Source organism: Eubalaena glacialis, chromosome 3, assembly GCF_028564815.1.
Source record: "Eubalaena glacialis isolate mEubGla1 chromosome 3, mEubGla1.1.hap2.+ XY, whole genome shotgun sequence".
Classification (NCBI taxonomy): Eukaryota; Metazoa; Chordata; class Mammalia; order Artiodactyla; family Balaenidae; genus Eubalaena; species Eubalaena glacialis.
The window spans coordinates 113818927-114107284 of NC_083718.1; the positions used below are offsets into that span (position 1 = coordinate 113818927).

The window sequence follows — 288358 nt, forward strand, 5'->3', positions numbered from 1 at the left end:
GTCTGGTAGCTATTAAGCACTAACAAATATAGTCAAATACTGAAGTATCATTCACTCTCACTTATAAAGTTCCTTTGGGCTTATGTCTCAATGGTAACATATCAGACTTCATTGAATGTTAGTAGCCATGAGATGAATAGTACCAATGGAGGCCTCTATTTTTATTAAAATTCTTACCCTTATTACTTTTAGGCTTGAACTAATTTATTTCAAACTGTGGTCTTCTGGGTTAGGGCTAACTAATTTGTCTGAGAGATATTTGCTAGAAATAAAAGTCCAACAGTTAATCCTGATAAAGAGTTTTTATTCAGGAGGCTTATGTATTACCACAATTCATTCATTTATGGAACAGATAAAGCTGTTTAAGTTGTGCTTTTAAGGGTGTCTACAAGATTCAGACCCAAATATATTGAAACTGAATACACAAACATATTTGGCAACTCTGTAACAGCCCAATTCCCTGATTCACTACTCCCTAGAATGCCTACAAAGAAATATGTTCAATTTACATTTCTGTTTAGTGTCAGAACATTCCTAATTAACCAGCTGTAAGAAAGTTACGATGAAAAATTAATTCCATAAATTATTGATTCCTGGATTGAAAATGTAAAATTCAACTAGAAAGCGTAGAATCAATAAGAAATAGATATTTCATAAACCTTGCAATGCCATATTTCCACATTAGTTGCAGAGTGACAACCTGTTATGAGACTGCAAAAATATCTTAATGTTTTTTGTGAGATGCCTCCGTTTCAGAAACAACAACAAAGCCTTGAATCTACTTAGTGGCTTGAACACTTGGATAGATCTAAAATAATTAATGTATTTCAGTATTTTTTCCCTTTTAGTCAATTGCAAATGTTGAACAATCATCTTCTTTTGAGGCTCCACTGCACGTTCTTTATGTTATCTGCTTCATTCTTGATGTTCTGACCTTGATGTTGTAGCCCATCAAAAGAACACACACACACACACACAGGGAATTGTAGAGGAAGTTGGATGAAAGAAAAGTGGCTGTTTTCAAATAGCCCTTCACCAGTTTTCTTTGATATGAAAAACTGACACAGTACTATATTCTCAGACCCTGACCAGGTATAATTCTTATTTTTAAATGATTGGATTTAAACAATTTATTGTTTTGGAAACAACAGGATCAATTTAATTAAACCCTTGGATGTTTTAAAAACATCCAAAGCTTTTCGCTTCAGTAGCTTTTCTGTTTCTAAATAGGTTTGTGTATGAATGTATATGACTTAGATAATAAAAGCAAACATTCAGTTCTCTACTTAGGCACTGAGAAAAAATTTTGCACTCTCTCACCTCGCTGGTCCTATTTGTCCTCTTTGACCTAAATCTCTCCTGGTTTTCAGCTGTCTCTCGTGGTAATCCCTTGTGCTGCTGTTGGTCTAATGTGATTATTGAGCACAGCTGTAATTCAGTGATGACTTCCTCAAGGTTTAGATATTTTGACAGATTATTTTTAGCCTCAGTCCGCAGTCATAACATAAAAACAACTAAGATGAAAACTGAACACACCAGCAAACAAGTAAGTCTGACAACTTAAAAATCCCTAAATTTATTTTATTTTATTTTATTTATTTTTTATTGTATATGTGAACTTTTACTGGGAATTTAAAGTCTTGTTTTATAGTAGTGTGGATTAGTGAATTTTTCTATATTTTGAAAATTTTCTCCAAATTTTTTGTCAGTGAGCCCATAGCTGATAATGAATATTAAAACAAACAAACAAAAAACCAATGTAGAACAAAAATAAATACCCACCCAAGGGCAACAACAAGAAAAAATCAAGACAATTTGACTATAGTCTGTAAGGTTAAAAGAATGGAAAGAGAATATAAATAAAGTTAGTCAAATAAATAAATCATCCTTCTAGTAAATATGTATGTTTCATCTGAAAGAATGGAAGAAAATGCATATAATACCATCTTTTTTGTTTGTTTTTTTTATACAGCAGGTTCTTATTAGTCATCCATTTTATACACATCAGTGTATACATGTCAATCCCAATCTCCCAATTCATCACACCGCAACCCCCACCCCCTGCAGCTTTCCCCCCTTGGTGTTCATACGTTTGTTCTCTACATCTGTGCCTCTATTTCTGCCCTGCAAACCGGTTCATCTGTACCATTTTTCTAGATTCCACATATATGCGTTAATATATGATATTTGTTTTTCTCTTTCTGACTTACTTCACTCTGTATGACAGTCTCAAGGTCCATCCACGTCTCTAGAAATGACCCAATTTCGTTCCTTTTTATGGCTGAGTAATATTCCATTGTATATATGTACCACAATTTCTTTTATCCATTCGTCTGTCACTGGGCATGTAGGTTGCTTCCATGACCTGGCTATTGTAAATAGTGCTACAATGAACATTGGGGTGCATGTGTCTTTTTGAATTATGGTTTTCTCTGGGTATATGCCCAGTAGTGGGATTACTGGGTCATATGGAAATTCTATTCTTAGTTTTTTAAGGAACCTCCATACTGTTCTCCATAGTGGCTGTATCAATTTACATTCCCACCAACAGTGCAAGAGGGTTCCCTTTTCTCCACACCCTCTCCAGCATTTGTTGTTTGTAGATTTTCTGATGATGCCCATTCTAACTGGTGTGAGGTGATACCTCATTGTAGTTTTGATTTGCATTTCTCTAATAATTAGTGATGTTGAGCAGCTTTTCATGTGCTTCTTGGCCATCTGTATGTCTTCTTTGGAGAAATGTCTATTTAGATCTTCTACGCGTTTTTGGATTGGGTTGTTTGTTTTTTTAATATTGAGCTACATGAGCTGTTTATATATTTTGGAGATTAATCCATTGTCCGCTGATTCGTTTGCAAATATTTTCTCCCATTCTGAGGGTTGTCTTTTCATCTTGTTTATGGTTTCCTTTGCTGTGCAGAAGCTTTGAAGTTTCATTAGGTCCCATTTGTTTATTTTTGTTTTTATTTCCATTACTCTAGGGGTGGATCAAAAAAGATCTTGCTGTGATTTATGTCAACGAGTGTTCTTCCTATGTTTTCCTCTAAGAGTTTTATAGTGTCCGGTCTTACATTTACGTCTCGAATCCATTTTGAGTTTATTTTTGTGTATGGTGTTAGGGAGTGTTCTAATTTCATTCTTTTCCATGTAGCTGTCCAGTTTTCCCAGCACCACTTATTGAAGAGACTGTCTTTTCTCCATTGTATATCCTTGCCTCCTTTGTTATCGATTAGTTGACCATAGGTGCGTGGGTTTATCTCTGGGCTTTATATCTTGTTCCATTGATCTGTGTTTCTGTTTTTGTGCCAGTACCATATTGTCTTGATTACTGTAGCTTTGTAGTATAGTCTGAAGTCAGGGAGTCTGATTCCTCCAGCTCCGTTTTTTTCCCTCAAGACTGCTTTGGCTATTCGGGGTCTTTTGTGTCTCCATACAAATTTTAAGATTTTTTGTTCTAGTTCCATAAAAAATGCCATTGGTAATTTGATAGGGGTTGCATTGAATCTGTAGATTGCTTTGGGTAGTATAGTCATTTTCACAATATTGATTCTTCCAATCCAAGAACATGGTATATCTCTCCATCTGTTGGTATCATCTTTAATTTCTTTCATCAGTGTCTTATAGTTTTCTGCATACAGGTCTTTTATCTCCTTAGGTAGGTTTATTCTTAGGTATTTTATTCTTTTTGTTGCAATGGTAAATGGGAGTGTTTCCTTAATTTCTCTTTCAGATTTTTCATCATTAGTGTATAGGAATGCAAAAGATTTCTGTGCATTAATTTTGTATTCTGCAACTTTACCAAATTCATTGATTCGCTCTAGTAGTTTTCTGGTGGCATCTTTAGGATTCTCTATGAATAGTATCATGTTACCTGCAAACAGTGACAGTTTTACTTTTTCTTTTCCAATTTGTATTCCTTTCATTTCTTTTTCTTCTCTGATTGCTGTGGCTAGGACTTCCAAAACTATGTTGAATAATAGTGGTGAGAGTGGTCAGCCTTGTCTTGTTCCTGATCGTAGAGGAAATGCTTTCAGTTTTTCTCCATTGAGGATGATGTTTGCTGTGGGTTTGTCATATATGGCCTTTATTATGTTGAGGTAGGTTCCCTCTATGCCCACTTGCTGGAGAGTTTTTATCATAAATGGGTGTTGAATTTTGTCGAAAGCTTTTTCTGCATCTATTGAGATGATCATATGGTTTTTCTTCTTCAATTTGTTAATACGGTGTATCACATTGATTGATTTGCATATATTGAAGAATCCTTGCATCCCTGGGATAAATCCCACTTGATCATGGTGTATGATCCTTTTAATGTGTTGTTGGATTCTGTTTGCTAGTATTTTGTTGAGGATTTTCGCATCTATATTCATCAGTGATATTGGTCTGTAATTTTCTTTTTTCGTAGTATCTTTGTCTGGTTTAGGTATCAGGGTGATGGTGGCCTCATAGAATGGGTTTGGGAGTATTCCTTCCTCTGCAATTTTTTGGAAGAGTTTGAGAAGGACGGGTGTTAGCTCTTCTCTAAATGTTTGATAGAATTCACCTGTGAAGCCATCTGGTCCTGGACGTTTGTTTGTTGGAAGATTTTTAATCGCAGTTTCAATTTCATTACTTGTGATTGGTCTATTCGTATTTTCTATTTCTTCCTGGTTCAATCTTGGAAGGTTATACCTTTCTAAGAATTTGTCCATTTCTTCCAGGTTGTCCATTTTATTGGCATAGAGTTGCTTGTAGTAGTCTCTTAGGATGCTTTGTATTTCTGTGGTGTCTGTTGTAACTTCTTCTTTTTCATTTCTAATATTATTGATTTGAGTCCTCTCCCTCTTTTCCTTGATGAGTCTGGCTAATGGTTTATCAGTTTTGTTTATCTTCTCAAAGAAACAGCTTTTAGTTTTATTGATCTTTGCTATTGTTTTCCTTGTTTCTATTTCATTTATTTCCGCTCTGGTCTTTATGATTCCTTTCCTTCTGCTAACTTTGGGTTTTGTTTGTTCTTCTTTCTCTAGTTCCTTTAGGTGTAAGGTTAGATTGTTTACTTGAGATTTTTCTTGTTTCTTTAGGTAGGCTTGTACAGCTATAAACTTCCCTCTTAGAACTGCTTTTGCTGCATCCCATAGGTTTTGGATTGTCGTGTTTTCATTGTCATTTGTCTCTAGGTATTTTTTCATTTCCTCTTTGATTTCTTCAGTGATCTCTTGGTTATTTAGTAACGTATTGTTTAGCCTCCATGTGTTTGTGTTTTTTACGTTTTTGTCCCTGTAATTCATTTCTAATCTCATAGCGTTGTGGTCAGAAAAGATGCTTGATATGATTTCAATTTTCTTAAATTTACTGAGGCTTCATTTGTGACCCAAGATGTGATCTATCCTGGAGAATGTTCCGTGCGCACTTGAGAAGAAAGTGTAATCTGCTGTTTTTGGATGGAATGTCCTATAAATATCAATTAAATCTATCTGGTCTATTGTGTCATTTAAAGCTTCTGTTTCCTTATTTATTTTCATTTTGGATGATCTGTCCATTGGTGTAAGTGAGGTGTTAAAGTCCCCCACTATTATTGTGTTACTGTCAATTTCCTCTTTTATAGCTGTTAGCCATTGCCTTATGTATTGAGGTGCTCCTATGTTGGGAGCATATGTATTTAGAATTGTTGTATCTTCTTCTTGGATTGATCCCTTGATCATTATGTAGAGTCCTTCCTTGTCTCTTGTAACATTCTTTATTTTAAAGTCTATTTTATCTGATATGAGTATTGCTACTCCAGCTTTCTTTTAATTTCCATTTGCATGGAATATCTTTTTCCATCCCCTCACTTTCAGTCTGTATGTGTCCCTAGGTCTGAAGTGGGTCTCTTGTAGACAGCATATAGATGGGTCTTGTTTTTGTATCCATTCAGCAAGCCTATGTCTTTTGGTTGGAGTGTTTAATCCATTCACGTTTAAGGTAATTATTGATATGTATGTTCCTATGACCATTTTCTTAATTGTTTTGGGTTTGTTTTTGTAGGTCCTTTTCTTCTCTTGTGTTTCCCACTTAGAGAAGTTCCTTTAGCGTTTGTTGTAGAGGTGGTTTGGTGGTGCTGAATTCTCTTAGCTTTTGCTTGTCTGTAAAGCTTTTGATTTCCCCATTGAATGTGAATGAGATCCTTGCTGGGTAGAGTAATCTTGGTTGTAGGTTCTTCCCTTTCATCACTTGAAGTATATCATGCCACTCCCTTCTGGCTTGTAGAGTTTCTGCTGAGAAATCAGCTGTTAACCTTATGGGAGTTCCCTTGTATGTTATTTGTCATTTTTCCCTTGCTGCTTTCAATAATTTTTCTTTGTCTTTAATTTTTGCCAATTTGATTACTATGTGTCTCAGCGTGTTTCTCCTTGGGTTTATCCTGTATGGGACTCTCTGGCTATTTCCTTTCCCATGTTAGGGAAGTCTTCGACTATAATCTCTTCAAATATTTTCTCTGGTCCTTTCTCTTTCTCTTCTCCTTCTGGGACTCCTATAATGCCAATGCTGTTGCGTTTAATGTTGTCCCAGAGGTCTCTCAGGCTGTCTTCATTTCTTCTCATTCTTTTTTCTTTATTCTGTTCTGCAGCAGTGAATTCCACCATTCTGTCGTCCAGGTCACTTATCCGTTCTTCTGCCTCAGTTATTCTGCTATTGATTCCTTCTAGTGTGGTTTTCATTTCAGTTATTGTATTGTTCATCTCTTTTTGTTTGTTCTTTAATTCTTCTAGGTCTTTGTTAAATATTTCTTGCATCTTCTCAATCTTTGCCTCCATTCTTTTTCCGAGGTCCTGGATCATCTTCACTATCATTATTCTGAATTTTTTTCTGGAAGGTTGCCTATCTCCACTTCATCTAGTTGTTTTTTGGGGTTTTATCTTGTTCCTTCGTCTGGTACATAGCTCTCTGCCTTTTCATCTTGTCTATCTTTCTGTGAATGTGGTTTTTGTTCCACAGGCTGCAGGATTGTAGTTCTTCTTGCTTCTGCTGTCTGCCCTCTGGTGGATGAGGCTATCTAAGAGGCTTGTGCAAGTTTCCTGATGGGGGACTGGTGGTGGGTAGAGCTGACTGTTTCTCTGGTGGACAGAGCTCAGTAAAACTTTAATCCACTTGACTGCTGATGTGTGGGGCTGGGTTCCCTCCCTCTTGGTTGTTTGGCCTGAGGCAACCCAACACTGGAGCCTACCTGGGCTCTTTATTGGGGCTAATGGCAGACTCTGGGATGGCTCACTCCAAGGAGTACTTCCCAGAACTTCTGCTGCCAGTGTCCTTGTCCCCACGGTGAGCCACAGCCACCCCCCACCTGTGCAGGAGACCCTCCAACACTAGCAGGTAGGTCTGGTTCAGTCTCCCCTGGGGTCACTGCTCCATCCCCTGGGTCCTGATGCGCACACTACTTTGTGTGTGCCCTCCAGAAGTGGAGTCTCTGTTTCCCCCAGTCCTGTCGAAGTCCTGCAATCAAATCCCACTAGCCTTCAAAGTCTGATTCTCTAGGAATTCCTCCTCCCATTGCCGGATCCCCAGGTTGGGAAGCCTGACGTGGGGCTCAGAACCTTCACTCCAATGGGTGGACCTCTGTGGTATAAGTGTTCTCCAGTCTGTGAGTCACCCACCCAGCAGTTATGGGATTTGATTTTATTGTGATTGTGCCCCTCTTACCATCTCATTGTGGCTTCTCCTTTGTCTTTGGATGTGGGGTATCTTTTTTGGTGAGTTCTAGTGTCTTCCTATCGATGATTGTCCAGCAGCTAGTTGTGATTCTGGTGTTCTCACAAGAGGGAGTGAGAGCACGTCCTTCTACTCTGCCATCTTGGTTCAGGGCCTCCAAAAATCCCTAAATTTAATATTGAGCTGTTGAAAGAAATTCCTACCTAGGCTTCCCTTCAAGGCCTAGTCAAGTTTCATCATATAATTCAGACACTTTCTGAAAAAGGATAAAAGATACATAGTATCTATCTCTTTGCACTCTGCCTCAGATCAAGGGCCTACACCAAGTAGAAATTTTGTGGTTATCACTTTACCTGGAAGGCACCACTTTTTGAGGCAGCCAGAATTGTATTAATCACCTTTCTCTCTTCCTCCCTTTACCTCCATTACCTTGTCCTGGTGTTCTACATCCACAGAGATGAGCTCCAAGAAAACAGCTGGGCAGGAAAGAGGGAGTGGACTGCATGTTGAGAAATGTCCCAATCTAGTATAGCATTGTAGGTAGGGGCAGAGAGAGGATGAACCTAAGAGCAGTGCAGACTGAGAATATTGTAGTTTTTCATGTGCTCCATCATTTTAGAGTAAAAGATGATCAAACAGTGGGGTAGGAAAAGCCAGTGGAGCAAAACAGCAGTAGGTGAATGCCTAGTAGACATGGAAATTGAAATAAGAAATGGCATACATACAAGTGGGTAAGGAATAGGACCAAGGGAAATATACACATTTTGTCTGCTGATAAACACTAAGTCTAAGAACTCTTACTTATGAGTAGAGAAAAAAGTCAACATGGAACCTATGACAGAATATTTCAGAGCAAGGGAAAGGAAATGGCATCATAAAGACTCAAAGGAAAAGCATGATCCAAAAGAAAACTTTAAGAGACTACTTGCAACCTTAGAGTACAAAAAGCCATGCATGTTCTATAAACATGCATCCAAAGTATGAGAAGAAAGATGTAAGATAACAGGCTGAGTGGAAAGTCAGTAGAATGTTACGAATGAAGTAAAGGAGGACTGGAATGATACAAAAATTATACAACCACAGAATTAAAATATCCACATTGGCAATAAAGAAAAACTTGATTCTGGAGGAATATTGAATACATAATGAGGATTATTTGAGACACTCCAGGATGAAGAGAGAAAGGTCAGAGGTAGGTGATACAGATAAAGGCGAGAAAAGGTAATAGGTATTCATGAAGAAGAAACCAAAACAAATGGGAGAAAAATCAAATGTTTGATGGGAAGAACACTTTCTTGATGAGAAAAAAGCCATAGATGCAGACAAAGGAATAGCCATGTTTTTGGCAAAAATAAATGACAAAGACCTACATTTAGACATGGCCGGCCCCGGTTTTAACTTTTCAGTAAATTTATTTATTTAATTTATTTATTTTTGGCTGTGTTGGGTCTTCCTTGCTGCATGCAGGCTTCCTCTAGTTGCATCGAGCGGGGGACACTCTTCCTTCTGGTACACGGGCTTCTCACTGCGGTGGCTTCTCTTGTTGTGGAGCACGGGCTCAAGGCCTGCGGGCTTCAGTAGTTGTGGCTCGGGGGCTCCAGAGCACAGGTTCAGCAGTTGTGGTGCATGGGCTTAGTTGCTCCACGGCATGTGGGATCTTCCCGGCCCAGGGCTCAAACCCGTGTCCCCTGCATTGGCAGGCAGATTCTTAACCACTGCGCCACCAGGGAAGCCCCCCTGACACTGTTTTTAAATTACAGTGCTATGGAAGAAGTAGTCCAGACATCCATGAAGGAAATAAAAGATGTTGCCTAGAAAGAAGAAAAAATCATGTTAGCCTTGCACTTCTCTGTTGCCACACCAAATTACAGGAGATAATTACTACAAGCTATTTTTCTGTCAACTGAGAGATAAGAAGGACTGGCAATAAGCACTAAACGAGTTAAATGAAGACATAAATCTAAAGAACTATAAATATGGCCACAGAAGATAAACACAAATGTAATGCACTCATTTACACAAGTCTTCAGATCCTTTCCATTTCTTGTCCCCTGTGGCTCAGCACTTGCTCTGCTTCCCAGCCCAAGCAACCTTGTCAAAGGCTCTTGCCTTTCCTTCAATAATAAGTCTTGATTGCTCCAACTGTATTTTTGTCTCCTGACACCACCAGCTGGCTCAGCCTTCCCAGGCAGGTATTAAAGGCCAGCTTTGGCATGGCCTCTGTCATACATGCTACAGTGGGAGCTGTATGGCCCAATGGAATCCACATAGGCTCTGGATTCTCCAGTAGCTGCCAGTAGGGGCCCATGTCACAATCTAGAAGTGTGGGGTAGTTAACTCCTATGGAGCATATTTTGAGAAATGGGAGGAAAGAGATAGGACTGAGCACATAAGTTGTTCACTCTTCTTCCTCCCGATTGTTCCAAAATCCAGAACTTCCCTTGGCTTCTCCAAAGATGTCCTGTGTGACCAAGAAACGAGCTGTTTCTCATGAAGCTGAGCACAACTTGCCACCTTCTGTTTACTTCCTTCCTTCTTTTACTTTTTCCCTCACTGTTGCTTCCCTGGGACTGAACCCTCCAACAAAGCATTAGTTCCACAAGCTTTGCCTTAGGATCTGTTTTGTGGGGAGCCAGGTTAAAATAGTCAAAATTACTCTAGAGAAGATATGTAAAAATTATGAATGATAATCTGGATCCAAACATTCAAAATATCTCAATAACAGAGAAAGACGTAAGAAAGGACATAACAGAGGAAAGTGATGGAGAGGTATGCTAATTCCTTATCTTAAATAGGGGAAACTCAAAAGATGGAATTACACATTTGATTCTTGTGAATTGGAGAAATATAAGTTAAAGAATGTTTTAGGGAAAATAGGGTTAACTGTTTGGAGAATTAAAAATAGAATACTGACTTTTCAAAAACTAGAAAAAAGTAATAAAATCTGCTTTATAGAGAAAAAAACAAGAAAGAAGCACAAACCATAAAAATCTAGACAAAATGACAAAATTAATACATTTAAATCTTATAAATGATGTTGAAGATATTTAAATAAAAATAAAAATGTACATTAGCAAAGACAAAACAGAATGGTAGAGGAGATGGTAACCACATTTGGGAAGCTGTAATCAAAAGGAGTGATAACTAACCTAATAAATCCAAGAAAGCTAAAGCCTAAGCCAGCAATGGGAAAAGTCAAAAAGTAACTCAGAACTCCCAAAGGCTTAGGAATTTGTTCCAGAGGTTCTGGTGTACCAGAGGTGTGACTAACATTCAGAAGAATTGTCGAAAGTCTGTTTAAGAAGCACTCAGAACCAAAGATGCCCTCCTCATGGCCAGGTGATTCCATGTCTCTCACCTCAGCAGAACTGGAGGTTCTTTCTCTGAAGAGGGTAACATGAGGGTCTCTGACTGGGGGACTGCAAGTGCAGTTGGAAGTGGAGTTTGCTGAAAATAGGAGGATAAGAGAACAGTTACACATGGAAAGTGAGACCCTCAGCCATCTTTCCACAGTCACATCCTAGAATATTGGTATCAAGGTCATTTCCTCCAGGCAAGCAATAGGAAGATTGCTCTATGAAGTACTGAACAAGGTCGGGTGAAAAGACCTCAAGATACTGACACTGGTGTTTCACAAAAATTGAGCCCCATCAGCTGACCCTGCAGAGAGGCCCACTGTCAGCAGCGAGTCCCACTCACTCACACAGAGTTTTCAAAAAAGCTTTTGAGTCCCTAAATTATGAGCAAACAGCCCACGAATTCCTCTAATGTAAAAAATAGAGACTGAAAGAAACATATAGAAAAAAAGCAAATTTGGGGAAATTCGCTGTTCAGAGAGTAAAACTTAAAAAAAATTATATCCTCAGATAGATAGGGGAAACATTGCATCAAAGGAACAAGAACAAAATACTATTAAGAAGAGAAATTTCAAATAACAAAATAGAAAATATAATAGCAATAATGAAAAACGAAAAGCTGAATGGAAAGATTGGGAGATAAAATTGAGGAAATACCTCAAGAAGTAAAGGACAAAGACAAAAAGATTAGTATGAAGGAATAGGTATTAATGGTCTCATGTCTAAATAATAGGAGTTCCAAAAATACAAACAGAGAAACTAGAGGGAGGAAGAAATTTTTAGCTAATTTAGGAAATTTTTCTAGAACTGAGGGATGTGAGTTTCCAAACTGAAAAGGCCTGCCAAATGCTTAGGATAATGGATGAAAATACACCCACACTGAGCACAGGTTCATACTATTTTACAACTCTGAGGACAAAGAGAGAATCCTAAAATTCTCCAGACTACTTATAAAGAATCAAGAACCAGAATAGCATCAGACTTCTCAACAACAGCAACACTGGAAACAATATATTCAAAATTTGGAAGTAAAATTATGGTCAGAGTATCTGAATAGACATTTTCCCAAAGAAGACATACAGATGGGCAACAGGCACATGAAAAGATGCTCAACATCACTAACCGTTAGAGAAATGAAAATTCAAAGTGCAATGATATCATCTCACACCTGTCAGAATGGCTGTTATCAAAGAGACAACAAATAACAAGTGTTGGTGAGGATGTAGAGAAAAGGGAATCCTTGTGCACTGTTGGTGGGAATGTAACTTGGTGTAGCCCCTGTGGAAAATAGTATGGAGATTCCACAAAAAACTGAAAAAAGAACTACCATATGATACAACAATTCTACTCCTGGGTATTTATCTGAAGAAAACAAAAACACTAATTAGAAAAGATATATGCACCCCTATATTCATAGCAGCATTATTTACAATAGCCAAGACATAGAAGCAACCTGAGTGTCCATCATCAGATGAATGGGTAAAGAAGATGTGGTGTATACATACAATGGAATATTACTCAGCCATAAAAAAGAATGAAATGTTGCCATTTGCAACAACATGGATGGACCCATAATACCCCAGAGGGTATTATGCTTACTGAAATAAGTCAGACAGGGAAAGACAAATAGTGTATGTTATCACTTATATGTGGAATCTAAAAAGTGAAATGAATGAATATAACAAAACAGAAACAGACTTATGTAGAGAACAAACTAGTGGTTACCAGTGGGGAGAGGTAAGGGGGGAGGGACAAGATAGGGGTAGGAGATTAAGAGGTACGAAATACTATGTATAAAATACATAAGCTACAAGGATATATTGTACAACATAGGGAATATAGCCAATATTTTATAATAACTTTAAATGGAGTATAACCTATAAAAATATTGGATCACTGTGTTGTACATCTGAAATTAATACAATATTATAAATCAACGATACTTCAATTTAAAAAACTACAGTTATAACTTCAGGGGGAAGAAAAACTGAATGGAAGGAAAAGTAATCATGTTACTTACTAACTTACTTAGCAGTAAGTAGTTTTTTCATGATTATAATAATGTAAACTCTAAATTCTGATACAACTAAAATTATTATACAATGATGTTGGGTAATGGGTGTGGGTAAATGAGAATCAAATTCTCATTTTTCAGAGCGAGATGACAATAGATAATATCTAAAACTGAAAAGTTAATTTGTGACAGATTATGTCACAGGGAGTTCATGTTATTTAGGGAAATAGAAGCAAACAAGAAATAGCTTAGAGACTTGAAAGTGGTTGCTGTAGGAAGTGGGATTGGGTAGGTGGAGCCAGGCAGGGGACTGATGTTTGTTTTTTACTAAAGCTTGCAGAACTATTTCACTGTTTAAACTGTATGCATAACTTTGATGAAAATAACGGAAATGAATGGGTCCTTTTCCTAATTCTGTGCTTTTAAACTCATTTGACTTGTTTTGTGTTCAAAAACATTTTAATGATCATATTAAAGGCTATCATCTATCTTTTAAAGACACAATGAGACCCATCTTTTATGTTCCACTTACAATGTCTACAATCATTACAAAAATTGTTAGGAAAAATAATTCCTATTATTTTCAGTATTTTTATTAAAAATTTATTATATGAGTAATTAATATATATTTAATATAAAAAACAGAAAGAATAGTAAATATAACATCAACAACAAATTCCAAAATCCAGAGCTAACTACTACCAATGTGTTAGGTATTTCTTTTTAGTAATGTATTCATATGTAGTGCACCAATTAGGTTTGTGTTTGGCTGCATGTAAGAGAAAATCCAAATCAACAGTAGTCTGAAATACTAAGTTTAACATACAAAGTTCTCTTCCCTCATGTAATAGCAGTCCTGAGATAGGTAGTCCAGGGTTGGTATAGTGGTTTCATGAGGTATTCAGGTACGTGGGTTACCACTCTGCCATCTCTAGGGTGTGGCCCTCATCCTCATGGTACAAAAGAGGGCTGATAGAACACATTTGTGCATGCTCACTTCGGCAGCACATATACTAAAATTGCAGTGATACAGAGAAGATTAGCATGACCCCTGTGCAAGGATGACATGCAAATTCGTGAAGCGTTCCATATTCAAAAAAAAAAAAGAACACATTTGTGCTTCAGGCAGCTTGATATAGGAAAGAAGAGAAGAAATCCCCATCCTCTATAGAGAAACTTTCAGGAAGTATCACTCAACACTTTTATTTATACCTCATTGGTCAGAACCTAGTCACATGGTTACAGCTAACTGCAAGAAGGGCAGGGAAATGTAGTTTTCATTCTGAGTAGCCAAGTGCCCTGCTATAAAATTCAGGATTCTGTTGAGAAGGAAAAGGAGAAGACCAGAATTTAGGGTGGGATATTAGCAGTTATACCAGTCAGGATGTCCAGAGAAACAGAACCAATAGGACATATATATTAAGAGATTTATTTTAAGGAATTGGTCCACAGGATTATGGGGGCTGGCAAGTCTGAAATTTGTAGGGCAGGCTGGAATTCAGGCAGAAGTTGATGTTTCAATCTTGAGGCAGAATTTCTTCTTCAGGGAGTCTCAGTTTGTGCTCTTAAGGCCTTAAACTGATTGGATGAGGTCCACTCACATTATCAAGGATAATCTCTACTTAATGTCAAGTGGTTGTAGAGGTTATATACACCTACAAAATACCTTCACAGCAACATCTAGATTAATGTTTGATTAAATAACTGGGTACCAGAGCCCACCCAGATTGACACATAAGACTAAAGTGTTTATCATTAATATATTGTATTACATATACATACATATTAATATCTAACGCCTTCATTTTATTGTGAGCATTCCCCAAATCATCAAATTTTTTTTTTAGTTAATTTTTTAAAATATTTATTTATTTATTTTTGGCTGCGTTGGGTCTTCATTGATGCACGTGGGCTTTCTCCAGTTGTGGCGAGTGGGGCTACTCTTCATTGCGGTGTGCAGGCTTCTTATTACGGTGGCTTCTCCTGTTGCGGAGCACAGGCTCTAGGTGCGTGGACTCAGTAGTTGTGGCAAGTGGGCTCCAGAGCACAGGCTCAGTAGTTGGGGCTCACGGGCTTAGTTGCTCCATGGCATGTGGGATCTTCCCAGACCAGGGCTCGAATACAGGTTCCCTGGATTGGCAGGCGGATTCTTTTTTATATATATTTATTTATTTATTTATTTATTTTTGGCTGTGTTGGGTCTTTGTTGCTGCACGCGGGCTTTCTCTAGTTGTGAGCGGGGTCTACTCTTCGTTGTGGTGCGTGGGCTTCTCATTGTGGTGGTTTCTCTTGTTGCAGAGCACGGGCTCTAGGCACTCTGGCTTCAGTAGTTGTGGCTCATAGGCTCAGTAGTTGTGGCTTGCAGGCTCAGTAGTTGTGGCTTGTGGGCTCTAGAGCGCAGGCTCAGTAGTTGTGGTGCATGGGCTTAGTTGCTCCGCGGCATGTGGGATCTTCCCGGACCAGGGCTCAAACCCGTGTCCCCTGCATTGGCAGGCGGATTCTTAACCACTGCACCACCAGGGACGTCCCCAAATATTCTTATCAAACATGATATTTAATAAAGTAGCTTAATATCCCAACATATCAAAATAACTTATTCATTACTATGTTTTAGGACATTAAAATATTATATACATGTGCTTATTTTTAACCATTTCTGATTATTCATTACATTTCTAAAAGTGAGATTACTGATTCAACAATTATGAAGATTTTTAAGACCCTTATTCCTATTGCCAAAATGCTTTCCAGAAAGTTTGCACTGGTTTATACTTACACTAACATATATGAATGCAGTGCCAGTCTCACTGTACTCTAGACATTAGGTTTCATGATTTTATCTTTACAATTAAATAATGAACATATTTTGTTTTTTACCTCTTTACTAACTAGTATATAAAACATTATATCATTCACTGTATTTTTATTGACCATTTCTCTTTCTTATTTTGTTAATTTTGTTTTTACTTTTTGCCTAGGTTTCTACTGGGCTGTTAGCATTCTTCTGATTGATATATGAGGTATTTATATATTAAGAATATAAATCATTGTCGTCTCTCTGTAAATGATTCCTAATTTGCTTTCTTACTTTTTTCTTATTATAAAGTTTCTAGAATACAAATTACTTAAAGAAAGAAACTATATATACTTCAACTTTTCACTTAGGGTAAACATTCAATCAAAATTAATAAATATACTATCATATTATTGGTGACTAAAATAAAGGGAACTGAAACATGAAAATTAGATTATTTTCATACACAAATGAAGCATCATTCCCCTGGATGAGTCAGGTAACCAGTCATATCTTTCCAAAAAAAGTGCTTGAGAAAACAATTTTTTTCCCCTAAGAATTCTTACCTATGTAATATTTTTCTTCATTTAGTAGTAGTATTACTAACTTTAGAGTCTCCTGACTGAATTGTTGTTTCTAAGATGTCAAGTCAACATTATGTTCAAATAAATTTTAAAGTGATCAGTAATTTTTAAGAAAAAATTTATGGGAGAATGAATTAAACAATGATCTTATAAGATGACTTATTTCCTGCTTCTAAAAAAATTAAAAAATTAAAAAGCAGCAAATAAGGATTTGTAATGGCAGTAATAGCTGTTTGACACTGACATGCTGTAACTAAATCTGTGTGGTAATATAAACTGACTCAGGCATTTGTGATGCACATGACAGCTCAAAATGTTTTCATTTCCTCAGTAGTTTTTAGATTTTCTTATCTCATTGACTATGAAAAGTACAGTCAACCCCCACACTGTTCTTGTATTGATTTTAATGTAACCTGCCCAGAATTTTAGCTTGATTTTCAGAATTAGAAGTGAAATTGAATTCCAAGCAAGGTAACTGACTTGACCAATAATTTAAACTTGTATAGTATAATAATACTTGGAATTGTTTCTCTACCTTAATATATTTCAATTGCTTAGTTGAATCTAATTAATTCCAATAATTTTTTATGTTGGCAAAGCATCTAATTAGTTTTCATTCATAGTTCCTAAGTAATTAAAATGTTTAGTGGATAGTCATTTATTTACTTATAATAGTCTCACTTATCAAATTTATTACTTATTAAATGTATTCATATTTTCAAAAACTCTTTTATGGTTCTTTTTCTATGCTTCTTTGAGTCTAGTTAGACATCTTGTGGTTGTTTACCAGCCATGTGCATTTTAGTTTTTGTTAAAAAGAAAAAAATTTTCCCCCAGTTTATCTTTTGCCTCTTCATTCTTTTTATGATATTTGGGGCATATACTCATTCTAAAATTTAAATGACCAAATTAACAATCTTATATTTTATGTTTTATGTTTTGGAGTTCCATATGTTTTTTCGGGGTTTCATGTGCTTTCTTACTGCAGGATTATATTAAAGTATCACACGTTTTCTTTTTTTTTTCTTTTTTCTTTTTATTGAAGTATAGTTGAGGTACAATATTATATAAGTTACAGGTGTACAAAATAGTGATTCACAATTTTTAAATGTTATACTCCATTTATAGTTATTATAGAATATTGGCTATATTCCCTGTGTTGTACAATATATCTTTGTAGCTTATTTTATACATAATAGTTTGTACCTCTTAATCCTTTTCCCCTATCTGGCCCCTCCCCCACTAGTTTGTTTTCTATATCTGTGAGTCTGCTTCTTTTTTATGTTCACTAGTTTGTTGTATTTTTTAGATTCCACAAATAAGTGATAACATGCAGTATTTGTCTTTCTCTGTTTGACTTATTTCACTTAGTATAATGCCCTCCAAGTCCATCCACGTTGTTGCAAATGGCAAAGTTTCATTCTTTTTTATGGCTGAATAATATTCCACTGTGTGTGTGTGTGTGTCTGTGTGTGTGTGTGTGTGTCTATTTATATAGATACACACCGCATCTTCTTTATCCATTCATCTGTTGATGGACAATTAGGTTACTTCCATATCTTGGCAATTGTAAATAATCACACCTTTTCTTATAGTACTCTTTGGCATCATTGTTTCAGTTAAATTTTGGTATCTACGGAGATGATTTTTCTATATTTGACCTACTAATGTGGATGTAGTATATGAATAGGTTTCCCAACCTTAAATTGTCTTGCATTCCTTAAATAAATTGCCACATATTATTATTTTAATATATTTCTGGATCTTTTAGGAATTTTGCATCGATAATTATGTGATATTATTCCATAATTTTCTCTTTTATGCTATCTTTAGTTAGATTTTGGTGATCACATTATGATGGCTTCTTAAATTGCATCTGGAAGCTTTCTTCTTTCTCCAATATGCCAAAATGCTTTCTTGAATGCTTTCTCAGTTTCTTCCAAGGCTAAAAATCTGTGTAGATTTTCTGTCTTTTTTTGAGACTGTTTTGGTAATTTGTATATCTCTAGAAGTTATTCATTTCATCCAGGTTTTCTACTGTATTTGTATGTAGTTGCATAAAATACTACCTTATTAATTTCTGTTGTTTTTTTCTGTCTAATATTGTGTACTTATGCTTTTCTCTCCATTAAGCTAGTGTGTGGGTTGTTTTGTTTTTAAGAATCAGCCCTTAGATTTATCAGTTTTATTCTTTTTCTGACTTCTAATTAAGTTCCACTATTGCCTGTATTAATTCCTTTCTTCTACTTTCTTTGGATTCAATTTAATGTTATTTTTCTAACTTCTTGAATTTGTGTTGTTCTCTATAATTTATCCAGATCAGAAAACTGTAGGAAAGTATTCTATTTACTTTCTTGACTTTAAAAGTAGATTATGCATGTTTTGAGAGTTTGGATCTAAGTAAAAGGAGAATTTTGTAAGAGTGTTAGACATCTTCTTCCCTTTAGGCATGTAATTGTTTAAATGCAGGTATATTTCTATTTTAATTTTTTATCTAGCTCTCTTGCCAGACTAAAGTTGACCATAAATTGAATAAAAAGAGGTAAGCTTCAGAACATTTTATGTGAAAACTCTTTTAGGGAAAAATACTGTATTTTTTGGTGTGGAAGTATTTTTTCCTAATATCTTCCTGATTTGGAAATGTATTATTTAATTGATTGGGATAATGTTATCATAAAATATAGAATCAGAATAGAATTGAAATTCTCAGATTAGAATTAAAATTCTTGTGATAATACTGGCTAAATTTGGAAGTAATTAAGAAACCACTGTGTGTAAGATGAATCACAAACACTGAAAGTAACTCATGCAATATTAACATGATAGAAACGTATACCTCTCATATCTAACTAGCTGGATTCAAAGTAGTCTTAATATAGGAATTTATAGTATAAATAATATACATATCACTGGAGAAGAGTATGTAGATAATTCCAATCCCCAAATAGCTCCTGCAATAAATCGCTAAATTGAGACAAACCAAGTTCCCACCCCCCTACACCCCCCACCAAAAAAAAAAAACCAAAGAAACAAAACTAGCAGTACATGGAGTGGGGAGTGGAAAGATCATAGTTTGTTGGGTTTCTGAATTTTGAAAGACATATTATATACCTTGGTTGTCTCAACTGCATCTCAAATGTGACATGTCCAAATTGAAAATTATCTTTTTTTCAACTACAAAGCATCAGCCTTCCATTTTTTACCTATTAGAATTCTGGGGTATGAAGAGGAATCACCTTTATCCCTTCTTCCAAGTCTTCATACTCAGTTGGTAACCACATCTTGTTCATTCTACCTCCTAATTTTCTCTCAAATCCATCCTCTTATTTCTATCTTCGCCATTTTTTCCTTAGTTTGGGTCTCTTTTTCTCCTTAATTTTTCCAATGACCCCTTTACAGGTCTTCTTTCTTCCAGTCTCTTCTCTTTCTAAGATATTTTTCCACACTATGCAGCTAGAATAATCTTAATAAAACAGTCCTGGACTTCCCTGATGGTCCAGTTGTTAAGACTACATGCTTCCAATGCAGTGGGTGCAGGTTCGATCCCTGCTCAGGTAATAAGATCCCACATGCTGCACGGCAAGACCAAAAAAACCCCAAAAACAAACAAACAAAAAGCAGTCCTATAATATGTTTACCTTTGATTTAATATATTTAAAATATTTAATATGTTTGCCTAAATGGCTTTCCCCCAGTCCTTGGCATGGCTTACAGGTTCTTCATGTCCTGGCCTTCCTGTACTTTTCCAGCTTTATCTTCCATTACTGTTCCACATGCATTTAGTGCTTTAAACACCTGAAGTTCCTTGAAATGCCCTGTATCAGTTAGTATTCTTTGTGCTTGATCCCACCTTCTCCTGCCTCTTCCTTGATGGCCCCTGATTCATTGATTATTCCCAACCTCTTATTTTCAAAGTGCTAAAGTTACTTTTATCTTAAAAACAACAGTAACTTCAAGCTACCACTGTCTCTTTTTCAGTCAGGCTCCTTAAAAGAACAAGTTCTACTTCTTTACTTCCTGTTCACCTTTCAACCCACTGTAGTCTAGTTTCTGTCCTTACTACTACTCTAAAGAAAACACCAATTGACAAAAACTACCAATAAAGTCCTAATGTCCAAATCCAACGTACTAGTCTAAGTGTGAACCTTGACATTTCAAACAGCATTTGGCACTGTTAACCGCTACTAATTACCTAAAAACAAACAAACATATTTTTCTGTGCCTTGTAGAAAACATGGAAAATATGAGTTAAAAGATAAAATAATCACCACTTAACCATAACCACTATTAATACATACTTATTTCCTTCAAGTCTCTTTTTCTATGTACTTATAAGTATAGAAAATTGGATGTTATATTTATAAATTAATATTCTGGGTTTTTTTCTTATAAGTATCTTCTCTTGACATGAAATAGATTTTTTGAAAACAATTTTAATCATTTCATAATGTGTTATATAGATGTACCATAATTTAGCCTTTCTGCTACTGTTGACATTTAGCTAGTTTTCAGTTTTCACTTATGTATCTAGCTCTCTGACAAACATTTTTGTAGACAAATCTTTGTCTCAGATTCTTCTTATTTCTCAATGGCAGATCCCAAGAGGGGAAAGGACTAGTTTAAGGATATAAAGTTATAAACATTCTTGACATAGATTGCCTAATTACTTCCTGGAAAGGTAATTTATACTCCTACAGCAACATACAAGGATCCCAAACTTACCATTCTCTTGCTAAGGTTGAATTTGTTTTACAAACTTTTAAAAATCCTTGCCACTTTGATAGGTTAAAGTAGAATCTCAGCCTTGATTTGCCCGTCTCTGATTAGTGGTGATTATACATATTCACCACTGTCTCCTCTTATCTTTGGCCTCCTAGTTCTCTTACTTCTGAATATTCCTTTTCAGTCTCCTTCTCCGGCTTTTCTTTTTCTGACTATTCCACAGTATTTTGTCCTCAGCCTCTTGAATGTCCCACAGGCATCACAACCTCAGTATGTCCTAAATTAAACTCATCCCCACTCCTGAGCTTGCTTCAATTTTTGGCTAATGACATCATCCACAACCCAGGCTCTTCAGTCAGAATCCTGAGTCTTTTAAGATGACTCCCACCTCTCACCCAAAATCAATGTTTCTCCAATCCACATCTTAAATCTAATATGGCCACTCTTTCTATCTCCACAGCCATTGCCCTAGTTCAAGCCTTTATTATTTTAACACTCATCACTAGTCTACCTGCCTTAAACCCTGCTCTACTCAATTGTACATACTGCTTCCAGAGTGATCATTCTAAAATGCAAATCTGATCATGCTCCTCTCTGTACTATATGTCCCTGTCCAACTTCATCTCTTGCCCTTCCCATCCATTCCCTTCTACTCTTCAGCCATATGGAACAAGAATTCCCCACTGCCTCTAAACTCTTTTTCTGCCGAATATGCCTCTTCCTTTGTCTTGTGAACTCTTACTAGTCCTAAAATAGTAAAGGAGCCTATCCAAGTATCATTCCATCATTTCCCTCTCCTGTGTACACTGATTACACTTCATACAGAGCTTTATTTTGACACAACGTAACAACTTAAAAAGTTTTGTTTAACAATCTCTCACAAACAGAGATATTCAAGGACAGATACGATGCCATTCATATTTTAATACCCAGAACTATCATAGGCCCTCAAATATGTGTGGAATAAATGTTATTTTTGATAGCAATTAAAAAATTCCTTTCTATCTGCTCCCACCATATCTCAATCTACCTAATGTCTCTGTTACCAAATCCTCTTCCATTCCCCATTTCTAAGGTTGACAAAACTATTGTAATTGCATCTTGAGATTTGAGTGCTTCTCCAAAACAGGCCATCTTCATTACTGCTGACAGTTATCTTTCTGAAACACCTGGTTATGTTACCTAGTAACTTAAGAAACAAGTTTGATGACTACCCATCGTGAGCAGTAGGTGGTTATTTCCCCAAGAACGTGCAAACAGATTGTCCATGGAGAGTTAAAAATAAATAAATGAATGCATAATGGAAAGAGACATGATGCCTACCAAATCCAGAGCTTTGACAATTTAAACATTTAAGCATAGTATTTAATAACTTCCAGAATCCAACTCCAACTCAGCTTTTTAGCCCTATCTTCTACCACTCTTTGCATACTCAACACACATCCTGGTCACCACTCCTTAAGGTGCTCCTATGTCTAGAATGCCCTATCACCAAGCAAATTCCTACTCATCCTTGAAAGCCAGCATCAGATATTACTTGATTGCTCCAAGAGATGGTACAAAGGGGCTTTAGACTCTCTCCATAATCTTCATCATGGTACAAAGGGGCTTTAGACTCTCTCCATAATCTTCATCCTCCACCAAGAACTCAAATTTAAAAAAAATAAGATTTTTTTTTGTATGGATGGAGTTTTTGAGTCTTAGGTAAACTATGTATAAAAGCATGTTTTAAAAACATTTGTATTTTTATTGATCTGTAACATACAGTCTAAGGAAAAGCAAAGTACTTCCTATAAAATTTCATCTTCAAGTCAAGTTGCCTGGCCTACACTTCCAACTAGATTGCAGCCACCAAGCCCCTTTATAGAAATTCTGAAGCTTCACTGAATATTACTTGCCCTTAAGAAGCTTTCTCTAATCTTTTCTTCCTGACAATCTGTTCATAGCTTTTCCCTCTGAGCTATTACAACTCTGACCATATACAATTGTTATCTTACCAAACAATAGTATAATGTGTTATTTCTGTCTTAGTTTCTTCCACTAGGGTAGCTCATCCAGGGTAAGGATGCTACATCAGTCTCCTCATGTGTAAAATAAAGATAAGACATATCTCATATAACTGTTGTGAGAATTAGATGTTAATGCATATTTAAAGCACTCAGCACAGTGTCTAACATTTAATAAGTGTTAAATAAATTTTAGTAGTTATTTTTCAGTATATGTTTGTTGAATGATAAAGAACTAGCCCAGAGTCCTGCAGGAAACAGACTGGTAGATGTGTTGTTCACAAAAGGGCATGATAAGAAAACACACGTCCTGAAATTACTTAAGAGGTCATACTTAAGGACTTAAGTCCTTCCCTACTATCTATTTGCAAATGTGACATGAAAGAAATGAAGTTTCAATTATAAATTTGTGAACTTCTGAGGTAGTTTATTAAAAATAACAATTAAAACAATTTCACATTTGGAGAAAAAGAAAACACACTGTCTTGGAAATCTGTACTGTTTCTGACTTATCATATATTATTTCTTTATGCTACAAACTATCTATGAATGAATTTGTTTTCAGATTTTATGATAAAAGTCAAATGAAGTGTGTTGTGTGGTAGAAATAACATCAAACTGAAATTAAGGAATACTGGATTCTAATTCACAAATCAGTGTGGGACCTTGGGCAATTTAAAAATTCCTCTGGGCTTCAGAGTCCTCCTTGGGAATTTGAAGGGATTAAACTAACCTCTAAATTCCCATCCAGCTTTAAGACACAAAGTTCTTATAATACTGTTTTTGACCTTTTTCTTATATGGTTTTCCCTCCTCATTAGAAACTGAACTCTTTTGGGTGGCAGGAATCAAACCTTATTTATCTTCACACTTCAGTGCCTAGAACAAATGTGTTTCTTGACTGTTTGAATGAATGAATATCCCTTGCAGAGCGTCTAGTTAAAAAAGTATGGTATAACAGGTTAGTAGCTAATGTTAACATTAATATGTTATTATATAAGAATACCAAATGATTGTGCATTAATATAATTGTTGATATTCAATATAGTTACAGGTTCTCTCTAATGTTGATCATTTGTTGAAAACTTTGTGAATTTATTATTTTTTTATTTTTATTTGTGGCCGCGCTGCACGGTTTACAGGATCTTAGTTCCCTGACCAGGGATTGAACCTGGGCCACAGCAGTGAAAGTGCTGAGTCTTAACCACTGGACCACCAGGGAACTGCCCAAAACTTTGTTAATTTAGAAAAGGAATTCTAAGCCAAAATATTTCCTTACTTCTGATGTATTTTAGAGAACTTATGAGTTAGTTACAAAGCTTTGAGAGGTGCCAATTCTACTAAATCCCATCACCCTAAGGGTAACATCCACCAATATCAAGTAGGTAACCAAGTGTCCACTCTCCAATAGAATTTTGTAAAAAAGATGTTTATCTTTGCCTTTCTACCAAAATTACAGACTGAAAGACAATCTGATCAAGGAAATAAGGAACTAGAGCATATAGACAAATGGAAAAAGCAAACATACATGTATGTGCACACACATGCACACAATTTAACTCTATAACTCAGTTGCCTCATGTACCCATTTTCAAGGTAATATTTAGTGCAGGATTACTGCAGGTGCAGTTCAAAAATATCTCTACCATGGAATGAAAAATGGAGAGTGATTAACTATAAAGGAAGTCTATATAGATAAAACAGATGGACAGTTTTCCCACATTTTTTCAACAAGGGCAGATGCCTTTCTGCGGATATATCCCAAAAAGAGTTACAGGAAATTCCACTTCTCCTGTTTTAGCAAAAATGTCAGTGAAATTTGAGATGCATTTACTTGACAATTTCCTGGACCTGAATTGTTGGGAAAGCGAAGGTTTTTTCTAATATTAAGCTATCAGCCTCAACCATACCAACCTGAGTTTGAATGTTACAGATTAACTCTATATAAATTGACACAAGCACAATAAGTTTTTTTATTGTTAAATTATGGTTACCATATGCAGAGCAAAAAGTAAAGGGACTGTTCTACTTGTGCATTCACATTTTAAATTATTGAATGATAAACAAGTAAATGAATGATCAGTTAGGAAAGGAAAACTAAAGCAAGGGTTTCCTTACAAGTCTTCTAATTTCTCTAATAATTATAGAAAACATGCTCAAGATTTTTAGAAAAACACTTTTTTCTACATGTGTTATCATATTAATAAACAAACTATGTTTACTTCAGTAAATTGGAAAGACTTCCTCAATATTAAGGATAGTCTAATAGGCTAATGCAGTTATCATTTGGATATCATATAAGCATCAAAAAAATAAAGGGGTGGCATAGTTTAACATTTTCCAAAGTGTTAATACTCTTAATGCTGAGTTTCTAGTTCCAGAATTGTCCATTCCCCTTGGGGTGAACAATCCTCAGAGGAAAAACTAGCCATGGTGATGCTTGCTGAGGAATCATCGAATGGAGATGTTAGTTCACTCCATCTGTTTAAAGTGTCAACATGTGCTTTACCCTGAGGTTTTGAGCTGTCTCGTGCTAAAAGTAGTGTCTGATTGATTAGATACTGTGCTAAATTTAAGTCTTCAGGAATAGAATTTGTAATATTTAAGTTTGAATCCTCTTCAGAGAGCAGTTGCTTTAATAGTGTCCAATCTTGTTTTGCAAAGTGTTGCTCATCTTCAAAATCCATGTCTGTAACATGTGTTTCTGATTCCATTTTCTGCTCAAATGCTTCTGTTACATCCATCTCATATATTGGAGAGAGGGTTTTTGAAGGCCGATGGTCATACATGTAGATTTGTGTCACTGTGTCACAATCATCTATGTCTCCTGAAATAATTCATAATACTACACAATGTAAAAACTGCACATGTTGGTACCCCTCAGAGTTCTGTAGAACAATATTAACACAACATAACAGTTATTGTCCAAAAAAAAAAAGAGAATGGGAAAAATAACATTTATACAAAATTGAGAAGATTTCTGAGGCATTTCTTTTTCTATGTTTGGAAAAAAAAACTCAAAGGTAATGTTTAGCAGCAAAATCAACATAGGCAACTAACAATAATTCTCCAGTTTAATTTGAAAACTTGTGATACAGAAAACAGAAATTATTTAAACATAAACAGAACGCGCACATGTATCTAATTCACTACAATAGAAACTTAAAGAGAAAATAAGACATGGTTATTTGATGGTGACTTTTAAGGTAAGTCAGTTTCAAAGGGAGAATAAATACATTTTATCTAAAGACATATATTGCACATGCAAAGGAGGATGCAAGCAAGGACAAAAAAAGTACAACTTTAAAGAGTTCCCTATTCTTGTGATTTTGCTGAACAGGGACTACTGATAAGTATTTTTCTTAGTTCTGGTATACAGTAGCTACTCAGACAGCCACTATTGCATATTTTAAATGTGGGTCATAGTTCAAATTACTATAATAAGGAAGACAAACACACAAAACAATTAGACAGGAAACCATCTATACATATGAAATAAGCCTGGGATTTTTTCATATATTATCATTGCTTCTAAATATAATCTCTTTTAGGAAATTTATCTTTTTACTTGAAAATTTTAGAATAGAATTATAGTGATCCTGAAAGTCTTAATCTCTGTAAAATGTATATAAATTTTAATAATTAATCTAGTTAAAATAATTCAGTGCTTTTAGTTACATATTACTATACTTATTGCACAGCCCTCTTAGATATATATTAGCATAGTTCATAAATCATATCCAATGTATAATAAAATTTCTAATAGTCAATAATTCCTATGTTAAATTAGACATAAATAACTAAATAACAGCAAACTAAGTTTTTCTCTTTATTCTTTCATGTAAAATCTCTCAGTAGGTTAGCTCTAATAAACCACCAAAATTTTTACTAGATATTAATTTTGCACTAAGATTTTAAGTGAACAATAAAGAGTAACTAGCTATTTTCATTCTATTAAGAAATTTCAGTTTTCATTTAAAATTTGAATCTGTTGCTTAAGTAATTATTCTATCTAACTAAAATATAACATTCAGGGCTACCTACAACTTTAAAATTCTATAAACTCATTTTCTTATGGATTTAGCATTTCTATATCTGTACATTACCTGCAGATAAAGCAATATTAGCTTTCTCGGTAGCTGCAGAATGGCTCTCTTTCACTTGACCTTCTGGAGGCAGAACTTGACTCCAATAGGAGTCCAGAGATTTTGTAGAGCTGTTCTTTGGTATGTCAGAACTGGGGTCTCTTTGATGAAGTTCCAAATGACATGGTCTTTCTTGAGATTTTATATCACTATCTGAAAGTTTGCTGCGTGGCTGAAAGTCATTATCCACATTGCTTCCACTGTTTACTTTTTTATCTTCTGGAGGAAGCTGTCTGCCTCCTCTGGACAGGACATCTGTTATGCTCTTTTTTTCTGTGGCTGAAGCACTCTGTTTATCTTTTCTTGAAGAGTCAATGCTACTAAGACCCAAGGGAGAGCTTTTGTTTTTATATACACTATTGCCTTTCTCTTGTCTACATTCTAAAATACTACCTTTACTTCCTTGTGAGTATCTGGAGTAGCAGACCCTTCCGTGATGTTCATGAGAAACGCCATCAAAAACATCAGAAGGTGAAGGAGAATCTACAGAAGGCTGAAAGGGAGCATGGACTTCCCCTTCATCAGATCCTAGTTCTTCACATTCATCTACTGAAAGTAAAACTGACCTTTTAAAATTTTTAGTTGCACGAAACTCGTGACTTTCATTTTCAGTTGCATCTTCAAAAGCTAAATTAATTATTCCCTGAAACTGCTGAAGAGCTGGGTTAGATGTAGAGAAATTTTCTGCAACATTTTCAGCTTCAGACCTTTCATCTTCTGTTTCATCTGCTGAGGAAGAAACCTGATCTACTTCCTGAGCAAACTGGATACTGCCTCGTGGAATATTTTCTTTTTCCCTAGGGTGGACTATTGTAGATCGAGACCAAATTTCTGGCCTTTTTCTAGGAATCTCATCATCACTTGTCGAATTAACTTGGAAAAGATCATTACTACTTTGCTTTTTCATTTTCACTTCAATTCTTAAGTTACTATCATATATTTTTAATTCTTCAGGAGTACTGGTGTCACTGCTACTTCTTCCAAGAAAATCATGGCACAGCATAGTGCCACATTTAGAAATACCCCTGTCATTTGACCCATCATCATCCTGAGACCCTCCAGCATCATAGTCTTCAGATCTAGGCTTTATGTCATCAGAGGATGTTGTAGCACTGCCACTGTCAGATTCAGGACTCTCTCTCTGATGCAGAACACTGGTACTCAAATTCCAGTGACTCATGAATGGAGCTTCTCGAGTTTCATGGCTCTCTGGAGTTTCTGTTGTTTCCATATCTTTAGGAGAATTTTTCCCTGGTATTTGTTCCAAAAAACACTTGGAGGAAGTATTTGAGTCTACTGTAGCATGTTTGTCTCCATTCATGGCAGAGTCATCAGAAAACTGATTGGGAATTGTCTGTTCTTCTACATGAATTCTAGATTTTCTGTCATCTTGACCAGAATTTAAGGTACCATTTGTCTGTTCAGGAACACAAGGTAAAACATCTTTCACACATTTAATGTTTAATTTTTTGTTTGTATCTTTTCTCCCTGCTTGCTTCTCCCTATCTGACACTGAATGGACTTGCTCTACATTTGTTGAGTCTAGGTCACAAACTGGATTAGAGTTCAAAGAGTTTTCATTTGGATTTGAAATCATGGATTTTAGAGCAGTGGTGCTATAAAATTTTGGATCTACATTATCACTCTCATCAGAATGACAATGTATTTTAGCTGTGTTGCATTGATCTGTTTTTTTGTGACCAGAAAAATTTGTTTCACTTTTATCTGAACAAATCTGTTTTGATTCCAGTTCATGTTTAATTAATTTATCCAGATTTGAAATATTTTGGCATTCTAACACCAACTTCTCTTTTTCTTGATTGTTTAATGGCTTTTGTGGGTCAAGTATGCATGGTGACTGAAATGCTTCTGTATCACTGATTTCGGCTGTGAGATTAATTAGAGGTTCATGAGGCTTCTGTTCAGAAACATTGCCTTTGTTATTATTATCACATACATCACGAAGCACACTTTTTTGGACAACAGATGGTTCACTTTTTAAAGGTCTTAGAGAAGAAGGCTGAGTCTTCAATATAACCTGTCCAGGAAGTGTTTTCTGTTTTGAATCTTTATTATTCAAAGTTTCACCTTTCTTAGATTGATTTAGGTTTTTAGGCATTGCTACTATTTTTGCACTAATCTTAGGCAATGTTGTTTGTCCTTGCTTGACAATTTTTCTCTTAGGTGTTTGTTTATCTGTAGTTACACTGTGGTCCAATTTTGTCACATTTTCATCAGACTGCCTTGAAGAGACTGAAGATTTTACTGAATCTGATGACTCTCCTTGGGATCCTAAGAAAAGAAAATTCAAAAATATACCTTCCATTTTTTGAGTGAAATTCAATATTTGTTTTTAAATCCCTTTAGAAGAAATAAAATAGATAACAATGAAATGGTTACATATGATCAAACGGACAATTACAAATTAGGCGTTAGTGATGTGATAAAATAAAAAAAAATTTATTACAAATATAGAGGAAGTATTCCATCATCTTAAGTAAAATTATTAAAATAGGATCTCTCCTCCTCAAGTAAATAGCATTGACCCTTATGCCAGAATTGGATTTGCATAAATATATGGAGGTAGAAAAATCTGATTTTCTTATGCCAAAAGAGCAGTAAGGGTCTTTCTTCCCTTTGAAGTTCTAGGGGGAAAAACAGACTGTTCCACATAGCTGAAAAGGAGAATGAAGCTAAAACACAAAATAGAAATGTTGAAATTGTTGCAATTTTTTTCCTCAAACAGTAACAAAGCTAATTTATTTCTCATAACCAGATCATTATTATTGTAGCTCATTAGGGTTAACAACTTAGATCTGCAGTTGAAACTAAAGCCGGTAACTGGAAAGAAAGAGGATTAATTTTGGGAATTCATTTGTTTATAATGGTTGAAGTCCTAGAGGTGATATTTTGAGCATTTAAATCTGTCAAACAGAATTATCAAATCTTTTTAAATGTTTATTTTTTAGCTGTTACTAGAACATGAATAACTTTTCTCTGGCTTACTTTTAAATTTACTTTCAGTATTAATTCATTACCTACCTCAAAATTGGTTTTAGCATTTTACAAACTGCTCTTACATGTGTGAATGCTTAATGCATAAAGCAAATTAATTTTTAAAATCAGTTATTATATTAGCAAATTATGCAATCTGATCAGTATTCTTCTCTTTCTTAGAATATGGAAAAACAACAGGCATAGCACAGAGTCCAGAGGGAAAATTCTTCCTCCCTGCGTATTACAGCTCTCTAGATTGTACCATTACTTTTTAAAGAGCTCTTTAGTGTTGGTTCTGCAGATGGAATTCTTATAATTATCAATGAAACTTTGAAGAAGCACAGGTATAATATACAGAAGGACCAGAAATGCAGATAACCTAGTGACTCCCTTATTTTTTTCACAAAAGAAAATAAAAACTAAACTGACACCCCAAAATACCAAAATACTTGTCTGAAAAGTGGAAGAATAAAATCTCATCTCTAAAATAGGAAATGAATGTAAAATGAGTGAAACCACGTTATACTTTGCTTATTTGCTGCTAAAGTTCCAGAATCAGAGTTCTGCTTATTCAGTTTAAACAAGGAAGTAATACCTGGGTGTATTTCAACTTTACCTTGAGTTTTAGCAAGATTAACTGCGGCATTCTTTGTCCTCTGCTGAGCTGTAGCACATCCATTGCCATTTCCTCTTTTCTTTAAAATTGCCTGTGGTATTGGATCACTGTATCCTTTGCTGGTGACCTTCTTTAGCACACTAAGAAAAATTATTTGCGTTCAGTATTACACTGAGATTCCAAAACATAATTTTTTAAAAGACCCATACATGAAATGTATTTTTTCACAACACTGTAAATCAACTATACTTCAATTTAAAAAAAAAACAAAAAAAAAAAGAAAAATATTTTTTCTCAAAGAAATAAAAAATGTATCTCTTTTCTGAAAATAGATAAAACCATAGGTTCATAAGTGTTTAAGTTTATAAAACTGTAGATCAACTATGGTAAAGCAATGCATAATAAGGTGCCACAAGTATAAATTATTCTTCTATCATTTTGTATCAATCGTCATTTTGCGTAATAAATAAGAAAAGTTTTAAAATATCATTATGTAAATATACTAAATTTTCTAACAAAGGAAAGATATTTTAACAATATTTAGCTAGAAGTTAGTATATAATTAACTTCCAGAGAAAGCTAATGTCTAGGTAAAACAATGAATGAAGACTTACCTGTTATTTATATTAGTTTCTTGTTCATGAATGCTTTTTTTATTGGAAGTTCCATTGGTAACTTTTGAAACAGGTCGAGATTTTACTGCTATAAATTAAGAAGAGTGAGCCATGAGATTGAGGAATAAATATGTAATAAGTATGTATAAATTCACTGGTCATACACTATATACAAAATTAAATGTTACGGTGAGAAAAACTGTTTTTTCTCAGTTTGCATGAATATATGTTACTAAAATCTTTTTGCATTTGAAACTAAATAAAAGTCCAAACACAGGTTCATTTTTTTCTAGGAACTTTAACTGTTCCTAAAAAGCTCCTCAAGAGCTATTAAAAATTAGAGTGTTAAAACCCACCTACAGTGGAAGTTTTGATACTTTCTACACTGTTTTTCACAGTCTGTCCTGGAGAGTCACAAAGGGAAAGTTTATGACCAGAAGGCTTCTCTTTTATTGACCCATTTTCTTTTGGTTCATCCAGACAGTCAGTGGAAGTCAGTAATTCCATACTTGAATTTGTAGATCTGCTGGAGGGCCCTGCAATCCCGAGGCATGGAGAATCTTTGCCTGTCACTTTCTTCGAAGGCTTTGCTTTGGCTTGCATGTTTAAGTTCCCAGTGAGTACCTTGGGTCTGGCACCTGTAATTTGACCTTCCTGATTTCTCACTCCTTTTCCATTTACTGAATTTTTCTGTCCATTTGCTGCTGCTGTTGCTGATCTTTCCACAACTTGTCTAGGTGACATGTTTGCTGACTTTGCATTATCACCATTTTCTGTTTTGGGCTTTATTATAGGTTTGGGCTTTCCAGAAACATTTTTTCCCACAGTTTTTAATTCTTTTGTACTCTTGGATGCGGTTTTTGTACCATCCTTTTCCTTTAAATCATCATGCTTCAAAGTTTTATTTATAGAATTTCTATTAGTACTTGATGAATGTCCAGACGCTCCTAATCCATCAGATTTCATCTTTTGATTAGTAGAGGGATAACTCCAATACTCTTTCTTGTTACTTTCTCTCCAAGATTTGTTTTTTATAGCACCAGGGTCAGAAACTTGTCTCCTTTGCTACAAAGAAGAAAAAAATACTCTGTAACTTGACTGAAGTCTTGGACACATAATACTTTATGTTTCAATAGCCAGTTTTTCAAAGAGGAAAAAGCAGCAAAATTCAGATTATGATTTAGGGCCACTTAAAACTTGAATGATCTGGGATCATTTGAATGTGTCTTTGATCACATTACCTTAATCAAATCTGAAATAAAACATACAAAATTAACAGGAGATTCTACTTTAAAAGGCATACTATTTAACTTTATGAAGTTATGGTAGAGATGAATACTTAATGGTGTCAGGATGCCTTGGGTGAATGATAGCAATATCCAACATTTTTCAAGGGCCCACTCCCAGGTTCTGTGCTAAAATGCTTTTCATGTATCATCTCACTTAATCCTCACAACAATTCTATGAGATAGCTCCTGTTGTTATCTCCATTTCTTCAACAAGAAACGGGATTAAAGCAGGTATGTAATTTACCCAAGGCCATATGCTGATAAGGGATTAAACTAGGACTTGAGCTCAGGATTTACTGCTTTAAGCAGGTAATCATCTGTATGTTAATGATTGTCACCAAAAATTCTCTCTTCAATCCTATCCCAAATTCCAGAAATTTTATCACTAAATATTTAATCCTCTGGAGGCAAGGGTGGGGGGGGGGGTGTGGGAGTCCCTGGGAAACAACACATTACACCTGAAAAGTTTTCTTTTTTTACTTTTTTGGCTGTGCGGCGTGGCACGTGGGATCTTATTCCCTGACCAGGGATCGACCCCAGTCTTAACCACTGGACCACCAGGGAAGTCCCTGAAAAGTTTGGTTTTTGAGGAAAAAAAAAAAAAAAACCACAACATAGTAATACAGTATTGGTTGTCTGGAGAAAGGAAAAGGGGTCCTAAAAACAGGTGAAATAGATAAAAAGGGGAAAATAGAAGGGCACTAAAGACAATGCACCTACTTTATCATTTTGCTTAGAACCAACGTTGTATGGAAGGGAATAACAAAATTTTAAAAACTGGTAGGAATTACAGAATAAAAATTTAAGACTATATTGCCATTTATTATGTAAATACTCCCTCCCTTTTGGAAGCTGTATGAGATTGTAGAGGTATGAGGCAGAGCCTGTGTTGTCTTCATCTTTGTATCCCTTAGCACCATGCCCATCACATACTGGGTACTCAAGAACATGTGATGATGGCTATCAAACCTGAGCACATATTGATATACAGTTCAAGGTCTAGTTATTTCTAAATATGAAAGCTTCTAATTACAATTAAAATTTGTCTAAGATAAAAATAACATAAATATGTGTGTGTGTGTCTATATTCACACATACATATGTATATACATAAATAATAAGTAATAAATAACCTAGTTAAGTTTAGCAAAAAGCAAGGTATAATAATAAAGGAATCATTAGATTCTTGTTCTAGCTTTGCTTTTAACTGAAGAATAGAAGATAGGATATTTAAGAAATCATTACTAATATCTCTGGGCCTCGGATTATTCATGTCTAGGGGTGGAGACTGGTCCCATTCAGTGCAGTATACTAGGATTCTCTGTAATACTTACAAAGTTCAAATAGCCTAGGTCCTCATTTTTTGTTTTCTTGATCAAATCTTAGCTCAAAAAATAACATTTCTCTATTTTTAATACCTAAAACCAGGAAGACTCTGATGTTAGACCTCTTCCCACCCTTAAAACTAATCCTTCTTAATTCACTCTATCCTTGAATCTATCTACTTTAAAGCATCATGCTATGGGTGAGATCTTTGTAGTATATGGGGTACTCTACCCCTTTAGAAATTTCACATTAACATAGTATACCATGGTGAGGATTCAACGTATATGCATTTTTAGGCAACCTATGACTTACATCTACAAAGTTTATGTATGTTTCTTATATACAACTGACCAGTTGGGAATGGTCACCACATGCTATTGATAAAGATAAAGAAAAACGAGTAACACTCTAAAGCCCTCCTCTTGGGACTTCCCTGGTGGCACAGTGGTTAAGAGGCTGAACTTTTATGATTTTATGTCCAGCACCCATTTCAGTACAATGCTGCCTTTCTGAGGAAAACATATTAGCCTGTTTCCTTCCCATTGTGGTTAACAGTATAAACCCTTGGACAACCTGAAAGTCAGGAACTGAGGAAGGGAAATGAGATTTTGTTCTATTTTGCTGTAAGGCAAGGAAGGAGGAAAAGCCTGGCTGATAGCAGTTAGTAGATAGAACAGGGGAAAGAAAGGCAGGTAGGCTAAATCCTGGTGGCCTTAAAACACACACACACATACACACACAAAAACACATAGGGTGAAAGGGAACATAGTACATAGAAAAAATGTTCTAAGGTGCCATTTCCTAACATATGTTCTGTGGAACTGTACAACATGCTTAAAAGGGGTCAAGAGGGAGTCTAGTGGTGTTCCATGGTTATAAAATTTGAGGAAATCTTGGGGGAAACAAAATTCAAAAGTGTTCTTTACTGTAGTGTTTCTCAGAGCTTTTAGGTGCTGATGTGCATCGTTAGTGTCTAAGAGTAGCTATGTTGTGTAGCAATTCTCAACCTTAGTTGACACTAGATGTTCTTAGGTAGAACATATGATGGAGCTAGTATATTATGGAACACACTTAGGGAAATAGTCCTAGGAGGTTTACTAGCAAAAAGCTCCAGCATCTCACAGTTTCTCACCCAAGACATTTAGAGCTTGACCTCTGCCTCAAGCCATCAGAGCTCTTGTTTGTGGCTTGGAGTTGTGTGAGTTCCTATCTACTGGCTGATAAGGAAGAAAAGATGCCCAATTCCACTCTTGCAAGGGCGATATATTCTTTGCATTCCAAACTGGAACTCTCAGTGTATCTCTCCATATCATTGTAATGTGTGTCTAGGTTAGTATAATTTTATGCTTCAAATACATTATTAAGTGACCATTTGTAAGTTAGCTAGATTGGAACTCTAATCATCATTAATAACATTTTAGGGGAATAAAAATGTATTTCATATTATAATGAATATACCAAGTAACATGTGTGTTGTGTGTGTGTGTGTGCGTGCTAAAAAACAAATAACATAAAATTTACCATCTTAACCATTTTTAAGTGGGCAGTACAGTCAGGTTGACTATATGCGCCTTGTTGTGCAACAGATATCTAGAACGTTCTCATCTTGCAAAACTGAAACTCTATCCCCATTGAACAATTATTCCCCTTTTCCTTATCTCCCCAGCCCCTGGCAGCCACCACTCTACTTAGTTTTTAAGAGTTTGACTATTTTTAGTTAACTCATATAAGTACACCAAGTAACTTTTAAAGTGAACACAACTGTACTCTTGGTATTAACTGCCTTTTTCGCACCAAAAATATATTATGTGGATTAAAATCTTAGTATAGAGAAAACTGGGACAACTAAAATCTTCTTTTGTAAGAAGTAGGTTAATTAGAAAAACAGACATGGAACTAGATCTAGAATTCTAGACAATTTCTGATCTGGAATAGTTCCAACATGCTAGTTGCCAAAAAGGTTTTCAAGGAAATAAAAATGGTAGACAATATTTCACTTCCCATACCAGCTGGATATAAAAAATGCATATCATTTAAAAATTTACAAAATGTTCACTTGATTAAAAACAAGACTCAAAATTATTTCCATCCAGAAACAGCTTCAGTTAATGAAAGAATAGATTTTTAAAAATTATTCTGAAATATAAAATGATAAAATTTAAATTACTTGGTATCTTGTTTCTTCTGGGCCTGTAAAATTGTAAAAGTTTACCTGAGAGCTACTGAATATAGGCTTTTTGCCAAGTCTTCGGTCATCACCTTTGTCAAATGCAGCTGTAGGAAAAAAAAAGCAATTTAATTTTACAGGAAGCACTATTATTACCATAGAAGTAGAGGGAAAATAGTATATTAGCAGGAAAAGGTTACATTTTTGATGGAAATAACTTTTAAAAAGTTGAAACCAATCTAGTACACATAAATAATTCCCTATTTTAGAATTTTTCTTAAAGAACTTCATTTTGAATCTTATATTCCTGTCCCTATGGATTTTACATTATTAAAATTAATAAATGAGCAATGTACAGTCTCACAGAGAAGATTTATACATTTACAAAACCCTAGAATTTTCTCAAGCTTGAAATTTTAGAGACAACTTCTTTTTAGCTAATTTTCCAAATTTCAAAAAATTACAGATTGTGGCAAATGTAATATTTTATAAACTATTCAATGTGAGAAAATTTCTATCCTAAAAAATATTAAAATACTCTGTTAAAAATTTTCTGATTTTGCAGGTATGTCCTGAGGAAGGAGTAAAGAGAAAAAAGATAAGGTTTTGTTGAAAATAAAAGAGACAATCCTTAAACCTATATCATTCTTTTTAGAATTACATTAAAAATTCATTTTATAGATTAGGTTTATATGGGAATTATTGGGGAACTCAGTTTATATTCTTCAAATAAGAATTTAAATGACGTCAGGGGAATATATAGGAATAATGGTATGAGAGCCATAAATATAGTTTAGCTAATGTATTTGTTCCCTTTGAAGGTTATGTAGCTTTAAAATATATTTTGAAGAAATATATACATATATTTTCCAAAATTGATTTTATTTTTATTAAAACAGCTGATGAAAAATACATCAAATTATCTGTAACCCTACCATGCACCTTCTACTATTTCTATTCTATAGGAACTATGTTATAAGACAAAGCAGGATCCTAGAAATAGCATTACAAGGATTGGTTTGTGGTTAGCAAATGACTGCACAAAAATATACAGGTGGAAATTAATACAAGATTTCTCCCAAAGATCAGTAACTCAAACTAGAACATAAGAAATGTTATAACAAAGACAACCTAGAATTACTCCTTTATCTGGGATTTCCCAATGCAATAATTATGCATAAGTCAGGACTCATTATAATTCAACATATTTAAGATTTTAAAAATTATTTTTACACTGATAGAATGTAATAGATTGAAAAGTTCTTTTTGACAATTAGTTGGATTACCAATAATATTTTGTTTTAGATATGTGTATATATATGTATGTATTCACATGTATTTTAAATTAGCACTTTGAAGAATTAAGATAAAGAACATTGTTCGGGACCCAACTTAACTATGAAATCCTCTAAAAATGGAGAAAAGCAAAGTTTACTCCCAATCAGAAGAGAGTTGAATGACACCTACTCATGGAATGCTGATCTTATTTTTTTTACACTGTATAGTACAGATGAACTGTCATCTAAAAATCAGTACAGAAACAGTCACAAGGAAAAAAATTCCAATTTCTAAAGACCTTCTCATGACTTTTGTTGTTTCATGGATTTTGTTGTTTTATTATTTTGTTGGAATTTCTTTGAAAAGTGCTCTTGAGATCACATCTGGCTACGCCATCGTGTTATGCTCCTAATGCAAGACAGAGCAAATCATATTTTGATTAAATCATTGAAGAATTTAACATATCCATGTACTATCAAGAATATGTTATATCACATATGGTCTCCATGTTTTATAGTACAGAAATGTTTGCTTCATAAAATACAGTCTCTTAATTTAAAATGTTTTTAAAAGTATACTTACTGAATCTGTCAATATTTTTCCTAAGGTACCTGCTTTAACCCAAAAATAGTCATGAAGCCATTTTTAGTTCCACACCCTTAATTTTTTATTTTAACATTTTTGAAACAAACACATTCTAAGCAGTATAAATCTTTTGTTTAATGCTAATATTTCAAATGGTACCTATTAAATGTCAAAGAGCACTGTGCGGCTCCTGAGGGGCACTCCGCAATAGCACACATCGTATCACTGAACCAATCGATCATGGAATAAAGCCATCTAATCTAGGCAAAACCACAAGAAAGGGTATCTTATGCAAAAGACGGGAAAGCTTTATGGAAAAATATATTTTAAAAGGGAGAGAAAGTATGTTTGGTAATCTGTTCTATATGGGTTACATTTTCCTATACTTCTAAATCTCTCTAAAAGAATGCTTTTAAGCAAATTTGGCTAGAATATAAAGTTGCTAAGATAAAGTAGAATTATATATGTATATATAAGGAAATGAGTTTCATTTTCTAAGAACAGAAAAAAAGCATGATTTATTAAAACTGCCTAAACATACCAGCACTAGTTTCAATTAGCAAGCTATTATTGAACAGAAGCAAACAAACGTTAATCCTATCACTTATTAGAATCCCTTTAAAATATCTCTTGTCACAATTATAAGAATAAAAAATCTCAAGGCTAATATACCTGCTTGGATTTTCTGTTGATCATCTGTGCTCATCAGCTTCCAGCTTTCTGTGTGACGAACAGCATAGAAAGACTGAACCAGGAAGATCCACAGCTTATCACGCAGAGCCTGGATCTTGCACGTAAAACCCTGTGTTCAAGCAACAAATCAGCAGCTGGTCAGAACCACATTGTCATAGCAACCAGTCATTATTCCCTTCCGAATCTACTTACTCCTAAGCTAGATCAATGATGTCATCACTTAGATTTTTAAGATCGTCGGGTACAAGTTATTTATGAAGGCTTGCTCTTTAACAACAGAATTTTATAGTGAACATGAACCTTATCCTTTCAGCATTATCCTTTTAACCAAACACTGTTTTAAACCACCAATGGCCTTTATGTAAATACCTTCCACAGCCTTTTCAAATCAGCTCTGACATTACAAGGTCAAATACTCTATGCAGTAATAATAAATATGATGAAATTTTTTGTCATTCTTGTTGAACAAATAAAAAATGTCAATAATTTGCAATTAGCTTGTTAATTACCATTGATTAATTGCATTTAAAAAGAAGATATATTTTAATTTTGCTTTTTCTCAGTCAATCCAATTTTAAATGATTTTTTTCTTAAGACAAAAATTAAGAATGTATTATAAAATTAAAAGACACTGATGAATAAAACTATAAAACATTCTTTAAAATTCTTTAAGTTTTATATTTAGGAAATTTAATGTAGTGACTGGGGAGAAATACTAAACTTATGCTGTACCAATTAATATTGCTAAGTACCAAACTATGTTTAGAATTAGCCAGCCAAACTTCCAAATTCTAAACTTTTATAATAAGTCCATTTGGAGGTAAATGAAATTTTTAAAATTTTGTATTATGAAAAATTCCAAATATACACAGAAGTAGAGACCGTAACCACCCCCCAGGTATCAAACAGTTTCAATGAACCATGCGACATTTAAAACGTGTATATATTTAAAAATCTTAAAACAGTTTAAATATTCTATCATTTTAATGAATTTTATTACATCAAATACCATTTCCTTTGTACTGTCAGAGTTCAGTAATGTGTCCAGAGCCATAAGAAGAGAGCAACTATTCTCAGTGGTAATGTTTTCTTCAATTGCTTTTAAAATTTTGTCCAGCAGATCAGATGTGCTACTCATTGCTTGTGACTATAAAACACAGAAATTGATATTTAATAGGAATATATGTAAATGTGTAAGAAATGTGAAAGTCTGGCATAACGGCAGACCATTCATCATAACTGGCTATATGAAGTCAATCAGAAATCTTATTTCCTCTGTTAATAATAATAATTATTATCATTATAATAATAAATATTATACTAATCCCTTTCCGCTGTTAAAAATATCGGCACACACACACAGTTCTTAAGAGCCAAAATAGTCCTAAAACAGAGCCTAGAAATGTTATAAAAGTTCTTTATTAAGTAACTAAATTTAGAGAAAGTGGGTCCCAGTAAGACAGAGAATTTTGCATGAACCATAATTGCATTACTGACAAAAACAATATCTTTATGACTTCAATTTCTAAAATATGGCTTATGCCGATTGAGGGCTGGAGTTGCCAGAGTTACATTGTGCCTTGCCAGGGCACTCAACCTGTCCCCTCCTCCCTTCATTATCTTATGAGCCAAAAATCCTGTCCATCACTGCCCTAAATGCTATGCAAACATACCATCTGCTATGGAATTTACTTAAGTCATACTAATTTAATCAAAGGCAACCTGAATTTGAAAACTTACATAATTATAATCAGAACACAAAGATGGGACTAAATAGAGGATATAATTTTAGACGCAGTACCTTTAAGAGGAGAGCAAAATTTTCACTTTGAATGATCATGGAGAAGTTTTCTATAATAAATGCAATACATTCTTCTTGGAGCTGAGATGCCATGGTCAGTGCTGCTTCTGTCCACTTCACTCTGGGTAAACTGATGATTAGCCTGTCACTTTCCATCAGAAGAAAAGCAGCATTCTTATCATTCTTATAATTTTGAAAATATTGGGGAAAAAAGTTAGATTACTGCTCATAAAAATAACTTTCCAAGCAAATTAAATACTTTTGTTTTCTTGTGACACTGCCTGCAAAAACCAAAATTCCAGGTAGCTAATATCTTTGTCATTAGTTTTACATATTTATTAATTCATTCAAAATTATCCAAAAGGGCAAAATTTGAGCTGGAAACAAATCACCTTTAAAAGACAGCTAAAAGAAACATGAGAGCAAAGTTATAACTACAAAGAAAAGCTTGACTTCCCTGAGATTTTTCACTACTGAATTAATTTTTGTGTTTATAGATATCATTCATAACTGCATGGCTACACTGACATAGCCTTAATTCTTTTCTGACTATAAAATACATGTTCTTTATTACAAATTTAGAAAGGCTAAAAATTACTTATAATCCCCAGTGACTATTTTTTCCTTTCTAATTAGGTAAGACTCTTCTTTTTATATTATATTATTTATTTAATAATGATTCATTTTTATACCATAGGAAAAAATGTTCACAAATACTGATCTCTATAAAAAATGAAATGACAGTTCACAAGTACCATGTGCTCTAAGGGAAAGGAAAAAATGGCAACTTAAAATTACTATATTTTATTCATGTTTGATTTCTAATTCTTACAACGATCCTTAGGAAATAATGATTTATTGAATAAATAGTAATCTGATCAATTGTAGTAGATTGAAAAAAATGGCCACAAATTCTGTGTAGCTCAATTCATCAAGAGGTGGACTCTATTTCCTCATCCCTTGAATCTAAACTGGCCTGTTCGCTTGCTTGCACAAGCAGTGGTATTGTGCAAGTTTCAGAGCGTAGGCCTCAAGTAGCCTTGCAGCCTCTATCTTTACTCTCTTGGTTCTGGGACCATGAAGCCATGAAGAAGCCTGGTAAGAAAGACCACAGGGAGTGGGAGGCCCAGCCTCCAACTTAGCCACCAGCTGAAAGCAGCTGCAGGACTGAGCTCAGGCAAGATAAGCAGAAGAATCACCCAGTCAATCCACAGAGAATAAATTTTAGTTTAAAGCAACTTAGTTTTGGGGTGGTTTGTTACACAGCAATAAATAACTAGTAAATCTGGAAATGACAGTGCTTGAAATCCTCAAGCACTGAGTCTTCCCTGATCTCTATACCTACTTCAGATTCCTTTTACACCTGCCATCAGAGAACCTGTCCCTTCTCTTTAGAGCACTTACTTCATTTGTAATTATTCAATCATGAAATAACTATTTGATTAATACCCATCTCTCTCACTAGGCTGTATGTTTACTGCATGTGAAACCATGTCTGTTTTGGCTCACCGTCGTAACCACAGGTCCTAGTACAGAACTGAGTCACAGTAGACACAAACATCTGTTGATCTCTGAGCATCAACAGAGACTGAGAGTTTGTAAGTGAATTCGTAAGCTAAATTAAGTTTAATCCTTGAACATCAAAACTTTAAAAATTTTACCCATTTACCAAGAATTATTTTGAAATGTATTCTATACTTCCCCTGCTTTATTTATTTGAGTAAAAAATCATACTTTGCTATAATTTGAGTCTTTAAAAAGTTTTTTTACATTTTTACTATAATTTAGCATTATCCTTTCCTCCTCTGGTAACTTCCTGAGTAATTGTGCAGTTACTAAGAGTTTTAGGCAGTAAGCCCGATTTGCTCTACTATAGGCATTGTTCTGGTATTAGAGACAAATGTAGAGTATTCAAATAAACTTGGCAGGTATCTACGAAGTACTTACTATATACATAATGTTATGTGCTCTGACAGCAATATCTTTTTTTTTTTTTTTGGTATTATTAACTTTATTCAAGCTCAGGAAGAAAATCATAAAGTCAATAACTCAGTAGAATTGCCAATCAACCTGTCTCTCCTCAAACAGCAAATGGCCAGCTTATAAGCAATATCTTTTTAAAAATACAGATGTATAGTTGTCATAATTTAGCTTGAAATCTATTGGAAAACTAAAAGATGGACATAAATGATAACAGATGGTATGTGATCTTATTCCATACTGATCTGAATATATGATAACATTAAATGTTAAGAGTAGCTTAAGGTTCAAAGAAGGAAGAAAATGTAATATACTTCTAGACCAAACACATAAAATTTTATTTTATTTTTTTAACATCTTTATTGGAGTATAATTGCTTTACAATGGTGTGTTAGCTTCTGCTGTATAACAAAGTGAATCAGCTATACGTATACATATATTCCCCTATCTTCTCCTTCTTACGTCTCCCTCCCACCCTCCCTATTCCACCCCTCTAGCTGGTCACAAAGCACCGAGCTGATCTCCCTGTACTATGCGGCTGCTTCCCACTAGCTATCTATTTTACATATGGTAATGTATATATGTCCATGCCACTCTCTCACTTTGTCCCAGCTTACCCTTCCCTGTCCCCGTGTCCTCAAGTCCATTCTCTATGTCTGCGTCTTTATTCCTGTCCTGCCCCTAGGTTCTTCAGAACCATTAAAAAAAATTTTTTTTAGATTCCATATATATAAACACATAAAATTTTAAATTCAATAGTTAACATATGGTTCAAATTTCAAAACTATATGAAAGGCATTGCTAAGAAAAGTCACCCACTCCTTCCTGTCCCCGACCACCTATGTTCCCTTGTCCCAATCAATATTATTTATTTTCTGTATTTTCCCAGAGTTATTTTATGCATATACAAACAAAAAAAGTAATTTTTCCCTTATTTTACTCAAATGGAGGCATTAATATGCACAGTACTCTGTACTTTACCTTTTATACTTAGCATATACCTTGAATATTTTTCTTATCACAATATAAAGAGCCTTATTATTGTTTTAATAGCTATGGAATAGCCCATAATATGGATATATCAGAAGTCATACAACCAGTCCTCTACCTGTAAATGTTTATTTCTTTCCAGTTTTTGTTATTACAGTGTTGTAATGAATGACCTTGTAGATAACATTATTTCACACATATGTGAATATATCTATAGGATAAATTCCTAGAAATAAAATTGCTGGGTCAATACTACTTGTCTTATCCTGGGTTCTGCCTAATAACTGAGCCTGAGAAATAGGCTTGTACGCAAGTGATCCCAAGATGACCCAAGAGTGAAACAGGGAAGGAGGGAAAGCCAGCAGAAGGGTATGTTTTCCAGCTCCTTGCTACTCAAAGTGTGCTCCACAGCAACCATTACCTAGAGCTTGTTAGAAATGTAGAATCTCAGGCTCCGCCTCTGATTTACTGAATTAGAACCTACATTCAACCAAGATCCTGAAGTGTTTTTTTTTTGCCATACCACATGGCATGCGGGATCTTAGTTCCCCAACCCGGGATTGAACCCTGTGCCCCCTGCAGTGGAAGCACTGAGTCCTAACCACTGGACCACCACCAGGGAATACCCAGTCCTGAAGTGTTGTGTATATATATTTAAGTTTGAGAAACAATGATATAGCATTTGCTTTGTAGGCAACTGGGGATCAATCTTGTTGGGGGCCCTCTGAAGAGCCACAGAGCATACAATTTGAATTATTCACCCAAGGGATAGATCAGGGAAACATTTAATCACTGGTTAATCACTGACCAATCTCCCATTGGTCAAGGTTTGTCCCCTGGGATATTAATTCCCTTTCACTTCCAGGTTTGAAGAGCTGTAGGTATCCTGGGTAGAACAGCAGTGAAGCCTCAGGACAGAAAGTGAGAAATACGTGTGATGTGGCTGAGGGAAAGTGCTGTCAGATTACACCTGTGTGCAGCTGGATGCTGCAGCAATGGTTGGAGTACATACATGGGTCAAGAGGATATGAGGTGGGGCACCAGGAGGATACAAAACATTGCCAACATATATTCAACAGAGCACTGTTTTCCAAACTGTAGTTTTCTCCCCTAGCAACCTAGAGAAATATATTTAGTGGCTTTCAATCAGCATTAGAAGACAAAACAAGAAAGAAGGAAGAGATAGAAAAGAGAAAAACAGAAAATATCAGAACATCATATGGAATATGGTAAGTATTCTTTTTTGAAACTTGTTTCAGTTCTACATGTGTGAGTTAACTGGGTTATAACATAAAAAGAACTTGTTCTGGGTCAGTCAAAAAAGTTTGAAAAACACAGCAAAAGTTGTGCTAATTTATACCCTTCCCAGGAATGAATAGGAGTACTTATTCCCTACATCCTTGTTAAAATAGTACAAATTTCCTTTTTTTCCCCCATACTAAAAGGTAGAAGACAGTCTGACATGGTAATTTTAATGTCCATTTCTCTTAAATAAATGAAGTTGAAGATTTGTTCATCAAATTAAGAGGCATCTGTATTTTCTAAGTGAACTATCTAGTTTTACCCTACATTTAGCTATTTTTTAAAAATCAACTTGTAGGAACTCTCTATATTAGAAAAATTAGAATAAGAGTATGATATGAACTGTCATTTGTTTTTTGACTTTGCTTATGGTAATTTTTACCATATAGAAATTTTGCATTTTTATGTAACCAAATTCTTTTATGGCTTCTAAATTTTGTATCCCCTCTCCACTGATGAGGTTATAAACTAATTCTCCCAGGACTTAACTGTGGTGTTTTAGGTTTCATTTTCTTTACTTGTAAATCTTTGATCCATTTGGAATGTATACTGGCATACCAGGATGTGACGCATAGATCCAACTTAAATTTTTTCCAGCAAGCTTCCTGTTGTTGTCCTAACACCATATACTGAATAAACACTATGACTCATACTATTTAATTCTTTTGATATTGTGTTAATTAAATAGGCCTTCAATTATCTTTTGGCCTTAGGACTAAAAGCATAATATATATACAACTTCAGTTTTACCCTAGTGACTATCCCCCATGCCTATTTTTGTCTTAATTTTCCTATATTTAAAAACTATCCATAATTTGCTTTTTTTTAAAAAAGGCTTAAACAAAACATTTTTTTAAACGTCTTTATTGGAGTATAATTGCTTTACATTATTGTGTTAGTTTCTGCTGTATAACAAAGTGAATACCTATACCTATATACATATACCTATATCCCCATATCCCCTCTCTTGTATCTCCCTCCTACCCTCCTTATCCCACCCCTCTATGCGGTCACAAAGCACCTAGCTGATCTCCCTGTGCTATGCGGCTGCTTCCACTAGCTATCAATTTTACATTTGGTAGTGTATATATATCAATGCCACTCTCTCACATCGTCCCAGCTTACCCTTCTCCCTCCCCGTGTCCTTAAGTTCATTCTCTACGTCTGCGTCTTTATTCCTGTCCTGCCCTTAGGTTCTTCAGAACCATTTTTTTTTTTTTTAAGATTCCATATATATGTGTTAGCATACAGTATTTGTTTTTCTCTTTCTGACTTACTTCATTCTGTATGATAGATTCTAGGTCCATCCACCTCACTACAAATAACTCAATTTCATTTCTTTTTATAGCTGAGTAATATTCCATTGTATATATGTGCCACATCTTCTTTATCCATTCATCTGTCAATGGACACTTAGGTTGCTTCCATGTCCTGGCTATCGTAAATAGTGCTGCAGTGAACATTGTGGTACATGACTCTTTCTGAATTATGGTTTTCTCAGGGTATGTGCCCAGTAGTGGGATTGCTGGGTCATATGGTAGTTCTATTTTTAGTTATTAAAGGAACCTCCATACTGTTCTCCATAGTGGCTGTATCAACTTACATTCCCACCAACAGTGTAGGAGGGTTCCCTTTTCTCCACACCCTCTTCAGCATTTATTGTTTGTAGATTTTTGATGGTGGCCATTCTGACCCATGTGAGGTGATACCTCATTGTAGTTTTTTTTTTTTTTTAAACATCTTTATTGAAGTATAATTGCTTTACAATGGTGTGTTAGTTTCTGCTTTATAACAAAGTGAATCAGTTATACATATACATATGTTCACATATCTCTTCCCTCTTGCATCTCCCTCCCTCCCACCCTCCCTATCCCACCCCTCTAGGTGGTCACAAAGCACCGAGCTGATCTTCCTGTGCTATGCGGCTGCTTCCCACTAGCTATCTATTTTACATTTGGTAGTGTATATATGTCCATGACACTCTCTCACCCTGTCACATCTCACCCCTCCCCCTCCCCATATCCTCAAGTCCATTCTCTAGTAGGTCTGTGTCTTTATTCCTGTCTTGCCACTAGGTTCTTCATGACCTTTTTTTTTTTTCCTTAGATTCCATATATATGTGTTAGCATACTGTATTTGTTTTTCTCTTTCTGACTTACTTCACTCTGTATGACAGACTCTAACTCCATCCACCTCATTACAAATACCTCCATTTCATTTCTTTTTATGGCTGAGTAATATTCCATTGTATATATGTGCCACATCTTCTTTATCCATTCATCCGATGATGGACACTTAGGTTGCTTCCATGTCCTGGCTACTGTAAATAGAGCTGCAATGAACATTTTGGTACATGACTCTTTTTGAATTATGGTTTTCTCAGGGTATATGCCCAGTAGTGGGATTGCTGGGTCGTATGGTAGTTCTATTTTTAGTTATTAAAGGAACCTCCATACTGTTCTCCATAGTGGCTGTATCAATTTACATTCCCACCAACAGTGTAGGAGGGTTCCCTTTTCTCCACACCCTCTTCAGCATTTATTGTTTGTAGATTTTTGATGGTGGCCATTCTGACCCATGTGAGGCGATACCTCATTGTAGTTTTGATTTGCATTTCTCTAATGATTAGTGATGTTGAGCATCCTTTCATGTGTTTGTTGGCAATCTGTATATCTTCTTTGGAGAAATGTCTATTTAGGTCTTCTGCCTATTTCTAGATTGGGTTGTTTTTTTTTTGATATTGAGCTGCATGAACTGCTTGTATATTTTTGGAGATTAATTCTTTGTCAGTTGCTTCATTTGCAAATATTTTCTCCCATTCTGAGGGTTGTCTTTTGGAAGTTTTAGCCACAGCAATCAGAGAAGAAAAAGAAATAAAAGGAATCCAAATTGGAAAAGAAGTAAAACTGTCACTGTTTGCAGATGACATGATACTATACATAGAGAATCCTAAAGATGCTACCAGAAAACTACTAGAGCTAATCAATGAATTTGGTAAAGTAGCAGGATACAAAATTAATGCACAGAAATCTCTTGCATTCTTATACACTAATGATGAAAAATCTGAAAGAGAAATTAAGGAAACACTCCCATTTACCACTGCAACAAAAAGAATAAAATACCTAGGAATAAACCTACCCAAGGAGAAAAAAGACCTGTATACAGAAAACTATAAGACACTGATGAAAGAAATTAAAGATGATACAAACAGATGGAGACATATACCATGTTCTTGGATTGGAAGAATCAACATTGTGAAAACGACTATACTACCCAAAGCAATCTACAGATTCAATGCAATCCCTATCAAACTACCAATGGCATTTTTCACAGAACTAGAACAAAAAATTTCACCATTTGTATGGAAACACAAAAAACCCCAAATAGCCAAAGCAATCTTGAAAAAGAAAAATGGAGCTGGAGGAGCAGGCTCCCTGACTGCAGACTATACTACAAAGCTACAGTAATCAAGACAGTATGGTACTGGCACAAAAACAGAAATATACATCAATGGAACAGGATAGAAAGCCCAGAGATAAACCCACGCACATATGGTCACCTTATCTTTGATAAAGGAGGCAAGACTATACAATGGAGAAAAGACAGCCTCTTCAATAAGTGGTTCTGGGAAAACTGGACAGCTACATGTAAAAGGATGAAATTAGAACACTCCCTGACACCATACACAAAAATAAACTCAAAATGGATTAAAGACCTAAGTGTAAGGCCAGACACTATCAAACCCTTAGAGGAAAACATAGGCAGAACACTCTATGACATAAATCACAGCAAGATCCTTTTTGACCCACCTCCTAGAGAAATGGAAATAAAAACAAAAATAAACAAATGGGACCTAATGAAACTTAAATGCTTTTGCACAGCAAAGGAAACCATAAACAAAACAAAACATTTTGAAACAGAAAAATTTAATCTTGTTTTGAAATAGTTCAAGTAATTAGAAGCCCTAACTTTTCTAAAAACTTTCTCTCTTCTACTAACTCCTCTACCCTGCTCTCTCTTCCTCCCAAAAGCAACGGTTTGTACTTTGTAGGAGGGAGTAGCCACTTCCTACTGAATTGCTGCATAGTGAGCAAGAAGGAGAAAAAGCTCAAAGCCCCTCATAATAAAATTAAAAAAAAAATTCTCCATATATAGTCCAATGCAGCACTTTCTTATCTCCCTTTGTATATGACAGTGTTAGGCATATTATTGATAGAGTAAAGTGCCTGCCATGAAACATGTGGTTTAACTGAATTAGAGCCAAAGAAGACTTAAGAAGATTGCTCAATCTTTCTTTCATTTGTTTTGGATAACATATTTCAAATTTTAATTAAAAAAATTTTAAAATATTCTATTTTTATTAATAAAGCAAAATATTTTATTTCTATAGTAAAATATGAAGAATATATTAAATTAAGGTTTCTTAAAATTTGAATATCCACAAAGAAAGACAAAATTTCAAATTTTCATTATAATCACCACAATGCCAAAAGGCTTGTAAGTTTGGTTGTTCTGATGTTCATCTTTATATCTGTCTTGAAAGGAAAAACCAAGCATTCATGAAGCTTACAGGGAACTGATTAGAGCTATAAAATCAAAATAAAATATTGTAGGAGAGGGAGAGGCATAGTATGAAGAGCTTATTCCTCAATTATACTCACTTACCACTTGTTAAAAAAAAATCAAACTTCTTGAGACAGTCAGTTAAGATCCCTCCCAATCTGGCCTTAGCCTCTCCCCAGACTTATTATTATTCTCTCATTATTCCAGTTACAAGAGAATATTGGCACTGCCCAGACTCCAGGTCCCTGGTCACATTTAAAAGTCACTTTTTTATTTTGAAATTGTCCTCTATTTTCAGGTTCATCTCACATCACTTCTCTTATCCTTCCAATCAGAATCAATTGTTTTAACTTCTGTGATTCCACGTATAAACCTGAATTATAAATTATACTTATTCACTCCTTTATTTACCTATCAATATATACTGAGTGCCTAATGTCTGCTAGGCACTGCCCTAAGGCTGGTGCTGCAAAGGTAAATAAGACTGACATGGAACTTAATGCTAGTATTCATCATAGTCTAACATGTCTTTTGCATAGTTGTTTAAGTGCCTATCCTTCCATCAATTTGTGAGTTCCTTGAAGTCAAGGCCCATGCTTCCTAAAAATAATCTTTGCCCATGCTGAGCATCTATTATATTACCTTTAGAATGGCAGCAATTGGTTTTAAGACCTGGTTTTGTAATTTACTGACACTGTGAACTTGAATAAAGCATTTACCTCTCTGATTCTCTTTTCTTATATATAAAGTGGAAATAAGAGTACCTATGTTGGGCTTCCCTGGTGGTGCAGTGGTTGGGAATCTGCCTGCCAATGCAGGGGACACGGGTTCGAGCCCTGGTCTGGGAAGATCCCACGTGCCGCGGAGCAGCTGGGCCCGTGAGCCACAATTACTGAGCCTGCGCTCCGCAACAGGAGAGGCTGCGATAGTGAGAGGCCTGCGCACCGCGATGAAGAGTGGCCCCCACTTGCCACAACTAGAGAAAGCCCTCGCACAGAAATGAAGACCCAACACAGCCATAAATAAATAAATTAAAAAAAAAAAGAGTACCTATGTTATACATAATTTCAAAATATAAAAAGTATATTTTGAACCATAAAGGTCTTTTAAAAATCCACTAGATAATAATTCACTTCTATTGAACTGAATTACAGCTGGGCCATTTGCTTGCCTCATGAACAGAGAGTAACCATTCAATGACCAAAGAAACTAATGCAAAATAGTAAGCAACAAAACAACAAAGTCCTTCATTAGCATAAACACAGATTTAGATTTATTTTTTGCAGTGGAATATCACCAGCTGATGGCCTAAACTTATTTTCCCAGTTAGATTTAGATATTATCTTCTATGTAACCCAGTCTAAAATACCGTTCATGGTTCAATCAGAGAAACAGGACCACTAGGAGGTATTTATATACATAAAGGAGTCTGTTAAAGGGATTTGACCTTATGCAATTATGGGAGCTGGTTAAGCACTCTTTGTATATGATGATATATTGTGGTTTGAAGTCCACAGGGAAAGCAGTTGAGAGAGGATGATGGATGTAAGGTGTGAGGGGTAAGGACAAGCTGACACCCAAGATCACAAGCTATAATCCACAAGGATGGGCTCATTTTAGGTCTCACTGCCTCCAACATGGATGAAATGAGTGTCCTTCAGGAGATGCTAGCACCCGTCATCATGGAGCTAAACACATCCCTGGCCCAGGGGTAAGAGAAACCAAAGAGGATACAGGGCAAGGTGATGCAGTGCAAAGAAGGAAATTCTGGGAAGCACAGTTCCTCCTAATCAAGCTAACACATTGCAGAGACACTACAGTCCAACCCTTGTCAACTTGGCATGCATACACATTTCTTTAAATCATAGTTAATTCCTATGGAGACAAAGTAAAGTCACGCTAATGCCTAACATATACAACCATCCCCTATAATACAAACATGCTAACCCTCTCCCTAAAATAGGATACAAAGTCTCTCTTCAAACTGATTCAAACTACTGCTTGGTATCCTGTAACTTAAATACAGAGATATAGTTAACATGTCTTATATTAAATGGTAGGGGAATGAGACAGTGGGGAAGAAAAAAAAAAAACTTGGTTAATATATACATAAACATTCATATAAAAAGGGGAAATGAATATGTTTACATCATAACTACTACAGTGCTAATTTCTATAACTGGTCACATGGTCATACCTAGTATTTATAACTACCTTTTCCTGCAACCATTCCATGTTCCCTTTGCCCTCAGCAAGTACCTCTGCTGTTTATAGTTCTTTATCTGGTAAGGTGGCCCAAACTTTCATTCCTAAAGAATCTGGGCCAGTATCAGTGCTGCTTAAATTGGGTTTTTCCATTGATTTTAACCATAGGACATGGGAGTACTGCATTCCAGATATACTCCTCCTTCCCCACATTATATAGCACCAACCCAATTTCTCCTTATAGATAGCTAGTGGGAAGCAGCTGCATAGCACAGGGAGATCAGCTTGATGCTTTGTGACCACGTAGAGGGGTAGTATAGGGAGGGTGGGAGGGAGTCGCAAAAGGGAGGAGATATGGGGATATATGTATACATATAGCTGATTCACTTTGTTATACAGCAGAAACTAACATAGCACTGTAAAGCAATTATACTCTAATAAAGATGTTAAAAAAAAAAATAGTCAGGCTCAATCTAATAATAATTCCCCTTCTCTGCCTGTTGATTTACAAAGTGGCCAGAAGGAGGCGGTCCCAACTTCCAGTTCAATGGAATCACTGTGTCCACAGGTGGAAACATTCTTCTTTTTGCAACTAAGACCTCTAGATGAGCAGATCCTAAAGTTATAGGGACAAGAAGCAAAAATTTTGCTAGTGGATCGCTAGGAGTAATTATACGTGGAGCCACTCTCATTTCCACACCTTGATTTCTGGACCCATGAATCCTAGTTATGTTAAGAAATAGCACCATAAATCAAAAACTGATTTAGAGCATATACAGCCTCCCGGAGGACACTGCCCCAATCCCACAAGGCACTGCCACGTAGCTGCACTGTAACCAAGTCTTCAAAAGGCCATTCCTTCATTCTATCAAGCCAGCTGCTTCAGGATGATAGGGAGCACAGTAGGACAGGTGAAATCAGTAAGCATGGGCCCACTGCCGTACTTCATTTGCTATAAAGTGAGTTCTTTATAGAAGTGATGCTGTGTGGAATACTATGGTGGTGAAAAAGGCAATAAGTCCACGGATAGTGGTTTTACTAGAAACATTGGAAGTAAGGAAGGCAAATCCATATCCAGAGCAAATGTTTATTACACTGAGAACAAAGCACTGCCTTTTCCGTGATGAAGTGGTCCAATGTAATTAACCTGCTGGCAGGTAGATGGCTGGTCCTCTTGGAGAATGGTGCCACTGTTTCAGTGCTGCACCCAAATCCACCCTAATGAGTGGAGGTCCCTGCTACTGAGCCAATGCATAACCGACCCTGGCACCATGCCCCTTTTGTTCATGAACCAATATATACTTTCTAGTGATTGTGGTTCTCTGAATGAATTCTAATGCATTTGGTACAGAGGACCAGAGTCTTAAAGATAGAGTCTCTGAATTGGTTCTGGGTTATCTGGAATTGGTCCTTTCATCTTGCTTTTATAATATAATTCTACATTTGTATTTAAAACACCGAAAGTACCTATATAAAATTTAATAAACTTTTTGATGACAAACACAAAGTATTCAGGTTATACTTACTAAAGACTGAATCAACATATTAAGACAACTTTTCTGAATCTCAGGAGGTACATTTGCAAAGCTTCTCTCAGACCAAAACCTTGCAAAATGCTTTACAATCCACCTGTTCAAAATCAAAGAATCTCAAGTTAAAGAAATGAAAATATTTTTCATTATAATATTCAGTAACATTTTGGTTTTTAATAATATAAGTTTTACATATATTATGTTTTGACTAACCCTAACAGTTTATTTTGTGAGTGCTATAATGGACTTAACTAAGTTCCCTTTTCTGTAAACATTTATTTCAAATCCACTTTGGGTTATGTGCATGGATTTTAAGATAAGTATCCATGGTTCAGCTAAACTAACGTTGATTCCAAGCATCTTGAGTAATATCTAAATCAATACTTCTCCTCAATTGTTGTAACTAGTTAAGCATTAAGCTATTTACATTGTGCCCAAGAAAATAGGCCAAGTCTAAAATTTCCCAGAAAATTAGGAGAATGGAAGAACAAAATCCCTAAATTAATAATATCAGCACTACTTCAGATCACTTACTTCATGCAGTCAGCAAAAAGACTTTCCACTCCAACTGAATGAGCAATAATCAGGCATTCTAATATAGATGCCAACCTTCTGGGAACAGGCTAAAATTGATAGAAAACACTACATTTATTCTTTTTCAACTTACAGAGGCTAAAAGTATTTGGTTCATAAAAATGATCTGATTTACATACCTAAACTGCAGAATAAACATATGTAATTCAGAAGTCTGTTATTCTTTTAAAATCAAGTATCACTGATAAACTTTAGTTTTTATAGGATAGCATTTGAGTTCTTTTAGCTGCCAGAAGGCACACAGTTTATATTCTAATTTCTTTTAGCATAAATATTTTCTAGAGTACAAGTGGTATAATAATTTCTAGCACATCACATTGCAACACAACCATATGGTCTAATCTGCTACCTAAAGTATAAATATAACTTTAAGTACATGTGCAATGGGAGGTCCTACATTGACCTCAGAAAAATGACAGAATTTAATTAGATAGTGATTATATAAACATATTTTTAAAAAGCACATATACAGAAGTAATGAACTAAAACAATAAATAAATAAAACGTAGATACAAGTAGTGAAGAACTCACTGCTCTTGGTGTTAAGAGCTACATATTACCTGTGCCATGTATTTTCAGTTTTTTAGACTATGTTCCTAAGCACACCTATTGCCCTATTAGGGTGAATAGAGTTCAGCTTCTCTTTGTACACATTCATTAGTTGTGATTTGAGTTTATACACTTAATAAAGACCAGCAATCAACCAATATGTATATATAGTCTCTAAATATGTACTTCTGAAGATACCCTGCACTCAGAGAAGAGCAAAAGCTTCTTCAGAAATGCCTCCAGCATAGTCCTTCAAATAAGGTCAGTGATTTCCAATTTTTTTTAGAGATTTTTTTTCCATTTCATTATTTATTTATTTATTTTTGGCTGCGTTGGGTCTTCGTTGCTGTGCGCGGGCTTTCTCTAGTTGTGGCAAGCGGGGGCTACTCTTCATTGTGGTGCGTGGGCTTCTCATTGCGGTGGCTTCTCTTGTTGTGGAGCACGGGCTCTAGGTGTGCGGGCTCAGTAGTTGTGGCTCGCAGGCTCTAGAGCACAGGCTCAGTAGTTGTGGTGCACAGGCTTAGTTGCTCCGCGGCACGTGGGATCTTCCTGGACCAGGGATCGAACCCGTGTTCCCTGCATTGGCAGGTGAATTCTTAACCACTGCACCACCATGGAAGTCCCCCAACTTTTAAAATTACAAATTGCTATTAATTTGATTTCCTAATACCCTTCTCCTAAAGGTGTTACATACTATTTAGGAAATTAAATGTAAATACCTTTTTTTGCACATCAACAATTTAGTTATTCCCTTTGAGATAACTGAAGGTATTCTAAATTGTCCTAAAATCAGAAATGGCTATCACTATATAAATTATACAATAATTCTACTAAGTTAAATAATTTGGTTTTCTGACCCACTTCAGATAAGATAAAAGTAGTATGAGGGAAGAGACTACTGGTATAGACATAATTGACAACCTAAAAGCATCCAGAAGCATAAAAAATTATAAAAGTAAGCACAAGAGTTAAGAAGTCTAGCAATCTAATTTTATTTAGGAATAACCAGCCCTCCACAACACAAAGTCCACTACTTGATGTATAACTTAAGAATAATTTCCATAAAAAATATTAAAATGCAAAATAATTTGCTGCTTAAAGGCAAAGGCTAGCAAACCAGCTTGTGGGCCAAAACTAGCCCACCACTATTTTTGTGAATAAAGTTTTATTGGAACACTGCCATGCTGTTCCATTTACATATTGTCCATAGCTGTTTTTGGTCTACAACAGCAAAGCTGAGTAGTTGTGATGGAGACTGTATGGCCCACAAAGCCTAGAATATTAACTATCTAGCCTTTTATAGAAAAAGTTTACTGACCCCTGGCTTAAAGGGATAACTTTAGCTTTCTAAGAATTTTACCTATATGGAAATGCTGATTTCCTAAGTGTTTTTGTAATAGGATGACTGACCTTTAGTCATCTTCAAAACCTGCTTGTAAAATTTGGGAAGACATATATTTAAATTATAACCTAAGATATATTTTTAAATCAGTGGCAAAAAACATAATGTAAAAGCCACTATAATCCTATAAATGAAGTTCTAAAATTTACTTTTAAAAAAGGCAAGATTGTGAAGTTAATGAAATGACTGAAGCTAGCTTGCCAAGAGTTCTGGGGCCAGTTAACCACCATATTATTATATCCCATCATATATTACTGTGGCATGTGCTATAATAGATTTACTATATTTAAGTCACTGCCAAGAAACTGCATAATTGAGATCTAGAAGTTAAAAATTATACATTCAAAAATATATTTATCAAAATATATATTGTTAAAATATGTAAAGCAAAAAATTTAAAGATCAGGTCAATAAAAACAAAAATTGCTCTCAAATATCTGTTACCACAGTAGTATAGACATTAAAATAAAGTAAAAAAATTTTCAACAAAATGCCATATTGATAATTTAAAAGCATTTCATCTTCTGTTGTTTTAATGGCAACAAATATGCCTTTTGTATTTTTAAAATTAAGTGAATTATTGAAAGTAAAATATAAGAAGCTGCATGTAACCTGTGTATACTCATGAACATACTAAAAAGTAGAGGCAATGGTCCAAAGACAATACATAAAAGAGATTATTTTTTAAATGTTTCATGCAATTGGTTTATTGAGGAGTCTCAGTTTAAAGGAGATACTAACAAAAATTTCTTTCCCCAATTAGTGCTATCAACTATGCTGTGTCAAATTCCCCCTTTTCCCATACTTTAATGATTATAGGCAAATTCCAGTACCTTCTGGTTACTTTTGGTATTGAAATTCAGTATAGTACTATTTAAACACCTATCTCATACTTGATTTAAATCTTTCACTCCCCATCACTGACTGCACTTTTAGTTGGGGAGATCTGGAATGGAGATGGTCTCTTGCTCCTCCGTTTTGTGGGTCTAACTCCTGTGGAAGAGGGTTATGGATGGCTATGGTCACCTTATGTAACTAACCAGTGACCAACATGGTAATAGGAAGATGTCCTTGACTACTCTAATCTAGATGTTGGTGGCCTTTGCTAATGTGGTGGCTTGTTAAGAGACAGACTGAACTTCACCCTAACCTCTCAGTTGTAAATGTTCTTCTAGGGTTCATGATGCTTGATGCCTCCCTACGTGGGACACTGTCATTTGACCCTGTATCAGTCTCTTCTAATCTTCACTGAACCACTAAGGTCCCTTTCCTTCCCTGCATACCATGTATAATTGGGGTGTGGAATGGAGTCTCCATTATTTTTTTCTGTCTATGACAATAACTATTGCCTCTAGTCACCAGGCTAGTAATGGCTTCTCCTGCAAGCCTCTTCCTCCCTTAAGAAATCTCCATATTCAAGTATATTCTCACTGGTTCCTGAGACATATTCCAGGCTCTTCCAAGAAATCTCTTAGTACTTTCTTCTTCTTTGATGGAAGTTCCAGAGTGGACAGGTTATACAGATATGATAGATGTCCATCTCGGGGCTGAGAAGACATTATCTCCTCACTGCAGATACCCCTATCTTTAATCTTTATTTGGAACAGGCTCTTAACTTTCTCTTGGCTGGGAAGATGGGGGAAGATGAAAGAGAAGGAAAAGTCTTTCACCAGGATTCTTCACTTGCTGCAATGCTGAGGACACCACAGACTGTGCTTCTTCTTCTAGCTCCCTTACTTATAGAGGCTGGAATGAATGGTTGATTAAAGGTAGCTAAGGGGTTTAACTGTTTCTCAGTGAACCTTGAAGAGTTGGTAGTGGTGGTAGACCCAGTTCATGACTCTGTTTTAGCACATGGGGTGATTTCTCAGCTACAACTTACAGACAGGAAAAGTCCTATCCAACACAAAAATCTAAATTTAAATGTGATTAAAATTATTAAAATTACATAATTACAATGCATATTGTTGGCTCAAGTAGCCAATAAGAGGGAACTATTGATGTAAAAAATTCTTTTAAGATTTGTTTTTTGTTGATTATAAAAGTAATACATGACCATGGTAGAAAATTTAGAAAATGTAGAAAAGAATAATTAAGAAAATAAAAAATAGCAGAGAAAATTAGAACAATGGTGAATCTAAGAATAATGTACAAAATGGCTTTGAAATGCATAGTATGGTATCTTTCTTTAGACAATAAATTTACATTTGCATCAACTAAAATTAAAAAGTCAGTATTCATATAGCACCTGGGGGAGAGAAGTAGAAGAGAACTATATCACACCCCAAGTACATGCTATAAAGAGAAGTGGTAGGAAGGAGGAATGTCCTTTCAGGGAAAAGAACCAATGAAGCACTGTGCAGCCCTTTGATAAACGGAGAAAGTAGTTCCCAACTTCCTTTCTCTTAGTCCCAAACCCTAACTGCGAGTCCCAACCGTACACTCCACCTTTGAATTATATAGAATATTTCCATATCATTTCAGTAAACCCCCACCTCAACTTTATCTTACTTAAAATCATCTGAATTAACTTCCGTTTTCTGCAAGCACATCCTAAGAGTTATTTCTCAGTTAGGGTTCTCATTAGTTAAAATGACAATACTAACAGAGTTAAAAAGCTAGTAGGTAATAATGGGTGACTTTAAGCAGTAGGTAAAAGATTTCTAAGACTCAATAATTACCTTCTGAAAGAAATTACAGTAATCTCTTCTTAAAATATAGACTGCTACTTCTTTTAGTCCTTCTACTCCATACATATCAGCCATACTGAGTATCTGCCTAAAATAAAAATAGATGCACTGTTAATTCTTTAATTTAAAAACCAAGGCATAATACACAATAATTTTTTAATAATATATAGTTTAGAAAAAAGAATAATCTTAATTATTTTAATTCTAACTTTACACCCTACATAATACTCTTTATAGATTATAAAAAGGACATAGGTCAAAAGTTGAAAGCCCTGTAACTTGATTTGTGGGGAATTACACGAAGTAAATTTGGAGATGTTTCAATCAAATTCCCCTCATATTCTCAGTGTCATATGCAACAAAGCCCAGGAAACTGCTTCAAAGGCTGTAAAAGTTACAACTCTTCACAACAAATACGAATCATAAAAATTTAGGGGGAGGGCAACTAATTGATGCTTATCATATTGAAAATGCCTACAAATGACCATAAGATTGGAGATGGCATCCAATGACTCAGAGGGTTTCTGTTGCTTCTTTCAGTTGGCAAGTATTTCTGAGTACCCACACATACTTTAGGTACTTAGGAAACCTACAAGCCTTGATACCATGATAAAATTTCTTATAAATTTCCAGGGGCAAAACTTCAGTACTTAATCCCTTTGACTCATGATACCTTCTCCCCCAAATCATATTTATTCAGTTTATAACTAAAGAAACTAATGAATATTTAAAATTAAAAGAGCAGCCTTCAATGTAAAAAAAAAAGAGCAGCCTTCATTTGTCTGATGTTAGAATAGCAATAAAAGGAGAGAACATTCAGAAAATTAGAAGAGCAAGACAGATTTCACTCTCCAGTAGGATTTCAGCAGCTTAGACAGCATTTCACCATAGAGTACTAAAGAATCATATTATTTTTTTTTGGCCACATCACCCGGCATGCAGGATCTTAGCTCCCTGACCAGGGATCGGACCCGCTCCCCCTGCAGTGGAAGCGTGGAACCTTAACCACTGGACTGCCAGGGAAGTCCCGTTAATCTTTAGGATGCCTAAATTCTCAGATTAATTTTAGGGTTTTTTCCCTTTTCTTTTGACATCCTAAAATTAAAAAATAAAGTAGTAAAAAAAATTATTCCAAATTTGATAAAAGTTCAGTTAATTTTATAAAAACCTGTCATCTATTTTCCAAAACAAATATTAAGTTTTTCTAACATAATTTAAGTCTAATAAAGACTTTTCTTTTTTTTTTTTAATAAACTTATTTATTTATTTATTTATTTTTGGCTGTGTTGGGTCTTCGTTTCTGTGCGAGGGCTTTCTCTAGTTGCGGCAAGCGGGGGCCACTCTTCATCGCGGTGCGCGGGCCTCTCACTATCGCGGCCTCTCTTGTTGCGGAGCACAGGCTCCAGACGCGCAGGCTCAGTAGCTGTGGCTCACGGGCCCAGTTGCTCCGCGGCATGTGGGATCTTCCCAGACCAGGGCTCGAACCCCTGTGCCCTGCATCGGCAGGCAGACTCTCAACCACTGCGCCACCAGGGAAGCCCCTAATAAAGACTTTTCTTAATCTTATTACTGTGAGTTGCTGGATCATCTTTTCTTATAAATAAGGTGACTTACTATTTTTAGATATTCCCAAAATACACACAAGATAGGCAAAATAGACAATAAAAGTGAAGCTTCTACTTCACTGACACTTTTAAACAAAGCTCAACAAAGCAGAAGCCACAAAATATTAATACTTTTATATTTAAAATCATTAAAAAATAATACATACCCAACATTAGCTTTGTCTGGAAAGTCCAAAGTTCCTCCATATATAAAATGTATCAAAACATTCATTTCTACATGGCTTATCCTGAAAAATAAAACTATACTGAAATCCAGAAATAATTAAGATTTAACTGATAGCAATGATACATTCTATTTTCCCATAAACTTTTAGCCAAGATAATGTTATAATCTCATTTTTATCTGAAGAATATATTCTTCGAATAACATCCATGAGGTATGCCATTAGTTTAAAAATGAAGCATAACTGCAGCTATGGGTTTTTATATGCTATAAAATGTTATTAGTATATTATAAAATAATTGATTATTTTTTGGGCATCTTCCATGATAGACAAAGTTCGAAAGGACTTTAGAGGTCATAGTTCAACCTCTGGCTCATTAAGAAATCCTTCTCAGCATCTTTGACAAATGGCCTCTGGTCTTGCTTAAAGCCTGGGATGGAAAACTCTATTCACTAGAAAGACTCTTGTTATGCTGTATAGATTTCTTAATTTGTAATACCTATCCAGTGGCTCTAGCTCTGCCAACATCCTCGTTTTACAGATTTAAAAGTAAAGACATGACTTAAGAAGTAGTCTGAAGTGATAATCTTTATGTCCCACTGACTACTAGATCTCAAACTCTAAATTCATGACTTCCTCTCCCAACACCCCAAATTCAGTCTTCTTTCTGTTTTTCTTATTTTGTTCATAGCACGGTTACAGGACTTCTTGCATCTTGTCCCACACTCTATTCCTCTGTTATCAAGGGAGGTTAATTATCTGGTTGGTAGACAACAACCACTGGCTGTTGATCAAGAGGAACTTGAGATGAGAGGTAATTTGATTCCTTTTCTCCTTTCTTCTCTGCTGAACCAGTGGTAAGAGGTGATGGGGAAGAAGTACATCCGCTGTCCAGATTCAGACTTTCTCTCAGGTGGGCTGTCTTAGAGTAGACATAGCAAGCAAATCAACTTTGGCTCTTGCGTTAAAGCACATTTTACTGCTTTAACAGTTTTTATCAAAAATCAAGGAAATGTTTTCTATCTTCATCTGCTGAATCTTTTGTCTCATTTTGAGCACGAAGAAAGTATACTATTTATTGGGCCCCCCTCAAAACTCCAACAGATAGCAAAGATGGATAGCAGATGCCCCTCTTCCCCATCACCTCTTTTCACGGGTTCAGCAGAGAAGAAAGGAGAAAAGAAATCAAATTACCTCTCATCTGGAGTTTGTCCTGACCGATGCCCAATTGTTGTTGGATAATTCACTCTCCTTGGTACCGAGGAATAGAAGGTGGGACAAGATGCAATAAGTCCTGCAACAGTGCTATGAACAAAATAGGAATAACAAAAAGAAGACTGAACAATAACCTAAATGCCTAAGTCAGAGCTGGAGGTTCATCTTAATTCTCTCCCTCATTATATTCTGTCATTTTATACCTTCAAAATTTTCTTGAATTCAGCCTCTGCTGTCTAATTCCCCCTTTCATTGCCCTGGTTTAGTCTCTCAGTTTCTCTCCTCTGTACTATGATAATGTATCCTCTCATGTGGGCTTCTTGCCTCAAATTATCTCCTTGCATCCCATTTCCCACATTGTTATTAGAGTGACTTTGCTAAAATGTAAATCTGATACAGCCCCTGACTTTAAAAACCCTTCAACAATTCTCCATAGCACCTAGGAAAAAAGCCTAAATTCTTTAGCTTGGTGTACAATGTTCTGTATCATCTGATCTCTAGTTCTCCCTCTCTAGCAGCTGTTCCAAGATAAGTCAACTGCCATTTCTTATACCTGAACTACTTATAATTCTTTATACATCCATGCCTTAGCAGATACTGTTCACTCTGCTTAAAATTCTCTTCCTCTCTACTTATTTCATCTTTTAGACACAAGACATGTGGCTCTTTACCTCTGATTGTTTCCTTAATGCTCCCAAGGGGGGGAAAAAAAGAAATCACTGAATGTTAAACATAAATAACTAACATCAGTTGAGCATTTATTATGATTCAGTCACTGAGCTAATAAGCATTTTGAATGCCATTAGCTCATTTAATCATCATAACAACTCAATGGTAGATATTGTTATTAGTCTCATCTTACAGATGAAACAACTGAAATTAAGTAACTTGCCCATGGGGGCAGGTGCTGGAAAAAAAAAAGTAAACTGCCCAAGGTCAAATGACTAGTGATGCACTGGATCTTAAATCCAGGAAGATAGCACTGGAATTTTGGAATTTTGGAATTTTGGAATTTAAATCCAGACTCCAAAGCCTGGGCTCTTAAGCAGTATAACACACACTAACACACACACACACACACACACACACACACACACGCACGCACGCACGCTTCCCTTATCACATTTATCAAACTGACTTGTAATATCTTTGTTTACGTATTTGTTTCTCCTTCTAAACTGAGTTCTGTGAGGGCAGGATTTGTGTCTTATTTACCCTTGCATCTCTAGTAGCAGCAGAATGTCAGCATTGATTCAATATCCCCAGGATGAGAAGAATTTCCTTTCCCCACATAATACTGGAGCTCCGCAGTGGAAGCAGGGTGGGGACAGTGCTGATAAGACCGTCACAGTTTGTTAAGCATGGTATCTAATGTCTGCTAAAGGAACAAAAGGAGGAAGGCAAGAAGAAAAGAAATGGAGTCCTCAGGGTAGGACTCAGAAAGGTGTCTGCTTTGATTCTATGGCCTTAAATAATATATGCTCAATAAATGTTTAACGAATATTTAATGAATGGCTTATTAGGGTAGTTACAAGCATCTCCCAAACCTTCAGAAGGAATACTGAGTTGAAAACATATAAATATTTTTCAATTTACTTAATAAATATTTACTGGCCCCTACTGGTTTCTGCTGATTCAAAATTCCACATCTTTAATACTTAGAAAGAAGTCAGATCTCTAAATATTCTCATTTATATACATGGATACAACAAGATTTAATCTCAGAATGATTACGCCATATTATCTATAGTTTGTAGCCTAAAACAGTAGCATAATTATTAGATTACATGCACTTTTCCTCAAAATTTCGAGAGCCATTCTTATCAGTGTTAATGAGGACTGACCATTTCTGTTGAAAGAATAATTTCTTCTAAGACTTGACATATTTAAGCAAAGGATAATAATGACTAAGTAAAAATAAAAGGAGTTTTATTAAAATAAATAGCAAAAGCTAGACATTTGAGCTTATGTATCAATACATATGATAGCTATAAAAACAGCAAGAAACTGTTTTCCTGCTGTCTTGACAGATGTTTTACTAAACTGCATTCTCATTATTGTAAGTCATTCGTATTTTTACTAAAAGTGTTTATAAAGACATGATCAACTGACCTGGAAAAAAAAAAATAAAACCCAACTAATTACTGCAATAGCCCACAGTTTAAATGGAAAGATTTAAAGCACTATTCCCATTTAAATGTAATCAGAATAAAATCCTGTAGGAGATGAAAATATTACATATACCCAGAGTTAGAAAAAAGAAAAGCCTATGAGAGGACAGAGCTCTAGGATCAGATACAACATGTGCCCAGTCTAAAACCTCTTTGCTTTATATGTGCTTCCTAAAGTTTCAGGCTCCTATATATGTGGGCTAAGGTAATGTAGGGTCTCATTCACTCATTCATTTCTTCATATACAGTCAATATTTACTGAATGATAGGCCCTATTCTAGACTTGAGGATACAAGAAGCTTACGTTCTAGAGAGAGGACATGGACAATAAATATGTCAACAAATATACAAAGAAGATAATTTTAATAGTGAAAAGTGAAGACAATACAACCGAATAACATAGAAGAGAATAACTAGAGAGTTAGGCTGTAGCTACTTTAGGTGGGGTAGTTTGGGAAAAGCCTATGGGCCAGATCATACAGGTTCTTATAGATTATGGTAAAGATTTGGGTTTAATTCTGATTGTGATGAGAAGGCATTGAAGGATTTTAGTCAGAAAAGAAATATTATCTGACTTATATTTGAAAAGATCATCCTGAAGGTTCACAGCAAGCCCAAGAATCTCCCAAGGGAGACGAGAAAATCCAAATTTATGCTCTAAAGTCTCAAGCCACCACTGAAAGACCTCTTTTTACATAAAATGGAAACATGTGGGGTTTCTTTACAGAACTATTGGCTGTGGTTCAATTTCCAGTATAGGATGTGGAAAATTTCCCCCTTCCTCCACCAGGAGAACTTCCTTCCAACTATATCCTTCCCCCTCCAACTCTGGGACATGGATAATAGGATAATAGGATAATTATTATCAAGGATAATAGGACCCTACTATTCCTACTATAATTTATTGAAGGCTGTCCATCTTAAAAATATCATGTGCATTACATCTTTGAGCTACCAACTCATTAAAAACATTCGGTTCTTTTCTGTAAGGACTTCAGACAGGATTTCAATTCTAATCTACTGCAGAAAACATCCTGCAGATATGCAACAGTGGCACAGTTCCAAAAGCGGCTGCTGACCAAGCAAAGCAGGCATTGCTGTCCTGGTACTGTAAATGGCCCTCACTTGAAGCCTTTTCTCTCTAGAAAATGAGACCAATATAATTTAGGGAAAGAAGAAAAAGACAAATATTAATGAGCATTACATACTATGTACCAAGCACTATGCCAGGTTTTTTCTTTCAACAACCTCAGGAAACTTAAGGAAGGTAAGCAATGTCCCTAAAGTCATGTAACAGTTTAGGACTGGATGTAGGACTTCCTATAAGGACACCAAAGTCCATGATCTTTCTACTATACCACACAATCCATGGAAACATCTACCCAGGATTACAATATAAGTTAATGTGAAAAGAGAATTTATTTTGTAGATTACTTTGTTATAATATAAAAATTCCTAAAAGATGTGATTTTTTTTAAAAAGTAAAATTCCTAAATCCCCTTTAGCCTTCCTACAGCTTTATACACCATGATGCTAATAACATTTTAGGTGGTAATTTGAGACAGTCCATTTGATATATGATACAGGAGGGGAAAGCAAAACAGATTGTGTGATGATAATAATAATAAAGGATGTAGATAAAACCCAGAATCTGTCAGGAAATTCTCCTTTCATTTTAGCATTAGAAAACCTTGTTACATCAAGCAAAATAAGAGTCAGAAAGAAATGTATCCTCATTTCCAATGTGCTAGCATTAGAAGTGAATAAGCTGATTAGGAGTAAGTCTCCACTGCTGAAATAGCAGCTCTGGGTAAGATGATCCAGTAAGGAGTAGAGTCTTGCTTACAACAGAAGTGAAGGGAAAATACTGTAAGAGGAGTGAGCCTGATCATTGCTGGCACTGCTACAACGTACAGCCTACTTATTTGTAATGACAGTTTAAAACAAATTTGGCTACTTCTACTTGGCTTTCCCTTGAACCACTAAAGTTGGTCACTAGCAGTCAAGCCATATTATAAGAGGAGATATTTATCCATTACCTCCACTATAATGAAAGAAGGAAAATTATAGGTGGTGAGTAGAGACCAATAGTTATGCCACTACTTCTTTCTTATCTATTGACCTCTTAATAAATAGACTTCTCCTTTAAAAGCCTGTGTGTTTTGAATGTTTAATCTGATCACTCATGAGTGCTGATTAAAGATTGCCTTTGTTCCTATAGCTAAACTCAGAGGTCATTTTGAGGAATACAGAATAGATAAAAGTAGAGCAGCTCTGGTTAAAGATGTGCCCCTTCCCAAATGGCCTTCCCCTCATATCCCAGTCCCGTGCCATGTATTCCCTAACATACCTACCAGGAACTTTAGGGTCTTATGGGAAAATCACTGATTTAAACAGTGGAGAAGATCAGTCTGAGATAGCTCAAGAACACACGCCAATGCGAAACTTTTAATTTCTTCAGTGACTGTGGTGGAATGGACTTTGAATTAAGAATCAACAAACATGTAACTTATATTCAGCATAAGCACTTATTTACCAAGTAACCCCTGGAAGACATTTAATTTATCTGATCTTGTTTTTACTCATCTGTAATATGTGAATATACCCTCTCTCTCAAAGACTGATTCTAAAAATTAAAGGGCACCATAAGTGTGGAAGAAACCTAGAAAATATATGTTATTGTAAGGTATTATCACTGCTGAGGACAGAATCTATTTGGAGAGAGGAACAAAGGTGTATGTTAATAGGTATCAGATAGTAAAAATTGTCACTAAACATATAAGCAACTAAGATTTCTCTACGAAATTAGACAAGTGTTCTCTGTAAATTACTTTCCCCTGCTGTCAAGTAAGGTCCAATAATCATACACTTCTTTTGACCTTTATCTCACTACACAGAATCACATGATTTTTAATAAATGCCAAAAAAGTTGCATTCTGAGTCAAACTAGGTTATCTCTTCATTTAAATTTTTATTGAATTCAGTTCTAATGAGAGAAGATTGACAGTTTTAAAAAATGATATCTAAAACATCTCAAACACAGTCCCTGGACACGTTTCCAAAATGACACTAGAGTGATTATCCCTAGGATTGACACACTTAGAGAAATTCTGGCCTCTGCTAGCATTATCCCTCTTCCTATATTCAGCAGATATTTTAAATTCACCATAAAGGAAGAGGGCTTCTTGGTAGGATATATATATCTTTCACGTTGTTTTTCAACAGTGAATGATAAAATTTCACCAACTGATTCAATTACACATTCCTTTTACCCACAGGCGAATAAACTCTTTGCTTGGAGTATAAAATCTTCCATAATCAGAAACTACCTGGTGATTGCCAGATTGTGATATGTGTATCGAAACTGTGATAGGTAATATAATTAAAACACAACTCTCTAAAACCCTGGTATGAAAGAAAGGAGGTTTAGGTTCTTCTGCATATGTGTTTCATTTCTATTAAATGAATGAAATATGAAAAAATAAAATAAAAACACATAACATATTCTTACAAATAATGTTTCAATTTTCCATTTTTTATAGACTGAGAAATTACAAATGAGAGGCATTTGGGGATCAATTTTAGTTAGTAAGGAAACCAGACAGCTGTAACCTAGAAGGCTCAAGATTATAGGCCAGTGTAAAAAATAGTGAGAATTTATCAATACTTTCCATGCATCCGCTCTTATGGAATCACCACTACCACCATTCCACACCCAAGCCTCTAGCCAAGATTGACCCAGTCGAGGAAACATCAGCAGCGTGAATGATGCAGGGCTGACGGGCTCCCTCAGAACGCCCAGGCAGTTTTCCTACTGAGAAAGCCCTCTCCCATACTGTACACTCCAGATTCTCACAGTGATCATCTGTGACCAAAAAATATTCCATTTCACCATTTAAGGAAGTAGTTCATCTCTTAATAACTGTCTCAGCAGTTTAAATTGCCACCAACTGTGTAGACTCACAATTGCACTACCATAGGTCAGTGAAATCCACACCTATCCAAATTATTCTTTAAGAAACTACCTATTACAGACTGAATATTTGTGTTCCCCCACCCACTCAAATTTATATATTGAAGCCCTAACTCCTGTGTACCTATATGGAGATGGGGCTTCTAAGGAAATAATTAAGGTTAAGTGAGGTAATAAGGGTGAGGCCCTGCCCTGATGTGATAGGACTAGTGTCCTTATAAGAAGAACACCAGAGAGTGAGCTCTCTCCTTCCACCTTCCTTTTATCTCCCTGCCCCCCAGCCCCATGCACTTAAAAAGAAGGTCACTGGAGCACACAGTGGAAAAGTGCCTATCTATAACCCAAGGACCCAAGGTAAGAGCTCTCACCAGACACCAACCTTGCTGGCATCTTGACCTTGCAGAACTGTGAGAAAACAAATCTTTGCTGTTTAAACCACCCAGTTTGTGGTATCTTGTTATGGTAGTCTGAGAAGACTAACACACTCTCTCTATTACTAAATGTTCCCAACTACTCTCATTTTCAGAAAGTGTACTTTGCTGAATTGTACCACATGAGAAACATTTCATTGAACATACAGGGAAATCAGATTCATGAAAAGTGCTTTGTATTAAGCATTATTTGCAATCATTTGCAGTCAAGCTGCCTTGTAAAAATTCTGCTTACCCTTGAAGAGTAATGTACTCTTGGGAGCTTTCAGCCCAACAGCCACTCAGCATCGCAGCAAAATAACTAGATCTCGCACTTAAAATGGCTCTAAAGGGAAGAGGGGGAAAAAACACAGGCAAACATTTATGCACAATGCAAAATGTAATTTTTTATGAAACTCTTCATCTTTACCTCTTAAAAATGGTAACAATCTGTTTGCCTTAATTGTATTCACTGGTAGATTTTAATAATACAAATTATAAGCCTATACTTATACCAAAGAATTTTGATTGCTTGACTAAAACATTAATTCCAATGTCCTTTTCATCTTTTTAATTTTTTGGCTGCGCCGTGCACTTGAGGGATCTCAGTTCCCTAACCTGGGACTCAATCTGGGTCACAGCAGTGAAAGCCCAGAATCCTAACCACTAGGCTACCAGGGAACTCCCACTTAATTTTTTCTCTTGAAAGCTCTGAAATTTTAGTAACAATTTCCATGAGTAGGAGAGTAATAAATCATTTACAAGTGGAGAAATAAAGATCAAACGATGTCACGTAACATGTTGAGGAAACATCCTTAAGAGACTAGAACTCTATAGGAGTAGTTCCACGTGTAGATGTATTTCTGATGTATCTGTGGGGAGGAAGGTGATCTCCGCGTCTTACTCTTCCGCCATCTTCTCCACCCCTCTCGAGACTAGAACTCTAAAGGTCCTGAGTTCCAGTTCAAAACTCACCATAATTATGCTCAAGAATAGCTACTTAGCTATCTCTTAAGTTTGAGAAAATGACAGTAAAGATATTTTCTTTTGAATGTCCATTCTGTCTTCTCAGATAGAATGTTAATTCATCCATTCTTTCACTCAACAAATACCTACTGACTTCTATTCTGTGCTAGGCACTATTCTAGGGAATATAACAGTAAATGAGATACAGAGAAAATGTGAATATTCTAGTGGAGGTTGGGAGGGAAAAGTAGAGGGGGAGAGGAATAAGAGAAAGACATTTCTGGCAATGGCTTACTAGGTTGTCTCAGACCAACTCTCCTGCTGAATAGCTTGGAAATTACATATATATGTATTAGTATTACTTTTTTTTTTTAAAGAAAGAAAGAAAGCATGATTTGAAGGCATCAGAAAGCCACCGTGGTGGTAGCTTTTGAGACAAGTTGTAAGAGAGAAGACAAAAGAAGTGATCCAAGTATATTTTAGGTAACTTTTTCCATTGAGGCAACTGCCAAATATGAAAGCAAAAGCAATGGTTGAGAGGCCAAGACGCTAAACATAGCTTCTGGCAATCTTCACAGGCTTGGAGGCACACAAATTGGAATTTGGGATCCAGCAAAGAGGAGAGACTTTGGTGGATGTCCCAGGATTCCAGTTGGACTCTGAAAGGTCTACACCTTAGGAAGAAGAATGAACAGGAACTAGACAAGCCCTTATTAGAACTGAAGTCCAGCTTTTAATGAGCTCAATCCCTGACTGGATTAAAGTGATCTCCACCTAGCCTAAATGCTTTCCAGAAGCAAAAGGAAATCTTGTCTTCATTAAAATTACATCACCCAGACTATTAAATTATTTCTATAAATTTTCAATAAAATGTCCAAAGATAATCAGGCATAATAATGAATAACTAGAAAATGAAGGAAAAGAATTTCATTTACACTATTAGCAAAAAAGGTCAAATACACAGGAACAAATATAACAAAAAAGTACAAGACCTCTACATTAAAAGCTATAAAACATTGCTGAGATAATTTACAAAGACCTAAGAGAGAGCTAAACTGTGCTCATGGATTTGAAGACCCAAAACTGTTAACATGTCCATTCTGCCTAAATTAATTTCTAGATTCAACGCAGTCTTGATCAAGTTTTTTTAGTGGTACTGGAACTGGAGGTTTGGAGGGGAAAAAATGAATGTTGATGGTTAACCTCACACCATAACACAAAAATTAACTCAAAATGGACCAAAACCTAAATATAAAAGCTAATACTATAATAGCTCTAGAAAAAAAACAGGTGAAAATCTTTGCAACTCTGAGTAGGCAAAGATTTCTTGGGAACCAAAAAGCATGAACCAATTTTTTAAAAAAACACAAAAATTTAAATTTTAACAAAATTTAAAACTTCAGTCCTTTTAAAGCCACTTTTAAGAAAATGGAATGATGAGCAAAATGTTGGGAAAAAATATTTGCAGAACATATATCTGCCAAACAACTGAATCCATAATATATAAAGAACTATACAACTCAATACAAGAACATAAGCAATCCTACTAAAAAATGGGCACACTCACACAAAAAATTATCAGATAAGAGCCAAATTGATTTAAATAGTTTTACTACAGAACTAATGTTTATGGCTCATTATAAAGAATAACATCACATCAAGTTTTGAGCATTAGATTAAAATTAGAAAAAGCTATGGTCAGAACAGTACATGATTCATTTTAAGGGGGAAAAAATGTACATGTCCGTTTCTCAATAGTTTCTGTATATTAAAATTTGTAACAAATCACTCTCTTTAAGAGTGCTTTAAAAAACAGGTAAAAGATTTGAACAGAAACATCATAAGATATGCAAATGGCCAATAAGCACATAATATGATGCTCAAAATTGCTAGTGATTAGGGTAATGCAAATTAAAACCACAATGTGATACCACTACACACCTACTAGAGTGGCAAATATTTAAGACTGACAACATTAAGTGGTGAGGAAAATATGGAAAAACTGGAACTCTTCACGGCATGCAGGTGGGAGTGTAAAATGGTATAACTTCTTTGGAGAAATGTTTCTCAATTTCATAAAAAGTTAACATACACTTACCATATGACCAAGCAATTCTACTCGTAGGAATTTACCCAACAGAAATGAAAATATATATTCACACAAATACTTGCACAAAAATGTTAATACCAGCTTTATTAATAATAGCTAAACACTAAAAACAACCAATATGTCCAACAGGAGAATGGTTAAATAAATTGTGGTGTATGCATACAATGCAATATTACTCAGCAATAAAAACTGAATGAAACACTGATATACATAATATCCAAGGATGAAGCTCAAAAACATTATGCTGAGCAAAACAAGCTCAATAATATGTCTGAGTTCATTTATATGAAATTCTAGGACAGGTAAAATAAATTATAATTTAGAAAATACAGCAATAAGAAAACAAACAGCCCAATTAAAAAATGGGCAAAAGATATGAACAGAAAACTCACCAAAGAAATACAGATGACAAATCAGCATGTGAAACTCAGTTTTTGCCTGGGGCTAGAGAGAGGGAAGGTACTAATGGTAAATGGACACAAGGGAGCTTTTTAGGTGATGAAACTTCTCTGTATCTTGATTGTGGTGGGAGTTACCCAGGTTTATACATTAGTCAAAACTCATTAAATTGGACTTTCAAATGTGTGTATTTGATTGTATATGAATTCTAATTCAATAAATTTAACTTTAAAAAAGGATGAAAATAAAACTTAATAAAAAAAATAACAGGCCAAGATGACTTCCTCAGTGAATTCAAATAAATATTTTAAAAACATATAAAATCAATCTCACTCATACACATTAAAAAATGAATAAAATAGAAAGAAAAGAAAAGAAATGCCTCCCAACTCATTTTATGAAGTCAACATAACTTTAAGACCTCAACCTGACAAGGACATTATAAAAAAAGGAAAGTTATAGGCCAACCTATCTCATGAATATACATGAAAAAAATCTTAAACAAAATATTAGCAAACTGAATCCAGCAATAAATAGAATATATAAAACATCACAACCAAGTTGAAATTATTCCAGGAATGCAGGATTGCTTTAACATTTCAAAATCAAGCAACATAATTTAGCACATTAACAAAATAAAGGAACAACACAAAAAAAGGATCATACACCATGATCAAGTTGTATTTATTCCAGGGTCACAAGGATGGTTCCACATACACAAATCAATCAATGTGATACACCACATCAACAAAAGAAAAGACATAAACCACATAATTATCTCAATAGATGCAGAAAAAGCATCTGATAAAATTCAACATCCATTCATGATAAAAAAAAAACTCTTGCCAAAATGGGTATAGAGGGAACATACCTCAACATAATAAAAGTCATTTATGACAAACCCACAGGCAAAATAATACTAAAGGGTGAAAAGCTGAAAGCCTTCCTGCTAAATTCTGGAACAAGACAATGATGCCCAATTCTATTCAACATAGTATTGGGAGCCCTAGTCACAGCAATCAGACAAGACAAAGAAATAAAAGGTATCCAAATCAGAAAGGGAAGAGGTAAAATTCTCACTATATGCAAATGAATGAAACTCTATATAAGAAACTGTAAAGACTACGTACAAAAACTATTAGAACTGATAAATGAATTCAGCAAGGTAGCAGGACACAAGATTAATATACAGAAGTCTGTTGCATTTCTTTACACTAACAATGAAATATCAGAATGGGAAAGTAAAAAAAAAAAAAAAATCCTGTTTAAAATCACACTAAAAGGGCTTCCCTGGTGGCGCAGTGGTTGAGAGTCTGCCTGCCAATACAGGGGACACAGGTTCAAGCCCTGGTCTGGGAAGATCCCACATGCCGCGGAGCAACTGGGCCCGTGAGCCACAATTGCTGAGCCTGCGCGTCTGGAGCCTGTGCTCCGCAACAAGAGAGGCCGCGATAGTGAGAGGCCCGCGCACTGCGATGAAGAGTGGCCCCCGCTTGCCGCAACTGGAGAGGGCCTTCGCACAGAAACGAAGACCCAACACAGCCAAAATTAAATAAATAAATAAATAAAATTAAAAAAAAAAATCACACTAAAAAACAAAAACCCTAGGATTAAACCTAACCAAGAAAGTGAAAGTCTTACACACTGAGAACTATAGAACATTGAAAAAGGAAATCGAAGAGGATTGAAGGAAATGGAAAGATATCCATGCTCTTGGATTAGAAAGATTAATATTGTTAAAATGGCCATATTACCCAAAGCAATCTACAGATTTAATGTGATCCCTATCAAATTACCCATGACATTTTTCACAGAACTAGAACAAATAATCCTAAAATTTATATGAAACCACAAAAGACTCAGAATTGCCAAAGCAATCCTGAGGAAAAAGAACAAAGCTGGAGGCATAACCCTTCCAGACTTCAGACAATACTACAAAGCTACAGTAATCAAAACAGCATGGTACTGGCACAAAAAGAAACATATAGATCAGTGGAACAGAATAGAGAGCCCAGAAATAAACCCACACCTATGGTCAATTAATCTATGACAAAGGAGGCAAGAATAAACAATGGAGAAAAGACAGTCTCTTCAGCAAGTGGTGTTGGGAAAGATGGACACCCGTATGTAAATCAATGAAGTTAGAACACTCCCTCACACCATACATAAAAATAAACTCAAAATGGCATAAAGACTTAAATATAAGACATGACACCATAAAACTCCTAGAAGAGAACATAGGCAAAACATTCTCTGACATAAATCATAGCAATGTTTTCTTTGGTCAGTCTCCCCAGGCAAAAGAAATAAAAGCAAAAATAAACAAATGGGACCTAATCACACATCAGTTTTGCACGGCAAAGGAAACCATAAACAAAATGAAAAGACAACCTATGGACTGGGAGAAAATATCTGCAAATGATACAACTGACAAGGGTTTAATTTCCAAAATATATAAACAGCTCATACAACTCAGTAACAAAAAAACAAACAACCCAATCAAAAAAAGGGCAGAATACCTAAATAGACATTTCTCCAAAGAAGACATACAGATGGCCAACAGGCACATGAAGAGATGCTCAACATTGCTAATTATCAGAGAAATGCAAATCAAAACTACAATGAGGTATCACCTCACACCTGTCAGAAATGGTTGTCATCAAAAAGTCTACAAATAATAAATGCTGGAGAGGTTGTGGAGAAAAGAAAACCCTTCTACACTGTTGGTGGGGATGTAAATTGGTGCAGCTACTACGGAAGACAGTAGGGAGGTTCCTTAAAAAAGTAAAAATATGATCCAGCAATCTCACTCCTAGGCAACTATCTGGAAAAGACAAAAGTGCTAATTCAAAAAGATACATGCACCCCAATGTTCATAGTGGCACTATTTACAATAGCCAAGACATGAAAGCAACCTAAGTGTCCATCAACAGATAAACAGATAAAGAAGATGTGTTATTTACACACACACACACACACACACACACACACACACACAATGGAATATTACTCAGCCATAAAAGAGAATGAAATAATGCCATTTGCAGCAACATGGATGGACCCAGAGATTATCATATTCAGTGAAGCAAGTCAGACAAAGACAAATATTATATGAGACCACTTATATGTGGAATCTAAAAATAGTACAAATGAACTCATTTACAAAACAGAAACAGACTCACAGACATAGAAAACAAACTTATGGTTACCAAAGGGGAAAGTAGGGGAGGTAAGCTGGGAGTATGGGATTAAAAAAATAATAAAATAAAGGAGAAAAGCCATGTGATCATCAAAATAGATACAGAAAAGCATTTGCAATTCTTATGATTTAAAAAATTTAGGCAATTTCAATCAAAGTCCCAGAAAGCTACTTTGTAGATACTGACAAAGTGATTCTCAAATTTATATGGAAAGGCAAAGAACCTAAAATAGCCAACACAATATTGAAAAAGAAGAACACAGCTGGATGATTCACACTACCTGATTCCCAGAATTACTATACAGTTAATGTACTCAAAACAGTATGCACTCGTGAAAGTAGAGACTCATCGATCAATGGAATAGAGAGGTCAGAAATAGATCTACACAAATACAATCAACTCAGTTTTGACAAAAGCACAATGGCAATTCAGTGGAGAAAGGATAATCTTTTTAACAGTGGTCCTGGAGCAACTGGACATCCACATGCAAAAAAAATAAACGTAGATACAAACCTTATACCTCACATAAAAATTAACTAATTATCTCAAAATGGATCGTAGATATAAATATAAAATATAAAACCATAAACTTCTAGAAGAAAACATAGAATCTTGTGTTTGATGATGAATTTAGATATAACATCAAACGTATGATCCAAAAAAGAAAAAATTGATAAGCTGGATTCTATTAAAATTTAAAAATTTTGCTCTATAAAAGGCACTGTTAAGAGAATGAAAATCAAGACACCAATTGGGAGAAAGTATTTGCAAATCACATATCATATAAAGGACTTCTATGCAAAATATCCAAAGAATTCTTAAAATTCCACAGTAAGACAACAAACAACCTAACTTGAAAATAAACAAAAGATCTGAACCAAAAACTCTCAATAATATACAGATGGCAAATAAGCATATGAAAAGATCTTCAACATCATTTGTCACTAGGGAAATAAAAAGTGAAACAACAATAAGATACCAGTACATACCTATCTGAAAGACTAAAATCCAAAAAAAAAAAAAAAAAAGAACAGTATCAACTGCTGATGAGGATGAGAGGACCAGAAAGAACTCTCATTCATTGCTAGTGGAAATGCAAGTGATAGAGCCACTTTGAAAGACAGTTTCAGTAAGACCTAAAAACTTATGTCCACACAAAAACTTGTACACAAATGTTTACAGCAGCTTTATTCATAATCACTAAACTAAGGCAACCATAATGTCCTTCAATAGGTGAACAGATAAACAGTGGTATATTCATTACAATTGAATACTACTCAGTGATTAAAAAAAAAAGAATTAGCTATAAAGTCAAAAACATGAATGAACTGTAAATGCATATTGTTAAATGAAAGAAATCAGTCCGAAAAGGCTACATGCTATGTGGTTCTATTCAAATGACATTCTAGAAAAGGCAAAACTATGGAAATAGTAAAAAAAAAAAAAAAAAAAAAAAAAAAAATATTGCCAGAGGGTTGGGGAAGGGGAAAAACTGAAGAGACTGATCAAAGGGGATTTTTAGTTGAAACTGTCTGTATGATACTGTAATGGTAGATGTAGGACAATATCCATTTATAAAAATCCACAGAGGTTTCTCACGCTTCAGCGTGGCCCGCGCTTTTCACATGTCGCCTCAGGGAGTGCTAGCCTCGTGAAGAAGCTCAGGGTAAAGGCACAGCCACCAAAGCAGAAGTGAGAGTGACTTGATGCCGGGCGGGAGACCCCAAACAGGCCGCAGCCACAGGAGGCTGGAGGCCAGCGGCTGTCACCCTTCCCCAAGGGCTTCGACTGGGCCCCTCAGTCCGCGCACTGGCTGAGTGCCGCCCGCTTAACGGACCCCATCCTGCCTCACATGGCCGACCCAGTCATCCTGCTGCCAGAATGAGCTGAAGTCTGAAAACTGCTCAACAGGACCAGGCATAGCACGGGACTCTTCTCTTGTGGTTTCACTTGCCAATGACCACTACCTTGATAATTCCCTGTGGCTGACAGGGTCTTGGTGCTCCAGCCTGGTGTCAGGACTGAGCCTCTAAGGTGAGAGAGCGGAGTTCAGGACATTGGACCACCAGAGACCTCCCGGCCCCACGTAATATTAATCAGCGAGAGCCCTCCCAGAAATCGCCGTCTCAACCCTAAGACCCAGCTCCACCCAACGACCAGCAAGCTACAATGCTGGACACCCTATGCCAAACAACTAGCAAGGCAGGAACACAACTCCACTCATTAGCAGAGAGGCTGCCTAAAATCATACTAAGTTCACAGACATCCCAAAACACACCACCGGACACGGCCCTGCCCACCAGAAAGACAAGATCCAGCCCCACCCACCAGACCACAGGCACCAGTCCCCTCCACCAGGAAGCCTACACAAGCCACTGAACTGACCTCACCCACTGGGGGCAGACACCAAAAACAACGGGAACTATAAACGTGCAGCCTGAGAAAAGGAGACCCCAAACACAATAAGTTAAGCAAAATGAGAAAACAGAGAAATATGCAGCAGATGAAGGAGCGAGGTAAAAACCCACCAGACCAAACAAATGAAGAGGGAATAGGCAGTCTACCTGAAAAAGAATTCAGACGAATGATAGTAAAATGATCCAAAATCTTGGAAATAGAATGGAGAAAATACAAGAAACGTTTAAAAAGGACCTAGAAGAACTAAAGAGCAAACAAACAATGATGAACAACACAATAAATGAAATTAAAAATTCTCTAGAAGGAACCAATAGCAGAATAACTGAGGCAGAAGAACAGATAAGTGACCTGAAAGATAAAATAGTGGAAATAACTACCACAGAGCAGAATAAAGAAAAAATAATGAAAAGAATTGAGGACAGTCTCAGAGACCTCTGGGACAACATTACATGCACCAACATTTGAATTATAGGTGTCCCAGAATAAGAAGAGAAAAAGAAGGGGACTGAGAAGATATTTGAAGAGATTATAGTTGAAAACTTCCCTAACATGGGAAAGGATATAGTCAATCAAGTCCAGGAAACGCAGACAGTCCCATACAGGATAAATCCAAGGAGAAACATGCCAAGACACATATTAATCAAACTATCAAAAATTAAATACAAAGAAAAAATATTAAAAGCAGCAAGGGAAAAGCAACAAATAACACACAAGGGAATTCCTATAAGGTTAACAGCTGAGCTTTCACCAGAAACTCGGCAAGCCAGAAGGGAGTGGCCGGATATATTTAAAGTGATGAAAGGGAAAAACCTCCAACCAAGATTACTCTACCAAGCAAGGATCTCATTCAGATTCGATGGAGAAATTAAAACCTTTACAGACAAGCAAAAGCTAAGAGAATTCAGCACCATGAAACCACCTTTACAACAAATGCTACAGGAACTTCTCTAGGCAGGAAACACAATGGAAGGAAAAGACCTACAAAAACAAACCCAAAACAATTAAGAAAATGGTATTAGGAACATACATATTGATAATAACTTTGAATGTAAATGGATTAAATGCCGCAACCAAAAGACACAGACTGGCTGAATAGATACAAAAACAAGAGCTGTATATATGCTGTCTACAAGGGACCCACTTCAGACCTAGGGACACATAAAGACTGAAAGTGAGGGGATGGAAAAAGATATTCCATGCAAATGGAAATCAAAATAAAGCTGGAGTAGCAATTCTCATATCAGACAAAATAGACTTTAAAATAAAGACTATTACAAGAGACAAAGAAGGACACTACATAATGATCAAGGGATCAATCCAAGAAGATACAACAATTGTAAATATTTATGCACCCAACATAGGAGCACCTCAATACCTAAGGCAAATACTAACAGCCATAAAAGGGGAAATCGACAGTAACACAATCATAGTAGGGGACTTTAACATCCCACTTTCACCAATGGACAGATCATCCAAAATGAAAATAAATAAGGAAACACAAGCTTTAAAGGATACATTAAACAAGATGGACTTAATTGATATTTATAGGACATTCCATCCAAAAACAACAGAATACACATTCTTCTCAAGTGCTCATGGAACATTCTCCAGGATAGATCACATCTTGGGTCACAAATCAAGCCTTGGTAAATTTAAGAAAATTGAAATCGTATCAAGTATCTTTTCTGACCACAACACTATGAGACTAGATATCAATTACAGGAAAAAATCTGTAAAAAATACAAACACATGGAGGCTACTAAATAACCAAGATATCACTGAAGAAATCAAAGAGGAAATAAAAAAATACCTAGAAACAACTGACAATGAAAACACGACGACCCAAAACCTATGGGATGCAGCAAAAGCAGTTCTAAAGAGGGAATTTTATAGCATTACAATCCTACCTCAAGAAACAAGAAAAATCTCAAATAAACAACCTAACCTTACACCTAAAGCAATTAGAGAAAGAAGAACAAAAAACCCCCAAAGTTAGCAGAAAGAAAGAAATCATAAAGATCAGATCAAAAATAAATGAAAAAGAAATGAAGGAAACAATAGCAAAGGTCAACAAAACTAAAAGATGGTTCTTTAAGAAGATAAACAAAATTGGTAAACCATTAGCCAGACTCATCAAGAAAAAAAGCGAGAAGATGCAAATCAACAGAATTAGAAATGAAATCAACAGAATTAGAAATGAAAAAGGAGAAGTAACAACTGACACTGCAGAAATACAAACGATCATGAGAGATTACTATAAGCAACTATATGCCAATAAAATGGACAACCTGGAAGAAATGGACAAATTCTTAGAAAAGCACAACCTTCCAAGACTGAATCAGGAAGAAATAGAAACTATAAACAGACCAATCACAAGCACTGAAATTGAAACTGTGATTAAAAATCTTCCAACAAATAAAAGCCCAGGACCAGATGGCTTCACAGGCGAATTCTATCAAACATTTAGAGAAGAGCTAACACCTATCCTTCTCAAACTCTTCCAAAATATTGCAGAGGGAGGAACACTCCCAAACTCATTCTATGAGGCCACCATCACCCTGATATCAAAACTAGACATGTCACAAAGAAAGAAAACTACAGGTCAATATCACTGATGAACATAGATGCAAAACTCCTCAACAAAATACTAGCAAACAGAATCCAACAACACATTAAAAGGATCATACACCATGATCAGGCAGGGTTTATCCCAGGAATGCAAGGATTCTTCAATATATACAAATCAATCAATGTGATACACCATATTAACAAAATGAAGGATAAAAACCATATGATCATCTCAATAGATGCAGAAAAAGCTTTCAACAAAATTCAACACCCATTTATGATAAAAACTCTCCAGAAAGTAGGCATAGAGGGAACTTACCTCAACATAATAAAGGCCATATATGACAAACCCACAGCCAACATCGTTCTCAATGGTGAAAAACTGAAACCATTTCCTCTAAGATCAGGAACAAAACAAGGTTGCCCACTCTCACCACTATTATTCAACATAGTTTTGGAAGTTTTAGCCACAGCAATCAGAGAAGAAAAAGAAATAAAAGGAATCCAAATTGGAAAAGAAGAAGTAAAGCTGTCACTGTTTGCAGATGACATGATACTACACATAGAGAATACTGAAGATGCTACCAGAAAACTACTAGAGCTAATCAATGAATTTGGTAAAGTAGCAGGATACAAAATTAATGCACAGCAATTCTTGCATTTTTGTCATTGCACTAACAATGAAAATTCTGAAAGAGAAATTAAGGAACACTCCCATTTACCACTGCAACAAAAAGAATAAAATACCTAGGAATAAACCTACCCAAGGAGAAAAAAGACCTGTATGCAGAAAACTATAATACAATGATAAAAGAAATTAAAGATGATACAAACAGATGGAGAGATATACCATGTTCTTGGATTGGAAAAATCAACATTGTGAAAATGACTATACTACCCAAAGCAATCTACAGATTCAGTGCAATCCCTGTCAAACTACCAATGGCATTTTTCACAGAACTAGAACAAAAAATTTCACAATTTGTATGGAAACTGAAAAGACCCCGAATAGCCAAAGCAATCTTGAGAAAAAAAAAAAAAAAACGAGCTGGAGGAATCAGGCTCCCTGACATCAGACTATACTACAAAGCTAAAGTAATCAAGACAGTATGGTAATCAAGACAGTATGAATATATAATGGAGAAAAGACAGCCTCTTCAACAAGTGGTGCTGGGAAAACTGGACAGCTACATATAAAAGAATGAAATTAGAACACTTCCTAACACCATACACAAAAATAAACTCAAAATGGATTAAAGACCTAAATGTAAGGCCAGACACTATAAAACTCTTAGAGGAAAACATAGGCAGAACACTCATGACCTAAATCACAGCAAGATCCTTTTTGACCCACCTCCTAGAGAAATGGAAATAAAAACAAAAATAAACAAATGGGACCTAATGAAACTTAAAAGCTTTTGCACAGCAAAGGAAAACATAAACAAGACAAAAAGACAACCCTCAGCATGGGAGAAAATATTTGCAAATGAAGCAACTGACAAAGGATTAATCTCCAAAATATACAAGCGGCTCATTCAGCTCAATATCAAAAAAACAAACAACCCAAACCAGAAATGGGCAGAAGACCTAAATAGACATTTCTCCAAAGAAGATATACAGATTGACAACAAACACATGAAAGGATGCTCCACATCAGTAATCATTAGAGAAATGCAAATCAAAATGACAATGAGGTATCACCTCACACCAGTCAGAATGGCCATCATCAAAAAATCTACAAACAATAAATGCTGGAGAGGGTGTGGAGAAAAGGGAATCCTCTTGCACTGCTGGTGAGAATGCAAATTGATACAGCCACTATGGAGAACAGTATGGAGGTTCCTTAAAAAAGTAAAAATGGAACTACCATGTGACCCAGCAATCCCACTACTGGACATATACCCTGAGAAAACCACAATTCAAAAAGAGTCATGTACCACAATGTTCATTGCAGCTCTATTTACAATAGCCAGGACATGGAAGCAACCTAAGTATCCACTGACAGATGAATGGATAAAGAATATGTGGCACAGATATATAATGGAATATTACTCAGCCATAAGAGGAAACAAAATTGAGGTATTTGTAGTGAGGTGGATGGAACTAGAGTCTGTCATACAGAGTGAATAAGTCAGAAAGAAAAAACAAATACTGTATGCTAACACACATATATGGAATCTAAAAAAAAATGGTTCTGATGAACCTAGGGGCAGGACAGGAATGAAGACGCAGAGGCAGAGAATGGACTTGAGGACACACAGAAGGGGAAGGGCAAGCTGGGACGAAGTGAGAGAGTAGCACTGACATACATACACTACCAAGTGTAAAACAGATAGCTAGTGGGAAGCAGCCGCATGGCACAGGGAGATCAGCTTGGTGCTTTGTGACCACCTAGAGGGCTGGGATAGGGAGGGTGGGAGGGAAACGCAAGAGGGAGGGGATATGGGGATATATGTATACATATAGCTGATTCACTTTGTTATATAGCAGAAACTAACACAACATTGTAAAGCAATTATACTCCAATAAAGATGTTTAAAAAAAAACCCCACAGAACTTTATAGTACAAGTGAACCTTAATGTATGCTAATTAAAACAAGAACACTTAGGAGGAGGTCAGGAGATCCCAGGATGCAGACTGTGACAAAATTACCTAACTGTATTACAAATGTATGAAATAACCTCATTGAAGGGAGTGGGAGATAAAGGTACTGGCCTAAATAACTTTGGAAATGAGTATAGACTGTACGAATAAAGGCAAAGCAACTGCGTAGTACAAGCAGTGTACTCTAGTTCAGCAGTCCACAACCGTTCTGGCACCAGGGACCGGTTTCATGGAAGACAATTTTTCCATGGACTGGGGGTGGGGGGGGATGGTTTCGGGATGATTCAAGCGCACTACATTTAATGTGCACTTTATTTCTATTACTATTACATTGTAATATATAATGAAATAATTATACAAGTCACCATAATGCAGAATCACTGGGAGCCCTGAGCTTGTTTTCCTGCAACTGGATGGTCCCATCTGGGGGTGATGGGAGACAGTGACACCCAAAGTGTGTTGCTTATGTCCAGTCTACTCCGTAAGATGCAGCTTAATTGTCACTTGCCACTCACTGATAGGGTTTTGATATGAGCCTGCAAGCAATTGATCTATTATGGTCTCTGTGCAGTCTAACCTCTCTGCTAACAATAATCTGTATTTGCAGCTGCTCCCCAGTGCTAGCATCACTGCCTCAGCTGCACCTCAGATCATCAGGCATTAGATTCTCATAAGGTGTGTGCAACCTAGATCCCTTGCATGTGCAGTTCACAGTAGGGTTTGCGCTCCTATGAGAATCTAATGCTGCTGCTGATCTGACAGGAGGCGGAACTCAGGCAGTAACGTGAGCGATGGGGAGCGATTGTAAATACAGAAGAAGCTTCGCTCACTCACTTGCCCGCCGCTCACCTCCTGCTGTGTGGCCCAGTTCCTAATGGGCCATGGACCGGTAACAGTCCATGGTCCAGGGGTTGGGGACCCCTGCTCTAGTTGGTGAAGTTGTTTCCCATGCAGGTATGGATTAACAATTCTGAAACCACTATACATGAATACTGGAATTGAATGATTAAGTATTAGATGTTGAATGATGAAAGCCAGTTTCTCATTAGTATAGTGGAAGATTACAGACAAGCAAGGAGGTAAGAGTAGGATGATCAATGTGTTAGTATGATTAGTGTTGGAGATCTCACAATGAATTCATTTTTAGCTTAATACAAATAAAGATGGGTTCATACAGAAATATTTATAGATATGTGCATATCTGCAGATTAATATATACACATATATTTCCTTGCTCTGTCAGCTGAGAGGATCTAAAAGAACTAGCAACAAGCACACGCAGTGTCCAAACAGTAGTTTCTAATACCATTAGAATAAAAGGAATCAGGGTTCATTAGAGAAATGTTTGATTCTAGGACAGATGAGTCTAGAGTATCTTTTAGTGTCAGAAAGTAAAGAAATGCTACACACACAGACACACACAGACACACACACACACACTGATGGGGGGGTTGTATGTCAAGAACCAATTGAAGGAGCTCCCATAACTAAAACTGGAACAATTTCAGCAAAAAATAAATAGGCCAAAATGCAAGATAAACCAAATTACAAACCAAAGTACCAAAATGAGCTGAAGTACAAAATAAATATCCATGAGTACATGCTGACATACAGAAATGACTGAATAAATAAAGAGGGGAGAAAAGACAAATTTCTTGTATAGAAGAATGCCAAATAATTCAGGTAGATACTATCCCCTCAAGAAGGTGGACCATAACTCCCCATCCTTTAAGTGCAGGCTATACACGGTGACTTACTTCTAGAGAGTACAGTATAGAAATGGGAGATGGGGGAGAGGGGAGTAACTTTACAGTGAAGAAACCAGACAAAAACCAGTGTAGCCAAGTGATCAAGGTTAACATAAACAGTGATAAGTACCCTTGAAATGATGTAATAAGAATGGCAGTTTATCTTTGTGAACTTCCTCCCCAAAATTCATAACTCATTTAATCATGAGAAAAACATTAAGTAAACTACAACTGAGGGACATTCTTGCCCTCAGAATACTTGCCCAGGACTCCTCAAACTGTCAAGGTCATCAAAGACAAGGAAAGTCTGAGAAACTATCACAGCCAAGAGAAGCCTAAGGAAACATGACCACTACATGTAATGTGGTATCCTGAATGGGATCCTAGAATAGAAAAAAGACATTAGGCAAAAACTAATGAATTCTGAATAAACTATGGACTTTAGTGAATAACAATGTCTCAATATTGGTTCTTTCATTGTAACAAACGTACTATACTAAGATGTACACATAAGATGTTGATAATAAGGGAACTGGGTGTGGGGGCATATGGGAATTCTCTGTACTCAGTTTTTCTGTAAATTTAAAACTGTTCTAAAAATAAAGTATATTAAGAAAAAATTAGGGTTTCTGCTTCCACCCATGAAAGATAACAAGTATGGGACTTGCCTCACCTCCATTAACAAGTAGGAAAGTGAATAAAATATGACACTGAAAAAAAAGGCAGTACAGAACTCTGAGCCTTAAGAGAAAGAAAACAAATGAGGTAAGCCCTACAATCATAATACTTTTCTTCCCAGAAACAATTAGATCATGGCACAGGGAAGATAAACAGAAGCAGAGCCTAGTTGTCTTGCTGAGGTGAGAAGACAAATATGGGAGCTTGGGAAAATGAGTCAGCTGGAATTTATGGGGCACAGTACAACAGAAGAGGAAGTTAAGAAAAAGAGCTCCAAAAATTAGAGGAGGGATCCCGTCGAGCCTTCATCTGAACACAATCTGAGCACACATAGGGTAAAACTTCATGAAGCCCAGCAAAGAATAAAGGTCAGGAAGCTATAAGCCTGTTCATACAGGGCAGGCAGATCAAGTTCCTTCTGGCCAGGACTGAATACTAATCCTAGGTCCCAGAAGGGTCACACCTCAGTAGAAGAGCTATCCACCCTTCAGAGTAAAGGCTACTCTAAAGCCACCCTAAGTTTAAAAACAAATCTCAGAAAGATGAAGATGATCCACAATAACTTAATTGCCTGCTAAAACAAACATCAACACTTCTAAAAGAGAGACAACAAAATTCAAACACTCAACAGCATACTATTCATAATGTCCAGAATCTAATAACAAATTATCAGGTATGTGAAGAAGTAGCAAAATATGAACTATAATCAGGAGAAAAATCAGTCAATAGAAATAGACCCAGAAATGAAAGAAATGATGGAGTTAGCAGAAAAAGCATTTAAAAATGCTATTATAGGGACTTCACTGGTGGCACTGTGGTTAAGAATCTGCCTGCCAATGCAGGGGACACGGGTTTGAGCGCTGGTCCGGAAGATCCCACATGCCGCGGAGCAACTAAGCCCGTGCACAACTGCTGAGCCTGTGCTCTAGAGCCCGCGAGCCACAACTACTGAGCTCATGTGCCACAACTACGGAAGCCCGCGTGCCTAGAGCCGGTGCTCCGCCACAAGAGAAGCCACTGCAATGAGAAGCCTGTGCTCTGCAAGGAAGAGTAGCCCCTGCTCCTGCAACTAGAGAAAGCCCATGTGCAGCAACGAAGACCCAACACAGCCAAAAATAAATAAATAAAAAATAAATAAATAAAATAAAATCTTATTATAGATACACTCAAGGATTTTTAAATAATGAACATAAGGAAGAGATCTTCTAAAAAACCAGACAAAACTTTTAGAGATGAAATATACAATATCTGAAATGAAAAAAAATTCATGAATGCACTTAAAAGATTAGATACTGAAAAAGAAAAGATCGGTGTACCTGTGTATATAGCAATACAAATTATCCAAATAAGACATAGGGAGAAAAAATAAACTGGCTAAAAAAAAGGAGCTTAAGCGAGCTTGGGACTAACATAACGTAATTGGAGTCCCAAGTGGAAAGGAGAAAAAGAAGAGAATGGTAAGAAAACTTGAAAAAAATAACAGTTGTAGAATTTCCAAATTTCATAAAAACTACAAACCCACAGGTCCAAGAAGCTCAATAAATCATAAGCAGAATAAACAAAAGCACAAGATATAACCAAATTGCTGAAAACTAATTATAGAGAAAAAAACTGTAAAGCAGCCAAAGAAAAAGGTACATCAAATACTGACATGCAAAGCTAGACATATCATAAAAACAACAGTTGTAGAATTTCCAAATTTCATAAAAACTACAAACCCACAGGTCCAAGAAGCTCAATAAATCATAAGCAGAATAAACAAAAGCACAAGATATAACCAAATTGCTAAAAACTAATTATAGAGAAAAAAACTGTAAAGCAGCCAAAGAAAAAGGTACGTCAAATACTGACATGCAAAGCTAGACATATCACAGGCTTCTTATTAGAGACAACACAAGCCAAAAAAACAATGAAATTACATGATTAAAGCACTGAAAGAAATAAAAATCACAAATTTATAATTTTGTATTCAGCAAAAATACCTTTCAAAAATGGAGGCTAAATGAAGACTTTTCTAGACAAACAAAAGCTGAGAAAAGTCATTGCCAGCTGAACTCTCTTACAAGAAATTTAAAGAAAGTTCTTTAGGCTGAAGGAAAATTACAACAGACAGAAACCCAAACCTACACAAAAGATTGAAAGTGCCAGAACTGGTAATAGTGGGTAAGTATAACTTTTTCCCTCATTTTTAAAATTACTTAAAAGATAACTGTTTAAAAATCAATTACAATTTATAGTGGGGTTTTGAGTATATATAGAAGTGAAATGTATGGCAGCAATAACACAAGGGACAGAAGGGGGAAAATGTCCTAACATTATACATAAAGGTATATAATATTAATTGAAGGTAAATGGTAATAACAATGCATATTGCAAATCCTAAAGTAACTACTAAAAAAACAAAAACAACACACACACACAATATACCTCATATGTCAATAGTGGAAATAAACTGGAATTAAAAAATTTTTTTTCTCAATTAATACAAAGAAAAGAAGGAAAGAGGAAAAAGAAAACAAAGAAAAAATGAAAACAAATAGCAAATAGTAGCCTTAAATTCCAACATATTAATACCTATATTACCATAAATGATCTAGATTCTCCAATTAAAAGGTGAGATTATGAGACCAGATAATAAAAGAGCAAGACATAACTATAGCTGTCTACAAAAAATTAATTTTAAACCCATTTAAAATACAAAGACACAGAGAGGCTAAAGGTAAAAGGATGAAAAAACATATACCATCTAAATGCTAATCATAAGAAAGCTGGAGTGGGATGCTAACTAGACTTATTGTGATGATCAGTTCATTATGTTAAACACCTGAAACTAATACAATGCTATATATCAATTATACCTCAATCTTTAAAAAAGAAAGAAAGCTGGAGTGGCCCTATTAACATCAGACAAAAGACTTCACAACAGGAATATTACTTGGGGTAAAGACTAATATTTCATAATGAAAAAGGGGTCAATTCATCAAGAGGAAATAACAATCCTAAATGTGTGTGTACCAAATAACAAACCTTCAAAATATATGAAGCAAAACTGATAGAACTGAAGGGGAAAGTAGATAAATTTACAATTATATTAGAGACACCAACATTCTTCTCCGTAATTAAGAGAACAAGTAGACAAAAAGTCAGTTAAGGATATGGAAGACTTGAACTAAACATGCTAAACAGCATGCTAGCCATTTCCTTCTAAATAAGACGAAAACCATCTGAGGCTTAAACAATTACCCTGCCCTTAAGACAGAAACTTAGAAAACATTCCTATTTAATTCAGATACAAGCCTCAGTTTAAAAAATTATGCTGTAGATAGCATGGTGTATTAAAAATCTTCACCAGATTTTTCATTTTCCAACACACCAAAGTTTTTTTCTCTTTTTGACTAAATTTAATCTCAACTGACAAGGCTGCTTCTGGCTCTGTAGAGATGCCCTAATTTCCCCCTTGCTCTTGTTTTATAGTACATTGCTATTCAATACTTCCTGATTTTAGCTGAACTAGATTCACTACTCCAGGCAGAATAATGGCCTGGATTACTCAAAGAAACTCTAAATAAAGAATTTTTCACTAGGACTATTTTTTTAAGTACTCTTGCCCCAAGAATATATTTTTTTCCTTTTAGTTCAACATAACTGAATAAGGGTTAAACCCAGAGCAGTGAATCCAAACTTTCTGGTGCTGTCACCATTACCCATTACACTTTGCAAATATTTTAGAGAACATAAACTTTAAAAATGGTAAGTTAGCTTTCTCTTGAGACATCCATTTTGACATACATTGACTACAGCTTTCATAGGATTAGCCTTTCCTAAGTTAAAAAATGATTTGTGAAGTGCAATGGATGCCCTGTTATCCAGTACAATGAGGACTGATAGTTGTTTGGTTAATCTAAAAATTAGGAGAGAATTTTTAAAATGATTTGTCTATATCATAATCATTTTATTCAAACTTAAAAAATAAATACGTATTCATTCACAAATCTTTGACCATACAAGGCCAATCTTTATTTTTTTATTGTGGGTTTGCTGATTGGAGCCTCCTATTTCTTGCAAAAACTATATATACCCATATACCCTGTCTATGATTTTTAGTTCAAACTTCTCTGAAGTGAAGAAAGAAATTTAAAAATTTTATGAAGCAATCTGAAGTATAGAATAATTTAAGAGTTTTATAATTTCCCCTCAAACTTTTATATTGTTTCATCTAAACTGAACTCAATAGCAGTTTTACTTTATTTTTTAATTTATCTTTTATTTTTTGGTCATGCCACGTGGCATGCGGGATCCCAGCTGCCACACCAGGGATCGAACCTGTGCCCCCTGCATTGGAAGTGTGGAGTCTTAACCACTGGACTGCCAGGGAAGTCCCTGAATTCAACAGCAATTTTAAAAGTGCCTCTCCCAAGAGGAGTCTGGGGGAGAATGGATACATGTATATGTATGGCTGAGTCGCTTTGTTGTGCACCTGAAACTATCACAACATTGTTTATCGGCTATACTCCAATATAAAATAAAAAGTTAAAAAAAAAAATCTCAAAAAAAGTGCCCCTGCCTTATTAATCTTTCTAAAACATTCACTTTAGTTTTCATTGTAACCACAAATTCTTTTCATACTTCATGTATCATTGGTTTATATGATACGTCATTAAGTCATGCTATCAAAATAAGAAATTCAAATGGCATCAAACAGGTTTGGTAATAACCCCAAGTGACTCAGGAGACACAAACTCAATGAAAGGAATGGAAATGTTATAGGTATACTAGAGAATGACATCCTAGCCTTGAGAGTTCTGCCTAACATGTCCGCATGCTCTACAGAGAACAGCTGAAGAGTACGTTTAGTCACGTTCAGTTAAGGAGTTTCTACTCTAGGTGACTTGTTTCCTTTTAGGCGCCCAGTGCCTTTGGCTTTGGTTCCCCATTGCAACCTCCCTCAAAGGCCCATGGTACCAAAGAATCTCACCTCTTTTCGATTGTTCCCACATCCAATTTATTATTTTAAACCTTTTAAGTGGACAGGGTTGACCATTTATCATTAATAAAGTAATTAATATTAAGATAATATTCATAACCCACTTTAGTGTATGGGAATCTGGAATTTTATTACAATTACTTCATAAAGCTTCCTGGCAATCCTAGTAAGATAGGGAACAGCAAACTTTTTCTGCAAAGGGCCAGATAGTAAACATCAATATAAATATATTAGGCTTTTCAGGTCCCTGTTGCATATTCTTGTTTTTTTTGTTGTTGTTGTTGTTGTTGTTTTATACAAAAAGAAGCCACTGACCGGCTTTGGGTTGGGTCATAGTTTGCCAACCTCCACTCTAAGATAAGGTAGAAAAGGCAACAATGTGCCTCCCTCCCAGATATCTAATATATACTTATAGCAACTAACATTTACTGAATGCTTCCAATGTGCCACAGAATCATGCTAAGTGCTTTATGTACATTATCAGATTCAATCCTCACAGCCATCCTATGCTACAATTACTATCATTATTTCTTTTACAGATAAAGAATTTGAGACTTGGAGAGATTAAGTAACTTCTCAATAATTATTAAATGGTACAATCAGAATCTAAACCCAGAAAGACTGATTTCTGAATTACTAAACTGTATACTTCTGAAAAAGTTTTCAGCTGATGGACTCAAGAATATATAGCTAATTAGTCATATGGCACAGACTAGGACACTGATCTCCTGACTCAGTGCTGATTTACTAAATATTCAGAGAAATCTACATTTTTAAAGGGAGATTTGACAGCATTTTAACCCCATGAATGAATGTCTGATGTTATAATATCAGGCACTGAAAAAAAAAGGTATTCTGGAAGGGATATAGGATCTTAAGTGTTACAAAGCTAAAATTAGGAATCACTGTCCTGCTTTTTCAATAAAGCAGCACAAGAGAATCTTAATTATGGAATACTGAAGTGCAACAAATAAATTAGTTTAAAAATATAGCAGATTCAATTTCACTCAGAAAACAGAATAATAATTAACACTATAAAATGGGAGATCAGCAGTGGAGTGGATAAGGTAGGTACTTAGAGGTAGGCTAAAGATGACAGGAGGAAATAAAAGTAGAGAGAAATGCCCAATATACAGATGGTATTCATCTGGTGATTGAGAGCAATTCAGGAAAGAACGTAATGTTACAGAGATCCACAACAGGAGTAATGTGTTGTAGTACTCCAGGAAGCAATACTCAGAAAAGTAGTAACATAATTAACAAATGGGATCCATGAACTCCAATGGGTCCTTTTATTATAACCTCTCTCCCGCCAAATAAAAAGAGCTCTCTGTTTCTCCTTTGCGCAGAAGTATTGGAGATAAGCAAGGACAAAGATGTGGGAAGGGTGGAGAAGTTATGCTTTGGAGAGGGAAAGGCCTGTGTAGAGGCAGAACAGTGTAGTAAATGTGACCTTCCCTGGAGGCCTACTGCTATCCTTTTCCTCCTTGGACTGGGGGGAAATGCAAGTGATTCAAATCACCTTTCTCTCCTTGTCCCACGTAAGTAAAGGACATACAGACTGTTGCTACCATCTACACAAAATCTCGTATCAAAGGCCTATTACCTGGATGATGATAGCAAACACTTACATGGTACTTACTATGTGCCAGGCACTGTTCAAAGTACTTTAAATGCTTTTAGTAATTTAATACTCATAATAACCCTATAAGATGAGTATTATTATAATCTCCATCGTAGATGAGGATGCTGAAACACAGAATGGTTAAATGACTTCCCCAAATTCATACAGCTAAAGATGGTAGAGCTGGAATTCAAACCCAGGCAGACAGGCTGCATACATAGTCCACATACTCTTAACTACTCAGTTATAAATGACTTCTTTGGCTTAGCTGTACCACCACAAGCAAGCGATTGTCATCAGATCGTCTTGCAGCACATAAAGGGCTCCAGGTATTGGGCTGCAGATCAAGGGAAAGGCTAGACAGAGCAACTAGCAACTGGAGACATAATCTTGGAAGAACTGGGATACCAGGGATGTTTTTGAAGAAGGAGCTTGAGCATAAGAGAAAGACAGTGACTCAGTAAAAGAAACTATCTCTTTACCATACCAGTTTGGACATTAAACTAGCAATCTAAACTGTTCTAAAATTTGAGACCTAAACTGAATGTAATTCTGCCCATAAATCCTGGTCTTTGCGAGTACTTGCATTGATCATTAAATATATGAGTACATATAATTAAAGCAGTCATTTTACAAATGGATTTTTAGCCATACCACTAGGATAAATGCTGACATTGATCATCTAGAACAAGAAATAATTCAGAAAGTTCTGTTGCTGGGCTTTAGATTATATTACATGATACAAGCATACATTGGCGATATTGAGGGTTCAGTTCCAGACCACCACAATAAAGCAAGTCACACTAATCTTTTGGTTTCCTAGTGCATATAAAAGTCACGTTTACACTATACTGTAGTCTAATAAGTGTGCAACAGCATTATGTATATACCTTAATTTAAAAATATTTTATTGCTAAAAAATGTTAACCATCATCTAAACCTTCAGTGAGTTGTAGTAGTAACATCAAAGATCACTGATCACAGAACACCATAACAAATATTATAATAATGAAAAAGTCTGCAATATTGTGAGAACTACTAAAATGTGACACAGAGACATGAAGTGAGCCAATGCTTTTGGAAAAAAAATGGTGCTGACAGACTTGCTCCATGCAGAATTGCCACAAACTTTCAATTTGTAAAAAACACAATTATCTGCGAAGTGCAATAAAGGAAAATGAGGTACGCCTGTGTTTTCTGAACTACTGACATAATATTCTTTGAACTGAATAATAAAGTAAATATGTACAAACAAAGAGATGTTTAAGTTTGGAATAGGAAGGTAACCTTGGGATTTAGAATTTGCCATTTTAACTCACATAAGGGCACTAACAACAAAGCAAGAAAACTTAAGCCAGATCTTCCTGAAACACATTCTCAGGAAATTGCCTTTCTAGTTAATATAAATTTATTTTTTATTGCTAGGTGAACAAAATAAGCCAGAAATGTGGGCAAGAGCTGTCCTAAAATACAAACCTAATATTCTAGATCCAGCTCTTAAACAGTCCACTGTCAGGCAGTACACAGGGAGAAGCCAAATACAGACACTGTTTGAGGACATACTGCAAATCGTCACAGCGTCCTGCTTTCCCTGTATGACAACAATAGCCTTAGGGCTCCATAGGTAGAATTTTGCTAGGATGCCCATACGGTTTCAAGAAAAATCTGGCACAAAATAAAATCAAAGTAAATTAATTTTAAAAATAAAATTGTGTTGTCCCCTTACCCCAACCAAAAAGAAAGGCATGCACGCACGCGCACACACACACACACACCACTTGGGAATATGTATATTCCCAATATGAGAAATACATATCCATGATATGGAAAATATATGAATAAATCTGTATCACACTCTGTATTTTACTATACATAATGCAGATTTCATAAAAAATAGGAAAATGTGTATATATATTTACAAAACATATGTTCCCAGAAAGAAAAGTTCAAATTCTGAATGGTAGTCTAATGGAAACTGGCAATCCTAGAGTTTAGCAATGTACTACAGTCAGTTAACTGGCAAAACCAGTATGATTTCTGAGAGTACAAACATCACTACTATTTGGCTTGGTGGATTTCTGTAATCTAAACTCACTGCTTATTTCATTAAGGGCTGTGTACCCTTGAACCTACAAGACTGCTTCTTGCATCTGCAAAAATAGTCTGGTTCTTCCTCTTCTGCAGCACCAGAATAACTTAACATTCTATTTGAAACACAAAGAGGTAGGGAGGAGAACTCTGGGTTCCTCAGCTTTCTGGTTCCAATTCTAGTCTGTTATGAGGCCAGCTGTACCTCTTTCCCTTGAGTTCCAAGAAAAAAACCTGTATTTTTATTAACATCTTTTATTTCTTTAAGCAGATTTTAGTTACTTACCAAAAAAAGAGTCTAACCAAAACAGGCAGCAGGCTTTAATTTAAACTCTAAAAGCCTGGAATGTCTAAACAACCCAACTCTACAGCAGAATAATGATTTTTTAAAAGTACACTGAAATATTAAACCTCCTAATCCATGCTATTCAGGAGAATCAGCTATTTTGAAACAAAGACTTTGAGCCAGAATGAATTCAGAGAGAATACATGTCATTCATGTAGAAATAATCATTTTCAATACCATAATGCCCGTGAAATTAAAAATTACATTTAATTACATTTTCTGTGACAGTGGCTTTCAAACCTATTTTAGGCAACAGTATATTTTCTTCTAATAAAATCTTCGGTTCATGCCCAATGCATAGCACAGATCTTCTCTAGCTGAGCATGTGCACATGTCTGGGTAGGGTCACCTGTGCATGTGTGAATGTGCAGATAGAAAATCCTGCCTCATGTCCAAACTCCTCCCCTGTCAGAGACCTCCTGAGGCATCACCATGGAACCCCTGTAGCCTATGTGAATCAGCTTGAAAACCACCGTGCTAGAAAAAGACAGCTACCCTTTTACACTTTACTGTCACAACCAAGACACCAAATTAATCACATGCCTATTTACCTGTGAGCTTTAAAACTTTTTCCATCAACATAAATATCAATATCTGGGCAACACTGTTTCTCATAAAGCTTCAATAAATCTTCTCCTAATTCAGATGCAGGTTCCAAGTCATAAATATCTTTAAAAGAGAAAAACAAGACTAAAAAAATAGTTTCTTTAATAATATATATATTCCAAAATTTTGTATTCTAATACTAGCAAAATGTTTTTCCACAGTTATCTCAATTAGCTACTGAAAGAGAGTAACAGTGACTGAAACATTTAAGTGGTAAATTCAAAGTAAAATGAAACTTTAAAATCATCTATTCTTTCTGCTCTGAAATATATATTTCTACTTATATTTAAATATAGATATACCTTTAAATATAGATACACATTTAAACATAGGTAATACTGTTACAAAATTATATACCAAAACTGAAGCCACTTCATGAACATCTGACTTAGAAAGTTAGAAAATTTTCCAATTTTGATATTCTTTTTCACCACTTAATTTTTTCCTATTCCTGTTCATGGATTTATGGTTAGGATAATCTGTGAACCAATAGAAATTCAACTAAAATCAATGGGATTTATAGGACACTTACTATGAGTTTAGTACGGTACATAGTATGGAGAGGTATAGAAAATAAATACTTTAAGAACTTTCTCTACTTCAAAAGATTCACAATTTAGGCAGTGGGAAGTGAAATATAAACTATGTATATATATATAAAAAAAGAAAAATACTAAATTGTATACTATAGCTTTGTCAGTTCAGAAATTTTTGTTAGTACACTTGGTGAGGATGGATCACCAGGAACATATTCCCACTAACCAATTTACAAATGTATACATTTATAAACCAGAATGCCAATACTGGCTCTACTATCGAAAGAAATCCAGAATCCAACCACTACTCAATATCTCCACTGCTACCGCTGTAAACAGATAAGTTAGGGGGTCCCCAGAGAAAGAGAACCATGAATGGCTTTCTTGACATAAGAGAACCCATTTGGCCTAAGCCATTTTGTGATCTAGGCCTAGCTGCAATGCTTGCCCTTGAACAGGTCTCAGTAATTAATGATCTTAAGGGAGGGGATGCAGAGACAAGGGCGGAGCAGCCAAGAAACAATGGTGCAGCCTTGGGGCAGGCTCCACATTCCACCTCAACAGGACACACGAAACAATATCTTTTGAGCTCTTTATAGAACTACAACTCCCAATAAATGGAAGATGAAGCAATCCTCATTCCAGAGAGAAGGTCACGGTTTGATAGCCTCTAGAACCAGAGAAGCTTATATGGAGACCACCTGAAGCCAGATTAAAGGAGAGCAGGCCCTGCACACACCCTAATCTTATCAGCAACCTCACCCTTGAACCGTTGCTACAAAACTCTCATCAAATCTTCCCAGGTTGGGACACACAGTTTTTGAGGGGCAGGAGCCCGCTGTGTCCCCCTTTGCCTGGCAAAGCAATAAAGCTATTCTTTTCTACTTCACCCAAAACTCTGTCTCCAAGATTTGATTCGGCACTGGTGCACAGAGGCCAAGTTTTCGGCATCACCATCCCAGTTCAAAACAATATGGTTCTCTCCCTTTTTTTTAGAGTAAAAGCCAAAGTCTTACAATGGCTTATCAAGCCCCACATTTGGCTCCTCACTACCTCTCTAATCTCATTGTCTACTCTTTTGCTTACTTCCATACTGAACTCTCTCTCATTCCTCCAAATGGCAAGTTATGTTCCCATGTTAGGATATTTCTACTGCCATTTCTTTTGCCTTGAACACTCATCTCCCAGATATCCACTTGGCTAACTTCCTTACTGGATTCAAATCTTTGTTTAAACATCACCTTTTAATCAAGGCTGACTCTGACCACCCATTTAAAATTGCAACTCCCATCACTAGCACTCCCAATCCCCCTTCCTCTGTCCTATTTTTTCTATAGCATGTCACCTTCTAACATCTTTACTACATTATTGTCTATCTCCACCCTCACCGTACCTTCTCTAACTGGAATCTAAGTTCCAAAAGAGCTGGAAGTCCACTTTAGTCATTGAAGTATCCCTTAGACCTAGAATAGTCCTGATACATAGATCCTCAATAAATATTTGTTGAATAAATTAATGTATCAAATACTACATAAAAAGATTTTTGAAGAAAAAACATAAAACTCCAACCAGAATAAAGAAGGGGAAGGAGGCAGATCCTACCACTTCCAGATATTCCTATAGAAGACTTAAAGCACATAAATTAGTGGGAGATGTTCAGAAGGAATAGTCTTCATTTCGATGATTCAAAGATCAGAGTATAATTTCTGACACAAAGGGAAAATCTAGAAACTTTTCAAAAGAAAACCAAGTCAATTTGATAGATGATTACCTATCTCAACTCCCAATTATATATTCAAGTAGCCTCCTGAACTTGATATATCACAGTGTGGTATAATAAAAATATATATTTGGTCTTTCTCCCCCATTCCTGGCACAGAGCTTAAAACTCTTGAAATTTCCTAAATTATAGGAATGTCTTACTTGAGTTTATGCTAATGAGGTGATTCAGGGTAGGGTTCCTAAATAGCTTCAGGATGGGGGCTGGTCACCAGAAAGGACAAATATGTGATTAAAGAGTGGGAACTTTCAGTGCTCCCCCCCATCTCTAGGGAGGGAAAGGGGGCTACAGATTGAATTATAAAAATTCTTGAACAATAAGATTCAGGGAGCTACTGGGTTGGTGAACTCACTGACTTGTTGGAAATGTAACAGGGAAGAACCAAATCTGACTACATATTGGATCTGTTTCTTTTACTTTAACCCTTGCTTCCCACTGCTTTTGTTCACTAAAAGGATACTGTCTATACATAATGGCCTGCCTGGGGGAACCCTGCCCCTCTGCCTGAATGTTAAACCAAAGTGCCTTTGTTCAGGGAAACATCCGGACCCTGTCCACCTGTAGATGGCTGCAAGAAAGAAGAAATTAACACATCCCCTCCCTGAGGCTGGCCATTCCAGGGGATATTTGCAAAACTTATGGCCTTTTTACTTTATTTCCTCATCTCCTCCCCCTCTCTGTGCTATAAAAGAAACTGGCATCCAAACCCCGATAAGATGGTTATTTTGAGACTTTAGTCTGCCATCTTCCCGGTCTGCCAGCTTTCCGAATAAAGTCGTATTCCTTGCCTCAACACCTCGTCTCCGATTTATTGGCCTGTCATGCGGCGAGCAGAGCGAGCTTGGACTTGGTAACAGAAAGATGGCGCACCCTGAGGGGGCATGGAATTTGTTCTGTATACTGTCCTTGCCCATCCCACCCCATACCTCGCCCTATGCATCTTTTCCATTTGGCTGTTCCTAAATTATATCTTTTATGATAAACAGGTAAACATAAGAGAAATGTGTTCCTGAGTTCTGTGAGTCATTCTAGCAAATTACTGAACCTTGGAGGAGGATGGTCATGGGAACTCCTGAATTTGTAGTCGCTGGGCACAAGCCTGGGTAGTAAAAAGCGCCAGAATATGTCACCCCAAAACATGCCACTTTGGCATGAGGATTATTTTGAGCTAAAGGTACTTGAGAAGGAGCAGATGCAGGAAAAGCTATTTACATCCCCCTAACTGCCTAAAAATAAAAGTACAAATTTTCCCTTTTGTAAAGGAAATTTCCATTTGTAAAGATATCTCCTTACTATTCTCATCACTTGACTCTTATTTGCATAACAAGACAATCCTTATTCACCATACATTTTCTCCCCTCACCTTCCCATAACTTGCCTCCACCACCTAGTAGCCCAAAACTCCTTTCTTTCGTTTAGCCTAAGATGATATATAAGCCTCAATCATCCAGCCACCTTCTTGAATCTCCTTTCTTTGTGAAACTCCTGGTACAAAAGAAAGTAATGAAAACCATTTTCCCCCTTCTGTTAATCTGTCTTATTTCAGTTTAATTCGTAGGCCAGTCACAGAACCTAAGAGGGTAGAAGGAACTCTTTTCTCCCCTACAGTAGCCTAAGCACTCCACTTGTGTTGAAGTGGGGGCAATATTGTGGGACTAAGTCCTTAACCTGTGGGGTCTGTGCTAACTCTGGATAGTTAACTGTCAGAATTGAACTGTTGGATGCCCATTTGGTGCTGGGAGAATTGGTTGGTGTGTGGAAAAAACCACACACATTTGGTGTCAGAAGTGGTATCCAGAAAAACAAAAACAAAAACACAATCACAGAAACCCAAAACTGTTCCACAACCTGAAGTCATCATTCCACTCTACCTTAAATTTGCTCTGTTCATACTCCTTAAGCCTGCAAAATAGTACCACCTAAACTCCTTAAAATAGCTTATGAGTAAGGTGACCACATCTCTTGGTTTGCCTGGGGCAGTCCAGTTAATGCCTCGTGCCCCAGAATAATTATCAACAGCAATAATAATTTTTCATCTTTCACTCTCTCAAAAGAATCCCAGTTTGGACCATAGACTATAAAGTCATCCTTTATAGAAGGCTTTCATTATCTGGCTTTTGCTTATATATCCAGGTTCATCCCTTACTTTGACCATTCCTGTCCCCTACTCTACCCTACACCCACAACAAACCATTTCTGGTTTTCCAAATTTGCTATGTGCCTGGTTCTCTTTGCCTCCAGGCATGTTGTTTCCTTTGCCTGGAACACTTCTCCCCTAAACTCTTTATGCCTGGTTAACTTCTGCTTTTTCCTTCAGGATTCAATTCAGATATCACTCCCTCCATGTAGCTTTCTCTGAAGGCCTAAGCCTAGGTTACATGTGCCCTATCTGTGTCCTTATCACACTTGGTACGTAACTTACCTGACTGTACCTCCTACTAAACTGCAAAATAGGAACACTATCTGTTTTGTTCACTATCAAATCTTCAAAACTAGCACAAAGTTGATACTCAATGTAATGATTAGAATAGCATTTCAGGAATAAACAAGTGCAAAAGAACAGAAGTGGCAAAATATACTTCCTTAGGAGGAAATGCCAAGTAAGTCAGTAAGAATAGAGCTCGGGGGTATGAGGGGTTGTGAAGACAGGAGGCAGCAGCGTTCTAGGCAGGAGTCAGTTCCCAACATCCCCTTGCACCACGGGAAAGAAGCTGGGATTTATATTAAGGCTGTGTGAGACTACTGCAGGATTTTAATAAGGGAAGTGCCATGACCACACTTGCAATTGATGGACGTTGTTCTGTACAATAGAGATGGAGGGTGGCACAACAAGAGGCCTGGTGACCAGCTGGGGTTCAAATTCTCAAGGAAAATAGCAAATTCCTGAAATAAAGAAATGGCAGGAGGGTAAAGAAGAGAAGTATTTAAGAATATTTAGGAGACAAATCAACAGACATGATCATGAATCGAATGAAGGGTAAAAGAGTAACTGAGGAGAAAGATGGTAATACAATTCACACTGATACAGTATTTAAGAAAAGAGCAGGTTGAGAAAGCGGATGATTAGGTCAGTTTGACACAAGTTAAATTTTGAGATATTTAAGATATATTTAGACAGATATGTCTAGTCAGTGGTTAGATACGAAGCTCAAAAAAAAAAAAAATTGGAGAATACCAATTATTTAAGGGGCAGAAAGAGGAAATTCCAGTGAAGGAGACTGAGGAGTGGCCAAGAGGGAAGGAAAGGAAAAAGCCCCATTATGCTCAAATTGTTCCCTAATATGTCAACTGTGTTGGATCAAACTCATGTTTAGATAACAAGTGTTATAGTAGAAGTGGATGTATCTGAAAGTATCTGTTAACTAAAGAGTTTTATTAGTGGTGTTTAGTGCTACAACAGTAAAAACAAACTGATTTAAGCCTAGTTAGATTCCTTTTATATATGTTCACCATATCTCATTATGTTGAATGAATGAATACATGCATGCATGCCTGTTCTAGGCTTGAGGTAGATCTATTCATATTTTTTAATTATCTCATTTAGTCTCAGTCCTAAGAAGTAAGTGGTTACAGACTGATTTTATAGATGAAGACTCTAAGACTCAGAGAGTGTAAGGGACTTTCCCAAGGCCACATAGTTGGAGCAGTTGGCAGAGCTGGTATTTGATACCCATTTTTCCTGCCTATAGTCTAGAGCTCTGCATGGTCCCATAGCAGCCTATTAAAGTGGCCAAACAAGTTTTGAGTATAAGTGAATAGAGCTCATTTACCCCTCAACCCCTTGCCTTCATCTACTTTCTCCATCACTCCATGGAAACCTCCGTGTTGACTGGTTTACCAGACACTTGCTTGTCCACATCTTATTAACTCCTTTGCGGTATTGCATAGTCAATGCCACCCTCCTTGAAACTTCCTTTGTCTTCTCTGACACTGTGCTCTTGATTTTTTCCCTCTTAGGTGCAAACTAATCCATGAGAAACACTAGGTCGATGCAAAGAACTGCACCAAGCTGAACTGAGCCCTGTAAGAATACACAAAACATACACAAACACCTAAAACATCTACCAGATACCTCAGTTCACCCACACCTACCCATTTCTGGTGTTACAAACTTCTATCTGATTTCAGATAGCAACTGCTGGGAGACCATTTTCTATGAATATTTTTGTGCTTCTGTATGGTCTGGCCTTTCTGAGCAGAGCACTGGCAAATTTGGATAAAGGATGGTTAAACAACAAACATGTCTTAGAAGTCAGAGATAATGTGATGCTCCAGAAAGATTCAGAGACTACCCTCCCCTCAAAACCATTTCCTTACACTCTAGGGTACTGAAACTACCTTATCCTCACCAGAGAAGATTTATTTACCTTCCAAAGTAAAGGTGTCTCTCTCTCTCTGCAGAGGAGGATGGGCAGATCTGCCAGCAGCCTATAAAAGTCTCATAATGTTGGTGTTCCCCTCCTATGGTGCAATCCCACTGCACGTGCAGGGCAGGTAACATCAGGCCCTCACCACATAGCCTCGTGGGGACTGAGGGTTGGGAAGTGGTGCTGAGATGCTCTGTAAGTAACAAACAGTCTGTTCTCTGATCCAGGGGTCTCGAGTTTCCTGTTAGAATATCTACTATATATATATCTATAGCCTTAACATCCTCCTTCCACCAATTCACAATAATTCACAAGCTGCAACCCTTCTGACACCCACTTATACAAACAAACTAGAGGTCTTTTTCAAGGTCAAATGTCACACTTATTGTAGTACTTATGCATTTCTGAACCATTTAACATGGGTAAAACTATGCTAACCATTTTTATTAGGTTCCTATCTTTTAAAAATGTGTCATGACAAAAGTTTCAGTGATTTTGTGTCATGACAAAATGTATTGGTGATTTTTGTGTTGCATGGTGTTTTTTAAGGAACGCATATATTGTGTTATAACAGAATTGATTCTATAGTCTGCTAAAGCTTTTATTGGTGTAGATTAGAATAAGGATGACACTATATGGAGGCTTAAAAGGAGAATTATGAATTATGTGTGTATTTTTTAATAATAACCCCATCTCTAATTACTTAGGAAAACTGGGAGTTGACCATATTATTATTTCCATTTAACCATAAATTATTTACTTTCATTTATTTTTATTATATTGACTTTCATTTACTTTTATTTCATTTACTTATAAAAAGTTATCAGTAGAGCTGACTTTTGAAGTATATTTTTCTCTAATTGTATCAGAATATAATTACTTTCATGGCTATAAAATTTTATAAAAATCCACAAAAAATACCTCACCAGAGGAAATTAAATTGTACTCTTTGTTGTTATCTTCTGGAATGTCCTCTTTTTTGTTATCTTCTGGAATTTCATGCTTCAGAAAAGAATGATCAGATGACCTTTTACCTACAGATGACCTTCCATCATTGTCAGTACACTTTCCAACACTGAAGTCACATTTCTTTTGTGGTACTCCACTCTCCACTATCTTTTTCCTGAGAATTTCCTCTTCATAGTTTTTTATGTTTCTGTTTGATGAGTATACAATCCTAAAAGACAAAATGTAAAATATTAATAAAAATAATGTCAGTGATTCTTAAAAGCTAGTTTTCCAGCGTGCTGCTTTCATAGATAATGGCTATATAGTTTTAAAACCTTTCTAATCTGGACTAACTAGAGGAAAGATCAATCTAAAATAACAGAAAGTTTGAAAAGTAGTCTATAAAAAATTTTAATGTTAAAAAGGAATATATAATGTCAACAAATTATATAACCTAAATGAAATGGACAATTCCTAGGAAGGATACACACTACCAAACTTGATTTAAGAAGAAACAGAGTATCTGAATAGACAAATAACAAGTAAAGAGATTGAATTAGTAATCAAAAACTTCTCACAAAGAAAAACACAGGACCAGGTGGCTTCACTGCTGAACTCTACCAAATGTTTAAAGAAGAATTAATGCCAATCCTTCACAAATTTTTCCAAAAAATATAAGACGGAACACTTCCCAATTCATCATGTGAAGCCAGTATTATCCTGACACAAAAGCAGACAAAGACATCACAAGAAGAGAAAACTACAGACCAATATTCCTTACTAATATAGAGAAAAAATCTCCAACAAAATAATAGCAAAGTGAATCCAGCAACATATAAAAAGAATTATACATCATAACCAACTGGGTTTTATTTCAGGAATTCAAGGGCAGTTAAACAGATGAAAATCAATATTACATACCATATGCTATAGCCTGAATGTTTGTGTCCCCTAAAATCATATGTTGAAAGGTAATTCCCGATGTGATGATATTAGCAGGTGGGGCCTTTGGGAGATGATTAGGTGGAGCCCTCATGAATGAGATTAGTGCCCTTATTAAAAGCGGTTCCAAAGAGATCCCTCGCCTTCTTCCACCATGTGAGGGAACAATGAGAAGTCAGCAGTCTGCAACCTAAAATAGGGCCTTCACCAGAACCCTACCATGCTGGCACTCTGATCTTGGATTTCCAGCATCCAGAACTAAGAGAAATAGATTTCTGTGGTTTATAAGCCACCCAGTCTGCAGTGTCTTGTTATAGCAGCCCAAATGGACTAAGACACCATATCAATAGGACAAAAACTACATGATCATCTTAGTTGATGCAAAAAAAAAAAAAGCATTTGACAAAATCCAACACCCTGTCATAATAAAACAGTCAGCAAACCAGGAATACAGTAGAGGGAAACATCCTCAACCTGATAAAGGAGATCTATGAAAAACTCACAGCTAACATCAGACTTAACGGTAAAAGACTGAAAGCTTTCTTCCTAAGATCAGCAGAGGATGTCTGTCTGCTCTTACTACTTCTATTCAACATTTAACTGGAGATTCTAGCCAGGGCAATTAAGCAAGAAAAAGAAATAAGCTGGACTGGAAAGGAATAAGTAAAGCTATCTTCATTTACAAATGGCAAACATGTGTATAGAAAACCCTTGGAAATTCACCCAAAAACTATTTGTTAAACAAGTTCTGCAAGGTTACAAAGTACAAGATCCATATGCAAAGATCACTAGCAATGAACAATCCAAAATGAAATTAGAAAATAATTCCATTTACAACAGCATCAAGAAAATAAAATACCTAGGAATGTATTTCACAAAAAGTGCAAGACATAACCTGAAAGCTACAAAACAATGCTGAAAGCAATTAAATAAATAGAAACACATTCCAGATGATTTAATATTATAAAAATGGCAATACTCTCTGAATTAATCTGCAGATTCAGTGCAACACCTATCAAAATTCAGCTAGTTTTCTGCAGAAATTGACAAGCCAACCCTCAAAGTCAAATAGAAATGCCAGAATAGCCAAAACAATCTACACAGAACCAAGTTGGAAGATTCACACTTTCCAAATTCTAAGCTTCCTACAAAGCTATAGCCATCAATACTGTGTGGTACTGGTATAAGGACAGACATATAGATCAGTGGAATAGAACTGAGTGTCTAGAACATAGATTTATAGGCAACTGATTTTCAACAGGGGTGTTGTGATATTGTGATTTATAATATGAACTATATATTTGGTCTTTGTCCACTATTCCCAGCACGTAGCTTCTAAAACCCTTCTAATTTCCTATGTAAAAGCCACAGAACATCTTTTATTATAGTACTTAAGTTTTGTTCCCAGGTCCTGAAATAGCTCCAGAAGGATAAAGGTGAAATGAATGTCTTTTGTTATTCATAGCAAGCCCCTTTCAACCATACCAGAGTTTACATTGCTTGTGAAGTTGATGACTTTTAGAAAGCTCCTAAAAATGGGGGCTGGTTGCCTGGAGAACCAACTAAGTGCTTTGAAGGTTGGAACTTTCAGCTCTCCCCTCCACCTCTGGAGAGGGGAGAGGTTGAATTACTCACCAACGGTCAATGATTTAAACAATCATGCCTATGTAATGAAGCCTGCATGAAAGCCCTAAAGGATGGGTTTCAGTGAGCCTCTGGGTTGGCGGACACATGGAGGTGCTGGGAGAGTAGTGAACCCAGAGAAGGCTTGGAAGCTCCTTCCCACATCCCTTGCCCTATGCATCACTTCTATCTGGCTGTTCCTGAATTTCTTCCTTTTATAATAAACCAGTAATATGGGAAGTAAAATGTTTTCCTAAGTCCTGTGAGCTGCTCTAGCAAATTAACTGAACCTGAGGAAGGGGTCATAGGAATCTACACTTATAGCCAGTTGATCAGAAGCACAGGTAACAACCTGAGGCACAGGTAACAATCTCCAGGTAAATAGTGTCAGAACTGAGTTAAATCCGTAGGACACCCAGCTGGCATCTGGAGAACCTCAGAATTGCTTGGTGTGGGGAAAAACTCCTGCGAATTTGGTGACCACAAGTGTCAGAAGTAAAGTACTCAATGAGCAGAGTATTAAGAGTAAAGGAGACACACAGGAGGGTGTTTTTCCTTTACAGGTATTCAGACAATCCAATGGGAAAAGAAAAGTCTCTTCAAAAAATGGTGCTGGGCCTCTCGCCTTCTGAGACGGCCCACACTCTGTCTGTGGAGTGTGTTCCTCCCAGGGCCACTCTTGCCTTTTGAGACAGACCACATTCTGTATACGGAATGTATCTGTGTATCTCTAAATAAATCCACTTCTTACCTACCCAAAAAAAAAAATGGTACTGGGACAACTAGATATCCAAATGTGAAAGAAAAAGGTGGACCCTAGCCTCACACTATATACAAAAATTAACTCAAAATAGGTCAAAGCTCTAAATGTAAGAACTAAAAAGGTATACACAGGATAAGTAATTGTGACCTTGGATTAGGTAATGGTTTCTTAGATATGACACTAAAAGCACAAGTTATAGAAGAAAAAATAAAATGGAAGTCATAGAGATTAAAAACTTTTGTGCTTTCAAGGATACCATCAAGAAAGTTAAAAGACAACCCACAAAATGGGAGAAATGTTTGCAAATCATATATCTGATAAGAGACTCGTATCTAGAATATATAAAGAATTTCCAAAACTCAATAGTGTAAAGACAAATAACCCTATTTCAAAATGGGCAAAGAATGCGATCAGATAGTTCTCCAACGAAGATATACAAACAACCAATATGCAAATGAAAAGATATTCGACATCACTGTCCATCAGAAGAGTGCAAATCAAAACCACAATGAGTTACTGCTTCACACCCACTAGGGTACCTATAATCAAAAAGACATAATAACACGTGTTGTCAAGAACACAGAGAAATTGGAATCCTCATACATGCTGGTAGGAATGTAAAATGGTGTAGCCAGTTTGGAAGAGTCTGGCAGTTCCTCAAAACGTTTAACATATGACCCAGCAATTCGACTCCTAGGTACATAACATAAGAGAATTGAAAGCATATGTTCACACAAAAACTTGTACATGAATGTTTGTAGTAGATTTATAACAGCCAAAATGTCAGAACTGAAATGTATATCAACTGATGAATGCATAAACACAATTTATATCCATATGTACAGAAAAGAGTTAACATAGGTGGGACTGCTATCTTTTGAAAGACTTGATGGTAAGAGTTGTCCTTGGCTGGTATCTGGGAACATTATTTCAACAGTGTTCCTAGCATTCTCTAAATGACAAGGGTGGCTCAGCTGTTGTTAGCTTGTGCATTGTTTATACAAATAATATGGTTTATGCTGAACACATGCTTTCCTTCTAGGAGTCTGGAATATGGGTACACATCAGGCAGGAGACCAACTCCCGGTAAAAACTCTGGGCATTGAACCTGTAATGAGCCCCCCTGGTTGGCAACATTACAGAATTGTTGTCATAACTCATTGTAGGAAAATTAAACATGGCCTGTGTGGCTCCACTGGGAGAGGACCGTTGGAAGCTTGTGTCTTGTTTCCCGTGGATTTCACCCCATGTACCTTTTCCCTTTGTTTCCTTTGTAATAAATCAGAGGCTAGAGTATAACTATATGCCGAGTCCTGTGAATCTTCCTAGTGAATCATCAAACCTGGGAATGGTCTTGGCAACCCTTGATCCATCACACAATGAAATATTCAGCCATAAAAAGGAACAAAGTATTGATAAACAACACAACATGGATGAACCTTGAAAACATCACACCCGGTTTAAAAACCCACACATAAAAGGCCATATACTATAAAAATCCATTTACATGAAATGCCCAGAATAGGCAAAACCATAATGACAGAAAGTAGATTATTGGTTGCCAGGAAGTGGGGGGAGGAGAGAGTGGAAAGTGACTGCTAATGAGTATGGCAATTGCAATTACCAAGAATTAAGTTATTAGAGAAACTGACAATAGTCAGTTTCTTTGAGGAATGAAGAGGAGTGACCTGGAAGGGTCTATGGATGACTGACCAGTGGTACAGATTGGTAAAATGAGATTCAAAGATAGGGGGTTTAGGAAGAAAGGAGGGAGAAAGGTCTAGAGGCAGTAATGAAGTTCACAAGTGTTTTCAAATGTACCTGGGGGGAGTTCCCTGGTGGCCTACTGGTTAGGATTCTGGGCTTTCACTGTTGTGGCCTAGGTTCAATCCCTGGTTGGGGAACTAAGATCCTGCAAGCCACATGGCAAAAAAAAAAAGTTACCTGGGAATTTAGGTTTATTCAGGTATGGTGAGGCCAACTGATCAGGAGATGATTACCAGTGAATAGATAGTTTACAACTTACAGTTCACAAGAGGAATGGGGCATACCATGCCAGGTAGGGCCACATGGGGAAGCAACAGGGTCTATTTAGAGACAAAACAGGGAGGGCAAAGCACAGGCAAAAGTGGTTTTTGTGGGAAGGAATGGGTGCGGCAAGGTAAGCAGCTGAGCAAGTTTAGGATTAAATAATTTGAGTAATTTGGGGGAGAGGAGGCTCTGGGCTATAAGGGTGGTCTTTAGTTGTCTGGTACCTGGCTCTGGGATGATTAGGGAAGAAGAGTGTTGCCTTCTAGAGTATAAGAACCAGACAGAAGAGGTGGGTGTAGGAATGGATTCAGGATTACTTGGTTTGCATATCAAAGGCATGCTCAGGGAATTAGCTAACTCTGGAAGGGGCAGTCTCTCCCCAGTTAGTGAGGCCCCAGATGCCAAGTTACATATATATATAGTTAATATTACAAGACACCTATTCCACCCACTTCAGCCCTACTAGTATAAGGGATGTGGGAGAGAAAATAGCCACCACCTGAGAAAGCTGTAGGGGAAACGGAATCTTTTATACTGTGCTGCTGTTCTATGTGTTTATTTGATTGACATTTTATACTAGCATTTCCCAGTTATTGATGTTAAATTGAAAATTTAAAGGTCTTCCCTTTTTTCTTTCCTTTACACACACACGTGCACACACACACACACACAAACATGCACACACAACTATAATGTGGTAAGTCTTAGGAAATCAAAGATTTTTATTGAATTTTAATCATGAGGTCATAAAGCAGGAACTACTTTCCAGTGCCAATCATTTGAGCCATATCTGAAGACACGGTACGTAAAAAATTTCTTCAAAGCCTGTACTTACTACTCTAACTTAAGTGCATAGCAAAGGACACTACAATAAGTAGCAATATGACAGAATACTTCAAAACCTTTATTGGTTATTTAAAGAGAAGGATGTGTGTTGAAGATACTTATAAGGACTGCATTTCATACAATAAAAATTTAAAAATCTATGTTATCAGAATTTTTACTAAAAAATGTTAATCTCAATACTCCACATTATAATCCTCTCCTTATGCTTTATATTAACACAGAGAAATTTCAATACAATCTGCCTTTTAAAAAAGGGGGAGGTATATCACAAGCACTTTCTATACGCAAGACACTGATGAGATACCACTGGGAATGCTCACATCGATGAGATGATCTAATCTCAAGGAGCTTACATAACCACAGACATACTTCACTAACCTAACACAAAACAGAATGTGATTAAGTGCTTAAAACAGAGGATTGTGAAGTGCTAGGAAGCACAAAGCCATTTACTCCAACATCTTTGTTTTAAATATGAGAAAATTGAGGCTCAAAGAAATCATAAAACAAGGTAATGCACAGCCAGAAGGCATATCTCTGTCTTGTTGCCAAGTCCAGTGCTTCCTCCACTCTACCATACTGTCTCTCATTCAATCTTTTTTTCTAACACTTTTAAAGACAACAAATAAAGGATAACATTAATGTAATTTCTCTTTCTCTAACATATAAAAATTTGACTTTTCCTAAGCATCTTTTTCTAAACATACACTCAATAGCTGGAGAAATGTATAATATCAAAGGCTACTACTATGAATAATACTTATAATGTATTCAGTGCTTACTATATCTCAGGTCACTGTGCTAAGTGCTTCATAAGCATCTAATTTAACCCTCACAACAATGCTATGAGGTAGGTATTATGTCCATTTTTCAGGTGAGGAAACTAACGTAAGTGATCAGTCCAAGTTCACACAGTTAGAAGTGGTAGACCTGGCTTGACCACAGAGCCTACTCTACAACAAAGCCACTATACCACCTACTAGAAAAACAAAAGTGTATATTTTAAAATTGATGGTTGGAACTCAGTGATGAACCTATTATGATCTATACTGGAAAATGATAATGATTTTCTAAATTGCACTTAAAGTATCTGTTTAAATTATAGTATGTTGTACTGTTCTTACAAACAGGGGAAGCCAAGGTTAAGCATTTTTCTGTTTATGCTTATTGGAGCTTCATATAAGAAACTCTGAAATAATAAAAACAGATCATTCAAGCAACTGTCAGAGCATAAAATGAAGAAAAATACACCAAATCACACACATATACTTGAAGTTTAATTATCCAAAAAGAATTTTCAACATCAAAGTCAACATGATTTTGATTATAGGCAAAAAGTATGTCAGCAAATAACTAAAAGACTAGCATCTAAAAAATACCTAGGATTCAGGACATAAAAACACAAAAATCCAACTCTGATTTCTCATAAAAGTTAAAATGATAATTGGCACTGGCATTAAGGACAGACATACAGACCAATGGAAAAGAATTTAGAGACCGGAAATAAACCCTAACGTTTATGTGTGTATTAGTCAGCTTGGGCTGCCACAACAAAAATCATAGACTGGTGGCTTAAACAACAGAATTTTATTTCTTACAGTTCTGGAGGCTGGACGTCAAGATCAGCTGCCACCATGGTGGGGTTCTGGTGAGAACTCTGTTCGTGGCTTGCAGTCAGTCACCTTCTCACTGTACCCTCACATGGCAGAGAAAGAGGAAGAGAGAGAACAAGCTCTCTGGTGTCTCTTCTTATAAGGGCACTATTCCTATCATGAGGTCCCATCTAAAGCTAATTTACTTCCCAAAGGCACAATCTCCAAATACCATCACGTTAGGGAGTAGAGCTTCAACATACGAATTTTCAAGGGAAACAATTCAGTCCATAGCAATGGGCAACTGATTTTCAACAAGGCTGTACAGACAATCCAATGGAGAAAGAATAGTCTCTTCAAAAATAGTACTGGGACAACTAGATATTCACACACAAAAGAATAAAGTTGGTACCCTTCCTTACATTATACACAAAAATTAACTCAAAATGGATCACAGACCTAAATGTAAGAGTTAAAAGCATAAATCCAAAAAATTCATAGAAGAAAGTATAAGAATAACTCTTTGTGACCCTAGAATAGGCAATGGTTTCTTAACTACAATAGCAGGAGTACAAGTGACAAAAGAAAATTAGATAAACTAGGCTACATTAAAAATCTAAAACTTTTGTGTTATAAATGACACCATCAAGAAAGTGAAGACAACCCACTGATTGGGAGGAAATGTTTGCAGATCATATGTCTGATAAGAGCCTAATATCCAGAATACATAAAGATCTCCTATAACTCAATGATATAAAGACAAATAATCCAATTGAAAAATGGACAAAGGATGTGAATAGACAGTTCTCTAAAGCAGATATATTTCTCCTCTCTCAGGATCAATCTCAAGCAGAAATGAGCCTCTCCTAATACTAAGCCTCTAAGACTCTAATACTAATACTTAGCCTCTACTAACACTAATTACTAAGATAATATGGAATTTAAGTTAGAAGGTTATAAAATAGATATGAAAATACATGAAATAAAAACACACACATATGTTTAAAAAATAAACAATTACATACTAGATTTAAATATAAGAGAAAAAAAGATGAAGAAAGCACTTACTGTAAAAATATTCTAAATTCTGAAGCTTCAAAGTTCTCCACAGCAACAGGTTCATGATTTGTTAAGTTATTTGTATGTCCAACAGTATGAAAATAGAAATCAGGAACCCTTGCTAAAAGGACTGCTTTGTGTGCTTTGAACAAAGTACAACCTATAGAGAAAGTAACATCTGTATGGACTTCTTCTCTTAGAAGCCTATAAGGAATAAAAAGGAACCACAGTTTAATTAGTGATGCTTAGAGATATATAATATGCCCATTTTTATAAAATAAGCTTTCAAAATAACACATAAACTAAAAATACAGAGAAAACAAAATAAAGTTAGTATGAAAATGAGTTTATTCTCAGTTCATCCAAAGAACATTGTCTAACATTGGTTTAGAAGGCAATTTTCTAAAATTTATAATGAAAACAAAAGGTAATTACACTAAAAGAGTAAGACTATTTTTTCAAAAAATATCTTTTCCTTTTAATTCCTTCTACCAGTAAAATTTATCTTCCACTACTTATGTTGATTTTCCTTTATAATGCATGTACTTTAGATTTATTTTGGAAAGAAAACACAAAGTAATGTGATTGTTGACTATTGAATCAATTTTTAAAAATCTTACTAAAACTGAAGCAAAAAAAGTAAACAGTCAACACCACCAGCAAACCACACGCAATAACAGACAATCCAGTCTAGAAACTGGTACACTGCACTTTGACTATTGTTAAATACCAAGTCTGAAATGCAGGCTTGGCTGTCAAGAATGTGACATTTAAGCCCTTTTCCATTGCCCACCCCACAAAAAATAGAACTATGCTCTAATCTATTATTAAAATGATGGACTCGAGGAAAGCCCATTCAAATCCCTTTACTAATGTGCAGACATAATTATGGTAAAGCTTACATGTAAAGTGATAGAACAGAAATCAGCATCATAATAGAAACTGTCACAATGTTTTTTCTGTGTGGTAACCATATATTTCTGCTCTGTAAATATTAAATAATACTTCATATAGTATAACATTATCATCAGCAAGTTATGTATTCTCAGAGGACTTCTGTATTGCAGGATATAACTGGCAATCACACTAGTACACTATAGGAGGTCCAAGTATGGATAAAGATATCCATTACAGTGAAAGCTTAGAATGTTGCCACTGACACTCACTCCCCCAAGACCCAGTTAATGGCTCCTTCCTCTGATCCCTCGGTACATACCTCTATTACAGCACTTCTGTCACTGTATCATTATTATTTTTATAATAATAAAATTATATTACTTTAACATAATTAAAATATATTATATTCAGACAGTGAACTCTCCAAAGGCAATAACTGTACCTTCATTAGATAGCAAGAATTCAATAACTGCTTTTTTGGATTTGGCTGTATTTTACCCTAAACAAAACGAATGCTTCAGAGCACAAAGCTTTCAGAACCTTGGAAACAATGAGCAAATAGATGCATTTTAGTCAATATTTTAATCAATAAATTATTTTCATAAGCGATTGTTAAAGTTATGGAAGAATGTATTGGTCTCCCAAACATTAATAAAAACTCAAATTGTACAATACAAATACACCATTTATTTCTCCTTCCCACCCACCTTCTACCCATCCCCCACTTCTCCCCAAGTGAATAAACAAGCATTGCAGCTGGTAGCCATACAACTGTCACTAGGGAATCTGCCTTGTTCATAATACATGCTCATGAGTATTCGTCAAATAAAAAAAAGTTAATGTTTTAAAAAATGTTAATGTGAAAATACAGTGCTTTTTATTTTATAAAACCACCTGTATCAGTTATATGCATATCTTGTTATCTGTTACAAGTACCAATATCTGACTCAGACCTGCTTAAACATTAAGGAGGGTTTTACTGGCTCATCTAATAAACTCTAGAGGAAGGATAGGCTGGAGCAAAGGCTCAGTGGTGTCAAGGCCCAGCTTCTTTCCATCTTATTTCCCTGTCACCTACTGTATTCACCTATCTAAAGCATTTTAGACTACTGATTAAACCCAATTCTCACTAAAAATTTATTGAGCATGTACCATGTACTAAGCACTGGGGACATAAAGGGGACTAAAGCATAGTATCTGCCCTCAAGGAGTTTGTAGAAGAGTATGGAGACCAGGCCTGAAAATTAAGGCGTGTGATATACTCAATAGGACAAACTAGTAAATTTTTTTCAGGGACAGAAATAAGAGAAGATCTTATAGAGAAAAGGAAACCAAAAGGAATTTTAAAGATTGCGTAAGAGCTGGTCAAGGAAGCAAGGCAAGGTAGGGGGGAGCTCCTGCCTCCATGCTCCTTACAGGGGTTTGTGTTGAGTGTGGAGCTACAAATTGGTCAGCAGAGTATTGAGGGGGTAAGAAGTGGCAGATGAAGCTGCAGGGATAAAGATGAATAAGAGACAAAGAGCTTAACTGTATCTTACAGTTGAAGGGGAATGATCAAATAGTTCAAAACATGGGCAATTTTATTTTTCAAAATATCTCCTGTTAGTTGTGTAGAAGGGGAATTACAGGAAAATGAGAATGAAGGGGGAAAAAACTACCGCGCAACACAAATGAATGATGTAGAGGGTGTGAGCCAGGAGAGAATCAATGGTGATAGAAAATAAGGGATTAACTTAAAATATATTTAGGTAATAGACTGGCAGGAGTTGGTGACTGGAAGTAGAAGGTGAAGGGAAGGGACTAACCTAGGATCTCTCTCATATTTAGCTTAGACAACTGGGTGCTGGTGATGCCACCAGCCACTGAACTACATCTGCTATGCCAACTTCCGTCTTAAACTCCAGACATATTTTCAATTCTCCTGGATATGGCTTCCTGAACATTCACTATACTCCTCCCTTTCAAATGTCCTAAGAATTAGCACCATCTTTTATGCTTCTCTTTCTCTGTGTTTCCACGTGTAATCGGTCACCAAGCCCATGAGCTGCACACAGGAATCCCTTTCACCTTGTCCGTTTTCACTGCCATTATGTATCCCTTGACTATTACAAAATCCTAGTTGGTTTCCTTTTTTTTTCCAATTTCTTTCCTCAGTTCAAGATCTAATTATGTTCATCCTCTATTTAAAAAACATCAGTGATTCTCCACTGCCTCCAGAATACATTCCAAATTCTTCACTGAAGAGTCTCTATGGTCTAGTCTTAGTTTACCCATTCACCTTCAACTACTTTGCCTGCCATACCCACAAACCCCTTCCAAATAAAGCTACCAAATTGTACCACATGTCCCTGATGCTCTTAGTCACATCTGAATGGACAACGGACTGAGGCAAGGTTAACCATTAGCCAATGTGGTAGTTAAACAAGTGAACTCTAGCAGAGATGTTCTATAATAATCAAGAGCCAACTGATCACACTCTTAAGAGAGTTTCAAAGAAAATCCAAGGTAGAGTAAGAAGAAGGAATGGGTAAGGAGAGAAGCAGAAATGAAGGAACAAAGTTACTGGAAGATCATTTTGCATAACTACCATACTTTAGAGACGGTAGACTGACTGGGTCCATATTCTGGTCATGAGACCTTGGGCAAGTCACTTTAATGTCCCTGGAGCCAGACTGCCAAGGTTCTTATTCTGACTCCACCACCTCTTCTCTAAGGCTCAGTTTCCTTATCTGTTAAATGGGAATAACTACAAGATTTACCTCACAGGGGAGTAAATAAAACACTGCATGTCAGCCCAGTGTCTAGCTAATAGTAGGATGGCAATAAGAATTTTTATTACAATTGTCTTGAACAATGGTCCATATCTCAATGAGGTCTTATTGTACAATTGCTGTCATATCCCAAGCAACTTTCCAATTCTACACCTGAGCTGGCTTTTTGACTACTGAAGCTGTTTCCTATTTTTTCTCACTTCTCCATATATCCTATTGCCTCAGGTAATGCAGAGGAGCCTCTGTTCCTTGTTGTTTGAAGCAATTCAATACAACTTGCTTTCCCAAAATAAATGAAGCTTTTCCAAATCTCTATGCCTTTGTAAAAGCCATTCCCCTTGTTTAGATACTCTGATTTCTCCCTTCCTAATCTCTAAGCAATTTGTAATCAATCCCCAAGAGATCACTCAAACATCACCTATAAAGCCTCCCCCAAATCACCTCAGTCCCCATTATCTCTGTTTGGCTATTACCTTTCTCAGTAGAGTGCAAGCACAACACCAAAGTCATGTCTTATTAATCTTTGATTTTCAGAACCTAGTACATACAGTGCTAGGTATATGGTGGGTGCTAGCTACTTTATTAATATTTGTAGAATAAAACAATGATATTGCTGTGCTTAAAGAAGATTACTTTGGCATAGCATTCAAGGTGGCTGGGTGAGTATACGAGATTTTTTAGTTGTTTAAAAAAAAAAACCACAAAAACACTTTTGCTTGTAACAAGAACTTGGGACTTCAGGATTCCATCCTTTAATTGCTGCTAGGATGAGGATAAATTGTTCACCTGCTATACTTATGACCTCATTTTCTTTATATAAATTAGATGTATTATCTTCTTTAAATTCATGACACTTCAAGGCTCACAATACAGCCAGAAGAATAGAGCCACTGAAGAGGAGTACCTTATCCTTAGAGATTCATCCTAGAAACAGAACAACTTCACCCTCATTTTTTTTTAATGTTGTACATCAATTCCCCCAGTGGTGGAGACAAGGCAGAATCTCTCATAGACAGGCCCAAATTAAAAGGAAATTTTTTTGCTTTATAAAGTTCAGTTTATAACTGGTGGAGCCTTAAGTGTGGGCAACAGTAGGCACTTTTTAAATGTAGAATGCTGCACAACTGTTATTAATAGTAATTATGTTTACACTAGTTCAATAGTTCTCAAAGTGTGACCCAGGCCAGCAGCATCACCTGGGACCTTGCTAGAAATGCAAAAATCTCACGCCCCATCCCAGACCAACTGTATCAGAATTAAGGTCTGGGTCTCAGTAAATCTAAGCTCTCCAGGTGATTCTGATGCATACTAAAGTTCAAGAATCAATGTTTTGGTGGAAATGGAAACTAGCTAGGGAATATTTCCAAGCTTCATTTTCTTTATAAACTGAGATGATGTTCCTGGATTCACTGTAGCCTGAGTTAAGCTTCACAACAACTTTCCATTTGCTAGAGTCCTCATGGGAACTGGGAATTGCTGGGAGTTGCTGCGGGCTGTAGAGTATTCTAGGAGGAGAGGGGAAGCCAGGTTGCGATCAGAAAGTATTTCTACGAAAGCATTTCTGCTAAATCGTTTAAAGAGAGCTCAGAAGAAAGAGACCTCCAACGCTCCAGTAATCTGATCCATCTTTACTCATTCTAAATAGATACTCAAAAAAAATTTAAAAAAAAAAAACTCTTCTACGTAATTTTATCATTTTTTCTTAGAATTGTTTGAGCTTATAAAAAGTTGTGTAAGTTTCAGGACCACGAAACCTGTATCCACCCCGACATTAGCAAGTCTTTCAAGACTTAAGCCTATCCGTGTTAGAGTATTTTGGCATAAACTAGTGCTGCACAGAACTATGATGGTAATTTTGGTTTTCTTCTTGAATCTGGTACGTGGTCTCCGAGGTGCTCTGGATTGGTTATATAGGGCGAAAGAACCCGCTCTGTAGTGAGGAGACAGGTGAGTGTCCTGCAGTGGCCTGAGGTGAGGAGAACAAAGCAGGGAGGGATGGAGAAACCGAGGAGCCACAGTTTCTGGTACGGAGGTGGGCGCCTTAAGAACTGAAGCAGCCTGAGTTCCCGCCTCCTCCTACCTGAGCAGATCCTGGCTGAGCTGCTCCGAAACCATCGCCTTCAGCCGGCGCCGCTCACTGGGCCCCTTCCTTTGCAAGCCCTTACTGCAAACTCCAGGGGACTCCAGAAGTACCACGGGGGCCACGCTATACTCCCCACAGCGGGCCATGTTCCACAAAGGTACGGCGGCGCCCCGCAGGCCCAGTACAGGGTCTCACTTCCCCGCCTCTGGAAGAAACGAGCGTTTCAGACCGAAAGCTCTGCTCCTACCCGAATCCGCCCCCTAAAGGAAAAGGCTGACGCCTCTCGTCTGTTTGTTGACGGTCCCTTATGGCTACCGAACCGCAGTCCCGGAGAATCTCGGAGACCCGGTCCGCGCCGGCACGTGACCCGGGAGGGTGTGCGCAGGCGTAGTAGCTCTGTTTAACTCCGCCAGCGGGCGGTCCGCGCAGCGCTGCCCAGGGAGCGAACTATTCTGCGGAACTAACCAGGTCTGCGCTTTATCCCTGTCCCTCTGCTTTCCAGTTGGTGCTAACCAGTCATTTAAATAAATGTTTTATCGAGAACTGAGTTCAAATCAACCAGTGCAGCCTTTCAGCACTTTGTCTTCCTGCGGTGTCAGCGCTTTTTTTCCCAGGAAAGACAAATTCACTAGACCTTTACTGCGGCGAGTCACACTCCTTCACTTACTGCTTTGGGCAAGAAAAATTGGGGGTGTGAGGGGCGCGGGAAGAACTTCGTAAAATCAGCAGGAGTCACAACACTCCAGAGCCCCCTGCAAAGGGTATGGTATAATGTCTAGAAGACTCCTTCCCCTTCTAATCCAGGGAGTGGCTCATATAACTGCTCTTGGACTTAAGCAGAGAAATGTCAGTTATATTCCCCCACTTTGCATATAAAGCTCTAAAAGTTATGAGGTGGAAGAAAGGAAGTAATGTTGTAGGGGTAGAGTCTTTAATTGAGCAAGGAATTGGGTGGATTGATGAGCTAATAGAAGTTTGAAAATTTGGTGTGGAGAAAAGAGCTGGAGCGAAATCACTTAAAAAGTCTTTTGGTTTTTTATTTGATTACTTCTTCCAAAGAAGAAGGTTCAATCCTTCTGCTTCATTCAGAAGCTCTGCACAAGGTAACAAGTACATACTAATTGCTTGGAAAATATATGGATATTGTACCAGAAGATTGGCCAAGAAGCAGGCATTTCTACAAATAACGACCTTCTCAATTGTTCAGACACCTTAATTATGAATATAGTGGATAATTGATTTTTAATCATTCCTATAGAAAAGAGGAGTATCAAAGATAATATGATAGTTAATATTTATTGAGTGCTTTTTAGGCAAGAAAACTGCTCTACCTGCTTTCTATGTATTAACTCAATTAATCCTCACAACCACCATTTAGGTTGAGCCCAATTACAGATGAGGAAGTTGAGGCATGAGAGGCTAGATAACTTGGTCAAGGTCACACAGCCAGTAAATGGTGGTCTAGGTATTAAAACCCAGACAGTTCAGTACAAGATTCTTTCCCTCCAAAGTCCTGTAATACTTCTACCATGCCCCTTTATCAGCTGATGAAGCAAAAATTAGGCTACTCTCTGGTTGGGAACGGATGACAGATGGTTTCTGGTCCATGTAAATTTAATTCTCTTAAACTACCTTAGGCAGCTTAGGCAGCTTTGTGAAGTAATTAAAGAAAAAGTACCCTCTTAAAAAACAAAACAAAAAAATAGTTTTAATGATGCTTTACATTCCACCATTAGAGATTTTTTACTTAAAACATTATTTCTATTTTAATTAATTTATATCTGTAGTCATTTACACCTTAATGTGAGTGAAATTATAAAAAATTTTTTCCTCAAAGGCTTTATGATCAGAAACACTAGAAAGTCCTGGGAAACTAGCAACAGGAGCTCTGAAGGTAAACACTGCTAAACCCATAATTTTATTTAGGGTTGGCCTTAACTGTGATCCTCATGTGTGAAAAATAAGTTTAGGTAAAATTGCCTTGGAAGGCAAAAAACTCATCTAAGTACTACAATTTCATGAAAAAAGTGATTCTCTTAGATGTATTTTTTTCTTTCTTTAAAAATGTTTTCAAATGAAGCATTTCAAACATACGAAGAAATAAAGAGAGAGGTACAGTGAACCTCGATATACCCATTACCAAAATTCAACAATTACCAAGATTTGGGCATATATGTTGTATCAGTTTTTCTTTACTTCCTCATCTTTTATTCCTTCCTTTCTTTTTTCCTTCTTTCTTTCCTCCTTCCTTCCTTCTTTCCTTCCTCCCTTCCTCCCTCCCTCCCTCCCTACTTCCCTCCTTTCTTTCTTCCTTCCTTCCTTCCTTCCTTCCTCCCTCCCTCCCTCCCTCTCTCTCTTTCTTCCATTCCTTCTAAAAATTTTTAAAGTAAAGCCCCAGACATCATTTCATTTTCTCCTATATACTTCAGTTTGCATCACTAAAAACAGTGTACATTTTCTTACATAACATTACAAAACCACTAATGGTATTCCTTATAAATCGACAATAATTCCATTTACTATGTAGCCCATTGTAAAATTTTCCCAACTGTCCTAAAAAATATGTTTTACAGTTGGTTTGTTTGAATCAGTTTTCAAACAAGATACAAGGTTACATTTGGTTCTTTCATCTCCTGAGTTTCTTCTAATCTCCTGTATTTTCCCTCATGACACTGACATTGTGGCAGAAGCCTGAGCAATGTGAGCTGTAGAGTACGCCACGTTTTAAATTTGACTGCCTCTTTGTAGCATCACGCACTGTGCTCATCTATCCCATATATTTTCTGTAAATGGAAGCTGTTTTTAGAGGCTTGATTATATTCAGTTTCAATTTTTTAGCGAAAAAAATTTTTATAAGTGGTATATTAGTTTTCTATTGCTGCTTTAACAAATTACCACAAACTTAGTGGCTTAAAAACAACACACTTTTTTTTACTTTCAATTCTATAGGTTGGAAGTCCCACATGGATCTCACTGGGCTAAAATTCAGCTTTGGGCCGGGCTGCATCCCCTTCTGAAGGTTTGAGGGGAGAGTTTCCTTGCCTTTTCCAGCTTCTCAAGGCTGCCCATATTCCTCAGTCCTGGGCTCTGCTTCTCCAACTTCAAAGTTAACAGGTTGAATCCTCCTCACATGGCATCATTCTGAACTCTTCTTCTCCTTCCTTCTTCCCTCTTTTAAGGACTATTGTGATTACTGGGGACCAAGTGGATAATCCAGGATAATCTTTTTTTTTAAGGTCAGCTAATTAACAACCTTAATTCCATCTGCAACGTTAATTCCCCTGCCATGTAACCTAACATATTCACAGATTCTGGAATTAGGACATAGACATCTTTGGGGGCAGGGGGAGCAGGCATTATTCTGCCTCCCACAAGCAGTAATTCATTTTGAATCCTGTCAGAAGGCACATAATCTTTGGTTATCCCCATTTTAATGTTGCTAAAATGTATCATTAATTTTCATCTGATAGTTTTGTCTGTTGATGACTCTTACTTTAATCAATTAACTAGGGACTGCAAAATGATATTATAATTCTATCATTCTTTCTACATTTACTTGCTAGAAATTTGCTGGAAATCTTCTGTAAAGAAGAATTTTCCCTCATCAATTAGAAATACTGGATATCCAGAAATACATTTCACACTGCAAAGGCAGGATAAATGCTTAATTCTCTTATTTAAATTACCCTTTTTTCAAAGGCCCACTCATATTATGGAAGGTAATCTGCTTTACTCAAAGTCTACTCATTCAAATATTAATCTCATCTAAAAAATACCTTCACATCTGGAATAATGACTGACCAAATATCTGGGTACCATGGCCTAGCCAAGTTGGTGTAAGTTTAGAAAATACTCTTATCCTCTTGTGTGTCTCTCCTTTACTCTCACACCACTATCACACTCACAGTATTTCTGACACCAAATGTGGGGGGGGTTACACACACCTAGCAATTCTGTGACACCAGCTGGATGTCAGGCAATTTAACTCAATTCTGACACCATCTATGTAGAGACAGCATCCGATCCAACAGGTTTAAGGCTTAGTCCTACAAGACTGCTCCCCTCCTTTGGTTGCCAATTGCAACTCCAGGTTGTTACTATGGTTCTAACCAATCAGCTATAAATATAAGGTTCCCACAATACTATCCTTGGGTTCAATTAATTTGCTAGAGCAGCTCACAGAACTCAGGGGAACTGACTGACTTACTGTTTTTCTGTTTATTATAAAAGGACACGATAAAGGATACAAGTAAACATCCAGTCGAGAGAGGAAAAGTATTGGGTGGGCCAAAAGGTTTGTTCATTTTTTCCTGTAAGATGGCTCTAGTAGCACTTAGTTGTCTTTATCATTTGAAACAATTTTGTTAGATTGTATGTGACAGCTGTCATATCAGCGTGCATTTAAAAAAAAACATCAAAATTGGTGAATTTTTGTGTAGCCATTTTAATATTGAAGATGGAAGAAAAAAAGCAACATTTTCAGCATATTATGCTTTATTATTTCAAGAAAGGTAAAAATGCAACTGAAACACACAAAAAATTTGTGCAGTATATGGAGAAGGTGCTGTGACTGATTGAACACATCAAATGTGGTTTGTGGGGACTTCCCTGGTGGCACAGTGGTTAAGAATCCACCTGCCAATGCAGGGGACACAGGTATGAGCCCTAGTCTGGGAGGATCCCACATACCGCGGAGCAACTAACCCGGTGCATCACAACTACTGAGCCTGTGCTCTAGAACCCACGAGCCACAACTACTGAGCCCCCGTGCCACAACTACTGAAGCTCGCGTGCCTAGAGCCCGTGCTCCAAAACAAGAGAAGCTGCAATGAGAAGCCCACGCACCACAATGAAGAGTAGCTCCCTCTCGCACCGCAATGAGAAGCCCACGCACCGCAATGAAGAGTAGCTCCCTCTCGACACAACTAGAGAAAGCCTACGCACAGCAGTGAAGAACCAACGCAGCCAAAAATAATTATTTTTTTTTAAAAAAGTGGTTTGCGAAGTTTCGTGCTGGAGATTTCTCACTGGATGATGCTCCATGGTCAGATAGACCAGTTGAAGTTGATAGTGATCAAATCGAGACATTAATTGAAAACAGTCAACGTTATACCACGCGGGAGATAGCCAACATAGTCAAAATATCCAAATCAAGCACTGAAAATCATTTGTACCACCTTGGTTATGTTCATCGCTTTGATGTTTGGTTTCCACATAAGTTAAGCGAATAAACCCTTCTTGACTATATTTCCACATGTGATTCTCTACTGAAACATAACAAAAATGTTCCGTTTTTAAAACAAATTATGATGGGCGATGAAAAGTGGATACTGTACAATAATGTGGAACGGAAGAGATCGTGGGGCAAGCAAAATGAACCACCACTAACCACACTAAAGGCTGGTCTTCATCCAAAGAAGGTGATGTGTATATGGTGGGATTGAAAGGGAGTCCTCTATTATGAGCTCCTTCTGGAAAACCAAACAATTAATTCCAACAAGTACTGCTCCCAGTTAGACCAACTGAAAGCAGCACTCGACAAAAACATCCAGAATTAGTCAACAGAAAACGCATAATCTTCCATCAGGATAACCAAGACCGCATGTTTCTCTGATGATCAGGCAAAAACTGTTACAGCTTGGCTGGGAAGTTCTGATCCATCTGCCGTACTCACCAGACATCGCACCTTCAGATTTCCATTTATTTCGGGCTTTACAAAATTCTCTTAATGGAAGAAATTTCAATTCCCTGGAAGACTGTAAAAGGCACCTGGAACAGTTCTTTGCTCAAAAAGATAAAAGTTTTGGGCAGATGGAATTATGAAGTTGCCAGAAAACTGGCAGAAGGTAGTGGAACAAAAGGGTGAATACGTTGTTCAATAAAGTTATTGGTAAAAAATGAAAAATGTGTCTTTTATTTTTACTTAACAACCGAAGGTACTTTTTGGCCAACCCTATATGTACGAAGGGGCATGGAGTTTCCATACCCTCTCCAGGTGTGCCACTCTCCCAGAACCTCCATGTGTTCACCAACCCAGAAGCTCTCCAAAATCCATACTTTGAAGATTTTTATGGAGGCTTCATCCTATAAGCACGACTGATCATTAACTCTATTTCCAGCCCCTCTAACCCTCTAGAGAATGGAGGGGTGAAGATTCCAAGCTTCTAATCATGAGTTGGTCTTTCTGGTGACCAGCCCCAATCCAGGAGCCCACCAAGAGGCATCTCATTAGAACAAAAGATGCTCCTATCACCCAGGAAATCCCAAGGGATTTAGAAACTTAGGAACGGGGATCAAAGACCAAATATTAGAACTAAGGATGATCCTAACGCTCTTATCACTTAGAAAATTACAAGGGTTTTAGGAACTCTGTGCCAGGAACTGGGGCAAAGGCCAATATATATTTTCTATTATTTCACAACATATATAATGAACCATCACAGTGTCAAAGTATGCATATTTAGATAATAAAAATGTAAAGAAACACAGGAAGTGAAACTATAAAAGTCAGGAAAGCAGTTTAAATTTGGGAGGAAGAAAGAGGTTGTAATTATGATTGGGGGCATAGAGGAACTTATACGGTGGCTGGAAAAGTTTTAATGTCTTGAGCTGAGTTAGTTGCAACAGTGTTTATCTTAAAACAGATTATATTCATAATATATAATATACTTATGTGACAATTATTATTAGCTACAGATTTGTTTGGTATAGTTTTTAACTGTAAGCACTTTACAATAAAAAGGTTATTTTAAGTGTTACCTGTTACAGATAGAGAACTAATGGTTACCATAGGGGAGAGGGAAGGGGGTTGCAGTTAGGGGTAGGGGATTAAGAAGTACACTATTATGTATAAAATAAGCTACAAGGATATACTGTACAACACAGGGAATATAGCCAATATTTTATAATAACTATAAATGGAGTATAACCTTTAAAAATTGTGAATCACTATATTGTACACTTGTAATATATAATATTGTACATCAATTATACTTCAATAAAAAAGTGTTATATATTAAAGAGGGTTTAAATAAAGCAGTGTTTAACATTTTGAGGTTAAAAGGTAGAGTATAATGAAGTAATGACCCTGACATTTTATATAGCTCACTATCTAATTAGAGATAATTTCAAACTTCAGTGAATATTTGAGTAATAGTACCATTGTTTGAATAAAGATATATCTTGGTAACTATTTTTAAGTGAAAATCTCTTATTTAAATGAATAATTTCCATTACCTTTAAAAAATCATTGTATTTGAATTACATATGCATGCATTATTATCATGGGACTATCAAGCTGGGGGGTTGTTACAGAATGAATTATTTGTGTCCTCCCAAAATTCTTATGTGGAAACCTAATCCCCAATGTGATGGAATTTTGAGGTGGGGCCTTTAGGAGATGACCAGATCTCACGGGTGGAGTCCTCAAAAAAGGGATTAGTGCCCTTATAAATTAGACCCCAGGGAATTCCCTGGTGGTCCAGTGGTTAGGACTCTGCGCTTTCACTGCTAAGGGCGCAGGTTCGATCCCTGGTCGGGGAACTAAGATTCTACAAGCAGCACTGAGCAGCCAAAAATAAAAAATAAAAAAAATATAAATTAATAGAGACCCCAGAGAGCTCCCTCTGCCCTTTCTGCAAGGTAAGCCCACAGTGAGAAGACATCTATGAATTAGGAAGCAGGGTCTCACCAGACACTGAATCTGCCAGTGCATTGATCTTAGACCTTGCAGCCTCCAGAACTGTGAGAAATAAATTTTGGTTGTTTAAGCCACCCAATCTATGGTATTTTTGTTATAGCAGCCTGAATGGACTACAACAATGGGCATTATGAAATATCACTTATCCATCTCCTTTTCTCAGATCAGAACTGCATGGAAATTATTTCAAAATAATATTTGATTTTTTTCCTTTCCCTTTCCTTAAGCTTTCTCCATCTGCTCACCTTTCTCCCACTCTTATCTCTTCTTCCTTTCTACTCTTTCAAAATACCAGGAAGCTAACTAATGACATTTAAGCTTTAGGGGCCCCACTTGCACAAGCCCTTGCAAAGGTCTAGTAGGGTCCCTAGGAATGTGTCTACTTGGGTATGTTTTTGTAAGGTCTGCATAAGTAAGAGATTTTGACTACAAGTGATCAAGACTCTCTTTCCCCTTAGTCATATACCCCCTCATATCTGGTGGCATTGAGTGGCTGTAGGCATTTTGAGGATTCAGCCACAATGAAACTGAGTTGGGGATACAGTAGTTTGGGTTAGCAAGGCATATTTATTGGTTCAAAATCACTTCCACATCTAGATAAGTTGTTGCTCCCTGTCCTGGTGTAGGAATGGCTTCTAGGAATACTTCACTGATTCATCCTACAAGGTGACATGAAGGGGTAGAGCTCAAGGTCACATCACTATGTGAAGATGTCTTACAGCAAATGATGCTGGAAGTACATGGATAGTGAAGGAGGTACACAACAGTAAGCAGAAGCCTCAGTTTTCATGGGTGCCTAGTCAGAACAAAAGAAATATTCTCAGTAATGCAAAACATTCGACTATAAATACAAACTTTTCCTTTTTGGTGAGAATCATATATAACAGAATTTATCAGAATTCCTGTATTTATAACCTATGTTTATTATATTAGCTTTCTTTTCTCATTTCTTTTCTCATGATTTCTTTTCCCATTCTAAATAATCACTTCTATACCTTAAAAATAAATAAATAAAGGGCAGCTATGACATATATAAGTGTTTCGATGGTATTCCCAATACTATATCTTCCTGATGTTTATTTTTATTTTGTCTTGTACAATAAGAACATTTGGGCTACTTTGAGAAAGAGCAAGGAAGCATTTATGCAGCAGATCCTTTTTGGAGAGAATAATAATGGTAACAAAGTATTTATTTATTGCTAGTAGAGCTCTTAATGAGATATTTTCTCTGCAAAAATGAGGGAGAGGTGGTGGGCTGTAATATTCCTCTGGCCTTAATTTAGCAAAAAGAAGGCCCTTTATTTTACTTCTTTATTTTTCTTACTTTAAGCAGAATAAAGGCACTAACCAGAACCATGCTGGGTGAACAAAGTTATAAGCAGATATCTTATTTTTCTACCTTTAGGCCACGTTGAAACAAACATACTATCTGAAGAAGAAAATTAGGTACTATAAGATCAAATTGAAATATATATTCCTTAAGCACATTTTATTTTATTTTTTTTTTTATTTTTTTAATTTTTTTTTTTTAAACATCTTTATTGAAGTATAATTGCTTTACAATGGTGTGCTAGCTTCTGCTTTACAACAAAGTGAATCAGTTACACATATACATATGTTGCCATATCTCTTCCCTCTTGCATCTCCCTCCCTCCCACCCTCCCTATCCCACCCCTCTAGGTGGTCACAAAGCACCGAGCTGATCTCCCTGTGCTATGCGGCTGCTTCCCACTAGTTATCTATTTTACATTTGGTAGTGTATATATGTCCATGACACTCTCTCACCCTGTCACATCTCACCCCTCCCCCTCCCCATATCCTCAAGTCCATTCTCTAGTAGGTCTGTGTCTTTATTCCCATCTTGCCACTAGGTTCTTCATGACCTCTTTTTTTTTTTTTTTTTTTTCCCCCTTAGATTCCATATATATGTGTTAGCATACTGTATTTGTTTTTCTCTTTCTGACTTACTTCACTCTGTATGACAGACTCTAACTCCATCCACCTCATTACAAACACCTCCATTTCATTTCTTTTTATGGCTGAGTAATATTCCATTGTATATATGTGCCACATCTTCTTTATCCATTCATCCGATGATGGACACCTAGGTTGCTTCCATGTCCTGGCTATTGTAAACAGAGCTGCAATGAATATTTTGGTACATGACTCTTTCTGAATTATGGTTTTCTCAGGGTATATGCCCAGTAGTGGGATTGCTGGGTCATATGGTAGTTCTATTTTTAGTTTTTTAAGGAACCTCCATACTGTTCTCCATAGTGGCTGTATCAATTTACATTCCCACCAACAGTGCAAGAGTGTTCCCTTTTCTCCACACCCTCTCCAGCATTTATTGTTTCTAGATTTTTTGATGATGGCCATTCTGACCGGTGTGAGATGATACCTCATTGTAGTTTTGATTTGCATTTCTCTAATGATTAATGATGTTGAGCATTCTTTCATGTGTCTGTTGGCAATCTGTATCTCTTCTTTGGAGAAATGTCTATTTAGGTCTTCTGCCCATTTTTGGATTGGGTTGTTTGTTTTTTTGTTATTGAGCTGCATGAGCTGCTTGTAAATCTTGGAGATTAATCCTTTGTCCGTTGCTTCATTTGCAAATATTTTCTCCCATTCTGAGGGTTGTCTTTTGGTCTTGTTTATGGTTTCCTTTGCTGTGCAAAAGCTTTTAAGTTTCATTAGGTCCCATTTGTTTATTTGTGTTTTTATTTCCATTTCTCTAGGACCTGGGTCAAAAAGGATCTTGCTGTGACTTATGTCATACAGTGTTCTGCCTATGTTTTCCTCTAAGAGTTTGATAGTGTCTGGCCTTACACTTAGGTCTTTAATCCATTTTGAGTTTATTTTTGTGTATGGTGTTAGGGAGTGTTCTAATTTCATACTTTTACATGTACCTGTCCAATTTTCCCAGCACCACTTATTGAAGAGGCTGTCTTTTCTCCACTGTATATGCTTGCCTCCTTTATCAAAGATAAGGTGACCATATGTGCGTGGGCTTATCTCTGGGCTTTCTATCCTGTTCCATTGATCTATATTTCTGTTTTTGTGCCAGTACCAAACTGTCTTGATTACTGTAGCTTTGTAATATAGTCTGAAGTCAGGGAGCCTGATTCCTCCAGCTCCATTTTTCGTTCTCAAGATTGCTTTGGCTATTCGGGGTCTTTTGTGTTTCCATACAAATTGTGAAATTTTTTGTTCTAGTTCTGTGAAAAATGCCAGTGGTAGTTTGATAGGGATTGCATTGAATCTGTAGATTGCTTTGGGTAGCAGAGTCATTTTCACAATGTTGATTCTTCCAATCCAAGAACATGGTATATCTCTCCATCTATTTGTATCATCTTTAATTTCTTTCATCAGTGTCCTATAATTTTCTGCATACAGGTCTTTTGTCTCCTTAGGTAGGTTTATTCCTAGGTATTTTATTCTTTTTGTTGCAATGGTAAACGGGAGTGTTTTCTTAATTTCACTTTCAGATTTTTCATCATTAGTATACAGGAATGCAAGAGATTTCTGTGCATTAATTTTGTATCCTGCTACTTTACCAAATTCATTGATTAGCTCTAGTAGTTTTCTGGTAGCATCTTTTGGATTCTCTATGTATAGTATCATGTCATCTGCAAACAGTGACAGCTTTACTTCTTCTTTTCCGATTTGGATTCCTTTTATTTCTTTTTCGTCTCTGATTGCTGTGGCTAACACTTCCAAAACTATGTTGAATAATAGTGGTGAGAGTGGGCAACCTTGTCTTGTTCCTGATCTTAGTGGAAATGGTTTCAGTTTTTCACCATTGAGGACAATGTTGGCTGTGGGTTTGTCATATACGGCCTTTATTATGTTGAGGAAAGTTCCCTCTATGCCTACTTTCTGCAGGACTTTTATCATAAATGGGTGTTGAATTTTGTCGAAAGCTTTCTCTGCATCTATTGAGATGATCATATGGTTTTTCTCCTTCAATTTGTTAATATGATGTATCACGTTGATTGATTTGCGTATATTGAAGAATCCTTGCATTCCTGGAATAAACCCCACTTGATCATGGTGTATGATCCTTTTAATGTGCTGTTGGATTCTGTTTGCTAGTATTTTGTTGAGGATTTTTGCATCTATGTTCATCAGTGATATTGGCCTGTAGTTTTCTTTCTTTGTGACATCTTTGCCTGGTTTTGGTATCAGGGTGATGGTGGCCTCGTAGAATGAGTTGGGGAGTGTTCCTCCCTCTGCAATATTTTGGAAGAGTTTGAGAAGGATAGGTGTTAGCTCTTCTCTAAATGTTTGATAGAATTCTCCTGTGAAGCCATCTGGTCCTGGGCTTTTGTGTGTTGGAAGATTTTTAATCACAGTTTCAATTTCAGTGCTTGTGATTGGTCTGTTCATATTTTCTATTTCTTCCTGGTTCAGTCTCGGCAGGTTGTGCATTTCTAAGAATCTGTCCATTTCTTCCAGGTTGTCCATTTTATTAGCATAGAGTTGCTTGTAGTAATCTCTCATGATCGTTTGTATTTCTGCAGTGTCAGTGGTTACTTCTCCTTTTTCATTTCTAATTCTATTGATTTGAGTCTTCTCCTTTTTTCTCTTGATGAGTCTGGCTAATGGTTTATCAATTTTGTTTATCTTCTCAAAGAACCAGCTTTTAGTTTCATTGATTTTTGCTATTGTTTCCTTCATTTCTTTTTCATTTATTTCTGATCTGATCTTTATGATTTCTTTCCTTCTGCTAGCTTTGGGGTTTTTTTGTTCTTCTTTCTCTAATTGCTTTAGGTGCAAGGTTAGGTTGTTTATTCGAGATGTTTCCTGTTTCTTGAGGTAGGCTTGTATTGCTATAAACTTCCCTCTTAGAACTGCTTTTGCTGCATCCCATAGGTTTTGGATCGTCGTGTCTCCATTGTCATTTGTTTCTAGGTATTTTTTGATTTCCCCTTTGATTTCTTCAGTGATCACTTCGTTATTAAGTAGTGTATTGTGTAGCCTCCATGTGTTTGTATTTTTTACAGATCTTTTCCTGTAATTGATATCTAGTCTCATAGCGTTGTGGTCGGAAAAGATACTTGATACGATTTCAATTTTTTTAAATTTACCAAGGCTTGATTTGTGACCCAAGATATGATCTATCCTGGAGAATGTTCCATGAGCACTTGAGAAAAATGTGTATTCTGTTGTTTTTGGGTGGAATGTCCTATAAATATCAATTAAGTCCATCTTGTTTAATGTAGCATTTAAAGCTTGTGTTTCCTTATTTATTTTCATTTTGGATGATCTGTCCATTGGTGAAAGTGGGGTGTTAAAGTCCCCTACTATGATTGTGTTACTGTCGATTTCCCCTTTTATGGCTGTTAGTATTTGCCTTATGTATTGAGGTGCTCCTATGTTGGGTGCATAAATATTTACAATTGTTATACCTTCCTCTTGGATCGATCCCTTGATCATTATATAGTGTCCGTCTTTGTCTCTTGTAATTGTCTTTATTTTAAAGTCTATTTTGTCTGATATGAGAATTGCTACTCCAGCTTTCTTTTGATTTCCATTTGCATGGAATATCTTTTTCCATCCCCTCACTTTCAGTCTGTATGTGTCTCTAGGTCTGAAGTGGGTCTCTTGTAGACAGCATATATATGGGTCTTGTTTTTGTATCCATTCAGCCAGTCTGTGTCTTTTGGTGGGAGCATTTAATCCATTTACATTTAAGGTAATTATCGATATGTATGTTCCTATTCCCATTTTCTTAAATGTTTTGGGTTTGTTATTGTAGGTGTTTTCCTTCTCTTGTGTTTCTTGCCTAGAGAAGTTCCTTTTGCATTTGTTGTAAAGCTGGTTTGGTGGTGCTGAACTCTCTCAGCTTTTGCTTGTCTGTAAAGGTTTTAATTTCTCCATCAAATCTGAATGAGATCCTTGCTGGGTAGAGTAATCTTGGTTGTAGGTTTTTCTCCTTCATCACTTTAAGTATATCCTGCCACTCCCTTCTGGCTTGCAGCGTTTCTGCTGAAAGATCAGCTGTTAACCTTATGGGGATGCCCTTGTGTGTTATTTGTTGTTTTTCCCTTGCTGCTTTTAATATGTTTTCTTTATATTTAATTTTTGATAGTTTGATTAATATGTGTCTTGGTGTGTTTCTCCTTGGATTTATCCTGTATGGGACTCTCTGTGCTTCCAGGACTTGATTAACTATTTCCTTTCCCATATTAGGGAAGTTTTCAACTATAATCTCTTCAAATATTTTCTCAGTCCCTTTCTTTTTCTCTTCTTCTTCTGGGACCCCTATAATTCGAATGTTGGTGCGTTTAATGTTGTCCCAGAGGTCTCTGAGACTGTCCTCAGTTCTTTTCATTCTTTTTTCTTTATTCTGGTCTGCAGTAGTTATTTCCACCATTTTATCTTCCAGGTCACTTATCCGTTCTTCTGCCTCAGTTATTCTGCTATTGATCCCATCTAGAGTATTTTTAATTTCATTTATTGTGCTTGTCATCGTTTCTTGGTTCCTCTTTAGTTCTTCTACGTCCTTGTTAAATGTTTCTTGCATTTTGTCTATTCTATTTCCAAGACTTTGGATCATCCTTACTATCATTATTCTGAATTCTTTTTCAGGTAGACTACCTATTTCCTCTTCATTTGTTAGGTCTGGTGTGTTTTGACCCTGCTCCTTCATCTGCTGTGTGTTTTTCTGTCTTCTCATTTTGCTTATCTTACTGTGTTTGGGGTCTCCTTTTCACAGGCTGCAGGTTCGTAGTTCCCGTTGTTTTTGGTATCTGTCCCCAGTGGCTAAGGTTGGTTCAGTGGGTTGTGTAGGTTTCCTGGTGGAGGGAACTAGTGCCTGTGTTCTGGTGGATGAGGCTGGATGTTGTCTTTCTGGTGGGTTCGTCCACGTCTGGTGGTGTGTTTTGGGGTGTCTGTGGCCTTATTATGATTTTAGGCAGCCTCTCTGTTAATGGATGGGGCTGTGTTCCTGTCTTGCTAGTTGTTTGGCATAGGGTGTCCAGCACTGTAGCTTGCTGGTCGTTGAGTGAAGCTGGGTCTTGATGTTGAGATGGAGATCTGTGAGAGATTTTCGCCGTTTGGTATTACGTGGAGCTGGGAGGTCTCTTGTGGACCAGTGTCCTGAAGTTGGCTCTCCCACCTCAGAGGCACAGCCCTGATGCCTGGCTGGAGCACCAAGAGCCTTTCATCCACACGGCTCAGAATAAAAGGGAGAAAAAATGGAAAGAACGAAAAAAAGAGGATAAAATAAAATAAAATAAAGCAATTATAATAAAAAATAAGAAAAAAAATTATTAAGAGTAAATTTATTAAGAAAAAAATTTTTTTTAATTTTTAAAAATAGATTTATTAATTTTTTATACTAAAAATAAGAAAAAAATTATTTAGAAAAAATTTATTAAGAAAAAAATTTTTTAATTTTTTAAAATAAAAAATATGAAAAAACTTATTAAAAATTTTTTTAAAAATAGAAAATAAGGAAAAAATTATTAAGAAAACATTTATTAGGGAAAAAAAAATTTTTTAAGCCAAAAAAAAAAAAAACAAAAAAACAAACAAAAAAAAAACGGACGGACCTAACCCTAGGACTAACGGTGAGAGCAAAGCTATACAGACAAAATCTCACCCAGAAGCATACACATCTACACTCACAAAAAAAAGGAAAAGGGGAAAAGTTAATATATCCTGCTCCCAAAGTCCATCTCCTAAATTTGGGATGATTCGTTGTCTATTCAGGTATTCAACAGATGCAGGCACATCAAGTTGTTTGTGGAGCTTTAATCCGCTGCTTCTGAGGCTGCTGGGAGAGATTTCCCTTTCTCTTCTTTGTTCGTACAGCTCCCGGGGTTCAGCTTTGGATTTGGACCCGCCTCTGCATGTAGGTCCCCTGAGGGCGTCTGTTCCCCGCCCAGACAGAACGGGGTTAAAGGAGCAGCTGATTCGGGGGCTCTGGCTCAGTCAGGCCGGGGAGGGGGGCGGGGGGTGGAGCGGTACGGAGGAGGCGGGGCGAGCCTGCGGCGGCAGAAGCCGGCGTGACGTTGCAGCAGCCTGAGGCGCGCCGTGCGCTCTCCCGGGGAAGTTGTCCCTGGATTACGGGAGCCTGGCCGTGGCGGGCTGCACAGGCTCCCGGGAGGGGCGGTGTGGAGAATGACCTGTGCTCGCCCACAGGCTGTTTGGTGGCGGCAGCAGCAGCCTTAGCGTCTCATGCCCGTCTCTGGGGTCCGCGCTGATAGCCGCGGCTCGCGCCCGTCTCTGGAGTTCGTTTAAGTGGCGCTCTGAATCCCCTCTCCTTGCACGCCGCGAAACAAAGAGGCAAGAAAAAGTCTCCCGCCTCTTCGGCAGCTGCAGACTTTTTCTCGTGCACCCTCCCGGCTAGTTGTGGTGCGCTAGCCCCTTCAGGCTGTGTTCACGCAGCCAACCCCAGTCCTCTCCCTGGGATCCGACCGAAGCCCGCGCCTCAGCTCCCAGCCCCCGCCCGCCCCGGCGGGTGAGCAGACAAGCCTTTCGGGCTGGTGAGTGCTGCTCGGCGCCGAGCCTCTGTGCGGGAATCTCTCCGTTTTTCCCTCTGCGTCCCTGTTGCTGTGGGATCCGCGCTGATAGCCGCGGCTCGCGCCCGTCTCTGGAGCTCGTTTAGGCGGCGCTCTGGATCCCCTCTCCTTGCGCGCCGCGAAACAAAGAGGCAAGAAAAATTCTCTTGCCTCTTTGGCAGCTGCAGTCTTTTTCCCGGACTCCCTCCCGGCTAGCACCGAAGCCCGAGCCCCAGCTCCCAGGCCCCGCCCGCCCCGGCGGCTGAGCAGACAAGCCTCTCGGGCTGGTGAGTGCTGGTCGGCACCGCTCCTCTGTGCGGGAATCTCCGCTTTGCCCTCCGCAACACTGTGGCTGCGCTCTCCTCCGTGGCTCCGAAGCTTCCCCCCTCTGCTACCCGCAGTCTCTGCCCACGAAGGGGCTTCCTAGTGTGTGGAAACCTTTCCTCCTTCACAGCTCCCTCCCACTGGTGCAGGTCCCGTCCCTATTCTTTTGTCTCTGTTATTTCTTTTTTCTTTTGCCCTACCCAAGTACGTGGGGATTTTCTTGCCTTTTGGGAGGTCTGACGTCTTCTGCCAGCGTTCAGTGGGTGTTCTGTAGGAGCAGTTCCACGTGTAGATGTATTTCTCATGTATCTGTGGGGAGGAAGGTGATCTCCGCGTCTTACTCTTCCGCCATCTTGCCCCTCCAGTCGCACATTTTAAATATCATAATTAAGTGCCCAAGCCACTTAGAGTAAAAACTATTGTGTTTTTCCTCAAAGGATAATTTTTATTTCAATCATAGTTTCAACTTGGATGTTAACTTTCACCATTTTCAGGGCTGACTTTAACATCTGAATACGACCATCAAACCTGTACTTGTGGGACTTCCTTGGTGGTACAGTGGTTAAGAATCCGCCTGCCAATGCAGGGGACACGGGTTCTGAGCCCTGGTCCAGGAAGATCCCACATGCCGCGGAGCAACTAAGCCCGTGTGCCACAACTACTGAGCCTCCGCTCTAGAGCCCACGAGCCACAACTACTGAGCCCACATGCCACAACTACTGAAGCCTGCGTGCCTAGAGCCTGTGCTCTGCAACAGGAGAAGCCACCGCAATGAGAAGCCCGCGCACCGCAACGAAGAGTAGCCCCCGCTCGCCGCAACTAGAGAAAGCCCGCGCGCAGCAACGAAGACCCAACGCAGCCAAAAACAAATAAATAAATAAATAAATTTATGAAAAAAAAAACAAAAAACCTGTACTTGTTGTCATAATGAATATATATAGGCTGCCTGGAGGTCTAAGTATGAACTAAATAACTTGGCATATTCTGGATGCTTCAGGGCAAAGTTCTTAAAGGTCCTGTATGAAATGTACTGAGTTCTGTCCAGGTATCTCCCGAAAGAGTCTGGAAACATCAAGATTTGGCACTCCAAAAGCTGCCCAAAGTATAGCAGCTAACTCCTGTTCGGTTATGAAACCATCATCATCAAGATCAAAAAGCTTAAATGACATTTGCAGAATCTTTTCAGTGTTGGCAGGATTGCATAGGACAGTCAGACCTATCACGTACTCTCTGAAGTCTATGCTGCCATCATTATTCCTGTCAAAGAGGGCAAAAAGTTGTCTCAAGGGCTCTGAAATTGGGAGTTTCAAATAATTCGCCAACTCTGTAATTCCTATCTTCCCTCCTTTTGAGGCAACTGCAATTGCAGCATATTCATCCAAACACTGATGAATATTATCCCAATCTAACTTTAACTTCTGGCTAATTTTTGTAAATTCAACCAAACAGGCTTCCATGGGTAGTTGAAGGTTACCTGCAGAAATCATCAGTCTGCAATCTTCATAAGTGTGATCTGTCACAGGCACCCCAAGAACATTGGCCATGATGATCCTCACTGTATCGGCAAAAAGGACGGGGTCTTTTTTTTCTCGGTCATTTGGGATATAAACAGGCATAAACTCAACTTCTACCCTGGTGAAGAGTTGACTCAGGGTCAATATACAGGTCTAGAAGCCTGTAAACCCCTGCCAGGTCCAGGTCACGGTGTCCAGGGTGTTTGGGTACCTGAGCAGCACTGGCTGCACAGGAACACCCGGAGCGAAGGCCCCTAGTTTAAAGGTGACCAGACAGCTGCTGGTTGGTACACACTCCTTCCAGGAAAATCAGGATCTGTGGCCACTTCCTAACAGATGTCACTCGCCTCAGGATTTCTTCCCGGGTATTCTTCCTCGAATTGGGGTCATCTCGGGTCACAAGCACCGGCTGCGTTGACAGTAAGAATTTCCCAGCCACGGGATACGCACATATTGACTCACGGAGACCACCGAGGGGAACCCTGCCACGACACAGGCGACTGCGTCAAAGAAACTGGAGTGCGGTGCTGCAACGAAGATGCGGGCCTTGTCTCGGGTTGCCTTTTTCCCTTTCACTTTAACCAGGAACCCTGCTAAAAAAAAAGTCACCTGAAACAAGAACTTGAGGGTTGGTTGCACCAGTCTTCTCCAACTCCTGGCGGGCTTGGTTGGTCGAGCACGACGGCCTATGGTGGAAAGCGCAGCCACGGGCCAGAGGAAGATGAAGAGGACGGCGATGCAGGACACCCGCACCGGCACCAGCACAGCCCCCCATGAGGACGATGTAGGCCCAGCGCCACGCGCTGATGTGCATCTGCTGCATGCAGGGGTTGTCCACTGCTGGCGGGTACAGGGACTCGCTTGTGTCTTGGCTGGGGGCGGATTCCAACACCGCAGCCTCGGAGTCCGAGGTGGGCTGTGCCGTGAAGCCCACTATTCCTTAGTCTCAGGACGCCTGTAGCTTGGATCTGGGGGCGGCCCCCGGAGTGTACCCCTGCCCCATATTTAAGTGCTCTTTCCGTTCGCACATAATTAGAACTCTTTGAGGCAATTGTGGGTTAATAGAAAATGATATATTACCTTTAAAATCAGAAAAATAAAAAATGGTAAATGATGTAACAGGAGAATTAGAATCATATCAACAGCACAATCTTTTGCTTTTTGTAAATGGCCTCCTTTTGACATATATGCTTAATAAATTATTTTCACATAATTTCTGAAATTTACATTAAGCATATTTATATACCTACTAAGGATGAATTAAATAGATGAATATTTATTAATCACAATTTTTTAATTTAAATGCCATTACCAGTCAAGTTTACTTACAGTGAGATGCTTTGGCAGTTGGTAAGTCAAATTCATTTACTCTTCCTACAAATGGATCTCTTTATGCTAAGAGGTCTAACTGATGGCAACCTTGAGCCTTTATATCTGTTACAAGTACTCTTCTACATCCACTGAAAATTAGAATACATCCATTATCATAGGCCAGGATTAGCCGTGGCACGTTTTGACGCATATTGTTAATATTAGTCCAGATGAACTGGTCAGCATTCCAAACTGACATAAGTAACAACAACGAGAAATCTTAAAATCACCTTTGTCAGAAACACATTTTCATTAAAATAAGTCAGGATTACTTCACTGCGTCACCACACACGGTCAGTAAAGTCTTGTTCCTTCCTTTGTTGCTGCCCTTTGAAAATGATCAAGAGGGAAGCATAATTAAAGTTGCTGTGAACCAGGCTCTCTGCTAAACCTTGTAGCATTTGCTGTATCAAATATTCCTGTTTGCTAATTGCTAATTTAAATTCCTCCAGAATTAAAAGTCAAATTGTAAGTTTCTGAAAGATGTTTCTAATTATTGGAACACACCAGGTTACCCATAACACAGAAAGAGCAGTGTGGATACCAAAGCCGGTTAAACAGAATGTGATCTAAGTGGAAAGATTATGGGCTTTACAACCAGATGGATCTAGGTCAGATCCTGGTTCCAACCCTTGTACTGTGGGCATTGGCCGATCTCATTTTCACATCTGTAAAGTGGTGATACTCCCTACCTTGCGATGTTATAAGGCACAAGTACTCCCTACCTTGAGATGTTATGAGGCACAAGTACAATGTACGTAGAAAACTGAGCTTTTATTGGTAAATACACGTTGCTAGGATACAATGATGAGAATTCTTAGGGACATTCCACTTTCTTCTGTCACTATCAGAACTATGCTTAGTGAGGGAAACATTCCTTTCACCAGCTTAGTCTTATTTTGGGAACACAGTTGTGGTCTCTAAGGAGCCATGATTTGGCAATGTTACTGGTTGTCTCCCATGCCAGACGAGAGCAACCCAAGAGAATGAGTAGTAATCCCTTGAGTTGGTCTCATCCTCTATCCTGTAATTCTTCCTAACATTTTTTTTTTTTTTTTTTTTTTGGCCACAACGTGCGGCTTGTGGGATCTTAGTTCCCTGACCAGGGATTGAACCCGGGCCCAGCAGTGAAAGGGCCGAGTCCTAACCACTGGACTGCCAGGGAGTTCCCTTCCCACTCTTATCTGTAAGGCTCATTAATACTTTTGAACCCTTGTTTAATTTAACTGCATTCTGTGTATGGTTCTTAAGGGAAAGATCAACATTACCATGTCATCTTTCTTTCATATTTCCCACACAGTGCCTAGCAGTGTATCAAATATATTATTTGTTCATTTAGCAAATATTTGAGTTCCCACAATGAGTCAGGCTCTTATTCTAGATGCTGGATATATGTCAGTTAATAAAGCAAAAATCTCTGCCCTGTGGAGCTTAGATTCTAGTGCACATAGGAAGTACAGTATTCAATCCTTGTTGCATTAAATGGGGCAAAAGGACATTTTGATCTTTTTTCTAAATCTCTCACCAATTTAGCTGAAGAATTAAGGCAAGTAATTTAATGGATGTGCTTCCCTACAATGTTTAATAAATATATATGTATATATAGAATCTTCATATCCTCTTTTGTTACTCTTCCCAGTGTAAGTAGTATGTATGGCCTATTTTAAGATGCACATTCATCTTGTCATATCTGCCTTCAAACTAATAAATATACTATAAATCCAAGAGATTTGATAATAGAATTTTTTAACGGTTAAAAAATAGTAAAAAGAACTTTGGAACAATAAAATAAAAATTTATACCATTGCAGTTTTGCCTTTTAATATGGCACAGCTAATCTTTAATATACATTTGTAAAAGGCACCATATATTAACAGGGTAAAGAACGCGAAAATCTAAAACTGAGCCACTTTCTCCAACTTCCTTTCTGTACAAGTGTGTACATTTTAAGGCAGATGCTTTTCTGTGCAAAATACAACAAGAAAAAAACCAACATTATGTTACAAGTTCACACATTCTCAGATTTTTTTCGATGTCATTTGTCAGGATATTTATTTATGATAAAGCATATTAAAACAATTTTTCCTAATGAAGCTTAAAGAAGTTGATGAACAATTTTTAAAAATTATTTAGAGATTTCATTACAGACTCGTCACAGAAAAAGCCAGTCTTTTCTCCTTGTTTCTTCTTTTAGAAATGTCCATATCAATTTGTTCACTATGTCAGGTTGTTCTTGCTGGAGCCCGTGACTGGCTTCTGACAAAATAGTTAGCCTGAAATAGTTCTTAACGTAAACCTTTGTGCCTTCAGCCATCTCAGCCTCCATAAATGCATCTTTCTCTCCCCACAGTAGTAGTGTTGGAGTGATCACCATGTGATGTTTGAGAGGCAGACAGCTATAAAAACAAAACACGTGGGCTTGAGACTCACTGTAAACATTAAAATAACATTCCCCCAAAATGTTTCTTTAGGCCACACATTTTTAAGGAGGGCAATATCACCACCAAAGGGATGAAAATTTGTTCTTGGGAGAGTGAAAAAAAAATTATTCTTTTTATATATAAACCATGAGTATACACACAGTACATAAACAGGTATTAAAATTTCGTGGGGTGGGGGGCAATTAGGAAAAAAAAAATGCCTAAAAAGACTCTGAAGGGAGGTGATGACGAAAAAAATGGTTGAGAAACACTGCATTAGGCAATCAATCTGTACAATAAAAAATTTAATGGCCTATTTAAGAAAGGGCCAGATAAAAGTTTTAATTGGATCAGCCCTGCAAAACTTATAATGCAGGCTATAAATTAAATATGAAATTCATCACTATGAAGAATAGTTTGCTTCAAAAAGATACCAGAATTTCTGAATAGTGTGATGAAAGGGAGCTTTAAACAGTGTTACTGTTTAAATGTATTTCAATTGTTTGTTGGATAATCTAATGCATTTTATGTGAAAATTGGAACTGAAAAGTCAGAAAATATATACGGAATGAGCCTTAATACTACATGATACTATATTTCGCAAGAAGATTCTTTTTAAAAATAAAGTTTTTATTATGTGTTTTTTAAATACAGGAAAGTATAAAGAATAAAATCAGGCATAATTCCATCATTAAAAAATGGTCATTTTCTATGCATATCGTTGAAACCGTTAAGTACAATGCAGTAAATATACACAGTTTATACACAGTATACACATGCAAATTTCATATTAAATTATAATAACTTTCTTGTTTCATATAGTTTTTCAAAAATAATTGTAAAACATACTATTTTATGGCATAATAACCCATAAATGACTGTTCCTGTATAATTGAATATTTAGATTATAACATCACTTAAAAGAAGGGGATGTTTTAAGTGATGCTACAATGAGCATTTTGTGCCCAAATCTTCGTTGGCATTTCAGATAACTTCTTTGGGCTAGAGCCCTGGAAGTGGAATTCCTGAGCTGAAGAGGATACATATTTGTAAAGCTTTTGACAACTTCTGCTAAGCTGTTTTTCAGAAAGGTGGAATGGTATTAATTGCACCCCTGTTAACTAAGAATGAGAAGGAACATCTAACTAGACACTCTCTAGCACTGAATTACATTTTCGCTAGTTACAAAAAAGCTTGACTTGTGGCTACTTGGGGTTGATAAGATGCTGCTGGAATGTGAAGGATATCACATATGTCCACCAAGGTCTTAACTTTTGATTCCCATGCAAGTGGCCATCATTTGGTTGTAATGCTCCTAAAAATTAAGTTCTTGGTGAATGGGTAAACTGATATAAAACTATATCTATACTTAATTATTGATACATGGATTGCTATACAAACTTGCAAGTCACTTAAATTCTGGAGCTCATTAAGTGTTCCAAAACAAAACATTTTCTGATAGTTACCTGCATATTTAACAACATGTGAGCATGTAATAGTTGAATCAGTAAGGAAAGGGGACTATTAGTCCCTATTAAAAGGACTATTAGTGAAAAAGTAAAGAGGAATATAAATTCTTCACCAGATCGAATTGAGGGTAAAAGGGAGGAGTTTTCAGAAAATTAAAAGAAAAGCATATTCTCTGGTCCTGAGGTTTCAAATTGTTAAATTTCACATGAAATGTAAGTTACAGATAAAACAAAGTATGTACAGATAGGTGACTGTAGTTAATACTGTATTACATATTTGAAAGTTGCTAAGAGAGTAGATCTTAAAAGTTCTCATCACAAGAAAAAAAATTGCAACTATGTATGGTGACAGATGATTAACTAGACTTACTGTGGTGATTATTTTGCAATACATACAAATATCAAATCATTATGTTGTACACCTGAAACCAATATAATGTTATATGTCAATTTATACTACAGTATAAATAAATAAATAACGAAAACAAAGAAAAACATTAAATATTTTAAGAGAGTAGGTTTTAGTATATTAAGCTAAAGAACTTAATGGAAAATACTTGATAAAATAATTCTCATTAAAAATAATCAGTAAATATAGTTCTGAAGAACCTAAGGGCAGGACAGGAATAAAGACGCAGATGTAGAGAATGGACTTGAGGACACGGGGAGGGGGAAGGGTAAGCTGGGCCGAAGTGAGAGAGTGGCATGGACATATATACACTACCAAATGTAAAATAGATAGCTAGTGGGAAGCAGCCGCATAGCACAGGGAGATCAGCTCGGTGCTCTGTGTCCACCTAGAGTGGTGGGATAGGGAGGGTGGGAGGCAGATGCAAGAGGGAGGAGATATGGGGATATATGTATACATATAGCTGATTCACTTTGTTATATAGCAGAAACTAACACACCATTGTAATGCCATTATACTCCAATAAAGATGTTAACAAAAAACAAATATTGGCTCTGTATGGAATGAATATTTTGTTTAGTTAAAAAGAACAAATTATACTGACCTGAAGATATTTCGGTAATGGTTAATTGGACCACTTAATGCTCCAGGCTGAGAAAAAACATAAATATAAGCTTCAAGATCTTCTGCTGTTAACTGACATCCTTTTCTTCCAATGCCAGTGCTGTGACTAGTAAACAGATGTTTCAAAGCCTGATAAGTGAGAAGAGAATAATTAAAACTTTTCAGTTACCTAATAGTAACTAAATATTTGGCTTTTGAAAGAGAATGATGGTCAGTGTGCAGTGATAGCTCCCAGTTTCTGCTCTAGCCAGGTTGGAGACCTCATTGTTTACAAGCACATTTTATATATTTCTGCTTTCCTGGCTTTATTTTTGATATTATTCCCTTTTAATCCCCCATGGACACTTCACCCTTATGAAAAGTATCCTGTCTTCTTCGTGTCTCTTCACATTCTACAAGGCTGAACTCAAGTACTATCCCTGCTCTGAAGCCTGATATTCCAGTTAACAACAGTTTATCTATTTAATGACAACCAATCCACCCCCTCCCCCAAATTGTGTGAACTTCTTTTAATCACAACCTAGAGTAACAAACACATTTTACATCATGATCCAGTTCATATCTCTACATATATGTTTCTGAAACAAAAGTTTAACGAAATAGCCCTTACACTTATTACAGCATGTACTGATATTTTCAATTCTGTTCTACTTTATTTTTAAAAATTCAAATTGCAAGCCACTTTACTAAATTGCAAAACTTATTTCATGACTCACTAATGGGTCCCCACCTACAATTTGAAAAATACTGCTCTATACCAGCATTTCTCAAAGTGTGTCTCTAAACCACCTGAATCAGAATTATTGGGATTCTTGTTTAAAATTAGATCCCTCAACCCCAAAACACCCTTGCAAAAATATGAAATGACATGTGCAGGAGGCGATTCATTGAAACATTATTTGTAATAGAAAAAGAATGGAGGACTTCCCTGGCAGTCCAGTGGTTGAGACTCCGTGCTTCCTCTGCAGGGGGCACAGGTTCGATACCTGGTTGGGGAAATAGGATCCCTCATGCCCCATGGTGCGGCACAGCCAAAAAATTTTTTTAAATTAAGAAAAAAAAAAAGAATGGAAACAAATGTCTATGGGGGGTTGGATGAATAAACTATGGTATAGATACAAGATGGTGAATTATGTGTTCTTAGTACTCTAAGAGAAGATGGAGATAATCTCTATGCTGATGATGGAGTCATCTGCAGGGTATATTGTTAAGTGGAAAAAAAGCAAGGGTAGAAATAGTGTTTATAGTATGTTATCTTTTGTGTGAGAAGGAAAAGACAAATATATACATATTTGCTTATATTTTTAAAAAGAAACAATAAAAAGAGGAAACAAAACTAACCAAAATGGTTTTCAATGGGAGACAGAAGAAATAGGATGGAGACAGAGAAACAGAGGAAACAGAGACAAGTGAGACTTCTCTGAATGTACCTTGTTTTAGAGTTTTGACTTAGAACCATATAATGTTTTATATAAAGTCATAGAAGTTAAGTGAAAACCCTGTCGTCTTAAATTTGCTTTGGAAATGTGAATAAGAACTCATAATTTTTTTCTGTCTAAAAAATATGTATGTCTACATCCTGTCCAATGGAAAGATCTAGAAGCAATGAAAACTCAGTAACAATGATCACCCTGACACCCAAACTGTGGTCTCTAAATACCATTTCCTACTAATAGGAGCCAGAGTTCCTTCAATAAATGACTGATTCCAGATCTGGAACAGGAAAAACAAGATGAACTTAGGACATTAAGGAAGCAAGCTATCACTGACTAAAGGGCTCCTGTGTCAAGATGATGTAGGAGCCAACCTGAAGGAGTTCACACTTGCAACAATTTGGGCATCAAAGAGAATAATGACTGTAATCAATTGATAAATATCAAATATATTTTTAAAAATCATGAGCTCATAATGATATGAAAAAAAAACCCTCATTGGTTGTCAATGGAGGTTTCTAGGGCACCAATTCATTACTCTGGAAGTTGTTTATAAAGGGAAATAATGAAGCATTTGTCCTGCCATTCTTGTGGGAACCATATTTCAGAATAACCAAATATAGATGTGGAAATTCTTCTTTATACAAGAATTCCAGATAATAAAAGCAGAAAGAATAATATTGGGTTGGCCAAAAAGTTCGTTCAGTGTTTTTCCATAAGATGGCTCTAGTAGCACTTAGTTGTCTTTAACTTTATTCAAAACAATTTTGTTATATTGTATTGTGACTGCTGTCATACTAGCGTGCATTTTTTAAAAAACTTATCAAAACTGGTGAATTTTTGTGTAGCCATTTTAATATTGAAGATGAAGGAAAAAAGCAACATTTTCAGCATATTATGTTTTATTATTCCAAGAAAGGTAAAAACGCAACTGAAACGCAAAAAAAGATTTGTGTAGTGTATGGAGAAGGTGCTGTGACTGATCGAATGTGTCAAAAGTGGTTTGAGAAGTTTCTTGCTGGAGATTTCTCGCTGGACGATGCTCCATGGTCGGGTAGACCAGTTGAAGTTGATAGTGATCAAATTGAGAAATTAATTGAGAACAATAAACGTTATCACGCAGGAGATAGCCGACATACTCTAAATATCCAAATCAAGTGTTGAAAATCATTTGCACCACCTTGGTTATGTGAATCGCTTTGATGTTTGCGTTCCACATAAGTTAGGCGAAAAAAAACCTTCTTGACCGTATTGCTGCATGCGATTCTCTACGGAAACGTAACAAAAATGTTCCGTTTTTAAAACAAATTGTGACGGGCGACGAAAAGTGGATACTGTACAATAATGTGGAATGGAAGAGACCAAAGGCTGGTCTTCATCCAAAGAAGGTGATGTTGTGTATATGGTGGGATTGAAAGGGAGTCCTGTATTATGAGCTCCTTCTGGAAAACCAAATGATTAATTCCAACAAGTACTGCTCCCAATTAGACCAACTGAAAGTGGCACTCAACAAAAAGCATCCAGAATTACTCAACAGAAAACACATAATCTTCCATCAGGATAACCAGGCAAAAACTGTTACAGCTTGGCTGGGAAGTTCTGATTCATCCGCCATATTCAACAGACACTGCACCTTCAGATTTCCATTTATTTCGGTCTTTACAAAGTTCTCTTAATGGAAAAAATTTCAATACCCCGGAAGACTGTAAAAGGCACCTGGAACAGTTCTTTGCTCAAGAGGATAAAAAGTTTTGGGAAGATGGAATTTTGAAGTTGCCTGAAAAATGGCATAAGGTAGTGGAACCAAAGGGTTCAATAAAGCTCTTGGTGAAAATGAAAAACGTGTCTTTTATTTTTACTTAAAAACCAAAGGAACTTTTTAGCCATCCCAATAGAACTAAAAAATCACTGTTTTCTAAAGAAATAATGAACCTAGGCAGTGACGATCAAGGTATGCTAAAATTATTTGGTGAAAGGTTGGTTGTTAGGCAATTTGGATAGGCTGACAATTTGTGAGCCCACTGGTTAGTTTAGCATTACTAAAACTGGGGCAACTAGGCATTATGTGCTTCCCTGATGTGATGCATTAGGAAATACACAAAACCACCTATAAAATATTCTTGTCAAATTAAACCTCAGTCTAATCAAGCCTCTAGATCAGTAGCACCTATGAAGTAGGAAAGACAAGGGTTAGCAGAACTAGTTAAATAACACCATGATGAAGCAGTCAGTCAAATCCAAAATGTGGACCATTCCTCAGGGCAAATGAACAAATTTCTTCTTAAAAAGGTGATGGTAAAAAACAAAAGGAAAGAACCGTTAAAGATTTTAAAAGGCATAACAACCTAATACAACATGTAGACCTTGTTTGGTTCCTGATTCAAACAAATAAAGTGTATAAAGACAGTTGAGACAATTAAGAGAATTTGAATGGGCATTAAATGATTTTAACAAGTTGTTCATTTTGTTAGGTTTGATAATGGCTTTGGAGTTATGTTCTTTTTTTAAAAAAGTCCTTATTGTCAGAGGTACATGCAGAAGTATTTCCAGGTAAAATAATATTATGTCTTTTTTTAACCTCCCTAAATATTTAACACCATCCTGGACAAACAAGAAGCAACTAATTAACTTTGAAGAAATAGGTACTACATATGACTCCTGGTGTCAGTGTATATGGTATACCAATACCTGCAGGCTTAATTTTGTTTTGGGGTTTTGTTTACTCCCAAGGGCTTCCACTTCGGCTGTTGTCAAAGTCTCTTACCTGGCATTCATATTCCTTCATCTCCCCATGGAATGCTCTCTAGAAAGAGGTACGCCTGTAGGGGAACAGGCTCTCAGAAAAAATTGAATAGAGACTGTAAAAATAAGTAAGTCTATAGATGAAGCCTTAGAAACATTTATTAAGTTTTAGCATTTGTCTGTTTTTCTTTTCCTTTTTTTTTTTTTTTTTTTTGGCAGCACTGAAAGGCTTTTGGGATCTTAGTTCCCTGACCAGGGATTGAACCCATACCCCCTGCAGTGGAAGGGTGGAGTCCTAACCACCTGGACCACCAGGGAATTCCCTGTTTTTCTTTCTTAAAGATGGGTTTTAATTTAAAATGTTTCTCATTAACATTATTTGTTTGACTTATTTTTTTGCATAGGAGGAAATGCCTAACAGTGCATAACACATAACAGATGTACAATAAATGATTATTTAAAATAAATCAGAACAACATAAGCAGGACCGGTTTTCTTGGGTTTTTTGTTTGTTTTTAGTGTTTCAGTCTATGTTTTATTTTTGACCTCCTAATTTTGTCATCCTCTTGGGCACCAGTCTTTCTTTTTTTAATTGAGGTATAATTGACATATAATGTCATATTGGTTTCAAGTGTACAACATACTGATTCAATATTTGTATACACTGCAAAATGATCACAGACAATAAGTCTGTAACATCCATCACCATGTTTGACTTACCTTGAAATCATTTATGGAAAACATAAATTCTGGGAACCATGGTATTTGGAAGAAATAATAATAGCTGGATTTGAACAGCTGGGCAGGGTGTCGTAAAATATATTCTGAAATTAAAATACCATGTTAGACCTTATCCAAGGGGTATGAATTACTTACTATTGAAATAACTTCTTTTTAAGGCAATTTCACCTTTGAGATGATCCCATAAAAGAATCTACAAATAAGCCTTCTGTATATTTCTCTTTGGAACAATTTCTATGTTCTTATATTTTATTTTGGATATTTTTGGTATTTTAAATACTTAAAGCACTTTAAATAAAAAGAAAGTTCCACTTTATGAAGTGTTGACTCAGAAAGGAACAGGAAACCCAAAACAACACTCCCTTTTCTCCAAGGTCATTATCAGTGACCAAACGCTTTTCCTAAGGATACATGGGGAAGTAATTTTCCCTTGTTGAAAAGATTTTCCTTACAGGCTGATTTGAATATCTTATTCATTTGGCCTCAACAGAAACTAAAGCCTTTCCTTTAAATTCATTCATGTATTGAGAAAATTCATCCATTCAATGAATCTTTGAATATCTACTGTGTGTGAGGGGATTTAGCAGTGAACAAGAGAAAAGAGGTTCCCATTCATAAGGAACTTACATAATAAATAAGTAATGAATACTTAAAAGATCATTTTAGTTAGCAAAAATATCATAAAGAAAATAAAACAAGGTAATCTGATTGAAAGTAATGGTTGGGTGGTGTCGAGGGACTATCCTTTAGTAAAGGTGGTGGAACAGGTTTCTCTGGGGATGTGGGATGAGCCTTGAATGCAAAGATCTAGGAAGAGCATCAAGAACAGAAAGTAGGTACTGTGCTTGGCACATTCAAGAAGCAGAAAGAAGGCCAGTGTGGCTGATATGTAGTGAATGAGGAGGGGGAGATGGTATGAGATGAGTTTTAGAAAGAAAAGCAGAAACCCAGTCAGGTAAGGCCAGAATGATAAAGATTTTAAGTGTTTTGGGAAGACACTGAAGTTTTAAACTAGGGAGTAATGTGATCATACATATTAAATGTACCTATTTGTTGTGTATTGTGTACTATACTTTTATTTTCCTTGCTATAGAGGTGATTTTTTTTTCTTATTTCTAATTGTGTAGCTGTACTCAACATGGTTGGAGTTTTTAGAATTATAATTCTCAGGTAAGTGGAGCACTGTTATGCTATACTTTTTGTAAAGTCATCATCGAATAAGATTTATTCAGCTCTGCATTAAGAGATATCAATACAGTTAAGGGAAAATATAGTCATATTACTTGAAGACTTCATATTGACCTGACCAGGGTTGAACCTATTATTGATAAGATAGCTCCAGAAATATCCAAGTATTTTCTTACTGAAATGACCAATTACAGTTTGTCCATATAGCAGCACCAACAAAATAACATTTACTGTAGGGTCCTGATCAATTGAACAAGCATGTAGCACAACTTCTATTGCCTAATGCAACTGAGAGAAATATGATGAACCTCAGTTTGATATTTGAATCCTAAGCAGCCATGCTATTACCTCAACTGAGATAGGACAATTGGATATGTATCTAAAATTTAACTTTTATACTTATACAGTATTTATGTAGTCATGTTCCCTTTCTCCCTCACCTACTTTAATTTTGAGGAAGAAATAAAAATATGTTTTTCTGAATTTTTTGTTCGCTGGAGGGCTACTGTGGGTCATGCCAGTACTGAACCTCAGAAAATTTGACAAGGGTAGTTTAAGAGGACAAGATTATAATTTTTGTTAAAACCAAATAAAAATGTGCCTAGCCATTGTTCACAGGTTTTTTTGTTTGTTTATTTGTTTTTAATCACTCTTAAGATTAAGGGTTCTCTTTATAGCAGAGGTTCTCAAAACATAGTCCATGTGGACCCCTGGGGATCCTTAAGACCCTTTTAAAGGATACAGATGGTCAAATTATTTCAAAACAATACAATTAGCTTTTCTCATTTTGCCGACATTTGCACAGATGGTACAAAGGCAATAGTAGATAAAGCCACTGCTGCCTGAGCACAAATCAAGGCAGTGGCACCAAACAATACCAGCAGTCATCGTATTCTTCACCACCACACACTTGCTGTAAACAAACAAGTACATAAATACATAAAATGAAGTGGCGGTTTCACTTAAGACTGTCTTTGATGAAATAGCAAAGATTATTAATTTATTAAATTTCTACCTTTTTGTATACGTCTTTTTAACATTGTGATGAAACAGAAAATAAGGCAGTTCTGTTGAACACCCAAATACAATGATTGTCTCGAGGAAAAGCACTTCTGTAATTGTCTGATAAGTTGAATTAGCTGCATTTTTAATGGAACACCATTTTTACTTGAGAGAATGACTAACAAACTATCATCAGTCAGATTGGGTATTTAACAGATAGTCTCTTGAAAATGAACAAAGTGAGCCTGTCACTTGAGGGAAAACAATCAACAGTGTTTGTTGTCAATGATAAAGTTCAAGCTTTCAAATGAAAATTAGAACTTTGGAAACTTGTGTCTGCTACTGTGAGCTTGACAGCTTTGCAAAGGCTTTTTTGATGAAATTGGGGTGATATTAATGAACACGATTTGATAGCATATAATGAAATGTGTCAACTTATGGAAGATCTGCATAACTCAATGAACCAATATCTTCCAATGCATGATGATTGCAAAATCATGCATAGGTAGAAAAAATCCATTCAAAGTGCTAGAGAGACCAATGGATTTTAATGTGACAGAGTACAAAAAGTTCATTAATATGACATCAGATTCCACATTGTTACTAACCTTTAAGAAATAACTAATTTTTGAGTTTGGTGTAGTATTAAAGGAGAACATCCGCAGTTATTTGAAAAGACTATTAAAATACTCCTCCTTTTTCCAATTACAAATCTGTGTGAGGCCAGATTTCTTCATATACTTCAATTCAAACATTTGCAACAGATTGAATATAGAAGCAGATATGAGAATCCAGCTGTCGTCTATTAAGCCAAAAATTAAAGAGGTTTGCAAAAAAATGTAAAACAATGACACTCCTCTCACTAAAATTTTGTTTTGGAAGATGTAGTTAGTTTTCAGTAAAATGTTTATGCTAATATGTACTGGATTAATTATTTTTTAAAAATGAATTAATACATAAACATTTTTAAAATTCTCATTTTTAATTTCCAATACAGTGAATGTTTATGGATATAACCCATATAAACAAATGCTCAATGGGGTCTTTAATAATTTTTAAGAGTTTAAAGGAGACCAAAAATTTGAGAACTGCTGCTTTAAAGAATGCTGCCATTCCTGACAGCCAAAGGAGTCAGGCAAGAGGAAAATCTATTTCTAGGCTGTCAAGATTCATTACTGTCAAAGTAATGTTACTGCATTTTCCCTTTAACTCTTTAACTCTCCCTAAGTTAGCAGTAAAATGTTTTCTAAAAAGAAATAAAATTATGCAAGCAAATATAAAGCAACACTTCCTGTGACTCTTCAGGAATATTTAAAGCCGAGATAGCTGACATTATCATGTGCTAATATCATATTTTAGTCATTTAATTTTAAAAATATTATGTTAATCAACTTTTGCTGTTTTTAATCCAACGTGTCAGTGACAATAGTGAGTTGTCACGCTATCAAAGATGTCTTAAAGGAAATTTAAACTCACCTGTAAATACATTTGGATGAGGGAAGTTAATAACAATAAGCTTCATCACCATTTCAGGATAACAGATGGCAATTAGCCAAGCAATCATGCCTCCCCAGTCATGGCCAATAAGAACACATTTGCTATACCCTGTAATTGAGAAATGAATGTTGGCATCATTGAAAAGAAACAGGTGGGTGCATCATTACCGCACATAAAATAGGTATGCTTCTAAAACTAATCTTTCTACTCTCCTACCCTAATTATGCACTTTGTGCAGACATTGAGTTTGGTGCTTCCAAAACCCTGTATGTCTGAATCACCTAGGGTAGCTTTTCAGAAAATTTAGATGCCCAGGATCCATTATAGACCTCAGAATCTCTCTTGGGAATTTATACTTTAAAAAAAAAAAAAGTCGGAAATAGTTCAGCTCTGGTCACATAAACCTGAGTTTGGAAAACCATGGTAAAGACTATACATAATTAGGTCATAAGCAAGATTACATTATTGATTTAACTGGAAAATTGCATGATGACAAATTTAGGCCAAGTCTGACTGAATTACCACAAAATGTGAAAGAAATATGGCTATCGGAAATCAGTGTCTCTGAGTCTATTTTACTGTAATCACAGTAAATTACAACACTGCATTGACACCCCCAGACCTCATGCATTTTTCCCCTCTAAGAATATTGACCTGATCTACGCTCTCATTAGATTGTTGTAGAAAAGGGTCTTTAATTTGATTTCATGGGTTTCTCACTATACTGGCTCTGTTAACATATCGATGGTAGCAGCTGGGTTTTAGTCAAAAGGGATGTAGTGTATTAAATTATTGTTAAAAAATATTTACTCCTCCCCTCTCCCCACTGCCATAGAGGTAGTATACTTCACTGCTCCCCCCCTTTTATTAATAAATTTATTTATTTATTATTTATTTTTGGCTGTGTTGGGTCTTCGTTGCTGTGTGCAGGCTTTCTCTAGTTGCGGCGAGCAGAGACTACTCTTTGTTGTGGTGCGCGGGCTTCTCATTGCGGTGGCTTCTCTTGTTGCGGAGCACGGGCTCTAGGCACTCGGGTTTCAGTAGTTGTGGCACGTGGGCTCAGTAGTTGTGGCACTCAGGCTCAGTAGTTGTGGCTCATGGGCTTAGTTGCTCTGCAGCATGTGGGATCTTCCCAGGTCAGGGCTTGAACCCATGTCCCCTGCATTGGCAGGTGGATTCTTAACCACTGTGCCACCAGGGAAGTCCCCCCCACCCCACCTTTTTTCTGGCTGTGCTGAAAGACAAGTGGGATCTTAGTTCCCTGACCAGGGATCAAACTGTGTCCCCTGCAGTGGAAGCGCAGAGTCTTAATCACTGGACCACTAGGGGAGTTCCTTCACCACCCCTTTGATGTTTTGATGTTAGACTTGGCAATGTGATTAGCTTTGGTTTTGTGGTAGGTGTATAACTTGATTTGGGGCTCAGCCATGTGACTTGCTTTGACCGATGAGCTGCGACCAGAAACTTGAAATATGCTTTTGCAACCGGGCTCATCCTCTTGCCACTTCAACCATAGCCAGGAGAAGAGCTTCCCGCAGGTAGCTACTCCCCTTTAGCTGGGGCTCCAGCCCCATTCACAGTGAGAAGCCAATCCCAGCTGGACCTGTAGCCTGAGGCAAAGACCCAGAGGGGTCCAGCCTACAGTTGACCTGAAGATCCAGGAGCACAGGAATGAATGCCTATGGCTGTATGCCACTGAGTTTGGGGTGGTCTGTTACACAATATTATTGTGGCACTAGCTGATCAATACAGGAAAGATAATGCAAGTGTTTCTGCATCTTACAACATGTTTAAATAAACATTTAGGTGTTGGTTCTGAAGAAATAAATTTTCTGAGAACAAGAATCAAATTTCTAATAATTAGTTTTGATAATAATAGACAGTATACATTAAGACAATTTTTAAAAACAAATTTTGAGAGTCACTTTTGGCTGGTAGACAGAATAGTTATTCTGGTTGTGTTATTTTAAATTGCCTCTATAAATATTTTGAGCTGTATACACCAAGGTGACAGGATCTAGATAACAGCTCAGGTAGATGGAAGAAAGGAGGTTATCAGTTTACAATTTGTTGAATGTTAGTCCCTTAAAAAGAATTAACACTGTTTTTTAAAACCTACCTAAAGAGTCTAAAATATCCTTTATATCTGTAATTAGACAGTCCAATTTATAATTCTCTCGATGAATGGGAGCATCTGTTTCTCCATAGCCTCTCAAGTCCAACGCTACAACTCTGTATTCACTTTTAAATTCCCTTAGTTGGTGACGCCAAGAATACCTGCAGGAAATAAGAAACGTTAAAAATACCACAGTAACTAATACAAAGAATAACATTACAGATTTTCTAAGTGGAAAACTGTAAGAAACTCCTCGTTTTTGAGAAAGGTTATATAGCTGTGTGTGGGCAGGAAAGAAAAGAATTGTTTGAGAAAGAAGCACTGACGTTCTTTATTAAAATTACATTTTTTTTTTTTTACCAGGTCCAGTGGGGTGTAACAAAGGGCCAGTGTTTATAGAAACTACAAAATATCAGATACTAAAACCTTAAGAAATGTATTTAAGAAGTCAATTTTCTAAGCTTTTCTTAAATAATGCTCACCACTATCACTGAGTCTGTACCTATAAATGCTTCCGCATATTGCACCATTTGATTCTCTCAAAAAATTTGAGAGATGAAAATATATTTTCCTAGAAGGGAGATTTTACTCACCTTAGTCCACTGTCAAATAGGACTCAATGTTTTTAGTAATAACAATGGATGAAAATGTCTGATGATTTAAAAAAATATTTTCACGGAAAGAATCCAATAAAACAACTACTTAAGATAAACCTCTGGGCTTCCCTGGTGGCGCAGTGGTTAAGAATCCACCTGCCAATGCCGGGGTCACGGGTTCGATCCCTGGCCTGGGAAGATCCCACATGCCACGGAGCAACTAAGCCCAGGCGCCACAACTACTGAGCCTGCGCTGTAGAGCCTGTGCTCCACAACAAGAGAAGCCACGGTAATGAGAAGCCCGCGCACCGCAACTAAGAGTAGTCCCCGCTCGCCGCAACTAGAGAAAGCCCGCACACAGCAACGAAGACCCAACACAGCCAAAAATAAAAACAAACAAAAAAGATAAACCTCCACTTGCTAAAACAAAATCTTGGGGGGAAGATCCTGAACCATCAGCATAAGCTAGTGTGATATTTAAAACATTTAACAACCAAAATGGCACAGGAACTGACTAATTAGAATGGCCATAGTGACAGCCAAGTCCTAGAAGTTTCTGCTGGGCCAGGTGTTTCCCCTGTGTTTGATAATAAAACTGCAGAATTAATTGAAATACAGAGATCCATGAGATTATCTTCTTCTAATAAGCAAAATCATTATGGATAACAAACAGAAAAAGAGACATGGATTTTTCAAAGCGACTCACGATGTTATGGAACTCAAAATATGCATTTATCAAAAAGCATCTGCATGCACATCTGTCCATGAAAACACAGTGCAAAATTATCTGACACAAGCCAAATGGGAGATTGTTGTCTGGAAAGATTTTTGGAGCACAATAGGAAAGTGAACAGAGTGATCTGAGATTATAAACCAATAGTGCAAGGGGACTGCAGTGTGAAGTGACACAAAGCCATGAGAACAACGAAGCAAATCAACCACCTTACATCAGCAGGTAGATTATCAAGAAGGGTGTCAGACACATATTTGGAATTATGAATGGATAGAGTCTTCGATCTATTACTAGGATATCTATAATTTGTAAAAATCTGCAAAAGCATTGCCAATTAATATGGATTTGAAAATGTTAACAAAAAGTGTCTTTCTTAGCAAGGCCATAGCAATCTTGACAATCTTGTCTCTGGTTTGTAATAAACAAATGAGGCAGTTTCATTCCCTAAAGATACTCATCTGTCAACACATATGATTTTATTATTTTCTCATAGCCTTACTTAACATTGTGAATTGATTTTTTTATGTCTTCATAACTGAAGCCCAACTCTTCCCTCTTTACAATCCCTCATACTCAATCAATAAAGTTCAGTAGATTTAACCTCTTAAATATTTATTTAATCACTTTTCCTGTCCACCCCTGCTATCATTACCTTCATTCAGGCCTCCATTAACGCAGCAGCCTATCGATTGGTCTGTGTCCATTTCATTCCCCTTGGCTCTGTCTTCTACAAACCAGAGTGGTTTAGCAAAAACACAAACTCTCTCAGGTCATCCCCAGCTTAACAGCTTTTCTTGACTCTCTGTTACTCATAATGTGAAGCCCAAGCATGTTATTCTGGCAGACAAAACCTCCAAGATTTGACTTGCCCGATCTTCCAGCCTCACTACTTTATACTCTGTCATTTGCTATGTAATTAAAAGAACTAACACCTATATCAGTTTTACTACATGCCAGGCACAATTCTAAGTGCTTCACACATAGTGATGTTGATCTTCAAGGCAGTACTGTGAAGTAGGTACTATTATTATCCCCATTTTACAGATGAAGAAACAGAGGCACAGATTGGTTCCTGGATGTGCTGAAGGTCACAGATTTAGCAAACAGCAGAGCCAGGATTCAAACCCAGGTGGTCTGGCCTGAGAGCCCATACTATGCTGCCTCTGCGGCACTAATCTACTTGCAGTGAATAAACACGGGTTTTGTTTTTAGGACTTTGTTTATATAATCTCCTTGTCTGAAACATCATCCCTCCCCATCATTCCCCTACTCCCCACAATCCCTGTCCTTCACCCCTCATTGAACTCCTCATGCTGGGCCCCTCCTCTTCCAGGAGACTTCCCAGTCTCCCTCCTTCACAGGTGGGTTGGGTGGCCCCTTCCATAGTCTCCCACTTGTCTGTACACTCTTCAGTGCACTGGGAAGAGTGTACAGACAAGTGTACTAGATACTAATCTGTTGGTGCCTGGCACTTCCATTTGATGGTGAGCTCCCTGAATTATCTGGTAGACATGTGGGTGCTCGATAGAGATTTGTTGACTGATTAAAACAATGAACAAATGAGAGCACTGAATTATGATAGTGCTAGAAATACCAGTTGTTCCATAAAACTCTATCTCAGTTCAAACCTTGAGACAACCTTGAACTAAAGTTCCCAGATTCCTGTTGGGGAATTTATACTCAATTTCTATTAAAATATGCATTGTTTTAATATCTTAAATACTTGTGTCTTCATTTAGAATTCATTTAATTAGAGATTTCAAGGTAGAAATTTGACTCAAAAAATGTGTACAATCCTGTAACATTTTACACTTAATGTATTAGAGATTATGCAAACATAATACCTGCATGTCATTATCTTATTAATAATTTAAATTGCCTTCCAAATAAATTCAACTATTGCTATTATCAATGAGTGGAGCCAAACAATATCTTAAACATTTCTAAGAATGTTTAAGGATTACAACTGCTATCTTAATAAAGTACAAAATAAATTTTAAATGCAATCTTCCTAGAGTTCATAAATAAATCATATTTGATTTACACATTAACTGTAAACTGAAGAAGAAATCACCCCAGCGATAGACTGATGGGTATGTCATTCACATGAATAAAACAAAACAACCCCCTTGACAGAGGAATGAAACATACTGCAAAATGAGTAACTCCTGAAAATATTATAAATAAACAAATCTAGCTATTTTCATCCACATTGTTTTTTCCCCCTCTGGTATCTTTAGGTAATAGCAGAGGACACTTCAAAAAAAGAACCTCTTTCTTAGTTATTATTCTTAACATAAGGAGGACCCCTGGTTTACCAGACTAGCCTCTTTGAAATGTAGAATACCCTCTTCCCCTTCACAAGAGAGAAAAAGTTGCAGTCATCAGATTCTGCTCAGCTGTATGTATGACGAGCCCTCACTTGCCTCAGCACTTGAGTAATGACGAATGCATCCCATACAGCTGGTGTATTGCCAGAAATTGCCTGCATCAGCTCAAAATATTTTTAAAAGCAATGCAAATTGAGGTGGAGATAGAGGGGGAGAAAAATCATCTTTGACAAACAGCCTTATTTTGGGCTAATTTAGCTAAAGTTCTCATAGATGTGTATATTGTTTGATATTTCCTTTATATTTTAAGAAAGAAGACCGAGAATTTTATTGTTTCCGTGTAACATCTAATAGTATACATTAAATGTCACCAATTCTCAACAACTATTCTTGGTTAATGATGATAAATGCAAATAATACATTACATTTGTATAGTACTTTTCTGTTTAAAAAGCACTTTTACACACATTGCCAATTTATGATTATTTTGTTTTCACTGTACCAAATAATCTGACCTACTTGATCTACAAAAAGGCTTATAAATTCATGTGTATTTAGGCAAAACTTGATTGATAGAGGAATAATATTTATATTTATAATGTAAATTGAAATTGGTTTGAAGTGCCAGATAAAGTTTTTTTGGCTCTTAAAAAGGGGAGAAGTGCAAGAGAAGGGGTTTTTGGAAAAAGAAAAGGGAACGTTCAAGAGAGAGAGACTTGAAGTGGCTTAATCAAAACAGCTTTATCCTAAATTCTGATTCGAATTGACTTTTCCTGAATGGAGCACATGAATGGAATTGACTAGATTGTATAATGGGGAATAGTGGTAATTTGGAAGGAAAGACAGAGTAAGGGTCAACATAGAGGTCTTGGTTTAGGGTAGGACACACTCAAAGAGAAATTTTTGATTACCAGCAATCTCCATGTAGTTGCTCTAGGAATCTCCTTGAACAACCAGGTAGCTTTCAGATTCATGGCTAGCAAAGTTCAATGAATTCAGTATGGTCTATTTGAGTAACTCAGTTTTCAGGGTTTGCTGTTATTGTTGTTTTAAATTATAGCAAGCCTCTTGCTGGAGTAACAAATAGTACATTTGGTGAACAGAAGGGGACTCATTCCCATGATCTGCATATATTTCCTAATATATACTCTTCAGAGTAAAAATATCTCTAGGCGTTTTTTCAAAACTAAACCATTCCTCTCAATAACCCTTTTGGACAGAGCCAAGACTTGATTTTGCTGGAGCAAATGGGTCTGATGTCCAGTGACTGGTGTTGGGCTCCCTCCTGGGCTGTCCTATCCACTGAAGATTCTAGGACATGGACAAGAATCACCAGGCATTTCTGTTTTGCAAAAGGGGTCTCATGAAGCGTAAATAATGGGACAATGCTGTGAAAAATGTGCAAAACTATCATTTCTTAAAAGATGACACAGAGCATCTACTGTCCTATATTAAATGGGTATCACTGCTATTTTCTGGGGCTCCTCAAAACAATTACCAAGTGGCTGAAGTGGTTGCAGGTTCATCTTTATCTTCCACATATAAAGAAGTGACGTTCCAGGAGGAAAGAGAGCACGGACAAGTATCGGGGTTGGTATGAGGTACAGAAAGAGAAGAGCCTTTAAATCTTTTCTTTCTAAAAAGTTAACTCTCCCCACTCAGATCATGAATTTTATTTAGAATGATGATTTAAAATGTTAAAGTAAGGTATACTTACATTGTTGGTTAACTTTTGAATTTTTCTATAAGGTGTGAAATTTGAAAGGTAAAAATCCATGTATGTTATTAGATCATTATCATTCCTATATACCAAGGATATATTAGAGCAGAGGTCAGCTCTGAAGTTTAAGAACAAGGTGTACCTTACTTTCTGGCACTGCCAATTTCAGAAGGGTAGCTGTGACACTCAGAAGAGTGCCAGGCACATAGTAAATGCTCAGGAAGTATTAACTATCATCAGCAGCAACCAGAATCAGGAAATTATTTTTTAAAGGTCTGGGACAATGTTCTGTCCCCAAATGTCTCCCTTACTTTCACTCTTAACAACCTGGAGATCCACCATTACATATTCCTCACCTACTTCAGAGTTTTAAAGATTTTGTGTCATCCAAAGCCCTGATTTAAAAAGGCTCTAGCTCTGAAAGAGGTATTACCTTAATACACTTTAGAAATACTTTACGAGTGAGGATGCTAGTGGTGGCACATGGATCTCCACACTGAGTGAATGGGAATGAAGGAAGAAAATGAACATTTATTGAGTATTCACTGGGGCCATGGGAACGGCCTTTCACATATTTTGACTCCCTCTATCCCCACAACTCTGCAAGATTCTTGTAGATTGGGCAGGGTCCTGCAGCAATTAAGTGGCTGAGCCAGAATTCACTGCCCATGTTACTTTATGCAGATTTGACTAACGCTTCAGACTAACATTTTACTTGTGAGCCAATCATGTCATAGACTTTTTGCTCTGGGAAAATGATTAGCTAGATGGGTTTTTGCCATTCTCCATTCTTTTCTTCGATGCCTAATACTTCCTAGTGCACTAGCAATCTCAATGCATTTATTAATAAAGTCCCTTTCATTTGAAAAGTATTAACTAAAGTGTATTAAGGTAATATCTCTTTCACAGCTAGATGTATTTTAAATTAAGACTTTGGATGACACAAAATCTTTAAAACTCTAAAGGAAGTGAAGAATATGTAATGGTGGAATTCTAGGTGTTAAGAGCGAAAGTAAGGGAGACATTTGGGGACAGGGCATTGTCCCAGAACTTTAAAAACATACCATATATTCTACATTTGAGTCAGTTCAGAGAATACGATTTTTTTTTTTTTTTGGTCCATTTAGCCATCTCAACATCATAGCCTTGAGCTATCAAAAATCTGATTTTCTTTTTATCACCTTGATATGTACCATCTTTTAAAAAGATATTCATTTGTTAAAAGTTTAATCATGTGTTGTTTCATCTGTACTTACTTGGCTCTGTGGGGTTCAAAGGAGAACAGAACATTTTCTTCTAGGTAACTAGCAACTGTGTATTTTTGGCTATAGGTTTTCTTCTCAACGTGAAATATTCCAATACTTAATTTGTCCTGCATTCATCTGAGCCTGTTACTACGTGCATAGGAAAGAGTTCCTTTTCAGTTTCCGTGAGCCCTCTTCTCCCTCTGCCTTTCCCTCACCCCATGTCTCACCAAAAGCTGCCAGGTAACAGGCACTCTAATTCTTTGGTTTCTTGCAAATCTCCTTTTCCATCCAATGTTGTATTTTGTCCACAGTAGGTACTATAAAAACTGTTTTGTAATTGACTATTCAGAAATTTGAAACACTAAATGATACTTCTTTTAATTATCAAAAAAAAATATTTAGGATGATAATATGCACGTTTCTTTAAAACAGGAGGAACAACATTCCTGTGATTGAGGAACATTTAGGAATAATAACTCTAGGCCGGTACTTGATCATAGCATGGGGTCTATTAAAAGTCATTATAAGAAAATGACTCTATGATAAGTTGAGTCTTTAGTGCAAAAGAAAAAGTTAGTTGGTAAGTTTACCAGAATTCTGGAAATCCATGAAGCAGCAGCATAAGTGGTTTGCCTCTTTCTCCAGCGGCAACATAATGAAATCTTAACCCCGAATCCTGCAGTACGAAATAGAGGGCATGAAATTTCAGCGATGTTTTGTGTTGACTGTAAAAAGTAGTACATTTAGTATTTCCATGCCATTAAAAAAATTTCATTGGCATTATTTTTAATATCAAGAAATAAAATAAGTATATTCATTTTCAAAAAGAAAAAATAACCGTGATTTATTAACAGGGTAAATTGAAAGATTCACTTTTGTCAACATTCCCTTCTCCTTCTATTTACAAGGTAAATTTATATATTATGAGCTTCTGAAACAGTCACAATTTTCTTACTGATGTGTCACATTTCATCACACTCAAATTCTACAGGACATGTAAATAATTCTGATCTGCATTTGTATTCCTGCCATATTCACCTCCTACTCATGTACTTTTCTCAGCTTGCCCATCAAGAGCTGTGCCATCAGTTATATAATTCACACCACCTTTCCTTATTTTTAGTTCTCTCCTTCCCACGTTAGTATTTTCTGTTGAGGTTGCACGTACAGTTCCCCTGGCTGCCTGCTCCTCATGTCACATCAGTGTATTTCTTTTTTTTTTTTTTTAATTTATTTATTTTATTTATTTATTTTTGGCTGTGTTGGGTCTTCGTTGCGGTGCGCTGGCTTCTCACTGTGGTGGCTTCTCTTACTTTGGAGCATGGGCTCTACGTGCACAGGCTTCAGTAGTTGCGGCACGCAGGCTCAGTAGTTGTGGCTCACGGGCTTAGCTGCTCCGTGGTTGTGGGATCTTCCCGGACCAGAGATGGAACCCGTGTGCCCTGCATTGGCAGGCGGATTCTCAACCACTGCGCCACCAGGGAAGCCCCCATATCAGTGTATTTCTAACAGCCGAATGATCTGAGTGCTCAAGCCTTCACTCTGCATATGGGAGACAAAACTGCCCAAGGAAAACAAAAATCATGGGAATGAGACAGGAATACAGCAAATACAAAGCAAACAGAAAAGAGGAAAGTGGAGGAAAAAGCAAGAAAGAAAAACAAAAACTCAGAAGGAAGTGAGGAAAGAAACCAAGACCCAAAACCCAGAGACTGGGTTTTTTATCAGATAACCCAAGCAACTGGGTTTCCAGATGTGAAAAAAATCTTAAAGGTCATATAGTTCAACCCTATCATTTTTGCAGAGTTAGAAACTGAGGTCCAAAGATGTTAGCACAGGTCATAAAGGTGGTTGGGGGCAGGGCTATGAATAGAACCTCCATCTTGTCCTGCCACCCAGGACAATGCTCTTTCCACTCCTTGGTTCTATGTCTCTGGGGAAACTCTTTAGGTGGCCAGAGTCAGAAAAAGTGCATTATGAGGAATTCCAGATGATTCTTAAACTGCTTTTCCCCTTCAGGTAGGATGAAGATAACAACTCTGACTTTGCCCACAACTGCTTTTCCTTTTTTAAAAAAATTTATTTATTTTATTTATTTATTTTTGGCTGTGTTGGGTCTTTGTTGCTGCGCATGGGCTTTCTCTGGTTGCGGTGAGCAGGAGCTACTCTTCTGTGCGGTGTGTGGGCTTTCTCTGGTTGCGGTGCATGGGCTTCCCATTGTGGTGGCTTCTCTTGCTGCAGAGCACGGGCTCTAGGCGCAGGGGCTTCAGTAGTTGTGGCTCAGGGGTTCTAGAGCGCAGGCTCAGTAGTTGTGGCGCACGGGCTTAGTTGCTCCGCGGCATGTGGGATCTTCCTGGACCAGGGCTCGAGCCCGTGTCCCCTGCATTGGCAGGCGGATTCTTAACCACTGCGCTACCAGGGAAGCCCTGCCCTCCACTGCTGAATGCCTTCCCAGAAGGTCAATAACTTCTTTTATTGGTGGTGAGTCTTGGAAGCTGAAAGGCTGTGGGCACTTGATTGGATTTAGTGAATAAATACTTCATTTCACTTACTATGTGTGAGGCACTGTTCTAAGTTTTTTGGTTTCGCTCATTTGTTTTTACACATATGAGCTCATTTAAATTCTCATATCAACTCCAGGTTGAATAAGGGTAAGAAAGACATGCCCCTTGCTTTTCTGAACTTCAGCTGCTGGGCAATCTAGTTCCTAATAGGAATCCCAGACCTGGTGAGAAAAATATCCTTTCATGTAGGCTATTTTTGAAAGGCCTGCGAGTCAGACTGTAGGTTGCATTTCAAGAAGCCATCTCCTTTCACCACCTGGAGCCTCAGGAAATAGAATATCCGAGGGCTGTAAGAAAGCTTGGGACAAGCATGGACAATTAGAGTCTGCATGCATAGTTGACATTTACTTTTTGTGCCATTCCTTTGGTCTCTGGCATCATAAGTCTGCTTCCTTCCCCACAAACGTACACTATTTATTGTTTCATGTTGCTTAGGTCATCTGTGAATGCTCCATTCTGCTGATCTGAATAAACTCCTGATTTCCAATGACTTATTCTATTTACTCTTTCAGTCTCTAAAATTTGGACGAGGACAGCCTCCTGAGACAGTAGGGCGCCACCAGTAACAACTCCCTACAGCTTATCTGAGCTCTAAAGGGCAAAGAGGTGACAGACGACAGCTTCCCCTTACAGGAGGAGAGGGAGCAGAATTATTCTGGGTTGTTGTGGAGGAGGAGGGGACAGTAATATAATAGGATCCAGATTATTAGAGAAATTCCACATAACCTTTTCTCTCTGTCTTACACACACACACACACACACACACACGCACGCAACCCAACAAACAGGGACCGTAAAGACACACAATCCCGACCCTCTCCCGCGACACCTCGCCCCTCTTGCATCCCCTTGGCACCTTCCCCGTCCCCGCCGCACGCCCTGCGAGCCCCGAGAACACTAGGGGACGCTGGGCCTGGAGTCATGCAAGGATCAGCCCGGCGCCCTCTGCTCTCACAGTCGTCACGTTCCCTCGCGATAGCGCCGGGCCCGCGCCGGCCTTCACCTTGATCCGCACGTAGCAGTGGGTACCCAAAGAGGGGTCGTTCAAGCACGCTGGAGGGTGTTCCCGGGCGACCCTCCGGAAGGTCTGCGTGGGTCCCTTGCCGATGCTCCACAAAAGTTTGAGCAGGTAGACGGAAGCGCAGAGCCCGCAGTAGCAGTAGACCAGGGACCAGAAGAGCAGGGACCGGATCGTGACCATCAGGCGGGGGAGGCAATCCCGCAGCCTCGCCATCGGGCGGCGGCAACGGCGGGGTCCGCTGCACTTCCGAGGCGCGGGGAGCAGCGGCGCGCACTCCGGCTACGGAGCGAGACTGCAAGCGCGGCGGCGCGTCAGCCCCGCCAGCCGGTCCGCGGTCGCCGGCTCCGTGCGCGCCTCCCCGCGGGCCCCCGGGCGTCCGTGCCCGGCGCGGGTCCGGTGTCACAGCCCCGGGCTCCCGCACTCACGGTGAGCTCTTGCGGCCACTGCGCCCAGCGCCGGAGCGCCGCGCCGCAGACCCACTGCGCTGCGACGTCCGCCCCGGACTAGGTAGGCAAGGGTGGAGACCCGGCCTTCCTCCGCAGAGTAAAATCCCATTTCAGAATTGCTAACATGTGGGGAAAATGAAGGTGAGACTTTCCCAAATCATCCTAGGTACTGTGGACGGAAGAGCCACTGATTTTGACCAGTGTTCAAGTCCTCCCATTGTCCCCAGTTAGGCCTTTTTCTGGATCATGGAATTATGGGGCGCGTGGAGGAGGAGCAGTAAACGATTTTCATACTACCTGACAGACATTATTTCTTTATTCATTCCAAACAATCATCTGAAGGTGTTGTTATTCTCCAACTAGATTCAGAGTCGTTATCTGCCCAGCCAGGTGTTTGGTTCTAAAGGCAAGCCTCTGGAAATCCCTGGTCTTTTTTCTGTTCCTCTGAGTTTTTCCTTTACAAGAATACTGTATAAATAGAATCATGTAGTATGCAACCTCTTGTTTCTGGCTTCTGTCGCTTAGCATAATGCATCTGAGATTCAACTACACTGTTACATATATTGTTTCTTTTTTATTGCTTATAAGTGTTTTGTTGGATGGATGTACCATAATTGTTTATGGAAGTCCCCAGTTGAGGGATATTTCAGTTTTTTCCCCAGTTTTTGGTGGTTATGAATAAAGTGACTCATGTAAAGTTTTTGGTTCGAACTTAAGTTTTCATTTCACTTGGGTCAACACTTAGAAGTGGGATTGCTGGGTCAGGTCGTTAAGTGTGCATTTAGCTTTATAGGAAACTGCCAAACTGGTTTCCAAAGTGGCTGCAATTTTAATTCACACTAGCAATGTGTGAGAGTTATGGTTAGGTCATATTCTTGAAAGCATTTAGTATTGTCAAAAAAAAAAAAAATCCCGATTTTAGCCATTCTAAGAGTTGTGTAGTGTGGTATCTCATTGAAATTTAAATTTGCATTTCTCTAATGATAATAATGTTGGGCATCTTTATGTACTTGTGTGCCACTTGAATATATTCTTCTTTGACGAAGTAGCTGTCCAAATCTTTTACAGATTTAAAAAAAAATTGGGTTGCTTATTTTCTTACTATTGAGTTTGAAAGTTCTTTATATATTTTAGATATGAATCCTTTATCACACATCATGTGGTTTGCAAATATTTTCCCAGTCTGTCTTTTCATTTTTAGGGACTTCTGAAGAGCAGAATTTCTTAATTTTGATGTTATCCAATTTATCACTTTTCTTTTATACGTGGTACTTTTGGTCTTGCATGTAAGAAATCTTTACCTAACTTAAGGTCAACAAGGGCTTTTTTCCCCGTATGTTTTCTTCTAGAAGTTTTATCATTTCATGTTTTATATTTAGGTCTTTGAGTTAATTTTTGCATAAGATGCAAAGTATGGGTTGACATTTATGTTTTCCATGTGGATATCCAATTATTTTGGTATCATTTGTTGAAAAGAATATTCTTCCTCTATTGAACTGCCTTTGCACCTTCACTGAAAGTCAGTTGACATGTGGTACTATTTTTGGACCCTCTAGTCTGTTTCATTGATCTATACGCCTATATTTTCTCCAATACACACTTATCTTTTTTTTTTTTTTTTTCGGCTGCACTGTGCAGCATGTGGATCTTAGTTCCCCAACATGTGCCCCCTGCATTGGGAGTGTGGAGTCTTTTTTGTTTTGTTTTGTTTTTTGGCTGCGTTGGGTCTTCCTTGCTGCGCGGGGGCTTTCTCTAGTTGCTGCGAGCAGGGGCTACTCTTTGTAGCGGTGCACGTGCTTCTCATTGCGGTGGCTTCTCTTGTTGGGGAGCGCAGGCTCCAGGTGCGCCGGCTTCAGTAGTTGTGGTGCAAAGGCTTAGCTGCTCAGCGGCATGTGGGATCTTCCTGGACCAGCGATCGAACCTGTGTCCCCTGCATTGGCAGGCGGATTCTTAACCACTGCGCCGCGCCACAGGGAAGTCTGAGTGCGGAGTCTTAACCGCTGTACCAGCAGGGAAGTTCTAATACACACTTGTCATGACTGTTGAAAGTATAGTAAGTCTAGAACTCAGGTGGTATGAGTCCTTCAAATTTGTTCTTCTTTATCAAAATTGTTTTGGCTATTCTAGTTAATTTTCCATACAGATTTTAGTATTAGCTTGTCAATTTTGGCAAAAATTGTTGATTGGAATGAATTGAATCTATTAATCAGTTTTGAGAGAACTGATATTTTAACAATATTGAGTTGTTCAATCCATGAACATATCTATCCATTTATTTAGATCTTCTTTGATTTATCAGTTTTTCATAGTTTTAAACATACGGATGTTGCATGTATTTTGTAAGATTTATACCTAAGTATTTCTTTTAAAAATATTATTGTAAATGCTATTTTTCAGTTTCCAGTTGCTTGCTGATTCTAGGTGCTTACATGATTTTTTTTGTTTTATGTCTCAAATCCTGAGACCTTGCTAAACTCACTTTTTAGTGCTGGTAGCTTTTTGAAAAATTCTTTGGGATTTTCTGTGTAGACCGTCGTGTTATCTGTGAATAGAGGCAGTTTTATTTCTTCCTTTCCAATATGTTTGCCCTTTATTTCTTTTTCTTCCCTTATTGCACTGACTAGGACCTCCAGTACTACATTGAGTAGGAGTTAGAATGGGCATATTTACCTTGTTTCCAATCATAGGGGGAAATCATTTAGTCTTTTACTATTAAGCATAATATTAGCTGAAGATTCTTTTCTTCTGAGCCACGCAGCTTCCAGGATCTTAGTTCCCTGACCAAGGATTGAGCCTTCGTGCTCGGCAGTGAAAGCAGGGAGTCCTAACCACTGGACCACCAGGGAATTCCCTGAAGATTTTTTTAGATGTCATTTATCGTATTGAGGAAGTTCCTTTTTATTTCTAGCTTCTGAGAGTTTTTTTTTTTTCACAAATGGGGGTTGAATTTTGTAAAAGGGCTTTCTGCTTCTCTTGAGATAATCACAGTTTTTCCTTTTTAACCTACTGATATGGTTAATTACATATAAATTTTTTGAATGTTGAACCAGCCTTTCATTCCCAGAATAAACCCCAATTGATCATGAAGTAGTGTATTTTTAATATATTGCGGAAATCAATTTGCTAATATTTGGTTGATGATTTTTGCATTTATATTTGTTCTTCTTATATATTATGGAAGAATTTATATAGAATCAGTATAATTTGTTTCTTAAATGTTAGGTAGAATTCTCCAAAAAAGCCATGTATGCCTGGGTTTTTTTTTTGTTTTTGCTTTTGTTTTTGTCTTTTTTAAAAATGGTTCTAAAATACAATTCAATTTACTTAATATTTGTAGGATTATTCAGGTGATCTGTTTCCTCTTTGGCAGTTTGTATTTTTTAAGAATTTTATCCATTTCATATAAGTTGTTGAATCTATGGCCATAGAGTTTTTCATAACATGCCCTTATTATCTCTTGAATGTCTGTGGATCTGTAATATTCTCCCTTTCGCACTTGACATTTGTAATTTGTGTCTTCTCTTCTTACTTGGTAGGTCTGTCTAGAGGGCTTATCAATTTTATTGTCTTTTTTAAAAAAGAAACAGCTTTTGGTTTTATTGATTTTTTTCTCTATTTTTTGTTTTGTTTTAATGAAACTTAATTTCATTTAAGTTTAAATGATTTCTGTTCTTCATTATGTCCTGTCTTCTCCTTGATTTAGATTTAATTTGCTTTTTCTAGTTTCTTAAGGTAGAAGCTTAAATGAGTGATTTGAGATCTTCCTTCTGTTTTAATATAAACACTGAGTGCTAAAAATTTTCCTCTAAATATTACCACTTCACTGCATCCCACAAATTTTAATGTGTTGCATTTTCGTTTTCATACAATTCAAAATATTTTCTAATTTTTATTGTGATTTCCTCTTTTACCATGGGTTATTTAGAAATGCTTAATTTCCAAATAATATTTTTATTATTAATTTCTACTTTAAATCTGGTATGGAATCTTATAAACTACCTATTCTTTTAAATTTGTTAAGGTTTGCTTTATGTCCCTAAATACGGTCTATTTGGCAAACGTTCCAGCTGCATTTGAAAAGTGTATTCTGCTGTTGTTAGCTAGAGTGTGGCATTAATGTCAATTAGGTAAAGATGGTTAGCAATGTTGTTCAGGACTATTAGATCTTTACTGACTTTCTGCCGACTCATTCTATCAATTGCTGAAAGAAGAATGGTGAAATCTGTCTGTAATGGTGGATTTGCCTATTTCTCCTTTTAGATCTATCAATGCTACTGTTTTTGCTTTAGCCAGTTATCTTTTTTTTTTTTTTTTTTTCCTTTGGCCGCACTGTGTGGCTTGTGGGATCTTACTTACCCGACCAGGGATTGAACCCAGGCCCTTGGCATTGAGAGCGCAGAGTCCTGATCACTGGACTGCCAGGGAATTCCCCTTTAGCCAGTTATCTTTTGGAACATTTATAAATAATAAAAAATGAGTTTTATAATTACCTCCATTTATGCCATATCTAGTGTTCTTTATTCATTGTATAGATACAAGTTTCTCACTGGAATCACATCCCTTCTACCAGAAGAACTTCCTTTAACATTTCTTGTAATACAGGTCTGCTGGCAATAAATACTTTGTTTTTGTTTGTTTGAAGAAGTATTTATTTCTCTTTCAATTTTGAAAATGTTTCCAGTGGATATAGAATTCTAGGTTGACAAGATTTTCATTTTAGAACTTTAAAGATGCCATTCCACTGTCTTATGACTTTTACAGTTTCCGATGAGAAGTTTGCCATATTCTTTTCTTTGTTCCTCTGTATTTATTGTGTCATGTTTGTCTTTGGTTTCAGCAGTTTAAATATGATATATCTAAGTGTGTGTGATTTTTTTTTTTTGTATTTATCTTGCTTACCATTTTCTGAGCTTCTTGAATTTGTGGTTTTGTATCTGTCACTATGTTAGATAATAGAAAATATATATTGGTCTCTGCCCCGCTTCCTGACAGGTAGATCCTGAAACCCTTGTAATTTTCTAAGTGATAAGAGAACTAGGAGCATCTGTTATTCTAATATTTGGTCTCTGACCCATATCTGATACAGGGCTCTTAAAACCCTTGTAAATTCCTGGTAATAAGAGCCCCAGGAGGATCTTTTGTTCTAATGAGTTCACTCTGGGTGAGCTCCTGAATGGCTCCAGATGGGGGCTGGTCACCAGAAAGACCAAGACATGTTTAGAAACTTGGAATCTTCAGCTCCACCTCCCTCCTCCAGAGGGGAGAGGGGCTGGAAATGGAGCTAATAATTGATCATGCCTCTGTGATGAAACCTCTAAAAAATCCCAATAGTATGGGGTTTGGGGAGCTTCCAGGTTGGTGAACATATCCACATACAGGAGGGTGACACACTCCCAACTCCACACGGACAGAAGCTCCTGTGCTTGGGACCCTGCCAGACCTCATGCCCTATGTTATCTCTTCATCTGGCTCTTCATCTGTATTCTTTACTACATCCTTTAATAAACTGATAAACATAAGTAAGTGTGTCCTTCAGTTCTGTAAGCTGCTCTAGCAAATAATTGAATCTAAGGGGGAAAATGTCATGAGAACCTCTGATTTGTCTAAGTCAGACAGAAGTTGTGGATAATCTGGGGATCTACTACTTGTGATTGGCGTCTGAAAGGTGCATCAGTCTTGTGGGACTGAGCCCTTAACCTGTGGGATCTGATACTATCTCCAGGTAGATACTTTCAGAACTGAGTTAAATTGTAGGACACCTAGATGATGTCACAGAGAATTGTTTGGTTGGGGGAAATCCCCCACACATTTGGTGACCAGAAGTGAAGCGTTCTGTGTGAATAATAAAGGAAACACACAGGAGGAAGAACTGAGGGTTTTTCCCTACTCAGGAGAAGGAAAAACTGGAGGTTTTTTTTTTCCCAATACAAATTGATTTTGGAGAATTCTTAGCTAGTGTCCCTTCAAATATTTCTCCAGTCCCATTCTCTCTCTCTTCTCTTTCTGAGATTCCAATTAGACATATGTTAGATTATAATGCTGCCTTACAGCTTTTGGATGTTCTGTTCTGTTGGTCCCACCACACCCCACTTTTTGTGTTCTCTGCTTTTTTCTGTGGGTAATTTCTTTTGATCTATACTTAGTTTCACTGATTCTTTCCTTGGCTGTGTTGATTCTATTGATGAGGCCATCAAAGTCATTCTTGATTTGTTACCATGTTTTTCATTTTCTAGCACTTCCATTTTATTTTTTCCTATAGTTACTATCTCTCTGTTGAAATTATCCATCTGATCACACATTGTCCATTTTTCCTATCTTTTAATACATTAATCATAGTAATTAAAAATTCTCTGATAGTTGCAACTGTGTCATGTTTAAGTCCATTTTTGTTGATTGCTTTGTCTCTTGACAGTGTGATTTTTTTTTTTTTTCCTTGCTTCTTTGTATGCCTCATAGTTTTTTCTTGAAAGACATTTTGTGTAAGACAATAGAGACAAAAGTATATACTTTTTATGCCTGGAAATTGACACATTTTTTTCTTTTGCTAGGCCTTTAGTCTGGAGGTTGAGTCAATCTAGTCAGAAGTTGAGCTGGATTTGGATTTTATTGTTGCTACGGTTATCCTCAGTACACCACAGATTCTCAAATTTCTCTGGTGTGGATCTGGTGTGAATCATGAGGGTGGATCCTGGTTTGCCAGTGAATTTTTCTCAATAGTTGCTACATGCTCATCTTTAAGTCTTTCTTTATGCTTAGTGTTAGTTACAGTCTCTTTCCATGCTCTTGCACCTCTGATTGCAGTAGACTGCTTTTACTTGTCATTGACTGCATTTTACCCTGGTGGTAAGAAGGGCAGGGCAGAGAGGAGCATTCTCTGCTGTCCTAATTCAGCCTCATCAGCAGGCAGTATGTCCTTGGATATCAGAGTGGGACCTTCTAAATGATCCTTCCCTGCCCCCAGTGACACGGTATCTCTAATGGTCTGGACCCACAATGTATTTCCTGCCCCTCTCCCAGGATTAGAAGTTTTATTTCTATTTCCTTCCCCCAGTTGCAGTGGGTCTTCATTTATGCCCTAAAGTTGATAGAGTTTGCTGTTCTTCCTCCGGAAGCTTAAGGCTTATATTTTTTAGGGAAGATGGGGGAGAAGGATCTGGGGGGCCTTTGTGCTTTTCCTGTATCTGCTGCTCTTCTCTTCTAGGCCTGCATCAAGAGGATGGCTTTCTCAGAACGCTCATCCTGCCCCACCCCCACCCCCACCCCCAAATCTTTCTTTTAAGTACTGATGAGGTCTGTGGAGAAGAGCCTGAAAGTGATGGCAGATTTCTCTTGTGCTCCCAAGGGTTCTATATTCTCAAGCTAGCCCACACCAGCCTTTAGCAATTTGTTAGAACTTTTAGATAATTTGTTATTGTTGTTGTTGCCAGATTATATAGCATTTGATGGTACCTACCTCAGGTAAGCCAGTGCTTATGTCATGTCTCTCCTTTGATGCATTTGTCTTTCCTTAGATTTTGGGTTACCCTGCAATGTCAGCCCTCAGATTAATCGGTGAATTTAAAGATTTTCTGGCTTTTTAGTTCATTGTAATGATGGGAGAAATGCTTTTTCCAGTTTTCTAGATCCTAAGTGGAAGCCCGATTTCCTAATTTTTAAAAATTGAGATATAATTGACATATAACATTGTATTAGTTTTAAGTGTACAACATAATGATTTGATATCTGTATATATTGTGAAATGATTACCACTATAAGTTTAGTACTTATTTTTTAGTTTTGAGTATTACCTTTTTTAAATTGACATTTCAAGTGACACAATCACAAAGTTATAAGAGAAATAATAGAACCTGTGTATACTTTATCCAGTGTACTTTATGCTTTCTATTGTATCATATATGTAGCTTTGTGTACCCACCACCAAAATCAAGAATACGGAACAGTTCCATTACCACAAGTATCCCTCATGTTGCCCTGTAATAACCATACTTACACCTCATTCCTAACCTTTGGTGACTGCTAATCTGTCCTCTGTTTCCAAAATTTTGTCATTTCAAAAATGTTATGTAAGTGAAATCATATAGTATATGATCTTTGGGGATTTTTTCCTACTCAGCATAATAATTCCCTATAAATTCAAGTTATTGTATATATCAATAGTTCATTCCTCTTTACTCCTGAGTAGTATTCCACAGTATGTATATATTACAAATTGTTTAACCATTTACCTATTATATGACATCTGGATGTTTTCCAGTTTTTGACTATTATGAAAAAAGCTGCTAGGAACATTTGTGTACAGGTTTTTGTGTGATCATAAGTTATCATTTATCTTAGATAAATGCCCAAGAATACAATTGCTGTGTCACATGGCTTTGCATGTTTTGTTTGTAAGAAACTGCAAACTGGTTTCTAGAGTGGCTCTACCGTTATATTCCCACCAGCAATATATGAGTGACCCAGTTTTTCTCCATCCTTGCCAGCATTTTGTGTTGTCACTATTTTTTTATTTTAACCTTTCTGATAGATGTACAGTGATATCTCATTGCAGTTCAAATTTACATGTCACTGATGGCTAATGATGGTGAACATGCTTTCATGTGTATATGCCATAGGTATATTCTCTTTGAGGAAATTTTGTTCATGTCTTTTGCCCATTTCCTAATTAATTATTTTACAGTTGTTTTGAGAGTTCTTTATTGTATATGATATTTCTTTGTCAGGTATGTGGTTTGCAAATACTTGTTCCTAATCTGTAGTTTATCTTTTCATAGAACAAAAGTTTTAATTTGAAGAGATCCAATTTATCAATTTCTCATTTATGGATCATGCTTTTGGTATCAAGTCTAAAATCTTTTTGCTTAACACACAGAGCCTAAAGATTTTTCTTGTTTTTTTCCCTAAAATTTTATGGTTTTACATTTTACATTTAAGTCCAAGATGCATTTTTGAGTTAATTTTTGCATAAGATGTGAGACTTAGGTTGAGATTGTCTGGTTTTTTTTTTTTGCCTATGGATATCCAGTTGCCCCAGTACCATTTGTTGTAAAGACTATCCTTCCAGGACTTCCCTGGTGGCGCAGTGGTTAAGAATCTGCTTGCCAATGCAGGGGACACGGGTTCAATCTCTGGTCCGGGAAGATCCCACATGCCACAGAGCAACTAAGCCCGTGTACCACAACTACTGAGCCTGTGCTCTAGAGCCCACGAGCCGCAACTACTGAGCCCACGTGCCACAACTACTGAAGCCCATGCGCCTAGAGCCTGTGCTCCACAAGAGAAGCCACCACAATGGGAAGCACACACATCACAACGAAGAGTAGCCCCCGCTCACCGCAACTAGAGAATGCCCTTGCACAGCAACGAAGACCCAACACAGTCAAAAATAAACTAAAAAAAAACCCACGAAGACTATCCTTCCATCCTTCCTCCACTGAATTGCACTTTTGTCAAAAATCAATTGAGCATATTTTTATGGTTCTACTTCTGGGTTCCCTATTCTGTTCTAGTCCACTGATCTCTGGGTCTACCTCGTCACTAATACATTTCTTGATTACTGTAGTTTTTTTTTAATATTTATTTTATTTTGGCTGTACAGGGACTTAGTTGTGGCACGCAGGATCTTTGTTGCTGCATGTGGGTTTCTTAGTTGCGGCATGTGGACTCTTAGCTGCAGCATGCATATGCAATCTAGTTCCACCACCAGGGATCGAACCTGGGCCCCCTGCATTGGGAGCTTGGAGTCTTACCCACTGGACCACCAGGGAAGTCCCCACTATAGCTTTTTAGTAAGCCTTAATGTCACACAGAATGATTCCTCATGTTATTTTTTGTCAATATTATTTAATTATTCTAGTGCTTTTCCCATTCCACATACATTTTAGAATAAGCTTGTTTATGTCTATGAAAAACTGCTGGGGTTTTGATAGGATGTGATTTTGAGGAGAACTGACATCTTTACTATGTTGTCTTCCAATTAATGAACACAGTATGTCTCTTCATTTATTTAGGTCTTTCTATTTTGATTTGTTCCATAAGCATTTTGTACTTTTCAGTATATAGATCCTGTACACGTTTTGTTAAGTGTATACCTAAATAGTCCATATTCTTTCGAGTGATTATAAACGTTACTGTTTTTAAGTTTTCACATGCTCATTAGCCTGCAGAGATCAGATTTTTGTATGTTGATTTTGTATCCTGTGACCCTACTTAAATCACTTATTAGCTGTAGTTTTTTTTAGATTTCTTGGATTTTCTGTATAGAAAATCATGTGCAAAAATTCAGCAGCTGTTCCTTAAAGCAAGATTAATTTAGAAACTGTTTAAACATTATAGTTACCCAAAAATAGCCTATGGTGAAATCCTGCAGCCATTTACTTTAAAATTGGAAATATAAATGACTCCTATTGCTTCTATTATTTAACATTTTGGGAAATTATAGCTAAAGAAATAAAAAAACACCAAAAACAGTTTTATTCATGTCCAATTTGTATAACTTGGGGTTTTTTTTGCATAGCTCAAATAAATCACACTTGGAGTAGAATTCTTTTCATACATTGTGGGATTTGGTCTGCTAGTATTTTGTTGAAGATTGTTGTGTCTAAGTTCATTACAGATAATGGTCTGCAGCTTTTTTGTTTTGTTTTTTTTGGTACTGTCTTTGATTTTAGTATCAGGGTATTACTGGCCTTATGAGTTGGGAAGTATTCCCTGTTCCTGTTGATAAAATTTGTCCTGTTGACAAAAATGACAGAATAGGCCAATTTCTGGAAGAGCCATTTTCTAGAATAGATTTTTTTTCTTGCAAGAGTTTTACACTGGTATTAATCCTTCTTTAAATGTTTGGTATAATTTTTCAGTGAAATCATATGGGCTTGGAGATTTTTTTCAGACGCCATTAAATTATGAATTAAAAAAAATTTTAATGGTACAGGGCTATTTAGATTATTTCACATTGATTGAGTTTTGATGGTTTATGTTTTTTGAGGAATTGGTCCATTTCTTCAAATTTATGAATGTAAAGTTATTTGTAACTTTTATCTTTTTGTTATTATTTATTATTTGTAACTTTTATCTTTTTATTTGTAACTTTTATCTTTTTAATGATTATAGGATCTGTAGTGATTTGTGTCTTTTTCTTTTTGTTATTCTTGCTAGAGGTGTATGTCTTTCTCTAACCAGTTTCATGGGTGCCAAGCAGGCAGTCAGATTAATAAAGACTGGAGTTTTGCCAAGTGAATTCAACAAAGAAAGGAACAATGGAGTTGAGAGTGTATGCAAGGGAGCGATTATAAATGATAATGTACTACAGACTCTGGATAAGGAGAGATGTGAGGGTGTGAGGGGAGAGGTACTGTGAAAAGGCACTAGGGTTAAAGGATCCTAGGTCCTAGTGAGGTCTAATGATTGCTGGAGTCAGGGCCTTTCCAGATTAAGCTAGAAAAAGACAGCAGTAAATAGTGAGAGGCTAGGATGCTTGAAACTGAGATTAAGGAAGAGTTATAGTTGTTGGCAATGACAAAGGAGTGGCTAAAGTTGATTAGATATTAAGGTCATTAGCAGAGAAGTCAAGGGACTGAGAAGCATCAATTAGAGAGTGACAGTGAAACAGACTAAAATCTCTGGGGAACGAGGAGGAGTGAACCAGGGATGCTAAATGACTATGGGTGGTATAGTCTGATGATCATGAAAAACTTAAAGCTGGGATATTTAGGGAACAAGAGAATGGTCTGCAAGTAGCACTCCCAAGATAAGAAAACCATTAGTGGAAAAACAGGTACTAAATGACAGCCTGCAGGAGAGAGCCAGGGTTCAGTTAGAGCAGTGATTCTCAAACTTTAATGTATATTAGAATCACCTGGAGGGTCAACTATAGGTTGCTGGACCCCACACCAAGAGGTTCTGATTTAGTAAGTCTGAGAATCTGCATGTTCCCAGATGATGCTGATGCAGCTGGTCCATGGACCACACTTCCAGAACAACTCAAGAACAAAAAGAGGGGAAAAAAAAGCAAAATGGTTGATTATATAGAGAATGTTGTTAACACAAGTAAACTCCATGCGAGAAGTTAAGAGAAGCCAAACAATTTTGTACTAAAAAATAATGCGTAACATAGGAAGGATCAGTCATACATCAATATTTTCTCTGCAGAACTGCCTTCAACCAACCTACCAAAATTTTGTTGAGTATCTGCAATGTGCCAGGCCCCTTACTGACTGAGCAAAGGTTCAAGTGTTAAATTGGTTAAACTAAACACTGATCACCATAACATAGCTCTCTATAAGGACTGCTGCAAATGTTTATAGGAAAACCTCAAGTAAGCCATTTAATGTAAAAGGATATGTTAATGAAGCTGAACTTTCTTTTTAGATATAGACAAAGATCATTCATTGAGCAGTTTTATTAGTTATTTAAAGGCAGTTGTTGAAAGATTTAATGTGTATTTGACAGAAGTAAATTCTTATTTACTATTTTTATTCGCTTCAAAATGGAAAATTTCCCACAGATCATAAAAGCATTACATAATCAATATTTAAATGAACCAGAAAATACTGAAAAGTCTACAGAAAATGGAAAAAAACCAAAAAGCAAAAAAAAATCCTGTAATCCCATCACCTAGAGGTAACCACTATGCATTTCTGAAGTATCTAAGACTATATATATAAATATAGATTAGACTATATATCTATATGATCTTTTAGGAAAAACAATGCATGCTGTTTAGTATATGCATACTAATTTCTCGGTTAAAAATATAGTTTAATAGGTATAGGTATGATTTTCACTTTAATTCTGGCTATGTTTCATGAAGGTATCATCACCATTTTAGCTACTAGTTAATCATGTTTTTAAAATGGTCAACAGTTTAAAGATATTTCAAAAAATTATCATATTGATTATAAAAATAAATGAAGCCAAGAAAACTTTCTCTTTCTCTCTATAATACACATACACTTTGAATTTTCACTTTAGATGATATTGGAATAGTGCCTGAATGTTACACTTCAAGAGTCCAAAATTTTAAAATACATGAAGCTGATATACATGAGTTATACATAATTCCAACTTGAGAATGATGAAACAAAAATATTTTACAGACTTAAATACTTAGTAAAGTAAAAATTTAGATTTCCATTGCTATCACATATGCATATTAAGAAATGTATAGATTCTTATAAAAACTTGCATACATAATTAATATCTACTGCTATTTTGCCTCAAATTCAACATCTTTCAAACCGTAGGTAATATAAATTTTGAATATAGAACCATTAGAGAATCTTATGTAACCTGACACTCAAAGAAACCAAGTATTGTTTGTTAGAGGTTCTAAATATTTTTGAAGGCAGACAAATATTTGTTTTAAAAGTTAAAAACTCATGGTGATCATTTTGTAATGTATAGATGTATTGAATCACTATGTTGTACACCTGGAACTAACAGTGTTGTAGGTTAATTATACTTCAATTTTAAAAAATAAATAAAATACTGAAACACCTGCATTACAAAAGGGCCCATCACTCCATAAAATAAGGTTTGAATTCCATTAAATGACAACTCCCTCTAAAAAGCAAAATTAGAAACTCAAGAACTATATTTTTGATACCCTTGTATAGTCTTCATTTTTTAAACAGGAAGGCACCATCTCTTTTGGATTTTCATTGCTTAGACAGGGCCTATAATATATAGTAGACTATTTGTAAAGTGAATAGCATTTGGGAATTTATTCAATTTTTAGGGATCCAGAACTATAAAATTTCCTGTAAATTATGTCATTAAAAAAATGAACATATAGCTATTAAGAAACGTTAAGTGAAAATTGTTTAATCATCTTAGAGCAGTCAAAATACAGTATAAGATTGGTATCTTGGTGTCTGAAAGCAATCATTTTACCATTTGCATTTTAATCTTTTGTATTATTCAAGTTGACGGTTAATTAAAAAACCTAGTTTTAATCAAAGTTGTTTTCAAACATCGTCATAATGTCACTTTGAAGAGTCATATCAATGGTACCAGCCATCTGTAGAAAAGAAGAGAAAACGTAAATGTTACTTAAAAAGTTTATACCTTCATTATGTTACATCTATATGAAAAAATGATAATGCAACATTTGGAACATACAAAATGAATGCAATTTATTTAACATAATGAGTTTGTACATAACTTTTAATATCTGTTCAAATACTATCTGATTTTTGTTAAAATACTGTTCACGTAATAAAGAAAAATAAGTTTAAAACTTACAAGAACACAAATAACAAGTTTAACCTATCTCTCCAAGTAAGAAAGTTCTCAGTGTTAATATAAACATGAACTGAGATTACATGGTTTCATGTATCTCTCCAGCCAACACAGTGCTAGACACATAAAATTATTTTCTGAATGAACTAGTATCTTACCTATGTGAGAGAACTATACTATGTTTAAAGCCAAGGGTTTTCCATGATTTTGCCAATTACTGTGTAACCTAAGGCAAATGATCTAACCAAGTTTATTTTATATACAGATATTTATGAAGAGCAACCAGATTGCATGTATAACACTCAGTACAATGTTGTTTATTAAATGCTAAAAAGCTAAATAAAATAAGCTAAAGTATAGGAAAAGCTAATTAAGACAAAAGAAACAAAAGTTTCTTACTATACTCTGAAGCCTTCTCTAAAAGTCCTTGTGATACAAGTTAGATAGTATTTGCCACATCTGAAATGACACCAACTAGGAAAGTTCAAAAAATGTTTTGTTTTGTTTCGTTTTTCTAAATCAGTGAAGAGTAGCAGCCCAGAGTAGTAGGTAAAAGCACCAGTTTGCAAACCAGTTGGTTGACTTTCTGGATGGGAATCAGTGTTCTCTGGCTATGTGGAAGAAGACTTGGAATTATGACTTAGCTACCAAAAGGATATTAAGAAGCTATGTGTGACTCTTAAAAACTATGAAAATTTCTTTAAATATGCCTTAGAGACAATAGGGTAAATTCTTAGATCTTAGCCCAGGCTATTTTCCTAATGCCAGCTCTTAGGATACCAAATATCTAGCCCAAATAGTTCCTTAAAAGTTCTATTTTAACCCTCCAATGAGAGTTGGATACACTGTCCTAGTTTAAATATCACTGATACTCCTAGAAGTATCCAGACATACTGCAAAATTCCAAAAATATGTAATGAAACTTGTTTTGTTTAAAAGTACTTTGGGAAATTTGGAGTCAAGATGGCAGAGTAGGAGGACGTGGAGTTCATGTCTCCCCACAACTAGGGCACCCACCAGACACTAGTGGGGGACCTTGACACCCAAGGGGATGGGAGGAACCCCTGAGTGACCGGGTAGGACGTGGGGGGGAGCGAGTGGGGAGGAGTGGAGGCTGAATGGGACCGGCACTCCTGAGGGGTGGCTGAGAGAGGGGAGGGGTTCCCATGCCTGGAGGGACCCTCAGGAGTTTGGAGGATCAGACTGTACTACAAAGCTACAGTAATCAAGATAATATGGTACTGGCACAAAAACAGAAATATAGATCAATGGTACAGGATAGAAAGCAGAGATAAACCCATGTACATATGGTCACCGAATTTATGACAAAGCAGGCAAGAACATACAACGGAGAAAAGACAGCCTCTTCAATAAGTGGTGCTGGGAAAACTGGACAGCTACATGTAAAAGAATGAAATTAGAACACTCCCTAACACCATACACAAAAATAAACTCAAAATGGATTAAACACCTAAATGTAAGACCGGACACTATAAAACTCTTAGAGGAAAACACAGGAAGAACACTCTTTGACATAAACCACAGCAAGATCTTTTTTGACCAACCTCCTAGAGTAATGAAAATAAAAAAACAAAAATAAACAAATGGGACCTAATTAAACTTAAAAGCTTTTGCACAGCAAAGGAAACCATAAACAAGATGAAAAGACAACACTCAGAATGGGAGAAAATATTTGCAAATGAAACAACTGACAAAGGATTAATCTCCAAAATACAGAAACAGCTCATGGAGCTCAATATCAAAAAAACAAACAACCCAATCAAAAAATGGGCGGAAGACCTAAATAGATAACTCTCCAAGGAGGACATACAGATGGCCAAGGGGCACATGAAAGGATGCTCAATGTCACTAATTATTAGAGAAATACAAATCAAAACTACAATGAGGTATCACCTCACACCAGTCAGAATGGCCATCATCAAAAGATCTACAAACGGTAAATGCCAGAGAGGGTGTGGAGAAAAGGGAACCCTCTTGCACTGTTGGTGGGAAAGTAAATTGATACAGTCATTGTGGAGAACAGTATGGAGGTTCCTTAAAAAACCAAAAATAGAACTACCATATGACGCATCAATCCACTACTAGGCATATACCCTGAGAAAACCATAATTCAAAAGGTTTTGACACATGTACCCCAATGTTCATTGCAGCACTATTTACAATAGCCAGGACATGGAAGCAACCTAAATGTCCAACAACAGATTAATGGATAAAGAAGATGTGGTACATATATACAATGGAATATTGCTCAGCCGTAAAAAGGAATGAAATTGGATCATTTGTAGAGATGTGGACGGACCTACAGACTGTCATACAGAGTGAAGTAAGCCAGAAAGAGAAAAACAAATATTGTATATTAATGCATATATGTGGAATCTAGAAAAATGGTACAGATGAACCTATTTGAGGACAGGAATAGAGACGCAGACACAGAGACTGGATTTGTGGACGTGGTGCGGGGGGGTGGGTGGAGGGGGGGAGGCGGGGACTAACTGGGAGATTAGGATTGACATATATACACTACCATGTGTAAAATAGATAGCTAGTGGGAACATGCTATAAAGCACAGGAAGCTCAGCTCGGTGCTCTGTGACTTCCTAGATGGGTGGGATGGGGGGGTGGGATGGGAGGGAGGTCTAAGAAGGAGGGGATATAGGTATACATATAGCTGATTCACATCACTGTACAGCAGAAACTAACAACACTGTAAAGCAATTATACTCCAATAAAAAAATTTTTTTAAAATAAAAAGTAAAAGTACTTTGGGAGCTCCCTGGTGGTCAGTGGTTAAGACTCTATGCTCCCAATGCAGGGGGCCCGGGTTCCATCCCTGGTCGGGGAACTAAGATCCCACATACTGCAACTAAGACTGCAAGCTGCAACTACTGAGCCCGCATGCCACAACAAAGAGCCCATGTGCCGCAACGAAGACCCAGCACAGCCAAAAATGCATAAATGAATTAATTTTAAAAAGAAACTAACTTTAAAAAAATGAATAAATAAAAGTATGATTGTGTTGCAGATTCTCTTCCATCTTGACTAAATCTGAACTAGTGGAATACTTATTGATATCGAACTGGTTATTGCCTATACCAATTAACCTTAGATACCACGATTTAAATACTAAGGCTCTCTGCAGCTGACACCATAACCTGGATATTCCTTTTTTCAGTGGTCCTAATATACACTTCAGCCATTCAAATTTAAGATAAAAAACTGGGTCAAAGGAACTGGCATAAGCTCTGGTAGGGACCTTATGCTAGATGTCAAGTTTTTGCAGCTGTTTACAATACGCATCTGTCAAGTAGCAGCAGCATAAGTTTGGGTTGTCAAGAATGATAGTAGGTAGCTCCAAAGTCAGGTTTTCAATTGTCAAGCTGCTAGAGGTGGCATTTTTAGTCACATTTCAGTGGGTTCCAGAAAAATGCTTGGGGTTTAGAAATTATATCAGGTTACCTAGTTGGGTTGTTAGGTGGCAGGTAGGTTCCTGAGATATCACTTGTGGGTGACTGAAGTCAGGCCCTTGTGAGTACCAAAAGGAAAAATTCCTAGGTCACTAGAGAAATACTTCTATTAAAGTACTAATTAAACTTTAATAAAGAACTCCTAAAAAACAAACAAAAAAATAAAACAATATAAAAAATTTGCTGTTTAAATTAATTAAAATTAAATAAAATGAAAAATTTAGTTCCTTAGTTGCATTAGCCACATTTCAAGTGCTCAATGCCATATGTGACTAGCAGCTATTATATTTGATTGTATAAAGCACATTCCTATAATTGTAGAAAGTTCTATAAGACCATATTGCTCTAAAGTAAACTCCACCATATGTTACAATACTGCTAAATGCAATCTGTTTCTGCCTTCATACTATAGATAAGAGGCTGACAAAACTTTTATATATTATTTCCTAGGAAATTTACTTGTATCATAATCAATACCACAGCCAAAGCCAGTGGATTTTTTCTTCTGGAACTAATGTTTCCATATGTCCTATCAATTCACATGAGTTTTCCAGGATTACAAAAATATCCAGCACCCAATAAGGTAAAATTTACATCTGGCATCAATGGTTACCAGGTAAGCAAAGAAGCAGAAAAACACCATCTGTAAAGGAGATCAATCAATCAATCGAAACCAACCTGGAAGTGACATAAATGTCAGAATTAGCAGAGAACCCATTAAACAGTTATGATAACTGTATTCCATTTGTTCAAAAGTTTAATAGAGATACTAAAAACATTAAAAAGACCCAAATCAACTTCTAGATATGACAACTATAATGTCTGAGATGGGACAACTTCAAGTGGCCTAATACAAAAGTAATTGGAGTCACTAAAAGGAGAAAAGGAGGAAACAGAAAAAATATGAAGAAATAATGCCCAAAATTTTTCCAAGCTTGATCAAAACTATAAACACATCGCTCCAATAAGTTCAACAAAGCACAAGAAACATGAAGAAAACAATTAATGAAAACCCAGTGATTAACTTGGAAGCAACCAAGATGTCTGTCAATGGATAAACTGTGGTACATTTATACAATGGGATATTACTCAGCACTAAAAAGATATGAGCTAGCAACCTACAAAGACATAGAGGAAACTTAAATGTATATAACTAAGTGAAAGAAGCCAATCTGAAAAAGGTATATATACTGTATGATTCCAACTATACAACATTCTGGAAACGGCTAAACTATGGTAGTAAAAAGATCAGCGGTTGGCAGGGGTTCAGGAGGGAGGGGTGAACAGGAGGAGCACAGCGGACTTTCAGGAAAGGGAGAGTATTCTGATGGTACCATAATGGTTGGTGTATGTCATTATACATTTGTCAAAACCCATAAGAAGCACAACACAAAGAGTGAACCCTGATGTAAACTATGGACTTTCCTTGATAAAATAAGATTGATAATGGTGTGGCAATGTTGGTTCACAGATTGTGTAACACATGTACTGCACTATGCGGGATGTTAATGGTGGGGGAGGTTGTGTATTGGTGGGGGAAAGGGGAGAATATGTGGGAACTCTTTATACGTTCAATTTTGCTGTGAATCTAAAACACTTTAAAAATAAAGTCTATTAATGAAAAACAAAGGCCAAATAAAGACATTTTCATATACACAACAGCTGAAAGATTTCATCACCAGCTGACCCACACCACAAGAAACGTTAGAAGGAAGTCCTTTTAGGGAAAAGGAAAATTATACCATTTGGAAATCTGGATCTAGACAAATCAATAAAGAGCACTAGAAATGGTAACTACGTAGGTAAATACACGGGTTTTTTTTTTAATGTCATTTAAAACTTTTAGAGACAATTTGACTGCTTAAACAATGGCCTAATGGCTAGGAGGGGGGAAATGGAAGTACACTATTGCAAGGCTATTATACTAAATGTGAAGTGGTGTGATATAACTTAAGAGAAGACTGTGACAAGCTAAAGTATATACTGTAAACGCTAAAGCAACCACTAAAGTAACAAAACAAAGAGTTACTGATAATAAGCCAATAAAGGAAATAAAATGGAATCATAAAAAATATGATTAATCTAAAAGAATGCAGGGAAAAAAAATAACAAGAACAGAGGACACACATCAAAAAATAGCAAGATGATGGACTCAAACGTAACCATATCAATAATCATATTGAATGTAATTGGTTAAACACTCCTATAAAAGACAGAGATTGGATTTTTTTTTTTACGTCAAGACTACACTATATATTGCCTGCAAGAAAATCAATTTAAATATAAAGCACAGATAAGTTAAAAGTAAAAGGATGGAAAAAATTTTTGTGCCATGACAACACTAGTCATAAAAAAGGTGAAGTGGTTATATTTCACAGGAAATAATATTACCAGGAGTAAAAAAGATCATTTTGTAATGAAAAGGGGGTCAATTAATCATGATGATGTAACAATTCTAAACGTCTATGCACCTAATAACAGCTTCAAAATAACATGAAATAAAATTGATAGAATTACAAGGGTAAAAAGACAAACCTATAATTATACCATCGTAGATGCCAATGCCCTTCTCAATATTTGATAGTGCAAACAGGCAGAAAATCAGCAAGAATTTAGTAGACTTGAAAAACATTACCAACCAACTTGCCCTGTTTAATAAATACTCTACCCAGCAGCAGCAGAATACACATTCTTCTCAAGTGCACACAGAATATTTACCAAGGTAGATCATAATCTGGGCCATAAAACAAGTCTTAGTGAATTCAAAAGAATTCAAGACATTGTATGTTCTCTGACCACAATGGAGTTCAATTAGAAATCACTAATTTTCTATTATTTTCACTAGCCAGAAAATTTCCAAATATTTGGAAACTAAATAACACACTTCTAAATAATCCACAGATAAAAGAATAATCCACCTCAATAAAAAAGGAATTAATTCTACTTTTTAAAACATCAGTTTTTAAATATTAAGGACTCCTTAAACACAACTCTTTTTTTTTGTTTGTTTGTTTCCAGTTTTGTTAAGATATAATTGACATATAACTTCTTCATCTAGTGTTGAACTAAATAAACACTGACTAGGGACAGATGGCATATCTTTTAGCCACAATTCATAGGCAGTTTATGGATTTTTCAAGAGTAATAACAGTAAGTGATTTTACCTATGCGCCAGGCATTTTCAGATGTGCTTAATACATGTAAATTCATTTCACCTTTTACCTTTATTATCCATACTTTACAGATAAGGAAATTGAGGCACAGGGAGGTTAAATAAATAGCCCAGGCTCCAACATCTAGTTAATGGAAGAACCAGGATTTGAACTCAAAGTCTGGTAGCCTCCAGGATTGATACTCTATTATTACACTATGCTTGTGTCTTTTGACTATGAAATTTTAATTTTACTCTCTGATTTTAGAACCTGATCCTCACCAAAGAGGTAACTGTCACTGAAGAACCACCCAGAATACATCTTTGAACATGTAAAGACACTGCTCTGTTAAATCTTTCCTTTGTTCGTTAGATTTAGTAAACTAAAATTCACTTACTGCTTCTCTTCTCCTCCGCTCTTGCTCTTTCGCCCTTGCTAAATTACGGTCTTTGAGAAGCCAGAGTTTGCCTCCATCTTGAGCTTCCAGTGACTGCTGATGTTCTTTCTGCTCTTCTCCAAGACACTTGTTTTGCATTTTATTTGGAAAAGATTCTAGAGTGAAGCCATGGTCCCTTAAAGAAACAATAAAGTTCAAAGTAGGTTTCAAGCTCCTTAAAAGTTTTTATTATGAAGATACGTTGTTAAATGATAAATATAAAGCAATATTCTAGATAACCCTTTTTTGTATGTTATGACATTTTTAGTATTTTTGATGTCAAATTTTATATTGGGCAATCTATGTTAATGAAGAGAAGGTTTTAGAAAACTATGACCAAGGTTTACCATCATCTTCTTACACATAGAATGGAAATATTAAGACATTTCTGGAAAATAGTGATGTCTTTATAATTTAGCAATATTGGTATCTTTAATAGCTTCTTCAATCACTTGATTATTTGTATCCCCTTCAAAACAGATATTACTACTTACCAATTTTTTAAAAATCAATAAAAATTTACTTTTTCTAAATATAATTTGCTTTGTGGTCTACTAAATAGTTGAATTATAGCCACTTACAAAAAAGAAATTTATTTTAAATACATGTCTATATCTCTCAAAGCCTCCATTAATCCAGTAAATTACAGACCTTTGATTTTCTTGAAATACTTTTGGTTCCTTTGTATTCTGTTCCAGATGTTTCTGTATTAGTTCCTGTGTTCGAGCTCTCACTTCCTTTTCTATCGCTGCTTTTCTAAATTGGTTGAAGAGCTCATCTGATGATTTCACTACCCCTGATGTTTTGACTGGTTTGCCTAAACTTTTCCAAGAATCTGCATTCTTGATCTTTATATCCTAAAACAAATATTTGATTCAGTATATGTCTACAGATGTCAACTAAATTTTGGAAGAAAAGCAATATTTTTTGATATAGTAATAGATCATAAATAAAGATTCTGAAGGCTTCAGGTAACTTTACTAAACTTAAGTTAAAGGTTACTAAAGTAGAAAAAATAGGATAACAGATTAACTAAATTCAACTATTCATCTAAGACCAAATTAAAATAGCATGCTTGACAATTATTTCAATTTAATATGAAACATATATGTTAAGGGTATGACAATCTGTTAAGAATATAAAAATCCCCTGGTCACTGTAATCAAGATATTTATGAACAACAAGGTCCTACTGTATAGCACAGAGAACTATATTCAATATCCTATGATAAACCATAATGGAAAAGAATTTAAAAAATGTATATATATATATATATATATGTATAACCGAATCACTTTGCTGTGCGGAGTAATTAACATTGTAAATCAACTACACCTCAATAAAAAAAATTAAGTTACAAAATTAAAAAAAAAAAAGACATTTATGATCTTATGAGAAAAATAAAGCAAATATACAAGTGATTAATCAGAGGGAAAGTAAGACGATGCCAGAAGAACAGCACAGTATTTGTTGAGAACCCTCTGACATAGCTATGTTTTCCTTTCCTCGGTATGAAGAAAAAAATTAACTGATTGTGATCACTGTTCTTAACTGTGATATGCCAAGGTCTAGATCAGTGCTGCCCAATAGAAGTATATATAGTTTAAAATCTTCCAGTACCACAATTTTTTTTAAACTAAAACTTTTAATAATATATTTTATTTCACCAAATATACCCAAAGCATTATTATTTCAACATGCAGTCAATATAAAAGATTGAAGATAATTTTATTTATTTATTTATTTACTTACTTACTTATGGCCGTGCTGTGCGGCTTGTGGGATCTTAGTTCCCCGCCCAGGGATTGAACCCAGGCCCTCGGCAGTGAAAGCGTGGAGTCCTAACCACTGGACCACCAGGGAATTCCCTATATTTTTGTAATGTCTTCTAAATTGGTGTTTTACATTTATAGCACATCTCAATTCAAATGCTTAACTTTGATTAGAAATCATTGATCTGTAATTAGACTTCATAAAATTTACAGTTGAAAAAGTAGATGTGCATAATCAAACTGTTCCAAACATCCTTATGTTCTCCAATAACTGAACTGAGTATAAGTTTTTAAATTTAAGTTAACTGTAAGTTCTAAAACTGAGTTTCTCAGTTGCACTAGACATTTCAAGGGCTCAATAACTATATGTGGCTAGTGGCTACCATACTGGACACTGGATATTACATGTCTAGATGGCCCTTCTAATAGCTGTCATATTCTCCAGGATAGTTAATGTTATACCACAAAACAAGTCTTATAAATTTAAGAAGACTGAAATCATATCAAGTGTCTTTCTTGACCACAATGATATGAAACTAGAAATCAATTACAAGAAGAAAACTGGTTAAGTTCATAAATATGGAGATTAAACAACATGCTACTGGAACAACCAATGCGTCAAAGAAGAAATCAAAAGAAGTTAAAAAAAAATACCTTGAGACAAATGAAAATGGAAATACAACATACCAAAAGGTGTGGGATACAGCAAAAGCAGTCCTAAGAGGGAAGTTCACAGTGATAAATGCCTATATCAAAAAACAAGAACCATCTCACGTAAACCTAATTTACACCTCAAGGAACTAGAATAAGAACAAATGAAGCCCAGAATTAGAAGAAGGAAGGAAACAATAAAGATCAGAGTAGAAATAAATGAAATAGAGACTATAAAAAGACCACAGAAAAGATCAATGAAAATAAGAACTGGTGTTCTGAAAAGATAAGCAAAACAGATAAACCTTCAGCTAGACTCACCAAGAAAAAAAAAAGAGGACTCAAATCAATAATATCAGAAATGAAAGAGAAGGGACTTCCCTGGTGGCGCAGTGGTTAAGAATCCGCCTGCCAATGCAGGGGACACGGGTTCGAGCCCTGGTCCGGGAAGATCCCACATGCCATGGAACAACTAAGCCCGTGCACCACAACTACTGAGCCTGTGCTCTAGAGCCCACAAGCCGCAACTACTGAGGCTGCGTGCCACAACTACTGAAGCCTGTGTGCCTACAGCCCATGCTCCGCAACAAGAGAAGCCACCACAATAAGAAGTCCGCGCACCGCAACGAAGAGTAGCCCCCACTCACCGCAACTAGAGAAAGCCTGCGTGCAATGAAGAACCAACTCAGCCAAAATCAATCAATCAATCTAAGAAAAAAAGCAAAAAAAAAAGAAATGAAAGAGGAGATATTAAAACTGATACCACAGAAATATAAAGGATTGTAAGAGACTACTATGAACAATTATATGGCAACAAACTGGACAACCTAGAAGAAACTGATAAATTACTAGCAACATACAACTTACCGAAAGTGAGTCATGGAGAAACTGAAAGTGTGGACAAATCAATTACTAGTAAGGAGACTGAATCAGTAATCAAAAAATTTCCAAAAAGTCCAGGACCAGATGGCTTCACTGGTAAATTCTACCAAACATTTAAAGAAGAATTAATACCAATCCTTCTCAAACTCTTCCAAAAAATAGAAGAGGAGGGAACATTTCCAAACTTATTTAACTAGGCCAGCATTACCCTGATACCAAAATGAGATAAGGACATCACAAGAAAAGAAAATTACACACTAATATCCTTGATGAACACAGGTGCAAGAATCCCCAACAACATATTAGCAAACCAAATTCAACAATACAGTAAAAGGATGATACACTATGATCAAGTAGGATTTATTCCAGGGATGCAAGGATAGTTTAACACCTGCAAGTCAAACAACATGATATACCACATTAACAAAATGAAGGATAAAAATATGATTTTAATAGACGCAGAGAAAGTATTTGACAGAATTCAACAGCCATTTATGATAAAAACTCTCAGCAAAGTAGGTATAGAGGGACTATATCCTAGCATATAAAGGCTATATATGACAAGCCCACACCTCATATCATACTCAATGATGAAAGGCTGAAAGCTCTTCCTCTGAGGTCAGGAATAAGACAAGGATGCTCACTCTCACCATTTCTAGTCAACATAGTACTGGAAGTCCCAGCCAGGGCAATCAGGCAAGATAAAGAAATAAAAGCACTCAAATCAGAAAGAAGTAAAACTGTCACTATTTGCAGATGACATGATATTATATATAGAAAACCCTAAAGACTCCACCAAAAACATTAGAATATATAAATACAGTAAAGTTGCAGGATACAAAATCAATATACAAAAATCCACTGTGTTTCTATACACTAACAAACTATCAGAAAGACAAATTAAGAAAAAAAATCACATTTACAATTGCATCAAAAAAAATAAAATACCTAGGAATAAACTTAACCAAGGTGAAAGACCTGTACACTGAAAACTATAACAGTGATGAAAGAAATGGAAGAAGATACAGAGAAATGAAAAGATATTCCATGTTCATGGACTGAAAGAATTACTATTGTTAAAACATCCATATTACCCAAAGCAATCTACAGATTCAATGCAATCCCTATCAGAATTCTAATGACATTTTTCACAGAAATAGAACAAACAATCCTAGAATATGTATGGAACCACAAAAGACCCCAACTAGTCAAAGCAATTCCGAGAAAGAACAACAAAGCTGGAGGTATCATGCTCTCTGATTTCAAGCTATATTACAAACTTACAGTAATCAAAACAGTATGGTACTGGCATAAATACAGACACATAGCACAGTGGAAGAGAATAGAGAGCCCAGAAATAAACAAATGCACTTATGGTCAATTAATTTACAATAAAGGAGTGAAGGACTCATTTCATACTTGGGCATGTGTTCTGGTGAGTAGTCCCTGTGCTGCTGCAGAAGAAGATGGGGAAAGAGGAAATTAAAAGAGCAGTGAAGGAAAATAGTGTGGATAGGCTAGCCTTCATATAATTTGGCTTGGCCTCAGAGTCTTGTGGGAGAGAGCCAGTAGCCTCATTATTATTTCATTGGAAAATTTAACTTTCTGTTACATTTAAAATAAAGGAAAATGACCTACAAAAACAAACAAACAAAAAGGAGTGAAGGATGTAAAATGGGTAATGGACAGTGTCTTTAACAAATGGTATTGGGAAAACTGACCAGCCACATGCAAAAGAATTAAACTAGACTACTATCTCATACCATATGTAAAAATCAACTCAAAACGGGTTAAAGACTTGAATATAAGACCTGAAACCATAATTATAACTCCTAGAAGAAAACATAGGTAGTAAGCTCCTTGACATCCATCTTGGTGACAATTTTTTGGATCTGACACCAAAAGCAAAGGCAACAAAAGCAAAAATGAACAAGTGGAACTACATCAAACTAAAAAAACTTCTGCTTAGCAAAGGCAACCAACAACAAAATGAAAAGGCAACCTCCTGAATGGCAGGAAATATTTGAAAATCATATGTCTGATAAGAGGTATATATAAAGAACTTAGAAAACTCAACAGCAGGAAAACAAACAAGCTGAAAAAAATGGGCAGAGGACCTGAATAGGCATTTTTCCAAAGAGAACAAACAGATGGGCAACAGGTCCATGAAAAGGTACTCAACATCACTAATCATAAGGGAATATTAATCATAAGGGAAGTGCAAATCAAAACCACAATGAGATATCACCCTCACACCTATAAGAATGGCAATTATCAACTGCTGGCGAGGACATGGAGAAAACGAAATCCTTGTACAGTGCTGGTGGGGATTTACATTGGTATGGCCATTATGGAAAACAGCATAGAGATACCCGGAAAAAAAAAAAAAAGTAGAACTACCATATTATGCAGCAATCCTACTTCTGAGTATATAGCCAAAGGAAATGAAATCAGGATCTTGAAGAATATCTGCACTCCCACGTTTACTGCAGCATTATTCGTAATAGCCAAGATTTGGAAGTAACACCACGTGTCCATCAATGGATAAACAGAAAAAGAAAATGTGGCATATATACATGATGGAATATTATTCAGCCACAAAAAACCAAGGAAATCGTGGATGGAACTTGAGGGCATTTATTATGCTAAGTGAAATAAGTAGACAGAGAAAGACAAATACCATATGATGTCACTTATATGTGGAATCTAAAAAAACCCCAAGAAACACCACTCCCCCCAAAAAACCCCAAATTTATAGATACAGAGAACAAAGTGGTGGCTGCCAGAGGAGGGGGCGTGGGGAGTGGGCGTAATGAGTGAAGAAGGTCAAAAGGTACAACCTTCTAGCTGTAAAACAAGTAAGTCCTGGGGATGCAATGTACAGCATGGTGACTATAGTCAATAATACTCCATTGTACATTTGAAATGTGCTTAGAGTAGATCTTAAAAGTTCTCATCACAAGAAAAAAATTTTTAACTATGTTGGGAGATGGATAGGATAGACTTCCTGTGGTGATCATTTCTCAATATATTAAGTTGTATACCTGAAACTAATAATATTATATATCAGTTATACCTCAATTTTAAAAAAAGAGTTAGCCTACTTATGTGGGGTAAGGAAAGATGACAATGCAATACCTGAACATCCTCTGTTTAAATTTTTTTTGATAATTGTCTCCTTAATAATTATGCTTGATTCCTCTTTTCATATTATTTCCATGAAATATTAGGGAGAAATTTGTCCAGGGTCCCAGGTAAAGCAAAAGAAAATTTATGACAAGACTTTTCCATAAGCCTTTCTAATTTCCATCCTGAAGTAATCTCACCCCTACTGTACACACAAGACCTTCACCATTGGTCACCCAGTTGTGTTTATGAAGTCTTTCCTGTATGTTGCCAATAAAACCTGTTTTCGTTCTTACCCGTGGAATGGGCCAAATACTAGTTCCAGACTTCATTTTTCTACTGAGTTAGTTAAAGAATCTTGCCTTCAGATAGAGATTTGAAACAGAACAGGTAATACCTGGTAGTATACTTAATAGGAAGTAAAGGGAGGATGAAACCCTGGTCTCTGGCTTGATCACGGAAATGTCTATCTAATTGCAATAAAATTTTGGCAGAACCTAAAACAAGAAAGTTCATAATTGGGTTTGGAGTACAGTACAGTTTTTCAGACATCACAGAGGAGAATAAGAAGACTTTTGACAGGCAGAGATGAGGATGGAAAGCATTCCTCACTGAAGAAAGAACATAATAATTAAAGATATTACTAGATATATCTGGGGAGAAATGAAGAGTTCAATTTCAGTGAATTACAAGGCATATAGTTAAGACTGAAAGGCTAGATTGGAGTCATAATGTAAAGGTGTTTAATCTTCATTCTGGAGTCAAAGTTAGAAACTACTGAAGGTTTCATACATATTAGTAATATGATCAGAGTAATACATCAAGAGGAACAGTGTAAGAATGTTAAAAGCAGAATGGATTAGAACAAGGAAGGTTTCAAGTTAGTCTGACCAGTTATAAATATTACAAAGAGCTCAGACTGAAAGCAATGAGGTCTGGTCTCTGAGGCGGAAGTGGAAAAGGAAACATCTTGAAAGTAAAACCCAAAGAATTTAGCAATTCCTTGGCTGTAGGGGACTGAGAAATCAAAAATGATTAAAACTCACAGGATGTCAGGTCTAGAACTATATATTTGAGTCATCTGCAGAGAAACTATAACTGAAATCACCACAGTGGATGTTCAACCAGAGAGAGAAGTAGTAGAAGACCCTGGACTCCTTACCCTATCAAGACTTTGGGAGGGATGCAGCAATTTTAGACATCATTGGTTCCTCTGATAGGGCAAATTACAGGAATAGGGGAACAGCTGGATTCTAGGTAAAATTACGGCACTGCTTCACAACTGGGGTGATTCTCCTTTGCCCAGGGAAGACCTATGGCAGTGTCAGCAAAGTTTTTGGTTGTCACGTAGTGGTAGGGGAAAGGGTGTTGCTAGCATCTAGTGGGTAGAGGTTAGTGTTCCTGTTAAGCATCCTACAATGTACAGGCCTACTCCCAACAAAAACTTATCCAGCCTAAAATGTCTATAGTGCTATAGTTGAGAAAGCCTGGTTTAAAATGTAAACAGGTAGTGGAGAAATAAGACAAAAGGAATAATAGAGACTATAGAGATGGCAGGAGAGCTCCACAAAAATCTGTTAAATGAAAGAAAATGAAAAACAGAGATAGAGAAGTCTTGGCAAGAAGGGGTACCTTTTCTTGAGGCAGAGGTAAGTAAGAGACGAACAGCAAAGCTAGAGCTCTGAGTAAAACAAAAGAGGTTGGGAGCTTGTTGAAATGTTTTATTTTAGTATCAGCTCTTCTTTGGGTAAGATGCTTGAACTGTCTGGGCCACAGTTTATTCATAAAGACTAATTCTCAAAGATCTGTTCTAGCACCAAAATTCTGTAGCCTTTTTTTTTTTTTTTCCAGTAAGTGGTAACACTGCTGATAGTGAGTGAGCAACGGTAGGAAATAATGTCAAGGATGGAAACAGTTTAAAATCAAGAAAAAAAAAAAGAATGGAAACTGTTGTGAAGAGAACAAGCCACCCAATCCCATTCCTCCTCAAGCTTTCAACATTTTAGTTCCTACTATATGCTAGACATTAGAAATCAACAGAGAGTAGACTTATGTCACTTTTACCTTTAGCACAAACTTCAATGGTATGACATATACTTGATGTTTTGCTGCTTATTTTTGCTGTAATCTCTTTGCCTTTTTGAAAATTTTCTTACTGTTTTCAAACTTTATTTTGGGTCAGTCAAAATTACAGTTTTGTTAAATTAGAAACAAAGATTTTAGCACACAGTAAACCAAATATTTAATTTGAGAAACTCTGCTGCATTATTCTTTGCATCCTAAAGGGGATAGATGACACTTCCATTGTTTAAACAAAAAACAGTAACAATAAAAAATTTATGCTGGATATCAGGAGAGGCACTTTTTTAAAAAAATTTTATTTTTTTTAAATTTTCCCCCTTGGCCACACTGCTTGCAGGAGCTTAGTTCCCCGACCGGGGATTGAACCCGCGCCCTTGGCAATGAAAGCAAGGAGTCCTAACCACTGGACCGGCAGGGAATTCCCAGGAAAGGTACTTTTTAAATGGTTCTTATCAATAACAAAACACCCATATTAAACATAGGTAATCTTTGATGATAATAATTATTAGCAGAGCAGTATGTAAGAAAGTCAAAGATGCTAAGAATGAGAAAAAACAAGGGCCAAAGCAATATGCTCCTCATGGTGAAATGTCAGATATTCCTAAGTGTGCCCAAGCAGTAAGATTTGTCCTCTGAAGTACTTACAAGGAAAAAAGAAAGGAAAGAATGGAAGGAAGGGAGGGAGAGAAAAAAGAGGGGATATGTGAATATCTCATTCATAGTCCATTTCTGACAGTTACTAGATTCAAATGTCTAGAATAGTACCTGGTGTATCTAATGTATCCAAAACATCTAGAATACTTGTTGAAAGACTGATCAATGTGTGGTTTAAGATTAAGTGCACCAAAGACTCCATGAGGAAATCACCTACAACAGATTCTAAAAGATAGTTTTATAACATGTTTTAAAATCAGGATAGCTGGCAAATACCGGCATTATAGAACTTACAATTAAACACAAATATGGGGACTGAAGGTAGAGGGTGGGGAAGAGTGTTGCTCACAGTTTAACTTTTTTTTTTTTAATAAGTAGGCAAAAATTAGGCTTAGAGATCCAAAATTCATTCAAATTAGGGCTTAAAATACCGCTGTGCCACTTCTATATTCAATTTTAAATCCCTTCAATATTGTGAGAAAAAATAACTTTACTCTTACCTTCTGCACTGGAACTTGACATTCTGATTCTAACACCACTGTGTCATTATCACCGGACTGATGCATCACAGTTAGGCCATTCAAGCGTTGTTCAGGATCATCTGGATGCACACATTTTTAGAATAGTATAGCCAAGTTATTTCATCTTGATTCTCCAGAATTTGACATTTCCTCCCCCACTAGGTCAGAAACTATGAAAATAAAATAACTAGTTTTTGTACGCTTAATTTTGGAGTATTCTTAGCTGGAGAACTGTAATACTGTAAAATAAACATTTTCACTTGAAATTTTACCTCCTTTATTTCTTTTCTTTTTCTTCTTTTTTTTTTGTCAGCATAAAGTATAGCTGACATTGTGGCTCACCTACGAAGACCTATTTTAGCTTTCCCGATGGTATAGCAGTCTTTCAGCTTGTAAACTGACCTCAGCTCCAGAGATGGGTCTTCATTGGCCAAGCTAATTATGGTAATCCTACCCCCACACCAGTGAATCATTTAGAAAAGAGGAGGCCTAAGCCACTGTAGGGCTTCCAGGGAAAGATGCTTCCTGGTAGCCAAATTGAGAACAAAGAAAACACAAAGAACTGAAGAAGGAAGATACCAAACACCTAAACTACCCAGTGGGGGATAGGAGCAAGAAATGCAAAATGTTGTTTGACTCTGAGGTGAAGAGAACAAACCACACAATCCTGTTGACTGTAAAGCTTTCATACAAATAGTTCATTTATTACAGGTGAAAATAATTTCAGAAATAGAGCTTGAGGCTTTGTCAAACACGTCTAAATGACTGACCTACTTCTGGACTACAATATGTACGATAACAAAATTCCTTGTTGTGTAAGCCAGTTTGGAGCTGAATTTTCTGCATTTGTGACCAAAAGCATCCTGGTGTATGAAATTTAATTAGGTCATTTCTGTTTTAGTTCTCTCCAGCTCTTGTCTATAGGTCTTAACTAGTAGCAAAAGCACAGAGGAGAAAAATGAAAACTTGAATTGCTATCTTTTTGTTAACTGGCTCAGGCTCATAAAATGCTGGCCACTTAGAGTTATAGGAACTTACATTTAAGCTTCTATCACCCATTAATTCCTTTGATTCTCTGGCTAAATCACACTAGTTGAAGTTGAGGCTTGAAGAAGGGAGGAACACTAAAGGATAGGAGTGAGCACAGGAGGGTGAGACAAAACAGTCAGTGGACAGATGAATGAAAGAACAAAGTTTAAATTTGTGTGTTCCTACGTGGCCCAATGCACCTATTTTCTCAGTTCAACAGGGAATGGAAAAATAGGGAGAAAAGGTCTAAGTACAGAACTACATCCCCTCTCTGCTTGGGATCAGATATTATTTAAGAAGTAGAAAGAGTATATATGTCAAGAGAAGTATATTCTAAACGACTCAGTTTGTTGACTCTAAGTTGGTAAGTGGTGACAGTGCCATTATCAAGAATTAAAGAGGAAAGATTTAAATGTAGGAATTAAAAGGGGGAAATTCAGTTTTGACATGCTGTATTTGACATGCCTATGTGCTGTTTAAGGTATTCAGTAGAGTTGTATAAACACACCTGGGGCTTGGATGCTTGAGTTGTAAAAATGAGACTAGAAGTCATAGACTCCAAGAAGATCATCCAGGAAGGATGTATAGATTGCTGCCTTCCAACCTTTTACATGCCACAATAAGTAGAAAATGATCAATGTATGGCATACCTGGGTAAATGGGAGGTCTGCTCCAAGCCTATTGCTATGAGAGCTGAGGGGGAGGTCCTAGCTTAGTAAGCCTACGCTTTGGAATACGGCTAGAAAAGCCTGGAGTAAAGTAAAAAGAGGCTTAAGGATGTAACTCAGAGTATTATAACATTGAAGGTAGGCAGATAAAGTAGGTGTCTGTAAAGAACGTTCAGAGATGGGATGATCAAGAGAAGAGTGTCACAGAAGCCAAGGGAAGTGTGTCAAGGGACCAACCCTCTGAAAAACATTTTCATATGGATGCCCTCTGGCACCTCAAAACACTACAAAACTCATCTTTCCTCAGACATCTGTCCTCCATCTGCGTTCCAGGTCTGTCAACCTGGACCAGTATCCAGCCACTATCCTCTGAGCCACCAAAGCTTATACACCCCTTTGTTATTAAAACCCAGCACAGGGCTTCCAGTGGCGCAGTGGTTAAGAATCTGCCTGCCAATGCAGGGGACACGGGTTCGCCTGGTCTGGGAAGATCCCACATGCTGCGCAGCAACTAAGCCCGTGAGCCACAACTACTGAGCCTGCGCGTCTGGAGCCTGTGCTGCGCAACGGGAGAGGCCGCGACAGTGAGAGGCTCGAGCACCGCGATGAAGAGTGGTCCCCGCTCGCCGCAACTGGAGAAAGCCCTCGCACAGAAACGAAGACCCAACACAGCCAAAAATAAATAAATAAATAAATTTATTAAAAACAAAAAAAACAAAAAAAAAAACCCAGCATATATTCATCTTTTGCAGACCTGCTCACTCCACTCTTGTGATTTCTTTCAACTATACCTTTTTCTTTCTTTCCATCACTTAGTTTTTTTGTACTACTGCAACAGCCCAGTTGGTCATTTCCTTCTCTGGTCTCTGTTCCCCATCTCTCCAACTGATCTACACAATATTGGCAGAGTAATTACACTGAAGCACACTCTGTTCAAAAAATCTTCATTGGCTCCCCACTGACTATACCATTACAATTAAGTCCAAAAGTCTCTAGGTATTGAGGCTCTTTATGATCTGAACCTGACTTACCTTTCCAAATTTATTTCCCTGTATTCCTATTTATCCAAGCAAAGCTTTAATCACATTGAATTACTGGTCACCTAAATACCCTCATTCGTGTTGTTCCCTCCATCCAAAATGCCTTTTGATCCTACTATACATCAATACACATCTTTCAAAGAGATCAGGTAATTCTGCCTTCCTCACCTCCTTAAATTTCATTTTTGCTTCTTTCAGGGCACATTATTTTTATTTTATTTTAATTTTTAAAAAATTTTATACACACACACACACACATATATCCACAGACATATTTATTTATTTGGTTGCACTGGGTCTTAGTTGTGGCAGGTGGGCTCCTTAGTTGTGGCATGTGAACTCTTAGTTGCGGCATGCATGTGGGATCTAGTTCCCTGACCAGGGATCGAACCCGGGCCCCCTGCATTGGGAGCGCAGAGTCTTATCCACTGTGCCACCAGGGAAGTCCCTATTTTTACTTTATATACCAGTTGTTTATTTCTCCTACTAGATGGCAAACTCCTTGATTTACCTTTTCATTTGCCATGTTAATTCACATTGATGTGACAGCATAAGTTTTTTTAAAAAAAAATTCTTAATACAACTGAGTGAAGATTTTTTATGAACTGTGGAAGGATAAATTATAAAGATAAGTTTAGTAATCCTTCATGACTAAAAACTTCAACTTATTTTAAGGAAAAAAAATTAGACATCTTCCAGCTCATGTGGAGATGATGGCAGAGGTTTTGAAGAAAACTGATAACACTTAAAACTTCAACTTCTTAAATATTTATGTACTCTAACATTTTTGCCAAACTACAAGAAAACTTCAGTAAAATTTTTTTTACTTTTTTTGTTTAAAGGTTTAACCAAAAATTTATTTCCACCAAGATAAAACTCCAGAAAAGTAAAATTCTATACACATTTTATAGCTTAAATATATTTGCAGTTTCCCTTGGGCATAGTGCCACCTACAGTTGGCAAGTGCAAACCACTTTGGTTCTGAAAAATCTGCTTAAGTGCAATAGAACAGCCATTTGGCATCATCCAAACTTTCCCTTTACACAATATTGTTACTCACAATCACGTATAAACAGAAATTGAAGGAATACAAGAAACGGATCCCGACCGAAGATTTAGATATTTAAAGCCTGACTTTTCATAGATAGGACGTTTTCTTAAAATAGGAACAAAAGACCATCTTGACTGCATTCTTTCCACTATTTTTCAATGTCTTCATTCTTCTTCAAAGCTATCCCTATCATTCTCCTATGAACTTACTATAATGAAAACAGCAACTTTTCCCTACTCTGGTTCTTTCCGACTGACCTTCAAACACGTTCACATCTCTCCGATTTCAAAATTCAAAACAAAACAACCTCTCTCCCAGTCTTACAAAAACAAAAACAAAATACCTATCTTCCTGTTAAAGCCACAGCTATCTTCCCATCCTCTTCAACAAAATTCTTGAAAGACTCGTTTACATTCAGATTCCATTACTTCTCAATTTACAAGAATCTGCTTCCGTCTCAATCACAATAGCCATAAAAGAAGCTTTTGTAAAAGCAAAAAAATCTCACATTGCCAATTTTAATCTTCTCTCCTCATTCCTCATGGTACTTTAAGGCTTTGTATATAGTAGGACATGATACTCGTGATGATGATTTCCTTCGAAAAACGTATCTCCTGGGCTTCTATTATACCATTTTTCCTTTTCCTCTTAGCTTTGATTACCTCTTCTTTTAACTTATTAATTTTTTCTACTTTTACTGAGGGAGTTTGGTTACCCAGAATTTTGTCCTTGACCTTTCTCCTCCTGCTCTGTACATTCTCCTTCATTCTCATGGCTTCAAGTGGCTTCTAGATATTGGTAATTCCTAACTGTAGTTCTTGTTACACCCTATTAGTTCCAGAAACCTATTTCTAGTTATATATTTCCAATTAGACATTCTGCAGCATCTTGAACATGTCCAAAATGAACAATGTCTCTTATTTTCAAGCCAACTGTTGGATAATACTCTGGTAAGACACTTATTCTAATAAAGCTTAGTAATTCTGCCACAAAAATATCTAATATAGCCACATCCTTTCTGTACTTACTGCCTTAGTTTTGGTCCTCATAATTTCTTTCCTAGACTATAGCACTCAGCTTCCTTACTTGGTCCCAATTATATCAGAGCATCTTCATCTTAGTCCATCCCTTATACAGCAAGCAGCAATCTCTTCCTAATGTAAAATCTGATTTTGTTATGCTCTTGTTTGAAGCTACTTTTTGTGTGCAAAATAAAAGATCCAAATGTAGCACTGGTATTTAAGGTAATTTATGACCTAGAACAACTACATCTTCAGTTATTCTCCTGAGTACCTTGAAAATATTTTTCCAGAAAAGAATGGCTATAAATATTTCATACTTTGGATCTTTGTTTATACTTCTTCCTGGGATGCCCCCCAGTGTTGCCTCAGATATTTTCTCTCTTGATCTCCACTCCTTCTCCACAGTCAAGAGCTATAACTCGAGTTAAATGCAAAATGGAATACTCAAACGCAGAATAGTAGGGAGCTTTTACTGGAAGCAATAAAGGAGGATCAAAACTTCTGTGTTCCTCCTAATCTGTGCTTCAGTAAAACAGCTTAGAAATGTCTTCTGCTTTGGAGAAACCCCTGCCATTGGAAGGCCAGGGAGCAGAAGGAGACATGGATGTGGAATATTCACATCTGCTTCTGTCTAGGCCTGAATACCTTTGCGTCTCAAAGTTTAGGCACTCCATAAGCTGGGCTCATCACTATCAGAGAAGTATCCTCCTGTGCCACACATCCCCAGGAGGACCAGGCTGAGAAAGGTGATACGTTCACTTCTGATAAGACTAACAGATAAGACATTTATAAAGTCAAATGAACCTAACAATATAAAAATTTCCAGTTTTAGAAGATGTTTTTGGTAAATAGGAACCACCACTAGGCAAGTATTTCTGGCCCAAGTTTCCTTAACTGTAAACTGTTTTTAATGTTTATAACTTCATTTCTCTACCTATAGAATCTCTATCTTTTCCCCATTCTAATCTACCTTTCCAACCCACAAAGACATTATGGAAATTACAGCAACATTTCGCAAGTCTGCTCAGAGCTTGCTATGAGCTATGGCAGTAACAGGTTTTTATGTATGGCTCATATGCCACTGTATATAATCTGTATGAAAGTAAGTTGTGTGTGAACTGCACATACAATTTTCTTTCATTCAAATGTAATGAGTACCTTGGGGTATAAAGCAATATGCTTCAGGGATTATTTCTAACCTGGAATTTACTAGTTATGATTTTCAGTATTCCAGATCCATAACATTTAAGATAATCTTGGCATTTTTATTTAGAAGTCAGTTGTTCAATCACAGTCATTTACTTCTTAATTTCTTACCTGAAAGAGGCAGAATTTGTAAAGGTGAAATGTTTTCCACACTCTGTAAACGTTCTGATTCGTGATGATTAAATACTAACTGGTGGTGATTTGGTGGTGTTCCACCTGAACATGTAGTCTGATGAACCAGGCTAGTTTTCCCAGAGGTTGTATCTTGCACAGAAGATTGTATCTGCTAAGGCAAAGTTAAACAAAACTATCTTTCAGAGCTTTAACCACACAAGAAGTATAACTAAGAAAATAGAAACACAAGAGGATAGAATATAATTTAATACTGTCTTTGAATATGATATTAAGTCACACAAATTTATAAGGTATAAATAACACTATCTTACAAATGAGAAAACTAAGGTTTGGAACGATTAAATAACTTGGCCATCATATAGCTTATAAGCAGAGTCAAAGTCTATGATCTTAGTTACTAGTACACATAGACTTATACATGTTATTAAACAGTGTTGCTTATTTTCAAATGCTTCCCTGTGATCTACTGAAAATAAAAACTGAGCTTTTATACCAAATCTAGAGACTAATCCACTTTCTTTACCCCCTTTTCCTTAGTGAATTACAGATATAAAAGCAGGGGGTGTTTAAAAAAAAAAATCACATGATGGTTGAGCCATAGACTATCAACAAATTCTGATTCCGAATTCTGTTAACTACTTATTAAGAAAAAGCTGTATTATAATAGCTAATATTTAGTTAACACTTACGATGTGCAAGGCACCAGGGTAAGCCTTTTATATAGTTCTTAATTTCTCACACTAATCCTATGAGTTTGGTATAATTATTATCCCCATTTACAGTTTACAATAGGACTTAGATATAAGGAAGGTAACTTAACCTAAAATCTCACATCTATTCAGTGGCAAGCTAAGTTACAGTACCAAAGCCCAGGTACCTTATCTACTAAGCTCTGAGTTATAGATAGTACAGAGATGAATAAGACAATCTTCCTTCTCCATCTAATAAAGCGGTTAGAGTGAGTGAGTCGATAAGGCAAGTGTATGAATACCTATGCTAGTTTGAATAAAACGAAGGGCATAGGAATGTTTATCCCAACAATAATACAGACCCAAGCCCAAAGCTTAAAGGCAAATGCTGAGGTTTAAATCAGCAAAACAGCACTTTCTGAAACACACAAATATGTGCATTTATTCATGATCCTATAAATATATTTCCTCTTTTGTCTTAAATGAGCATTTTGTTCTTCAGTGAGTGACACTGAAAAAAACTCGGTCACAAACAGATCATAAAGATAGCATTCTATGTGCTATGTACTGAGAATTATTCCAAAGTTTGTTCATAACTTGACATAATTTTCTGATTCCACTAATACCTATGGCAGACAGATCATCTGGATCTTCATTCCACTCAAAAACCTTTGAGAGCTCACGCCTACCTAACAAATTAAATATTAACACTTTATCTAGGTGTGCAAAGCCCTCCTTATTATATCTCCAAAGCCAACTAATCCCATACAAACACCCTCTGCTACCATATTTCCCTGAACATACCTCCTGTGCTTTTTTTCTGCTCTCTTATTGCTACTACCTCTGTTTAAAAAAGTTAAGTCCCTAATCAGCATGTCAGTATACTAACCATTTCTTCCCTTTCCCTATAATTTAAAACCCATTTTAAGCATTCCCTCCTTCAGGCAATATATATATATTCCTCCTTCATTTTCTCAATAAATTATGAATATAGATGATTATAGCACTAATCATACAATCTCTTGACTGTGTGATTATATCTCTTCTCACAACTAAGAAATCCTTCAAGACAGTATTATTTACGTTGTATTTCCCCTAACCTAGAGTTAGATGTTGTTAAGTAAGTTTATGATTTAATAAAAGGTATACACCTGTAATTCTATATTTGGGATGGGTACAAAGGATTAAAAGTTTTATGAGGATTAGTAGTAAAAGATAAAATTACTGAATTAGTAGTAAAAGATAAAATTACTTTTATCCTTTTCAAAGCACGTCAACTACTCATCAAACATAGATGTGCTAAAAATGAATAGTTGGTAATTATAAGCTTTATCTTTAGAACTGTCACTACCATTCCCCTACTACCTTTTTTGGAGAAATTCCACATTACTGTGCATACCCTACTGTACACACATGGGGACACCAAGACCTTCTCTCTGTATTTAGACTCTCAAGACTAAGCTGAAATTTCTATAATTTGTTCTACTTACCTGTTTGACTAAATCATGAAAAAGTCACATCTTGTTAGAAAAATGTAACCAAATCATTTCACTATTCAATCTTCTTTACAAAGAAATCTTTGAACATTTAGGTGACAAATTAAAATGAGTGACAACTCTTCATGTAAATAAAATCAAGAACAATTTTAAAGAAAGCTACTACTATACCAGTGAGCTATAACCTACATAATTTTAAAATTCTAAGGTAACAATGAAGAATTAACTTACCTTTACTTTCTCTTTAGAAGGAGAATCATTCTGTTTTACTCCAGTAAATTTAGGAAACATTTCTGCAAACGTATATAAATATTTTAATATTTGCCAACTTAAAAAATTACCATCATCTAAATTACAAATTTTTTCACATTAGAATGAAAGTGATGATTTTAAGAAAATGGTCAACTTCTTAAATCAAGAAATTCTTATATTTATAAATTTTTTTGCCCTCTTGGAATCAGTCAAAATTTCTAAAGGGATACTTGCTTTGAAAAGGGATATTTTCTTTTCCACATAATGGAATAAATATCCCCACACAAATTTCAATTTGGATTATTAGGCAAAAAGAACAATGTGTTACTTCACAGTAAAGAGCTTGAATAAGCGACAGTTTAAAAAGAAACAAGTTACAACAGAGATAAGGGTTTAAACAAGCAGTACCAATTATACTAAAATCATCTTTAACCAAGTAGCCATTAAGAGGCTTAATTAAAATAATTAAGAATTTACTACAAGAGAAGGGTATGTCATTATCTGAGAGGATACAGTCTTTTATTAAAAGTGAAGCTATTTGATTATACATGATAAAGTCTGCTCTGCTTGCTAAGCATTATAATAAAGATCCCATCTAATTAATACTCTGTTTACTTCCGAGCTATCTGGCAGCCTCAACTACATAGAAACAAATGGGTTTTATAGTACTCCTTTACCTTTAGAAATACCTTTACAGCTGACACTGGCAGTAGAGTAGATATAAAAAGAGATCTCTCTGACATGGTGCTCATAGGTTCCTCTTTCTTGATCCTACAATTGATTCTGGTGCTATCCTCCCCAGTAAGAAGCCTAAGTCAGTGTGGTAAAGCACCAAACTGGTAGTTAATGCCTTGACTCATCTCTCCAGGCCAGCTTTCATGAGCCTCCTGAGCATTATTTGCCTCAGGCTTCAGGGAACCAAGGCTGGTCAACACCAGGTCTTATTCAAACTTAAAACATTCTAATTTTAATAATTACCTTCTGCCTCCTGAAATGCCATCAGTTTCCACTGGATGTGTTACTGTTCTTTCCTAAAATGTTTGATGCTGGACACTGTTAAAATTGCTAAGTGCCACTCAATGACGTGCTTTAATTTAAAGAATTCAAGTATTTAAAATGACATGGACCATCTTAATGTCACTCCACTAAGTATTATTTTAAGTGTTGGGGGTTAGGTGGAAAGGGGAAGGGAAGAAGACTGCAAAGATTGAGGGTATAGATCCAGGTAGCTTTCACATTTAGGGGAGAAATTATGATTTCAGCTTTGATCGACAACAAAAAAAAACAGACTTCATTAATATGATCATATAATATATGTACATCTATACATCTGTCTTAATTATCCAAATATGCACCTAAACAAATTATTCAATGATATAAACTCTTAACTACAGTAAAAATACAACATACCACATTAGTGTTCTGATGAAAAATTCAAGGGCATTATCTTAGTTCTCTGACATAAAACTAAAGCTCAGGACTATTATAAAAACTAGTACCTCAAAATCTAAAAAACACTAGCAAAAGGCATCAAAGATTTTTAATTTAAAAAAAAAAATCAAAACCACCAAATACAGTATGCCTCAAAAAAGTCTTACAGACTATAGATAGATGAATAATGATAGCCTAAAACTCAGTATTTTGCTTCTCATTCTACTCTTATGTAGCTGACTTTCCAGGAACATAGTAAAATAAAACTGCATATTTCTGTTTATTTATGAGTTCCTGGCCTTTGGAATTAAAAGGCAAACATACACATTTTCACTGTCAAGCTTAAGACCACATTTCAATAAATGAAGAAGCCCTACCAGGTCTTACAAACATTAATAAAACTGAGCACTATAGTGACAACATACACGCTTGTCAACTAACTTCACCAGGGATCTGGGATAATATGTATACCTACCTTGTGAGGATCCAATTGGATAAAATATGTTAACTACTAAACAAATGAATATTTTGCACATTATATAATGTGTTTTATTTTCACAGCTCCCCAAAAACCTCAATATAAAACTTTGATTGGAAAGCTTTCATTTCAAACTAAGCAAAAATTTTAATCACAGAATCAAGAAAAAGAGAGAGATCTGGCATCAAATATTTGATCGAAAGGTTTGTTAATAACCATCACCTATCAAAGCACTGAGATCAATGCTCCAGAGACACCAAATATTATCAGCAAGCCAGTACTGACTAAAAAATTTGATAAATTGAATATGAATATAATACCATACATAATGTAAAACCAGAATGTAATGCCATTACAGCAGAAAAAATTACTGAAGATTTTTAAATTAGAAAAACAAATCACACTTCTGTTGTATAGGACAGGGTACAGAAAAGTGATTGGAAGTCATTACCTCATTTTATAGGAAAGAAAGTATGTCCAGAGATGTTGAATGATTTGCCCAAGTTTATCGCCTAATGTTCTATTGATAAAAATCAAGCACTCTGAACGAAAAGAATCTGCTCCCTTTAAAGAATGTTTTGGTATTTTGATTTAAGTGTGTGGTGCTTATATAATATAGAAGAACAAACCGATTATAAGTTGCCTCTTCCTTTTACCAAAGTAATTTTAACTAGAGTTTAGAAAGTGGAAACAAACAAACAAAAAAAACACCTAGACTGATGATTCTCAAACACTGCAAGCACATCAGTCACATGGGATACATTGTTTTGTTTTTGTTGTTTATTTTTGGCGACGCCACATGGGACCTTAGTTCCCTGACCAGAGATCGAACATGGGCCTCCTGCATTGGAAGCGTGGAGTCTTAACCACTGGACTGCCAGGTAAGTCCACACATGGGATACTTTGAACACTACATTTACCTGGCCCCACTCTCCATTCAATTCAGATTTGGACACTATTTTTTAAAGTTTTACAGGTGATTCTAATGTACTGCCAAGGTTGAGAAACACTATTCTAGACAGCCTGTTTATTCAGTAAGACCCAGTTTGAACAGAAAATTTTTAAATGCACATGACAAAGTTTATCCTTATTTCTAAGACTCGTGGCTCAAGTACAGACCTCAATATATGCAAGTTTTTAATCAAGCCCAAGTCCTTGAATTTATCCTTCTGGGGCTTTAAAAACACTCTAATTGATGAGAAACTAATGAAAGTTTAAAATATTTCAATGATGAGTACTAATCATTTCTCTTAAACTTTCTAGCTTGAAAGATGAAAAGTACTCCAAACTGTCATTTCATACTTCCTACATTTACTAAACCATTCTCCCCCTTAAAAGGTAAAATAAAATCTAAACATCTAAACAAATAAAATCTAAAATCTAATCTTGAACAAAGTTTGTCCTTTTTCCCTTGCATGAAAAAAAAAAAAAGCATCATTGTCACTTCTACAGAAGATGTGGGTTGTAGTACTAAAGAGAAACGGTTATTTTACTCCTACTTTTAACTCACCATAATTAAGAAAGTTAAAAAAAAAAGGAACAATTGTTACTTAAAGAATTTCATAAATTTCACTTTCAGAACATTACACTGAAGCCAATAAAAGCAAAAAGTCCAAAATATGAAGAGACAAATTCACTTTGTCTTAACCAGGTAAAGAATTGATGCCATAACCATTCAATTTCTTCGTGTATAACTGTTTTAAGAATTGAAATGATAATCATTCCTGAAAAATATTCTATTCCACACTAATCAAGTATCTGAGCTAACATTTAGACAGTTCCTGAAGTTATTTCCTACAAGGATAGAATCAAAAAAGCACTATTACCTATGAGCTGCTCCATTTGATGGTTTCTCAGTAATATTATTAAATCTGTTAATAATATTCCTCCCTATTATATCACTCAAGATAGCCAACCTTGTTGAGCATTAGAAAACTCTCAATTGCTTGTGTGTACATTCTAGCACAGCCTAGTTAACATAGGATATATGTATCTGGAATTCATTTTATTGTCAAGCCTCATTTATATCTTTGATCTGGCATTTAATGATATTTTGGGCTATGAAAAACAGTTTAGAAAGGTTTTATATTTATACCAATGTTTAATCGTTGTCCTTTTTTTTTTTTTTTTTTTCCTTTACCTGAGAGAGGGCCCTCATCAGAGATGGATTGGAAAAGGGTTTGAGGAATTAAATAGGATAGAAAGTCACAGAATAATGGTGTTCTTCATTTATTTTATTATTATTACTTTTTAATCAGTCATCAATTTTATACACATCAGTGTATACATGTCAATCCCAATTGCCCAATTCAGCACACCACCATCCCCACCCCACCGCGGTTTTCCCCCCATGGTGTCCATACGTTTGCTCTCTACATCTGTGTGTCAACTTCTGCCCTGCAAACCGGTTCATCTGTACCATTTTTCTAGGTTCCACATATATGCGTTAATATACGATATTTGTTTTTCTCTTTCTGACTTACTTCACTCTGTATAACAGTCTCTAGATCCATCCACATCTCAAGAAATGACTCAATTTCGTTTCTTTTTATGGCTGAGTAATATTCCATTGTATATATGTACCACAACTTCTTTATCCATTCGTCTGTCGATGGGCATTTAGGTTGCTTCCATGACCTGGCTATTGTAAATAGTGCTGCAATGAACATTGGGGTGCATGTGTCTTTTTGAATTACGGTTTTCTCTGGGTATATGCCCAGTAGTGGGATTGCTGGATCATATGGTAATTCTATTTTTAGTTTTTTAAGGAACCTCCATATTGTTCTCCATAGTGGCTGTATCAATTTACATTCCCACCAACAGCGCAAGAGGGTTCCCTTTTCTCCAAACCCTCTCCAGCATTTGTTGTTTGTAGATTTTCTGATGATGCCCATTCTAACTGGTGTGAGGTGATACCTCATTGTGGTTTTGATTTGCATTTCTCTAATAATTAGTGATGTTGAGCATCTTTTCATGTGCTTCTTGGCCATCTGTATGTCTTCTTTGGAGAAATGTCTATTTAGGTCTTCAGCCCATTTTTGGATTGGGTTGTTTGTTTCCTTAATATTGAGCTGCATGAGCTGTTTATATATTTTGGAGATTAATACTTTGTCCGTTGATTCGTTTGCAAATATTTTCTCCCATTCTGAGGGTTGTCTTTTCGTCTTGTTTATGGTTTCCTCTGCTGTGCAAAAGCTTTGAAGTTTCATTAGGTCCCATTTGTTTATTTTTGTTTTTATTTCCATTACTCTAGGAGGTGGATCGAAAAAGATCTTGCTGTGATTGATGTCAAAGAGTGTTCTTCCTATGTTTTCCTCTAAGAGTTTTATAGTGTCCAGTCTTACATTTAGGTCTCAAATCCATTTTGAGTTTATTTTTGTGTATGGTGTTAGGGAGTATTCTAATTTCATTCTTTTACATGTTTAGGGAGTATTCTAATTTCATTCTTTTACATGAAGCTGTCCAGTTTTCCCAGCACCACTTATTGAAGAGACTGTCTTTTCTCCATTGTATATCTTTGCCTCCTTTGTCATAGATTAGTTGACCATAGGTGCATGGGTTTATCTCTGGGCTATCTTGTTCCATTGATCTATGTTTCTGTTTTTGTGCCAGTACCATATTGTCTTGGTTACTGTAGCTTTGTAGTATAGTCTGAAGTTAGGGAGTCTGATTCCTCCAGCTCCATTTTTTTCCCTCAAGACTGCTTTGGCTATTCAGGGTCTTTTGTGTCTCCATACAAATTTTAAGATGATTTGTTCCAGTTCCGAAAAAAATGCCATTGGTAATTTCATAGGGATTGCATTGAATCTGTAGATTGCTTTAGGTAATATAGTCATTTTCACAACATTGAGTCTTCCAATCCAAGAACATGGTATATCTCTCCATCTGTTGGTATCATCTTTAATTTCTTTCATCAGTGTCTTATAGTTTTCTGCATACAGGTCTTTTGTCTCCCTAGGTAGGTTTGTTCCTAGGTATTTTATTCTTTTTGTTGCAATGGTAAATGGGAGTGTTTCCATAATTTCTCTTTCACATTTTTCATCATTAGTGTATAGGAATGCAAGAGATTTCTGTGCATTAATTTTGTATCCTGCAACTTTACCAAATTCATTGATTCACTCTAGTAGTTTTCTGGTGGCGTTTTTAGGATTCTCTATGTATAGTATCATGTCATCTGCAAACAGTGACAGTTTTACTTCTTCTTTTCCAATTTGTATTCCTTTTATTTCTTTTCTTCTCTGATTGTCGTGGCTAGGACTTCCAAAACTATGTTGAATAATAGTGGTGAGAGTGGACATCCTTGTCTCGTTCCTGATCTTAGAGGAAATGCTTTCAGTTTTTCACCATTGAGGATGATGTTTGCTGTGGGTTTGTTGTATATGGCCTTTGTTATGTTGAGGTAGGTTCCCTCTATGCCCAGTTTCTGGAGAGTTTTTATCATAAATGGGTGTTGAATTTTGTCAAAAGCTTTTTCTGCATCTATTGAGATGATCATATGGTTTTTCTTCCTCAATTTGTTAATATGGTGTATCATATTGATTGATTTGCGTATATTGAAGAATTCTTGCATCCCTGGGATAAATCCCACTTGATCGTGGTGTATGATCCTTTTAATGTGTTGTTGGATTCTGTTTGCTAGTATTTTGTTGAGGATTTTTGCATCTCTATTCATCAGTGATATTGGTCTGTAATTTTCTTTTATTGTAGTATCTTTGTCTGGTTTTGGTATCAGGGTGATGGTGGCCTCATAGAATGAGTTTGGGAGCGTTCCTTCCTCCATAATTTTTTGGAAGAGTTTGAGAAGGATGGGTGTTAGCTCTTCTCTAAATGTTTGATAGAATTCACCTTTGAAGCCATCTGGTCCTGGACTTTTGTTTGTTGGAAGATTTTTAATCACAGTTTCAATTTCATTACTTGTGATTGGTCTGTTCATATTTTCTGTTTCTTCCTGGTTCAGTCTTGGAAGGTTATACCTTTCTAAGGATTTGTCCATTTCTTCCAGGTTGTCCATTTTATTGGCATAGAGTTGCTTGTGGTAGTCTCTTAGGATGCTTTGTATTTCTGCAGTGTCTGTTGTAACTTCTCCTTTTTCATTTCTAATTTTATTGATTTGAGTCCTCTCCCTCTTTTTCTTGATGAGTCAGGCTAATGGCTTATCAATTTTATCTTCTCAAAGAACCAGCTTTTAGTTTTATTGATCTTTGCTATTGTTTTCTTTGTTTCTATTTCATTTATTTCCGCTCTGATCTTTATGATTTCTTTCCTTCTGCTAACTTTGGGTTTTGTTTGTTCTTCTTTCTCTAGTTCCTTTAGGTGTAAGGTTAGATTGTTTACTTGAGATTTTTCTTGTTTCTTGAGGTAGGCTTGTTTTGCTATAAACTTCCCTCTTAGAACTGCTTTTGCTGCATCCCATAGGTTTTGGATCGTCGTGTTTTCATTGTCATTTGTCTCTAGGTATTTTTTGATTTCCTCTTTGATTTCTTCAGTGATCTCTCGGGTATTTAGTAACATATTGTTTAGCCTCCATGTGTTTGTGCTTTTCACGTTTTTTTCCCAGCAATTCATTTCTAATCTCATAGTATTGTGGTCAGAAAAGATGCTTGATATGATTTCAATTTTCTTAAATTTACTGAGGCTTCATTTGTGACCCGAGATGTGATCTATCCTGGAGAATGTTCCATGTGCACTTGAGAAGAAAGTGTAATCTGCTGTTTTTGGATGGAATGTCCTATAAATATCAATTGAATCTATCTGGTCTATTGTGTCATTTAAAGCTTCTGTTTCCTTATTTATTTTCATTTTGGATGATCTGTCCATTGGTGTAAGTGAGGTGTTAAAGTCCCCCACTATTATTGTGTTACTGTCGATTTCCTCTTTTATAACTGTTAGTAGTTGCCTTATGTATTGAGGTGCTCCTATGTTGGGTGCATATATATTTACAATTGTTAAATCTTCTTCTTGGATTGATCCCTTGATCATTATGTAGTGTCCTTCCTTGTCTCTTGTAACATTCTTTATCTTAAAGTCTATTTTATCTGATATGAGTATAGCTACTCCAGCTTTCTTTTGATTCCCATTTGCATGGAATATCTTTTTCCATCCCCTCACTTTCAGTCTGTATGTGTCCCTAGGTCTGAAGTGGGTCTCTTGTAGACAGCATATAGATGGGTCTTGTTTTTGTATCCATTCAGCAAGCCTGTGTCTTTTGATTGGAGCGTTTAATCCATTCACGTTTAAGGTAATTATCGATATGTATGTTCCTATGACCATTTTCTTAATTGTTTTGGGTTTGTTTTTGTAGGTCCTTTTCTTCTCTTGTGTTTCCCACTTAGAGAAGTTCCTTTAGCATTTGTTGTAGAGCTGGTTTGGTGGTGCTGAATTCTCTTAGCTTTTGCTTGTCTGTAAAGCTTTTGATTTCTCCATCAAATCTAAATGAGATCCTTGCCGGGTAGAGTAATCTTGGTTGTAGGTTCTTCCCTTTCATCACTTGAAGTATATCATGCCACTCCCTTCTGGCTTGTAGAGTTTCTGCTGTGAAATCAGCTGTTAACCTTATGGGAGTTCCCTTGTATGTTATTTGTCGTTTTTCCCTTGCTGCTTTCAATAATTTTTCTTTGTCTTTAAGTTTTGCCAATTTGATTACTATGTGTCTCGGCGTGTTTCTCCTTGGGTTTATCCTGTATGGGACTCTCTGCGCTTCCTGGACTTGGGTGGCTATTTCCTTTCCCCTGTTAGGGAAGTTTTCGATTATAATCTCTTCAAATATTTTCTCTGGTCCTTTCTCTCTCTCTTCTCCTTCTGGGACCCCTATAATGCACATGTTGTTGTGTTTAATGTTGTCCCAGAGGTCTCTTAGGCTGTCTTTTCTTTTCATTCTTTTTTCTTTTTTCTGTTCCACAGCAGTGAATTCCACCATTCTGTCTTCCAGGTCACTTATCCGTTCTTCTGCCTCAGTTATTCTGCTATTGATTCCTTCTAGTGTAGTTTTCATTTCAGTTATTGTATTGTTCATCTCTGTTTGTTTGTTCTTTAATTCTTCTAGGTCTTTGTTAAACATTTCTTGCATCTTCTCGATCTTTGCCTCCATTCTTATTCCGAGGTCCTGGATCATCTTCACTATCATTATTCTGAATTCTTTTTCTGGAAGGTTGCCTATCTCCACTTCATTTAGTTGTTTTTCTGGGGTTTTATCTTGTTCCTTCATCTGGTATATAGCCCTCTGCCTTTTCATCTTGTCTATCTTTCTGTGAATGTGGTTTTTGTTCCACAGGTTGCAGGACTGTATTTTATCTTGCTTCTGCTGTCTGCTCTCTGGTGGTTGAGGCTATCTAAGAGGCTTGATGGGAGGCTCTGGTGGTGGGTAGAGCTGACTGTTCTGTTCTTTTTTTTTAGATAGGATTTTATTTTATTTATTTATCTATCTATCTATTTATTTATTCGGCTGCACCTCACGGGTTGTGGGATCTTAGTTCCCCAACCGGGGGTCGAACCCAGGCCCTTGGCAGTGAAAGCGCAGAGGCCTAACCACTGGACTGCCAGGGAATTCCCAATCATTGTTCTTGACTTCTTGGCACGTGACAATATGCATATGCCAATGTAACTCAAGAAGATAATTTAAACGGCAAAATCGAATCACATTGAAATTTGCAATTAAGTACTGCTTCTAGCCCACAGATTTCTTGCTTATATTTTTCAAAGACTTGGGATTTCATTACAAGTCTATCTTGGAACTGATTTAGTATCTTGTTTGAAATTATAACTAAAGAAATTTTAAAATAAATCTTTCCTTGGAACTTACTCCCCTGCCATTTAATTAATCCCAATTAATGAAGCAGAATTACTCCATATTTTTCAAACATGCATAAAATAAGGTTTAAGATTACATAGAACATAATAATTAATGTGTAAACAGCTCTAACACTATGTATAACATTTAAATGTTTTTCACAGATGTCACCCTTAAAACATTTCAACATACCTAAACGGAATAATATTGCAGTAAAGAGAGCAACTCGTAATACAAGAAAACTATAGAAGAACCTTAAGAGCCAATACTATTAAAGAATTTCGAAAAGTTAATTTAGAGAGCTGTCCTTGATAACAGAAATTATAAAAGATTGTGACTTGGTTAAGAAAACTGCATACAGTCTCAAGTTGCTATAAAAATCCAGGAAGATAGGTATTAAAAAATAGATTAAGAAAAAATTACTCAAGATCAATATCCTTCTATGAGAAAAGAATTTCTCACAGAAGCTTTCAGAAAAGATTCCACTATTAAAATTTTGGGGAAATGAAATTATATGCATATGTCCTATTTTGAATAATCAAAACTCTTATTTAGCCAGAGTTCTGGGCTTCCCTGGTGGCGCAGTGGTTGAGAATCTGCCTGCTAATGCAGGGGACACGGGTTAGATCCCTGGTCTGGGAAGATCCCACATGCCGCGGGGAAACTAGGCCCGTGAGCCACAACTACTGAGCTTGTGCGTCTGGAGCCTGTGCTCCGCAACAAGAGAGGCCGCGATAGTGAAGAGGCCCGCGCACCGCGATGAAGAGTGGCCCCCGCTTGCCGCAACTAGAGGAAGTCCTCGCACAGAAACGAAGACCCAACACAGCCAAAAATAAATATAATAAATAAATAAATAAATAAATAAAAGATTACTATTTAAAAAAACAAAACAAAACCAGAATTCTGATAACCAAGATATTCCTATTTTAAGTTTCAGCTCTTGACAAATTGTAATAAATTTTAAAGTTACAAAATCTTATTTATATTTTCAGTTAATTTTTACTTATGTAACATAAAGTTTTTGCTAATATATCTAATTTTCACAAATTATATTTTCTCCACAGCCCCATTTCCCCTCACCCTGAAACTTAGACTTGGGATTTGTCATCTGCTTCTTGATAACGTCATGTGCATAATTAAGAATGGTAGATGCTTTGCTTATTTTTACAATAAGTATAGCTATTGATATAGCCTGAATTAATTATTTTTCACAATTTGCAGTCCTTCTACTTATAGTTTTTGTTGTTCTCAGGAAAGTTAAAAAAATGCTGTTAGCTAACACACGAGAAATCAAGAGCCTTACAGTATTTTAAAGGGTACAACTGAAGTTAACAGGAGAAAAGGTCCTATTGCTTCATTTACTAATTTATTTTATTAAGCAAAGAGATAATTGTTCTTTACCCGTTAAGGTAAGCATTGCATTTGCAACTCCTAACCTACATATACAGTGTTTTTCCAATGAAGTACATAGTTGGTTCATAAAACAATGAAAATTTCAAAGATAAATGATAACTCATACTATCCTGTCATATTAGTAGACAAACTGACCTTAGTGTCACAAACCTATACATTATCCATAAAGTAGATAGAAATATAAAAATTTGCGACCTTGATTTTAACAGTGGTTTTAAAAACATCCCCAGTTACTTGGAAAAGATGACATCAAACAAGAATAAAATAAAATAAAATAGTCATGAAATAAAAATTAAATAGTGTTTTAAAATCAGAATTCTGAGACTGAGTTATTCTGCTAGAAAGTTAGGAAAACATAATATATATTACACTATTTTAAGAACACAATAGATGAAAAACATCCTTTCCTTCAAGCAACATATTGGAAGATTCTATTAGAAACTGATAATTCAAATTAAAATTAAGGTACTTCACTGAAGCACTCTGAAGTACTTTTCTGCTAATACTCAAGGTATTTATTGATCAGTAGTCAATATATAATTAGATAATTTAATAAGAGTTTTATTCTACAAATAAAAGACAAAGTGCTCTAACTTATTAGGCCATAAATTCTTTATTAGATGAAATTACAAATGCTAGTCACAATTTAAAATACTAAATGCAACTTAGAGTTTTTTCAGTACTTTTTTATGCTTAAAAAGTCAACTATAAGAAAATAATGTATAATCTGAGTCCTAAATTAATTTAAAAATTTTCTAGTGTGACAAATTTCAACAAAAGTAAAAATTCTGTTTATTCTGACAAAAATGTTTACCACTATATACTTCAGAAATGTAAAAACAAAATGCAGACATCAGCACCACAAATTAAAGAGAACCAAAGGTGAAACAATGTACTGCAAGGCAGCAGACCCTTACTACCTGACTGAAATAAGAGGGATATTCTTACAAATGGTAAGAATTCCTAATGTGACAATATTCTGTGTGGGATGTTTTAAAGAGAGCTGAATTTCATGACAAACAAGAAATGTCTCATTTAAAATAAAGCAAAATTTTAGGCCCGGAAGTGCCCTGTATTTGAATGTGCCTTTTGGTGAACAATGATGGAATGCCTCTGCCAAGTCTGCATCCTGGGGCAGCGATTACCTGTCAACTACACAACCATCAGTGAAAGAGTACAAAGGAAACACGAATGCCTTAAGCTTGATATAGTTGATGATAAACTATATAAGGTAACATGGTACTTTAGCATAACTGAGAATCTGAATTTAAAGTACAATTTTCTATAAATGGACGATAATCTACAGTGAAGAAAACACTGAAGTGAAAAAAATCTGCTTTACACGTTTTCTGGGATGACTGGTTTCTTAATTCAAAATGATTATTCAATTCAGAATACATTGTTACAACAGAGCACACTTTGCAACACTACAGTGATTTGATATATCAGAGAATAAAATGAAAGATGTCCTCAAATAATCTTTTATTAAAAGAAGTGAAGATCAGCATTTTATTCTGTGATATTTTTTGGTATTAGGATCTGATATTATGTATCAGACTATCCCACCTTTAGTAAATTATTTTCAACATTGCAAGCCCATAAGTCACATACGTATAATATGAAGTTTCACTTTACACAGTATCTCTTTTAAGGAAAATAGTTCAGATTGTCAACATGCAATTAAATAATAAGTGTGCCATCCAAACCATAGATTCTGGGTAAGTAACAAACATTTCTTCAGACGATAAGTCTCAGTATTACAAGAAAAATATCTTCCCACAAGCAGAGGTATACTTAAGGGGACAGCTAACCTGATTCGGAATCACTGCTGTCTGAAGAACTTGAATCACTGCTACTACTTTCAGACTCTGATGAGCTACTGCTGCTGCTACTGCTGCTGCTTTCACTCAGTCGGGAACCACTTCCAATGGCCTTGGATGATTGAGTTTTCTCAGCTACAAAATACGAAAAGACATTAAAAATGGCAGACATTAGGCACTTCCCTGCTGCTGCAATGGTTAGGAATCCACCTGCCAGTGCAGGAGACACGGGTTTGAGTCCTGGTCCGGGAAGATCTCACACGCCCTGAAGCACCTAAGCCTGTGTGCCACAACTACTGAGCCTGTGCTCTAGAGCCCGTGAGCCACAACTTCTGAAGCCCGTGCACCTAGAGCCCATGCTCCGCAACAAGAGAAGCCACCGCAATGAGAAGCGAACGCACCGCAACGAAGAGTAGCCCCCACTCGCCGCAACTAGAGAAAGCCTGTGTGCAGCAACAAAGACCCAATGCAGCCAAAAATAAATAAATAAATAAATGTATTTTTTAAAAAAATAGCACACATTAAATAGTTACAGGAACATTTTAAAAACCGCTACCTACGTTTTGTTTGATGTTTTCTAGAATTTAACTGATTATTGACATCCTGTAACCGCTTTTCCAATTCTTGTTTTTTCTGTGAATGAAGTTCTTCTTTGGACTTCATTATTCTCTTACCTGTGTGATTTAGGAGAAAAAAAAAGTGAGTACAACCAAAAACTAACACAAATACCAGACTGATTTCTACTAATATAAAGAAATACATACCATGAAATTTTAGTGGTCTTTTTCTTAGACATGCAGCAACATATTTTTCCAGTTCTCTCAGTGTTGATGCTTTCAGTGTTTCAAAGTCTATCTCTATCTCGTCAGGGTTGGAATTTCTCAGTGAAGCCTCTCTGGACTGTATTATATGAAGGACTCGCCCAAGTTTATCCCCAGGGAGTTTGTTTATATCCAAGCTTAACTGTCTTTTCTCATCATAGTTCATAGGTTTAGCATTATCTTTATCTTCAGATTTCGCAGCGAAGACCTGTTGTTTCCCCTTCTTTGGCTGACTGTAACAAAAGTTAAATTTAATCAAATGTATTTTAGATAATGTTATTTTAATAAGGCATCATTAAAGATACTTACTTGCGCTTGGACTTTTCCTTTATTTGTTTAAACTTTTTCCTTGGATTTTCATCTCTGTTATCAATCTTTTCTTTTTTCTTTTCCCTTTTCGACTTCTCATTCTTTCTCTTTAGCTTATTGAAAGGTACTTGGGACAGAACCTGTAGCTGTTGATGAACAGCTTTAAGCTGATAAAGGAAAAATTCTTTAAACATTCATGGCTCTAAATAATTAAAGACAGTAGAAAAAAATGAAGGCACTCAAAAGTCAACAGTATCCTTTGTGAAATTCATTTCTTTCAGGTTGATATTTCATTTCACAAATTCATTATTTTGAAAGGCGTATGTTAAATTTCAAAGACTACCATGTACTCAACCCATAAACTTAAATATTCACCTAAAAACAGACCAAGAATCATTAATTTTTCCAGGCAGTCTTAAGTCTTAAATCATTGATTTTTCAGGATTGAGCTCAAAGCAGGTTAACATTTTATCACAAAAGGTAACAAATGTTAAATAAAGATCTCATCCATAAACTATCCAGGTTATGTCATATAAATTGTTTCAATGAGAATCAACTCACTGTGATTAGGAATATAAATAACAGAATTTTAAGATGTATAGATTTTTGAGTAGGAAAAGACTATTAAACATTAAAAATGTGCCAATAAGTAAATAAAGTCACAGTTAATATGTGATCTAAATATAACAGCTTTTAATCTACAAATAGGATTTTATAATAGATCAGCAGCAGCAGCAACTCATAGAAAGAATATAAAAACTTTGCATCAATATAAACTACTACCTGCTCCTGAAGCTTTTCAAGACTCTGAGCTTGTTCATCTTCAGAATCACCAGAACAGTTATCTGCAGAGGAAGCTTCACTACTCCTTTCTCTACCAAGGGTTTCTGTGGTATCTGTTTTGATGTAACATACAGGCATACTCTCAACAGGTTCATCTGGGATCTTTGCAAAATGCATTTCGAAAACCTCCTATAATGGAAAATCAGACTGTTAAGGTCTTCTGCGTTTCTGATTTAATGCAGCAATAACACCTTTTAAGAAAAGGTACATTACAGTGTCATTTTTTTTTTTTTTTCTGTCTGCACCTCGCGGCTTGCTGGATCCCAGTTACCCGACCAGGACTGAACTCGGCCCCTCGGCAGTGAAAGCACAGAGTCCTAACCACTGGACCGCCAGGGAATTCCCTCAGTGTCATATTTTGATGAGAATTCTATTTTTCCTTGTGGTACTCATTTCACCATACATACATATATCATAATGTCATATACCTTAAACTAATACTATGTCAATTATATCCCTATAAAACTGGAGGAAAAAAAGATTTACCAGAAATATAATAAGACTCATGCTTCCCTGCCTACCAACCTTAGCAACTTTTCTCCATTTTTCCAGGTAAGACAGACCTCTCAGATTATATAGGGGAAGTCCTTTTAAGATCTCCTGCCCTGTGGCTGGTGCATCATTCTACTACCTCCCAATGGCTTAGCCTCAAAAGTCCTTGAGCCTTCCCTTCAGTGGAACACTGACTCCAGTCAACCCTCTCTCAGATACCTACTGTCCTCTCTTCACTACTATTTCCCCAGTACCTTCTATATGCAGGGCAGCTTCATTAACAGATTTACTATGAATGGATGCTATGCCTCAGAAAACAAACAACCCCCACAATTTTAAGAGTATAAATTATGCTTTATTACTTGGCGGGGGTGGGGGGCATATTCTTTATCTCTTGAGTTATGGTTCTAAAATTTTTAAACTATGTTCAGAGAAAACTCACTTTCAGAGCACAAGTAAAAACTCACCTGAAGCATTCTTGCCATTGTAACTACTTCATGATCTGGAGGATTGTATTTGTAGCAATTCATGAACATTAATCTAACATCTGCAGCAAATTCATATGCATTTTTATATTCTTGGTTATCCATTTTCGCCTAAATTAAGGAAAAATTACAGGATTCATCAACAATATAGTTCAATAATTGTTTGAGCACCTATGTTAAGTGTTTATATTATGAAATAATTCAAACATACAGAGGAATAATAGATAATACCAAAACCAGATACCCACCATCCAGATTTGACAAACATTAAAATTCTGCTACGTTTGTTTTGTATTTTTAGACTTTGAAAAAATCCAGTGAATTTTGACAAGTAGAGACAAAGGAGGGTGTTTCAAGTAAAGAAGAGAACAGGAACAAAACCAGGAAAAAAACAGTGTTTCCAGATAATCTTGGAGAGACCAGTTTGATTGTAGGAAAACAATGAATAAATAAACTCCTTAAATGAGCCTTGAACATCTAAATGAAAGGTTTATACTGTATTAAAATTCTCCTGGGAATGAAAAGACATTAAAAATTGAACAGAAGAGAAATATCAGGATGGGTTACATTTTTAGGTAGCTGCATACAAAGTGGATAGAAGTGAGGATGCAGAGTAGCCAGTTAGGCAGCCACTATAAAAAGAAAAATGAGCAGTCAAGAAAATCCTATAGACTGCTGGGCAAAACAAGTGTATATTAACAGACAATCCATGAATAAATACAAAAGGCCAATAAACAAATACAGCATGCCAGACATCATTTGTAATTAAAGAAACACAAAACTAAAACAATAAACATAATTTTCTACCACTCAGATCACTGGCAACTGGGAATAATTTCAGAGAACTAAATTAAATAAAGTCACTATCTTCTTATCCCTGGAATTCTATAATAGCCTCCTAAATAACCCAGTCTCCACATTGCTGCTACAGAAGTTACTGTAGGAATCAAATATGAGGACATAATCCTCATGTTTAATGCCAGCTCTAGGCCTCTACAATGAGGGTCTTTCATGTTCAAGCCCCAGTTTCCTTCCAGTCTCATCTTCCCCTACTCATTGCTTCATATTGTGTGTCTCATGTTGGCTTAAATATTGTATTCTGGATGTTTTTATGATCTGAAGGCCTTCCAAGTTGCTCCCCCTGCCTGGAATGTCCTATAACTCAGGGGTCCCCAACCCCCAGGCCTGTCAGGAACCGGGCCGCACAGCAGGAAGTGAATGGCGGGTGAGCAAGCAAAGCTTCATCTGCTCCTCCCCATCGCTCACATTACCGCCTGAACCATGCCCCCACCGACCCGTCCGTGGAAAAATTGTCTTCCACGAAATCAGTCCCTGGTGCCAAAAAGGTTGGGGACCGATGCTATAACTTACTAAGTCTTACTTATCCTTTAAGACTCAGCTCAGGTTTACCTATTTCAGGTACTGTTTCATGACCTCTCATGTAAGTATTAGGGGAAAGTAGAAAAGCATATTTTGAAGAGATAATGCTTAAAATTTTTTTAGAACTTAAAACATGAGCTTCAGATTGAAAGTGCTAATTTCCAATCAAGATGAATAAAATTAAATGCACAACCAGCGAGAGGAAAGACAGACTGCCTACAAAGGGATGACAAGTAGACTGACAGCAGACTTCCTAGCAGCAACAGTAAATGCCAAAGGATATTGTCCTAGGGCTGAGGGAAAATAACTGGTCGTTCTAGAATTCTATAGTCAGTTAAAGAACCATTCAAGAATAAAGACAAAATACAGACACTTTCAGAGATAAGACTATTAAGAGTTTACTACCTATAAATGCTCATGGAAGAACCACTGAAGTTGGCACTTCAGCAAAAAGAAAAACAAACTAAGAGGGGAAAGAGTAAGAAGCAAGAAATGAGGGTGAGCACAAAAATTAGTAACATGTTAATAAACAATGTTGATGATGAAATAATAAAACAAAACTGTGTTTAAAAGAACCAAACTTCTAGACAATAATAAAGAACAGGGAGTACAATGAGTAGTCATTCAGGAGGAACACTGAGATAATGCATCATTTTGAAAATGCTACAGTTCTACTCTTTTAGTAGTTTCCCTTAAAATGAATATACATAATTAAATTTTTCCAATAATTTAAAGCTTCCAAATCAGCAATAAAGAAAACTTACCAATCTGGCAGAAGACCAAAAAATGCAGAGAGGATTAGAAACCACATAAATGCCTTGCCAAAAAAACCCTTTTTGTATTATAATTATGCAAATTAAAAATACTTTTAATATATAACAAGAAAATATCTACAAAGTGAAAATTCAGGGTACAGAGTTATATTACATACTGTAACTCAAACATTGTGGTAAATTACCATGAATGTGTTTGAACTGAAGAAAATAAAAAGGTACACTTTAAAATGTTCCCATGATTTACTTCAGGTGGTATGACTACTGGTGATTTTTTCTTTTATCCTTTTCTGAATTTTAAATTTATGATGACAAGATTACTTTCATAATCAAGAAAAGAAGTTCCTCCTATTAACACAACATTTACCTTGATGGTTCCAAGATCCATTGGATTTTTCACAATATCATAGTAGTTATGGAGTCCCAAAGCATTAACGTCAACAGGATTATAAAAGGGCCATGCATATGACAAGTGTTTCTTTGCAAGCATTTCTTTAAGAATCTCATTACAGTGCCTTAATTGTTCGGTTACTTTAACATTCTTTACAACTTTATATTGTTGCTGAGAATCCGTCAAAACATTTGTCAGCACATTTTCTTTTATAGGTGGCATCTTCCCTGATTTTTTTTCTGTAAGTGTTGGGGAAGATTCACCACTTGCTTTAACTACTGAAGCTGTAGGAGTTGTTGCATCTGCTTTCCTCTTCACATCCTTTGTAACATAAAACAAAACAATTTAAAAACAAAAACTATATATAAGGTGACATTCAGAGCAACAGTTTTCACACTTTGATCATTACCCTTATCAGTTAAAAAAAGGAAATGATATTTAGCACTAAGTCTTCCATGTATTAAATATTAGTAAAGGTTAATTTTTCTTTCATAGGTAAAATAAATAGTTCAGATATTTCCTTCCCACATCCCAAAGAACTGTCTGGTACAAACCTTTGAGACCAATGAAAGATGGGGGGAAAAAGTCATGGTTATATCACAAAAAGTTTCTGAATACCTGAAACCAGCTAGGGTATACAATTTCAAAAAAGAAAATTATCAACCCACCAAGTTGTGAGCCAATAAAAGTTATATCACCCAAAAAAGAAAAAAAAAAAGTAGTTGGACAACTGATATTAATACTACAAAGATACTAAATCAGTTCAAATTCTACCTAAGAAATCTCTAAACTTTGGTTTGCCTCCCAGGTCTCTGTTCACAAAATGTACACAGACAAAAAGATGGACTGCTGTATGCTGAAGATCAATTTTCTTATCAACTTAAAAAAAGGTATAAACTAACACACCATTGTAAAGCAATTATACTCCAATAAAGATGTTAAAATAAAAAAAGGTACAGACATCATAACAAACTTACACTGAAACATTTTAATGCTACAGTAAACTTACTTGGGTCCCTGTTTGTGAGGCAGAGTTCAGTGGAGCACCTTGTGCCATGTTTGAAGGAGAAATAAATGTTTCGGGAAATACGGAGGGAATTGCTTGCTGCTTAAGTATTTTTTCCAGTGCTTTGAGGGATTGTTTTTCTTTAACAGAAATTGCTACATTCTGTTGAGTATCTAGTAAAGTGTGAACCAGAGTCAGTATCTGAGTAAAACATAAAACTATTTTTCTTTTAGCATTCTATTTTAATACATTTAGTTCAGCTTTTAAAAATATAAACACAGTTTACACTCCCATTCCCCTTTGAAACCCTCCCACACATACTTGCTGACAGTGTTAGACTGATTTAGATATAATACTGGAGACTTCAAAACCTGTTATATTAATGGTAGGTTTATCAATTTTATTCAAAAAGGTGCCTGGCTTAAACTCAGACTAACAGAGCTCTGTGATTTTAGCTTCAGGTTGCTGTAAACCCGAGCAAAAATTTCAGACACCCTGGTGATAACTATATGGTACTACGTGAGGTCTTCAGAATGCTCTGCATAAATATCCTAGGACATTTGTTTCAGACAGTCCATCACTGGCTAACACAGAACAACAGATGTGAACATAATTCTCTTATCAAAGGAACATTTGTGCATGTTCTTTTGCCCTATATGTTCCCAGACAGCGCTAGGACTGGAGACATTTGGATCACATCACCTTGAAATCTATTACAGTCAGCACTCAGTATCCATAGGTTCCACATCTGCGGATTCAACCAACCCACGGATATGGGGGACCACTGTAGTATGCCATTTTATATAAAGAACTCGAGCATCCGAAGATTTTGGTATCCAGGATGGGTCCTGGAGCCTGTCCCTTGTGGATTCTGAGGGATGACCGTATTTCAAAAGCCCATCCTTCCATCTAGGCAACTCTATTCTTCTAATTGCCCAGGCCAAAAACTTTGGAGTCATCTGTGACTCCACTCTCTCTCAAACCCAATTTCCAATCCATTAGCAAACTTTTTTGCTCTATCTTCTTATCCAGAATCCAACTATTATTATAGGTGGTAATGACCCTGAATTACTGCAGTAGCATCCTACAAGGCCTTCTTTCCTTCTGCTTTTTACATCCTATAGTCTATTCTCAAAACAGCAAGCAAAGGGATCTTTTAAAATTCAAATAAGATCATGACACTTCTGTTCAATGTCCAGTGGTTTCTAATCTTCTCTCCAAGTAAAAGCCAAAGTCCTCACAATGGCTTGTAAGGAACCATATGACCTCTCTACTTTTTCCCCCTACCTCTGCGCTCCTTCCAACCTCACTTTCTATCACCCTTCCCCTCACTTATTTCACTCCAGACTACTGGCCTGCTGTCCTCAAGTTTGGTAACCATAAGCAGACTATTTGCTCTGCCTGGCAGGAGACAGCCTCATGGCTCACTTCAACACTCCCTTCAGGCTTTACTCAAATGTCACCTTCTCAAGCCACCCTATATAAAGCAACCCTCTCTATTCCACTACTCTTTAGTTCTCTTATTTTTTCCATGTCATTATCATATTTGACATATAACATATAGCATCCCTGACTCTCCAAATTCTATAAATCTGGGAGTTAATAGAACACAGATGGACTTTACGAAAATATCTAATATCAAGCCCTAAAAAAATACCTCAATATTTAGAGATTGAGTAGAAGAGGATGATAAGGCCAAGAAGACTATATAATGGGAAGCAAACCCTCACAACTAGTGTGCACCAAGAAATAAAGGCATTTCAAGAGACAGTAGCCTTCTAAAGCAACTGATAGGGATCAAGAAATGAGAACAGAAAAATATTACTTAAATTTAGCAACATAAAGACTACTGACAAGAACCTTTCTAGTGATGTAGTAAGGCTAGAACCTATACTGAAGTGAGTTCATGAGTATGTAAGAGGAAAGCAAAAAACAGGACAGTGGCTGGAAGGATATAGGGAAAAGGTGAGTTTTAAAGATGAGATACTAGAGCATGTTTATAGTATAATAAAACTAACCTGATAGAGAATGAAAGATTAATGACGCAGGAAACAAAGGGGATAACCAAAGGAATAAAATCCTTAAGAAGGTAAGGAGGGAAGCAAGATCCAGGTCATAAATGAAGGCAATGGCCCAAAGTGATGGAAGGGAAAAGGCCTTTGCCCTAGCTGACCCCTCTGCCTGGAATGTTCTTTGTTCAAATCTTAACTTCTCAATGAGGCCTAGTTTGAACCTATCACGTACGTCTCTGTTTCACTACTAGAATGTAAACTCCGAGATGGCAAAAGTTTTTGTTTTGTTCATTGATATATCCCAAGAATACAGAACAGTGTTCTGGTACATAAGAGGTACCCAAATATTTGTTCAATCAGTAAATCAACACCAATTCAATTCAAAGTACTACTTAAAAAAATTTTTTTCTTTGCCATAAAGTATCAACATGTAACCACATTATTTAGACTAGCTACCGTCACATGGCAGTTTCCCTACCACTGTGCATAAAAAATGACATGACTTAGGCAGTAGAAAGCTCCTACTAAAAGTTACTTGGAAACCTAGACCTTCACACCAAAGCCAAATCCTACCTATCTGTCAAGGCCAAACTCAAGTTCTATCACCTCTAAAGCCTTTCCCAGCTTTTCCAGTGCAAGTCAATTTCTCACTCTTGAACCATAGCACACACCACGTGTAATTTCACCCGACACTTATTGTAATGCATTGCATTATTTTAAAAAGTTTTATTTCTAACTTAAATGTAAATTTAAACTGAGAGTTAGGGTGGTTATACTTTTTTGTAGTCCCAAAGTACGTGCCTTATAGGGACAAACATCCAAGTAGGTACTGACAGAAAAACAAAGTCAAAGAACTTTCATCTAAGGGAAACCTATGCTTTTAGCAATAACCTGAGCACCTGAAATAAGTAGCTACAACTTAACCATCAAGAAACTGTTAAAGTGTTGTTTTAAAGGAAAACATTCTAAAGGTAAGTAATTTTCACCTTGCTAGAGATAATATTTTAAGTCAGCAATAATTATCACCTTGTTTTAACAATTTAAGTAACATACTGATCTATGTGTTTTTTGCCTCACAAGGGCTTATTTTAAACCTCTTGTGGAAACCTATGCTCATATTGTAGACTTATGATCAATCTTCTCCAAAAATAATAAAATAAAAACTTTATTAAATAGTGAGTATCTCACAGGATGGATGGAAAGCAAGCTGTAAGTCATGACCCATCCTAAAGATCTATTAACAACCAGCAAAAAAGTACATCACACTATCAATAAAACAACCTCAACCATCACCTGAATTGGTACAAGTCTCATATGTCCCAGCCACTTAACATATACTTTACAAAAATTTACAACCATGAAAGCTAAATATTTTCCAGATGTTATAGATGAGGAAACTAACATGGAATGATTAAGGAACTTGACCAAGGTTTACAGCTTCAGTGACCCAAAGATAAACCAACATTTGACGTATGACAATCTTGATTAACCTCTACAATAAACCAATCTGAATACTTAAGATTAATTTTATAACTTCATATTTAAATATTAGAATTATTAGCTGTAAAACATCTCCCGCTAAAGTTCTGAGTTAAGAGCTAGAAAAAGAGAATCTTCAGACCCAACAGCAACACTTCATTCTTAGCTATGGGATCTTCTGACACAGAGAAATGCTGGCAATTTTGGCCCTCTTAATTAGTATAGCACAGATACATGATCCACTAAAACAGTAATAGCAACTATGAATTATTTGGTGCCTACTATGTGAATCGCACTATTCTATAGGAAACTTTGCTCCAAGGCCATAATCTATACAGTCCTCCCAATCTTGTATGATAGCCATCCTTGTGCTCAAGGTTTAGCAGATTGTTTAAAGGGACATTTTAGATGTAGAAGGACTTCTAGATGTCTACCTCCTTTCAGGTATTTATTATTTATTTATTTATTTTTATTTATTAATTTTTTTGGCCATGCTGCATGGCTTGCAGGATATTAGTTCCCCGACCAGGGATCGAACCCGGGCCCTTGGCAGTGAGAGTGCCAAGTCTTAACACTGGACCGCCAGGGAATTCCCAGGGATTTATTATTTAATTCTAGTCATTATACTTACACACACATTCAAATATATATGAAAAAGAGAAAGAAAGAGAACATAAACCTTTTCTTGCTTACCTTTCTTTATTCTTTCCTTACCACCCATAACTTGCTCTTCTTGTGGCATCTGAGATAATTTCTGCTTGAACAGCTTTTCTAGAGCTTGTGCCATAAGAACAATGTCATCTCCAGGCTAGAAAATATATAAAATGTAACATAAGTTTACACAGTATGGCCACTGTATCAAATTTCTATAATTCAGGCTACCTTAGTGAAGGCAGTGCCATAGTACTCTTAGACAGTATTTACTAAACAGTATTTATCGCTTCTAAATTAAGTATAGCAGCTCACATTTAAAATTCTAACATCCTACCCCCATAACTTCTAAAAAGGACTGAGGATGCCATTCTGAGCACTAGAGGGTTAAAATCCAACCAATCCTACTAATACAAAAAGGTATTAAAAATTAGAATTTCTACCTTACAAATAGGTTAAAGCAAAACTTGTTCATGGCTGTGAAAAGTACCTCATGGTTTGACTTGATGTGATTCAATTTTCAATTAACTAAGCAATAAAGTGACACTGTAGAGCTAAGTTTTAAATCTTAACTATCTGCTTAGAAGTCTTCATCTTGCTTTACTTCACTACTGAGAAAAAACTAAATTACAAAGCAAAGCCTAAAGCAGACCCCTATTTCTAAGTTAGGTAGTTCAGGAAAATTACTGAATTTTGTTTTAAAAAATTAAATGTAAGAGGACTCTTTACAATTATTAAATTAAAATGAAATTTGCCAATGGTACTTTCAGAATACCATTAGTTCTGATTTTTAAAAAATTCATATTAGCTAATAGTCTTAAATCTATTATACATAAGGTGGCACTGATGATTACCTTGGAAACTAAACCAACATTTCTATTACATTTCAGTGTCACTAGTGATTTTGAATAAATGGAATATAAGTTTTAAAATTTTTAGATAGCATAGAACAGCTTGAAAAGGATGCAGTACTTAGGGAAACAGGAATCCTATATGGAGGAAAATTGAATACACAAATCCAATTTTACGGATGAAAGCAAAAGTGAAGATTAAGTTCAAAATGTCCACATATATTATCATACAGGCTAACACATTAACACAAATGCAAAACTACTACTGAGATATAACACAATGTGTCTGATCTTTAAGTTAACTTGTATGACGTTTAGAAGTATGTAATTTGGGCTTCCCTGATGGTGCAGTGGTTAAGAATCTGCCTGCCAATGCAGGGGACATGGGTTCGAACCCTGGTGTGGGACGATCTCTCTTGCCGCGGAGCAACCTAAGCCCGTGCGCCACAACTACTGAGCCTGCACTCTAAAGCCCATGCTCCGCAACAAGAGAAGCCACGGCAATGAGAAGCCCGCGCACTGCAACAAAAAGTAGCCCCCGCTCACTGCAACTAGAGAAAGCCCGCGCCCAGCAACAAAGACCCAACTCAGGCAAAAATAAATAAATAAATAAATTTATTGAAAGAAAAAATAAGTATGTCATTTGTTTGGCTTCTTAGATTATAACTACAGATCCATACCATAAAAATTTAACCAAGATTAGTGTATAATAAGATTTATCATTCATATTATAACTAAAATGGCAGAAGTGTAGTAGAAAACATTTTGAGATAACACTTTATTCACAGAAACCAGCAATCATTAGTATTTTATTTTTTAAAACATAGTAAGCCATTATAGCTATTCAGACAAAAATATAGCAAAAAATATGGCAAAATGAACGAATATTGATACATGAAAATTAGGAAATAAAGTAAAAAACATTATTTTTAAAAATATGGAATGTACCCCAAATGAAGGCTTGAAATTTGAAATCAGCACACTTGTTTATACACATCTCTTTGCTCTGTATGTAAGAGCAAAGAATTAGCAAGTATAGCATAAGGCTTACAGACCTTGTTGTATAAATAACAATTTGAAAACATTGTATTGAAGTCTTCTATACATTCCGAAGCTTTCACATAATATTTATGTTCCAAGCGATTCTTGATTGTATTTAAATCCATTGGGTTTTTTATAATGGTATAATAATCCTATGGTGTAAGAAGAAATTCTAAATGTTAGTAGTAAGAATGAATTCACTACAACAATTGGTACACAAAGAAATTTAAGAAGCTATACACCTGTAACTAGAGAGAGCAGTTGATTAAAAGCGATAATATAGAAACCAATACCTTTTGCGATGAGAAGCAAAGTTGATTACCATGGCATTTTTCTTCAGAGAGAAGGAAAAAAAAAGCCAATAAAGAAAGAATAACGAAATAATATAAGAGTAGAACCATCCTGGAAAATAACAAGGGCATGAAGAAAAAGAAACTAGAATTTATGGAGTCTGACAAATCCAGAGTACAATCCCAGCTCTACAGTTTACTAGTTATATTACAAATTACTTAACCATTCTGTTATCAGATGGCTAAAAATTCCTAATATAAGACCTAAAGTTGAATTCTGTATATGAAACACCTAAGTCTGTCAGGACGTGTCAAGAGTGACTTCTTGGAGAAGGGAACACTTATGACAACCTTACACCAAAAGGTCAAGGGACATATGCTATAAACAAGAAAGCATATGTTGATACTTACAATTTACCACAACTTGCTAAAATGAGAATTTCAATACTCAGAAAAACGAGTTTTTTGTTTTAGGAAAAAATACTCATTGGGATATTCTTTAGTGGTGCTGAATAATTTGTTTACTAAGTTAAATATATTTCATAATATTATTTCTATCAGAGGATATTTACAGGGTTTTACTTGTTTTAAACTAACATAATTATAAGACACACTCACAGGCAACTTTAGTTTGACAGCATCCACAGGCTGCTGAAAAGGCCAGGAAAAACTATGCTTCCTCAAAGCCTTCAGGACAACTTTTTGTAGATACTGCAGTTGATTCGTCCATCGCCCATTTTTCTTAGTATTTATATACGCTGGTGGTGGAGGGTTAACAATAGCTGTTTGTCGACTTGGCAGAGACATTCTCAACTGCTTCAAGTCCTTATATTCTAATGTTGTCTATAGGTACATGACCTAAAAAACAAAAAAAAAGAAACCAGAAAACAAACAGCAAAAAAACTGAGTTATTTTCAAAGCACCTTTAAAATGGTTTTTATAGGAACAGAAAAGTTTCCTTCAAGAGTAGCAGATCTCATTTTTTAAAGCATATCATGACTAGGACAGCAAAAAAAAAAAAAAAAAGAAAGAAAAAAAGAAAAGCCAAATGATAAATTTATTTGTAAACAAATACGAACCTTTTTCTATGTAAGTACTAAAAGTTGTTTCATTATGTATGCCTCCATTTTGGATGATTTAAGTTATTCCAATCTTTTACAGTAATTTCTTTCTGCCTTTCTTAAACACAAATTGAGGTCTGAGCAGGAAAAGTCTATAAATTCCTGGTAAAAATGAAATAACAGGGAATGTTAAAGAGATGGTTAAAGAATAACTATCTGAGTATATAGCTATTCTACAATTATTAATCAGTGAAGGGAGAAAGGCAAAGGAATTTTTCTGGCTAATTTAAATAAAGTGATTTATTTTAAAAGCAAATTATTAGGAAGAAAAATGACAAGTGTTAATATGCTACTCTTTAGTGCATATTTCTACACCTAAAATAAAATAGTTTAAAGCTTCACTAATATTTCTGAAAGATGGTATCTAACATTCCTAGACAACATTATTACTTTAAGGATAAAAGAGCAAAGGTACTACCAAGTGTATCAGCAAAGTATGACTATTAAATAAATTGTCCATTTTTCAGTGTTAACATGTAGCCAGTTTACCTTTTTTTTTTTTCATTAAAGCAGTATTAGTTTTCAGCTCTTGCTGCATATTAATCACCTGTGGATTCTTAGTTTAAAATTGTGGCAAACTACATACAGCGTAAAATTTACTATCTTAACTATTTTAAGTGTACAGTTCAGCAGTGTTAAGTATATTCATATTTTTGAGCAATTAACCTCCCGAACCTTTTCATCGCACAAAACCCAAACTCTATACTATACCTATTAAACAACTCCTCATTCTCCCCTCTCCCCAGCCCCTGGCAACCACCGTTCCATTTTCTGTTTCTATGAATGTGACTACTCCAGGAATCTCACATAAGTAGAATCATACTGTATTTGTCTTTTTGTGACTGGCTTATCTATTTTAGCATAATGTCCTCAAGGTTCATCCATATTGTAGCATATGTAAGAATTTCCTTCATTTTAAGGTTTAATAATATTCCATTATATGTATACACATTTTGTCTCCCCATTCATTCATTGACAGACACTTGAGTAGCTTCCACCTCTTGGCTATTGTGAATGGTGCTGCTATAAAAACATGGATGTATAAATATCTCTTCAAGACCCTGCTTTTAATATTTAGAGATATATCCCCAGAGTGCAGAAGTGGAACTGCTAGATCATATGGTAATTTTATTTTAAAATTTTGAGGAATCCCATACTGTTTTCCACAGCAGCAACACTGTTTTACGTTCCCACCATCTACAGGGTTCATTTCTCCACATCCTCACAACACCTGTTACTTTGTTTGTTTAATAGTAGCCATTGTAATGGGTGTGAGGTGTTGTGGATCATTTAAAAAATACCAATGCCCTTCTGAGATGGCCCATCTCCCAAGGTCCTCTTGCCTTTTGAGACAGACCACACTCTGTCTATGGAACGTGTATCTCTCTAAATAAATCCACTTCTTACCTATCAAAAAAACCCAAAAAAACAAAAAAAACAAAAAACCAATGCCTAGGTTCAAACCTCTGGAGATATAGCTTGAGAATCAGTTTTGTTTCTTTTTTAAGTTCCCTGGACATTCTGATGTGCAGTCAGGTTTCGAACCACTACATTAAAATGAATTAACTTGGAGATGACATAATTTTATCTCATCATTTCATTTTTCTCCTCATCTTATACAAATATGAACTAGAACTCAATAAAAAGTCATTGAGGGGGCTTCCCTGGTGGTGCAGTGGTTAAGAATCCGCCTGCCAATGCAGGGGACACGGGTTCGAACCCTGGTGTGGGAAGATCCCACATGCCGTGGAGCAACTAAGCCCATGCGCCACAGCCACTGAGCCTGTGCTCCAGAGCCTGTGAGCCACAACTACTGAAGCCCACACACCTAGAGCCTGTGCTCCGCAACAAGAGAAGCCACTGCAATGAGAAGCCCTCACACCGCAACGAAGAGTAGCCCCCACTTACCACAACTAGAGAAAGCCCGTGCGCAGCAACTAAGATCCAACACAGCCAAAATAAATAAATAAATAAATAAATTTTTAAAAGTCATTAAGAAGAAAGAAGGTGCTATTCTAGTGTTGCAACTGCAACTGGCTCTCATCCTGGCTTTGCAATTATTTAAAGCTAGCCTACCTTTTGAATATCCCAATCACTACACCCTCCCTTCTCCACAGAGATAACCACTACGATGACTTTTATCTCCATACATTAAATTGTGACTGTTTCTGAACTTTTACATAAATATAGTATTATTTACTATGTATTACACTGTGCCTAGCTTTCTTTCACCAATATTGTTTTTGAGATTTATCCATGTTTTTGTCTATGTTGTTTGTTCATTTTCATTACTGTAGTCTATTGTAAAATTATACTGTATTCTATTGTAAAATTATACCAAAATTTATCCATTCCTATTGGGACTTTTGGGTTGTTTCCAGTTTTTGACTATGACAAATAATACTATGAAATGCTTTAGTGTATATGTACATGCATTATGCTGGGTATAAACCCAGAAGTAAAATTGTTGGGACATAGGTTATGCATATGTTCAACTTTAATAGACACCACCAGTTTTCCAAAATGTACCAACTTATATACACAACAGCAGTCTAAGAATTCCAGTTATTCCATATCCTTGTTAATATTTGGTATTATCAGCTTCTTCCATTTTAGCTATTCTGGTGGGTGTATGATGGGATCTCATTGTGATTTTAATTTGTATTTCTCTGATGAGTCCTCCTCCAAAATAAATCTCAAATTCTCACTACTTCCACCACTATGACCCTAGCCCCAGTGATTATCACCTCTAACAAAGACTAATGCCATCGCCTCCAAACTGATCTGAAACCTCCCAAGGTCTGGTTCATTGTTCCTTCCACCTCCACTCCTACTCTCCCAGCTCAATCACTTCACACCAGCCATCCTCTTCTTTGAGTTCTTTGCATCAAGCCAGTTCTGGTCTCTGGGCCTTTACACTCTGCTTGAAATGCTCTTATTCCAGACTGATTCAAAATCATCAGCTCTTGAGGGAGACTTTTCCTTCACAACCTCATTTTAAATAGGCATACTTACCCCCTCCTCCCCAATTCCAATCCATCAGCCATTTCTCTGCTTCACCAATATATTTTTACCTACTTGCTTACTGTCTGTCTCCCAACCAACCCTCCCACCAACTCCCAGAATGTAAACTCTATGCCAGCCACGGACCTTGTTTGTATTGATCCAATGCATACGATAGAGCCTACATATGCTGAATTTAAGTGTTCAGGTTCAATTTTATGTTAGAAATAGAGCAGATGTGACTTGTTTATACAGGGAGAAGTAGGGAGAGAAATCAAGGATGCTTTACTTCTAAGTTAGTTTCTACTGCTCAGGAATCCGCCTTCAAAAAAATATATATGAATGAATGAATATACACCAATTATAAAATGCTTTTCCCAAACCTGTTCCACTCCTCAAAACCTCAGCCCCACTATACCCATTTGCAGAGGATCTCATCTTAGTTTACAAGAGCAGCTTTTAAAAATTAATTTCTTAGCTTCTTTTATTTCCTACTCTATTACCTCTTATTTAATAAGTGCCTCACCTCTTTTCCATAAGGACCTTCTTTCCCTTTTTCCAGAAACCTATTATTTCATTAATAATTCCTTTATCTCCATTATTGTATGTTTCTTTTTTATTAGGTTTATGAAGCCTTTCCTCTATTTAAAGATTATGCAACACATAGTTCTGTTTCCTGCTTTGTCTTAAGGTTTCATTTTCTATATTTGTTTCCATTATTAGCTTCTGCTGATACCTCTGCCTACAGACATGTTCTAATCAGCATCTTAAAATTTTTTTTCTTAAAAACACCTTTCCATACAAAAATCTGCACGCAGACGTTTATAGCAGCTTTATTCCGAATTGCCAAAACCTGGAAGCAACAAAGATGTTCTTCAGCAGGAGAATGGATAAACTGTGAAGCAATAGCCAGACAATGGAATATTACTTAGTGCTATAAAGAAATGATTTATACAGCCACAAAAAGACATAAAGGAATATTAAATCCATAATAAGTGAAAGAAGCTAATCTGAAAAGGCTACATACTGTATGATTCCAACTATATGACATTCTGGAAAAGGCAAAACTATGGAGACAGTAAAAAGATCAGCGGTCGCCAGGAGCTGGGAAGAGGGAAGGATGAAAAGATGGAGCACGAAGGATTTTTAGGGCAGTGAAAATACTGCCATTATACATTTGCCCAAACCCTTAGGAAGTACAACACCAAGAGTGAACCCTAATGCAAACAACAGACTAAGTGATAATGTTGTGTCATTGTAGGTTCATCTATTGTAACGAATGTACCCTTTTGTTGGGGGATGCTGGTAACAAGGGAGATTATGCATGTTTTTGGGCAGGAGATATACAGGAAATCTCTGTACCTTTCAATTTTGCTGTGAACCTAAAACTGCTCTTAAAACAAACAAAAAAAACTTGGGTGCAAAAAATCTTGTAAAGGTCAAATACATCCATCTGATTTCTCCAACTCTCTTCTGAAACTGCTCTACCAAAGACCACTAATACCTTGAAATATTCCAAATCCCTCACTGGTGTTCCTCAGTTATCTTCCCAGATTCCTCTGTAGTATTTGAAATGGTTAGCAACACTCTTAAAATTGTTCTCCTTTGCATCCCATACATCCTTGGCTACTCATACCACTTCATCACATGACCGTTATATTTCAACCACACTTGTCCACATTTTCTTGCTTCTGGTACTTTGATCAGACATCTGCATCAAATTAGTCAAATCCAGTACTGAAGTTTTTGTAGTATTTAGGAAAATAATACTAACTAGAAAGAACTTAAAATAGCATATATTGGGTTAAAAGACTATATATATATATATATATATATATATGTGTCTCCTGATAAGACAAAATACAATCTATATAGCATCTATAAAGGCTTTTTGCCAAAAATGTGTAACAAGCTTCTAGATTTAACTTTTCTGTAACAGAAAATTCAAGGGCTACAGCTTCATTGTCCAATGTGACAGCCTCTAGCCACATGTAATTTTGTTTATTTATTTATTTTGGCCAAAACACACAGCATGTGGGATCTCACTTCTACGACCAGGGATCGAACCTACACCGCCTGCACTGGAAGCATGGAGTCTTAACCACTGGACCGCCAGGGAAGTCCCTAGCCACATGTAACTCTAAATTTAAATTAACCAAAATTACCTAAATTAAAAACTCAGCAGCATTTTAAGTGCTTAACGGCCACATATGCCTACTGGCTACTGTACAGTGCAGCTATAGACCACTGCCATCACTGCAGAAACCACTGCAGAGACCACTGCCATCACTACAGAAAAGTTTTTTGACAGTGCTAGAACAAATGAAACAAAAATCATAAGGAAAGAGACAAATGTAGAATATGGAATATTTTATAAGACAAATGGCCCATCTTTTATAAAAAGCAAGATTGTTAAAGAAAATGAGGAACTGCTCTGAATTAAGACATAATAACTGGGGACTTCCCTGGAGGTCCAGTGGTTAAGAATCCGCCTTCCAATGCACGGGATGCAGGTTCGATAGCTGGTCGGGGAACTGAGATCCCACATGCCACGGGGCAACTAAGCCCACACGCTCTAGTGCCCACGCCCTCTGGAGCCCACATGCCACAACTAGAGAGAAGCCTGCACGCCGCAATGAACAGACCACTCGCCACTACGAAAGATCCCGCATGCCGCAACGAAGATCCTGCGTGCCGCAACTAAGACCCGATGCAGCCAAATAAATAAATAAATATTAAAAAAAAAAAGACATAACAACTGAACTCAAATATCATCCTATATCAAATCTTGATTTGAGATCAACTATTAAAGACATTTTTGGGAACAACTAGGGAAATTGAGGGAATTGTTCATTTTGATAGGTGTGAGAACAGTAGGGTAATTATGTAAGGGAAAAAAAAGTTTAAATACATGCTCAAAAAATTTGGTGTGAATAGCCACATCTGTGAAATATGTTTAAATGGTTTTGGGGGAAAACCTATATAGACAAGCAAACATGGCAAAATGTTGACAATTGTTGGTAGTTATACAGGTGTCCTTTGTACTACTTTATCCGTTATTCTATACGTCAGAAATTTTTAATAATAAACTTAAAGTGCACTGCGATTGAAGGCTGCAGATGGACTGACCATGGACAAGAGCTCTGATAATTATCATTGGGCAAAAGAATAGCTAATATTTGGTAATCTGATGATGATCTCAGAAGTGCTCTGCATTGGCTAGAGGCCCTGGTTTCTTGTGTGAGATGAAATTCTGTCCAGCAATAGAGAGCTGGGAATTATCCCCTTTATAAAATATTCTTTGTAATTATCCCAGTCTTAGTGTTCAAAGTATTTTAATCTTTTCTTTCTTATTTAAAATGTTTTAAAAAGGAGCTATGTGGCTTTAAAAGATATTTGGCAAATTTCTGTTAGATAGCTGCCAATTTCACTATTTTATTTTACATTCTCTAAAGACTTTCTTTTATTATTTTTAGCTTTTACTTTTAATTATTAATTAAGAGTAAACAAAAAATGCCAGCATAACGGTCCAGCAACATACCCTCTAAAAGATTCACCTTAATTGACATAATAGTAGGTCACAATTAGTAAGGTGTCAGAAGTAATTTGTCATTTAAATAGATTGGTTACTTCAAGATTTTCTCTAAAATCACTTACACTCCAACATACTGAACTATGGAGTTACAAGTCTACTGGGAACTATGCATAATCCGTGGCCTATACTGCCTATGTGAAAATCCACTGTTGTTTCTAATGGTTATGATGAGCTGTCATTTTATTGCTATTTCTGCTTTCAAAACATTTTTTACCCATGGATATATTTCTAAAAAGAAAGACACCATGGGCAGATGAAATCTAACTCACTAAGAATTGAATGTTATGTAACAACCACCAGTTACAACTGCTCAAAAACAATGTATCATAAATGATTATTAAAAGTTCTGGTTTACTTTGATCAAGATAATCACATAATAATGTAGCATCACCTTGTCAACAATCATTCTACGGTTCCATGGGCAAGTTGCCTGAAAATCAGATCCCTTTTGTCCACACAATAGCTTATTATAAAATAATCTTGGGAATTCTGGAGAAATTCTTAAAGATAATATATCATTTATGGATTTCAAAAAATAAACAAGTTTATTTGAATTTTAACATCCACATGGTTTGAATGGATACAACAAAGTTTCCTTTCCCATTCTTGTCCCCCAGCCAACCAGATCCCCCTCCTTACTCTTAGCAATTTCTTGTGTATCCTTTTAGAAACTGGTTCTTTACACTTAATTCATCTTAGAAAATGTCCCAGAGCAGCCCCCTCCCTCTTTAATGCCTGCGTAGTATGTAATCTTATGGATGTGGACATATGGATATTATAAGCAATGTTGCAATGAATATCTACTCATTAATAAGTAAATATATCGTTGCATACGTATGCCAATACCTATTGGATATACTTCTTCCTTTCTTCTTTTGGCCTGGCCTACTGGATTTATTTCTATTGACAATTTCTGGGCCAATGCATTTAAATTTTGCTAGATGTTTAATTGTTCTCTATAGGTGATTCCAACTTATAGAGTGAAATTTTAAGCTGCTAAGAAAAAGAGAGCCTTTGGGGTTGTTGTGAATGTTTCAGTCATCCCTGACAAATACATATAGGCCAAAGATTTCCTGAAATGCACACATAAGCTAAAAAATGTTTCCAAAATATTACAAGAAACATATAAGTTATTTTGCTGTGTGGTGGCACTTCTGGTTGGGTTCATAGATCTTACACATGCAGGGAAGCAGTACAGCATAAAGAGCTTGGATTCTTTAAGAGTTCTCATCACAAGAAAAAAAATTTTTTTTTCTATTGCTTTAATTTTGTACCTATATGAGATGATGGACATTTACTAAATGTATTGTGATAATCACTTCATGATATATGTAAATCAAATCATTATGCTGTACACCTTAAACGTAAACAGTGCTGTAAGTCAATTATATCTCAATGAAACTGGAAGAAAAAAGAAAACAAAAAAACCCCCACCGTCTAAGAATCTATTGGTCTTGTCTGATTTTCTAATTCAGTTTGGTTTCATATACCTAATTAACATTTCCTGAAATTTACCATTTTTTCCCTGTTTTAAATTATTTTTGCTTAAAAGCCTCTGGTGTTATATCCCTCAAAGCATTCTCTTTTTTTCTATTTGGGTTTTGTGTATTTATTAGGTTTGTAAAAGACTGCTTATTAGTTTTTTTTCAAATACTCCTATCTCCTGTATATCCTGAATAAAAGTGGTGATAGTGAGGCAGAAAAAAAAAGTTTGGATTCTGAATATCAGACGCCTCTAGGGCTCAGAAAGATCAAAAGCAATCTGCCCTGTGATGAGCTCAAATACTGACTCCAAATCCTGCACCATCAAATTAGCCATCTCCAGTTCAGGGGAGAAAATGGTTTCTTCGAAATGAAATCAGGCTTTATTTAAGGTCAAACAGGTAACTTGTAGAAAATGTATATTCTTCACGATGGTTCAATCTTCTCATCTCCTCCTCCCTCAATCTTTTTGTCTGAACTCTTTTCCCAGATACTCTAGATAACACCCCTGCTGAAGGTCCTTGCTCTCTTCTGCCTGTATCTTCAATACTTCTATACTAGCTTACCCTCCATATAAACTTTCTCAAGTCTCCTTAAAAATTCCTCTCTTGATCCTATTCTATCCTTGTAGTCTCAATCTTCTGTCTTCTGTATCTCATACCAGAGCATCCTAAAAAATGACACTGTCTTTACTCCCCACATCACACATGACTTTTTCCTGCCATTCCTCTAAAACTCCCCTTACATTAAGGTTAATACTTACGATATTTACTTGTTAAATCCAATGGATTCTTTTTGAATCTTATACCTTACTTGACCTCTCAGCTATATCTGTCACTAGACTATTGTGACTCTCTTGAAACTCTTTTCTGGTTTCCAGGATACCACTTTCCCCAGATTCTGTTTGTTCACTTACTAAATATTTACAAAGCACCTACAATGGTGGCAAGCACTGAGCTAGGAATTGGGGGATACAATAATCTCTTTACAGAGACTTACAAATAGGCAATTCCAATAGGATACATATAATTATTGCTGTGACAGAGATTAAGAGGGTGCTAAGGGAACAAATAGGTGGGTCAGATTAGAGTTCCAGAGGAATTCATAATCTCATCTTCTGCTAACCCATTAATATCCTCCAGTTTTTCCTTTGTCTTCTTTACTACTTTTCTGCAGATCTCAGCCACTCCAAGGCATCAAATACCTCTAAACAACTGGTTCTTGAATATAAATTTACATATTCTGAATACTTATGATGTTCCTAATTTCCATCTCCCAAACCACTCCTTTTGTTCAATCACTTGTTATCTCCCACCTGAATTCATGCAATGGTGATGCTGTGATTTTTGTTCAGCAACTTAAGATCACACTGCTCAACCTATAGCCTTTCATGACATACCAATAAACAAACCCTCTTATGGCCCCTTGCCTATCTCACTGGACTCATCTCTTGCTACTCTCCCAACACGGTGCCAGCCATGTTAAAAAATCTGCCAGTTTTCCACTGTCCCACCTACTCTTGTGCTCACACGTCTATGCTTTTGGAAAATTTCCCCTCCTCACCAGAGCTCCCCTCACTCTTTAGACTAACTTCTATTTCGTCTCAAGACCCAGCTCAGTTATTGCCTACCCAGAACCCTCCCTTGCTCCCTTCCAACCACCCGGGCCCTTCCCACAGGTCCCAAAGCACCCTGTACATACCTCATTTTAATTCTTAACACAAGCCAGCGCCTTGAAGCCTGCCCCAACTCCAGATTCCGCAACACCCAACAGAGGGTTTAGTATGTTCCAAGGGCTTAATAATGTTAGTTGAACGAATAAATGAATCAAGGATGGGAAATTTCCTGTCCCAAATGATCACGCCCAGAATAAACACAACAAAAAAAGTCAGCTACAGCTAAAGCTCCGTGCTTTCTCCTGCATTCACGAAACTACAGTACAAGCAGCGATCCATCAATCCAAGACCTAAGAGAACTACAAAGACCATGAGTGTTTTTCAAATGGGGAGGTGGTTGGACCGCCATCCCCTGGACCAACTTTCCTCTTCTCACCCCTTCCTTGGAAAAAAAAAATAACAACCACCACCACCAAGCGTTTAAGAGAAAAGCCAAAAAAATTTTAGAGGGTCCACTGGGGCAACGAGCTTGCAGCTAGTAAGGCCAAAGGAAAGCAACTGGCAGCTCACCTGGGCTGCAGGCACACGCCAGGATGGCCTAACTGCCTCTGCTGTCGCACAGTGTTGATGGGGGAGGGGAGGAGAGGAAAAAACGGTTATTCCCCACCCAGGGTGACAGCGAGGGCTCGGATCCCAGAGTAGCGCTTCCGGCAGGGGCTCCCTTACCCCTTGTGGAAAGGACCTTCTCTGACCATCCCCTTCAGCTTGCACGAGATGAAGCGCTGCAGGGAAGCAGCTTTCCACCGTCCGTCGCCGCCAGCTCTCGCCCCAATGGCGGCCGCTAGCGGGCAGCAACAGGCGCCTTTATTGGAGACCCTCCGCAGGCAACTTGCCCATTGGCTGGAGCGTGTCACGTGGCCCGGCCTGGAGTCCGACCGGCAGAAAGGTGCTTGAGGACTGAGCTCTGCGGCTCCAGGCTTGAGCGTGTATTGGAGGTCGTTCACTCACCAAGTGCGCGTTTGCTGTGTGCTTTCTGAATGCCAGGCCCGGTACAGGGAGCTGAGGATTTAGGAGTAGGAGTGCCGCCCTGAAGGCGTTTACCGTCAAAAACAAGTCAGTGGATTAGCCCCCATGTTGTTTTGGGGATTCGTGAGTTTTGACTTGCGGTGTTGTCATGTTTTTCATACTTTCCTCCCGCCCTCCCCAAAGCTCCATTCGCTTGAATGTAGTGAGTGCTCAGCATGTGGTAGCAGCTGAGGTTGGAGCCGACATGGTTCATTGGTTTTAAAATAGCACTTAAGAACTGTTTCACAACAGCTGAGTAAGGAGACTGAGTTTGGATTTTGAGAGTCTTGACCACTACCTCATCATTATCTGTGGATGTGAATTAGAAAAATGTATTCAGCACAGTAGTTGCCTTTTGGATCCAACTGCAAACAATGTTTCTAAATTCTTAAATATTCATTCCTAAATGGAAGGGTGGATGAGGGAGGGGAGGACAAAAACAGCTGAAGAACTGCTTGAGAAACCCGTCAAAAACCAATCAACCTCCAGTTTCCTGAAGCGCAAATCTGAGGGTCATTAACAGCTTGGCATGGCTTGATTCAGTCGCTTTTATGTGAGAGGAAAGGTCCTCAGGACCAAGTGTTCACAAGAAAGGCACACACTACTAGAGGTCAACATAAATAACTAGCTGCAGGCATTTTTACGTTAGAGAGACTCTTCTTACTCAAAAAGCTGAAAATGCTTTTCTTTAGTGAAAGAAAGGACTAAAGGTCTTTGTTTCCAAGTAACGCAATGACCAAGAATTGTGTGGAAGAGTTAATACCATAGCGTTTACTTTATTTAGATTTAATACTTGTGTTCTTGTTTTTGTTGTATAAAATCTCATTATGCAGGGAAGAGGTAAGGCTTAGGGTGTAACCTAGGTACAGACCTCTGGTGTGACCATCACACCATGAACGAGCTAAGGGTTAGAGGGGTGGGATAGGGAGGGTGGGAGGGAGACGCAAGAGGGAGGAGATATGGGGTATATGTATATGTATAGCTGATTCACTTTGTTATAAAGCAGAAACTAACACACCATTGTAAAGCAATTATACTCCAATAAAGATGTTAAAAAAAAAAAAAAAAAGAGCTAAGGGAGGTCAAAGGAAATAAAACCCAGGAATGACAGTGCAAATCTTGCTCGCTGTCAACTTTTTGGCTCTCATCCTGAGAACCAGTGGAAGGGATAAAGGCACACTCCACCGAGAAGCCTGAGTAATCTTTTTAAAAAAGCTAAATCTCATCATGTTAACACTCTTAAAACCATTCAATTATTTTCCATTATTTTAAAGATAAAGATCAAAACTCTTAGGATGAGCTACAGGGTGCTACGTGATTTATCTATCTTCAGCGGCAACCACCCCTCCAGCAGTGCTCCCATCTCCAGCCACTTACCTTTCAGCTCTTTTTTTTTTTTTTTTTTTTTTTTTATGGAGGAGGGAGAAATTCAAATAGGAATTATTTATTTATTTATTTTGGGCTGTGTTGGGTCTTCGTTTCTGTGCGAGGGCTTTCTCCAGTTGCGGCAAGCGGGGGCCACTCTTCATCGCGGTGCGCGGGCCTCTCACCATCGTGGCCTCTCTTGCTGCGGAGCACAGGCTCCAGACGCGCAGGCTCAGTAGTTGTGGCTCACGGGCCTAGTTGCTCCGCGGCATGTGGGATCCTCCCAGACCAGGGCTCGAACCCGTGTCCCCTGCATTGGCAGGCAGATTCTCAACCACTGCGCCACCAGGGAAGCCCCCCTTTCAGCTCTTGCCAGTACCCTGTTTCCTCTCTCTCTCTGCTTCTGTACTGGGCTTTTCTTTTTCTTCCATCCCACACTCAGGTGTCAACCTAAAGTCATTTCCTCAAGGAGGCCTCCACTAGATTAGGTCTTCCTGTTACACTCATTACACTCTCAATACAACTTAATTACATAGCACTTATTACTAAATTGTACTTATATAGCCAGGGTTAAATTTCATGTCTTATTTTCCCCACTAGGCAGTAAGCACCATGAGTGCAAGGTATCAAAAGCCTCTAAAGTGTATTATCATTGAGTATATTATCCTTTGATCCTGCTGGGTTTTAAGAACTGTGACAAAATCACATTTGAATTAAGGGTGGGGATGGGTGGGGAGAGGAAGTGTGGCAAAACCAGATTTGAGTTTTTGAAAAACTTAAAATGGTTGCAAAATTTAAAAGATATGGAGAATGGATTTATTTGGGAGTAGACTCCCCAGGATTTGGTGTTAGATGCGATGTAAATATGACTTGGGGTTTCTGGCTTGAAGAAGGCACCATTTACTGGGAAGGGGATTGTAGGAGGGGAAAGCAAGTTTGATGGAGCAGGGAGAGCATTAGTTCAGTTTTTTTGTGTGTGGGGGGCAGTTTATTTTTCCTTCTGTTCTGTTCTTAGTGGAATTTCTATCATTTAGCTGATTTACTTTCAAAAGTTCTCCTTAACTTTATCTTCCCATTCATTCTATTTATTTTTTAGTTTAATTTTATTTTTTTAATACAGCAGGTTTTTATTAGTTATCTATTTTATACATATTAGTGTATGTACGTCAATCCCAATCTCCCAATTCATCACACCACCACCCCCACACCCCACTTTCCCCCCTTGGTGTCCATACGTTTGTTCTCTGCATCTGTGTCTCTATTTCTGCCTTGCAAACCGGTTCATCTGTACCATTTTTCTAGATTCCACATATATGCGTTAATCTAAGATATTTGTTTTTCTCTTTCTGACTTGCTTCACTCTGTATGACAGTCTCTAGGTCCATCCACATCTCTACAAATAACTCAATTCCGTTCCTTTTTATGGCTGAGTAATATTCCATTGTATAAATGTACCGCATCTTCTTTATCCATTCGTCTGTCGATGGGCATTTAGGTTGCTTCCGTGACCTGGCTATTGTAAATAGTGCTGCAGTGAACATTGGGGTGCATGTGTCTTTTTGAATTATGGTTTTCTCTGGGTATATGCCCAGTAGTGGGATTGCTGGGTCATATGGTAATTCTATTTTTAGTTTTTTAAGGAACTTTCATACTGTTCTCCATAGTGGCTGTATCAATTTACATTCCCACCAACAGTGCAAGAGGGTTCCCTTTTCTCCACACCCTCTCGAGCATTTACTGTTTGTAGGTTTTCTGTTGATGCCCATTCTAACTGGTGTGAGGTAATAACATCATTGTAGTTTCGATTTGTGTTTCCTTAATAATTAGTGATGTTGAGCAGCTTTTCATGTGCCTCTTGGCCATCTGTATGTCTTCTTTGGAGAAATGTCTATTAAGGTCTTGTGCCCATGTTTTTGATTGGGCTGTTTGTTTTTTTAATATTGAGCTGCATGAGCTGTTTATATATTTTGGAGACTAATCCTTTGTCTGTTGATTTGTTTCCAAATATTTTCTCCCATTCTGAGGGTTGTCTTTTCGTCTTGTTTATGGTTTCCTTTGCTGTGCAAAAGCTTTTCAGTTTCATTAGGTCCCATTTGTTTATTTGTGTTTTTATTTCCATTTCTCTAGGACCTGGGTCAAAAAGGATCTTGCTGCGATTTATGTCATAGAGTGTTCTGCCTATGTTTTCCTCTAAGAGTTTGATAGTGTCTGGCCTTACACTTAGGTCTTTAATCCATTTTGAGTTTATTTTTGTGTATGGTGTCAGGGAGTGTTCTAATTTCATACTTTTACATGTACCTGTCCAATTTTCCCAGCACCACTTATTGAAGAGGCTGTCTTTTCTCCACTGTATATGCTTGCCTCCTTTATCAAAGATAAGGTGACCATATGTGCGTGGGCTTATCTCTGGGCTTTCTATCCTGTTCCATTGATCTATATTTCTGTTTTTGTGCCAGTACCAAACTGTCTTGATTACTGTAGCTTTGTAATATAGTCTGAAGTCAGGGAGCCTGATTCCTCCAGCTCCATTTTTCGTTCTCAAGATTGCTTTGGCTATTCGGGGTCTTTTGTGTTTCCATACAAATTGTGAAATTTTTTGTTCTAGTTCTGTGAAAAATGCCAGTGGTAGTTTGATAGGGATTGCATTGAATCTGTAGATTGCTTTGGGTAGCAGAGTCATTTTCACAATGTTGATTCTTCCAATCCAAGAACATGGTATATCTCTCCATCTATTTGTATCATCTTTAATTTCTTTCATCAGTGTCCTATAATTTTCTGCATACAGGTCTTTTGTCTCCTTAGGTAGGTTTATTCCTAGATATTTTATTCTTTTGTTGCAATGGTAAACGGGAGTGTTTTCTTAATTTCACTTTCAGATTTTTCATCATTAGTATACAGGAATGCAAGAGATTTCTGTGCATTAATTTTGTATCCTGCTACTTTACCAAATTCATTGATTAGCTCTAGTAGTTTTCTGGTAGCATCTTTAGGATTCTCTATGTATAGTATCATGTCATCTGCAAACAGTGACAGCTTTACTTCTTCTTTTCCGATTTGGATTCCTTTTATTTCTTTTTCTTCTCTGATTGCTGTGGCTAACACTTCCAAAACTATGTTGAATAATAGTGGTGAGAGTGGGCAACCTTGTCTTGTTCCTGATCTTAGTGGAAATGGTTTCAGTTTTTCACCATTGAGGACAATGTTGGCTGTGGGTTTGTCATATATGGCCTTTATTATGTTGAGGAAAGTTCCCTCTATGCCTACTTTCTGCAGGGCTTTGCTCATAAATGGGTGTTGAATTTTGTCGAAAGCTTTCTCTGCATCTATTGAGATGATCATATGGTTTTTCTCCTTCAATTTGTTAATATGATGTATCACGTTGATTGATTTGCGTATATTGAAGAATCCTTGCATTCCTTGAATAAACCCCACTTGATCATGGTGTATAATCCTTTTTATGTGCTGTTGGATTCTGTTTGCTAGTATTTTGTTGAGGAGTTTTGCATCTATGTTCATCAGTGATATTGGCCTGTAGTTTTCTTTCTTTGTGACATCTTTGTCTGGTTTTGGTATCAGGGTGATGGTGGCCTCATAGAATGAGTTTGGGAGTGTTCCTCCCTCTGCAATATTTTGGAAGAGTTTGAGAAGGATAGGTGTTAGCTCTTCTCTAATTGTTTGATAGAATTCGCCTGTGAAGCCATCTGGTCCTGGGCTTTTGTGTGTTGGAAGATTTTTAATCACAGTTTCAATTTCAGTGCTTGTGATTGGTCTGTTCATATTTTCTATTTCTTCCTGGTTCAGTCTCGGCAGGTTGTGCATTTCTAAGAATCTGTCCATTTCTTCCAGGTTGTCCATTTTATTGGCATAGAGTTGCTTGTAGTAATCTCTCATGATCGTTTGTATTTCTGCAGTGTCAGTGGTTACTTCTCCTTTTTCATTTCTAATTCTATTAATTTGAGTCTTCTCCCTTTTTCTCTTGATGAGGCTGGCTAATGTTTTATCAATTTTGTTTATCTTCTCAAAGAACCAGCTTTTAGTTTCATTGATTTTTGCTATTGTTTCCTTCATTTCTTTTTCATTTATTTCTGATCTGATCTTTATGGTTTCTTTCCTTCTGCTAGCTTTGGGGTTTTTTTGTTCTTCTTTCTCTAATTGCTTTAGGTGCAAGGTTAGGTTGTTTATTCGAGATGTTTCCTGTTTCTTGAGGTAGGCTTGTATTGCTATAAACTTCCCTCTTAGCACTGCTTTTGCTGCATCCCATAGGTTTTGGATCGTCGTGTCTCCATTGTCATTTGTTTCTAGGTATTTTTTGATTTCCCCTTTGATTTCTTCAGTGATCACTTCGTTATTAAGTAGTGTATTGTGTAGCCTCCATGTGTTTGTATTTTTTACAGATCTTTTCCTGTAATTGATATCTAGTTTCATAGCGTTGTGGTCAGAAAAGATACTTGATACGATTTCAATTTTTTTAAATTTACCAAGGCTTGATTTGTGACCCAAGATATGATCTATCCTGGAGAATGTTCCATGAGCACTTGAGAAAAATGTGTATTCTGTTGTTTTTGGGTGGAATGTCCTATAAATATCAATTAAGTCCATCTTGTTTAATGTATCATTTAAAGCTTGTGTTTCCTTATTTATTTTCATTTTGGATGATCTGTCCATTGGTGAAAGTGGGGTGTTAAAGTCCCCTACTATGATTGTGTTACTGTCGATTTCCCCTTTTATGGCTGTTAGTATTTGCCTTATGTATTGAGGTGCTCCTATGTTGGGTGCATAAATATTTACAATTGTTATACCTTCCTCTTGGATTGATCCCTTGATCATTATATAGTGTCCTTCTTTGTCTCTTGTAATAGTCTTTATTTTAAAGTCTATTTTGTCTGATATAAGAATTGCTACTCCAGCTTTCTTTTGATTCCCATTTGCATGGAATATCTTTTTCCATCCCCTCACTTTCAGTCTGTATGTGTCTCTAGGTCTGAAGTGGGTCTCTTGTAGACAGCATATATATGGGTCTTGTTTTTGTATCCATTCAGCCAGTCTGTGTCTTTTGGTGGGAGCTTTTAATCCATTTACATTTAAGGTAATTATCGATATGTATGTTCCTATTCCCATTTTCTTAAATGCTTTGGGTTTGTTATTGTAGGTGTTTTCCTTCTCTTGTGTTTCTTGCCTAGAGAAGTTCCTTTTGCATTTGTTGTAAAGCTGGTTTGGTGGTGCTGAACTCTCTCAGCTTTTGCTTGTCTGTAAAGGTTTTAATTTCTCCATCAAATCTGAATGAGATCCTTGCTGGGTAGAGTAATCTTGGTTGTAGGTTTTTCTCCTTCATCACTTTAAGTATATCCTGCCACTCCCTTCTGGCTTGCAGAGTTTCTGCTGAAAGATCAGCTGTTAACCTTATGGGGATGCCCTTGTGTGTTATTTGTTGTTTTTCCCTTGCTGCTTTTAATATGTTTTCTTTATATTTAATTTTTGATAGTTTGATTAATATGTGTCTTGGTGTGTTTCTCCTTGGATTTATCCTGTATGGGACTCTCTGTGCTTCCAGGACTTGATTAACTATTTCCTTTCCCATATTAGGGAAGTTTTCAACTATAATCTCTTCAAATATTTTCTCAGTCCCTTTCTTTTTCTCTTCTTCTTCTGGGACCCCTATGATTCGAATGTTGGTGTGTTTAATGTTGTCCCAGAGGTCTCTGAGACTGTCCTCAGTTCTTTTCATTCTTTTTTCTTTATTCTGCTCTGCAGTAGTTATTTCCACCATTTTATCTTCCAGGTCACTTATCCATTCTTCTGCCTCAGTTATTCTGCTATTGATCCCGTCTAGAGTATTTTTAATTTCATTTATTGTGCTTTTCATCGTTGCTTGGTTCCTCTTTAGTTCTTCTACGTCCTTGTTAAATGTTTCTTGCATTTTGTCTATTCTATTTCCAAGATTTGGGATCATCCTTACTATCATTATTCTGAATTCTTTTTCAGGTAGACTACCTATTTCCTCTTCATTTGTTAGGTCTGGTGTGTTTTGACCCTGCTCCTTCATCTGCTGTGTGTTTTTCTGTCTTCTCATTTTGCTTATCTTACTGTGTTTGGGGTCTCCTTTTCACAGGCTGCAGGTTCGTAGTTCCCGTTGTTTTTGGTATCTGTCCCCAGTGGCTAAGGTTGGTTCAGTGGGTTGTGTAGGTTTCCTGGTGGAGGGAACTAGTGCCTGTGTTCTGGTGGATGAGGCTGGATCTTGTCTTTCTGGTGGGCTCATCCACGTCTGGTGGTGTGTTTTGGGGTGTCTGTGGCCTTATTATGATTTTAGGCAGCCTCTCTGTTAATGGATGGGGCTGTGTTCCTGTCTTGCTAGTTGTTTGGCATAGGGTGTCCAGCACTGTAGCTTGCTGGTCGTTGAGTGAAGCTGGGTCTTGATGTTGAGATGGAGATCTGTGAGAGATTTTCGCCGTTTGGTATTACGTGGAGCTGGGAGGTCTCTTGTGGACCAGTGTCCTGAAGTTGGCTCTCCCACCTCAGAGGCACAGCCCTGATGCCTGGCTGGAGCACCAAGAGCCTTTCATCCACACGGCTCAGAATAAAAGGGAGAAAAAATGGAAAGAAAGAAAGAAAGAGGATAAAATAAAATAAAATAAAGCAATTATAATAAAAAATAAGAAAAAAAATTATTAAGAATAAATTTATTAAGAAAAAAAATTTTTTTAATTTTTAAAAATAGATTTATTAATTTTTTATACTAAAAATAAGAAAAAAATTATTAAGAAAAAATTTATTAAGAAAAAAAATTTTTTAATTTTTTAAAATAAAAAATATGAAAAAACTTATTAAAAATTTTTTTTAAATTTTTTAAAAATAGAAAATAAGGAAAAAATTATTAAGAAAACATTTATTAGGGGAAAAAAATTTTTTTTAAGTAAAAAAAAAAAAACAAAAAAAAAAACGGACAGACCTAACCCTAGAACTAACGGTGAGAGCAAAGCTATACAGACAAAATCTCACCCAGAAGCATACACATATACACTCACAAAAAAAAGAAAAGGGGAAAAGTTAATATATCCTGCTCCCAAAGTCCACCTCCTAAATTTGGGATGATTCGTTGTCTATTCAGGTATTCAACAGATGCAGGCACATCAAGTTGTTTGTGGAGCTTTAATCCGCTGCTTCTGAGGCTGCTGGGAGAGATTTCCCTTTCTCTTCTTTGTTCGTACAGCTCCCGGGGTTCAGCTTTGGATTTGGACCCGCCTCTACATGTAGGTCGCCTGAGGACGTCTGTTCCCCGCCCAGACAGAACGGGGTTAAAGGAGCAGCTGATTCGGGGGCTCTGGCTCAGTCAGGCCGGGGGGAGGGAGCGGTACGGAGGAGGTGGGGCGAGCCTGCGGCGGCAGAAGCTGGCGTGACGTTGCAGCAGCCTGAGGCGCGCCGTGCGCTCTCCCGGGGAAGTTGTCCCCAGATTACGGGAGCCTGGCTGTGGCGGGCTGCACAGGCTCCCGGGAGGGGCGGTGTGGAGAATGACCTGTGCTCGCCCACAGGCTTTTTGGTGGCGGCAGCAGCAGCCTCAGCGTCTCATGCCCGTCTCTGGGGTCCGCGCTGATAACCGCGGCTTGCGCCCGTCTCTGGGGTCCGCGCTGATAGCCGCGGCTCGCGCCCGTCTCTGGAGTTCGTTTAAGTGGCGCTCTGAATCCCCTCTCCTTGCACGCCGCGAAACAAAGAGGCAAGAAAAAGTCTCTTGCCTCTTCGGCAGCTGCAGACTTTTTCTCGGGCTCCCTCCCGGCTAGCTGTGGTGCGCTAGCCCCTTCAGGCTGTGTTCACGCCGCCAACCCCAGTCCTCTCCCTGCGATCCAACCGAAGCCCGCGCCTCAGCTCCCAGCCCCCGCCCGCCCCGGCGGGTGAGCAGACAAGCCTCTCGGGCTGGTGAGTGCTGCTCGGCGCCGAGCCTCTGTGCGGGAATCTCTCCGTTTTTCCCTCTGCGTCCCTGTTGCTGTGGGATCCGCGCTGATAGCCGCGGCTCGCGCCCGTCTCTGGAGCTCGTTTAGGCGGCGCTCTGAATCCCCTCTCCTTGCGTGCCGCGAAACAAAGAGGCAAGAAAAAGTCTCTTGCCTCTTCGGCAGCTGCAGTCTTTTTCCCGGACTCCCTCCCGGCCAGCACCGAAGCCCGAGCCTCAGCTCCCAGCCCCTGCCTGCCCTGGCGGCTGAGCAGACAAGCCTCTCGGGCTGGTGAGTGCTGGTCGGCACTGATCCTCTGTGCGGGAATCTCTCCGCTTTGCCCTCCGCACCACTGTGGCTGCGCTCTCCTCCGTGGCTCCGAAGCTTCCCCCCTCTGCTACCTGCAGTCTCTGCCCACGAAGGGGCTTCCTAGTGTGTGGAAACCTTTCCTCCTTCACAGCTCCCTCCCACTGGTGCAGGTCCCGTCCCTATTCTTTTGTCTCTGTTATTTCTTTTTTCTTTTGCCCTACCCAAGTACGTGGGGATTTTCTTGCCTTTTGGGAGGTCTGACGTCTTCTGCCAGCGTTCAGTGGGTGTTCTGTAGGAGCAGTTCCACGTGTAGATGTAGTTCTCATGTATCTGTGGGAAGGAATGTCAACAAATCTTTATGGTTACATTTTCAAAACCTATCCAGAATCCAAACTATTCTGAGTGTATATAATTTTTCATCTAGTTTATTGCAACAGACCTCTAACTAATCTCCAATGCTTCTGCTTCTCCTTTTGGCCTTCTTCAGTTTAGACTCAACACAGCCATAGAATGATGTTGGTAATCAATTCATGTCACTCCACTTCTCAAAATGTTTTAATGGCTTCCCACTTCTCTCATAGTAAAAAACAAAGTCCTTGGAATGGTCTTCAATGCTCAACATTAACTGCTCTTTACCCTCCTCCTCCCTACCCCCCCACCCCACCATTAATACTTGATCTTATTGCCTGCTACTCTCTCCCATGCTCACTCCACTGCAGCCAAACTTGCTGCTCCTAGAACACCCTACCCATACTCCTGCCTCAGCGCCTTTGCTCTAGGTGTTCCCTTTGCCTGGGAGGCCTTTTCCCCAGAGAGCTGAATGGCTTACTCCCTCAAATTCTTCAGATCTTGTCAGCTTCTCAGTGATATCTTCCATAGCTAGCTTATCTAAATTAAAGCATTATATATGTACACATACATGTATTTCTTATTTCCATCCTGCTTTACTTTTCTCCTTAATTCTAATCACTAACATACTATATATTTGTACTTATTTATCTTATCTATTGTCTCCTTACCCTATTAGATTGTAAACACCATAAGGACAAGGAGTTTTATCAGTTTTGTTCATGATGTGTCCCAAGTACCTAAAACTGCCTGGCATATAGCAGACCCTTAATAATTATTTGATAATTGAATTAGCTAATACATGTTTGGATTGTTCTGCTCTATCACAGAAAGAAGATATGTACTTATGACCATATAACAGGAAAAAAGACAGTTGAAATAAAGAACTAGGATAACCTGTGTTTATATATACATCATCATAGGTAAGTTTACCTGGGTAGACCTACTTAGTGAGTCATATATTAAGAATAGGTAAATTTGGGGTATGCAAAATGCTTAGAAGAATTACAAATATGATTTTGAGAGAAGACAGAAGAATAATACTTGTGATGCGTAGGTTCCTCCATAAATGTTTGAAGAAACAGAGCCAATTAGTTGACAAAGCATGAAAAAAGGTTTTGAGTCAAATAACACATATACTAACTTCAAGGGGAGGCATGACTTGTAATCCTAGTCTTGCTTTCTGCCTATTCAATTTCATGGTTTAAAATTTTGACTTCTTACTTGCCTTAGACATTAATATTTTTATTAGCAGCTTTTCAGCTCTTATATATCCATTAATTTTTTAAAAAGTGAAATTAAACCAGTTTTTAAATTATTTTGACAATAAAATGTATAACATTTACCACTAGATATAAGCTTACAATTTTCTCTAACAAATTTATTTATTTTGGAAATAGTATTAAATACAATTAAATAATGCTCCTCAGATAGAGCTTAAAGTATAGAAGTTTCAAATTTGAATGCAATTGAATATGTATAGTAAATAATTATTTTAATATATTCATTTCAAATAAGTAAAGATTACAAATAAATAATTTTGGGAGGCTGGGCAGTAGACAGGGGCTCCATCTGTGAAAAGAGAAGCCATAAATTTTGTATAGTACTACCACAAAACTTAAGAATTTAGTTAATCAGCCTAAGAAAATTTATTTGTAAAATTCTTCCCCATTAATCCTGTATATCAAGATTTTGTAAATAGCACAGTAACACTGGAAAACACTAAAAGAAAGTTAATTTTATAGAATGATGAAACTATATGACACAAAGAATTTCAGCAATAAAAAATGTAAATCATGTACAGTAGAAAGTTACAGAAAATGTCTCTGTGAAACTACTATAACCTAATCTGGATGTCCTCAGAAATTCCTAGCCCTCTTGAGTCAACTGGATTTCTGTTGTTTGGGCTTGACTGCATTTTCAGGCACCTCCTGAGAAAAGGAACTGAAGAGAGGTATTGGTGAGCCCCACCCTCTAAAATAAAAATAGAGGATCAAACCCCAGTGGGCTTCTGATTTCAATCCTAGAAGAGAATCAGAATCCAGCAATCCTTCACCTCCACTGGGATCAGTAATCCATTAACCCTATCACATTTTCACTATCCCTCACCTACGTCTTCTCTTCCCTTATTATCCAACTTTAATACTGTGGTCAATCATGATAATCCCTTCTTGTGATCACCCTCAGCTCCTCTGTCTCCTCTTGCTTCCTCCTCATTTCATGCATGGCAAGGTCACAACCTTTATTAAACCCTCATTAAAACTTAAATTAAGTCCTTATTAAGCTTACATCTGCCCTGTGCCTTGCAGCTCCGTTTGACTAAAGGAAAATGCACAACTGTGCGGTCAAGTATTCCTTTAAATGTATGTCCACGAACCGCTAATGGCCAATTATACTGTATTTCTTTTTTTTTTTTTAAATGGGGTTTGTTCAGTCAGTCAATTAAACTTTTTTTTAAAATTAATTAATTAATTAATTAATTTTTATTTTTGGCTGTGTTGGGTCTTCGTTTCTGTGCGAGGGCTTTCTCTAGTTGTGGCGAGCGGGGGCCACTCTTCATCGCGGTGTGTGGGCCTCTCACTGTCACGGCCTCTCTTGTTGCAGAGCACAAGCTCCAGACGCGCAGGTTCAGTAGTTGTGGCACACAGGCCTAGTTGCTCCGCGGCATGTGGGATCCTCCCAGACCAGGGCTCGAACCCGTGTCCCCTGCATTGGCAGGCAGACTCTCAACCACTGCACCACCAGGGAAGCCCCAATACTGTATTTCTTAATCCATCACTTTTCTACTCACCTTATTGGTGAGAGCTTCTCTCACCATCCTATTTAAAAGAGCAACCACCATTGCCACCCCTATACTCTCTGTCCATTTCCCAAATTTTCTCCATAGCATATATAGCCATCTGACATGTAATATAGTTGTTTATTTGTTCAATATCTATCTCTTCCTTGAATGGAAACTCAGAGAATGGATTTTTGTCTGTTTTGCTCACTAACCTAGTAGAGTATCTGGCATATAGCAGGTGTTCAGTTAATAGTGATTGAATAATGAATAAATGATTTGTTCCTAAAGACCTACTCTTTTTTATTATTAAAGTATAGTTGATTTGCAATATTATATTAGTTTCAGGTATACAACACAGTGATTCAATATTTTTTATAGATCATACTACATTTAAAGTTATTATAAAATTTTGCCTATATTCCCTGTGCTGTACAATACATCCTTGTGTCTTATTTTATACATAGTAGTTTGTAACTTTTAATCCCCTATCTTGCCCCTCCCCCCACCCTTCTCCCCACTGGTAACCACTCGTTTGTTCTCTATATCTGTGTTTCTGTTTTGTTATATTCATTTGTTTGTATTGTTTTTTCAGTTCCACATATAAGTGTTTGTCTTTCTCTGTCCGACTTATTTCACTTACCATCATATCCTCCAGGTCCATCCATGTTGTTGAAAATGGCAAAATTTCATTCTTTTTTATGGCTGAGTAATATTCCATTGTGTTTATATACCACATCTTCTTTATCCATTCATCTGTTGATGGACACTTAAGTTGCTTCCATATCTTGGCTATTGCAAATAATGCTGCTATGAACATTGGTGTGCATTTATCTTTTTGAATTAATGTTTTCATTTTCTTTGGATGTATACCTGGGAGTAGAATTGCTAGATCGTACGGTAATTCTATTTTTAATTTTTTGAGGGACCTCCATACTGTTCTCCATAGTGGCTGCACCAATTTGCATTCCCACCAGCAGTATACTAGGGTTCCCTTTTCTCTACATCCTCACCAACATGTGTTACTTGTGGTCTTTTTGATGATAGCCATTCTGACAGATGTGAGATTTGTGGTTTTGATTGGCATTTCCCTGATGATTAATGACGTTGAGCATCTTTTCATGCACCTGTTTACCATCTGTATGTCTTCTTTGGAAAAATGTCTTTTCAGGTCTAAAGACCCACTCTTCACCAAAGGTGAGAATGTAGGGGACAAAAGAGGTAAAGGGAACAGAGAGATCCACTTGCCAAAGTAAAAAGTAGGAGACAGTGCCCTTAACTGGCCTGAGAAGAGGCCTGAAATTCCCTGACAAGGCTCTATATTGACTGCAGAAGAGATATTCTTGTACTGAAGAATGGATTAGGGAGCTCCTATATATTTTCTGGGATTGCCCAGCAATTTAAACAGGCAACTAGCTTTCAAATATTGTTGAAATTGTATAAACCCTATGTATCTAAACTTCTATTAATTGGCTGAAAATTGGCAAATATATTCTCTATTGCACTGAAAAAGCAAACAAACCAAAGGAAAAATTTACACATGGAACAATGACCTTGTCTTTTGGCTGCCTTTGACAGTCATGATCCATGTAATGAAACTGAAGAAGATTCCTTCAGTAATCCAATGAGTCTTCCAATATCTGAATTCTTTGATCAGAACTAAAATAGTGGTTCATAAGGGGGAAAAATCTCCCCTGACCAAATCAGAGAAAGAGCCATGATAGCAAAATTAGTTACAGTGTTTAAAAAAAATTCAAAGGAAAGCAAACCAATTTGTCAAAATTCTTTTATTGCTTATTCATTTGTTTCTTAGGAGGCTTTGTGTTGTTAATTTTAGTGAATTCTGACCCCTTGTTCAGGCTTAACAAATTCTAAGGATGCACTTCTATTGGAGAATTGTATATTGTAACTTGGCCATTTCTTAAATTGTTGTTGACACATAGGTAAAACCTATAATGTACACGAAGGCTCCTAAGAAACAAGCAATAGGGGAATTTTATTTTGACAAGCTGGAACACAGATCATGAAAGGGGAAGAAATTCTTATTCATTTTGCTTGGTTTCCTTTGAATTTGTTTTACTGTACTTTTGAGGGATGATTATTAACACATAGGTAAATTTTAAAATGTTACTAGTGGTGAAAAGATTTTTGGCCATATTTAACATGATAAAATTTCTTGACTAAAAAAATTTTTGTATAGCTAGAACCTCAAACATATAACTTCTGTGTATTTATTTACCTAGAAAGGCTGAGATTTGCAAATAAGTCAGAATCAATAATGCTTATGTTTCTTGGTCATAAGTTTCACCAGAAAATGATGCAATTCAAATTAAAAGTGATGAGATAATGTGTTATAACATCTCTTAGGTTAATAAACAAATTGTCTCTCAAAAGCACAGTAAGGTTATGTAATATTCAGAGATACAATTACCAATGCTACTAATCTGGAAAACATGTGCCTTTCCATTTATTTTACTTAATGCTGTTGCTGTCTCTTTTATAAAAGTAAGTCTTCAATACAATTGTTGAAGAATGAATAATTTGGGGTTTTTTTTCCCACCATAATTTATTTAACGAATACTTGAGTATAGAATCTAATTGGTATATCTACCTTTTTATGCTTTTGGATGGCATTCGAGTAACTTATTAAGGTCAATTTCAAAAAACATCTTAGAATTCCAGATGGGAGGTTTCAGTTTTTAGGGCTTTGGATCATGTCCCTGGGTTGTGCCCATGACAAAGTGTCTGTCCTGGGAACATTGGAAACCTCTAACCAGGACCTGCAGGGCACTCTGCACAAAATAATGAGGTCACTAGCATGAAGGGCTCTGGGCTCTGAAGCAGTTGAAACAGGGTTCTATAACCTTTCCCAATATTAGATCCCTTCCAGGCTAAGGGTCAGGAAAAGGGAAACCAGAAATGAGATTGCCCTGCTGGGAGGATAAAAAGATAAGGGCAAGGGACCAGAAGTTATGAGAGGAAAGAACAGTTCTAGAAGCTTGAGGGGGGAATTCCCTGGCAGTCCAGTGGTTAGGACTCCACCAAAAAAAAAAAAGCTTGAGGGAGTGGGGAAAGGAGAAGGATGTGAACAGAGGAAGAAAGCTCCCTTTGAGGTCCTGGTGGTCATGCAGTTCTAAGTGAGGACCAGTCCAGCTGAAACAGAGCAGGACCCTGTGGGGCCTTCCTGGGGACAACCCCCCTACCTACCCACTGTGTCCCCTCCCTCTTGTTTGTAGAAAAGCTTTAGCCTCCTAGGCCTACCCTGATTTCTAAAGAACAAATTTAATCAGAGAAGTGAGAAAATGCAAAAACAAAGGAAAATAGTCAAACAAGACAAAATAATAGTAGTTTAGCCATAAAACAAAGTCAAGGACCTTTATTTCCTCCTCAAGGGCTGTAAATAATATCCTGAGCCATATCCTTGAATTGTTTTGCAGATGCTAAAACCCCTACTAGGTGGAAAAAGTTAACTGCCTGCTGACCACCAGTGAGTAGACCGCAGACCAGGTGGAATCAGAAAGTTGATGATTGAGATTCTGGAAACATCACCCTGTTACCTCACCATCAACCAATCAGAGAATTGTGCACAAGCTGATCACACACCCTGTGACCCTCTACCTCACACTGTCTTTAAAAATCCTTCCCTGAAACCTACTGGGGAGTTTGGGTCTTTTGAACAGTAGCTGCTCATTCTCCACGCTTGGCCCCATGTGGGGCGCCTTGCAGTAAGTGCTATACTTTCCTTCACCACAACCCGGTGTCAGTAGATTGGCTTTGCTGTGCATTGGGCGAGTGGACCCAAGTTTGGTTCAGTAACACAAGGGGGGTAGATAAAAAGCAGTGGAAATAAAAGTCTCTTTTTAGGGGATTCAGAAACAGGGACGCAAGAGTCTCCTGTAGAAGGGCCATCTCTGCTGCTCTCCTTCTGGCCATATTCATTCATTTCCTTCCATCCATGTCTTCTCTGTCTCTAGTTTCTTCCTCCAGTTCACTAAGTAGACAAAACCCCTTAAATAAAGTAGCCGGTGGTAAGAAATCCAGGTTTTTCACTAATGCTGGTTTTAATTTATCATGAAGTCTATGTTGAAATGCTGCAAATCTGGATTAAATTATGGGAAGCATTTCACCATTGACTTGAAATGCGTCACAGACAAAGCATTAAATTACAGGGAATCACATGGTCATAAAATTATTCCACGTTTCTCTTTCAGTCAGTCTGATTATACCCAGGAGAATACCTCCATTTGTTGAAAGCTGTTTGTCTTGAACACAAGGCTCAGGCAACAGCACTTAAGGAGTACCGTGGGGGGATTCTGGTATGGAGGTCTATAGACTGCACTTTGGAAAACCCTGCCCTAGACAAATACAAAATTTTTTTGCATGATCAAATACCCCATTAGTAAAAATAAGTTTAGCAAAACCCACAATATTTAATGTAATGAGTGATATAGTGAAAGCAATGCAGCATTTACACATATTTGCTAGTTAAAAAAATTTTTTTTTGGTTAATGCTTTGTGATAAAGATCTAGTTCAGTCTGCTTTGGTATTTAGTTTTAATGACAGCCCTAGCTGATAAAGCTATCTCACCAAGATACAAAGAGTCAAATGGAAATACACAGTTGTCTGTACTTACTGAATCTTGATATTCATTCTTCAGTTCAGTTCACCAATTTTTCCGGTTTTATTAAAATCTGGCTAGTAAATTTCTTTTTTGGTGTCAATCAATGTTTTTGTGAACTGGGAGATTGTGCATTTTTAATATTTTTAACAAGACCCATTGAAATTTCTAAACAAATGATAAATTATGTCTCCATGTCTTTTTACCATGCAGGTGAGCTTTAGATAGTTACATTGTTTTGGGGAAAAAAATTACCAAACGACGGAAATAATTTCACACATCAATTTTCAAATGTTCTTTCAATAGCATGTGTTTCTTTTAAAAAGCAGATGTTTTCTTATTCATTGGATAACTGCTTGTAATATCTAATTAGACTGACACACTCTTTTGCCTGGCTGATGGAAAGCTCATAATATGTCAGTTTTGTCATTTTCTTATTAGCTTCTGTTTGCATTATTATTATTTTCAATATGTGTCTACTTTGCAGGAAACTTTAAAGTCACACTAGATAATATACTGTGTGGGTTTCCTGACACGAACTGTCCTCCAATTTTCCAACACCAACTGGGTTTCCAATAATTTAATTCAATTCTGACACTAAGTGTCTGGAGTTAGCACAGACCCTACAGGTTAAGGGCTCTGTCCCACAAGACTGCCTCTATATCAGATGCCATCCACAAATAGGGTACCAAGGCTACCCACAGTTCTGCCCAGCCAACTACAAATTTGAGGGTTCCCATGGCCCCCTCTTCAGATTTGTAATTCACTAGAACTACTCACAGAAATCAGAAAAACACTTAAGTTTAAAGGTTTATTATAAAGGATACAACTCAGGATCAGTCAAAAGGAAGACATGCATAGGGTAAGATATGGGGAGTTGTGGTATTGCAGGGGGTGCACAAAGATTTCATGCCCTCTCCCAGTGACCATGCTCCCAGCCCCTGTTGACTAACAGGGAAGCTCTCTGTGTCTCCTTGTTTAAGGGTCTTTAAGGAATACAATCTTTAGTCCTTCTTCCCCTCCTTGGAGGTCAGGGATGGGATGAAAGTTCCAACCCTCTCATCAAGTGTTTGGTCTTTCCAGTGACCAGCTCCTAGCGATCTAAGGGGCCTCACCCTGAGCCACCTTATTAGCATAAACTCAGGTGTGGTCCCAGGGGCCTCTTGTGAATAACAAAAGGCACTTCTGTCACTGAAGAAATTCCAAGGGTTTTAGGTGCTCTGTGTTAGGAATGGGAGAAAAAGACCAAAATATATATAGATATAATATATATATACTATATAAATATGTATATTATACCATGTAATACTCTATATGGCTCTTAACCAGGCCCACATAAATTGCAACTGTGATGTACTTAAAGTGAACAATTGGGTAAGGGTACCACTGTTAGCTCCCACTTATGCCCAGGACACCTCACTGCACCAGTTAGGGTTTCTAACTGCAAAGAACAGAATCCACCCTAGCTAATAAATAGGAAGAGCGTTTATTAAATGACAGAGCTCAGAAAAACTTTGCTTATGTTTACCAGTTTATTATAAAGGATACAACCCAGGAACAGCCAAATGAAGAGGTGCATAGGGCAAAGTGTGGTGGTGGTGAGCACACCACCCTCCCAGCATATCAACGTGTTCACCAACCTAGAAGCTCCCTAATCCCATCATTTAGGGGCTTTTAACTAGGTTTCATTTCACAGGCATAACTGATTAAATAACTGGCCATCGATGATTGAACTCAAACCCCAGGTCCCTCTCACCTTTCCAGGGGTCAGGGAAGTAGGGCTGAAATTTCTAACCCTCTCGCCACCTGGTTGGTTTTTCTGTCGATCAGCACCCCATCTTGGAGCTATCTAGGGGCGCCCACCCAAAACATTTCATTATCATACAAAAGACACTCATCAATCCAGAGATTCCAAGGGTTTTAGGACCTCTGTGCCAGGAACTGGAACAAAGACCAAGTATTTAATTTTTATTGTACCATAATTTCATTTAAAAAATACAAAGTTTGCCATGGTTTTGTGAATGAAAGGTCCTCCTCCTCTAAATTTTATCTGTCTTGTTGGGTGTGAAAGTTAATAAGTAGCTATGTAACATGAAACTGCAGCTGTAGTGATTTGTCTACCTTTCGCTGATTCAGAAATTTTTGTCCAAGCAAAGTTCATTTTAAAAGCAGAATTTTATATATATATATATATATATATATATATATATATAACTGAATCACTTTGCTGTATACCTGAAACTAACACAACATTGTGAATCAACTATACTTCAATTTAAAAAAAAAAAAAAAGGAAAAGAGAAAAAAAAAAAAGCAGAATGAGTGTTTTATATGAACCATAATCAAAAGAAGTGCTTTAATTTTAACTGATTTACCATGATTGGTACTTGGCTAGCAAATGTCCATAACATAACAATTTTCTTAAAGTGGAGAAGGATATAAAACACTATCTCAGGAATAAAAGACTAAGCAATAGTACTTTCTAAGAAGGCAGACCTTATAAAAGCCATTATCAGTAGGTTAAAACACTCCTCAGAAAGAGTAAATTTAAGTTGTGAGTCCATAAATAGAGGTGATGTTTTCTTCTTGTCTGGTTGATCTTTAAGGATATTTATGTGACATTTATTTGACAAAATGAAATGTTTTATATAGCAAGCTAGGAATGGTAATTTCAAAGTAAATTGGGAATTTTTCTGGCTTGTGGAGTCATTACTTTTTTTAAGATAGTCATTTTTAAGAGATATTGCATTAGTTTGTTAGGGCTGCTATAGCAAAGTACCATAATCTGGGTAACTTAAAAGAACAGAAATGTGTTCTCTCAGTTCTAGAGGGTTGAAGTCTGAGATCAAGGTGTCCACAGGGACGTACTTCAGGAGAGAAACTGCCCTATGTTCTTCTCTCAGCTGCTGGTGTTTCCGGCAATCTTTGGCATTCCTTGTCTTATGGACATTCCATGTTACATCTTAATTATGTCTACAAAGACCCTGTTTCCAAATAAAGTCACATTTGCAGATATGGGGGGTTGTGTGTGCTTAAGACTTACACATATCTTTTTGGGAGATGCAATTCAATCCACGATTTAGGGTCCCTGGCTGTTCTGGAAATTAAAATAACAAAGGATAATGGGAGAAAAGCACACAAATTTTACTGAATTTTTACGTGTACATGGGAGCCTTCACATGAGAGTGAAAACCCAAAGAAGTGACCAAAGCAGGAAGCTTTTGTGCCTTTAGACAAAGAAACCAGAAATTTGTGTAGAATTGACAAGACAAAGGGGTTTGAGCTAGGGGTAGTAAGTGGTGAAGAAGTAACTAGGAGGACAGGGGTTAATTTAATGAGAGGTTTGTTTATATAGATTTCTTGGCCCCAAATTCCCTGATTGTGGTGATAAGAATTTCTCCCTTCCTCCTGGTAGAGGGAGGGTGCATTTCACTTGGGAGTTTTAAGACCTGTTTCAGGGAAGAAGGGCAAGAGGGTGAAGTTAGCGTGACTTTCCTGTTTCTTCTGCCTTTTTCTCAAACTTCTTCAGCTTAAGATCTTCAATGTGCCAAGGTGCCATATTTTGTGGTAGCATGTCCTGGACCCCATCAAGATAATAATGTCCTCACCATCTCTTCCATTGTAGGGCATAGTCAGTGAAATATGCTAAAAGAAAGAAATTAGAGGCATAGGATTGGGAAGGAGGAAATAAATCTGTCATTATTAATAATAGGTTTTAGCAAGGTGGCTGAATACAAGATTCTATACAACAGCAATAAACAACTAGAAAATGTTTTTGAAAGAAGACATCGTTTTCAATAGTGTCAGAGAATATTAAATACTTAGGGAAGACATATAAGACTTCTAAAGGGAAAATTATAAAACTTTACTAAGATACATTAAGGAAGGAAGACTCAAATAAGTGTAGAGATAAAACATGCCCACAGAAAGGAAGAAGGATCAGTATAGTAATGGTGTCATTTTTTCCCAAATTGCTCTGAAGTTTCAATGCAATTCCAATCAACATCTCAAAAATTTTTTTATGGAACTTGATAAGAAGATTTTAAAGTGTATTAGTAAATAGATAGAACTGAGGAAAAATGGTTGTCCATTTGGGAAAAGATGAAATTGGATCTCTAATTTGCACCAACTCTAGGGACTTCCGTGGCAGTCCAGTGGTTAAGACTCTGAGCTTCCAATGCAGAGGACACGGGTTCAATCCTTGGTTGGGGAACTAAAATCCCACAGGTCATGCAGTGTGGGAAAAAAAAAAAAAATCAACTCTAGATGGATTAAGAAGTTAAATCTCAAAAACAATACTTCAAAACTTTTAATAGAAAATATAGGTCATCTGAGGGAAAAATGTCTTAAGACACAAAAACCACTATCTATAAAAAGAGAATGTAGATAAATTAGACTATATTAAAATTAAGAACTTTGACAAAAGATTCTTCACTAAATGCAATGTATTACCCTGTGGTGGATCTTGGAACAGAAAAAGAACATTAGTGGAAAAAATGGTAAAGTCTAGAATGGAAAAAAACTCACATTAACAATTTCGTTCTAGTTGACAGTTGTCAAGAGAGTAGATTTTAAAAGTTCTCATCACAAGAAAAAAAATTGCAACTACGTGAGATGATAGATGTTAACTAAATTTATTGTGGTAATTATTTTGCAGTACATACATATGTCAAATTATTATGTTCCACACCTTAAACTTATACAATGTTATATGTCAATTATATCTCAATAAAACTGGAAAAAACAAAAACAATTTCTTTCTACAACAAAAGTGAAAGGTATACTTTATTAGAAGGTATTAGGTATTACTTTATAAAGATGATACAGCTCGATATCCCCAGTTTGTATCTTTTATTTGCCAGCACTATCCATGTAGGAATTGTAGCTGACAAGAGAGACAGAGAGAGAGAGAGAGAGAGAAAACAAACCTCAAAACATCAAAGCATATCAATTTACTCCCTCCCTTTCCCTGCAAAAGACCTTCCCATCACACCCTCCCCCGTGATTTCTCATTGGATGTCTCTTCCTGGGCTCCTCCTGCCTCTCATAATAGTCTGAATTCTCCATCTCAGTCTCTGTGAGCCTCCTGCTCAGGTTTGCAGGGTCAGGATTTCTCATCTTTGTCCGTTGTTGGACCTGCTTTATTGATGCCTCAAACTACTGGTCAGTTACTCTCCGGAGGCCTAGTGAAGGGGTTCTGCACCCAATTCCACAGTGAGGGACAGGGCTTTCTGTTCCCCACAATGGAAAGCTAGGAGTCCAAGAATTTGACTCGATTCTGACTCTATCTACCTGGAGATAGCATCAGATTCCACAGGTTGAGGGCTCAGTCCTACAAGACTCACCCGTTCACCACCACCCCCGACCCCCCGGCCCCAACTTCAGATGCCAGTAGCAAGTCCAGGTTGTCACCTGTACTTCTGATAGACTGACTGTAAATCAGAGGTTCCCACAATCCCCTCCTTGGGTTTGATTAATTTGCTACAATGACTCACAGAACTCAGGGAAACAGTTTACTACTTACATTTGCCTGTTTTTTAGAAAAATTAATTTATTTTATTTTATTTGGCTGTCGGGTCTTAGTTGCGGCATGCGGGCTCTTTGTTGGGGCGCGCAGGCTCCAGAGCACGCGGGTTCAGTAGTTGTGGAGTGCAGGCTTAGTTGCCCCACAGCATGTGGGATCTTAGTTCCCTGACCACGGATCGAACCTGCATCCCCTGCATTGGAAGGAGGATTCTTAACCACTGGACCACCAGGGAAGTCCCTTACGTTTATCTGTTTTTAGTAAAAGTATTAGGATAAAGACTACAGATGATCATCCTGATGGAAAAGATGCCCAAGGTGTGTGGGAAAGGGTGTGGAGCTTCCGTGCCCTCCCCAGGTGTGCCACTCTCCCAGCACCTCCATGACCAACCTGGAAGCTCTCTGAACCCCACACTTTCGAGATTTTTATGAAGGCTTCATCACATAGGCATGATTGATCATTAATTCCATCTTCAGCCCTTTTCCCTTCTCAAGAGAATGGGGGGTGGGATTGAAAATTCCAAGCTTCTAATCATGGCTTGTTTTTTCTGGTGACCAGCCCCCATCCACTAGGCTGTCCAGGAGCCCACTAGAGTTGCTTCATTAGAACAAAGGCACTCTTATCACTTAGGAAATTACAAGGGTTTCAGGAGCCCTGTGTCAGGAACTGGGGACAAGGACCGATACGTATTGTCCATGATCTCACACCTAGTTACTTCTTTTCACCTTGCTGACCACCTAGCTTCTAGGTCTGCATCCTTCTAACCATCGCACTGGCCGTGTTCTCCATGGTCCCATGGTTCCAAAAGGCTCCATCCCAATTTGGTTAGTAATTTTAGGAATCCCATAGGCTCACTGTCATTTTCCTGATGGTGATGTGCAGAAGCAATGGACAGGGGCCTCTGTTCTAGGTCCAGCTTCACTAACCAGTGGGACCTTAATTGATCTGATTTTCCTCTTGTAAAACAAGAGCACTGGATTCAATCATCTCCAAATTTCCTTCCAGTTCTTTTCTTTTCTTCTTTTTTTAACTGACGTGCAACATTATATTAGTTTCAGCTGTACGACATAATGATTCAATGTTTGTAAATATTGCAAAATGTTCACCCCAAGATGTCTAGTTAACATCCGTCACCATACATAGTTACAAAAATTTTTTTCTTATGATGAGTTCCTTTCAGACCTAAAATTCTGAGTCTGCAATCCCAGGCATAATCTGTTGACTTTCTTGGGTATTGTCCTAGAGCCAGGCCACAGCTCCTGGACCCTGCCCCTGCCCTGTTTCCCCTGCCTCAGTTCCTGCTTGACGTGTGTCCCTCTGCAGCTCATACATGAGCACAGCCTCTTCTCCCAAATGCTATGGGCTTGGTTCCAGCTCACCTGCATTTATATGTTGCCTTGTGTTACCTTTTTATGTGCATGCATTTTTATCTCCTCAGGTGTATCTTAAGTGCTTTTAAGGTTAGAGCCCTGACTTGTAACCCAAACCGACCTTTCCAGGTCACCTGCCTATAGTGGACATTCAGTAAATGTTTCTTCATTGAAGAGTGCCTTGAGAATTTATGTACCATCGTTATGAAAGCTTTTTTTTTTTTTTTTTTTTTTTGAGACAAGCTAGTAAAAATAGCATAGCTCTGGCTTGCCTGAGTTAACTTGTTTCAGTGTAAAGACACTATGCTTTCTTCCTCTATAACCCTCCTTGTGAGTTCCCCTAAAAGAGCTGTCTTTATAAACGTTTTGAAAAATTTATGTTCTTATGGGAAACATTTCTCCCCAGGCATTCCATTAAACTTGTCTGTCAGGTTATTTGGTATTTTATGTTGTTTTGTCAGAGAGTTACTCAGAATTATTAGGTCATTCCACTACTTAAAACCCTCCAGTGTCTTCCCTTCTCACTCAGAGATCCCAATGCCAAATGTGAATTCCTGACCATGGCCTATTCCGAGCTGGCATCCTCACCACCTCCCTGATCCTGATACCTACCGCCTCCTTACTCTCTGCTCCGCGGGCCTCCTTGCTGTTCTTCAATCACATCAAACATATTCCACCTCCAGGGTTTTGTACTTCCTGTCCTCTTGGCCTGAAATACTTTTGACCCCCAAATATTAGTATGCTTTGCCTCTTCACTTCCTTCAGGAGTTTTTTTATTGAGTGGCCTTCCCTGATACCCCTACCTGAAGTGGAACACACATCGCCCTTCCGTTCACTCTCAAGTCCCTCAACTCTGTTTTTTTTCTCTTCATGGAACTCATCATCAACTAATATATTTCATATTCATCTACTGATTTTCTCCCCCACTACAACCGTAAGCTCCACTGCAAGCAGGAACTTTGCTTGTTTCTCTGCTGTAACTCTGGCACAAGGTAGCACCCAATAATTACTCGCGTGTTAAATGACTATGTGCTGGAAAAAAAAACAACAAAAAAAAACCAGATCTGACTTGAAAAAATGTGGTGTTAGATCACAAATTTTAGTTCAAGTACATTACAGTTATGAAATTATGTTGCTGGTGCTGTTTTTTTCTGCTGGCTCTGTGATACAGCATTGATCAAGTCAGTAAAAGTTGATAAAAATTTGATAAATTGAGAAGACTGATCCAAAGTTCCTAAAAATAGTAACAAGATTTGTTTCATTAATTTTCTTAATATTAGCATAGTTAAAAATGAATTCTTTGTGTGGCCACTAGGTGACAGAATATACACACATACTTTGAAAATGGAAGTTTGTCTTCGGGTTCACCTTTTGGGAGCAGTGATACTAATACCCTCTATTTGAAGAGTACTTTATAGTAGACAAAACACTTTCACAAAAACTATCTATCTCACGAAGCCCCTGTGAAATAGGGAAGACAGGTATTTGTTTGTTTGTTTACTTTTAATCCGTTTCCTTTTTTAAATAGGAAAACTGAGGGTCAGAGTTTAAGGGATTTGCCCAAGGGAGTAAAGAGCAGAGCTAGGCCTAGAACCCATATCCTGGGCCTCCTAGTCTAGGAATCTTTTCACAGTTCCACTCAAAGAGGGGAACGTGACAGTCCTGGAAATTTGCTGTTGGGTCTAAACTTGCCGTGATGAAAGAGTCTGAAAATACAAATAATTTCCAGCTTTTAAAAAGTAAATGAACCATAAAAGCTTTCCAACCTTCCCCGCTCCCCCCTTTTTCTTTTTTGGCCACGCTGCACGGCTTATGGGATTTTAGTTCTCTGACCAGGGATCGTATCTGGGGCTCCAGCAGTGAGAGCGCTGAGTCCTAACCACTGGACCGCCAGGGAATTCCCCCAACCTTCCCTTTTGACTTGGGATAGATCCTGAAATGCTTCTCTTTTTGGATCTCCCCAGACTTCAAAATGTGTTTAGGGGAAAAAATAGTTTAAGTTATGAAGCTTCCACGTTGTGTCAGCAGACACTCTCAGTGGGTAGCAGGGCGCCTAGGCACATAACAACATGTGCCTGATTCTTGGAAGTTTCTGCCTCCTAAATGGTTGAGTGCTTTGGGGGGTGTTTTCTGTGAAGAGCTGGGGTGTGCGATCCCCATTAGCATCAGTGGGAACTGCACATGTGTTGAGCCCTGGATGGATCTGGAAGAACACTCGTGGAATAACAAAAAAATCAGCTGCACGTAGAAAGTATCACTTAAATTCATTAAATATTGCTCTTAGCTTTACCATAAGCAACCTACTGGTGTATTTTTAGCACAGATTTCTATTGACAGAAATGGAATGTAACGAAGTCCCCTTTACTAATTGCACCTTGCTACAGTGCCATGTGGCATATTAGAAATAACTTAGGCTTTGAGGCTAAATTCTGGGATGTGATTCTAGTTTAGCTACTTAGCGGTTGTGTGATCTTCAGCAAGTGATTCAGCCCCTCTAAACCTCACTTTCCTCCTGTGTAGAATGAGTATAATAATAACTGCTTCATTGAGGCAGTATGAAGATGAAATGAGATAGTAATTATGAAAAAGGTTTATAAACTAAAATCCTTGTATACAAAGTTATTGTTTTTATCAGAGAGGCAGGGAGAAAGCATGTTTTTTTGTTTGTTTGTTTTGTCTCGTTGTTTTGGGGGTATTTTTCTTTCCTTTTTTTTTTTTTTAATAAAGCTGGAGGTCTTGGGCTTTGTCATTACTAGCTGTTGACCTTGGGTTACTTTATTCAAATTGCTGAGCCTCCATTTTCATGTGTGTGTGTGTGTGTGTGGAGGGGTGGGTGGTGAAATAATCAGCAACTCATTTATTGAGGACTTCCCAAGTGCCCAACACTTGTCTAAGTTCCTGACATAATAACTGACAATCTCTACACCTACTTCTGAAGTGGATTTGTTAAAACTGATTGATTATTAAAATCTTGGCATATTAGAGCTAGAGGAGTCTTTAACTAATGTGCTCTACCCTTTTGTTTTATCCATGAACAAAATACACTCAAGAGATGAGGTAAAGTGCTTGAGGTCACATGGCTAGCTGTGAGGGCAGCTGAGACTAGAAAATAACCAGTGGCTGGTTTCCAGGACATTTCATTGTCTCAATTCCTATAATGTCAATTTAAAGAAGTGCAAAACGGAGAGTTACTCTTGTACCTTTTAGTCCAGTTGGAGGGATGAGTAGCGATGAAATTGTGGGAGAGAGCAGAGTGGTAAGAGAGAACAACAGAGGTGGAGGGCTTCCTGCAGGAGAAGAGATTTGAACTGGGTGTAGAAAAACAACTAGGATGTGGTAAACAAAAGGAGGGAATAGATATTGCAGAAGGAGAAAATGGCGTAAATCAAAGAGGGGAGGAAGATAAGAATACGGAAATTGCAGACACCAAAGCTTCCCCTTAAGGAGAAGTTGCAAATGAGGGAGGATGGGTGGTAGGTGAGGACTAGAGGCCAGGGACCTGGGATACCAGGCAAGATTTGTTCTTAATCCTATAATCAATGAGAACCGTTAATTAAGCAATTCATTCAGTTGTTTAACAAAGGTTTATTGGGCATCTACCGTGTGCTGTGTTCACTTGGGCACTGGATATATAGTGCTGAACAAAAGGGGTTTGGTCCCTACCTTCGGGGGGCGTTCAATCTAGTTTGGAGAGATGGATGATAAACTGGTACACAAACTGAGAAATGCTAATGGAAGTCCTGGACAGGGTGCTGCCTTAGAGAGCAGGGGAGAATGCCTCGTTACACAGGGAAGACAGGGGCAGCCTCTCTGAGCAAGTAAAGAAGCCCATGTGGCTAGAACACTGTTAGTGTGGGGCTGGAGGACAGGCTGGGGAAGGGAGCTGGGTTGGGTAATGCGGGATTTTGTTCTAAGTGCAAAGGGAATTCTAAGTGTGCTGGAAGTTTAGTTATAGGTTAGTGATATAGTCTGACGTAAAAACTGTAAAAGCCATTCTTGGCTGCTCTATAGGGAATGAACTATGGAGGGGGGAGGAGACCAGAGTGGAAACAGGGGGACCAGTGCTGCTAGGGGGCCATGGCAGAAATTCTCAAGAAAGACAAAGGTACCTTGAATTGGGGTCATAGCAACGAAGCAATGAAGCATCGCATCTTCAAAGCGATGAAGATAGATGGGCTTGGCTGAGTGAGAAGATTTGAAGGTAGGTTCTTCAGAACTTGTTGATGAATTGGTTGTGAGGGGTAATGGAGAGTGTAGTGGGTTGAATGATGGCCCTCAAAAAGATACATCCATGTTTTAATCCTTGGAACCTCAGATTGTGACTTTATTTGGAAAAAAAGGTCTTTGCAGATGTAATTAAGGATCTCCAAATGCAATCATCCTGGATTATCCACATGGGCCATAAATCCAATGACAAGCGATTTTATAAGAGACACAGACAAAAGTGGAGAAGGCAATGTGAAGACAGTCACAGAGATTGTAGTGATGTGGCCACAAGGAATGTCTGGAGCCACCAGACGCTGGACTAGGCAAGGAAGGATTCTCCCCTATAGCCTCCAGAGGGAGCACAGCTCTACTGACACGTTGTTTTCAGATTTCTGGCCTCCAGGGTAGTGGGAAAATACATTTCTGTTGTTTTTCAGCTACCAAGTTTGTGGTAATCTGTTAAGGCAGCCGCAGGAAACTAACGCAGAAAGGGAGGTGTCCAGGATGACCCTCAGGTTTCTGGGTGTTTGGTGTTGATATTTACTGAGTTGGGGAAGTATGGGCTTGGAGGGGGTCCAGGGGGCATCAAAAGTTCTAGTTAGGTGAAATAGATAAACAACAAGGGCCTACTGTATAGCACAGGGAACTATATTCAATACCTTGTAATAACCTATAATGGAAAAGAATCTGAAAAAGAATATATATGTATGTATAACTGAATCACCTTGCTGTACACCTGAAACTAACACAACTTTGTAAATCAACTATACTTCAATTTTTCAAAAAAGACAAAAAAATAACAAGTACTGGCAAGGATGTAGAAAATTGGAACTCTTGTGCACGGTTGATGGGTATGTAAAATGGTGCACCCACTATGGAAAACGGTATGGTACCTCCTCAAAAAATTAAAAATAAAATTGTCATATGATCCAAAAAAATAAGTTCTAATTTGGATGTGTTAAATTTGAAATGCTTGCGAGATGTCCAAGCAGAGATAGGTCGGTACGTAGCTGGATGGAGGAGTCCGGAGCTCACAGGGAGGATTGGGAGGGAAGGTATAAACTCGTCATGTTTTTTCTTTTGTCACCTCTACTGCCCACATGCTGCAAGAGAGGAAAATTATGGGAAGAGCATGGCTGACTGGGATGGTAGTGTAACTTCACGGCAAAACAATGCCATTATGCCTTCCCAAACAATTTATCTGTTGACTGATGGCTGGCCTTCCATGATTAGAGATTTTTTAGGTTTTAAAATGTAAATATTCTTTTGGAGAAGTCATGTACCACCTTTTCCTTTACATCTACCTCAGTGAGAATTTGTTTATCAATCAGATGCTTTCCTCAGAGCAGGTTATGACCCGGTGGTGACAGGAGTATGAGAGAACAAAGGCATAAAGCCTGGGGCTTAAGCTGGGCCAGCTGAGTACAAACAGGCGATCAGAGAACGCAGGGACCCTGAAGCCCGGCCATGACTGCTCCACTGCTTTGCCAGTGAGGGGGAAAGCAGCGAGAGAAAGATTCTCCCCTTCTCTACCTAAAACTCATGCTCAAACTTCTTTCCCTCACCCCCTGGAGTACCCCTGATGGAATCGGAGCTGACATGCCCGTCTCCAGAATGAGAAGAAAAGTCAGAGAAACACCAATGGCACACAGCAGATGGTTTTCCACAATTACAAGAGGAAATCTATGGCATGGACTTTGCAGCCTTCTGGTAAGCGCTGTTCTGAAGTTTCTCCTCTTCCCAAGGCAAGGGCTACTTTCACTGGCCTGTTGATATTATCTCCTCTTGTCTCCAAGGCTACCATCATCAGTCCAGCACCAGCCCACTGGGACTCCTGAGGTACCGCATCAGATACCCACACATGGCCAGATTCCCTGCAGCCCCTCCACCTGCCCTGGACCTTCTTGCTAGCTCTGCTGTCGAAGGGAGGGTTTCAACATGAAGCATGCTTCTCACCCTTCAGTGTCTTCCCACTACTCCTTGGATAAAAAAACTATAAAGCTTGATCTAACTATTCTGTACTTCCGGCTTCATATCATCTCCCGCCCCTACACACTCTGCTCTCTGAGACCCAGCTGCAGGACCTTCATTCAGTTTTTCCAGCTCCATAGCTCTCTTCTTGCTCCCTGGGTCTGGAATGTTCTCCCTGCCTCCACCTCCCACTCCCTTACTGGCCTTCCCTCCCCCACCCCCTGCCCCAACACAGAATCACACACTTCATTAGGGAAGCTGTCCTAACTGCTCCCTCTACCCACCATATCAAATCCCCCTGTTTTCAGCCTTATAGCTCTGTATACCTTTTCTGCCTAGTCCTTCTGATAGTTGTAATTGTATATATAATAATTGTTTTAAAATATATTTGTATTTTTGTTAGTGGGCTTATTTATTTATTGGCTGCCTTGAGTCTTAGTTGTGGCACTCGGGATCTTCACTGCGGCTCTCAGGCTTCTCTCTAGTTGTGGCGCGTGGGCCTAGTTGCCCCGAGGCATGTGGGATCTTAGTTTCCCAACCAGGGATCGAACCCGCGTCCTCTGCATTGGAAGGTGGATTCTTAACCACTGGACCACCAGGGAAGTCCCTTGGTGGGATTATTTGATTAATGTCTCTCCCTACTAGACTTAAGTCTTCACCAGGGCAGGTGTCTTGTTCATAGTGGCATCCCTAGCATCCAGCCACCCTTGACCTGCGACAGGGTCACCTTGTACGTTGGCTGAAGAGATGAAATGAATGGACATATATTGCCACTAATTATTGAGCTGCTAGATGGATTCTAAGAATTGTCAGGATGGGTCTCTTCTATGTGGCTTTTTAGGGTTTGAAAAGTGATTCGTAATGATATTGAGTCTGATTCTCCGCTCGGGGAGAATGCTCATTCCCAGAGCGCAGGAAGGAGAATAATGCTATCTATCAGTTTTCACTTATGATCATCAATTCACACCCCCGAATGAAAGGAGAGAAATTCTTGCTGGTCCCAGGAGAAATGGAGTCGCTTTCTGATAGCAACCAGCAGGACGAATTTCTCTGTGACAGTCACTTTTGAATGGAAAGAAAGCCCAGTGAAGGGCTAGCCTCTGGAGGCCCTCCCCCCGCACTCACACCTTAACAACGTGCAGTGGTTATTTGAGAATGCGTTTGGCCTCCCTGAAAGAAGAAAGAAGATGATAACCAAACTCAATCACTTTAAATAAAAAGAACACAGGGGCTAAGCTTGATAAAACTACCAAAAAACATTAATTTAGGGGAAAAAAGCCAGTGACATCTCAAATGTAGTTCAAATGCTGTTTCTTTTGAATATTAAGTCTCCAATACTTGGCTCTAGTCCGCAGAGTGATGAAAATATGGTGTACATTTGTTTTCTCATGGCTTGTGTTTAATTATCCACAAAGAAAAAAGATTCACAAAATGTTTCATGTTCTTCTCTTTTAACTGCCAAAACAGGAACTTTTGAGGCTTTGACAGAATTGGTTGCAATCCCTTTGAAAGTTTTATTAATGTAGCCAGAGTATGTTTTTAATCTTTCGTATTTTGATCACTAAAATGTATTTTCTATGATTTGTTCATGCTTGTTTCTACCGTATTTTAAGTAAACAAGGAACGAGCAGTTCTTACCTTGTAAAATATATTGGGCTTTTTTTTTTTTAATGCAGAACTATGATGATTAATGAACAAACTAAATATTAAATCAGAGGATTCTTCTTTGTCTAGGACATAAAGGAAGTCTTGAGAACATTTGAGAGATTGGTATCTGCATTCATTTTAACGTAAACATCAGAGACATTCCACTGTGAACATATTTCTTTCCTCTAAAAAATTCTGTACATGGATGCTGTATTTTCTATGTATTTGTGGATGTAAAAAGGCAAATAAATGAAAGTGCTTATTTTTTGTCTCAATTGATATTTTTTGATACTTCAAGCGTGTGTTTTTAGTAGAGTACTTTAAAAAATAAAAGTGTGCATGAGAAAATATTGAATACTTACTCAACAGAATCTATTATCATAATTGTCTTTATTATTCATATTTTTTAAAGGTTCATTCCAGTTTCATAGATCTAATTGTTTGGGGCGTATTTAAAGTATTTGGAGGATAAATAGCAGGCTACCTATCCATAGTTGCCTGAACAGAAAAACAAGATGTCTTCTGGATGACAAGACATCTTGTTTATCTCAAACAAAATAGAATTCTTGGGTTAACAGTCTCAAAATAGGCATAACTAAGGTAGTTTTAATGCACTGCCCAAACAAGAAGGCATTTAGTAGAACTACAAGTCAAAGCATTTGATTGAGATAAGGTAATGCCATCTTTTTAAAACTAAAAGTTTTGTCTTTTGGTTTTTTTTTTGGCCATGCCGTGGGGCATGTGGGATCTTAGTTCCCCGACCAGGGATCGGGATCGAACCTGTGCCCCCTGCATTGGAAGCATGGAGTCTTAACCACTGGACTGCCAGGGAAGTCCCTAAAAGTATATTTTTTAATTAGTTATTTTGACTTTGCAGAGTCAAAGCCTCAAATCTTTGTTTCTTGTTAAAATCACACTATAATTTGTACCTACAAAAGTTTACTTAAAAAAAAAAACAGTACTTCAACAGATCTCACATGTGTTACTAGGTTTACAGAGACATAGACACTCTAGCCTAACAGACCATTTAAAGATTGAAGAGAATGCCTAGAAGTGGAAAGATAACAACTTCTAAACATCAGGCAATCTGAAATAGGATTTCTGACAGCATGTCATAAAGAACCATTTTTCATCCCTCTTTTATTCACTAACTGAGCAAGTACTTAAGTGCTTCCTACATATCAGCCACTGTTCAAGGTGTTGAGGATACAGAAGTGAACTAAAGAGTTTAAAATCCAGCCTCAGGGATCTTCTACCCTGCTAGGTGGAAGTGAAATGCTTAACATTTAACCACATCTTTTCTTAATCCAATAATCAATCACATGTTATTAAAATATCCCTAGATTTCATCATGGATTAAGTTCAAGAACACCTATGGAATAAATATGATACTACAATATATTACTTTTCTTGATTTAAAAAAAAATATGAAATTCATCCTGTTAGCTCACTTAAAGTTTACCGTATAAGTGGTAACTTTCTCTATGATTGAATTTGTCTACATCTTAGAAAATTATGCTTTTCTCTGTATTTTACAAAGGAAAACCAAAATGTTTTTTACCTAACTAGTTAGTGGCAGAGCTGGTAATAGATTTTGATGTTTTATCTGCTACCCTTTGATCTTATTAGTCACTTTACTTTAAATTTAGAACCTTGTTAGAGTGATCTGTTCTGAACTGGAGAGTGGGAACTGACATTTATTTAGTATCTACTATGAGCCAGGTACTTGACATATGTGGAGAAGCAGGTATGATCAGACATAATTCATAATTCCTCATAAGGAGGAGACCTCTCTGAATACAAATCGATAATAGGTAACAAGGCTGAAGTTTGGACCTTGGCCTTTAGCTTTCTACTGTGCCAAGCTACGGCTAAATGAAAACCGTACGTCTGTTTAAATTTAGATTGCCTTTTGAATCCAAAATAGGAATAATAATCAACTTTTAAATTAATGTCTAACAACAGATTCTAATGATAACTAACATTTAATAAGTGCCGTGCTAGGTGCTTTAAATGAAATGCAATGTATCATTTAATCTTCACAGCAACAATTATTATCCCACTTTTATGGATGAGGAAAGTGAGGTGTAGAGAAGTTAGGTGACCTTTGGTCACACAGTTAGTAGAGTCAGGATGCAAACTTGAGATTGTTGCACGCTAGAGCCCAGACTTCAACTGATTTCTTCAGTAAATGTCACCCAAAGGAAATGGAAAGAGGGGCCAACTGAGGGAGCACTGCTACTTCTGGGACAACATCACAGGTGCTGGGACAACCTCTTCCCTAGTAGGAAAATCCCCAGTAGGATGCACAGTGAGGTGGGCTGTCCCCTTCTTTCCAACCCTTTAATTCGTTGATCTGACTCAAGGAGACTTAAAGAAAGAAAACTGCGGCTGGAGACTGGCTGTAGTAGATTGGGTGGGTGAAGTGAGGATCTATAATGAGTATACCTGGAAGGTAACAGAAAGGAGTAGTTCTCTGCGTGAGTCATGAGCATATCCTAAATGCTCCAGTGAAAGAACAAAAAATGGTTTCCTCACATTTGCACAGCAAAATGGGAGTTGGCAGCAGTGTAAATGCTGGCTGAAAATATGTGTTGGGGACAGTATCTCCTTTTGGTAACTTTTCAGAGCTTTTAGTCATTCATTTAAGGCAAACTTTCTGAACACCTTGTGTATGAGTGGCTGTGTGCTAGGCAAAGTGGGGGACACGAAGGCATACTTTGCAGGAGATTGGAAGTGAAAAAAGGCAGATTGAATCTTAAGCCAAATCTAAATGAATTCAACAATCTAAATCAAAAATGAAAGAGGGAGTTTACAACGAAATTAGAATGTTTAGAGAAGAAACTTGATAATTCAAACAGAGATCTAACATAGAATTATCCAGAATAGAATAAATATCTATCTTAATTATATTGACTGAATAGATTGCACAGTCAACTTTTCACGTTTGGTTGTATGAATATCATCACTGAAGGATATTACATTTATACCCTATTTAGGTAAATTAGGATGGCACAGGTGAGTTACTGAAACACTCATGATAGAACTTAGTAAATATTTTAAGAATATTAGAGGAAAAATTAGGTTTTAATAAAGTGATTCTAGTTAACTACCATGTATAATAGGGCATACTATGTCCATTCGCCTTCAAAAGGGCTCTGGATATAAACCAAAAAAGTCTTGACAATATTTCATTTCTTGGATGCCAGTTTATTACATATTAATTAATTAGTTAATGTTTGAATTTGATGCCTTCCAGATGAGATTTTGTTGTGGTTGTTAGGGCAAAATACAAACACAGACTTATTAAATCCTGCTCAATTCCCCAGTGAAGATCCTTCATTACAAAACAGTTTTCCACACAACTTCAAGTTAAGAGATTGGCATCAGATGAGATTTTTTAATGCAATATTCTGGTGATTTAGGAAGATACTCTAATGTTATCAGTAATAAGGTTTCAAATTTTGGGTGTGTCACTCTTGGGAAGATATCTTCAGATGGCTCATCTCATTCTTTTTCGTGTTTCCATTGCAGAGGATGACTTTGCTTTTTTCTAACTCTTTCCCCATATTTTGTGACTATTCCCTATTTGGGTTGTGTACCCCCATATGTGAAGTTCAGAGAGTTTATATATATACATAGAGAGAGAGAGAGGATTTCTTTTGGGCTTAAAAAAAAAGTTGTATTATGGAGCTTATGTAAATATTTTCCTTTTTCTCCTCCCTGATCATAAACTTGCCCTCACTCCTGGATTTGGAACATAACCAAGCTAAAAGATGAGATCATGTTTGCAGTGCACACTGAGGTCTCAGCAAGAATCTTCTAATTTGAGAGGCATCAGTATTTTATGCATTCATGTGCTGAAATGCTGAAGAATGAAATCAGGAGTTTAAAAGTTATTTTCAACATCGGGACTAAACAAAGGAGATAGGGTTTTCCTTTTTTGTATTTTTTAATATCCAAAATAACATTTTCTGTTGCAAATGTATTTCTGTTTCACTTAGAAAAATTTACTCAGTAGTCATTTGCTAATGCAAGTAATGCTAATGTCTTCCTTTTACTTTATTTTTTAGTACTATGTAAATTGGTTAGAGAATGTTAACTCTTTTGTTCTTATTTTGAAACTGGCAAAATTTTAGACTATTTTTTATTAATTGTCTGATTTGCTTTTTCATACGGAGAAATTTTTTCCTTTGTTTCTTTTTCATGTAATTGTACATTATTATTTATTACTGGTCTTATTTGCTTTTTCAATATGGAAAGATAAATTTCCCCCTTTTTCATGTAATTATACATACTATACTGCTTAGGATGCAGAACATATGAGGATAACTATTCTTTATTTATTTTTTTGCAGATGTTTACCACATGTGGAGCTTAGCATGAAGAATAAGCATGAATCAAGAATGTCCCACCCCAATGCCCTTTTTTTTTTTTTTTTTTTTAATTTATTTATTTATTTATTTAGGCTGTGCTGGGTCTTCGTTTCTGTGCGAGGGCTTTCTCTAGTTGCGGCGAGCGGGGGCCACTCCTCATCGCGGTGCGCGGGCCTCTCACTATCGCGGCCTCTCTTGTTGCGGAGCACGGGCTCCAGATGCGCAGGCTCAGCAACTGTGGCGCACGGGGCTAGCTGCTCCGCGGCATATGGGATCTTCCCAGACCAGGGCTCGAACCCGTGTCCCCTGCATTGGCAGGCGGATTCTCAACCACTGCGCCACCAGGGAAGCCCCCCCAATGCCCTTTTGAAACATTTTTATGTGGTTCCATGAAATAGTGCATATTTTAATAGTTGCCATGATGGTCATGCTAAGGTCTTTGGTCTCAGAAAATCCAACTCATACTCTCTGCTATGGGCATCTATTGTTTTTACTTGCTCATTCTACCATCTTCATTTGTCAGGAATCAGGTCTTGATTTTCTTTTGGGAATCACCTCTCCCTAGGCCATGTGGTCCTAGTGAAATGACTACAGTGTCCCACCTACTCTGAAACAAGAAGAATCTTCTCTAAGATTTGTTTCTGTAAGATTTATAGCTGCTAGGAGAGAGAGGAGTTCCTTTTCTTTGGGTTCTCAAGCTGAAAGAACTATATTTGCCTGAAGCTTATGGTCATAACCTCAGGCTTCCTGGAAGAAGCTCTCTGCAGAATGATGCCAACACACGGAGAGAACTAGAGCTTTGGCAGCATTTAGCACCATTTGAAGCTAGATCAACCCTTAAAGTCCTCAGTTACTGGAGGCAATACATTTCCTTTTGCTTAAGCTAATTTGGGTTGTATTTCTATTATTTTCAACCAAAAGATCTTTGGATATTGTTTTTCATCTAGAGGTGAGAATGATCAACTTGGTACAAGCAAAAATAACTTGCCAACAGTTCTGAGTAATAGAAAATACTATCAAAATCTCTTTTGGATAAGTAGTAAGTGTTTGTTGGTTTGGGATCCTAAATTTAGAAAGCTCAAATAACTAACATTTTCTTGTACCCTAGAGACAAGTGTTGAATAAACTAACTGATCCCAAGGATTATTCAAAGATGTAATTTCAGGGTATGTCAGAGTGTCATTATAGATTCAACTTAATCACCTACATTTTCAACATGAATAGGATTGTTCTACAGGAATTGATGCCAAGAGAAATGATCCCAAGGCTCAGTGCTAATAACGGCTACAACATATTGGCACATTCTTTGTGCCAGGAAGTGTGCAAAGCCTGTCATTATTTTACATTTAATTCTCACAGAAATCCTAAAAGGTGGGTGTTACTGTTCTCCTTTTACAGATAAGAAATCTAAGAGAAGTTCAGCAATGTTCTCAAGCCCAGGTATGTCTAACTTTAAAGCCCAGGCTTTTAACCACTGTTTTCTCTTTAAGTTCCCAAAGTTCATAAGAATTCGCTCAATTACTGATTTTTTCAACACATTTTGGAGATACACCTGGCTCATGGTAGGTATATCTATATCTATATAGATATAATAGATAATATGTAGTAGATATCTATAAGTTTATATGTATATGTATGTATGTATATATATATATACATAAAATCTACAAGGAGCCAGGTATAAGAATCTTTAATTCACATAGCTTATTCCAAAACTCTTATGGATAAACCATAATTTGCCATCAACAATTCAATATCTGAACTTTTAATTCTTTCTCTTACAAGAGAAAGAGGCCCAGGCAGCCATTTAAAAAAGAAAAAAAAAAAAGTGAGGCAACCAAGCCAGCAGACTGCTAGCAGAAGGTGGTGTTGCAGCTTCTTCCAAAATTGCACAAAACTTTGGTGGTTTTGGAAGACTTGGAGGGCCTCTCTGCTGATCTAATGAGATCCAAGGGAGATCTGAGGTATAGCAGGCAGGAAGGAGGGAGTGGAGAGCCTGGCCCTGGCCCTGTCCACAACCTTCTGTCATAAGCCAAGTCCCGTGTGTGGATGTGTGCTCCTGACCTGCATCTGGATGTGTGACAACACCTTGTTTTCGTGTTGACTTTTCACAGCTGGGAGCTGTATTGGCACCGCAAGTTTGTTCTAACTTCCCACACAGAGACCAAGTCCAAAATGTAATTAATTGAGCCTTTATTTGAAGAAAAGGTTTTGTGTATTTAGAGGCCCCAAAAAGAGGTAAAAATAATATTTGCAAAACTGAACTAATTCAAATAGAACTATGTTTTCTAATGGAGGAATGAAAAGAAGTAGGGATTTGGAGAGAGAACACCTAGCTTTGAGTTTCAGTTAACCACTTATTAAATATATGTCTTTGGGCAGATTGTTGTATCTCAGTTTTTCAGCCCATAAAGATGCTGGGAAGATTAAGTTAATATTGATAGGAAAACTTCCTAGAAATCCCTTGAGTCTCAGGGAACACACACCATTCATTTTGATATGTTTATTTCCATAGAATTTCATGAACAGTTAAAAAAGTCAGTTTAAAATTTAATATCTTTAAACACATTACAATGCAGAATACAATACTGTTTGCAATGTTCAAATGTACAATGCTATTATTTAAACAAATAGCTAAATAAAAACAGATTTAAATCCTTGTCATCTTAATCATATGAAAGATCAAGCAATTGCAAAAAAAGATTAACTTGTTTTGTTCTGATTTTTGGGTGTAGTTTCCCTTAATTGCGTATTTGTAGATACTGGTTCTTACTGTGCTTTCCTTTCATGCTGGAGAAAAGACTTATTTCTCTTTAGACACCACTTGTATGTGTTCCAGGTAATTAAATATTTAGATTAATGAAGAACTATTAGATATTTTTCTCAGAATTAGAACCAATAAAAATACACCTAATGAAACTATATATCACTATCAGAAAAACAGAAGATAAGTGTTGTGATCATGTGGAGAAATTGGAAACCTTGTGCACTGTTGGTGGAAATATAAAATGGTGCAGCTGCTATGGAAAACAGTATAGAGGTTTCTCAAAAAATAAAAAATAGGATTACCATATGATTCAGCAATTCCACTTCTGGAATTGTTTCAATTCCAAAAGAATTGAAAGCAGTATCTCAAAGAAATAGTTGCACACTCATGTCCATTGCAGTATTATTCACAATAGCCAAAAGGTGGAAGCAACTCAAATGTACATCAGTGAATGAATGAATAAAAAAATGTAGTACATACAATGGAACATTACTTAGCCTTAAAACAGAAGGAAATCCGGTCACATATTGCACCACGTATGAACCAGAGGACATTATGCTAAGTGAAATAAGCCAGTCACAAAAAGACAAATATTGTACGATTCCATTTTTACTATACTACTCTATAGAGTAGTCAAATTCATAGAAACAGAAAGTAAGATGGTGATTGTCAGAGGCTGTGGGGAGGGAGAACTGGGGAATTGTTATTTAATGGGTAGAGAATTTCAGTTTTGCAAGATGAAAAAGGTCTGGAGAGCTGTCGCACAATAATGTGAATGCACTTAACACTATTGAACTGTAAACTTAAGCATGGTTAAGATGGTACATTTTATGCTGTTTTTTACCACCATAAAAAAACTATATACAAATGCAGTTTAATTTGGGGGATGATTCAGAATACTTCTTTATTATCTTTTCAGGCCTGATGATAATTCTTCTTCACATGGGGCCTCAGGATAAGCAGCTCAGATATTTGCTTCAGATTACAAGGCACAGAGGTGCAGGCGTCCTCAAACCCAGTGTTTGACTCAAGGGGATGGCGGTAGCGCCGCAGGTCAGAGAGTTTCTTATCAGTTTGTAAGGACTAAATCCAAGGCCATTTGTAGGGGTGGGGAACTGAATTTTGGTCCAGAACTCTTTCTCTGAAGCATGTGGGCTGGGGAAAGCATTCCACAACCCCATGTTAGTAGATATCAGTCATCGATAAAGGAAATATTTGTTGATGAAATACACTGATGAAATGAATTGTTTAAATCAAATAAATCATGTTTGTTATTGCATATCAGAGTTTCCCTAACTGTGTTCCGTAAAACATTAGTTCTGTGGGTATTACATTTAAAAAAAGGGTTTTGGGGTCAAAAAGTTTGGAAGATATAGGGATAAAAAGAGTTAAAAATGTGATTTTTTACTCCATAACTTCTCAAAAGCTTTACTATGTTAACATTAATGTTACTATACCAATATTAACTATTAGATGTTAATATTTAACATTTAATAGGTTGACATTAATGTTAATGTATTCATTAATATCCATGTTAATATATTAAAGCATGTTTTTCCTTATCTCATATAACCAAGGAAGCAGTCCTCAGCACACTAGTGTGAGAATGCCGCCCTATATCATAAAAGCCATGATATTTTTGTCACCTGCTTTCCTTTAAGATAGTAGCTTTCTTTCATTTCTCCTGAATTTGCTGTGAAGCCCATTTCCTTCACCATGAGCACCACTGGGGAAATATCCAGAGAGTAGGGCAGTTGCAGTTTTAGTATTCGTTGTTATGAGATACTGCTATATGATAATTCAGCTTTTCTGTAATTCCAGCTATTTTCCAAACAGAGCATTAATACTGGACAAACTTGCAAGAGTGTCAATAGAAGAGAGTGAGTCAAGAAGAATACATATTGCAAGGTGAAAATGATCAAAGTGTGTAGTTTCTTCAGTGGGATACTTTTTTGTTTTATAAGAAAAAGCTAGCTACTGCATTAGGAAATTACAGTTGGCTTATTTTGAATTCTCATTCCAGAGATTTTAAATGTTACTGTTACTAAAATGATGATAGCTCAGAAATGGCCCATTTAACAGCTAACTGATTAGTTAAAATTAAGCTTGATATGAATGGAGTAATCTCTAGAGGGAGTATATTTTAGAATCTTAAAAAAAAAACTACTACTACAAGTATCTGCCCACAAAATCCAAGTCAACTGAGCAAGAAGAGAGTCAAAGCAGTTTCTTGACATTTTGAGAGTCCTTATATGTGTTACTTTTTCAGCTGAAAACTCAGGGTTGCTACAACTACACTCAATTAATGTTCTTTGTTTTATTTGTAGTCAAAGCCAGGACACACCATCAGAGGGTGGGCAGGGAAGCCTTGTGTGTAGAACTTTGATGGTGAGTCCCTGATAAGTCATCTAGGTTAAGTCATTAGCATTAGAAGCATTTGATTTTGAACCTGAAAAGTGGAACCATGAATCTAAGTCATTACAAGAGATAGTGTGATTAGTAGAAAGAAGTATTGGCTGTGTATTTTTTTTTTTTTTTTTTAGTGTATAGTTTTATCTTTACCAGAGCACTAGTTCTGAAATGCTCCTTCTGAAATTACCTCTTGCCCTACTCCTTTTATTTTTTAATTTAGCAGGTATTTATTGAGCACCTACCATTTGCCAAACATTGGGTGGTGCACCGAAGATAGTTGTTTTGCTATCATATTTAAGAAGTATATTTTTTTTAAATTAATTTGTTTTATTTATTATTTTTAATTTTTGGTTGCATTGGGTCTTTGTTGCTGTGCGTGGGCTTTCTCTAGCTGCGGCGAGCAGGGGCTACTCTTCGTGCGGTGCGCGGGCTCATTGTGGTGGCTTCTCTTGTTGTGGAGCACGGGCTCTAGGAGCACGGGCTTCAGCAGTTGTGGCACTCGGGCTCATAGTTGTAGCTCACGGGCTCTAGAGCGCAGGCTCAGTAGTTGTGGCGCACAGGCTTAGTTGCTCCGTGGCATGTGGGATCTTCCCGGACCAAGGCTCGAACCCGTGTCCCCTGCATTAGCAGGCGGGTTCTTAACCACTGCAGCACCAGGGAAGCCCTAAGAAGCATATTTTTATTTGCACTAAGAAAAATTAAAACAGTCTAGTCCCCATGATGCACAAAAATGAAAACAAATATATTAAGATACCAGTTTAAACATTAACAACCTACATATCAAAATTTTGGTATGATTGCTTTTTGAGAAACTGGTTTTTAAATTCCTTTTAAGATTTGCTTTGTCTAGGAAATGAACATGTATCGCAGAGGAGGAAAACTGAGTGGTTAAACATATGAAACAATGTTCAATTTTACCAGAAGTCAGAGTGAAACAAATCACTCTTCAGATTAAAAAAATTGGAAAGTATCAACCATTGGCAAAGATGTGGACAAGTAGAATGGCTCATTCCCTCAGTGGAAATCTAAATTAATACACTCCCTATGTAGTACACATTGATAATACCTATAAAATTTTAATTGTTTATACCCTTCAACCCAACAATTACACTTCTAGTTATACATCATAGACTAGAGAAGTTGTCTCATGCCTGAAGTGGGAGACAGGTATAAGACTCTCCTGTTTGTTGAAACATTGTAATAATAGAAAGTAGAAACATTTCCAATGACCATCCTCAAGGAAACTTGAAACTTAAATTTAAAATGGTATAGTAATACTGTGGAATATTATCTATCAGCTAAGAGAAATACCACAAAGATGGATTTAAAAATCATAAAGTTGAATAAAAAGGGCAAGTTGTAGATTATGTGCTACTTATGTAACATTTTAAAATGGACAAATACATTCCTTCATATTATAAAGAATTGCTTTATTTCTATATGTATGCATATACATGTATATGAATATACAATACAAATACAAACACATACACATCTATGTATATGTAATAGTATAACAAAACACACTGGAAGGATACACCTAAATTCATAAAAGTGGTTTCCCCTGAAGACACTGGCAGGGTAATCGGTTTGGACTAGAGTTGAGGGGAATGGTCAAGGGGACTTGAATTTTATCTGTAATGTTTTACTTCTTGTATAGAAAGACATTTGTCAAAATTTGTCAAAATGTTAACAATGTTCAGTCCTGGGTGTTGACACATGGGTGTTTATGAAATTCTTTTTGTTTTTCTATATTTTGAAATTTTCTTATAAACAAGATCTTTTTTTTCTGGAAATCAATCTTCTACTTTGTGCCTAGTTTTGATAAGTTGTGCACATTTCACACAATAGTAATGAAGGGGTCTTGGAACAAAACGTGTGTAATCCTCTGCATAGCTGCCCGGCACATTTTCACCAAGCCAGCCTAAAAATAACTGAAAAGTAAAAGTATGATTGGATAGAGGGCCCCTCAGCTGACCTTCAGGACTTTTGGTTTGTCCATCAGTTAATCTTGTCACAATCACATAATTATGAGGTTGGTTTGAGCTTGATGAACCAATATATACAAGGAAAATACGCTGTAACCAGAACTGTGCGACGTCAAAGCCCTTGGGACACGATGATTTTCTGGTGTTTCTACGTGAGGTTTCCCTAAAGGTAACAAGGCCTTTAAAAATAACTTGCTTTTCAGGCATATCACCCTTTCCAAAGAATATGCCTCTTCTCCAAGCCGAGTTGTATATTCCCCAAAATATGCTGACGCTGCATGTGCATCACATAAACACCCAAATGTCACACCATACTGTAGCAGGTTACAGTTGGGCAGTACAATACCTTTCAAAGCAGTGGGGCTGCAGAATTCTATAGAAAAGAAGATTATATCCTCCTCTGAAAGAGAATCTCATAAGCTGAAATACCGGTTAATAAAAAATACAGGACAGAGAAAACTAACCAGGCAAGGATACAAGTGCACTCAAGCGATACTCAAAATTCCAGCTGAGTTGAACTTAGAGTTATTTAAGAAAAGTCAAATATCTGAAGAACTAGTTTGGGAGCCTCAGTGTGTCTTTTCTTTTTTTTTTTTTTAAGGTACATACCACTTAGCTCTCTGGAAAAAAAAAAAAAGTTGAAAGGGGTTTCTAACCAACAGAATGAAATCTGAGACTGAAATCTCAGGTCACATGCAAAGTTAAAACTCAGCATTCCCAGTAAAGGTTTCTTCCTTCTAAACTTGGTATTTTGAAAAATTTCAGGCCTTGAGAAAAGTTGAAAGAAAACCCAGTGAAATTCTGAAGGTATCTGGCACAATGAAAGACTGGAAAATAATTTACATGAGGAAAAAAAAAATCTATAAAATTTACTAATTCCTATGTTTATTTTTACAAATGTGCACAAACTCTACAAATGTATATGCTTTGCTTATGCATTTAAATTTAGTAAAATTACATTTAAGGAAAAGCAGGAGAAAATTTGGTGAAAAGAGAAGAAACAAGAGTAAGGAACAAAAAGCCATATAGAATGCACAAAACCCTGTGACGCTTTGGATTTTTAAACAGGGCCTGAACAATTGGTTTGCTTGATTTTTAAAACAGAGTTGAAGTTGTTTTAATATTCTATAGAGAAAACTGAAGGGGATCCTAGTGGGACTGTGTAGTGTCAGAGACCAGAGGCAAAGAAGGAAGTACGTTGTCCTTTCTCAAAGGGAAAAGTGAGTGGGAAGGGGGGAGACTAAGTTAATGAATGCTTCCTTCCTTTCTCTCTCACTTCAGGAGTAGCCAGAGACCAAAGACCTGCTTTCTTCTCCTTTAGTATCTGTGCCTTTAGCATTTAAAGATGGCCAGCATTTTCCAGCAATGTTAATAGTAGTGTGGATATGATTTTTTCTATCAACATAGTATAAAATAAGAGTGATATGCAAAGGCATTACATTACACATTTTTTCTACTCTTAGTGGCTCCTGGCTCTTTCTCTCCTTTCTCTCAAGCTAACTTGAGTCAGCAGCCTTATTTGCTCCAGTCCAGGGACTTGGTTTATCTACTTTTTGTCAACAGGTCTGGCTGAGATCAGGAAGCCCCTTCCTCATGTTAAACCTGTGGCTTCCAGGTCAAGCTTCATTCGTGCTGTTTATACCACATACTTGCTTCCTGCCTGGGCAAATTGGTTCCAGTTCTTCCAGGTCAGATGTATTCTGCTGTCTCCTGAGTCCTGGCTTGCGTTAACACCCAAAGCCCTGTGTCAGTGTCTTGTTGAGCCTCTAGAGGGGCATCTGTCTCAATGGTTGTTGCAAAACTTCACTATTCTCGGTCTCTAACTGTGGATATCTATCTGTGGAATGAAGCCATCCATAAATTCAATAATTTTTATTGGATACATGTTAGAGGCAAGGAGCATTGTACTCTGCTGGGAGCTGGGAATACAATGTTGGTTAAGATAGCCATGGTCTCTGCCCTCATGGTTCTTATAGTCTAATGTGAACTTACACAGACAGCCTGCTCCAAGGAGGGGCCAGCTTTTATTCACTAACATGAACTGTACACAGAAAATACTGAATAAGTACATGTGTGTATGTTAGTGGGTGGGAAGCAAGATTAGAAGTAGGGAGGCTAGAGCTATCACAATTGTATAGGTGAAAAAAATTGTATAGGTTTGATAGTATTTTGACTGTAATGGAAATAGTGAGAAGTGATAATTTGAAGGTAGAGCGAACAGGCCTGGCTAATGGGTTTGTTATGGGGTGTGAGAGACATAGAGGAAGCAGTGAAGACCCATTTGTTTTTGACCTGAGCCACTGAATGAATGTTTGAGCTATTTACTGAGATGAGAAGATGGAAGATGTGTTCGTGGGAATCAGGAGTTCAGTTTTTGTCATGTAACATTTGATTTTCCTACTGAACACATTGAGTAAAGATGTTGAGATGTCAACTAAATACACGAGTTTGGAGTTCAGGGGAGAGGTCCAGTCTGGAGATAAAATTTTGAGAATTATCAATGTGTGGATACACTTAAAGAGATGGGTCTGGATAATAACACCTTGAGAGAGAGAGTCTTAATAGAGAAGAGGATCAAAGGTACTGCCCTGGGACAGTCCAACATTTAGAACCTGGGAGAAGGAAGAAGAGCCAGCATCGGTAACTTAGAAGGTCCAGCCAGGAGGTAGGAGAGAAGCCACTAGTGCTCTGTACCCCTGTAGGCAAAGAAAATGTCTCAAGGAGGAGAGAGTGAGTACCTGGGTCATAAGCTATTGAGTGGTTACATAAGATGAAAACTGAGAATTGGCTACTGGTTTGGCCACAAAGTGACCTTGACAAGTGTGGTCTGATTGGATCTGGTTGAGGAGAAAATGATGGGTGAAGAAGCATGGGCACCAAATGTAAATATCCCTTTTGGAGTTTTACTACAAAGGGAGTAGAGAACTGGGAGTGAGATGGGTATGCGGGGTCAAGTAAAATTTTCTAAAATGAGAAACATTACAGTATGTTTGTAAGTTGATGGGAATGATCAGAGAGAGAGAGAGAGAGAGAGAGAGAGAGATATCTGAGGATGCAGGTGAAAAAGGAATTACTACAGTATGAAAGTCCTTGAGTAGCTGAAGAAATGGAATCCAGTGCACAGGTGGAGGGAGAAGGGCCAACAAGAGAGAAATCAGAGCAGAGAAGAATAAACACAGATAAATTTGCAGATGTGGTGGTGGGAAGCTGAGGATATTTCTTCAGAGGGCTTTGATATTCTTAGTATCAATAAAACAAGAAATAAGAAGCAGGGTCATCAGTTGAATTCAGGTAAAGGGTCGAAGGTATTGAAGATTTGAGGAAAGAGGAGGAGAAGTAAAATAAACCTCTTGGAGAATAAGAGAGTGAGCTGATAAGGAAAATATAGTAGGATTGCTGAGCAGTGCTAAGAACCCATTGAGGCTTGTGGTCATAAATTTAAGTGAGACCAATCGTGGTTGCAAACGGTAAAAAAAAGTAGTAGGGACAATGGATTAGAGATCCTGGTGGGGTCAAATCATTGTTGGAATCAAGATACTAGAGGCAATGAGTTGGAACAATAGAGATTGGTGGTCAGAGAGGAATGCTTGAAATTGAGATCTGGGAGGCGGAGCATTTATTTCTGATGAAAACGACCTGGACATGAGCATGTTTCTAGGCGACTGAAGTGGGATGGAAGAACAGGTTGCTGGAGGGGAGAAAGTCAAGGAACTGAGAAGCCAGAGCTTTCCAGAGGTGGAATATACAAGGGATCTTACTGGTAATTTGTCATAAGTTCTAGAGGGCAACTGGAAGGGTTTGGAAGGTTGAGAAAGGGAGAAGGACTGAACAGGTTAGGGAACATTCAGAGCCATAGGGTGATAAGAATCCAGGTGATGAGCAATGACCAAGAAGGCTTTAATTTCTTATGGAGACTGAAGGAAACAGGATTGAGAGGTCCTCATAGTCTCTTCAGGGGAGATGAATAGGCTGTTCTCATTCTATTATTCTAGCTTCTTTCTTGGGACCAGTCTCTCAGGTGCTCTTGCATTATAGCCTTTGCCATTGTTCAGAATGTTCTTTCCATCTTCTGCATCTGCTGAATCCTCAGCTCCCTTCTTATCTTGCTCCGATCATCCCAGACCAAGGATCGTCTCAGTTCTTCTAGCACTTACAGTCACATTTGATACTTAACATATAATACTGTTCCATTCCTCCTGGAAAAGTGGTACAGATGAAACGGTTTGCTGGGCAGAAATAGAGACACAGATGTAGAGAACAAACGTATGGACACCAAGGGGGGAAAGTGGTGGGGGTGGTGGTGGTGTGATGAATTGGGAGATTGGGATTGACATATATACACTAATATGTATAAAATGGATAACTAATAACAACCTGCTGTATAAAAAAGTAAATAAAATAAAATTAAAAAAAAATACTTTTCTGTTCCTTAGTTATCTTTTTGTCATGTTTCCTGTCATCTCTATACGTATCTTTCACCTCTTAATATGGCTTAGCAAATGTCAATGAATATTGGTTGATTTTTCATGAAAGAGGCTAACATCTTCCAGAAATTATATGGGTAAACTGGGGAAATGGTAAAGGAAAATTTAATTTAAATTTTTGCAGCAAATTTTTCAAATGTTAACAATGTAAGGACCCTTTAAAAGAAAAAAATTCTTAAGCACCTCTGGAAATGAATTTCCCACTTCGAAAAACATCAACTTAAGAAAAAAGTCTTTTATTATGGGAAAGTCTATTGTTTTTTTTTTTTTAATTTATTTATTTATGTTGGCTGCATTGGGTCTTCGTTGCTGCGCGCGGGCTTTCTCTAGTTGCAGCGAGTGGGGGCTACTCTGTTGCGGTGCGCGGGCTTCTCATTGCGATGGCTTCTCTTGTTGCGGAGCACGGGCTCTAGGCAAGCGGTCTTCAGTAGTTGTGGCACGCGGGCTCAGTAGTTGTGTCTCACGGGCTCTAGAGAGCAGGCTCAGTAGTTGTGGTACACGGGCTTAGTTGCTCCGCAGCATGTGGGATCTTCCAAGACCAGGGCTCGAGCCCATGCTCCCTGCATTGGCAGGTGGAGTCTTAACCACTGCGCCACCAGGGAAGTCCAGTCTATTGGTTTTTAATTATCCCTGTCCTCCTCCCCCCCAAAAGAGGGTAAATGCTGCTTTTTAATATTACCATTAAAACAAAAATACAAAATGAAAACAAATTTCTTATTGAAATTATTACTGAATTCTAAAAAC

At 37.0% G+C, this 288358-nt stretch overlaps 4 protein-coding genes and 2 non-coding genes across 9 annotated transcripts; 1 reads left to right on the forward strand and 5 right to left on the reverse strand.

Annotated features, from left to right (window-relative positions):
- The first annotated feature begins 14024 nt into the window (after nt 1-14024).
- Nucleotides 14025-14131, forward strand: LOC133089215 (U6 spliceosomal RNA). Its single transcript, XR_009700600.1, has one exon. It is a non-coding gene; the product is annotated as a U6 spliceosomal RNA (small nuclear RNA).
- A 10159-nt stretch (nt 14132-24290) lies between these two features.
- On the reverse strand, nt 24291-24362 carry TRNAE-UUC (transfer RNA glutamic acid (anticodon UUC)). The gene has a single exon. It is a non-coding gene; the product is annotated as a tRNA-Glu (tRNA).
- A 1086-nt stretch (nt 24363-25448) lies between these two features.
- On the reverse strand, nt 25449-116740 carry BTBD8 (BTB domain containing 8). 3 transcript variants are annotated; one of them, XM_061186317.1, is made up of 19 exons: nt 116592-116740; nt 110853-111047; nt 102104-102216; nt 101966-102073; nt 94302-94419; nt 68273-68362; nt 60230-60310; nt 58450-58546; nt 53758-53846; nt 53218-53320; nt 40652-40834; nt 39860-39997; nt 38830-38959; nt 36340-36401; nt 31869-32577; nt 31513-31600; nt 30899-31038; nt 27247-29577; nt 25449-25967 (listed from the first exon to the last, which is right to left on the reverse strand). In XM_061186317.1, exons 1-19 carry the CDS (start codon nt 116738-116740, stop codon nt 25498-25500), a joined length of 5394 nt encoding a protein of 1797 aa, XP_061042300.1. In that variant the 3' UTR covers nt 25449-25497. The 3 variants fall into 3 exon arrangements, with proteins under 3 accessions (XP_061042300.1, XP_061042299.1, XP_061042298.1); XM_061186316.1 differs by having other exon boundaries at nt 101966-102216; XM_061186315.1 differs by having other exon boundaries at nt 58450-58542; nt 60226-60310; nt 101966-102216.
- Nucleotides 116741-134049: 17309 nt separating this feature from the next.
- LOC133087140 (lysophosphatidylcholine acyltransferase 2B-like) lies at nt 134050-136163 on the reverse strand. The gene is given in 6 exon segments (XM_061183911.1): nt 134050-134155; nt 134157-134920; nt 134922-135079; nt 135082-135412; nt 135414-135557; nt 136083-136163. Coding segments are annotated over 6 exon segments (1584 nt in total).
- Nucleotides 136164-138164: 2001 nt separating this feature from the next.
- Nucleotides 138165-162077, reverse strand: EPHX4 (epoxide hydrolase 4). The gene is made up of 7 exons (XM_061186318.1): nt 161847-162077; nt 158870-158955; nt 151657-151814; nt 149517-149645; nt 145830-145933; nt 140915-141063; nt 138165-138408 (listed from the first exon to the last, which is right to left on the reverse strand). The coding sequence occupies exons 1-7, from the start codon at nt 162075-162077 to the stop codon at nt 138165-138167; spliced, it is 1101 nt and encodes a 366-aa protein (XP_061042301.1).
- Nucleotides 162078-176231: 14154 nt separating this feature from the next.
- On the reverse strand, nt 176232-228456 carry BRDT (bromodomain testis associated). Of its 2 annotated transcripts, none has more exons than XM_061186320.1 (17): nt 228268-228456; nt 227374-227511; nt 225510-225624; nt 221329-221498; nt 220296-220649; nt 217758-217886; nt 216739-216927; nt 215956-216122; nt 215590-215879; nt 215386-215499; nt 214817-214960; nt 201883-201938; nt 199437-199611; nt 193289-193389; nt 184273-184478; nt 183583-183757; nt 176232-176327 (listed from the first exon to the last, which is right to left on the reverse strand). In XM_061186320.1, the coding sequence occupies exons 1-17, from the start codon at nt 228454-228456 to the stop codon at nt 176259-176261; spliced, it is 2781 nt and encodes a 926-aa protein (XP_061042303.1). In that variant the 3' UTR covers nt 176232-176258. The 2 variants fall into 2 exon arrangements, with proteins under 2 accessions (XP_061042303.1, XP_061042302.1); XM_061186319.1 differs by having other exon boundaries at nt 201877-201938.
- Between the last annotated feature and the right edge of the window lie 59902 nt (nt 228457-288358).

Excerpts from the sequence above, each read along its gene's own strand:
- BTBD8 (XM_061186316.1), bottom strand. The coding sequence starts at position 116,740 with ATGGCCCGCTGTGGGGAGTATAGCGTGGCCCCCGTGGTACTTCTGGAG. Across the intron at positions 38,960-39,859 it reads CTGACAGTACAAAGGAAATG|GGTTTTACGTGCAAGATCCA; the intron begins GTATTTGATGTA and ends GCTTGAACACAG. Across the intron at positions 31,039-31,512 it reads GAAACTAATATAAATAACAG|TGTGCTAAAGAAGGTCACCA; the intron begins GTAAGTCTTCAT and ends AATTTTTCTTAG.
- EPHX4 (XM_061186318.1), bottom strand. The coding sequence starts at position 162,077 with ATGGCGAGGCTGCGGGATTGCCTCCCCCGCCTGATGGTCACGATCCGG. Across the intron at positions 151,815-158,869 it reads CATGGATTTCCAGAATTCTG|GTATTCTTGGCGTCACCAAC; the intron begins GTAAACTTACCA and ends TATTTCCTGCAG. Across the intron at positions 141,064-145,829 it reads TTTCCATAAATGATTTCAAG|GCTTTGAAACATCTGTTTAC; the intron begins GTAAGTCAAACA and ends CTCACTTATCAG.
- BRDT (XM_061186319.1), bottom strand. The coding sequence starts at position 228,456 with ATGTCTCTGCCAAGTCGACAAACAGCTATTGTTAACCCTCCACCACCA. Across the intron at positions 227,512-228,267 it reads CTGTCAAACTAAAGTTGCCT|GATTATTATACCATTATAAA; the intron begins GTGAGTGTGTCT and ends CTTACACCATAG. Across the intron at positions 216,928-217,757 it reads CAATGGCAAGAATGCTTCAG|GAGGTTTTCGAAATGCATTT; the intron begins GTGAGTTTTTAC and ends TTTCCATTATAG.